At 49.8% G+C, this 244,784-nt stretch overlaps 4 protein-coding genes and 1 long non-coding RNA gene across 8 annotated transcripts in view; 3 read left to right on the top strand and 2 right to left on the bottom strand.

The window, feature by feature from the left end:
* The first annotated feature begins 9,384 nt into the window (after positions 1 to 9,384).
* Positions 9,385 to 129,624, top strand: LOC310668661. Its single transcript, XR_014506766.1, has 3 exons — positions 9,385 to 10,136; positions 127,855 to 128,800; positions 128,861 to 129,624. It is a non-coding gene; the product is annotated as an uncharacterized lncRNA (long non-coding RNA).
* POLRMT (RNA polymerase mitochondrial) lies at positions 10,859 to 57,377 on the bottom strand. Its single transcript, XM_083421377.1, has 21 exons — positions 57,243 to 57,377; positions 55,923 to 56,018; positions 54,290 to 55,014; positions 53,002 to 53,132; positions 51,658 to 51,844; positions 50,247 to 50,396; positions 48,399 to 48,560; positions 46,152 to 46,322; positions 42,833 to 43,072; positions 40,458 to 41,240; positions 38,398 to 38,520; positions 37,324 to 37,446; positions 36,146 to 36,325; positions 35,139 to 35,225; positions 32,714 to 32,827; positions 27,852 to 27,904; positions 26,719 to 26,817; positions 22,771 to 22,843; positions 19,412 to 19,503; positions 17,444 to 17,517; positions 10,859 to 11,915 (listed from the first exon to the last, which is right to left on the bottom strand). Exons 1-21 carry the CDS (start codon positions 57,286 to 57,288, stop codon positions 11,866 to 11,868), a joined length of 3,759 nt encoding a protein of 1,252 aa, XP_083277503.1. The 5' UTR covers positions 57,289 to 57,377; the 3' UTR covers positions 10,859 to 11,865.
* Positions 59,855 to 72,938, top strand: GPX4 (glutathione peroxidase 4). The gene is made up of 7 exons (XM_083421976.1): positions 59,855 to 60,014; positions 65,340 to 65,434; positions 66,490 to 66,634; positions 66,758 to 66,909; positions 67,996 to 68,020; positions 70,738 to 70,797; positions 72,666 to 72,938. Exons 1-7 carry the CDS (start codon positions 59,940 to 59,942, stop codon positions 72,696 to 72,698), a joined length of 585 nt encoding a protein of 194 aa, XP_083278102.1. The 5' UTR covers positions 59,855 to 59,939; the 3' UTR covers positions 72,699 to 72,938.
* SBNO2 (strawberry notch homolog 2) lies at positions 73,567 to 190,390 on the bottom strand. 3 transcript variants are annotated; one of them, XM_083421369.1, is made up of 33 exons: positions 190,247 to 190,370; positions 186,734 to 187,065; positions 157,314 to 157,563; positions 155,670 to 155,755; positions 147,041 to 147,140; positions 127,430 to 127,588; positions 124,561 to 124,659; positions 121,197 to 121,293; positions 119,424 to 119,584; positions 117,751 to 117,884; positions 116,391 to 116,481; positions 115,419 to 115,562; positions 114,561 to 114,678; positions 112,734 to 112,839; positions 111,218 to 111,371; positions 109,780 to 109,956; positions 107,616 to 107,713; positions 104,997 to 105,079; positions 101,186 to 101,374; positions 100,247 to 100,422; positions 98,616 to 98,747; positions 97,746 to 97,881; positions 96,338 to 96,450; positions 93,972 to 94,043; positions 91,145 to 91,253; positions 89,912 to 89,986; positions 88,491 to 88,634; positions 86,057 to 86,151; positions 84,330 to 84,422; positions 81,989 to 82,120; positions 79,865 to 79,941; positions 78,334 to 78,524; positions 73,567 to 77,034 (listed from the first exon to the last, which is right to left on the bottom strand). In XM_083421369.1, the coding sequence occupies exons 3-33, from the start codon at positions 157,440 to 157,442 to the stop codon at positions 76,445 to 76,447; spliced, it is 4,260 nt and encodes a 1,419-aa protein (XP_083277495.1). In that variant the 5' UTR covers positions 157,443 to 157,563; positions 186,734 to 187,065; positions 190,247 to 190,370; the 3' UTR covers positions 73,567 to 76,444. The 3 variants fall into 3 exon arrangements, with proteins under 3 accessions (XP_083277495.1, XP_083277496.1, XP_083277497.1); XM_083421370.1 differs by lacking the exon at positions 186,734 to 187,065 and having other exon boundaries at positions 190,247 to 190,390; XM_083421371.1 differs by lacking the exons at positions 147,041 to 147,140; positions 155,670 to 155,755; positions 157,314 to 157,563; positions 186,734 to 187,065; positions 190,247 to 190,370 and adding an exon at positions 139,156 to 139,528.
* Positions 190,391 to 200,524: 10,134 nt separating this feature from the next.
* Positions 200,525 to 244,784, top strand: part of STK11 (serine/threonine kinase 11) — a 52,095-nt gene continuing 7,835 nt past the window's right edge. The window contains exons 1-9 of one of the 2 annotated variants that reach the window (XM_083421734.1): positions 200,525 to 203,749; positions 219,392 to 219,475; positions 220,384 to 220,473; positions 222,060 to 222,192; positions 223,723 to 223,859; positions 225,484 to 225,611; positions 231,079 to 231,136; positions 239,485 to 239,687; positions 241,871 to 242,792. In XM_083421734.1, coding sequence (XP_083277860.1) covers positions 203,466 to 203,749; positions 219,392 to 219,475; positions 220,384 to 220,473; positions 222,060 to 222,192; positions 223,723 to 223,859; positions 225,484 to 225,611; positions 231,079 to 231,136; positions 239,485 to 239,687; positions 241,871 to 242,064 — 1,311 coding nt within the window. In that variant the 5' untranslated portion in view covers positions 200,525 to 203,465 and the 3' untranslated portion in view covers positions 242,065 to 242,792. Of the gene's footprint in view, positions 203,750 to 219,391; positions 219,476 to 220,383; positions 220,474 to 222,059; positions 222,193 to 223,722; positions 223,860 to 225,483; positions 225,612 to 231,078; positions 231,137 to 239,484; positions 239,688 to 241,870; positions 242,793 to 244,784 lie in introns of those variants that run through there. The other variant, XM_083421733.1, reaches the window with a different exon arrangement.

Here is a 244,784-nt window from a genome sequence, read left to right as displayed (position 1 = left end):
ACTAAGCTGCTTCTGGCGAACCAGAGCAGTGCATGGAAACACCGTTTACCTTCCCGCCGGAGTGGGACCTATTTATCTACTTGCACTGGTGTGCTTTTGAACTGCTAGGTTGGCAGGAGCAGGGACCGAGCAACGGGAGCTCACCCCGTCATTGCGGGGATTCGAACCGCCGACCTTCCGATCGGCAAGACCTAGGCTCTGTGGTTTAGACCACAGCTACCAGGCTAGAGGAATGTTTGAAGCAGGGTTTTGAGCTCTCAGGCAAGTTTCTGCTCTATAACCAACCCTTAGCATTTGTTTCTATCCTCTCTCCCATTTTATTTCTTAACGCCTTTTAGTGCTTTGTTTTGTTGTTTTAATTTACAGTGGTACCTCGGGTTAAGGACTTAATTCGTTCCGGATGTCCATTCTTAACCTGAAACTGTTCTTAACCTGTAGCACCACTTTAGCTAATGGAGCCTCCTGCTGCCACCGGAGAACGATTTCTATTCTCATCCTGAAGCAAAGTTCTTAACCTGAAGCACTATTTCTGGGTTAGCGGAGTCTGTAACCTGAAGCGTCTGTAACCCGAGGTACCATGGTATTGTTTTATCTCATTGTTTTATTGTTCTAACTCCCCTAAACTGTGAGGCTGCCAGAAGCTGGGCTGGGGCTGAGCACTTTAGCAAAAGATCGAGCCAGATTACTGCCACCAGACCTTCCCTTTCATGATGTAACCGTGATGTAGTTTGGAGGGGGTGTAACATATTAGCAGCTAATAAAAGTTTGGGTTCTCTTTTGTACGGGGCTTCCATCTTGTTCCACCTTGTGGCAGGTGGGAGTCCTGTCGCGACAGTCTTCAATAAAGACCAAGCCTACTGGCTGCTGTTTTGCTCTGGTATTCCTGGCTGGTGTCCTTGTTTTTTTTGTCCAAGGGAGCCCTCAGATTTCTCCGTTAACAGTTGTAAACCCTACACAAATCTGGAGTGGTTGGATGGCGCCTTGTACGCCTCCTTCTGGCAACTGCTGCAGCCAAGCCGGTGCCAAACGTCTCACTCTTTCCTTTCGACCCCCATCTTTGAGGCTGAGAGGGGGTGGTTCTGTCGTCTGGGCAGCCCAGGACCTCCAGACGCGCTGCCCAGGGGAGGTTAGGGTGCTGCTAGCACAGCGGTTTGACTTCACCCCTGGAGGTGAACCCCATTGCCTCTCAAGGCAGATAGGTAAAGGTAAAGGGACCCCTGACCATTAGCTCCAGTCGTGACCGACTCTGGGGTTGCGGCGCTCATCTCGCTTTACTGGCCGAGGGAGCCGGCATACAGCTTCCGGGTCATGTGGCCAGCAGGACTAAGCCGCTTCTGGCGAACCAGAGCAGCACACGGAAACGCCATTTACCTTCCCGCCGGAGCAGTACCTATTTATCTACTTGCACTTCGTGCTTTCGAACTGCTAGGTGGGCAGGAACAGGGACCGAGCAACGGGAGCTCACCCCTTTGCGGGGATTCGAACCGCCGACCTTCAGATCTGCAAGTCCTAGGCTCTGTGGTTTAACCCACAGCGCCACCCGCGTCCCTGATAGATACCAACATACAAATTCAAGGGCTGTTGATGGCTGAGCCACGACGGCTTTGCCCCGCGTCCACAGCAGCAGCGCTTCCAGAAACCACAGAAGAGGAGTGTGCCCTTGTGTGCTTGAATCTTGCTTGCGGACCCGCCACTTTAAGAACAGGATGTTGGGCCAGACGGGGCGCTGAACCATCAGGGCTCGTCTTCTGTCCTTACGACGCTGTTCAGCCTTTGCCTCGCAACGACTTTCGCCATTCCCTCTTTCTCTTCGCTTTTCTGCCGGGTGGGACCCTTTCAAAACACGATGCACCATTCTGCAAAGCGTTCGAGAGCAGCACCTGTTTGGCCTTTCCTCGCACGTCCTCCTGTCTGCCTTTTCCTGGGGCTGTCTGGCCCCTGGGAGGGGCTGTTTGGCTGAGTCCTGTATGGCAATGAGCCGAGAGGCACAGGCAAGGCAGCGATGACAGTTTGGAAGGTGTGTTTATGTGTGTGTGAGAGAGAGAGAGAGAGAGAGAGCGACCGGCAGACAGACAGACAGAGTTATCTCCTCCCACTCTTGATGCCAGCAGAGACGCTATGTGTTTGTGCCCATGCGTAAAAACTGAATCCGTGCCTAAATAGAGGAGTTTTTGTATGCCTTCCGACTAGGAAAGAGAGAGAGGGAGAGGACAAGTGTTGACTCAGTAAGAGTGTCACAAGATACAGAGAGTGACTGGATGGCTTTGAAAAAGGATTAGACCAATTCATGGAGGATGAGTCTGTGCTGGCCCTACTCAGAAAAAACACTTCAAGGATTGAATAAAGGGCTTTGGCATGCAAAGCAGATGTTCTGCCCTTGAGCTGAGGGCCTGAAGATCAAGTAAGATTCCAGTCCTCATTGTTTTTTTAAAAAAAATAAAGTGGTTTTTGTTGTTGTTTTTTAGCTCTCTTTTTTAATGCTTTAGGTAAAGGTAAAGGGACCCCTGACCATTAGGTCCATTCGTGACCGACTCTGGGGTTGCGGTGCTCATCTCACTTTATTGGCCGAGGGAGCCGGCGTACAGCTTCCGGGTCATGTGGCCAGCAGGACTAAGCCACTTCTGGCAAACCAGAGCAGCGCACGGAAACGCCATTTTACCTTCCCGCTGGAGTGGTACCTATTTATCTACTTGCACTTTGACGTGCTTTCGAACTGCTAGGTGGGCAGGAGCAGGGACCGAGCAACGGGAGCTCACCCCGTCGCGGGGATTCGAACCACTGACCTTCTGATCGGCAAGTCCTAGGCTCTGTGGTTTAACCCACAGCGCCACCCACGTCCCTTAAAGGAGACTGCCAGCCCCCTATTGCTCCTTCTCTGAATTAGGAGTTGGACTGATGCTCATATTTTTGGAGTTGGACTGATGCGTGCCTTTTTTTAATGCTTTACTGGTTTTCAAAACAAAACCAATACAAAACTAAACAATACGATCAACGATGAACAAAAGGCAAGCCAAGATCAACACTCATTGCAAAAAAAGAAAACATCGTGGCTGTTCTCCTGTGCTGCTTCAGACATGTGGTTTATGTATTTATGTATGTGTTTGCTTGGTACATTTATGAACATTTATTATATATATATATAATACCTTAAATTTTTTTATGTCGTGTTGTTAAAGGAATCCGTTTTCTACTGGATCAGGCTATTAGATCATTTGACTGGCAAAGACTTTTTAAGGTTTCCAGAAAGAGAGTTTCTCCCAGCCCTACGTGGGAACTTCCAGACAAATGAGAAGTTGATGTTCCGCTTCCAGGATGCCAGTTTTCTGGGGATCCCAAAAGGGGAGACCGGCCGCTGCGCTCCAATCTGGTTGGCTATTGTGAGGACAGGAGGACTCCCTGGTCCTGAATGGGGCAACTGTGCCCCTGAAGGACCAGGTGCTCAGCTGTCCATGGAGGTGCAGGTCAATTCTGTGTCCAGGGCGGCTGTCTACCAGCTCCATCTGGTACTCAGGATGAGACCCTCCCTGCCCACCGACTGTCTCACCAGAGTGGTCCATGCCCTGGTTATCCATACCTGGAGGAGCATCTCCACCCCCATCGCTCAGCCCGGGCACCGGGGTCCACTTCCAAGGGTCTTCTGGCAGTTCCCTCCCTACGAGAAGCGAGGTTACAGGCAACCAGGCAGAGGGCCTTCTCAGTGGTGGCGCCCGCCCATCAGATGTCGAGGAAATAAACAACTACCTGACTTTTAGAAGACACCTGAAGGCAGCCCTGTTCAGGGAAGTTTTTAATCTTTCTTGTGCTTTTAATATTATTAATAATAATATTCTGTTGGGAGCTGCTCAGAGTGGCTGGGAAAACCCAGCCAGATGGGCAGGGTATAAATAATAATAATAATAATAATAATAATAATAATAATAATAATAATAATAAACTAGATGGGCCCCCTTTGGCTTGATCCAGCTAGGCTCACGACTCTCTTGGGGTGAAGACATTCATCCCTTCCAGACAGCTCAGAAGCTTTTGCTCATCACTCCTGCTCAGAAACGCCCGGAGGGTTAAAGGAGATTAAAGGTAAAGGTAAAGGGACCCTTGACCATTAGGTCCAGTTGTGGCCGACTCTGGGGTTGTGGCGCTCATCTCGCTTTATTGGCCGAGGGAGCCAGCGTTTGTCCGCAGACAACTTCCGGGTCATGTGGCCAGCAGGACTAAGCAGCTTCTGGCAAACCAGAGCAGCCCACGGAAACGCCGTTTACCTTCCCACTGGAGTGGTACCTATTTATCTACTTGCACTTTGACGTGCTTTCGAACTGCTAGGTTGGCAGGAGCAGGGACCGAGCAACGGGAGCTCAGGGGATTCGAACTGCCGACCTTCTGATCGGCAAGTCCTAGGCTCTGTGGTTTAACCCACAGCGCCACCCACGTCCCTTATAGGAGATTGCCAGCCCCCTATTGCTCCTTCTGTGAATTAGGAGTTGGACTGATGCTCATATTTTCCGTGGCCTCAGAGGGCAGCCCTGTTTATGACTTGTTTAATAAAGGAACCGGTTCTCTTGGAGATCTTGCTTAGCAGCAAGGTGTGAGAAGCTCACAAGTAGATGCACCAGGGACTCACTTAAGAATACTCTGACGCCGCCACCCTCAACCACGAAACGCCCATCTCTTTTGCCTGCGTCCCTAACCAAGTTTGTAATTCCATTTTTTAAAAAAAGAAAAGAAAGGGAAGGAGATTGATCTGTCATGACTTAATTTTGAGAAACCCATGCTGGGTCTTCGTAATCACCACATCCTTTGCTAAGGGTAAGAAAGAATAATAAAATAATGATAATGATATAATAATATATATATGTCCATCACTTCGAAAATAAGACTGGGAAACAAGGGGTCTCCTCAAAACTTAAGTGACTCATGAACTTATTTACACTTGAAGGAAATAAGCTTCCATATATACGATGTCGTTTTATAACCTTGATTACATTCTACTGTCATTTCGATGTTCTTGTTTTCCTCTGTTTGTTTTCCGTTTCGTATGTATTTCTTTTCTTCCCCCTTCGTTTTAATTCACTGTGAAGCTTTTAATAAAATATAAATATTTAAGAAACCCAAAAATTAACAGTATCCTGCAGGAAGGCTTGCTATCTAGGCCGTTCACGGCTCGCTATCCATGCTGCAGAATTTGGTTGCGGGCCACACTCATGGCGATAATCCTCAAACGCAGAGAGTTGTGGAAGTTGATAGGAGAGGCCAAAGGAGCCTCTGTTTGAAATAAACATTCTCCCTTCTGGTTCTGAAGGAGGCAGCCGCTCCTGTGGCCACGGCCAGTGGACCCGACACTAAACCGTTCCGATCCCAGCCACAGGGAGAGAAGCAAAATTGTCATTTTAAAATGTAAGAGATGCATCCTTTCGGGTTTGTCTGTTCGTCTCTTTAACCCAAATGCATCCAATGTCCTAACTCTCGCTCCCGATTTCAACTCTGCGGCGCTTAGCAAAGTTTGTGCAGCAAAACCTCCATTTGCAAGAGCAGTGTACCTCGCTGCACTCGCTGCTTGGGGGCGACGGTGCCAACGCAATTTCTAAGGCTTGCTCGCGTCAACACGCATTGGGCAACGAGATCGGCAGGAGGTTAGGCCCTCTTGGTAGTTCCTCTGCCCTCAAACGCTCATGGGTTGGCAGCCCGGGGGGGGGGGGGGAGTTCAGTGGGGCAGCCCCTAAGCAGTGGTGAGCCTGGTGCCTTCAATGTACAACTTTTGGCAAATTCTCAAGACCAGGGGTCAGCAAACTTTCTCAGCAGGGGGCCGGTCCACTGTCCCTCAGACCTTGTAGGGGGCCAGACTATATTTTTTTTTTTGGGGGGGGGGATGAATGAATTCCTATGCCCCACAAATAACCCAGATACGCATTTGAAACAAAAGCACACATTCTACTCATGTAAAAACACCAGGCAGGCCCCACAAATAACCCAGAGATGCATTTTAAATAAAAGGACACATTCTTGGTGTTGTTGTTTAATCGTATAGTCGTGTCCGCCTCTTCGTGACCCCCTGGACCAGAGCACGCCAGGCACTCCTGTCTTCCACTGCCTCCTGCAGTTTGATCAAACTCATGCTGGTAGCTTCGAGAACACTATCCAACCATCTCGTCCTCTGTCGTCCCCTTCTCCTTGTGCCCTCCATCTTTCCCAACATCTGGGTCTTTTCCAGGGAGTCTTCTCTTCTCATGACCAAAGTATTGGAGCCTCAGCTTCAGGATCTGTCCTTCCAGTGAGCACTCAGGGCCGATTTCCTTCCGAATGGAGAGGTTTGATCTTCTTGCAGTCCATGGGACTCTCAAGAGTCTCCCTCCAGCACCAAATTCAAAAGCATCCATTCTTCGGCGATCACCCTTCTTGATGGTCCAGCTCTCACTTCCATACATCACTACTGGGAAAAACTTTAATTATACAGACCTTTGTTGGCAAGGTGATGTCTCTGCTTTTTAAGATGCTGTCCAGGTTTGTCATTGCTTTTCTCCCAAGAAAGCAGGCGTCTTTTAATTTCGTGGCTGCTGTCACCATCTGCAGTGATTGGAGCAGGAACCGGCAAGCCACTCCAGTATCCCTGCCAAGAAAACTCCATGGACAAGGGACATATTCTACTCATGTAAAAACACACTGATTCCTGGACCGTCTGTGGGCTGGATTTAGAGTGTGGTGCACCGTTTGGGAAAAACTGGCCTATGGGATCGATCTCCAGGCAGTGCTGCTTACGGAGTCCCACCTAAAACCATGGATAGCTGCTGCCGGGCACTGAGCTGCGTGGGCCAATGGTGTAGCTCAGTATAAAGGAGCTTTCCTACTTAATTCCATTTTTTAAAAAATTCAGAGCCATGTGGACTAGCACCTTAATTTGCCTTTAGAGGAAAAGAACACAGCTCAGTGGAAGAGCTGAATCATAGGCCAATGGTCTGGACTCAGTATTAATCAGCTTCCAGCGTTCCCAGTGCTCCTTAGGCTTTTCACAGAATTGGGGGGTTTGGAAGGGACCCTGAGGGTCATCTAGACCAACCCCCTGTGCTGCAGGGTCTTTTCCCAATGTGGGGCTCGAACTCACAACCTTGAGATTAAGAGCACTATGCTCTTATCAACTGAGCTACCCCAGCAGCACCGAATTCAATAATAATAATAATAATAATACAGTGGTACCCCAGGTTACATACGCTTCAGGTTACACACTCCGCTAACCCAGAAATATTACCTCAGGTTAAGAACTTTGCTTCAGGATGAGAACAGAAATTGTGCTCCAGCGGCGCGGCGGCAGCAGGAGGCCCCATTAGCTAAAGTGGTGCTTCAGGTTAAGAACAGTTTCAGGTTAAGAACGGACCTCCAGAACCAATTAAGTACTTAACCTGAGGTACCACTGTAATAATAGATTATTTATACCCTGCCCATCTGTCTGGGTTTCCCCAGCCACTCTGGGCGGCTCCCAACAGAATATTAATAACACTAATAAAAAAGCGATAAAACCTCAAACATTAAAAACTTCCCCAAACAGGGCTGCCTTCAGATGTCTTCTAAAAGTCAGATAGTTGTTTATCTCCTTGACATCTGGTGGGAGGGTGTTCCACAGGGCGGGAGCCACCACCGAGAAGGCCCTCTGCCTGGTTCCCTGTAACTTGGCTTCTCGCAATGAGGGAACTGCCAGAAGGCCCTCAGTGCTGGACCTCAATGATGTTGCATTTTGATTTCCACTTTAAAGCTGGGCAGCTTATTAGTTATTACGACGCTTGCCAGCATCCTTTGAGGGTTTCCCTTTTCGGGCAAGAAACGTAAACATCTAAATGCATAAATGGGTAATAATAATAATAATAAACCTGCCCAGTTTTCTGCTTATTGCTCACATTGCCCTGCGACTGAATTTAAGCAACGGACTCGGGCAGATAATGTAGATATTAGGGAGTCAAATCGCATCGCAACATCCGGCCGAAAACTTACCCACGGGCTTTAAGGCCCTTGTCGAGCAACGAGAGAGATTCGGAAGTCTGCAGCCGCAATAAGAAACAAGGCACAAAATTGTATTAAAAACCTACTAATTATAGCGCAAACAACACACTCCCTTGGTAACATTCCAGATAACTAATAAGGCAGGCTGTGTTTCTAATTTTAGCCGCAAGTGAAGCGTGAAGACGCCACAGCCTCTTGCGAGTGAAGCATCCTTATCTCGGAACAGGTAGGGGAAATGTCTTGTGTCGTGGGAATGACGCAAGGGCACAGGAGGGAGCCTTGGCTTCGAATCTAGCCCATCATCCTGTCCTCACAGTGGCCAGCCGGCTGCCCCCATGCGAATCCTCCAAGCTGGTTCTCTCCACCTTGAGAACCAGCACTGAATACCTACATTTGTTGTTGTGTCGTTTAGTCGTGTCCGCCTCTTTGTGACCCCCTGGACCAGAGCACGCCAGGCCCTCCTGTCTTCCACTGCCTCCCGCAGTTTGGTCAAACTCATGCTGGTCGCTTCGAGAACACTGTCCCACCATCTCGTCCTCTGTCGTCCCCTTCTCCTTGCACGCTCCATCTTTCCCAGCATCAGGGTCTTTTCCAGGGAGTCTTCTCTTCTCATGAGGTGGCCAAAGTCTTGGAGCCTCAGCTTCAGGATCTGTCCTTCCAGTGAGCACTCAGGGCTGATTTCCTTCAGAATGGAGAGGTTTGATCTTCTTGCAGTCCATGGGACTCTCAAGAGTCTCCTCCAGCACCAGAATTCAGAAGCATCCATTCTTCGGCGATCAGCCTTCTTTGTGGTCCAGCTCTCACTTCCATACATCACTACTGGGAAAACCATAGCTTTTACTATACGGACCTTTGTCGGCAAGGTGATGTCTCTGCATTTTAAGATGCTGTCTAGGTACCTACATTAGCACCCACAAAATTAGCAAAGATGTATAGAACTACTTCAAAGGTATGCTGGAAGTGTAAGGAGAAGGAAGGCACTTTCTACGATATGTGGAGGATGTGCGAGACAACAAAAGCATTCTGGGAAATGATATACAGTGGTACCTTGGTTCTCAAACAACTTGGAACCCAAACACTGCAAACCCGGAAGTAAGTGTTCCGGTTTGTGAACTTTTTTCATGAGCCGAACATGCTCCGTTTTGAGTGTTACGCTTCCGATCTGAGTGTTATGCTGAGGTCTGTTTGTTTTTGCTATTTCTTTTGCATTTTTGTAGTTGCGGCTCTTTTTCGTTTTGTTTTTGTGACTGTGCAGAACCTAGTTCAGCTACTGATGGAATGTGTGACTGCAGTACATTGCTTATCGCTTTCATTTTATGGATCAGTGGTAAAACTTTAGATAGTAAAATTCAATGATAGAAGTAGTTAGAATTACTATCTATTCAATGATAGATTGTAAAAGCACCAATGTCGGTGAAGATAACTCTTTATTCAAAGAAACAAAAAACAGGCTCAGGCCTAGTGGTCGCAGCAGCCCTTTCCCAGTAGATCTTGCCCCAAAGGAAAGGCCGCAAGGACCGAGAGTCCCTGCCTTCCCACCGCTCTCTAAGGCTCCTCCACCGGTTCCTTCCCCAGCAGCCTACGGCTCCATCGTCTTGTCTCTCTTCACTCCACCCTCTTCATACCTCTGCTGGTTCTGGGAAACCAGGGGTCAGAGGGGAACTGGTCACACCAGGAGGAGGAGACTCCCTGGAGTTTGTTGCGGCAGGAGGGGAAGACACTCGTGCCTCATATCATCTCCTGTTTCCCCTCCCTCTCCTGTCTTCTGATTCTGCTCTGCTTTCTGCCACGGCCTCTTCCCGCTCACTAAACCCTGTCGCCTCTTCCACTTCTGCTACCTCTTCCCAGTCTTCTCCTTCTGACCACCCATTGTTGCCCCCACCGCCAATCCCCAGGCTCTGAGCCTTCTTCCATATGGGGGGGGGGGGCGTTTCCCGGGGCGGGGGTGTTCTCCAGCTGAACATTTTGTGCTCAGGCCACCGTATTAACAACGTCGGCCGCCTGCCTCCGGTGGCAAGGAGTTCCGCAGGTCGCACGGTGCCTTTTGCCTGCCTCAAATCTTTCAGCGCTCAGTTTCATTGGGTTTCCTCAAGCATTCAAGTATTAGAAGGGGTAACGTTTTCCTCTTTCTAGCCACTTTCTCCGTAAAGGTAAAGGTAAAGGGACCCCTGACCGGTAGGTGCAGTCGTGGCCGACTCTGGGGTTGCGACACTCACCTCACTTTATTGGCCGAGGGAGCCGGCGTACAGCTTCCGGGTCATGTGGCCAGCAGGACTAAGCCGCTTCTGGCAAACCAAAGCAGCTCACTGAAACACCGCTTACCTTCCCGCTGGAGCGGTACCTATTTATCTACTTGCACTTTGACGTGCTTCCGAACTGCTAGGTTGGCAGGAGCAGGGACCGAGCAACGGAAGCTCACCCTGTTGTGGGGATTCAAACCACCGACCTTCTGATCGGCAAGTCCTAGGCTCTGTGGTTTCACCCACAGCGCCACCCGCGCCCCTTACCGTATACAATTCCCATCATGTCTGCTCCTATCTGCCTTTTCTCTAAATGAAAAAACGAAAAATGCTGCAAGCTTTCCCCAAAGGGGAGTTGTCCCATAACCGTTTGGGCTTTCCATTTTCTGAACCTTTCCAACTCTGCCATATCCGTTCTCAGCTGAGGCGACCAGAACTGCAACCGGGTATTCCTCTCTGTGTTGTTCAACTGCGTCTCTCCTTATCCCCCGACCGCCAGCGGAGCTTGAAAGAACCCCACCAGCAGAGACTCGTTACAGAGACACTGCAGGCTGCCTCCTCGCTTCTCGAGGCAAGAGCATTGGCCGAATTCGTTCCCCGGCGTCGACGAATCAGAAATTCCAGAGGCGAGGCAGAAATTTCTTGCAGGCTTTTAATTCACAGGCATTGGCCAAGGGGCAGGGGGGACACAGCTCTCCTGGTGCATCAAACCAGCCCTCCCCAGGCCACTCTGCCGGAACAAACTTAACCGTTCCCTGGCGGAGAGGATAACACACAGCTGTCAACTTTCCCCTTTTTTTAAGGGAAATTCCCTTATTCCAAATAGGATTCCGCACAAGAAAAGGGGAAAGTTGACAGCTATGGATAACATCCCCTGCGGGGGAAGCTCGGGACTCGATTCTGCACCCCACAGGCAGTTCGAGGGGGCAGCCCCGTGCCGTGGTACCCAAAAAGCGGCACGTGGGACGATACGCGCAGAACCAAAGCAGACAGCACCAGGCAAGGGAATTTCACCCATATTTCTCGTCCCGTGTGGTTCCTATGCTCTGCCGTTGCAAGAACGAATCCCCCAGAAGCTGTGGGGTCCTGCTCCGACCAGCCCCCAAAGGTTAGGGGTCTGACGGGAGATGGAGCCCAACACGGCGGCAATACCAGCCTTCAGAGTCGGCGCCAACTTGTGCCGTCCTGTGAAGGGAGGGGAAGGAAGCCTGTGGGTCAAAGCTACCATCTCTTGCCGCCACAAAACTCTCCTGGTTAAGGGCAAAGGTGCCCCTCCTCCAGAGGGCTGGCAGAGGTTCGGGGTGCCAAGCTAAGTGCCCTTTGGGGGGGCACCAAATGAGCTAAGCGGCACCAAGCCAGAAGGACGGCTTCCTTCCTTCGATTCTTCACCGTTTGGGCATTTGAAAAACAAACGAAAACAGCGGGTGCATAGAGGTAGCTGGTGGTGCTCAGAGTTCTGGGATGGAAAGGAGGAAAAGAAAACCTGATGGAGGCTCAGGGCAGAGAGACCCAATATGTTTTGCACGGTGCAAGAAATTCCTTCCCACCGTTTTTCACTCTGGAGGTAGCCGAGCCCGTTCCGAGCCGGATTGCGGGGCGACGCAGGGCAGGGTCCCTGGAACAGCTTCCGACGTGCCTTCCGGGGTCAGCTGAAAAAGTAGGTGGACTCTTTCACCTTCTCCAGGTCGAAGTCACCTGGAAGGGAAAGTGTGTAACGTTCAGAACGCAAGGAGAGGCCGGATTTACGTATGAGTGCCGGATTTAAGGATAAGCTAAACAAGCTATAGATTAGGGCCCCACTCTCTTGGGGCCCCCCAAAAAAATGTAAAGGGGAAAAACCCATGGATGTACATTTCCAAAATATAAGATAAAAGACAAATGAAATAAAACCTACATCCAGCAACAGTGTTTTGTGTTGGGTAGGCTCCTGTGATGTAAGTCATGGGCCCCGCCTGCTCCCTAAAATATCACTGGTTTGCTCCTTTCTATATATAGGGTGCCGACATTCTGCATGGACTGATGTGCAAATGGCTTGGGATAGCTATTAGGTCCATCAATTAAAAAGGTAAAGGTAAAGGTACCCCTGCCCGTACGGGCCAGTCTTGCCAGACTCTAGGGTTGTGCGCCCATCTCACTCAAAGAGGCCGGGGGCCAGCGCTGTCCGGAGACACTTCCGGGTCACGTGGCCAGCGTGACATCGCTGCTCTGGCGAGCCAGAGCCGCACACGGAAACGCCGTTTACCTTCCCGCTAGTAAGCGGTACCTATTTATCTACTTGCACCCAGGGGTGCTTTCGAACTGCTAGGTTGGCAGGCGCTGGGACCGAACAGCGGGAGCGCACCCCGCCGCGGGGATTCAAACCGCCGACCTTTCGATCGGCAAGCCCTAGGCGCTGAGGCTTTAACCCACAGCGCCACCCGCGTCCCGGTCCATCAATTACCATGTAGCATATATTCAACACAAAAAAACAGTGGCAATTTGTTGTTGACAAAGGACAGCTGGACATAGAAAGGGTCACCGTTACCTTCAGTAGCTCTGGGCCTCATCAAACCGAAATCCGGCCCTGATCCTGCCCTCCCACGGCGGGCAAACCAGCTGCCCGTGGAAAACTGACCTGAGCACAAGAGCCCCCTCCCCTCTTGCGGCAACCAGAATCGGTTCCCTCCCTGTGAGGTTACAGGGAACCAGGCAGAGGGCCTTCTCGGTGGTGGCTCCCTCCCTGTGGAACGCCCTCCCATCAGGTGTCAAAGGAATAAACAACTATCTGACTTTTATAAGACATCTGAAGGCAGAACTGTTTTGGGGAGTTTTTAATGTTTGATGTTTTATCGTGCTTTTAATATTCTGTTGGGAGCAGCCCAGAGAGGCTGGGGAAACCCAGCCAGATGGGCAGGTATTAGCAATAAAGAATAATAATAGTTCTATTGGGATTGTAGTTCCATTTGTGTTTTACAAGCTGGTCTCTGACCGTAATAAATTTCATTAGAAATAATAATAATTGTTGTTGTTGTTATTTAGGCCTGGAAGCGGGGAAGCATCTTCTCAGCTTCAAAAGCAAATTGGAAATTTGAGGACGAAATTAATGGACTATGCAGAATTGGACAAAATGACAGGAAGGATTCGAAACCTGCGGGACCAGAGATTTACAGAAGATTGGAAGAAGTATATGAATTATTTGAAGAGCAACTGTCATCAACAAATTACGCTAGTAGGACTACAATAAGTTTTGTAAGGAGAAATATACGAAGTGTTGTAATGTAGAAAAAGGTAGAGATATTGGTTCTGAGTTTGAAATGTAATAGGGAAGATAAGAAATGCATACTGAGAGATTAGAGTGGAAAATTTTCAGACAGGATTGATGGAAGTCAAAATTTTGAATAAGATGCAGAAGTATGTTTAATTATTGTTGAAAATGATGTGTTAAAAAAACTAATGAAAAAATGATATATAAAAAAAGGAAATTTGAGGATGGAGGCAGAGAGAAGAGAAGGGAAGAGATGAGACAAGACTCTGTAGAAAATGGGCAGCCAGCCACAAATCCCCTGAAGAGGGTTTGTGTACGACTACAGAGATGAACAGAGAGCAGCAACAGAACACTCCAGGGAGGAAGATGGAAGGAGGTGGAAAATGCCTTTGAAATAAAGCTTTAGACAGCGGCTTCCCACCTCCAGAACAGCAGATGGTGATGGGAGTCTTTGGCTACGATTCAGGTGAGGGTTTTTTGGGCAGGGAGGGCGCAGATACTTGTGCCCCTTCTGCAAAAAGCAACAAGAAGGCAAGACCAAAACGGTTGGTCTAAACCAGGGCTGCATTGGGAGCAAACCTGTGGATTTTATACTTTGAAGGAAGGAAGGTCCCGGAAGACGCAGGGCGCTGATGTCAAGCCCCTGCGGGATTTGGCCCATTTAGTCCCACGTCCGCGGGTGGCGCTGTGGGTTAAACCACAGAGCCTAGGACTTGCCGATCAGGAGGTCGGCGGTTTGAATCCCTGCGATGGAGTGAGCTCCCGTTGCTCGGTCCCTGCTCCTGCCAACCTAGCAGTTCGAAAGGACGTCAAAGTGCAAGTAGATAAATAGGTACCACTCCGGCGGGAAGGTAAACGGTGTTTCCGTGCTCTGCTCTGGTTCGCCAGAAGCGGCTTAGTCCTGCTGGCCACATGACCCGGAAGCTGTACGCCGGCTCCCTCGGCCAATAAAGCGAGATGAGTGCCGCAACCCCAGAGTCGTTCACGACTGGACCTAATGGTCAGGGGTCCCTTTACCTTTACCCTAGCTGTTCTCACAGCGGCCGACTGGGTGGCAGGGAGTTCCGCAGCTAAACGGGCCTGTCCTGGATCTTCCAATGTCCAGGTTCGGATCCAGTGTCAGGGTGGCACATGTAACTTTTTACAAACTCCCTCGCTTGCCTTTTGTCTAAACATGAAAGTTCCCAAACAACAGCAAACTCTCCTCGTTGGGTGCGACAGGGAGACACGCAACCCACGGTGAGGACTAGGAACCTGGCTTCGTTTGAAGCCAGTCGCCGGTCCCCTGCAGTTTGGAGCTAAAAGGCCAATTCCACGTGGGAGCCCACATAGGGGCTGAGAAAGGCCAGGCGCCCCCCGTTCGAATCTCAGCCCGAGCTGCGAAATCAGAGAAAGCAGGAATTGCGATATTGGCTGGGATGTGGAGCTGACGAGCCCGAGGCGAGTGAAATGTTACAAACAGTCCCATAAAACGCCAAGCATGGCTACAATTTGGACTACTGTAATGCGCTCTACGTGGGGCTACCTTTGAAGGGGACCCAGAAACTGCAATTAATCCAGAATGCGGCCGCCAGGACCACATAACACCGGTCCTGAGAGATCTGCATTGGCTCCCGGTACGTTTCCGAGCACATTTCAAAGGGTTGGTGCTGACCTTCAAAGCCCCAAATGGCCCAGTATCCCTGAAGGAGCGTCTCCACCCCCATCGTTCAGCCACTGAGATCCAGCTCCGAGGGCCTTCTGGCGGTTCCCTCATTGCGAGAAGTGAGGTTACAGTGAACCAGGCAGAGGGCCTTCTCGGTAGTGGCGCCTGCCCTGTGGAACGCCCTCCCTTCAGATGTGAAGGAAATAAGCAGCTATCTTCTCTTTAAAAGACATCTGAAGGCAGCCCTGTTCAGGGAAGTTTTTAATATTTAATGCTGTCTTGTTTTTAACACTTGATTGGAAGCCACCCAGAGTGGCTGGGGAAACTCAGCCTGATGGGCGGGGTATAAATATATTATTATTATTATTATTATTATTATTATTATTATTATTATTATTATTATTATTAAAGAGTTTGGCACGCGCGGCAGAATGCCAACTGTGTTTTTTTACACTAATCAGGCTTTGCCTGGATTCTCTCTTGTTACCAACAAACAGATGAGCCAAACAGAGAGTCGGGAGCCGAAATGAAGAGGCTTAAAAGATAAGATTATGAAGAGTTCAGCATGGCTAGGAAGGGAGGTGATGAAGGAGGGGGGTGAAGAATTAGGCAACGCATGGCGCAGTGTTGACTGGGAGCGGCCGCCAAGACCACATAACACCGGTCTTGAAAGACCTGCATTGGCTCCCAGTACGTTTCCAAGCACAATTCAAAGTGTTGGCGCTGACCTTTAAAGCCCTAAACGGCCTCGGCCCAGTATACCTGAAGGAGCGTCTCCACCTCCACCTCGGACACGACTAAAAGACAACAACAAATGTGGCCAAAAACGGATTTCCTTAAAGAGTGTCTAGGCCCTTTTATATCGTACCCTGTCGGGAATCGTGTAACTTGAAATGCTTTTAAGATCTGCTGTTTCGGACGGTTATAAATACACTTAAGGCGGCGTCCAGCAAAGTCGCGCACGGTTCGAGAAGTGGTTTGACGGTCAGTCCCCAGGGAACTCTGGAAATTGATTATCTCTGCAGGGAATTTGTGTGTGTGTGTGTGTCTTTCTCCTAACAACTCTCAGCCCCCTCTAACAAACCGCACTTTCGCAAGGATGCTTTTGGGAAACTGATGGCCATTGAAAGCAGCACGATATTACCTTAAATTAGGGTTGGCCGTACTTCGGGAAATTTGATGGGACGTAGCCAGGATCCGGCCATCACAAACTGGCCGAAATACCAGGGAAAATTAGACGTATGTGGCAACCCATGTTGGAAGTGTAGATTTTCGTGGGTTTCTTAAAGAACAGCCCAAAATAGATTTTGCAAAAAAAAAAGAAGCTCAAAGCAAAAATTTCATTTTTTCATTTGTCGTGCTCTTTCTGGGGTACTTTGCCCAACTTTGGTCCCTGTCTTCAGCTCTCACCTGCAGCTTCTAGGAGCTGTCAGTAGGTGACAGAGGCCACAATCCTGGGAACGGCTTTGGTTGGCCGGCTAAACCAAGCAAGGGGAGCTGACGGATCTTGCCTAAACAAATGTTTTTCGCAGGCGACGAAAAGAGTCAAATTAAGGCGCCTTTTGGGTGCCCTGCTCAGCACAGTTCATAGCTTCTCTGAGTTATTCAAGCCCCTTCGCCACGGCAAGGCAGTGATCCATGAAGCTCTGGTTTTCCCAGTAGTGATGTATGGAAGTGATTGCTGGACCATAAAGAAGGCTGATCGCCGAAGAATTGAGGCTTTTGAATTCTGGTGCTGGAGGAGACTCTTGAGAGTCCCATGGACTGCAAGAAGATCAAACCTCTCCTTTCTGAAGGAAATCAGCCCTGAGTGCTCACTGGAAGGACAGATCCTGAAGCTGAGACTCCAAGACTTTGGCCACCTCACGAGAAGAGAAGACTCTGATGTTGGGAAAGATGGAGGGCACAAGGAGAAGGGGACGACAGAGGATGAGATGGTGGGACAGTGTTCTCCAAGCTACCAGCATGAGTTTGACCAAACTGCGGGAGGCAGTGGAAGACAGGAGGGCCTGGCGTGCTCTGGTCCAGGGGGTCACGAAGAGGCGGACACGACTAAATGACTAAATAACAACAACAACAAGGCGCCTCTCTTTATCTCAACCGGCAGGGAGTTCCAATGGCTCTGCCACGCTAAATGACTGAGTTGTTTTAAAGTTAAGAAATTTCAGTGGTATTAGTATTTATAGGTATTTGTACGGTCTGGGTTCCTTCGGAGGCAGGTCCAGGGAAGAAATCTAAGGAATATACAATGGGATTGGCCCTGGCGTGGACTGTCTGCTCACGGAAGGCTCTCCCGGCCCCCCGCCCCCCCCCAAAGATGCTATGTGCTCGTACCTTTTTTAGGGATGCTAGACAGAAGTTGAAACAGCCTCTGATACTCATTCGCCTTCTTATCCTTCCACTCAACCCTGGAGAAGGAAAATATTATTTTCTGTAATACAGGCGTCACCCAAATAATAATTAAACATCTTTGCAGGAAAATACAACAACAACATGGAAATCTCCTTTGCTTTCCCCAGGAGCCATCCCTGACTTAAGGCTTAAGAGCACAATCCTGCAAGACTCCAGGAGGCTTGTCTCCAATAGTGTATGCACCTTGGGAACTACCTGCCACTACAAATCAGGCAGGCGCTATCCGTATTTCCTTTTCGGCATCCTCTGTCCTCATGGAGGCGCAGGTCAATTCTGTGTCCAGGGCAGCTCCATCTGGTATGCAGGATAAGACTCTCCCTGCCCACAGACTGTCTGGCCAGAGTGGTGCATGCTCTGGTTATCTCCCGCTTGGACTACTGCCATGCGCTCTACGTGGGGCTGCCTTTGAAGGTGACCTGGAAACTGCAACTAATCCAGAATGCAGCAGCTACACTAGTGACTGAGAGCAGCCACCGAGACCATATAACACCGGTCCTGAAAGACCTACATTGGCTCCCAGTACGTTTCCGAGCACAATTCAAAGTGTTGGTGCTGACCTTGAAAGCCCTCAATGGCCTTGGACCAGTATCCCTGAAGGAGCGTGTCCACCCCCATTGTCCAGCCGGGACACTGAGGGCCTTCTGGCAGTTCCCTCCCTGCGAGAAGCGAGGTTACAGGGAACCAGGCAGAGGGCCTTCTCGGTGGTGGCACCCGCCCTGTGGAACGCCCTCCCATCAGATGTCAAAGAAATAAACAACTACCTGACTTTTAGAAGACACCTGAAGGCAGCTCTGTTCAGGGAAGTTTTTAATGTTTGATGTTTTATGGTGTTTTTAATAGTCTATTGGGGGCTGCCCAGAGCGGCTGGGGAAACCCAGCCAGATCGGCGGGGTATACATAATAAATTACTATTATTATTATTACTGGAAATTATTCCAGCAGACGAAAATATTCCATTAAATGCAACCCGTAACACCACAAAACAAAACTGTAAGATGTACTGTAAGATGAACACCAAAAGTGGGGTATGTATGTATGTAATTATTATTATTATTATTATTATTATTAGCCTTTAAAGGGAAGATCATTATCCTAGCTTGCATTGGTTCTGAAATACATTTCTACAACTGAAAGCGATAATTTTTTTGCGGGGGTGGGGGGGCGTAGTTTGTTGCAACTACATATAAAGTTATTCCGCTGCTCTTATCTCTGATTTTTGATTTTTTAAAATACTCTGAAAAGGCTGCGGAGGATCTTTCGCAAAGCAGTTCAACAAACGGAAACCGATCCGATGTTTAAATAGAATATTGTATAATGCACACAGTGACTTGCGATCTTGATTACACGCAGTCTGTAGTCTGCTGGCAGTAGGAGTACAATATGGTCATGTCTTTAAGTTAACATCTTACATTAAAAACCTGACAATACCAAACTATCGAAGGCTTTTCACCAAAGCCAGACTAAACGTCTGTCCTTCTGCAATGTTGGATGGCAGGTTGAGAGGAGTTCCCTACCAGGACAGACTTGGCTCGTGTGCTCAAGAGATCGATTCCATAAAACATATTTTGTTGCACTGTGCAAAATATGAGCAAGCCAGGGCTGAACTGATACTACCCTTGCTGGTACCTTTCCCGGGAAAATCAGAGGCTCGCTATGTCAGGTTCCTATTGGAAGACCGGACAAACGCCAGAACATTAGCAGTGGCGAGGTTTTTATCGGTGGTTGCAAGAACCAGTGATCCCTGTATTCTGAACGAAATGCTTGTTTGACCTGGAGGAAGGCTGCATGAATTGTGTATTGCTTTGTAACGATTTGTTGGGTCTCTGGACCGTAATAAAGGTTGATAGAATATTTGAAGAGGGGCGGGTGAAGAAAGCGACACACACTTACGGAACGTGGGAACAGTATTTCTGCAGCATGAACTGGGAAAGTTCCTCTAGGATAGGGTGCTTGTGGAGCTGCACAAATTGTTCACGGCAGACCTGAAACACAAGAGTGTGGAGACAGCTCAGTTGACTAGTAAACTCTTGACCGAAGAACAGTACACTCCATCTGGGATGGTCGTCCTCTTCCACCGAGCGCGCAGCTTCGGGAGGGACGCACATGGAGCGGTGAGGGAGGAAGGGGACACCCGCCTCGCCAGCCAGATCAGCCGAACCAACCCTGGCGATCAATGGGGTGACAGATGTCGCAGCCAGATCGCCCTCACATCCATGAAAAGCCCGAAACACGGTTCCATGGGTGATTCTGAGTCAGCTCCCTGGGACAGTCTATTGTTGTACATTGTTTCTAAATTTAGTGTTGTACAGTGGTGCCTCGCAAGACGAAAAGAATCCGTTCCGTGAGTCTCTTCGTCTAGCGGTTTTTTCGTCTTGCGAAGCAAGCCCATTAGCGGATTAGCGCTATTAGCGGCTATTAAAGGCTTAAGGGATTAGCGGATTAGCTGCTAAAAGGCTATTAGCAGCTTAGTGCCTTAGAAAAGGGGGATGGGGAGCGGAAAAAAACCCCCAGGAATCGCAAGACATTTTCGTCTTGCGAAGCAAGCCCATAGAGAAATTCGTCCTGCGAAGCACCTCCAAAACGGAAAACCCTTTCGTCTAGCGGGTTTTTCGTCTTCCGAGGCATTCGTCTTGCGGGGTACCACTGTATATTGTTTTAATTATCTGTTTTAACCGTATTTGCACAGCAGTTTATAACGTTGTGGTAAAGGTACCCCTGCCCGTACGGGCCAGTCTTGACAGACTCTAGGGTTGTGCGCCCATCTCGCTCAAGAGGCCGGGGGCCAGCGCTGTCCGAAGACACTTCCGGGTCACGTGGCCAGCATGACATCGCTGCTCTGGCGAGCCAGAGCCGCACACGGAACACCGTTTACCTTCCCGCTAGTAAGCGGTCCCTATTTATCTACTTGCACCCGGGAGTGCTTTCGAACTGCTAGGTTGGCAGGCACTGGGACTGAACAATGGGAGTGCACCCCGCCGCGGGGATTCGAACCGCCGACCTTTCGATCGGCAAGCCCTAGGCGCTGAGGCTTTTACCCACAGCACCACCCGCGCCCCGATAACTCATAACTAACGTTGTGAGTGTCCTCTATTTAAGAGGCTTCTACTCTGCAGCCTCTTATAGTTGTTTTATCTGCGAGTCTTTTAGTTCTTATGCTCTTACAGTTGTTTTAACTGTGTGTCTTTGTTGGTTTTTAGCTCTTATCTGTGTTCATAGAATCATAGAGTTGGAAGAGACCACAAGGGCCATCGAGTCCAACCCCCTGCCAAGCAGGAAACACCATCAGAGCACTCCTGACATATGGTTGTCAAGCCTCTGCTTAAAGTTAATTATTAGTTTTTTATCCATCCATTATCTGTGTTTAATCTTGTATTTTATTCGGATGTTTTATGCCTGTTTCCTTGTCCTCATTTGCCCTAACAATTATTGGTCAAAAATCCCAACTGCTATTTTATCGACTAGTAAACTCAGAGGAAACTCAAAGCAAAAATTTGCGGGGAAATGGGATGGTTATAGAAGATACGTTCAAAAATACAATAATAGTTTTGACTCTGTGCTAGCATTCGAGTGATAAAGGAACTCAAAGGAGGTGGATAACAATTAAGGATTTGTTATGTTTTCAGAATGTATTAGAAAAATTATATAGAAAGGTTTATTGTTTTGTGTACATTCAAATGCAAGATAAAATATATGCAAAGGGACTTGACAGGAAGTCAAAGTTGAAGAAAAGATTTTGGAAGATAAAAGGGGAAAAAATATTTACTTTCATTATTATCATTTTGTGTGGGGGTGCGGGTGTCTGCACATATGTGTGTTGTTGTATGCAATGTTTGGGAGGAAATAAGACGGTAAATAACAAATAGCAAACTAAATATCGATGTATGTAATTTTTATTTCTCAATTATATTTAGTGGTAGTATGGCTGTATTGTTTTTGTTGTAACATGAAATCATTCAGTAAAAATTATTTTAAGAAAAAGAAAAAGAAATGCAAGAGGGAGGGGGACAATCGCCGCCGTTGTCCAAAATGCTAGGACTTGCGGGCGCCCGGCGAAGCCGAATATCGGGAGATTTGGGGCAGGTTAAAAGAAGAGCTCCTTCGTTAAACTGTGGAACTCGCTCTTGCACAAGGCCGAGAAAACCACTCAGTTGGATGGCTTTAAAAGAAGACGAATTTGTGGTTGCGCTCTGCACTCCATGGTAGAAGTACAGTTGTACCTTGGTTCTCAAACTAATCCGTTCTGGAAGTCCGTTCCAAAACCAAAGCGTTCCAAAACCAAGACATGCATTACTGTATTTTATTATTTTGTTGGAAGTTGCCCAGAGTGGCTGGGGAAGCCCAGCCAGATAGGCGGGGTATAAATAATAATAAATTATTATTATTATTATTATTTCCCATAGAAAGTAATGCAGAACGGATTACTCCGTTCCAGACTTTTAAAAACAACCCCTAAAACAGCAATTTAACATGCTTTTTACTATCTAACGAGACCACTGAGCTCCCAGTACGCTTCCGAGCACAATTCAAAGTGTTGGTGTTGACCTTTAAAGCCCTAAACGGCCTCAAAGGCCCAGTATACCTGAAGGAGCGTCTCCACCCCCATCGTCCAGCCTGGACACTGAGGTCCAGCTCCGAGGGCCTTCTGGCGGTTCCCTCACTGCGAGAAGCAAAGCTACAGGGTACCAGGCAGAGGGCCTTCTTGGTGGTGGCACCCGCCTTGTGGAACACCCTCCCATCAGATGTCAAAGAGATAAACAACTACCTGACATTTAGAAGACACCTGAAGGCAGCCCTGTTCAGGGAAGTTTTTAATGTGTGACATTTTAATGTATTTTTAATCTTTGTTGGAAGCTGCCCAGAGTGGCTGGGGAGACCCAGCCAGATGGGGGGGTGTATAAATAAATTATTATTATTATTATTATTAGCCAACAGCCTAGTTTGCTAGCTACCTGTCATGGATGCTCTAGCTGAGATTCCTGCAACGCCGGGGGTTGGACTAGATGACCTGGGGAGGGCCCGTTCCGACTCCAGCATTCTACATTTCTGTGACTAGGTGGGCCCCCGTCGGCCGGATCCAGCTAGAGCTCTTCTTACATTCCTATCCTCATTGCTACTTGCCAGGGTAAACGTCACGTTTTTCCTGGCGAAGGGGGCTCTTCAAATAAGCAGGCCCGAAACCCGGACCAGGTTTCGGCGTGGGGCAGAGCTGAGATCTGGGGCGGCAGCAGAGGTGAAGGAGACCAGCTTACCCGATTCATGACGTCGACTGTGAGCGCATGGGTCCAGTAGCAATCGTGAACGGAAACAAAGGTCAGCCCCTCCCTAGGAGACACAAAAAAGTCAAGATGCACAATGGCTGAGGTCAAGCCTTTCCTGTTCAGATAAGCCCACCCAGATGCTGAGATATACCAATGTGAAATATATACTGTATTTTTTGCTCTATAAGACTCACTTTTTCCCTCCTAAAAAGTAAGGGGAAACGTGTGTGCGTCTTATGGAGCAAATGCAGGCTGCGCAGCTATCCCAGAAGCCAGAACAGCAAGAGGGATTGCTGCTTTCACTGCGCAGCGATCCCTCTTGCTGTTCTGGCTTCTGAGATTCAGAATATTTTTCTTCTTGTTTTCCTCCTCCAAAAACTAGGTGCGTCTTGTGGTCTGGTGCGTCTTATAGAGCGAAAAATACGTTATATTTTTGTATACTGTTTCCGGGTCACCTTCAAAGGTAGCCCCACGGAGAGCGCATGGCAGTAGTCCAAGCGGGAGATAACCAGAGCATGCGCCACTCTGGCGAATAAAGGCTTGGGGGCGCGCGGGGAGCCTTCCCCTGCCCAAGGGCCACATTCACTTCAGGGCAAGTTCCAAGGGGCCGCATAATACCGGTGGGGCGGGGCCAGAGGCCAAAATAGGCGGAGCAATGAATGTTAAGTCATAGCTTAAAAAGGTGGAAAACTTCTGGGAAACGATATATAATGAGATGAAAAAGATGTTGAAATACACATTTATAAAGAAACCAGAAGCATTTTTACTGGGCATTGTAGGAAGTGATATAGATAGAAAGGAATGTAAGTTGTTTTTATATGCGATAACAGCAGCAAGATTATTATTGGCACAAAAATGGAAGCAGGAAGAATTACCGACGAAAGAGGAATGGAGGATGAAATTAATGGACTATGCAGAATTAGATAAACTAACAGGAAGGATTCGAAATCGGCGGGACCAGAAATTTACAGAAGACTGGAGTAAATGTACAGATTATTTGAAAAATATTTGTGATGACCAGACTACGCTTGTAGCTTTGCAAGAAGTTTTATGAGAATTATTGGAACTACTGCAAAAACGGATAAAGGGGAGGATGGTTCGTTAAGATAATTAAAGGCAGTATGAATTTAAGAAATGCATTAAAACAGCGGATCATCAGAGGTGTTGATGGAAGTCCAAAAAAGATTGTAGAAGCGGTGAAGTTTTGTGATATGTATTATAACTTAGATGTTAAAATTAATAAAAATTATTATTAAAAAAAAGAATGTTAAGTCGTAGCATGGGACGAGAAAATCCGGCTTGCCCCCCCCCCCCCGGATTATTTAATTATTTAAATATAAATAATTTTTTAAAGAAAGAAAGACAGAAAAAGAGAGAGAGGCAGGAAGGCAAGTGAAAACCCGTCTGCTCCGTGACCGACTCCTGAGCCACGGTCTCCCACAGTGGCGTAGCGTGGGTTGTCAGCACCCGGGGCAAGGCAAGTAATTTGCGCCCCCCCCCCCGCTGCACTGTCCCTCCCCCAGATAGTCCCTCGCACTCTCTCCGCATCGCACCGCACGCCTGGCACCCTCCCCTCCACAGTGGGCGGCGACCCGGCGGCTCAGATCGGATTTGCACAGCCAGCACTGCAGTGAGAGAGAGCGAGTGAGCCAGGTAGGGCCAGAGAGCTGCGAGTGCGAGCGCGCCCCCCCCCAGATGTTGCGCCCGGTGCGCCCGGCCCCCCCTGCACCCCCCATGCTACGCCACTGGTCTCCCAGAACCTGGACCCCTAGAATCTCCAGGTTAGGAGAGAGTCCGTGCCTGCAGCGACGCTGCCAACCAGTGCAGGAAGTGCTGGTCTAGATGGGAGCAGTGGCTTAACACTGCAGCTTCCAACGTCCCATGACTGTGACCAGGGGCTGCCGTCAGCCTGACAAAAGGAAAAACTGTTCTCCAAAATAAAAACGGATCGGGAGGAGGGCCAAGCCCTCTCTGTGGTCAAGGGATCCCTTCTGATCTGATCCCCGGACTGGGAGCACCACCCAGTGGCGTTAGAGCAAAGAGCAAGAAAAGGAGCAGCTCTGAGCTAACTACTTCCCTAAAAGCCGTGCCCAGTGTATGCCGACGGGCTTTGCAAGTTGGATTATTTACGGCCCGGGGGGGGGGGGCGCCCCAATACCGCCCCAAACCCCTGGGCCGGATCAGGGCCACGCGCCTTTCTCGTGCTTCGAATCCGGCGGCTCGAGTCCTGCCCTCCGGAGCAGCAGGAAACAAGGGGCAGCTCCGTCGGGAACAGGATGAGACACTCAATGTCCGGGTTGCGAGTTCGAATCCTACGTTGGGCAAAAGATTCCTGCAGTGTGCGGGGTTGGGATAGATAATGCTTCCAACCTTAATTCTTTGTGATTCTAAGAAAGCCAGCCGGCTCTGCCTTCCCTGTGGCAACAGCCCTTCGGGTACCGGAAAGGGGCTCATGTCAACTCTCAGTAACTAAACATCACAGAATCATAGCTAGAAGGGACCCTGAATTTCATCATAGTCCAACCCCCCGCAGCAAAGATCCCCAGTGTCGAAGCGATGATTCTTCAACATCAACTTTGTTGGACTGGTCACGTTGTGCGGATGCCTGATTATCGTCTTCCAAAGCAACTACTCTATTCCAAACGTTAAAATTTGCCAGACCCATTGAGTCAATCACCCATCTCCTGCCACCCTCCTGTGAAAAACCCCAACCCACCTTCCCACTATATATAAGGGTCTGGTGACTTCTGTTTCAGTGTATCTGAAGAAGTGTGCATGCACACAAAAGCTTATACCAAGAACAAACTTAGTTGGTCTCTAAGGTGCTATTTTATTTTTTTATATACAGTGGTACCTCGCGTTACATACGCTTCAGGTTACAGACTCCACTAACCCAGAAATAGTACCTCGGGTTAAGAACTTTGCTTCAGGATGAGAACAGAAATCGCTTGCGGCCACACCAAAGCCAGAAGCGACCCCAAAACGGGCCAGAACAGTGGATTTGGGGGCTTTTCCAATGGTGTTTCAAACGTGTGGCTTTGCTTAAAAAGGCAGAGCCTCAGAACGTAACCCCCATGTAAATTGGGAGATGGAATGAAGAAACAATCGCGACCAAGGAAGAATGGCAAACCAAGTTGATAGACTATGCTGAAATGGCAAAATTAACTGGGAAGCTCAAGGAACCAAGAGGACAAGAACTTTTTTTTAAAACGGGGAAATATTTATTTAGGAGACCATCGTAAGCAGATGAAAACAGGAGCAGGATTTTAACCACACTTGCAACAAAAACTATGGACAGGTGGATAAAAAATGTGGATAACGGACTGATATAATATTGACATTAGGACCCATAGAGGGAGGAAGTCTTGATATTTAAGGCAATCTCTTCATATGGACTTTTAATTGACTTGGTTATAACTTTATATTTTCTAAAATCAAATACCGTATTTTTTGCTCTATTAGACTCACTTTTTCCATCCTAAAAAGTAAGGGGAAATGTGTGTGCATCCTATGGAGCGAATGCAGGCTGCGCAGCTATCCCAGAAGCCAGAACAGCAAGAGAGATTCCTGCTTTCGCTGCGCAGCGATCCGTCTTGCTGTTCTGGCTTCTGAGATTCAGAATATTTTTTTTCTTGTTTTCCTCCTCCAAAAACTAGGTGCGTCTTGGGGTCTGGTGCATCTTATAGAGCGAAAAATACGGTAGAAATGACTAAATAAGTAATAAATTGGGAGGTGCCTGTAGCATGTTAAGCAAACTACGACAACGAATTCGTCAGAATAACTAACACAACTTTGGCGTTGTGGAAAGTTGCTGTCACTCTGTTGGCTGCTTTCCCTGTTAACGCCCTTCGAGGAAAGGGAGCCCTGCGCCCTGTTTTTAGCTGCCTGGGGGAAGGGGCACCCCAAAAGCGTCTCAGAACACGAAAAGGAACCCCTTACCTGTGACAGTGCAAAGCTGTTAGCATCATGTGTGTGGAATCCAAAGAATGGATGAAGTTCGGAGGGAAAGCGTTTTTCTGCTTCACCGTGTCGGGCTTCCTGCGGGGAAGTTGAGGCAAGAGAGGATGTTTTAGGAGGAGGGCAGAGTCGCTATCGTGCTCGGTTCCCGCTTGCGGACGCCCTGGGCGATTTCCGGCACTGCACAATGGTCAGCTGTCTCCCAGCTCCATCTGGTATGCAGGATGAGACCCTCCCTGCCCGCAGACTGTCTGGCCAGAGTGGTGCATGCTCTGGTTATCTCCCGCTTGGACTACTGCAATGCGCTCTACGTGGGGCTGCCTTTGAAGGTGACCTGGAAACTGCAGCTAATCCAGAATGTGGCAGCTAGACTGGGGACTGGGAGCGGCCGCCGAGACAACATAACACCGGTCTTGAAAGACCTAAATTGGCTCCCAGGATGTTTCTGAGCACAATTCAAAGTGTTGGGGCTGACCTTGAAAGCCCTAAACAACCCAGTATCCCTGAAGGAGCGTCTCCACCTCCACTGTCCAGTCTGGACACTGAGGTCCAGCTCCAAGGGCCTTCTGGCGATTCCCTCCCTGTGAGAAGCAAAGTTACAGGGAACCAGGCAGAGGGCCTTCTTGGTGGTGGCGCCGCCCTGTGGAACGCCCTCCCATCAAATGTCAAGGAAATAAACAACTATCTGACTTTTAGAATGCAGCCCTGTTTAGAGAAGTTTTTGATGTTTTTTGTTTTGTCGATTTTAAAAATTATTATTAATATTCTGTTGGGAGCCGCCCAGAGTGGCTGGGGAAACCCAGCTAGATGGGCGGGCTATAAATAATTATAATGATAATTATAATTCTGTGGGGGAGGGGGGAGAAAAAATGGGGGGGGGGGACAAGGATATGTTTTTGGATAATATGTTTTGTTATAACTTTGAATAAAATAAAAAAAAGAAGTGAGAAAGGATGCGCTTTCCCCTTCAAAATTCCTGCTCTGGCCACTGGCAAAATTTTAGCCCGGCTCTCAGATTGGTTTGGACCCATTTCATCAGATCAGCAAAGCTCTCTTTGAGCCAGGCAAGTAAAACCTGGAGCCACCCTCCCAAACCACCATTATGAGATACTCACTGGGTGACATCGTGTCGCGACCTGAGATGGACCGACTGCATGGTGCTGTTAACCTTCGGGAAAGGCGAGGGGGGAAAGGAGAAATAAGTACAGGTTGACACATCGTCTTGGGTCTCATCTCACATTTGGAGGGACAGCAGGGGTTCAGAGTGGTTCAAAACCCTGCGAAGGAAGGATACCAGATGTCCCCGTTTCCCAGAGACGGTCCCCAGATTTACAAATCAGTCAGCGGTTCGAATCCCCGCAATGACGGGGTGAGCTCCCGTTGCTTGGTCCCTGCTCCTGCCAACCTAGCAGTTCGAAAGCACCTCAAAGTGCAAGTAGATAAATAGATATCGCTCCAGCGGGAAGGTAAACGGCGTTTCCGTGCGCTGCTCTGGTTCGCTGGAGACGGCTTAGTCCTGCTGGCCACATGACCCGGAAGCTGTACGCCGGCTCCCTTGGCCAGTAAAGTGAGATGAGCGCTGCAACCCCAGAGTCGGCCACGACTGGACCTAATGGTCAGGGGTCCCTTTACCTTTATATTTTACCCCTGAAAAAATCCATCCGCATCAACAGAAGCTGAAAAGTGTCCCCAGATTCATTGAAAATAATCTGGTAACCTTACTGTGAAGTCCACTGGACAGATCTGGGGCCGCCACTCTCTGCTAATCCAGAATGCGGCAGCCGGACTGGGGACTGGGAGCAGCCGCCGAGACCATATAACACCAGGCCTGAAAAACCTACGTTGGCTCCCAGGATGTTTCCGAGCACAATTCAAAGTGTTGGTGCTGACCTTGAAAGCCCTAAACAGCCCAGTATACCTGAAGGAGCGTCTCCATCCCGATCGTTCAGCCCGGACACTGAGGTCCAGCTCCGAGGGCCTTCTGGCGGTTCCCTCACTGCGAGAAGCCAAGTTACAGGGAACCAGGCAGAGGGCCTTCTCGGTGGTGGCGCCCGCCTTGTGGAACGCCCTCCCATCAGATGTCAAGGAAAGAAACAACTATATTTACTTTTATAAGACATCTGAAGGCGGCCCTCTTTAGGGAAGTTTTTAATATTTGGTGTTTTATTCTGTTTTTAAAAGAATAAGTGGCTGGGGAGTCCCAGTCTGATGAACAGGGTATAAGTAATAAATTGTTGTTGTTGTTGTTGTTGTTGTTGTTGTTGTTATCATCATCATCATCATCAGACAGATGGGTGGGGTATAAATATTATTGTATTGTATTATATTATATTATATTATATTATATTATATTATATTATATTAATTATATTATTTTTCCCTCACACTAGCCTACCCTGCAGGGACGTCGTCCAGATAACATGTGTCGCAGAGATCCATGCCTCCCACAACTCTGAGGTCCGTCAGTCAGGGCTGCAACTAATGAATGAAGCTTTCTTGCTTATTATTACTGTATTAAAGGTAAAGGTAAAGGTACCCCTGCCCATACGGGCCAGTCTTGACAGACTCTAGGGTTGTGCGCCCATCTCACTCAAAGAGGCCAAGGGCCAGCGCTGTCCGAAGACACTTCCGGGTCACGTGGCCAGCGTGACGAAGCTGTATCTGGCGAGCCAGAGCCGCACACGGAAACACCGTTTACCTTCCCGCTAGTAAGCGGTCCCTATTTATCTACTTGCACCCGGGAGTGCTTTCGAACTGCTAGGTTGGCAGGCGCTGGGACCGAACAGCGGGAGCGCACCCCGCCGCGGGGATTCGAACCGCCGACCTTTCGATCGGCAAGCCTTAGGCACTGAGGCTTTAACCCACAGCGCCACCCGCGTCCCTTATTACTGTATTATTATTATCAAAAATGAAAAGCTTCTGTGTCCGGTGTCAGGTCCTACTCAAGACCAGACCCACCGAAGCTGCTCAGACACGGCACGCATTTCAACGAGGCGGCTTCTTAGAGGGCCTCTTAAAATTAGCAGCAGATATTTTACTCCTCGGAGGAGGAATGATTAAAACCACATATTATTTTTTTCCGGTGGGGAAAGGGAAAAGGGGAGTTCGGCGCGCTCTGCCTTCCCCAGGCAGACCCATCGGTGAGGGCGGCGATCAGCTGGTTATTCCTGGCAAATGTCACCTTGACTCTTCCACACGCCCCCCCCCTTTCTGCTGACTCACACCCCTCTGCCTGCTGAGTCATGCTTTGCCACTGCAAAAAGCTGAGTCACTGCCTTGCCTGTCCTCAGGTGACTTTGATTCGCAGAGCAGCCCTTTTAAAATGTGGGGGGTTCTTTTCCCCATGTGTGTGTGTGTTATCGGGTTGTTGTTTTTATTCGGATTATGTGTTTTGGTGGTTTTATATTCTTACGGAAATTACCGGGGGGGGGGGCACATCTTTAAAGTTAAATATTACAAATATTATCCCTGAATATATCCTTCCAACTTGACAGCTCAGGGAAGTCACCTAGCTTTAAAAATAATATAAAATCATCTCCTTTCCCAGTTCCCCCCCTTCCAAAGCTATTTTCCCCTGGCAAAAGGACTCCAGGAAGTTCCCAGAGGTGACAATTGTGATAGGAATTTTATGGTATTAGATATATGGTAATGTTCATAACTGCACATACATAGATCAACACAGGAAGACCAACCTGGAACCATTTTGATTCCTAAACTGACCAAATCCTTTCTCTGCGAGGTTAAACTGGAAAAGCCTCCCCATTGTCTCTTTCCTCACAATATATGTCTGTTTGAATAAGGTGTGAACCTGTGACCTGGCCCAGGAAATAAGTATTTTACCACTACAAAAGAAAGACCAGGCTCCCCAGGAAACCCAATCAAGTAACTTGCCAGACAGGAGATAAACTGTGACAGGAGAAAAACAACATTTAAATTTCTGTGATGTAGGTGGGATGTATCTGAGGGGTGGTCTTAGGTTACACCCCTTCTGTGATGTATGCATAATGTTTCTCGGGGTGGTCTTGATCTAGAGAATGGGAATTTCAAAAGTCTTTATAAGCCCTTGCACAGCAATTTTGGGGTCCTCTTCCTCTCCTGCATGTGAGGGGAGCACCCTGTTGCAACAGATCAATAAAGATCAAGCTTACTAGCAGCTTTGCTTCTCAATATTCTCTGGTTGGCCTCTGTTATTTTCTCCTACCAATAGGGAACCAACATAAGGACTCTATATGGGCTCTTGGATACCCTAAGGGAAAAGGGCATATTTTTATTTACAACACAACTGCTGGGCTCATTGTTAGCCAAGGGAAGCCAAATCTCATCACCTGACTCGCCTCAGGCTCCAGACATGCAAAGGAACTTCTGTTGTACTTTTGGGTGGTGGGTACTTAAGACATATTTGTCTGTGCTAATCTTATACCTGCAGCATCTTAAAAAGTAGAGACATCACCTTGCCAACAAAGATCCGTATAGTTAAAGCTATGGTTTTCCCAGCAGTGATGTATGGAAGTGAGAGCTGGACCATAAAGAAGGCTGATTGTCGAAGAACGGATGCTTTTGAATTCTGGTGCTGGAGGAGACTCTTGAGAGTCCCATGGACTGCAAGAAGATCAAACCTCTCCATTCTGAAGGAAATCAGCCCTGAGCGCTCACTGGAAGGACAGATCCTGAAGCTGAGGCTCCAAGACTTTGGCCACCTCATGAGAAGAGAAGACTCCCTGGAAAAGACCCTGATGTTGGGAAAGATGGAGGGCACAAGGAGAAGGGGACGACAGAGGACAAGATGGTGGGACAGTGTTCTCGAAGCTACAAACTTGAGTCTGACCAAACTGAGGGAGGCAGTGGAAGACAGGAGTGCCTGGCGTGCTCTGGTCCAGGGGGTCACGAAGAGTCGGACACGACTAAACGACTAAACAACAACAATCTTATACCTGAGTCTTGCCCTCCCATGTCTGCTTATGCTAATCTGGTACCAAGGACTTGTCTGGACATGTTTGCCAAGGTTAGCCCCTCCCCTTCGAACTGTATTCTGGGATGTGGTGGGAAAGTTTTAAAAGTCCTCGTCACCCCATCCTTGGGGTTCAAAATTTGCTCTTTGAATCTACTAAACTTTGGTCTACAGCTATTTGCTCTGGTTGGCTGGAATCCTTCCTTTATTCTGCAGGGACCTGCGGGCTCGGCCCGATGAGCTGGGTGACTGAGCAGCCTCACACCTAGATTTTTCCTTCACACACACACACACACACACACATATATATAAAGGTAAAGGTACCCCTGCCCGTATGGGCCAGTCTTGACAGACTCCAGGGTTGTGCGCCCATCTCACTCAAGAGGCCGGGGGCCAGCGCTGTCCGAAGACACTTCTGGGTCACGTGGTCAGCGTGACATCGCTGCTCTGGCGAACCAGAGCCGCACACGGAACGCCTTTACCTTCCCGCCAGTAAGCGGTCCCTATTTATCTACTTGCCCCCGGGAGTGCTTTTGAACTGCTAGGTTGGCAGGCGCTGGGGCCGAACAACGGGAGCGCACCCCGCTGCGGGGATTCGAACCGCCGACCTTTCGATTGGCAAGCCCTAGGCGCCGGCGTTTGTCTGCAGACAGCTTCCTGGGTCATGTGGCAAGCGGGACTAAACTGCTTCTGGTGCAACAGGACACCGTGACGGAAACCAGAGCGCACGGAAATGCCGTTTAGCTTCCCGCCGCAGTGGTACCTATTTATCTACTTGCCCTGGCATGCTTTCGGACTGCTAGGTTGGCAAGAGCTGGGACTGAGCAATGGGAGCTCACCCCATCGCGGGGATTCGAACCGCCGACCTCCTGATCAGCAAGCCCAAGAGGCTCAGTGGTTTAGCCCACAGCGCCACCCGCGTCTTTGGAATAGGTGAGAGGCTCAGTTTGGAATAACAAGAGCCTCAGTGGTTTAGACCACAGCGCCACCCGCCTCCCCATGCGCCCGGCTGTTTACGGCTTGGCTTACCAGCGTGGTCTTCGAGCGATGGTAGGGCTGGACGATGGGTAGCCCCAGGGGAGTCATCCACTCTACCGTCCGGCCCGACTTGGCAATGCAACGGGCGCTTTCGGTCAGCCAGCCCTGCGGGGGGAGAAAGGCAGTGAGCAATGCGGTTCCCGTGGGGTGGGCACCCCAGTTCCAGAAAGGTACAGGCAAGCTGGAAGGCCACTGGTTCCCACCCTCCACAAACCCACCTGGGAGCATCTCTGTGCTCTGTTTACCTCGCTGCCCATCCCCACATTTTCCCACCCTTCTCTTCCTCCTGAAACCTCCTTGCACCCATTGCTGTGTAGCCCTAAGACTGGGGTCAGCAAGGCTAACCTCGCGTGGGCCGGTTCGTGCAAGCACATGAGAGTGCGCAGCAGTCATTTCCGGTGTCGGTGTCTGCGCAGACACGATTTTCAGCGTCTGAGCCATAGCTGTCAACTTACAGATTTGAAAATAAGGGGCCAGCAGCCTCGAAAATAAGGGATCAGCAGCCAAAATAAGGGATTTTGCTGAGCTTATACAGAAATCCGCCACTGATGGAGCCATGCTGCTTTGGCTGCGACTGACTGTGTTTTGCAGGGGGTTGGACTAGATGATCCTAAGGGTCTACAACTCCCACCAAAGAAGAGGGGCAGACAAAACTGATGAACAACGCCGAGATGGCAAAGCTTACAGGCAGAATTAGAAACCAGGAAGAGGACCTCTTTAATAAAGAATGGGGAAAGTTTATCATTTAGTTGAAAAGCTACATTGGTAGGATTGACAGAAAACGAGTAAAAATTTGAACTATGGATGGACAAATGATTTATAAAAATAGAGTTATGAAAGGGATGCAGAGGGGGAAATCACTACATTAAGATGCTGCACTGGTTGGAGGGTATGCTAAGCAGCCCGTCGGGGCTGCCGTCGTCTTGGAGCGAGGAGTTCCATCGGCCCTTCCCCGCCCGAGAGGGAGGGAGACTCTCTCCCACGCCTCCCGCGAGCCCAGCATGAGGCGGTTGCAGCGCCGCCGTGGCCGCTGAAGCGCTGCCCTTCTGAGTCCCTCCCCATCCCCCTCCCTCAGGCAGCCTCCTCAGCCGCCGCCGCCACTGCCGCCTCTGGCTTGCCCTGGCAGCATGGCGGAAGTCTCGCAAGAGAGGGGCTGCCTGCCCACCTGCCGCCACCCGTCTCCTCACAACACGCCCTTGAGGGGGAAAAGGGAGAGATGAAGACGCAACAGCTCGTGCGTGAGTGCTCTCTCGCGCGGCGGAGGACCCCGAGCCGCTGCTTCCCTCCCGAGCCAGGCGAGCATGAAACCCGGGAAATTTAAGGGACATCATCAATAAGGGACAGCAGCGGGACACAGCAATAGGATAAGGGAGTTTCTCGCCAAATAAGGGACGGTTGACAGCTATGGTCTGAGCATGCACAGAAGCAATTTTCAGCACCACAGAAGTGAGTTCCCACGTTGTGCCGCACTGGTTTAGCTCAGTGCGCAGGAACTCACTGAGTGGGTGGCTTGGTTCGGGGGTGGCTTGTGGGCCGGTTAAATGACCCCCCATGGGCTGCTTGTGGCCCGTGGGCCTTAGGTGTCTGACCCCTGCCCTAAGACATACAGGTTCCCCGCACATATGCGCAATCGACTCAGCACATTGTGTACAGAAATAAATAAATAATAATAATAATAATAATAATAATAATAATAATAATAATTTATTATTTATACCCCACCCATCTGGCTGGGTTTCCCCAGCCACTCTGGGCAGCTTCCAATAAACACTAAAATACAATAATCTATTAAACATTAAAAGCTTCCCTAAACAGGGCTGCCTTTAGATGTCTTCTAAATGTTTGGTAGTTATTTTTCTCTTTGACATCTGGTGGGAGGGCATTCCACAGGGCGGGCGCCACTACCGAGAAGGCCCTCTGCCTGGTTCCCTGTAACTTGGCTTCTCGCAGCGAGGGAACCGCCCGAAGGCCCTCGGAGCTGGACCTCAGTGTCCAGGCTGTGTAGACGCTCCTTCAGGTATACAGGACCAAGGCCGTTTAGGGCTTTAAAGGTCAGCACCAACACTTTGAATTGGGCTCGGAAACGTACTGGGAGCCAGTGTAGGTCTTTCAAGACCGGTGTTATATGGTTTCGGCGGCTGCTCCCAGTCACCAGTCTAGCTGCCGCATTCTGGATTAGTTGCAGTTTCCGGGTAACCAGAGCATGCACCACTCTGGCCAGACAGTCTGCGGGCAGGGAGGGTCTCATCCTGCATACCAGATGGAGCTGATAAACAGCTGCCCTGGACTAATAATAATAATAATATTTCTACCCTGCCCATCTGGCTGGGTTTCCCCAGTCACTCTGGGCGGCTCCCAAAAGAACATTAAACACACTCCCTGAACCGTTTGCAAATAAATAAGGCATGGGGGTTACCTGGATTTCTCGAGTTCCCGAGAACATCTCCTTGAGGCTGTTGAAGACCTGTTGCACGAGGTAATGAGATGCTTCCCAAACATATTCCTGGGCGGAGGGAATGCAAAATGGGTAAAGTTAAGAGGCAGAAATGGGGGAACCTCACAACGCTTTCGCCCCTCGCCCCTTTTGCAAGGACAGTGCGGACGCCCGGTTCACAAACTTCCTTCTCTGCACTGCACTTTTGGAATGAGGGAAAAAAATGCCTCTGATTTATTAAATAGAAAGATTGGAGAACAGAAAGAGTCAACTCCCAGCAGTGTTTGGTTTGTAACACAGAATGCAGCGGCTTTGTCATAAGACCGTGGGAACATGCAGAAAGCATGAAATGATGCAGCCGTGTGAGAACATTAAAGGTGAAGGTAAAGGGACCACTGACCATTAGGTCCAGTCGTGACCGACTCTGGGGTTGCGGCGCTCATCTCGCTTTACTGTCCGAGGGAGCCGGCGTACAGCTTCCGGGTCATGTGGCCAGCAGGACTAAGCCGCTTCTGGCGAACCAGAGCAGCGCACGGAAACGCCGTTTACCTTCCCGCCGGAGCGGTACCTATTTATCTACTTGCACTTTGACGTGCTTTCGAACTGCTAGGTTGGCAGGAGCAGGGACCGAGCAACAGGAGCTCACCCCTTCAAGGGGATTCAAACCACCAACCTTCTGATCGGCAAATGCTAGGCTCTGTGGTCTAACGGTCAGGGGTCCCTTTACCTTACCTTTAAGGCATGCATGTTCGAATATTTCTCGCTGTCTGTGACCATTCGCCAAACTTTCCAGTCACACCTTGTAGAGTAATACTATAATATCACATTGATTGTCCTCAAATCTTCCCAATGCATTTGCCTTCCTCTCCTGACACAGCCTTTGGGAACCACTGGGCTAGACAGAAGAAGGAGAGAGAGAGAGAGAGAGAGAGAGAGAGAGAGAGAGAGAAAGAAAGAAAGAGAGAGAGAGAGAGAGAGAGAGAGAGGACCTGCGGGAACTCGTCGATCTCCTTGAGGCGCTTCTCGATTTGGAGGCGCCCTCCATAGCGGGTGACCCCGTACACGACAGTCATCACTGTCTGTTTCACCACCTTGCGGCCGATGAACCCTTCCAGGACCTGGGCGATTTTGATGCCCTGCTCAGCATCCCGCTTCCGGTACACTTCCACCTGCAAGCAGGGAGGGGAAGGGGTAAAAGACAAAGGCATTGTGTTAAAGGCATTGTGTTTAAGTGAAAAACAAATAACGCTTGTAAGCTTTAATGAAGCTCTGTAAAAAAGAAATGTTTGAATTTGAGTGAAATAAGATTTAATATACAAATAATGGATGAGACTTCAGAAATGTGTAAGAAATTAAGAAGGGAGGGAGTACCAGTCAAGTTGAGGGAAGTCAAAAAAAGAGAGATTGGATGTAAAAAAGATGTATGAATTGTATTAATTTGTTTCATTTGTAAATTGAATAAAAATATATTTAAAAGGGAAAAAAAAGACAAAGGCATTGTGAGAGCTGGACCATCAAGAAGGCTGATCGCCGAAGAATGGATGCTTTTGAATTCTGGTGCTGGAGGAGACTCTTGAGAGTCCCATGGACTGCAAGAAGATCAAACCTCTCCGTTCTGAAGGAAATCAGCCCTGAGTGCTCACTGGAAGGACAGATCCTGAAGCTGAGGCTCCAAGACTTTGGCCACCTCATGAGAAGAGAAGACTCCCTGGAAAAGACCATGATGGTGGGAAAGATGGAGGGCACAAGGAGAAGGGGACGACAGAGGACGAGATGGTGGGACAGTGTTCTCCAAGCTGCCAGCATGAGTTTGACCAAAGTGCGGGAGGCAGTGGAAGACAGGAGTGCCTGGCGTGCTCTGATCCAGGGGGTCACGAAGAGTCGGACACAACTAAACGACTAAACCACAAAAACAACAATCTTATACCTGAGTCTTGCCCTGCCATGTCTGCATTTTAGTGCGTGTTCATTTGCATTCCCATCGCAGAAGAATGGATGCTTTTGAATTCTGGTGCTGGAGGAGACTCTTGAGAGTCCCATGAACTGCAAGAAGATCAAACCTCTCCATTCTGAAGGAAATCAGCCCTGGAAGGACACGCATTCGGGGAGGAAAGGACAACTCGAAAGGCTTTTCCCCAGTGGGAGCGCCCCGGAGCCAAGCTCTTACCTGCTGAGCCACCCCGCTGTAGACATCTTGCGGCACGTCGCAAGGGGAAAGATTCACCGAGGTGGCGCCCACAATGTCCCGCCCGAGGGCCGCATAGTGCTGCAGCCCGTTGCAGGATCCGTCCTGGGGAGGAGGGAAAAGGCAGAAAGGGAATTAGACGGCAGCGGTGGTGATTAAAATAAAATGGGTGGGTGGGTGGAAAGGAACCCTGCTGGAGCAAACCAATTCATGTGTGGGAAGCTCAGGCTTCAGGCAAGAGCTCCCCCACTTTGCATGCTCCTGGTCCTCAGCGTTTAGGAATTGCAGGTAGACTGCCCTGGCTCTGGAGGTTCTACTTTTCTAACGTAAAACATACGTCAACAAGAGGGGCCCTGCTAGATATCTCTCTCTCCAAGGCCGATTTGAGACCGCATGAATATTCTTTGGGCTTGTATTATTTGGGCGTCACACTGAGATACAGTCGTACCTCGTAAGTCGGACGGAATCCGTTCCGGAAGTCCGCTCAACTTCCAAAACGTTCGGAAACCAAGGCGCGGCTTCCGATTGGCTGCAGGAACCTCGGACATTCAGGTTCCAAAGAACGTTGGCAAACCGGAACGCCCACTTCCGGGTTTGCGGCATTTGGGAGCTGAAATGTTTGACTTGCAAAGCGTTCGGGATCCCAAGGTACGACTGTACAGTGGTGCCTCGCAAGACGAAAAGAATCTGTTCCGTGAGTCTCTTCGTCTAGCGGTTTTTTCGTCTTGCGAAGCAAGCCCATTAGCGGATTAGCGGCTATTAAAGGCTTAAGGGATTAGCAGATTAGCTGCTAAAAGGCTATTAGCAGCTTAGTGCCTTAGAAAAAGGGGGTGAGGAGCGGGGGGAAAAACCCAGGAATCGCAAGACATTTTTGTCTTGCGAAGCAAGCCCATAGCAAATTCGTTTTGCGAAGCACCTCCAAAACGGAAAACCCTTTCGTCTAGCGGGTTTTCCGTCTTGCGAGGCATTCGTCTTGCGGGGCACCACTGTACTTCCAATTCGTGAACGGAAAGGTGTAAAGAGCACATTTGAGGGGAGAGGCGCCCCAATACATACCTGATGGACAGGGAAATGGGAGATGTACTCTGCAGGGTTCGGGGCTCTGGTGGCCTTGGCGATCTCCATGCAACAGGCCAATGCCTGCCACGGCTCGTCCGTGCTCATCCACCACTTCCGGCCCTGGCAAGGGTAAGGCGAGGAAAGGGTTAAACCGACCGGGAGACGTACCCAGGACTAGAAACTTGAGAAAATTCTGCACAGCGGCGTGGAGAAGAGTCCCCCCCCCCCTCCCATTGAGCTCAAACCTGTGGACGCCTAAAGAAGAAAACTGTTGGACTTTGGAACTGCCTTCCACAGGAGGCTGCGATGGGCACTGACTTTTAAAGAGGACTGGGCAAACTGTTGGAGGAGGAGAAGTCTATCATTGGCTATTGGGCTATTTTCCCTCCATGGAAAGAGGCAGTCCTTATTGCTATTACTGAAGGAACAGGTTAGTATGGAAAGCCTACATTACCACCATCTCTATCACCAACCATCTTAATTTATTACCCTAAAGACCCTTAAAAATGTTCATATCAAGTCTATTTGTGCACATAATTTCTGCAAGTATTGGCGTGGTTTTTTTGGGGGGGGGGGTTACTGCAAAAGGAAGTAAATAAATCTGCATTTTACAACAAAACCACCCAGAACAGCACAAGGGAATTTGTGTGTGTGTGTGTGTGTGTGTGTGTGTGTATATATATAAAATATAATATAATAATATAATAATATAATAATATAATATAATAATATAATAATATAATATAATAAATAAATGAGGTTCGAGAGCACTTGTGATTACACCCGAGCGATCAAGCAATCAGACTGATGATAACTCAGCGCAACGCAGATAATTTCATTAAGGGAGATCAAGACTTCATATGGGAAGCAATTCTGGGAGGCTGATTGGCGCGAACCAGGAAGACACAATTATACACCTAACTTTTTAAAGCCTTCAAGCAGTCTCACTGAAGGCTACGAGAGGAGCCAAAACGTCCAAGGACCAAGGCATTCAGGTATGACTGTACTACAAACCTGTTAATGTCTGGGGAGAATCTGTATTTCACACCCCCAGCAAACACACACACACATCCCTTTCAACAGGGGTCAGCAGGGGGCCGGTCAACCGTCCCTCAGACCATGTGGGGGGGGGGGGCAGACTATATTTTGAGGGGGGGGGAGAATGAACGAATTCCTATGCCCCACAAATAACCCAGAGATGCATTTTAAATAAAAGCACATATTCTACTCATGTAAAAACACCAGGCAGGTCCCACAAATAACCCAGAGGTGCATTTGAAATGAAAGGACACATTCTACTCATGTAAAAACACAGATTCCCAGACCATCCGTGGGCCGGATTTAGGAGGCGATTGGGCCGCATCCTGCCCCAGGGCGTTAGGTTGCCTACCCTTGCCTTTCAAGATCTTGTTTCAGTGGTACAGCCTATAATCTGAGGTGACCTATATCAAAACAGTATACAGTGATACCTCGGGTTAAGAACTTAATTCTTTCTGTAGGTCCATTCTTAACCTGAACTGTTCTTAACCTGAAGCACCACTTTAGCTGCTGCCGTGCGATTTCTGTTCTCATCCTGAAGCAAAGTTCTTAACCTGAGGTACTATTTCTGGGTTAGCAGAGTCTGTAACCTGAAGCGTCTGTAACATGAAGCGCCTGTAACCCGAGGTACGACTGTATACCGTATTTTTCGCTCTATAAGATGCACCAGACCACAAGACGCACCTAGTTTTTGGAGGAGGAAAACAAGAAAAAAAATATTCTGAATCTCAGAAGCCAGAACAGCAAGAGGGATCGCTGCGCAGCGAAAGCAGCAATCCCTCTTGCTGTTCTGGCTTCTGGGATAGCTGCGCAGCCTGCATTCGCTCCATGAGACGCACGCACATTTCCCCTTACTTTTTAGGAGGGGAAAAGTGAGTCTTATAGAGCAAAAAATACGGTAATCATTTTTATCGTTCTCCAGGTAAGATGGATGTCCCCCAAGGTTTCTGCGTCCCCTGGACTGGACCAATTCCTGCCCGCAATGGACCCGGCACTTGACCCCCTCTCCACTAACCCACCGTCAGGGGACGCTCCGCCGAATCCAAGACGTCCTCCATGATTTCGTTGGCGTAGGCCAGTCGACTCCGCAGGCTCTCCTTCTTCTTCAGCCCGGTGAGGTTGACGAGGTGAACCTTCAGCCAGTCGAGTCCGTGGGGGCCCAGGGGCCTCCCCTCCGCGAAGAGCAAGATGGCTCTCGTGAGGTCGCTGCCCAGGTGGTTGAAGTGCGGAGGGCAAGGATAAGTCCTCCCCCGGAAGTCCACGTTGTGCGGGAACCAGAAGACCCTTCCGCTCATGTGCTTGGCGATGGACAGCTTGTAGAGCGCGTCCATCCGGAGGCTGTACATCTCCGTGGCCTTCTTGCGGCACCGCGCCGCCTCCCGCCGCAGCGCCACCTTGCTGGGGGCGGCCCCGTCGGGGAAGTGGGCGGCGGGCTGGGGGGCTTCCGAGGGCGGCGGGGGGACGTCCAGCTTCTCGTTGCCCCTGTCGTTGAAGACGGAGATGACGACGTCCAAGATGGCTTGGTTGACCTTCCAGGGGCAGTTGCCCAGCTGGTTGAGGGCATCCATGACGGGGTAGAGGCTGCCGCGCGGGGCGCGGTCCAGCAACATCTGGTGCTGCATGGCCCCTTCCACGTGGCGCATGAGCTTGGTGGGGGCGAAGACGTAGGCGCCGAACTGCGTGGACACCCAGGGGATGGGGGGACAGAGCATGGGGATGACGAAGGAGTCGAAGGTCAAGGTGGTCTCGGCGGCCTCCATGAGAAGGCGGGCAAACAGGGGGTGCGGCCGGATGAAGCCCACCTGCAGGGGGAGAAGGAGGGAGAACTTACCACTTATTACCCCCGTGTATAAAGTGATCCCTTATACACTCTCATCTCGCTTTATTGGCCGAGGGAGCCGGCATACAGCTTCCGGGTCATGTGGCCAGCAGGACTAAGCCGCTTCTGGCGAACCAGAGCAGCGCACGGAAACGCCGTTTCCCTTCCCACCGGAGTTGTACCTATTTATCTACTTGCACTTTTGACGTGATCCCTAGGGTTAAAGCACAGAGCCTAGGGCTTGCCGATCAGAAGGTCGGCGGTTCGAATCCCCGCAATGATGGGGTGAGCTCCCGTTGCTCGGTCCCTGCTCCTGCCAACCTAGCAGTTCGAAAGCACGTCAAAGTGCAAGTAGATAAATAGGTACCGCTCTGGCGGGAAGGGAAACGGCGTTTAAGTTCGCTGCTCTGGTTCGCCAGAAGCGGCTTAGGCCTGCCGGCCACATGACCCGGAAGCTGTACGCCGGCTCTCTCGGCCAGTAAAGCGAGATGAGCGCCGCAACCGCAGAGTTGGCCACGACTGGACCTAACGGTCAGGGGTCCCTTTACCTTCTAACTGTTCCTAAACAGGACGCTGGTGGCACTGTGGTCTAAACCACAGAGCCTAGGGCTTGCTGATCAGAAGGTCGGCGGTTCGGGGATTTGGGGAGTGGGGCGGTAAAAATGTATTCTTTTTGATTATTTGTTAATGTTAACGAGAAATGTGTGGGGAGATCTGGTACTGATACAATGTATTGGATTTTTTAAATTGAAAACTAATAAAAATTATTTTGATAATAACAATAATAAAAAGTAGCAGGCAGAGAGAGAAGGGTTTAAGGGGGCTGACAGAGAGACGAGGAGTGGGAAAGAGGGGGTGATGAGAGAGGGAGGGGTCCAAGGCTGAATGAGCGGTACCCAAGCCCTGTAATAATAATAATAATAATAATAATAATAATAATAATAATAATAATAATAAAATTTTATTTATATCCTGCCCTCCCCAGCCGAAGCCGGGCTCAGGGCGGCTAACAACAATTAAATAATACAGCATTCTAAAATCATTTCATTATAAAATTAATTCAAATCAAATTGATGGCAACCATTGGGCTAGAAGTTCTGTGAAGATTGCCAAAGGAGGGAGTCAGGCTGTGCCTTGGCCAAAGGCCTGGTGGAACAGCTCCGTCTTGCAGGCCCTGCGGAAAGATGTCAAGTCCCGCAGGGCCCTGGTCTCTTGTGACAGAGCGTTCCACCAGACCGGAGCCACAGCCGAAAAGGCCCTGGCTCTGGTCAAGGCCAGCCTAACCTCCCTGTGGCCCCGGACCTCCAAGATGTTTTTGTTTGAAGATCGTAAGTTCCTCTGTAGGACATAGCAGGAGAGAGGCGGTCCCGTAGGTACGAGGGTCCTAGGTCGCAATGCAGCTTCCTGCCCACAATCCCCCTCCGTGGCCCCGTCCACTTTGGTCCCTGGCTCCGCCCACCACAGGGGCCCCAGGAGGTCCCACACCCCACCCCAGTTTCCAGTCCGTTGGAAGCAAAGCTTTCCTCCTGGCCGCTGCTAATTTGCAACCGGCAGGTCCTTGCCCCGTCCCCCTACCTGGCGACCGCTGCGGAAGGAGTAGACGTGATAGAGGACGGGGATGAGCTTTTGTTCCAGTCCCGGGTTCAAGAGGTTGCTCTCCATCTTGAGCACCTGCACCAGCAGCTCCACCAGGTGCAAGCCCAGCTGCACGAGCAGCGCATGCGGCCAGGGGTGCTCCTTGCACACCAGCGAGGGGCTGCAGCCGTCCTCGGCAGCCAGCTTCTCCCAGTACTCACGAGGAAGGAAGCCGTCCGGCTGCAGGAAAGGAAGGGTTCAACGTTAGAGGCGACTGCTGGCCTTTCTCCTGGGCATGGTCAACCAACAGGTACATAAGAAGGACAGGACATTCTTTATGTACGCTACAACAGCAGCAAGAATACTCATCGCACAGTATTGGAAGACACAGGAGCTACCCACGCTGGAGGAATGGCAGATGAAAGTCATCGACTACATGGAATTGGCAGAAATGACTGGCAGAATCAGAGACCAGGGAGAAGAGACGGTGAAGGAAGATTGGAGGAAATTTAAAGACTATTTACAGAAACACTGTAAGATAATGAATGTTTGATGACACCAGATTGAATGTAAAAGGTTATTCGTAAAAAAATTAAAGATCAAGAAAGATTAAACATTTTAAGATACATGGAAATGCAATTATATTAAGATATTAAAATTATGGCAAAATTAAATTAAGACAGAGGGAAGGAATTTGCTGATAGAATATAAGATCTGGAATACAGAGAAGGGAGGTCTGGGGAGGTCGGAGACACAAGTTAATGCTAAGAATATAATGAGATAAAAATTGTTTTTATTTTTTTCTGTCATATTTTGCTGTTGTTTTGTGTTTATATGTTATGTTATTGTATTTTTCTGTTATATGTTGTATTGTGTTTTTCTTTTTGTTGTGTTATACTTATTGTAAAACCCAATAAAATATTTATTAAAAAAAAAACAAAGTTAGAGGCAACTGCTGTCCCCGGTTCTTGTGGGGTGCCTCAGGGTTCTGTCCTCTCCCCCATGCTTTTCAACATCTACATGCAGCCGCTGGGAGAGATCATCAGGGGGTTTGGGCTGGGTGTTCATCAGTATGTGGATGGTACCCAGCTCTACCTCTCTTTCAAATCAGAACCAGTGAAGGCGGTGAAGGTCCTGTGTGAGTGTCTGGAGGCGGTTGGAGGATGGATGGCGGCTTAAGGGTTGAGGTTGAATCCTGACAAGACAGAAGCACTGTTTTTGGGGGATAGGAGGCAGGCAGGTGTGGAGGATTCCCTGGTTCTGAATGGGGTAACTGTGCCCCTGAAGGACCATGTGCGCAGCCTGGGAGTCATTTTGGACTCACATCTGTCCATGAAGGCACAGGTCAAATCTGTGTCCAGGGCAGCTGTTTACCAGCTCCATCTGGTATGCAGGCTGAGACCCTATCTGCCTGCGGACTGCCTCAACAGAGTGGTGCATGATCTGGTTATCTCTCACTTGGACTACTGCAATGCGCTGTCCGTGGTGCTACCTTTGAAGGTGACACGGAAACTACAACTAATCCAGAATGCAGCAGCTAGACTGGTGACTGGGAGCGGCCGCCGAGACCATATAACACTGGTCCTGAAAGACCTACGTTGGCTCCCAGGACGTTTCCAAGCACAATTCAGTGTTGGTGCTGACCATTAAAGCCCTAAATGGCCCAGTATCCCTGATGGAGCGTCTCCACCCCCATCATTCAGCCTGGACATGGAGGTCCAGCTCCGAGGGCCTCCTGGCGGTTCCCTCCCTGCGAGAAGCGAGGTAACAGGGAAGCAGGCAGAGGGCCTTCCCGGTGGTGGCGCCTGCCCATCAGATGCCGAGGAAATAAACAACTATCTGACTTTTAGAAGACACCTGAAGGCAGCCCTGTTTAGGGAAGTTTTTTAATGTTTGATGTTTTATCGTGTTTTTAATTTTCTGTTGGGGGCTACCCAGAATGGCTGGGGAGGCCGGGCCAGATGGGCGGGGTATAAATGATAAATTATTATTATTATTACTGTGGTACCTCGGGTTAAGTACTTTATTTGTTCCAGAGGTCCGTTCTTAACCTGAAACTGTTCTTAACCTGAAGCACCACTTTAGCTAATGGGGCCTCCAGCTGCCGCCGCGCGATTCCGGGTCTCATCCTGAAGCAAAGTTCTTAACCCGAGGTACTATTTCAGGCTTAGCGGAGTCTGTAACCTGAAGAGTCTGTAACCTGAAGTGTGTGTAACCTGAAGTGTATGTAACCCGAGGTACCACCGTACTGGAAATTATTCCAGCAGTCAAAAACATTCCATTAAACGTAACCCATAACACTGCAAAATAGAACTGTAAGATGAACACTGAGAGCCAGTGTTACAGGGCTGGATATGATAGAAGGTTGGATTAAAACTGGGAGAGACTCGGGTTCGAATTCCCCCTTCGCCGGGCGACCTTTGGCCAGTCGCTCGCTGTCAGCTCAACCTACCTTCCAGGCAGTGGCGTAGCGTGGGGGGTGCAGGGGGGCCCGGCCGCACTGGGCGCAACATCTGGGGGGGGGCGCGCTCGCACTCGCAGCTCTCTGCCCCTACCTGGCTCGCTCACTCTCTCTCACTGCAGTGCTGGCTGTGCGAATCCGATCCGAGCCGCCGGGTCGCCGCCCACTGTTTAGGGGAGGGTGCCAGGCGTGCGGTGCGGTGCGGAGAGAGAGCGAGGGACTATCTGGGGGAGGGACAGTGCAGTGGGGGGGGGGCGCAAATTACTTGCCTTGCCCCAGGTTAAAAGGTAAAGGTAAAGGTACCCCTGCCCGTTCGGGCCAGCCTTGACAGACTCTAGGGTTGTGCGCCCATCTCACTCAAGAGGCCGGGGGCCAGCGCTGTCCGAAGACACTTCCGGGTCACGTGGCCAGCGTGACATCGCTGCTCTGGCGAGCCAGAGCCGCACACGGAAACGACGTTTACCTTCCTGCCAGTAAGCGGTCCCTATTTATCTACTTACACCCGGGAGTGCTTTCGAACTGCTAGGTTGGCAGGCGCTGGGACCGAACAACGGGAACGCACCCCGCCGCGGGGATTCGAACCGCCGACCTTTCGATTGGCAAGCCCTAGGCGCTGAGGCTTTTACCCACAGCGCCACCCGCGTCCCCAGGTTAGGGGGCGCAAATTACTTGCCTTGCCCCGGGTGCTGACAACCCACGCTACGCCACTGCTTCCAGGGTTGTTGCAAGGGCGAAAAGGGGAAGGGGAGAATCATGTGTCTCGGGACGGAAGGCAAGATACAAATGTCACGGAAAGAAGGAAGGTATTCGGGAGATTCAGTTGAGCAAGACCGGCGGCGTGAGGGCGACGGCGCTTACCCGAGCGTCCTTCGCGAGCAGCTGCACGTATTTGTCGTACAGCCTCTGGATCTTGTCCACCAAGCGGCTCCTGGATTTCTTCTGCAGCATGAACTTGCTGTAGACTTTGGAGCCCAGTTCCCTCGCCAGAACCAGGAGAGACTCCCCCTGCGGCGACAGGCTGTTGAGGCTCTGGGGGAGAAAGGAGGTTATTAATATAGTTACTGAATTTACATACCGCCCTATACCTGGGGGGTCTCAGGGCGGTTCACAGAATAAAGTCCAAGGTATAAAACCACAAAATGCATAATAAAAATGACAATCCAAAAATACATTTATTTACCGTATTTTTCGCTCCATAGGGCGCACCAGACCATAGGGTGCACCTAGTTTTTAGGGGGGGGAAATAAAGAAACAAAAATTATTTCCGCTCCCCCCAGCCCCAAACAGCAAAGAAGCCTTCCTCTTTAGCTACGCGCAACATCTCCAGCCGGGAGAAGCTGCGTGCGGCTTTGTTTTTAGCTGCGGGGCTGGGACGGGGGAAGCCCGAGCTTCCCCCGACCCCAGCCCCCAGAACAGGCTTCTATCCGCAAGCCTTCTGAGCCCGGCGGGAACTCCCACCGGGCTAAGAAGGCTTGCGGATAGCTGCCTGAAGCCTGGAGAGCAAGAGGGGTCGGTGCGCACTGACCCCTCTTGCTCTACAGGCTTCAGCGAAAGCCTGCATTCGCTCCATAGGCGCGTCCTATAGAGTGAAAAATACGGTATTTTTTCCAAAAAAGAATATTGTTTTTAACAGATAAAGCATAAAACATACAAAAGAAAACACACTGCAATACTACAAGAAAAAAAGAAAGAACAAAACTAAAAACACATATTCTTTCTAAGGTTCATTTTAAATTTCATTGTTAACTGAATCCCCTCTAACTGAATTTCATTGTATCACCTTATAACAATTCTCCAAGGTCATCTTTCTACTACGTTAACCCTTTCAATCTACTATCTTCTTCTCTTTTCTTATTGACTTAGATCCATATTAATAAACAACATTCTTATTCTAAACATAGGCCTATTTGGTACTTTCAAGTATTTTCTAATTATCTTATAATATTTAGCTAAATAATCTTTAACACCGGCCTTTTTTTTTTAATAATTCCAGTGGCACCTTAAAGATCAACTAAATATAAGCTTTCAAGGTATGAGCTTTCGTGTGTAATACACACGTCAGATACTCTGAATTTTTTGAAATCTTTAAGATAATATTTTAGTTTTCTGTTAAATATGTTGCTTTGACTGTATACTCTATATTTGACTTCCTTCAGATTGCTTTTGTTGTTTAGTCGTATAGTCATGTCCAACTCTTCGTGACCCCCTGGACCAGAGCACACCAGGCACTCCTGTCTTCCACTGCCTCCCACAGTTTGGTCAAACTCATGCTGGTAGTTTCGAGAACACTGTCCCACCATCTCGTCCTCTGTCGTCCCCTTCTCCTTGCGCCCTCCATCTTTCCCAACATCAGGGTCTTTTCCAGGGAGTCTTTTCTTCTCATGAGGTGGCCAAAGTCTTGGAGCCTCAGCTTCAGGATCTGTCCTTCCTGTGAGCACTCAGGGCTGATTTCCTTCAGAATGGAGAGGTTGGATCTTCTTGCAGTCCATGGGACTCTCAAGAGTCTCCTCCAGCACCAGAAAAGCATCCATTCTTCGGCGATCAGCCTTCTTTATGGTCCAGCTCTCACTTCCATACATCACTACTGGGAAAACCATAGCTTGAACTATACAGACCTTTGTTGGCAAGGTGATGTCTCTGCTTTTTAAGATGCTATCTAGGTTTGTCATCGCTTTTCTCCCAAGAAGCAGGCGTCTTTTAATTTTGTGACTGCCGTCACCATCTGCAGTGATCATGGAGCCCAAGAAAGTAAAATCTCTCACTGCCTCCATTTCTTCCCCTTCTATTTGCCAGGAGGTGATGGGCCCAGTAGCCATGATCTTCGTTTTTTTGATGTTGAGCTTCAGACCATATTTTGTGCTCTCCTCTGTCACCCTCATTAAGAGGTTCTTTAATTCCTCCTCGCTTTCTGCCATCAATGTTGTGTCATCTGCATATCTGAGGTTGTTGGTATTTCTTCCAGCAATCTTAATTCCAGCTAGGGATTCATCCAGCCCAGCCTTCCGCATGATGAATTGATATTTTAAGGTTGTTTACATGAATATTCTAACATGTAAGGCAGAAAAATTAAAAAAAAAAATGGGGGTGGGGGAGAAACCCTCTTACCCGCATGAGGACGTCAACGTATTCTTCGTCTTTCAGAACGCAGAGGAAGGGGTAGAGGTTTAGCTGACCCGAATTCCGTTGCGCCATGTGCTGCTTGGACTCTTGCAGGCTCTGCAGAAGAGATGCGCGCCAGCGGCTGCGGAGGACGGACAGGAGGCCCCGCTGCGAATGAGCAAAACCGTAAAGAAAGTTACATCATCATCATCATAATGGGGCATTAAGTGGCCGCAGCGTATTCCCAGGGCCGCAGAGAGAGGAGGATAGGCGGACTGCCGCTTCGGGGCACCGTAGCAGCGAGCCGGCCGCAAACTCATAGCTGTCAACCGTCCCTTAATTGTTGGGAAACTCCCTTATCCCAGCGCCGTGTCCCGCTGCTGTCCCTTATTGATGATGGCCCTCAAATTTCCCAGGTTTCAAAGGAAGCAGCTCCTCTCCCTCCCTCCCTGCCAACCAGGGAGGAGGGAGGCTCCAACTGTGTTGCTTGGCTGCCCGGCCCGCCCCCCTCTGGCCTCCTCTCACCAGCCTCGGCCCCCGGGAGCCCCTCCCCGCCGGGACTGAGGAGTCTTGAGAGGAGAGCGAGGGCAACCATAGAGAAAGCAGTTCAGAGAGAGGAGGAAGAGGAGGCGGAGGTGCGGGCAGGTGTTCCAAGGGCTAACCATAGAGGGGGAAAGCGGAGGAAGGACCGCAAGCGCTTCTCCCGTAGATTTGTAGTGGTAGACTAGCATAGATGGTCTGATCTGCGGGTTTACTTCGGGCGCTATTTCCCCCCCCCTTCCTCCCACCCCGCCTGATGGAACTGAGAGCTGCAGATGGAGCACGAGAGAAAAGATACAGAACTGCAGCAGCATCTTCATAGCTTGGACTTCGTTTTGCACGAAAAGTGGTTGCTGCTTGTAGTTATTTAATTGCAGCGTTTTATCAGCTGGTGTCTGGAGCAGCAACCTCTGGAAACGAAGGGCTAAAAACCAGTGCTGCTCTCCCAAATTATCTGGTCCCTTTTAACTTCGTATTTCAGCTGGTTGACTAAAATCCCTTATTTTGGCTGCTGATCCCTTATTTTCAAATCTGTAAGTTGACAGCTATGCGCAATCTACAACTCACATCATCCCCGGCCCGAGACAAATGTTTAAAGACGGAGAGCAGGAAGGAATGGGCTTTGGCACAACAAGGTGCTAGATCTCATGGTTTTTCCCCTCCCGGCTAATCTCCGCCGGTAGCTGGCATCATGCCAGGGTGGATCTGATGTAAATCAAATCAATTTAAATACGTTTTAAGTTTTTCATGTGTGCTAAAACCCACTCTAAGGTGTTTTTTTTTTAATGTTTAACCACATCAGTTAACAAACATGGATGCAAATGCCATAATGTCATTGTTTTAGTTAAATAGATCGTTGAAATGGTTATTAAGGAAATGATTATTTTTCTCCTTCCAATAAAGGACAGCAGAAAAGTTGCCCAAATATAAAGAGTTGAATTATTAAACCTCGCAATGATTTCATAATTATCAATGTATTTCTAATAGTATAACCAAATGAGTAATTTTTGATATAAACTGTAAAAACTACTCTGGAAAGTTATTATTCCAAAAACGAAACCTTCATATGGTTGTAAGTATTAGGATTATACCAGCAAGAATGAGTCTTTCTGTAAAAAAATGATTTAAATCAAGTCTTACTGACTAGTGATTTTAAATCAAGTCGTACTGACTAGGGATCTAAACCGCAATTTAAATCGATTTGATTTAAATCAAATCCACCCGGATTCCATGGCAACTATCCAACCTCCCAAAATTGTTGGATCCCTTTCCATTTTAACGGTTCAAATTCTTTTCTCTCTCTCATCCCTTTACCGCTCTGCCGGCTTCCTCTGTCAAGGGTTTGGCCGCCTCCACGGAGTCGATGGTGACTGTGTCCGACGCCTCCATCGCCAGCTGCTTCCGGAACTGGTCCCGCAGTTCTTGCGCAGTGAAATCGAGCTTGGGGTAGGAGACGGGCTTCCCCTGGGGCGAGAAAGAAACGTGGGCGGGGGGTGGGCAGGGAGCCATGGGGTTAAACCACAGAGCCTAGGACTTGCCGATCAGAAGGTCGGCGGTTCGAATCCCCATGACGGGGTGAGCTCCCGTTGCTCGGTCCTTGCTCCTGCCAACCTAGCAGTTCAAAAGCACACCAGCGCAAGTAGATAAATAGGTACTGCTCTGGCGAGAAGGTAAACGGCGTTTCCGTGCGCTGCTCTGGTTCGCCAGAAGTAGCTTAGCCACATGACCCGCTGTATGTCGGCTCCCTCGGCCAATAAAGTGAGATGAGCGCCGCAACCCCAGAGTCGGCTACAACTGGACCTAATGGTCAGGGGTCCCTTTACCTTTACCTAGTTCCACTCAGGAGGTGAAGGGCATTAAGGCGGCAGAGACCTCTCCTGTGTTCCTTATCCCCAGCTAGACTGTTCTTGGGCCTGGAGGATCCACTGTTTTTGGGGGACAGGGGGCTGGCTGGTGTGGGGGACTCCCTGGTCCTGCATGGGGTGACTGTGCCCCTGAAGGACCATGTGCGCAGCCTGGGGGTTATTTTGGACTCTCAGCTGTCCATGGAGGCACAGGTCAAATCTGTGTCCAGGGCAGCTCCATCTGGTACGCAGGATGAGACCCTCCCTGCCCACAGACTGTCTCACCAGAGTGGTCCATGCCCTGGTTATCTCCCGCTTGGACTACTGCAATGCGCTCTCCATGGGGCTACCTTTGAAGTTGACCCGGAAACCACAACTAATCCAGAATGCGGCAGCTAGACTGAGGACTGGGAGCGGCCGCCGAGACCACATAACACCGGTCTTGAAAGACCTCCATTGGCTCCCAGGACGTTTCCGAGAACAATTCAAAGTGTTGGTGCTGACCTTTCAAGCCCTAATCAGCCTCAGCCCAATATACCTGAAGGAACATCTCCACCCCCATCGTCCATCCCGGACACTTAGGTCCAGCTCCAAGGGCCTTCTGGCGGTTCCCTCCCTGCGAGCAGCGAAGATACAGGGAACCAGGCAGAGGGCCTTCTCGGTGGTGGCACCCGCCCTGTGGAACTCCCTCCCATCAAATGTCAAGGAAATAAACAACTGACTTTTAGAAGACATCTGAAGGCAGCCCTGTTTAGGGAAGTTTTTAATGTTTTATCGTGTTTTTAATATCCTGTTGGAAGCCACCCTGAGTGTCTGGGGATACCCAGCCAGATGGGCGGGGTATAAATAAATAAGTAAATAATAATAATAATAATAATAACCTTTGCGTAGAAGTCCCGGAGTAGGGGAACCGTGCAGATTTCGGCAGGGCGAGGAGGCGGGGGCTGGAAGTCTTCCACAACCCTCCGGACGGCTTTCAGCACCATCTTCCTCCAGTCTTCCTCGAACCCAGAGTCTCGGAAGAGGTCCTTCATTTGAAAGCCGTCTTCTTTGAGCTGCTGGAGGCATCTGTGGGGGTGGGGGTGGTGCGGATAGGAAGGAACGGCAGATAAAGAGGCTTGGGTCAGCAGTGTCCGGAAAAAGCGGCCCCCTCCCATTCCTCTCGCGGAGACTCGTCATTACCGCCTATCAAAAAACGCCTATCAAAATGAATGGCTTTGGCTGAGATGGCAATTCGACGTGCTTATAATCACCGCTGGCGATTTATGAATGATTGGAAAACCCTTCTGGACTTTATGCACAGTAAGGAAAGAACTTGCGGTATCGGTATTTGAAGACTGGGAGGGAGGGGGAGTTGGTTTATGGGAAATGGAGAAGTGAATACAGTGGTGCCTCGCAAGACGAAAAGAATCCGTTCCGCGAGTCTCTTCGTCTTGCGGTTTTTTCGTCTTGCAAAGCAAGCCCATTAGCGGATTAGCGCTATTAGCAGTTTAAGGGCTATTAACGGCTTAAGGGATTAGCGGATTAGCTGCTAAAAGGCTATTAGCAGCTTAGCGCTTTAGAAAAAGGGGTTGGGGAGCGGGGAAAATACTCAAGAATCGCAAGACATTTTCGTCTTGCGAAGCAAGCCCATAGAGAAATTCGTCCTGCGAAGCACCTCTGAAAACGGAAAACTCTTTCGTCTTGCGGGTTTTCCATCTTGCGAGGCATTCGTCTTGCGGGGCACCACTGTATTATTCAAGTTCCCCACATATCTCCTGGCACAAGCACTAACCTCCCCCCCCCCCCTCTACAGGAGAAGGGAGGACAGAGAAGCTTGCTATTCCCATTGGAATGCACAGCGCGACGACACCCTTCATTTCTATTTATATAGAAAGATATCTGTAGATCACGTTTTCTCGCAAGGAGCTCAAGATGGTGTACATGGCCCTCCTCAGTCAACCACACACCTGTCAGGTAGGTTAGGTGGAGAGGCGGTGACTGGCCCCCAATGCCCCCCCCATCCCTGAAAGCTTCATGCCCATAGTGGGGTAGTCAAACCCTGGTCTCCCGAGTCCTAGTCCTCATTTAATCCGGTAGGTAGGCTGAGTGTGTTGACTGGCCCAAGGTCACCCAGTGAGCTTCATGGCAGAGTGGGGATTTCAACCCAGGCCACAGCCCCAATGCTCTAACCACTGCACCACCGCTGTCGCTGAGGAAGAAGGGACCAATGTCAAGAGTAACACCTGAAGATGATGTTGCGAGATGCCCCACAGTGCCCCATGCAAGCGAGCGCAGCGGCGTAAGAGTCTGGGTTGGGTCTCAAGCCAGCTTCCTCGAGGAGGTGGAAGAGTCTGCCAACCTGTGTCAGGACGCCCTGGGGGGAGACAGAAAGGACAGGTGACTCAAACCAGGACCAGGACTTGTTGCTTATCTGCATTCGAAGCAGATGCTTTGCCGCTGAGCTACAAAGCCCTTCGCATCCAAGTGAATTCTTCCAACCAACTCCTTGTGAGAGGAGCGTGAGCCTATGACTCGCTTAATTAATAATTGGAATACAAAAAGGGAGGTGGGAGGAGGTCGAGGAAATAAGTTACAGAAGGATGGAATTTTGAAAAATGGAAGTGTTTTCTTTTTTAAATGTCTTTGTTTTTTGCTTTTTTTCTTGTTGGTGGGGTGGTGGGGAGGTTTTCTATGTATTCTTTTTAATTTTTATTTTTTCTTTTTTTCTTTTCCCCCCCTTTTATTCCATGGTACTTTGTCTTTTTCAACTTTTTTGTATTTGTGAAAAATGAAATAAATATTATTAAAAAAAAAAAAGCCTGTGACTCGCCTGAGGCCATTTGCATAGCGCTAAGCTATATGGTGGGACGCGGGTGGTGCTGTGGGTTAAAGCCTCAGCGCCTAGGGCTTGCTGATCGAAAGGTCGGCGGTTCGAATCCCCGCAGCGGGGTGCGCTCCCATTGTTCGGTCCCAGCGCCTGCCAACCTAGCAGTTCGAAAGCACCCCCGGGGGCAAGTAGATAAATAGGGACCGCTTACTAGCGGGAAGGTAAACGGCGTTTCCGTGTGCGGTTCTGGCTCGCCAGAGCAGCGATGTCACGCTGGCCACGTGACCCGGAGGTGTCTGCGGACAGCGCTGGCCCCCGGCCTCTTTGAGCGAGATGGGCGCACAACCCTAGAGTCTGTCAAGACTGGCCCGTACGGGCAGGGGTACCTTTACCTTAAGCTATATGGTGGATTCGAACCGCTGACCAGCAAGTCCTAGGCTCTGTGGTTTAACCCACAGCACCACCCGCGTCCCTTGGTGTCAGAAGTGGGATTGGACTATAATGTAACTTACATAGAAAATCTTTAGAAAGATTTTTTCCTCCAAAAGCATTTTATTTTAAAAATCTGATTTAAAAAAAACCCTCCGATTTAAAACAAAAATTCCGATTTAAATCAAAAAGATCAGATATTTATTTTAAAAAAAGAATTGAATTTTTATCCACCCTGGCACTACCACTGCAAGCAGGCATGCAAATCTCCTTACCTTCTTGGCGTACCCTTGCATAACGAGATTGTACATTCGGACGTCGAGGCGCTTCCTGCGGGCGTGGGAGCGGTGATAAAACATCAAGCACTGCTGGGCCCTTTCGGGCTGATCGAGGAAAAGGCAGGCGTCCAAATAGGACAAAATGTTTAGCTTGACGTTCATGTGGCGGTACCCGTCTTCCTCGTCCAGGGGGAGCGTCCCCTCGGCGGCGTCCCAGACCCGAAAGGGCTCCCCCGGTTCCTCGCAGCTGCCGGAAGGATCCCGAGACTGCGTCCCGATCGAGACTTTGGCAGTCTTGTTTGGCTGGCCGTCGTCGGCTTTGCTGGACTTCTGCGACTTAGACGCTCGCGCCTTGAGCTTCGCCCGGGTCTCTTTAGCGGGAGAGCGCAAGGAGAATTCTTCGTCCTTCGCGCCGGGCCCAATCCACTCCAGGGCAGGCTCAGCCACGTCGCCCGGCACGGCGGCCGAGAGCTTGGCCTCCAGTTTCAGAAGCCGTTTGTTCTTCATCGACTTCTCCTTCTTGAGCTTCTCGATCCAGCGGCTTGGCTGGGGCTTTTCCTCACGTTTCGGGGCACTCTCGGTCCGAGCCGGGCTGGCAGCGGCCGTTTTCCGTGGGGCGGGCGGGACGGAGACGAACTTGCGCAGGCGGGAGCGTTGGACCTCGCTGACCGCCACCTCCGATACATTTTCGGCCTTCAGCTGCTGCACTCTTGCCTCCAGCACTGCAGGGGAGGAAAGGAAGAATCGAATCGCTGGGGAATGCGGCGCGCTGAGTTAAAGAAAGCATCCGTAAATAAGACGCACCTAGTTTTTAGAGGGTTTTCCCAGTAGTGATGCATGGAAGTGAGAGCTGGACCACAAAGAAGGCTGATTGCCAAAGAATGGATGCTTTTGAATTCTGGTGCTGGAGGAGACTCTTGAGAGTCCCATGGACTGCAAGAAGATCAGACCTCTCCATTCTTAAGGAAATCAGCCCTGAGTGCTCACTGGAAGGACAGATCCTGAAGCTGAGGCTCCAAGACTTTGACCACCTCATGAGAAGAGAAGACTCCCTGGAAAAGACCCTGATGTTGGGAAAGATGGAGGGCACAAGGAGAAGGGGACGACAGAGGACCAGATGCTGGGACAGTGTTCTCGAAGCGACCAGCATGAGTTTGACCAAACTGCGGGCGGCAGTGGAAGACAGGAGGGCCTGGCGTGCTCTGGTCCATGGGGTCACAAAGAGGTGGACACCACTAAACGACTAAACAAAGTTTTTAGAGGAGGAAAGGGCGAAAGCCCCAGTTTTTTGAGGATCAGCTCACAGTTGTTGAGCTTAATTTGCAAAGGGAAAAAACCCTGTTTTTATGGGGTTCAACCTAGTGCTCATCTCGCTTTACTGGCCGAGGGAGCCGGCGTCCAGCTTCCGGGTCATGTGGCCAGCAGGACTAAGCCCCTTCCCGCTGGAGCGGTACCTATTTATCTACTTGCACTTTGAGGTGCTTTCGAACTGCTAGGTTGGCAGGAGCAGGGACCGAGCAACGGGAGCTCACCCCGTCATTGCGGGGATTCGAACCGCCGACCTTCCGATCGGCAAATCCTAGGCTCTGTGGTTTAACCCACAGCGCCACCCGCGTTATATTATGCTTACCTTCCAACAACTCTACTTGTTCACACACCCATCTTTTCCTGGCTTCTTCCTTCGCCCTGGCAGAGGAGTAATTTCTCACTCTGATCCAAAGGCTCTCTGAAACACAACGGAAAGGGTAAGGGAAGGGAAACCAGAATGAGGAGAGAATAAGTCCGCTTCCCACCACACCCCAAACTACGAAGTTTAATTCCCACCCTTGTTTTGGGGGCAGCGGGGGGGGGGGGGGGGCGGGGCGGAAAAGAGCAAGACCTCCTGCTATTAAGTAATACGAAGGCACAGCCAAAACAGAATGAAGGAAACGGGATGGATCCAGCCCCGTCGTTAAGCGGCAACGAAGCAACTGTAAAGGGGGAAAGGGTTTCATCCTCCTCTGCAAATTACAAGACAGGGAAGGCTTCACACATACATATAATGTTGCCACCTGTCCGGTATAATACAGAAACGTCCTGTATTTCAATATAAAATGCAATGCGTCCTGTGTTGATACAGTCTTGTCCTGTATTATTATTATTATTATTAATTGCATTTAAAGATAAAGGTAAAGGGACCCCTGACCATTAGGTCCAGAGTGTCGGGGTGACTTAGATGCAGCCCTCCCAGTGAGGACCCCCCACTTTCCCCATATTAGAGGAGGGGATAGGGCTCCAGCCCCCCTCCCCAATTTTGGTGGGGAGTTGTGGGGGGGGGGAGGTGGCTGCCTGACTCCTCCCTCCCCTCCCCACACTCTCCCCATATCAGAGGAGGAGAGAGGGCCCCAGCCCCCCCCATTTGCAATTATGGATTGGGGGCCTCTTTCTCCATTGGGGGGAGCCCCTGAAAGAATGGAAGGGGTGAATTAGATGCAGCCCTCCCACTGAGGACACCCCACACTCTCCCCATATTATTGGCGGGGATAGGGCCCCAGCCCCCCCCCCAATTTGCAATTATGGGTAGGGGGGCTTCTCTCTCCATTGGGGGAGAGTGGCGGGGGGATTTGATCGAGGCCTCCCACTAAGGACCCCCCACTCCACCCCACCCACACTCTCTCCATATTATAGCAGGGGAGAGGGCCCCAGCCCCCTCCCCAATTTGCAATTATGGGTAGGGGGGCTTCTCTCCCCATTGGGGGGAGCCCCTGAAAGGAAGAGTGTCAGGGGTGAATTAGATACAGCCCTCCCACTGAGGACACTCCACCCCACTCCACCCCACACGCTCCCCATATTATAGGAGGGCATAGGGCTCCAGCCCCCTCCCCAATTTTTGGGGGGTGGAATTGTGTGGGGGGAGGTGGCTGCCTGACTCCCCCCTCCTCTCCCTACCCTAACCTGTTGAACTGCCTACCTGTGCCCCGCAGCAGCAGCGCCCCCTGCAGCTTCAGCATGGACATGCCCCTCTCCTAAAATCCCCTCATCTCAGCTCCGACCCAGACCACATTGGCTGGTCCCGACTGCGCAGGCCCGGCGTTGTTCCGCCTCCTCCTCCTCGACGCCAGCCAATAGGCATCCCGCTTCGCGCAGCCGGGTAAGCGGGAGCGCGTGTGGAGAAAACTACGACTCCCAGGAGGCATTGCGGGGGAGGCGCATGCGCAGGGAGGCGGCCGCAGGGCGCAGCGTGGTCGCTAGAGCTAGACAAAAAAAGGAAGAGGTGCGTGTGTCGGCGATTTCCGGGATCGCGTTTTAAAACATACTTAGAGATATTGAGATGTAGAGATGTATTTTGTTTTTTGGGCTCTCCATTTCAATTCCTTTGCATTATTATTATTATTTATTTCATTTCTACACTGCTTTATATTTTTTAAGAAAAACCTCAAAGCGGTTTAAAGAACATTAAAACATCAATAAAACATTAAAACATCAATAAACAGAACCTCATATATGCAGATGACACAACCTTGATGGCAGAAAGTTAGGAGGAATTAAAGAACCTTTTAATGAGGATGAAAGAGGAGGGCGCAAAATATGGTCTGAAGCTCAACATCCAAAAAACGAAGATCATGGCTACTGGGCCCATCACCTCCTGGCAAATAGAAGGGGCGGAAATGGAGGCAGTGAGAGATTTTACTTTCTTGGGCTCCATGATCACTGCAGATGGTGACAGCAGCCACGAAATTAAAAGACGCCTGCTTCTTGGGAGAAAAGCAACCGGCGTCACACATAATTAAAAAGTTTGTAAGCCCAGGGGAGTAGAAAGATTGTTTGCTTGGCGCTGGAAAAAAACCAGGGCTGCAATTGAGAAAGCTGGCGACATTTTCTCTGGCTCTAATCTGAACACCTGGCTCCCTTGAGAGGTCCAAACAAATGACACAAGCATAAAAGCAATAACAGGCAGGAGAACTTTGCCTTATTGACTTTGACTTTGATGCCAATTTAGCTGCAGCACTGGTGTATACTTGAATACATCTGGTGGAATTATGTTTTAATGATGAATACAATTGACCTTGGCTGGCGGCGTGGATTCCACCCTTCATGTTCCTAGGACTTGCCGATCAGAAGGTTGGCGGTTCGAATCCCTGCGACAGGGTGAGCTCCCGTTGCTCGGTCCCAGCTCCTGCCCGACTGGACCTAATGGTCAGGGGTCCCTTTACCTTAAATTCAAGCAAATAAGTTTTGTAATGAGCTTGTGTTACACTTAGATTGCAGGGAATTTCCATCAAACCAAAATTTACAGCAATGTGAGATGTGTTGTTGAACGGGGTGTTAACAAGAGAGCTCCATAATTTAATGTTAGAGAGCCAGTGTGGTGTAGTGGTTAAGAGCGGTGGACTCGTAATCTGGTGAACTGGGTTCGCTTCCCCGCTCCTCCACATGCAGCTGCTGGGTGACCTTGGGCCAGTCACACTTCTCTGAAGTCTCTCAGCCCCACTCACCTCACAGAGTGTTTGTTGTGGGGGAGGAAGGGAAAGGAGAATGTTAGCCGCTTTGAGACTCCTTAAAAAGGTAAAGGGATCCCTGACCATCAGGTCCAGTCGTGGACGACTCTGGGGTTGCGGCGCTCATCTCGCTATATTGGCCGAGGGAGCCGGCATACAGCTTCTGGGTCATGTGGCCAGAATAATAATAATAATAATTTATTATTTATACCCCGCCCTCCCCAGCCAAGGCCTGGCTCAGAGCAGCTTACAAGCAATAATAAAAACAAGATGAATGATTACAACTTAAAAACAAAAGTAAAATACAACATTTAAATAATGGAACATTAAAATATTAAAATGTAGCCTCATCGCAGGAGGAGAAGGAAAAGAAAAAAGAAAGAGAGGGAGGGAGGGAATCAAATTGGCTCCAAGCCAAAGGCCAGGCGGAACAACTCTGTCTTACAGGCCCTGCGGAAAGAAATCAGATCTTGCAGGGCCCTGGTCTCATGAGGCAGAGCGTTCCACCAGGCCGGAGCCAGAGTTGAAAAGGATGACTAAGCCGCTTCTGGCGAACCCGAGCAGCGCATGGAAACGCCATTTACCTTCCCGCTGGAGCGGTACCTATTTATCTACTTGCACTTTGACGTGCTTTCGAACTGCTAGGTTGGCAGGAGCAGGGACCGAGCAACGGGTGCTCAGGGGATTCGAACCGCCGACCTTCTGATCAGCAAGTCCTAGGCTCTGTGGTTTAACCCAGAGTGCCACCTGCGTCCCATTTGAGACTTCTTAGGGTAGTGATAAAGTGGGATATCAAATCCAAACTCCTCCTCTTCTTCTTCACCCAGAGCTTTGCATCCTGGCTTCTGGCTCCTTTCCAAGGATGCTCCAGATGTGAATCTCCAAGACAACCGCATCTGGGATGCAGATCTAAACGATTGGCTGCGCCACCTGTGCGTAACGTCCACGGCCCTATCAGCGCTCGCGCGACAGGGCTGGGCCTCGCGTCTTACCCTCCGCTTGCTAAGGCTTGCCCCGCCCTTCCCGCTGCCCCATTGGTCGAGAGAGAGTGGGGCGGGGCTTTCGACTCGGGGCGTCCGGAGAAGCCGCCCGCTGATTGGCTGCCGTGCATTTGAGCCGTTTCTGAGGGGAAGGATAAAGGCGGAGTCCGCGGAAAGCGGCCGAAGGGGATGAGCTTGGAGCGCTTAGTGAAGAGGACGCTTCTGTGCGGGCTGCTGGCAACGCGGGGCCTGACCAGGACAATGGTGAGTTTCGAAGAAAGGCTTGGTCGCGCTAGGCCCGGCTAGGCCTCTCAGCCGGGCCCGCTCTAGCCGCCCCTGGGTTCTCGGTGGTCATAGCATAGACGCGGGGGGCTAGAGCGTCCCCCTCTTGGAGGACCTAACAAAATCCCTGGACCACTGTTTTCTTGGCTCTTACTTTTCTTCCCCCCATAATCCCTTTGGATCCATGGTCTGCCTCCCCCATGAAATAGAGTGCTAAGCTGATTTCCTTCCTAAATTCTTTTTCTAGTGTTGCAATAATTCCCATAATCCCCTGGGGCAGTTTCTCGTGTGTGTGTGTGTGTGTGTGTGTGTGTTTATGTATTTGTGTGTGTCTATATATATATAAGCAATAAATAACTACCTGACATTCAGAAGACATTTTAAGGCAGCCCTGTTCAGGGAAGTTTTTAATCTGTGATATTTTAGTGTGTTTTTGGTTTCTATGGAAGCCGCCCAGAGTGGCTGAGGAAACCCAGCCAGATGGGCGGGGTACTATTATTATTATATGTGTGTGTGTGTGTGTGTCTATATATGTACGTGTGTGTGTCTATATATATGTATGTGTGTTTGTATATGTGTGTATATGTTGTTGTTTAGTCGTTCAGTCGTGTCCGACTCTTCGTGACCCCATGGACCAGAGCACGCCAGGCACTCCTGTCTTCCACTGCCACCCGCAGTTTGGTCAGTGTATATATATATGTATATGTATATTGTGTGTGTGTTTATATAATGTGTGTGTATAGTGTGTGTGTGTGTGTGTGTATGTATGTATGTATGTGTATATATGCATATACACATACACATATATAGCCTTTTGCCTCCCAGGGTGCATTGGAAAAGGGGTCTTGGTGTGTTAATATACATAGCTTTTAATTCTGCCTTTTCCCAGCAGCTGGGGAGGGTGGCTGCCAGTTCCCAGAATTGCAACTGTGTCCTACAAATGCATTTAAAGATAAGCAAGCGGGGAGGCCTGCTGCCGCCGTAACGAAACTCTTTTCGCCCTGTTGTGAAACAGCCAACACTTCTCGTTATTTTCTGGGACTCGCGTCGTTATATTCCCCAACACGCTTGCAATATATTCGCCACACATTTATTGCAAAGAGTTAAAGGTGCTTCTGTATGTGATATTACCTCCGCTCCCCGTTTCATCCTCGCAACAGCCCTGCGAGGCGAGTTAAGCTAAAGGGGCATTGACTGGTGAGCTTCATGAGTGGGAGAATTCGAACCCAAGCCCTTCTAGGTCCTGGCCCAATGCTAACCACTGGCTTTGTGGGGTTGGTTGGTTCGCATTGGGTCACTCTGCTACCTTTTGCGATGTGACCCGATGTCTTGCCGTTCTCTGGCTACTTCCAGAGCACGGTGGGTGGAATTCAGGTAATTTCTACTCAAAAGTGGACCCATAAAAACGAGTAGACGTAAATTAGCAGTGTCAGCTAATATTGGGTGGGTCTGCTTGGAGTTTGCTTCTTTCCCCCCCTACCTGATTCTGTGGGGCAACCAGTTCTTCCTGGTTCTCTCTGGGGTCCGTCGCTGTGGTGGGCTTTGGAGCCTAAAAGCGCACAACCTCGTTTCAAAACTCCCTCCTGCCTCTCGCACCTGTGTAGCGCCTCATTCTCTGCACCAGTCTTTCCCTGAGCAATTGCCTACACCTGTCCCGGTGTAGGCAATTAACTGCAATTAGTTGCTGCCTCAAAAGTAATCAAAAGCAAAGCCACTTTCACCTGAGGCTTTTCCATCTTGAATGCGTTTTCTCTGTAAGACCTGGGGCAACGTATAAAGATGTTTTTTATTAATGCAGTGGGAACATCTCTGGCCAAGCTTATAATTTTATTTATAAGTGAGTTTTCCCCCCTAATTCAGGTGTGCTTATCGGCTCTCTTCTGCTTTGGGGACGAGGGAGAAAAAAAGCCCGCTCAGTACAGTATCCTCAAGGCTGTATTTACCTCCTGTTCCATACTTGGGATTTAGTCTCAGGCGTCGGAAAATCCCCTTAAAAACCTTGGTTTACCATGATAGCTGCTCAGATTCCCTATTGTCCGTGTATTCTTTTCAGCCTTAAAAGACATTGCCATTAGAAAGCGATCCTATTTTGTAGTCCTGAGTACTGCAAGTTCCGCACATAGGGCAAAGTGCTTCCTTCTGTCCGGAAGTCGATGCCAACTTACTTTACCTGCCTGGAAGAAATGCTTTTTTTTTTCCAGGCGAAGGGATGCCATTTCTAATCATGGGGAAATGTCGTTCCTGTCTCTCCACGTTCTAAGACGCTGGCTCCTAGCAAGCACGTTTTAATCACTGCGCTGTTTTGGCTGGTGATTAACCCAGTTTACGTTGCGAAACATTCCTTAATCTGGGAGCAGGGCAGCGTTGGCACCCAGCCGACTTCCCTGGTTTCTGCCTGACTTGACTATTCTCCAGAAACAAAAGTCCGGGGCCTTGAAGTGCTCTTGGAAGTCAAAGTTCGTGTCGGCAGCTGCTTTCATCTGCAATGCAGTAGTAACAACTGAGAAGTCTGTGGAAACTTCCACCTTTGAGACCGGTTCTGCCATCTCCGTTATGAGTCAGGAGGGTGCTTTTTTAATTTATTTACCGCGGTTCATTTACAGAGCTTGCTCCTTTGGGATCTTGATTAAGCTTGGTTATAAAAGGCAACCAGGGTGGCCGCTCTAAATTCCTTCCTGATCTTTCCTCTGTGTGTAATCTTATTGCCTAATGGAGCCTTTGTGTAACAGGGATTGGGGGCGGGAGGGGAGAGAGAGAAGGCAAAGGCCTTGAACCTCCCACACGCATTGTCCTTGATCACGAGCATCAGGGGAGGATGTTGAAAGACAAGAATTTTTAGAGGTCAGCATCAACAAAGGGACAGGGAGAGAGTTGGTCACGGCTTGGTTTGTTTGGGACTCCAGGTTGTAAACTGGAGCTGCTTGGAATACAGGACACATCAGAACACGCTCAGGTTATTTTTGCACCCTATAATTTCTGCACTGCACTGACTTGACAGTGGCTCCCCAGAGTAGTCTCACAAGGTTCTACCCACAACCTCTGTTACCTGTTATCCTTTTAACTGGGGATGCCAGGGATTGAGCCTGCACAGAAATAATAATACTAATGGTAAAGGTAAAGGGATCCCTGAGCGTTAGGTCCAGTCGTGGCCGACTCTGGGGTTGCAGTGCTTGTCTCGCTTTACATTCCAAGGGAGCCGGCGTACAACTTCTGGGTCATGTGGCCAGCAGGACTAAGCCGCTTCTGGCTAACCAGAGCAGCGCACTGAAATGCCGTTTACCTTCCCGCTGGAGTGGTACCTATTTATCTACTTGCACTTTGATGTGCTTTTGAACTGCTAGGTTGGCAGGAGCAGGGAACGAACAACGGGAGCTCACCCCGTCGCAGGGATTCAAACTGCTGACCTTCTGATCGGCAAGCCCTACGCTCAGTGGTTTAGACCACAGCGCCACCCGCGCCCCAATAATACTAATAATAAGGTTTTTTAAAAAGTAAAGGACCCCTGGATGGTTAAGTCCAGTCGAAGGAAACTGTGGGGTTGCAGCGCTCATCTTGCTTTCAGGCTGAGGGAGCCAGCATTTGTCCACAGACAGCTTTCCAGGTCATGTGGCCAACAGGACTAAACCACATCTGGTGCAACAGGACACCATGACGGAAACCAGAACGCATGGAAACGCCATGAAGGAGCGTCTCCACCCCCATTGTTCTGCCCAGACTCTGAGGTCCAGCGCCGAGGGCCTTCCGACGGTTCCCTCGCTGCAAGAAGCAAAGTTACAGGGAACCAGGCAGAGGGCCTTCTCGGTAGTGGCGCCCTCCTGCCGGATTTCAAAGAGAAAAACAACTACCAGACTTCTAGAAGACATCTGAAGGCAGCCCTGTTTAAGGGAGCTTTTAATGTTTGACAGACCTCTGGTCTGTCAACTGTTTTAAAACAGCAACATCTGTGGCCTGCAGAGGTTGCCAGACTACAACCCACCATGCTGCCTGGGCGACAGATTCCCACCCCCTCTTGCTTTAGAGGATAACCTGGGGAGGGGAGGGAAAGGATAGGGGCTTTGGATCCAGATTAATTTAATCGCACGTTAATTCCATTGAAATCCCTGACTGGTGCAAAAGCCCCCTTAATTGCAGTTTAGCCTCCTGGATCCGTCCCTGTGTGTTGTAATGGCTAAAGTTGCATCCACACACACCCACACCCCAAAGTCTAAGATACACCTCTTGACCCAGGTCAAGGAGAATCCTGGGAACTGTAGTTTTATTAAGGGTGCTGGGCATCAGTTGCCCCGCGAGGAAAGCACGCTTGGCTGACTCTAGTTGGCAAGGAATAAGCTCTTCTGAGTTGACCCGCTTTGGAAAGCTGGAGAGGCCAGGCGGACGGAGATGTCCATTGGCAACTTGGCATCCAGAGGTCTCCCCAGGGATGGAGTTGGATTTTGCACCAGTCGCAATATGCGCCTGGCTGATTTCCAACCCTGAGCCCTGGCACTAGAAGGAGAGGGAAATGGGAGATTTGCAGCCCTCGAAACACACACACACACACACACACACGAGAATGCCACGAGAGCTCTTTCTGAATAATAATAATAATTTTCTATTTATACCCCGCCCATCTGGCTGAGTTTCCCCAGCCACTCTGGGCAGCTTCCAATCAAGTGTTAAAAACAATACAGCGTTAAATATTAAAAACTTCCCTGAACAGGGCTGCCTTCAGATGTCTTTTAAAGAGAAGATAGCTGCTTATTTCCTTCACGTCTGAAGGGAGGGCATTCCACAGGGTGGGCGCCACTACCGAGAAGGCCCTCTGCTTGGTTCCCTGTAACTTGGCTTCTCGCAGTGAGGGAACCGCCAGAAGGCCCTCAGTGCTGGATCTCAGTGTCCGGGCTGGACGATGGGGGTGGAGACGCTCCTTCAGGTATACAGGGTGGATTTGATTTAAAGCACGATTTAAATCAAAGAATCAGGGTGGATTTGATTTAAATCACTAGTCAGTAAGACTTGATTTAAATCACTTATTTACAGGAAGACTCATTCTTGCTGGTATCATCTTAATATTTACAACCAGTATTTAGAACACTGCAGTCGGAAACGGAAGGCTTGAATTACAACGGGGGGAATGCAAATCAGCAGCGCAACAGGAAACACAGGGGACGCAAAACAGAGCACGTTCGAAAACTACTTCCGGTTTTGCAGCGTCCGGGTTCCAAGTTGTTCGTGAACCGAGCTGTTGGAAAACCGAGGTGCCCCTGTACTTTTGATTTGAGGTGTGCTTCTCCCTGACCCCCGCTTCCTGTTTCTCCCCACCTCCAGTGTGCTCAAGAAACCGACTGGCAGTCTGCCAAATCCATCTACGATTTCCACGCCACGGACATCGATGGCGCCGACGTCTCGCTCGAGCGGTACAGGTAAGTGAGCGGGGTATTTTATTCCCTCTGCATATTTGTCCAGGCCCACCCTTCCTGCCTTGAATCAAGGCACACATAGGCAAACTCGGCCCTCCAGATATTTTGGGACTGCAACTCCCATCATCCCTATCTAGCAGGACCAGGGGTCAGGGATGATGGGAGTTGTAGTCCCAAAACGTCTGGAGGGCCGAGTTTGGCCACCACTGACTTGGAGGAATGGTCAGGTCAGTTTCTTATTTATATTTTTCAAATTTATACATTTCATTGGCTTTACAATTTCGCATTTCCAGATTTTGACACCACTTCTCCCTCTTTCTGCGGTTCCTTGAAATTATTTTTTGGTACCTTCTGCATGTTCAAGCTCATCTGACTTGCTCATTGACTTACCGTATTTTTGGCTCTGTAGGACGCACTTTTTCCCCTCCAAAATTAAGGGGAAATGTGTGTGCATCCTATGGAGTGAATTCAGGCTCATTGGCTTCAGTGATAGCAATGCAGAGCCTCTGAAGCGCAGAGGGAGTGCTCCCTCCACACTCCGGAGGCTTCGAGTTGCTTTCGCTGGAGAGTGAGAGGGGTCAGTGCACACCGACCCCTCTCCCTCTCCAGCCTTCAGGGATAGCCGCCGGGAGAGCAAGACTCTCCTGGCTTCAGCGAAAGGAACCTGAAGCCTCCGGAGCACAGCGGGAACTTGCGCTGCGCTGCGAAGGCTTCAGGGATAGCCACTGTGCTCTGGAGGCTTTGGGTTCATTTTGCTGAAGCCGGAAGAGCAAGACTCTCCTGGCTTCAGCAGAGAGGGAGAGCTGCGCAGCGCCCCTTCAGCCAAGCGGGAGGAGAAACGGAAGGGGCTCTGTTTCTCCTGCCGCTTCGCTGAAGGGGCACTGCGCAGAGAGGGGGAGTTTTTTCCCCCTGTTCTCCCCCTTTAAAACAAGGTGCGTCCTATGGTTGGTTGCGCGTCCTATAGAGCGAAAAATACGGTACCTGCTGTAAATATATATACTCGTATGACGGTTGGATCAGGGCCTTCCTTCACAAACGTTTCCCTTCCGTCTCTGCAGGGGCCACGTCTGCATCATCACCAACGTGGCCTCGAAATGAGGCAAGACTGGCGTGAACTACACTCAGTTTGTCGACCTGTACAGCAGATACGCTGAGAAAGGTTTACGCATCTTGGGGTTCCCCTGTAACCAGTTCGGCAAGCAGGTAGGGTGCCGGGAGGCCTGGTGGTGTGATGTAGTTTTTTTGTTCCTTTTTTTTTGAGGAGGGGTGGGCAGGCAGGCAGATGCCAGCAACGACCATTTCTCATCTCCCTTCCCCAAACTGCAGGAGCCGGGCACCAACGAGGAAATCAAAGCCTTCGCTGCAGGTTACGGTGTGAAGTTTGACATGTTCAGCAAGATCGAGGTGAACGGGGACGGCGCCCACCCCCTCTGGAAGTGGATGAAGAGCCAGCCCAAAGGCCGGGGGACGCTGGGCAAGTGAGTTTCTTAACTGCTGTATTTTTTTAAATACAGTGGTGCCCCGCAAGACGAATGCCTCGCAAGACAGAAAACCCGCTAGACGAAAGGGTTTTCCGTTTTGGAGGTGCTTCGCAAAACGAATTTCCCTATGGGCTTGCTTCGCAAGACGAAAATATCTTGCGAGTTCCTGCGATTTTTTTCCGCTCCCCACCTCCTTTTTCTAAGGCACTAAGCTGCTAATAGCCTTTTAGCAGCTAATCCGCTAATCCCTTAAGCCTTTAATAGCCGCTAAACCGCTAATAGCGCTAATCCGCTAATGGGGTTGCTTCACAAGACGAAAAAACCGCTAGACGAAGAGACTCGCGGAACGGATTCTTTTCGTCTTGCGAGGCACCACTGTATACGCTTTGGTAAACGGCCTATATGCAGAGACGACCCCCCCTTCTTCTCGCACCCAGCTCCGATAACAGTGCCGGATTTACGTATAAGCCAAACAAACTATAGCTTAGGGCCCCACTCTCTTGAGGCCCCCAAAAAAATTTAAAGGAAAAAAATCATCATGATGATGATGATATTATTTATACCCAGCCCAGCTGGCTGGGTTTCCCCAGCCACTCTGGGCAGCTTCCAACCAAACCAAAATACAGTAATACATCAAACATTAAAAGCTTCCCTAAACAGGGCTGCCTTCAGATGTCTTCTAAAAGTCTGGTAGTTGTTGTTCCCTTGGACATCTGGTGGGAGGGCGTTCCACAGGGCGGGTGCCACCACTGAGAAGGCCCTCTGCCTGGTTCCCTGATCTCCCAGTTCGAGAAAGAGCCAAGTTTCAACTGTTGTGGTTCCTGAACAATATCTTGACCCTTGCCCTGTGTTCTAGATTACAGGCAGCTGGTGTGGTTTTATCCAGATATTGCCGCAGCTTCCGTCATCCCTGACAACCCGCCATTCTGGTTTGCCAGAGCTGATGGGAGTTTTTTTTTGGGGGGGGGGGTATCTGAACAGCGCAACCCCAGGGGCCTTTCAGTTTGATAGACGGACCCCTTCTGGATTTCCTGTTTCGAAACTAAAGTCGTCTTGTTGTTTTTTCTCTCCCCCGTCACCTAGCGCCATCAAGTGGAACTTCAGCAAGGTGAGACTTCAGCTTTTGACTCCTGGCTCTTTGAATCCCAGCTGGACTGCAGCCTTTTCCCCTTACCTTTGCAGTTGGTCCCTTACCTTTCCCGCCCCGACCTAGCCACAGTGATCCATGCGACGGTCACCTCCAGGCTTGACTACTGTAATTCGCTCTACGCGGGGCTGCCCTTGAAGCTGTCCCAGAAACTCCAGCGGGTGCAGAACGCTGCAGCGAGGCTCCTCACGGGGTCTCTGCCATGGGAGCATATTCACCCAGTGCTTTTCCAGCTGCACTGGCTCCCGGTGGAGTACAGGGTCAGGTTCAAGGTTCTGCTTTTGACCTTTAAAGCCCTTCGCGGCCTAGGACCCTCGTACCTACGGGACCGCCTCTCCTGGTATGCCCCACGGAGAGCCTCAAGGTCCATAAATAGCAACACCCTAGTGGTCCCGGGCCCTAAGGAAGTTAGATTGGCTTCAACCAGAGCCAGGGCCTTTTCAACTCTGGCTCTGGCCTGGTGGAACGCTCTGCCTCATGAGACCAGGGCCCTGCAGGATCTGATTTCTTTCTTACAGGGCCTGTAAGACAGAGTTGTTCCGCCTGGCCTTTGGCTTGGAGCCAATTTGATTCCCTCCCTCTCTTTCTTTTTTCTTTTCCTTCTCCTCCTGCAATGAGGCTACATTTTAATATTTTAATGTTCCATTATTTTAATGTTGTATTTTACTTTTGTTTTTAAGTTGTAATCATTCAACTTGTTTTTATTATTGCTTGTAAGCCGCTCTGAGCCCGGCCTTGGCTGGGGAGGGCGGGGTATAAATAAAAATTATTATTATTATTTATTATTTTGGGTGCCCTCCCTCGATTGGATCGGCCTGGGCAACATCTGTGCCCCTCCAGCTCCCAGCATCCCTGGCCAGGGAAGGGGGCAAATCCAGCAACAGATCTTCCCCATCCCAGCTTTGGAGGGGAGGCAATTCTGAAGTGCATCTTAACTCCCTTTGGGGGCATCGCTGGGCCTATCAAGTCTGGCCTCCTGTTTGCAGGCCCCAAAGCGCTCCCTGGCAGCTGGTAGACTGCCCTGGCAGATGGAGGTTCGATCGCCAGCCGTTGATAGGAACTGTCCTCTGTGGAGTTGTTTAATCTGCCTTGGAGCCATTAAGCCCAGGGGTGGGAGGAACCTCAGGCCTGTGGCGGGGGGCTCTAAATTAGTATTAATCAATGTATATAATCTCAAAGATCCCATTAAGAAGACATTTTATGGAGGTTATTTAATGGCTAAAGGCCTCTGAACCTCTCAGGGAGGAGGGACACCGAGAAGGGCCTCTGACGACAAGCGCAGGGTCTGGGTCAGTTTGCATGGGGAGAGGCAGGCCTTCAGATACAGCGGTACCTTGGTTCTCAAACGCCTTGGTACTCAAACAACCTGGAACCCAAACACTGCAAACCCAGAAGTTAAGTTTTCCGGTTTGCGAACTTTTTTTGGAAGCCAAACATGCTTCCGTTTTGAGTCTTATGCTTCCATTTTGAATGCCACATGTCCGTTTAAACGAGTCTGTTTTTGCTATTGTTTTTGCTTTCGCTTCTCTTTTTGTGACTGTGTGCAACCCAGTTCAGTACATGGTTTATTGCTTTCATTTTATGGATCGATGCTCTAGCTAGATAGTAAAATTCATGTCAAATTGCTGTTTTGGGGGTTGTTTTTAAAAGGCTGGAACTGATTAATCCGTTTTGCGTTACTTTCTATGGGAAAGCGCGCCTTGGTTTTGGAACGGACTTTCGGAACGGGTTAAGTTTGAGAACCAAGGTACCACTGTATTGAAGTCATGAGCGGTGTACGGCAGTGGTGGTCCCTAAGCCCGTCTGCCTGACCTTCGGCACTGTGCCCAGCGCTGTACCTCCTCCATCAACCTGTTCTTGGTCCCTGGGAGGGAGTTGAGAGTCCGGCAATATTGGGAGCGCCAGGGTTTCTGCTGTGCTGAAAGATGCCCTTGAGACTGACCCAGAAACTCCAGCGGGTGCAGAATGCTGCAGCGAGACTCCTTACGGGGTCTTCGCTGCGAGATCACATTCACCCGGTGCTATACCAGCTGCACTGGCTCCCGGTGGAGTACAGGATCAGGTTTAAGGTGCTGGTTTTAACCTTTAAAGCCCTATACGGCCTAGGACCCTCGTACCTACGGGACTCCCTCTCCTGGTATGCCCCACAGAGGAACTTCAAACAAAAACATCTTGAAGGTCCCAGGCCACAGAGAGGTTAGGCTGGCCTCAACCAGAGCCAGGGCTTTTTCGGCTGTAGCTCCGATCTAGTGGAACACTCTGTCACAAGAGACCAGGGCCCTGCGGGACCTGACATCTTTCCGCAGGGCCTGCAAGACAGAGGTGTTCCACCAGGCCTTTGGCCAGGGCACAGCCTGACTCCCTCCCTCGGCAATCTTCGCGGAGCTCTGGCCGAATGGTTGCCAGTGGCTTGAATTAATTAATTTTATAATGAAAGATTTTAGGGTGTTGTTTGTGCTGTACTTTGTACTGTTTTATTGTTGTTAGCCGCCCTGAGCCCGGCTTCGGCTGGGGAGGGCGGGATATAAATAAAATTTATTATTATTATTATTATTATTATTATTATTATTATTATTATTTATTTCATCCCATATCGAAGCACCCTGGATTTCCTTCCCCGGTTCAAGGCACTCTTTGTTCACTAGCTGTCCTCCATTCTCTCTCTCTCCTTCCTTCAGTTCCTAATCAACAAGGAAGGCCAGGTGGTGAAGAGATACAGCCCAATGGACGACCCCTTTGTAAGTATCGCACTCAGGTTTCAGTTTTGGCTTTGCACCGGAGATGGCATCAAGAGTGCCCTTAGTCTGCCCTGCATACGGTGGCGCTGTGGTCTAAACCCCTGAGCCTCTTGGGCTTGCCGATCGGAAGGTCGGCGGTTCGAATCCCGTGAGCTCCCGTTGCTCGGTCCCAGCTCCTGCCAACCTAGCAGTTCGAAAGCACGCCAGTGTAAGTAGATAAATAGGTACCACTCCAGAGGGAAGGTGAACGGCGCTTCCGTGCGCCCTGGTTTCCGTCACGGTGTCCCGTTGCGCCAGAAGCGGTTCAGTCCTGCTGGCCACATGACCTGGAAAAAGCTCTCTGCGGACAAATGCCGGCTCCCTCGGCCTGAAAACGAGATGAGCGCCACAACCCCGTAGTCGCCTTTGGCTGGACTTAACCGTCCAGGGGTCCTTTGCCTTTTTACCTTACAGTGGCATTGGAACTGTGGCACGCACAGCAAAATATTCCTTTTTTCCCTGAAGTGCTTTGAGGATTTCTTAACTGAGTGATGAGTAAATTTTGTGAAGCGGTCTGTTCTCCGCCACGGTTGGAACGCGGACTGCAAGCTCTTTGGAGAGTCTTTTTCTACCAAAGCTACTCTGCGTTCTGCTAGTGAACAGAGTGCCCCTGGGCACTGGGCAGGCCAGCTAGGACTCTTGGGCATTCAGGGGCCCCAATGGCATCAGGAAGATGCCATGGAATGGGCAGGGCGCTGTGCCTCAGCAGTCGGGCACCTTCTCTGTGGCGAGAAAGCCCTGGCCTCTCAAAGTCGTATTGGGAGGGAAGAGGCAGACCGTTAGGTCCAGTCGTGGCCGACTCTGGGGTTGCAGCGCTCATCTCGCTTTATTGGCCGAGGGAGCCGGCGTACAGCTTCCGGGTCATGTGGCCAGCAGGACTAAGCCGCTTCTGGCGAACCAGAGCAGCGCACGGAAACGCCATTTACCTTCCCGCTAGAGCGGTACCTATTTATCTACCTGGCTTGAGAGCAGTACATGTGAAAAGGATCTAGGAGTCTTGGTTGACCACAAACTTGACATGAGCCAACAGTGAGACACTGCAGCTAAAAAAGTCAATGCAATTCTGGGCTGCATCAATAGGAGTATAGCATCTAGATCAAGGGAAGTGATAGTGCCACTGTATTCTGCTCTGGTCAGACCTCACCTGGAGTCCTGTGTCCAGTTCTGGGCACCACAGTTCAAGAAGGACAATGACAAACTGGAACGTGTCCAGAGGAGGGCAACCAAAATGGTCAAAGGCCTGGAAACGATGCCTTATGAGGAACGGCTAAGGGAGCTGGGCATGTTTAGCCTGGAGAAGAGGAGGTTAAGGGGTGATATGATAGCCATGTTCAAATATATAAAAGGATGTCGCATAGAGGGAGAAAGGTTGTTTTCTGCTGCTCCAGAGAAGCGGACACGGAGCAATGGATCCAAAGTACAAGAAGATTCCACCTAAACATTAGGAAGAACTTCCTGACAGTAAGAGCTGTTCGACAGCGGAATTTGCTGCCAAGGAGTGTGGTGGAGTCTCCTTCTTTGGAGGTCTTTAAGCAGAGGCTTGACAACCATATGTCAGGAGTGCTCTGATGGTGTTTCCTGCTTGGCAGGGGGTTGGACTCGATGGCCCTTGTGGTCTCTTCCAACTCTATGAGTCTATGCACTTTGACGTGCTTTCGAACTGCTAGGTTGGCAGGAGCAGGGACCGAGCAACGGGAGCTCACCCCGTTGCGGGGATTCGAACTGCCGACCTTCTGATTGGCAAGCCCTAGGCTCTGTGGTTTAACCCACAGTGCCACCCGCGTCCACACATTAGGTGTTACTGATCACCTTTTCTCCTCCGCCTGCAGGTGATCGAGAAGGACCTGCCCGCTTACCTGTAGGACTTGTTGAACACGACACCGGATCACCCTGCGTTTCCTCAGCCCCGACTCTCTCCTCTGCTTTCCTGCAAAGTTTGCCTGGATGATGGCCTGCCTTGAAGCCAAGCCCGTTTGGTGGGGCAGGCCTGAGAAAAAGATATATATATATATTTGCAAACTCTTGCAGGGACGGGGAGGCGGTAGACTCTGGGGCCTGGAGTTGCCTGCCAATGCCGTAGCAATAAAAGTGTTTCCGTCTCTGACGTGACTTGTGTCTGTGGAATTCTGTCTCGCTGCCTTCGAACCCTGAAGATGAGAAGAGGCGGAAGGGATGGGCTTGTTCCATCAGCTACAGAGCAGGGCCTGAGCATCCTTGCCTTGCAGCGTTCGTTTTGGTGCCGCCTCAGTTCAGTAATGACTAATGTGCTAAATACCGGATTTTTTGCTCTGTAAGACTCACTTTTTCCCTCCTAAAAAGTAAGGGGAAATGTGTGTGCGTCTTATGGAGCGAATGCAGGCTGCGCAGCTATCGCTGAAGCCAGAACAGCAAGAGGGATTGCGGCTTTCGCTGCGCAGCGATCCCTCTTGCTGTTCTGGCTTCTGATATTCAGAATATTTTTTTCCTTGTTTTCCTCCTCCAAAAACTAGGTGCGTCTTGTGGTCTGGTGCGTCTTTTGGAGGGAAAAATACGGTAACTATTTGGAACCTGTTTGGCAGTGCGATTCATGATCTGAGAATGTGGACTCCCTCCCGCTGGAGGTTTCTAAAGAGAGGTTGGGTGTTTTACGGGAAGGGATTTTTTAAAAAATCTAGCGAATCAAAAACATACAAAACGCACCCTTTCGTTTTTCTCATGCGCGCACAAATTTCGAGAGCCGACCTCTTCGCGGAGCTGAAATGCCAACGTTTTAATCCTTCGGTAGAAAATTCCAGAATCACGAGTTAAAAGGCACATTTCCTCATCAACAAAAACGAAACAAAAAACGGGTAAAGACTTCTCCCCCTTCCTATTCGCAGGCACCCCCCCTCTTTTTTTTTTTACATATATATATTTACACAATTTTGAATTAATTATAAATATCCATAGAAAACAAAATAATAAGCTGACAAAAAAGGAAGTTGGTTAGAAAGTGCCAACCAGGAAGGGGGAAGAGATTTTCCATTTCAAAAATACAATCAATAGAACAAAAAAACAGCATAATAATTTAGTTATTTTAAAAAGTAGTTGTTACATATTAAGTTTTCCTGACAAAAGGGGGAGGGTTGAGGGTACAGAGGGTCGTATCTCCTTAAAGGGAGTCTCACTGCCCTGGGAAATACAGATTTATTTACTTTTTGAAAAAATAATTAAACCACCATAAAATAACCACATAACAATGCTGAGATATTCCTATTGGGGGGGGGGAGCCCCAACTTGAGCACACCTCCAATTCTTTCCTGAGTTTTTAAGCCCCCCCAACCCAACCCCTTTTGGGAAATGAATCCTAAAAGCAGGCTGCCGGGATTCGCTTATGGCTACTAAAATCTTTAAACGGCGATTGCGATGGGGAAATGAGAATGTGGTCTCCACCCTCGAGAGCTAAACAAATCGGGGTGGAAATTTCGGTGAAAACCAAATCCCTCCTGCTGCCTGCAAAACAGCGTATTTGCATAGTTTCTTTCTCTTTTTGCATAATTGCTTCGTTCCTCTGCTTCTGGCCAGGGGGAATTGGGGGACACTGGAGCTGCCTAGCAAATCTTCCTATGTTTCTTTTACTTCCTCACCCACCCCTTCCTTCCTTCTAGATTCCCATCTTTCCTGCAAAGCTTGTGAGAGTCATGAGGACTAAAAAAATCTTTTTTTTTTAAAGACGACGGGGAGGGAGGGGACCGATAATCAGAATGCATGAAGTAGCAGGCGTTGTGAAACCGTGGCGATCCTCTGAGCGCTGTGGATCTGCGTGGGGGATATTGAGATCCCCACCCCATGGGCGATTCCGTCTCGCCAAGAGAGACGGGAGCAGAGGGGCAACTGCAGCAGCAGTAAAGGAAAGTTGCTCCGGAGGGAGGAGGAAAGAGACAATTATTAACGAACTATATGCCTCCAATGACAAAGGAGGAAGTCCATGGCCCGTGCCAGCGCTCAGGGAACCTCCACGAGGGCTAGAGCCCTGCCTAGGCATTTTCAAAAACTTAAAACTGAAAGCAGGTGCCAGAAGACAACTCCACCCTGATAGCATGGATTGTTACCGGGACGAGGTAGAGGGTGACATATATATGCCTCCTTGGGAGAAGGTGAGGGGTTTTTTCTTTAAGAAGTGGAGGTAGGGGTGTTTCTGACGGGGGGGACGGGGGACGAGTGGGCTGCTCCAAACCACTTGCATAAATGAGAATAAACCAGGAAGGTAAGGAGCTGTTCTCCAGCGACAAGGCTCCATCTCTGCACAGATCATCTGGAGCACTGAGCTGGGTTATTATGGGATATAACACCTTCAAGATTCCCTGAAGACTATTTTTTGGGGGGGGTTCCTACCTCCATACGGAAATGGTGGTAGTTTTCTCCGAAAGAGGAGATAAATGTTCTCGGGGGGGTAATCAGAAAAATCACGGTTTTCCTATAAATTCCGAGCTAACCTATATAACCCTCACGTTTGGCAGCCCCTGACCTGGAACCCCACTTCCCGAAATAAAAATCCTGACGGGTGACCTCCGCCCTTGCTTGGGCCTGACGGGAACTTCTTTTGGGCTGAGCGGATCGAGCCCCCTCTTCCTCGTCCACCGTGAGCCGAGAGTTTAATGCTGTCCTGGCAAATCCATCCTCTCCTTCCCTCCCCGTAGTTTCGGTACAAGGGAATAAAAATGACCGCAACTCAGGAGAGAAATTCTGCATGCTGTTGCACAGCTAAGATGCTCTTGCTAGGATGAGCCTTTCTTAGCTACTCCGCTAACCCCTCTGTTTTTTGCACTACAATTCCCATCGGCGCCTGGCTGTGAGACGCCAGGCGCTGGTGGGATCTGTAGTCCAATGGATGCAGGCTGGGAATAGGCGCTGAGCCTCAGGCACAGGAAAACAGGGAGGACCCCAGAAATTCTGCCACCCACATTCAAGTGTTTCCCTACCTCCACGAGGTCTAGAAACTTGCAAGGCAATTCCCCCGCCCCCTTTTTGCTCAGAACCAGAAGCGTGCAGGGCTGTGCAGCGTCACTCGAACCCTGCACCTGTGCAAAACAACCCGCCAGAGGGGGGGAAACCCAAGTTGGGACCACCCGGAAAGCTTTCGGCGTGGTGGGTTCGAATGGCGCGCCTCTCCGATCTCACTGGGTAGAACGTGGGGAGGAGAGAAGAATATAAAGATCCCAACTTTTCCAAACTCAGTAGTTTGCAGAGGGGCAAAAGGAGGGGGGAGTGCAGCCTGGGGGGTGGGCGGTTCGAAGAGACCTACAACCTTGCCCCCTCTCACTCCCGGTTTAGGCGCCGCAACACCTCCCACTGACCCCCCCCCAAAAAAAACTCCACTTTTACGGATCTATAGAGATATATAAAAAAAATTTCAGTACAGAGGTGACTGTATAATTATATATAAATAAAACTTTTCCTGTTTTCGCTCCCGCTCCGAACTCTCTGCCCCGCCATTCCTATTTTTGAAAAAAAAGACAGAGGAGTGGTCCGTTCCAAACCTTAAACCTTGCATGGGGGTTTCCCCACCCCTTTCCGCACCCCCCTTGGGCTGGGCGGGGGGAATAGGGGTGTCCCTGCCACGCCACGCCCGACGCTCCTTGCCGGCCGCTCAGCTGCCGTCGTCCTCGTAGAACGTGGGGAAAGGTTGCCCCGGGTGGTACTGAATGACGCTCTGCCTCCCTTGGGCGCTGTCCTCGGGCCCCACGTTGAGCGAGCTCAACATCTCTTCCAGGAGCTCCTTGTAGTTGATGTCCGGGTCGGGCAGGGAGAAGCTGTCTGGGGGCGGGGGGGCGGCGGCGTGGGCCTGGGGGGCCGGCGAGGGTTCGTGCTGGGCAGAGGAGCCGGCGAGGGGCAAGCCTCCCGCCGCCAGGGACGCCCCGTCAAAGGGCAGGGGGAAGTTGAAATGATAAGGAGGGCCGGGGGGCTGCTGCGGCGGTGGCGGCGCAGCAACCTCGGTCCAGAAGTCCGGGATCCCGTCGCTGGCGGGGCTGTAGGTCAAGTCCAAGACTTCGTCCTGGGGCAGGAAGCTGCTGCCCGGGGGCGTGGGCGGTCGGTCGAGGGGGAGTAGCGCGTAGGGCAGGCTGGGCGCCGCGGAGGCCGCTGCCAGCAAAGCCTGGCTCTGCTTCTGCTTAACGCTGGTGTCCATTTGCTTGAGCTCCTTCAACACCTGCTGGACGCAGTTTTCTGGGATCTTGATACCTGGGGGGGGGGGGTGGAGAGAGAGGGGCGGAGTCAGTGGCCAGGAGGCTGGGCATCCAGGACCCCCCTTCCCCACTCAGCTGGTCTAGTCCCTTTCGCTCAAGACTTAAGATCTTGTTTCACGCTGCCTCTCTCTTCCCCACCCCTTTTTGTTCCTTCTCTAGATTGTTTTTCTTTTGTCCCGGTGCATTGCACAATAGATGCTTTGCACTGGGCGTGAACGTCAATAAAAATAGGTTCGTGTTTTCATCGAACGTCCTCCTGTCAGTTGCCAAGGAGATACACTCTCTCTCTCACACAAAAAACCAAACTATGGTTTTCCCAGTAGTGATGTATGGAAGTGAGAGCTGGACCATCAAGAAGGCTGATCGCCAAAGAATGGATGCTTTTGAATTCTGGTGCTGGAGGAGACTCTTGAGAGTCCCATGGACTGAAAGAAGAACCAACCTCCCCATTCTGAAGGAAATCAGCCCTGAGTGCTCACTGGAAGGACAGATCCTGAAGCTGAGGCTCCAAGACTTTGGCCACCTCATGAGAAGAGAAGACTCCCTGGAAAAGACCCTGATGTTGGGAAAGATGGAGGGCACAAGGAGAAGGGGACGACAGAGGACGAGATGGTGGGACAGTGTTCTCGAAGCTACCAGCATGAGTTTGACCAAACTGCGGGAGGCAGTGGAAGACAGGAGTGCCTGGCGTGCTCTGGTCCAGGGGGTCATGAAGAGTCGGACACGACTAAACGACTCAACAACAACAACAACAACAACAACAACAACAACAAATGACTATCGGTCTTTGCAGAGCCGATATCCCTGGATCAAGTCCATTGGTTTCGCCAAATTAAACAAATTGTTTTCCCTGGGCTCCGAATGAACATGCAATTGCGCCTCGCTGCGTTATCGCTTTCCTTGCCGGGTCGTGCAAAATACAACTTTGAATAAATGGTTATATATATACAGTGGTGCCTCGCAAGACAAAATTAATTCGTTCTGCGAGTTTTTTCGTCTTGTGAACTTTTCGTCTTGTGAAGCACGGTTTCCCATAGGAAATGCATTGAAGGTTTTAAGAAAAAAGCAAGCCCATAGGGAAATTCGTCTTGTGAAGCAACTCAAAAAACAAAAAACTCTTCCGTCTTGCGAGGCATTCGTCTTGCAAGGTACCACTGTATATATATGGCAGGCTTGCTGGGCGACAGGGTTCGAGTTGATGGGACCGAAGGGGCTGCATTCACCCTCCCCCCCCCCCGGGCAAAGGTTGGGGAAACCGCTGAGCTAAACGCCCAAACCCCCACCGTCTCCTCACCGACTTGCTTCTTCTTTTCCTTGGTCTTGAGGCGGACGATTTGCAGGTAGCTGGTGTTTGTGATGTCGGCCATGACGCTGGCGATCCGGCTCCAGACTCTCAGGAGGGCCCCGCACAGCATATGGTAATGACGGAGCCGCGTCCCCTGATGGCATTCTTTCCCTTCCTGAACCACCTTGCAGTTCCGGTTCCTGGAGGGTTGGTTTTTTTAGGACAGGGGAAGAGGAAGAGAAGAGGGTCAGTCAGGCACAGTCAGGTTGTTTTCTGCTGCTCCAGAGAAGCGGACACGGAGCAATGGATCCAAACTACAAGAAAGAAGATTCCACCTAAACATTAGGAAGAACTTCCTGACAGTAAGAGCTGTTTGACAGTGGAATTTGCTGCCAAGGAGTGTGGTGGAGTCTCCTTCTTTGGAGGTCTTTAAGCAGAGGCTTGACAACCATATGTCAGGAGTGCTCTGATGGTGTTTCCTGCTTGGCAGGGGGTTGGACTCGATGGCCCTTGTGGTCTCTTCCAACTCTTCTATGATTCTATGAAACTGGGGAGCTCTAACCAGTGGCAAAGAGTGTCGGATTACGGCCTGGGAGAGAACATGCAGCGGAATTTGCCTGCAATTGTAATAAAGCAGCGTTTCCAAGCACCATTCAAAATGTTGGTGTGGACCTTTAGAGCCCTAAACGGCCCAGTATCCCTGAAGGAGCGTCTCCACCCCCATCGTCCAGCCTGGACACTGAGGTCCAGCTCCGAGGGCCTTCTGGCGGCTCCCTCCCTGCGAGAAGTGAGGTTACAGGGAACCAGGCACAGGGCCTTCTCAGTGGTGGTGCCCACCCTGTGGAACATCCTCCCATCAGAAGTCAAGGAAATAAACAACTGTCTGACTTTTAGAAGACATCTGAAGGCAGCCCTGTACAGGGAAGTTTTCAATGTCTGATGCTTGATTATGTTTTTATATATGCTGTAAGCCGCCCTGTCTAGGCATGTTTTTAACGTTTGATTCTGTTTTTAACACTATGTTGGGGGCCACCCAGAGTGGCTGGGGAAAGCCATCCTGATGGGCGGGATATCAATAATAAAATTATCATTATTATTATTTGATCACCTGCAGTTTCTGGAGATCAGAGACTTTACTTATGAAACAACGATTTATGGGATGAGTAAAGATGAAAGAGACGAAAGATCTCGTGTCTCATGATCAATAGGACTCTGCACCTGATGCCTTGATATTATTATTATTATTATTATTATTATTGGATTGTTCGTAAGGCGCCTCAGCTATAACCATGGTTTGTTTAGCATGATTAGGTGCAAACCAGGCCAAGATGGAGCTGGCAGCAAATCCACGCTCCGGACTTGCTAGAATCATAGACTTGGGAGGGACGCTGGCTCTAACCCCCTAAGCAAGTGGGGCAGGCAAGTGGGGCAGGCTCTAACCCCCTAAGCAAGTGGGGCAGGCAGGTGGGGGCTTGGCCGAGTTTTGTGAAGCTGTTCCCCATTTGATCCGAAGGGCAGTCCTCCCCCGCAAGGGACTTACCACACGGCGTGGTTGCAGTGCTCCAACGAAAAAGCGTAGCTGCTCTCCCAGTGCTCTTTGGCTTCTTCCGGCAACACCTGAGGGAAAAGCAAAGCGAGGGAGACCGTGAATCACAGAGCCATCGGAGGCACCCCAAAGTTCATCTAGTCCAGCCCCGTGCAATGCAGGGACCGCAGCTAGGGAAGTCCAAATTCTGTTCAAAAAAGCTGCCACGAAGAAGAGGCAAGGTCAGCCCAGCCACTGTTGAACAGCTCTCACCCTCGAAAAGGTCTTCCTAATGTTTCAGCTGGTTCTAAGTTGCTTTGGGCTGCCCTGGGCAAGATAAAGCAACTAACAAATTTAAATAATAATAATAATAATAATAATAAAGGCGGGAATTCCTTTCTTGTCATTTGAATCCACTGGTTCAGGCCCTGCGCTCTGGAGCAAAAGGGAAAAAACCTCGCTCCATCCTTTCAGATACAGCGGTACCTTGGCTCTCAAACTTAATCCGTTCCGGAAGTCCGCTCCAAAACCAAAGCGTTCCAAAACCAAAGCGTTCCAAAACCAAGGCGCGCTTTCCCATAGGAAGTAATGCAAAATGGATTAATCCGTTCCAGACTTTTGAAAGCCCCTAAAACAGCAACTGAATATGAATTTTACTCTCTAATGCAGGCTTCCTCAAACTCGGCCCTCCAGATGCTTTTGGCCTACAACTCCCATGATCCCTAGCTAGCAGGACCAGTGGTCAGGGATGATGGGAATTGTAGTCTCAAAAAACATCTGGAGGGCCAAGTTTGAGGACGCCTGATCTAGAAGAAGAAGAAGAAGAGCTTGGATTTGATATCCCGCCTTTCACTCCCTTTCAGGAGTCTCAAAGCAGCTCACATTCTCCTTTCCCTTCCTCCCCCACAACAAACACTCTGTGAGGTGAGTGGGGCTGAGAGACTTCAGAGAAGCGTGACTAGCCCAAGGTCAGCCAGCAGCTGCATGTGGAGGAGCGGAGACGCAAACCCGGTTCCCCAGATTACGAGTCCACCGCTCTTAACCACTACACCACACTGGCTCTAACGAGACTATCAATCCATAAACTGAAAGCAGTAAACAATGTACTGCAATCACACAAACAATCAGTTCAGTAGCTGAACTGGGTTCCACACAGTCACAAGAACCAAACAAAAAAGACACAAAACCACAAAACAAATAACCATCAAAACAGATGTGTGGCACTCAAATCAGAAGCGTAACACTCAAAACGGAGCGCGTTCGGCTTCCGAAGAAAGTTCGCAAACCAGAACACTTACTTCCGGGTTTGCAGTGTTTGGGTTACAGGTTGTTTGAGTACCAAGGCGTTTGAGAACCAAGGTACCACTGTATTTGAAAATGGCTATTCTATCTCCTCTCGGTCTCCTCTTTTCCAGGATAAACACACCCAGCTCCTTCAACCGTTCCTCATCAGGCTTGGCTTCCAGATCAACCTCTGTACACCCTCCAGCTTCTCGATATCCTTCTTAATTTGTGGTGCCCAGAACTGGACACAGTTGTGGTCCAGGTGTGGTCTGACCAAGGCAGAATAGAGTGGGACAATCCCTTGCCTGGGACACTAAACTTCTGTTGACGCAGCCTAGAATAAGGTAAAGGTAAAGGGACCCCTGACCATTAGGTCCAGTCGTGGCCGACTCTGAGGTTGCGGCGCTCATCTCGCTTTATTGGCCGAGGGAGCCGGCGTACAGCTTCCGGGTCATGTGGCCAGCAGGACTAAGCCGCTTCTGGCGAACCAGAGCAGCGCACGGAAACGCCGTTTACCTTCCCGCCAGAGTGGTGCCTATTTATCTACTTGCACTTTGACGTGCTTTCGAACTGCTAGGTTGGCAGGAGACGGGACCGAGCAACGGGAGCTCACCCCGTCAAGGGGATTCGAACCGCCAACCTTCTGATCGGCAAGTCCTAGGTTCTGTGGTTTAACCCACAGCGACACCCTTGCAGCCTAGAATAGCCTTGGCTATTGTTTTGCTGCTGCATCACGCAACTGACTCAAATTCAGCTTGCGGTGTGCTAAGACCACCGGGTCCTTTTCCCCCCACATCCTGCTCTCAAGCCAGATTTTCTCCCCCACCCAGAGGGGCACCCAGCTGCCAGACTCACCCGTCGGTACTTCTTGAGGAGACTTTCCAAGGTCTCCGGCTGGCTGTTCTTGCGGATGTTCGGCTTGTAGAGGGTGAAGTATCTTCCTTTGCTCTGTTCAGCCAGGACGCAGGTGTACTGCTGGCCTCTGATCTGCAAAAGGCAGCCGGGAAAGTTGGGGGGGGGTCAACTTTGGACAAGGAAGCACAGTTTCTTATACAGACACGCCCCGTATTTTGGCCTGATCCGGAGTCCCCCTCCAGGACACACACATGCCCATAATAAAGAAATCACTGCTGGGAGCGAGCGCCCGACTCGCTCTGCTTTCCTTCTCCCTCCTCAGTCCCTCTTTCCTTTTGCATCGTGGCTATCAGGTCGGAAGTCTGTGGGCTTACACTCTCTCTCTGTGTGTGTGTTTAATTAAATTTTCTGTTTGATATTTTGGAATACTCATTGAAACAACCTTAAAACATAAACAACTTCCCTTCTTCTCTTTCCAGGGTTCATTTTGCATGCCATAAATCCCTGCATATTTTACATAAAATAAACCATTCTGTATTCTATTATTACATCCATCAAAACTTATTTACCCTGTTGAATTTATCTTAATGCTGCCAGCGTTTACAGCTGTACACAATTCACCACCCATAAATTCAATAAACGTTTTCCAATCTTCTTCTTGTTCTCTTAGTCTATATGTTAGGTTCGCAAGCTGTGCATATTCTATCAATTTTAAGCTGCCATTCTTTGGTTGGGACCTCACTCATTTTCCCTTTCGGGACTAACAAAACAAGGGCTGCAGTAGAGGAATACATTAAAAGCTTCCCTAAACAGGGCTGCCTTCAGATGTCTTCTAAAAGTCTGCTAGTTGTTCTTCTCTTTGACATCTGGTGGGAGGGCGTTCTACAGGGAGGGCGCCACCACCGAGAAGGCCCTCTGCCTGGTTCCCTGTAGGGCTTTCAAGGTCAGCACTGACACTTTGAATTTTGCTCGGAAACATTCTGGGAGCCAATGTAGGTCTTTCAAGACCAGTGTTATGTTGTCCCGGCGGCCGCTCCCAGTCCCCAGTCTAGCTGCCGCATTCTGGATTAGCTGCAGTTTCCAGGTCACCTTCAAAGGCAGCCCCACGGAGAGCGCATTGCAGTAGTCCAAGCGGGAGATAACCAGAGCATGCAACACTCTGGCCAGACAGGCTGTGGGCAGGGAGGGTCTCATCCTGCGTACCAGATGGAGCTGGTAGACAGCTGCCTGGACACAGAATTGACCTGCGCCTCCATGGACAGCTGGGAGTCCAAAATGACCACCAGGCTGCGCACCTGGTCCTTCAGGTTTCACCCCTCCCATACCCAAGAATCTCTTGAGCAGTCTGCTGATTCTGCAGAGAGGAGGAGGCGTGTTCTGGTCTCTACATATTCTGCTCCAGCACCACATCAAAGAGTCAGTGAGAGAGTCGGTCAGTGAGAGAGAGAGTCGGTCAGTGAGTGACTCGGTCAGTGAGTGAGTGAGTCAGTCAGGGAGGAAAAGACTGAGTGTTATCTCTGTGTAGATAAGGTCGCTGCAGAAAGCAGCTGTAACACTCAGTGCAGTCCAGCACCTCCATTTGTATATAGTTTGTATAATACAGTAGCTGTTAGTGAATAAAAGAAGATATTCTTCAGCGCTGTCGTCCAAGTGATTTATGCTCTGCTGTACTCTGCTGTACAACGATTGTCTTCTTGGTGAAGTGATTTGCGGTGCTCACAGCTCTGAGTTGTGAGTCCACAGCACTTAGACCTGTTCCTGTGAGGAAGGTGGTCTCTGGAAGTGCTACCCAGCTCGCCTAGCCCAGTCGGGGCTGAAGTGGATGAGTCCAGTTGGTGGCACTGGCTCAAGGGCGATGCTGACATCGCCCCATTCAGGACCAGGGAGCGAAGGACCTAATGCGACCCTCCTCCAGCCTCTCTGCCTAGCTCCTGGCCCTCCTCACACCCCTCATTCGCCCTGTCGGGCATCCGGAGAGGAATCTCCCGCCTGGAAACATTTCCACGGACTCTAGAAAAGTCTCTCGCTCGCCTGAACAGAGGTGTGAGCGAGAGAGGGTGCTGAGAAGCTAGCCTGCTGCGCGGAGGGGAGACTGGAAACACTCCTGCTACATCTCCAACATCCTCGCCCTTAATAATAATAATAAATTTTATTTATATCCCGCCCTCCCCAGCCGAAGCCGGGCTCAGGGCGGCTAAGAACACTAAAATAGTGCAACATTACAAAATTAATTAAAATCAAAATTGATGGCAACCATAAACTAAAGCTTTGTAAAGATTGCCAAAGGAGGGAGTCAGGCTGCGCCCTGAAATAATAACAAATTGCCCTTAAGCAACCTCACCTTATAGGACAGGTAGAAGCCATCCTGAGGACCTGTGAGTTGCAGGGATTTCTCATAGGCCTCTTCCCACTTCAGGCCTCTGTCGACGCTGATCTAACGAGGGGAGGAAATTAAGAATTACAAGGGCACAAGGAGGGAGGGGTATTGCTGCCGGTGCAGGAGGCAAGAGTCCTTCGCCCGAGCTCCAGGCTCAGTTAATAATAATAATAATAATAATAATTTTTATTTATACCCCGCCCTCCCCAGCCAAGACCAGGCTCAGGGCGGCTAAAAACCAATAATAAAAATAAGTTGATTAAAATGCAATTTAAAAGATTAAGACACAATATTAAAACAATCAGGGAGCAATCTCATCACAGGAGGAGAAAGGAAAAGAAAAAGGGGGAGGGAATCAAACTGATTCTGAGCCAAAGTCCCGGTGGAACAACTCTGTCTTACAGGCCCTGCGGAAAGAAATCAGATCCCACAGGGCCCTGGTCTCAAGAGAGAGTTAAGTGGCTCAAAGGTAGCTCCGGTCCTGATTTATTAGAATTGCAGAGCGTGGGGGTCATCTAGGTCCACCCCGTGGAGGTCATCTAGGTCCATGGGGGTCATCTAGGTCCACCCCCTGCAACGCAGGATTTTTTTGAACTCGAACCCGCAACCTTGAGGATCAAAGAGCCTCCTGCTGTGCCGACGGAGCCGTCCTTATCTGTGCCGTGAGAAGGCAGGATATGAAGCCTCCAGGAAATAAATAAAAAAGGGCTTCCCACGGCCAGGGATGAGTCGCTGCGCTCACTGGGCCTTACTCTCCTGTGCAGATTCTGCTTTGGCTAATGAAGAGTTAACCCTCGGTGTGCTTTCCTGCTGCCACCAAGGCAGGCGTGACTTTTTGCAGAACCCCTTCCCTGTCCAGAGAGGACCGGGGGTGTTGTTGTTGTGACGATAAAATGAGAGAGGCGGGGGGGGGGCGGACAGAAGAGGCAGTTTACGAAGATGGGAATTTTCTGCCCTGCATTCTTTTCTTTTTTAAAAATATATTTTTAATTAGTTTTTTTAACATATCATTTTCAACAGTAATTAAACATACTTTCACATCTTACTCAAATTTTGGACTTCCATCAATCCTGTCTGAAAATTTTCCCATCTATGCATTTCTTATCCTCCCTATTACATTTCAAACTCATAACCAATATCTCTATCTTTTTATACTTTGTGACACTTTGTATATTTCTCCTTACAAAACCTCTTGTAATCCTACTAGCGTAATTTGTTGATTACAGTTGCTCTTCAAATAATTCATATACAGTGGTGCCCCGCAAGACGAATGCCTCGCAAGATGGAAAACCCGCTAGACGAAAGGATTTTCCGTTTTGGAGGTGCTTCGCAAAACGATTTTGCTATGGGCTTGCTTCGCAAGACGAAAATGCCTTGCGATTCCTGGGTTTTTTTTTCCCCTCCCCCCCTTTTTCCCAAGCCCCTAAGCCGCTTAACAGCTGATCTAAGCCGCTTATCAGCTGATCTAAGCCGCTAATAGCCTTTTAGCAGCTAATCCGCTAATTCCTTAAGCCTTTAATAGCCGCTAATAGCCGCTAAACCGCTAATAGCGCTAATCCGCTAATGGGCTTGCTTCGCAAGACGGAAAAAACCGCAAGACGAAGAGACTCGCAGAACGGATTCTTTTCGTCTTGCGAGGCACCACTGTACTTCTTCCAATCTTCTGTAAATCTCTGGTCCTGCATTCTTACCTTGTAGAAGACCACCTGCCCGTCCTGCGGGTGCCCTGGGGTCAGGAAAACTTCCTTACTCTCTTCGTAGATCTCGTCGATGCCGGGGGCCAGGTCTGGCGGGGAGAGAAAGAGGGGAAGATGTAGAAAGCTGGACAGAACCTGCTCCCCTGCCATGTCACACCACCAGGCGGAGAGTTTACCGTCTAACGCTGCCCGCCGCCCCTGACAGCAGCTGGAAATGGCAGTGTAGAAACTGAGAAAGACGCCCCTCCCCCACCCCTTGCACAAAGCACACTGCCCCTCTCATCATTACAGGCACAATCTACACAGATTTTTAAAGAAACACTGTAAAAATGCTTTTTCTTAAAAATGGTTTTGAAAAATATATTGCGTTTGCCATCAGCTCGCAAGCGCCATCTAGTGTCACGTTTGCATAATGCACTTAAAATATTCTATTTGCAACTGTATACAGTGGTACCTCGCAAGACGAATGCCTCGCAAGACGAAAAAGTTTTTCGTTTTCTGAGTTGCTTCGCAAGACGAATTTCCCTATGGGCTTGCTTCGCAAGACGAAAACTTCTTGCGCCTTTTTAAAAAAAACGCCAATGCATTCCTATGGGAAACCGTCAATGCACAGTGGTGCTTCACAAGACGAAAAAGTTCACAAGACGAAAAAACTCGCAGAACGAATTAATTTCGTCTTACGAGGCACCACTGTATCTACAATTCCTCCTCCTCACTCGTCCGGTTTTCTTATAACACTCAACGTTTCTCCATATTATTATGTGTTATTATATATGTTGTAAGCCGCCCAGAGTAGCTGGGGAAACGCAGCCAGATGGGTGGGGTATAAATATTATCATTATTATTATTATTAAGCCAACAAAAGACACGGGTAGATGACAGTCCCTGACCTCAGGGCTCAGGCTGGCTAGGAGAAGGCTGTGGAAATTTAATCCACAGCAGCAAGAGGTCACTGCATACTGCTAATTCTTACAAGCTTTCGGGAAGGAGTCAGAACCGCAATTGGGTCTCCGGTGTTGTTTGTGTGCAAGAAATCTTTCAAAGTCTCCCCTCTTGGCTGTCTTGGCTTCCTCTGCCCAATCATAGAACTCCAGGCAAGGCAAAGGTAAAGGACCCCTGGACTGTTAAGTCCAGTCAAAGGCAACTATGGGGTTGCGGCGCTTATCTCGCTTTCAGGCCGAGGGAGCCGGCGTTTGTCCACAGACAGCTTTCCGGGTCATGTGGCTGGCATGACTATACCGCTTCTGGCGCAACGGGACACTGTGACAGAAACCAGAACGCACGGAAATGCCGTTTACCTTCCCGCCGGAGCGGTACCTATTTATCTACTTGCACTGGCGTGCTTTTGAACTGCTAGGTTGGCAGGAGCTGGGACCAGAGCAATGGGAGCTCACTACGTCGCAGGGATTCGAACCGCCAACCTTCTGATCAGCAAGCCCCAGAGGCTCAGTGGTTTAGACCACAGCGCCAACTGTGTCCCTTTCACCTAGATACAGTGGTACCTCGGGTTTAGAACTTAATTTGTTCCAGAGGTCCGTTCTTAACCTGAAACTGTTCTTAACCTGAGGTACCACTTTAGCTAATGGGGCCTTCTGCTGCCGCTGTGCGATTTCTGTTCGCATCCTGAAGCAGAGTTCTTAACCTGAGGTACTAATAAAAATAATAATATCCTTTATTAGGCATAGTAAACCACACATTATCAAACACATTATCAAACAGATAATGTCAAACTGAGATACTATTTCTGGGTTAGAGGAGTCTGTAACCTGAAGCGTCTGTAACCAGAGGTACCACTGTATAGGACAGGGGTCTGCAACCTTTAAGACAGAAAGAGCCACTTGGACCCGTTTCCGAAGGGAAAAAAACTGGGAGCCGCAAAACTCGTCATTATAAAAATAACTTTTTCGTCACTTTTTTATTATTTCTTTGTTTGACCCCTCAGAATTACTCCTCCTCATAGAAATAAACGTTAAATTAACAAGTTACCTTTTTTTGTGTGTGTGTGTTCTTCACTCCCCTTCAAAACAGTGACCAGCGTACATGCCCCCTTTCAATGCAGTGACCAGCGTACATGCCCCTTACAATGTAGCGGGCGGGCGGGAAGGTGACGTCGGGACGGTGCGTGACTAACGCACGCACCGCCCCCATGTGACGTCACAGCCAGCACAGTGCCCGCCACAGTGGGGAGTGTCGGGGCGCACAATGCTCCCTCCTCCCCTCCCCGGAGTCGCGGCAAAGGTGTAAAAGAGCCACATGCGGCTCCGGAGCCGCGGGTTGCAGACCCCTGGTATAGGACATTCACCCAGTCCAGCAGAGCTTAACTGACAGAGGTAAAGGCTAAACTGGGGGCAGAGATCTGGGACCTCAGAAATCCCGTTATGGAGCCTAGGATTTTATTGGCAGGTGTCCTCAATTGGAGGATGCTTACCCAGAATTCCCATGTCGTATTTGCCGTCCTTCTTGTCCCTCTCGATCAGGTAGTCGAAAGTGTCGCTGAAGTACTGGAAAAGGAGGTTCTGCTTGTGGACTTCCAAACCCAGGATGCGGTTCAGGAACTTGCTGATGGAGCAATCTGTGGAAATAATAATAATAATAATAATAATAATAATAATAATAATAATAATAATATTTTATTTATACCCCGCCCTCCCCAGCCAAGACCGGGCTCAGGGCGGCTAACAACCAATCATAAAAACAAGTTGATTAAAATACAATTTAAAAGATTAAGATACAACATTAAAACAATTAGGGAGCAATCTCTTCATAGGAGGAGAAAGGAAAAAGAAAGAGGGGGAGGGAATCACACTGATTCTGAGCCAAAGGCCAGGTGGAACAACTCTGTCTTGCAGGCCCTGCGGAAAGAGATCAGATCCTGCAGGGCCCTGGTCTCATGAGGCAGAGCGTTCCCCCAAGCGGGAGCCAGAGTTGAGAAGGCCCTGGCTCTGATTGAGGCTAATCTAACTTCCTTAGGGCCCGGGACCACTAAGGTGTTGCTATGTATGGACCATAAGGTCCTCCGTGGGGCATATCGGTCCCGTAGGTACGAGGGTCCTAGGCCGTGAAGGGCTTTAAAGGTCAAAACCAGCACCTTAAATCTGACCCTGTACTCCACCGGGAGCCAGTGCAGCTTGAAAAGCACTGGGTGAATATGCTCCCATGGCAGAGACCCCGTGAGGAGCCTCGCTGCAGCATTCTGCACCCGCTGGAGTTTCTGGGTCAGCTTCAAGGGCAGCCCCGCGTACAGCGAATTACAGTAGTCAAGCCTGGAGATGACCGTCGCATGGATCACTGTGGCCAGGTTGGGGCGAGAAAGGTAAGGGAAACAAAAAGCCGTCTTTCTCTCTCACACACATACACACAACCCTTCGGAGATCTGGCTTGGTGGACCTGCCTCCCGCTTTGCAAAAAGCAGGCATCAATCAGGGAATTCTGGGGGCTGAGGCCAAGGAAAACACACGTCCGTACTGGGGTTCAATATACTTTCAGATGCAAGCACAAAGGGAAGATGACGGGACAAAAGGCTTCGTGTGTGGCGACAATAAACCCCAGGGGAAGGTTGTTTTTCTGGAGAAGAAGCGGATCCGAGACAGTGCGCTGCAACGCCTCAAAAGGAAACCTAGCATGTGAATGTAGAGGGCTTCACACATTTGCTCTGTCTTTCAGAATAAGTTCTGCTTGACCACAGCGCCACCTGGTGTTGCAATTTTATAATGCATCTAAAATGCTGTGGGTTTTTTTACTAGCGTAGCTGAGTCCCTAGAGTCGGAAGGGACCTCAAGTGTCATCTAGTCTTACCCCCTGCAAACGCAGAAACCGCAGCTGAGTAATCCCTCGCAGCCAGAAGCCTACCTTTTTCCACCGCCACGTAGCCGTACCGCATCTCTTTGCAGCCGATCCCGACCGAGAGGAGACTCAGCTTCATTTCTGGAGGGGAGTAAAGAGCAGTGTTAACCCTCTTACTGGCTTGCAAGCAAAAGGAAATAAATCTGAAGTCCCACATGCCCCAAATGCAGACCACTTGCTCGACTGAACCCTCAAAAAACTCACTGGTTCCAAGTCACAAAAATGAATAAGCCCAGTATCTTTTAAACACCTTGCAAAACCATATCGAAAAATCAGAACTCCTGTTAGAACAAACAAGATCCGTTTCAAATACTGAAATACTAAATAAGATGGATAACGATGTGTAATAGAAAAAGAAGTATGAAATTAGGTTAAAGGTGTGTGAAAGAAAGTAATAGAAGTGGAAAGAAATTGCAGTTGAGTAGATTGGAAGTCTAACACAAAGGTGGGGTGAGGGGTGGTGGATGGTGATGGGAAAAGGAATTATCTGTGGGATTGAGTGTAGGTATGTTTGAACACTTTTAAGGATTGTATGAAATGTATGTTTGTATGCTTAAAGGTAAAGGTACCCCTGCCCATACAGGCCAGTCTTGCCAGACTCTAGGGTTGTGTGCTCATCTCACTCTATAGGCCAGTGCTGTCCGCAGCCACTTCCAGGTCATGCGGCCAGCAGGACTAAGCCGCTTCTGGCGAACCAGAGCAGCGCACGGAAATGCCGTTTACCTTCCCGCCAGAGCGGTACCTATTTATCTACTTGCACTTTGACGTGCTTTCGAACTGCTAGGTTGGCAGGAGCAGGGACCGAGCAACGGGAGCTCACCCCACCATTAGGGGAATCGAACCACCGACCTTCTGATCGGCAAGTCCTAGGCTCTGTGGTTTAACCCACAGCGCCACCCGTGTCCCAGGAAGGATATTAATAAACAATATATCCTCTCCTGCCACCCTGAACATTCCCGCACTCCTCCTCCCGATCTTATCCCTCTGATCACTCATGATCGTCCCACCGCCAATCCCTGGGCTCTGAGCCTTCTTCCCTAGAGCTGGTTCCTCCCAGCGTTCCTATGCGTCCAGCCAGTCCACGACAGCTCCTATGTCCCAGGAAGAAGGGGTTTTGAAGAGGCAGAGGCAGACCATCCCTACTTGCGGCTCGCGCCCTTAAGCGCACCAGCTGAACTGTTTCCCTTGATGCCCCAACAAACACCGCCCAAGCTGCATTCTTGCCTCCAGCTTCCTTACCGTGGAAGAAAGCAGCGTCTTCCCTCGGGTACCCCTTTGGCACGGGGACTTTGTTCTCCGTCTGGTTGTTGATGGTGTGAAGGACCTTGACGAGGGCCCGGGACCCGTACTGGGGAGGAGGAGGAGGGCAGAAAGGATCAGGCCCTGTGCAGGTGTCCCACCCACCCCCCTTTGCCCCATCAAAATAAATAAATGAAATGCTCTGCAGAAGAAAAAGAAGAAGAAGAGGAGTTTGGATTTGATATCCCGCCTTTCACTCCCTTTAAGGAGTCTCAAAGCGGCTAACATTCTCCTTTCCCTTCCTCCTCCACAACAAACACTCTGTGAGGTGAGTGGGGCTGAGAGACTTCAGAGAAGTGTGACTGGCCCAAGGTCACCCAGCAGCTGCATGTGGAGGAGCGGGGAAGCGAACCCGGTTCACCAGATTGCAAGTCTACTGCTCTACAATCTCCTTTCCTTTCCTACCCCACAACAAACACTCTGTGAGGTGAGTGGGGCTCAGAGACTTCAGAGAAGTGTGACTGGGCCAAGGTCACCCAGCAGCTGCATGTGGAGGAGCGGAGACGCGAACCCAGTTCACCAGATTACAAGACTACCGCTCTCAACCACTACACCACACTGGCTCTCTTGATTTGCAGCCCAGCAAATCAAGATTCTGCCCCAAGGAAAACTGTAATTCCATTGTGCGCTATTAGATCGTTCATATGTAGTATTGCTCTATTTAGTACAGTGGTGCCTTGGTTCTCAAACGCCTTGGTACTCAAATAACTTGGAACCCAAACCTGGCAAACCCGGAAGTAAGTGTTCTGGTTTGCGAACTTTTTTCAGAAGCCGAACGTGCTCCGTTTTGAGTGCCACACATCCGTTTAGAATGTTGCGCTGAGATCTGCCTGTTTTGGCTATTCATTTTCCATTCTTTGCTTCTGTTTTTTGTTTTGCTTTTGTGATTGTGCGGACCCCAGTTCAGCTACTGATTTATTGATTGTGTGACGTGCAGTACATTGTTTATTGCTTTCATTTTATGGATCAATGGTCTTGTTAGATAGTAAATTTCATGTCAAATTGCTGTTTTAGGGGTTGGTTTTAAAAGGCTGGAACGGATTAATCCATTTTGCATCACTTTCTATGGGAAAGCGCGCCTTGGTTTTGGAACGCTTTGGTTTTGGAACGGACTTCCGGAAAGGATTAAGTTTGAGAACCAAGGTACCACTGTACTCATTTTAGTCAGCTGGTAAAAGCTGCTTCCTGGGGTGTGGCTGTTGTCGCCTGCCGATAACTTCTAGGAGGTTGGTTATTTTCTATTTCATTCATTTTTTTAAATTTGAAAAACAAACAAACCACAAAGCGGTTTAGGAAAAGATAAAACAATGAAATGTGGAAAAACCGCACAGCCGTGCTTTAAAACACACAGGAGCTAAAATGCTGAAACAGATTAAAGTTGGCTCAACTTTCGAGGCATCTGGGTTAGGTTAAGTGCCCGTTCCCCCCTGTAACGGTGTCATGTAAAATTCCCCCCTTAGTCTTTAAAGGAAGCCTCTGCCAACATGGTGACTCCCAGATGTAGAACCAAAAAAAGCACAGAATCGTAAAGTTGGACGGGACCCCCTGCAATCATCTAGCCCAACCCTCTGCAGTGCAGCTGATGGCAGCCATTGGCAAAAACATCTGAGAGAGCTTCTGGGTTGGCGAAGGCTGCTTTATGGTGGCACGAGAGATTCTCTTGGACCAGCGCCCCCCCCCTTCCACTTCCGGAGTTTTGGGCTGGGTTGCCATCAGTATGCCGATGACACCCAACTCTATCTGTTGATGGATGGCCACCCTGACTCGGCCCCAGAAACACTGACCAGATGTCTGGAAGCTGTGGCTGGATGGTTACGTGGGAGCCGGTTGAAGTTAAATCCTTCGAAGACAGAGGTCCTCTGTCTGGGACGGGGCGATATGGGATTGAGGGGGCAACTCCCAACTCTTGCGGGGGTGCAACTAGTGCCAGCATCGTCCGTTAAGAGTTTGGGTGTAATCTTCGATACCCCCCTCTCTATGGAGGCGCAGATTACAGCTATAACAAAGGCGGCATTTTTTCATCTCCGCCAAGCTAAGCAGTTGGCTCCTTATCTCTCTCGCCCTGACCTAGCCACTGTGATCCACGCGACGGTCACCTCCAGACTGGATTATTGTAACTCGCTCTACGTGGGACTGCCCTTGAGACTGACCCAGAAACTCCAGCGGGTGCAGAATGCCGCAGCGAGACTCCTTATGGGGTCGTCGCTGCGAGATCACATTCATCCGGTACTATACCAGCTGCACTGGCTCCCGGTGGAGTACAGTATCAGGTTTAAGGAGCTGGTTTTAACCTTTAAAGCCCTATACGGCCTAGGACCCTCATACCTACGGGACTGCCTCTCCTGGTATGCCCCACAGAGGAACCTACGGTCTGCAAATAAAAACATCCTGAAGGTCCCAGGCCTCAGAGAGGTTAGGCTGGCCTCAACTAGAGCCAGGGCTTTCTCGGCTGTGGCTCCAATCTGGTGGAACGCTCTGTCACAAGAGACTAGGGCCCTGCGGGACTTGACATCTTTCTGCAGGGCCTGTAAGACAGAGCTGTTTGGTCAGGACGCAGCCTGACCCCCTCCTCTGGCAATCTGCACAGGGTCTTGCTTGCTGGTTGCCATCAATTTGTTTTTGATTGATCTTATGGTGAAAAGTTTTTAGAATGTTGGATTGTTTTGATTGTTGTTAGCCGCCCTGAGCCCAGCTTTGGCTCGGAAGGGTGGGGTATAAATAAAATTTATTTATTTATTTATTATTTCTTTCTCGACTTGCCCCTCACCTTATTCTCAAAGTTGTATTTGCTGAGGTCTCTGGATTCAGTCGCTCTCCTGTCTCCGTGAGTTAAGGCACCCTATTGAGAAGGGAAGAGAGAGAGAAAAGGAAAGGAAGTATGTTGAATATGTTTGCAGTAGCCTAGCCTGGCAGTCCCACCTTCTCGCACGGACCTGGAGTGCTGCTGCTGCCAACCGCTGCCAGGTATGCCCACCAGGGTCCCCTGAAACCCTGGATCCGGCCCTTTACGTCTTCTCTGTTAATGTTCACGACGGTCTTAGAAGGTAGGCTCAGAATTATCCCCCAACACACACACACACCCAGCAGTGCAGAAAGGGGAAGAGACCAGGGCAACATGAGGTTGCTTCAGTGAATTTGTGACCGAGATAATAATAATAATTTATTATTTATACCCCGCCCACTTTGGGCGGCTTTCAACAAAATACTCAAATACAATAGTCTGTTAAACATTAAAAGTTTCCCTAAACAGGGCTGCCTTCAGATGTCTTCTAAAAGTTTGGTAGTTGTTGTTCTCTTTGACATCTGCTGGAAGGGCGTTCCACAGGGCGGGCGCCACCACCGAGAAGGCCCTCTGCCTGGTTCCCTGTAACCTCACTTCTCGCAGGGAGGGAACCGCCAGAAGGCCCTCGGAGATGGACCTCAGTGTCCGGGCAGAACAATGGGGGTGGAGATGCTCCTTCAGGGATACAGGACGGAGGCTGATTAGGGCTTTCAAGGTCAGCACCAACACTTTGAACTGTGCTCGGAAATGTCCTGGGAGCCAATGAAGATGTTGTAGGAACACAGGAAGTTGCCTTATACTGAGTCAGCCCACGTCGGTCAATCTAAGGCAGTACTGAGAGAGGACCTGAACTGCGATACCTCCCAAAGTGGGTCATTCTCTCAGCCACAAGGGCCGTGTTCCCTTCCGAGGGCCGCACGCCAGCCAGAGACAAAAGAGGGCGGGGCAAGAAATGTAAATTTCCCATCCAAGAAAGTGTCACAGGAACTCCACCCCCCATCATTCAGTTTGTACAAACCCAACACACGCACGACATACGCTACGCTTCTGTTATAAATTCATAGAAAATCAACCATACATCGGATCTGCACCGTTCCACTTTTATTTTCCTCCATGAAGGAAGGACTACAAAATGGGAAAGGTTTGATACAGGGCAGCCATAATCCCTTCAGCATACCAGCACATACGCAGGAGCCCTGCCCAGTTGGTATGACAACCTTGATGGTCCAAGACAGAAGACCATCAAGGTCACAAAGGACTTGCATATGGGAGTGGATTCAACATGGACTGGAACCAAGGACAATGATCAGATCTTCCCTCTGGGGGAAGATCCCCTTTGTCCTCTGGAAATGCCTCATGGGGAGGGGGAAAGGAGGAACCAGCCAGGTGACCAGATAGTCAGGTTACCTCCACAACTCCTCCCTCAACCCCTCCTTTTTGTGATGTGTCAATGATGTAGACATAGAATCATAGAGTTGGAAGAGACCACAAGGGTCATCGAGTCCAACCCCCTGCCAAGCAGGAAACACCATCAGAGCACTCCTGACATATGGTTGTCAAGCCTCTGCTTAAAGACCTCCAAAGAAGGAGACTCCACCACACTCCTTGGCAGCAAATTCCACTGTCAAACAGCTCTTACTGTCAGGAAGTTCTTCCTCATGTTTAGGTGGAATCTTCTTTCTTGTAGTTTGGATCCATTGCTCCGTGTCCGCTTCTCTGGAGCAGCAGAAAACAACCTTTCTCCCTCCTCTATGTGACATCCTTTTATATATTTGAACATGGCTACCTATCACCCCTTAACCTCCTCTTCTCCAGGCTAAACATGCCCAGCTCCCTTAGCCGTTCCTCATAAGGCATCGTTTCCAGGCCTTTGACCATTTTGGTTGCCCTCCTCTGGACACGTTCCAGTTTGGCAGTGTTTGTCAGACTACATGATGCAGTCGTGATGTAGTTTGGGGGATTAGTAACTAATAAAAGTTGGGGTCTTCTTTTGTACTGGGCTTCCATTTTGTTTCACCTGGTGGCAGGTGGGAGTCCTGTCGTGAGAGTCTTCAATAAAGCCTACTGGCTGCTGTTTTGCTCTGGTATTCCTGGCTGGTGTCCTTGTTTTTTTGTCCAAGGGAGCCCTCGGATTTCTCCGCTAACACGTCCAAAGGGCCCACCTTGTTTCCCAGAGCAGCCCGTCAGATGTTTCCCAGATCTCCACAAGCACAGCGGCGAAGGGCACATCACTCCAGGTCATAGCTGTCAACGTTTCCCTTTTTTAAGGGAAATTCCCTTATTCCGAATAGGATTCCTCGCAAGAAAAGGGCCCAGGAACCCTTCCACGGAAGGGGCAAACCATGACTTACTAGGCTCTCCAGGCGTTTGGCCACAATGGAAGCGAACCGCCTTTCGCCGGCCAGTTCCGAGATGAGGAAGATGTATTCCGGAGCAGATACCTGGTTGGAGCGGTGTGTCCGACCTGGAATGAAACCCCAAACAGGGAAGGTTAGCTCTCAACGCCCCCTACAGCGAGGGGTGGGGCAGCCAGCGATGTAACACCCGGGCCGACCCAACTGGTTTGGGGACGCAGCCGGAAAAGGCAGAGGCTGTGTTCCAAAACATACAGGGAGTTTCCTGGCCAAGCGGGGAATCTGAGCTCTATCCACTAGAGTGGTACCTTGGTTCTCAAAATCCGTTCTGAGAGCCCGTTCGACTCCTGAAACCATTCGAAAACCAAGGCGCGGTGTCCGATTGGCTGCACTCAATCAGAAGCCGCAGGAGACGTTCGGCTTCCAAAAAACGTCCGCAAACCGGAACGCTTTGAGGTGTTCAGGAGCCGATTTGTTTGGGAGCCAAGTTGTTCGAGGACCAAGGTACCACTGTATTTCCCACGTAATCAAGTGATTTTTGAAGGTAATTTTTTTTCCTGCTGAACGCAGGGCACCTTTGTTCCATTGTTAGAGGATTAAGAGATGAGCTTTCCACCAAGAACCTATCTGCCCATGTTTTAGCAGCAGGAGTGAGGGGCAGACCGGGGCACGTAGGAAGGGAGCCCAACTAGGAGAAGGAAAGCTCTGATCCTAAACCTCCGCTGCATTGTGGGATATCTACACGAGAAGGCTCAGGAGTAAACCCTTCACAGATCTGGAGCAGAGTTCCTAAGGCAGGTGGATGGCACCTTGTCCAACTCCTTCCGGCAACTCCAGCTGCCAGATAAAGATAAAGGGACCCCTGACCATTAGGTCCAGTCGTGGACGACTCCTGGGTTGCGGCACTCATCGCTTTATTGGCCAAGGGACCGGCGTACAGCTTCCGGGTCATGTGGCCAGCAGGACTAAGCCGCTTCTGGCGAACCAGAGCAGCGCATGGAAACGCCGTTTACCTTCCCACGGGAGTGGTACCTATTTATCTACTTGCACTTTGACGTGCTTTCGAACTGCTAGGTGGGCAGGAGCAGGGACCGAGCAACGGGAGCTCACCCCGTCGCGGGGATTCGAACCACCGACCTTCTGATCGGCAAGTCCTAGGCTCTGTGGTTTAACCCACAGCGCCAAACATCTTGCTCTGCTTTCCTTTGGACCCCATCAACGAGGCTAAGAGGGGGGTCTTGTCGTCCAGGCAGCCTAGGACCTCCAGACACGCTGCCCAGACTTGCACCCTAGGGAGGTCACTTTGGCACTGCACAAAACCACCGCCAGCGGTTGCTTCAGATTGTAGAAGCACTGAAACGAGAGACGAGCTTTCTCGGGCATCTGTGCTGTGCTTCCTGCTCACCAAACTGCTGGATGGCTCGATCGGCGCTCCAAGGCAGCTCTAACGTCATGTGGACACGCCTCTTCTGATTCTTTACCCGTCTGTCCGCTTGGAGAGAAATCCCTGAGCTGGAGGCCTCGGATATTATTGCTATGAGCTGGGGGACAGAGAGAGGGAGAGACCAGTGGTGGGTGGGATGTGAGTATAAGTAAAAGGTAAAGGTAAAGGGACCCCTGACCATTAGATCCAGTCGTGGCCGACTCTGGGGTTGCGGCGCTCATCTCGATTTATTGGCCGAGGGAGCCAGCGTACAGCTTCCGGGTCATGTGGCCAGCAGGACTAAGCCGCTTCTGGCGAAACAGAGCAGCGCACGGAAACGCCGTTTACCTTCCCGCCAGAGTGGTACCTATTGATCTACTTGCACTTTGATGCGCTTTCGAACTGCTAGGTTGGCTGGAGCAGGGACCGAGCAACAGGAGCTCACCCCGTCACGGGGATTCAAACCGCCGACCTTCTGATCAGCAAGTCCTAGGCTCTGTGGTTTAACCCACAGCGCAACCCGCTACCCGTGTGCTATTTCTGACTGCCATCTCGCCAGCTGAGGCTCTCTGCACCCTCACCAAGTCCTTGCTTTCTGAGCGAGCCCGAGTGGAGCTGGAGAGGCGAGCGCTGGCTTCCAGACAAGAGTCCAAGCCCCCCAAAATGTGTGATGCCTCTGGTGTATTTTTTTGGGGGGGTTGCTCACAGCAAGGGCAAGTTGTCTTCATTGGGTTCCCTCCCAGAGAGGAACCACTGCAGCCTCAGCCCTCTGGGCTCATCTCTCCACTGCCCTCGCTCCCCCCCCCGGTCCCAGCACCCTGCTTGCCCCTCCAAGCCCTGCCTGGCGCTCACTTTGTCTCCATTCATGAAGCGCTCCTTTTCCTTGAGGTTCACGTGGTCGATGGAAAGGCATTGCTCGGCTCGCGACTCGAAGACGACGGAGCCGTCCGGCCGCCGCACCAGGCGCCCTTTGCGGCCAGTCATCTGTGTGAGCGAGGGGACAGAAAAGAAAAAGCTGTTATAGCTGGGAGGCCACTATCATCATCATCATTTATTGAATTTATATACCGCCCTATACCCGGGGGTCTCAGGGCAGTGCACAAAATCAAGATATAAAACCACAAAATACACAATCAAGACAAAAACAACAACCCAATAGCCCCCCCCCCAAAAAAAACACATTTTAAAAGGGCACAGGATGTAAATCGGATCGGATCAACCAAAGGCCTGGTTAAAAAGGAACGTTTTTGCCTGGTGCCTAAAAGTGTATAATGGACTACATGGAATTGGCGGAAATGACCGGCAGAATCCAAAACCAGGGAGAAGGGTCAGTGGAAGAAGATTGGAAGAAATTTAAAGACTACTTACAGAAACACTGTAAAATTAAGGAATGTTAGAATGATGCTGGATTGAAGTTAAGTGGGATTTTTTAGCAGCAATGTTAAGGATATGTACAAACGGATTATTAACAGGTGATAATTTAAAGCTATAATAAGTTAAGATAAAGGACTAAGATAAAATTAAAGAGGGAAAGGATTTGCTGACTTAACTAATTGAACTGGAATGCAAGAAAGGGAGGTGTGGGGAGGTCAGGGAAACAAGTGAATGAAAGATATGATATGAAAGACTGATTTGCTTTTAACTGTTTCTATTTTGTATTTTTCTCTCCTTTTTTTACTATTCTTTTTCATTTTTTCTGGTTTTTGTAATATATTGGAAACTTTAATAAATATCTTTTTTTTTAAAAAAAAGTGTATAATGAAGGCGCAAGGCGAACTTCCCTAGGGAGAGTGTTCCACAGACGGGGAGCCACTGCAGGGAAGGCCCCGTTCTTGTGTTGCCACCCTCCAGACCTCTCGAGGAGGAGGCACACGAAGGAGGGCCTCAGAAGATGATCTCAGGGTCTGGGTAGGTTCATATGGAAAGACGTGATCCTTGAGGAATTGCTGTCTATTTAAGGCTTTATAGGTCAAAACCAGCAATTTGAATTGGGCCCAGAAACTCATTGGCAGCCAGTATAATATGCTCAAAGAGTCTTGCCCTCCAGTGAGCGACCTGGCCGCTGAATTCTGCACCGGCTGAAGTTTCCGAACCGTCTTCAGAGGCAGCCCTACGTAGAACTTGTTGCAGTAATCTAACCTTGAGGTTACCAGAGCACAGACAACAGTAGTTAGGCCATCCCTGGCCAGATAGGGGCGTAGCTGGGCCACCAGCCGAAGCTGATGGAAGGCACTCCGGGCCACTGAGGCCACCTGAGCCTCGAGCGACAGCAAAGGATCCAGCTACGAACCTGCTACTCCAGGGGAAGTGTGACCCCATCAAGAGCCAGCCATCTGGTCAAGGGAACCCCCCACTAACAGAGCCTCAGTCTAATCTGGGCTGAGCTTCAGTCTGTTGACTCTCACCCAGCCCATTACCGAGGCAAGAGACAGGTCCAACATCATTAACATTATTATTGCCGTCGTGGGCCTGCTGCCACCTACCTCTGCCACGTGCTCCGGGCCCCCAAAGTGATCGATCAGTTCGTCCAAGGTGTTGAGAGGTAGTTCTTTGCCCAGCGCCTCCGCCTTGGCCAGGAGGTCCTGTTTCATCTTCTCGACGTTCTCCAGCATGACGGTGCCGTACAGCTCCTTCTGGGAGTTCTGCAAAGAGGCGTTGGCTGCGCAGAGAGAGAAGAAGCTTGTTTCTCCCTCTCTCCTGGTGGTAGAACTCAGGGGGATGCCAAGGATGCGAAACCGTTGGGAGTATTTAGGATGGAGGGAGGGGGAAGGATTTCTCCATGCAGCTCAGTTAAACCATGGGCTTCCTTTCATCTATTCTTTCAAGAGGGATTCAAAGGAACTTACCAAGAAAGTATAATTCAATCTGAGACAGACTGAATTGTGTATTATAGTGAGAGGCTCACATAAGCCTGCAGCCAGCTGTCTGCTGTGCACGTAAAAAGGGGAATGTAAACTCTGCTAAGCAAAGGAACTTGCTAGCGCAAGTTAGGAAGGATATTAAAGGTAAAAGTAAAGGGACCCCTGACCATTAGGTCCAGTTGTGGCGACTCTGGGGTTGCGGCGCTCATCTTGCTTTACTGGCCGAGGGAGCCGGCGTACAGCTTCCGGGTCATGTGGCCAGCAGGACTAAGCCGCTTCTGGTGAACCAGAGCAGCGCACAGAAACGCCGTTTACCTTCCCACCGGAGTGGTACCTATTTATCTACTTGCACTTTGAAGTGCTTTTGAACTGCTAGGTTGGCAGGAGCAGGGACCGAGCAACGGGAGCTCACCCCGTCCCGGGGATTCGAACCGCCGACCTTCTGATCGGCAAGTCCTCGGCTCTGTGGTTTAACCCACAGCGCCACCCGCGTCCCTTTGGGTGCGATGAAAGATGACAGCAATCAACAACGGCGATAAGAAAGCCCAAACAACCCCTCACCCCGATCGTCGCAAGCGTAGCCGTTGAAGATCACGTCGTCGTTTTCGAACAGGGACTCCGGGGACGAGTTGAAATCGCTCTCCATCCCTCCTTCGGAATCGGAGCTGCTGTCGGAGCTGATCTTGATGACGCTGCTGCTGGTGAGGTCGCCACTTTTCGGGAACTTGGCCCCGCGGCCCTTCTGCTTCCCTGGAATAAAAGGTGGGGCAGGGCGGGAACGTGAGTGGGTGAGGCCGCTGAGAGAGAGGGGAGCCTTGGGGCGGACGGAAGGGAGGGAAGGGGCTATCGGAAAGGGGGAAGGAAGGCCCAGTTCCCACTACAGCTCCGTGCAAAATACCGTATTTTTCGCTCTATAAGACGCACCAGACCACAAGACGCACCTAGTTTTTGGAGGAGGAAAACAAGAAAAAAATTATTCTGAATCTCAGAAGCCAGAACAGCAAGAGGGATCGCTGCGCAGCGAAGGCAGCAATCCCTCTTGCTGTTCTGGCTTCAGCGATAGCTGCGCAGCCTGCATTCGCTCCGTAAGACGCACACACATCTCCCCTTACTTTTTAGGAGAGAGAAAGTGAGTCTTATAGAGCAAAAAATACGGTAATTCCCGCATGAAAACATCTAGCATGTCAGGACTGAAGCCTTTTCACCCTGCTTTTCTACACGCAGGGAATTCTGTGGGGTTGGTACCACCCTCCCGGTATGAAAGACCATTCAACGACATGAGCGACAGGCTGACTGCCTGGGGGAAAACGAGGCCTTAAGGACAGTCGAAGAACAGGAGGGAAGAAGAAGAAGAGTTTGGATTTGATATCCCGCCTTTCACTCCCTTTAAGGAGTCTCAAAGCGGCTAACATTCTCCTTTCCCTTCCTCCCCCACAACAAACACTCTGTGAGGTGAGTGGGGCTGAGAGACTGTGACTGGCCCAAGGTCACCCAGCAGCTGCATGTGGAGGAGCGGAGACGCGAACCCGGTTACCCAGATTACGTGACTACCGCTCTTAACCACTACACCACACTGGTAGGGGAGAGAAAGGAAGAGAGCCAGCACCCCAGAAATCACAAGGAGAAAAATTTGGAGGTCAACCGCTTTCGTTCTGCACCACCTGGGCCTTGAATCATTTTTCTTTTCTTTTCTTTTGGGGAAGTGAATGCTGTCGGACTGTCACGGGCCTTGAAAATGCTTACAAGCGCCCCAATAATAACTCAGTCTAGGTGGTGCTTTGAAATTTAAACGCTAAAAGGGGCTTTTTGAAAATGAAAAGCTGAGGACAGGTTTAGAATCGTAAGAATTGGAAGGGATCCTCAAAAAGACCAAGCCCATGTAATGCAGCGGAATGGTCTCCCTCGGGAGGTTGTGGACTCTCCATCCTTGGAGGTTTTGAAGCAGAGGTTGGATGGCCATCGGTCAGGGAAGCTTTAGTTGAGCATAGCTGTCCACTTACAGATTTGAAAATAAGGGATCAGCAGCCAAAATAAGGGATTTTCCAAGCACAGGTATGTTCAACTTCTGAGCCCCTCCAAGCCAAAGGCAGAAAGCCCAGCCAGCAGCCAAACGAAGCCTCAAGCGGTGGTTCCCACAGCGCAGCAACCCGGCAAAGGGGATGCAGCAAGGGAAACCACCGTCACCTCTCCGCTGGGAAGCGCTGAGCAAAGGTGATTTGATCGGCACAAGGCATGCAAGCTCCACCCCCCAGTCGTTCTTAGACTCCTTATTGGGTGAGCAACGCAGCCAAGCAACACAGTTGAAGCCTCCCTCCTCCCTGGCCGGCAGGGAGGGAGGGAGAGGAGCTGCTTCCTTTGAAACCCGGGAAAATTAAGGGACATCATCAATAAGGGACAGCAGCGGGACACGGCGCTGGGATAAGGGACTTTCCCACCAAATAAGGGACGGTTGGCAGCTATGTGGTTGAGATTCCTATATTGCAGGCTCCTGGAGGATGACCCTTGGGCTATCTTCCAGCTCTGAAATTCTACGTTTCATTGCAGGTACCCCAACTCCCTGCAATGCAGTCCAACTTCCTACAATGCAGGAATCAAAGTCGAAAGAATCTGTGGCAGGAGGCCATCCGAACTCTCTTTCAAAACCTTCAGCGAAGCAGAGACCGACACCTTCCATCTACCGCTCAACGGGCTTTTGCTGCCATAAAGTTCTTCCTGAAGCCGAGTCTGAAGTTCCTCTCTAGTCATTTGGGTCCCTCAGCCCTCTGGAGCTGCAGAAAGCAAGCTTGCTCCCCACTTCCACATGACGGTCCTTCGGATACAGTGGTGCCCCGCAAGACGAATGCGTCGCAAGACGGAAAACCCGCTAGACGAAAGGGTTTTCCGTTTTGGAGGTGCTTCGCAGAACGAATTTCCTATGGGCTTGCTTCGCAAGACGAAAATGTCTTGTGATTCCTGGGGTTTTTTTTCGCTCCCCACCCCCTTTTTCTAAGGCACTAAGCTGCTAATAGCCTTTTAGCAGCTAATCCGCTAATCCCTTAAGCCTTTAATAGCCGCTAATAGCCGCTAAACCGCTAATAGCGCTAATCCGCTAATGGGCTTGCTTCGCAAGACGAAAAAACCGCTAGACGAAGAGACTCGCGGAACGGATTCTTTTCGTCTTGCGAGGCACCACTGTATTTGAAGGTGGCTATCCTATCTTCTCTCAGCCTCCTCTTTCCCAGGCTAAACGTGCCCAGCTCCTTCGACCGCTCCTCATCAGGCTTGGCTTCCAGGCCCTTGATCGTTTGGGTTTGCCCTCCCTCTGCACACGTTTAGAGACACCTAGGGCAAAGACCTGTGTGTGTGTGTGTGTGTTGGATGGAAACCAACTTGATTCCAAAAATTGAATAAAATAAATTCATTTAGGAGGTGGTGGAGGAAGAGGAGGAGGAGGGAGGGAGGAAGCTGCATTCTAAGTCCACAACCACCAGGGCAATTAACCACATGCCTGCTGCAAAGGAGGAGGAAAGATAAATACAGTGGTGCCTTGGTTCTCAAACGCCTTGGCTCCCACACGCCGAAAACCCGGAAGTAAATGTTCCGGTTTTCAAACCTTTTTTGGAAGCAGAGCGTCCGATGTGGCTGTCGGCTATTGTTTCCGCGGCACCTGCGCCAATCAGAAGCCGCGCCACAGTTTTCAAACATTTCGGAAGTCAAACGGACTTCCGGAATGCATTAAGTTTGGCGCTTTTGTATTTGCTATTTATTTTGCGTTTTTGTTTTTGAGGTTTTTTCGGTTCATTTGTTTCTGTGACTGCGTGGAACCCAGTTCAGCTACTGATTGACTGATTGCTTATGTGACTGCGGAAATGGATATTCCAAACAATGACTATCATTGTAAGAAGAATTTTTATTTTTTTTAATTTCATCATCTACAATACTGTCTTATTTATTTTATAGTACAGTACATTGATTACTGCTTTCATTTTCTGGATCAACGGTCTCGTTAGAAGGCAAAATTCACGTTAAATTGCTGTTTTAGGGGTTGTTTTTAAAAGTCTGGAACGGATCAATCCGTTTTGCGTTCCTTTCTATGGGAAAGCGCGCCTTGGTTTTGAAACGCTTTGGTTTTGGAACGGACTTCCGGAACGGATTAAGTTTGAGAACCAAGGTACCACTGTAGAAATAAATAAACAGAAAGCAATAGAAAGAAAAGGGAGATGGGGTGGCGAAAGACCACGAGTGGAGGCTGGCGATGGGGTGAGGGGGAAGCAAGGGAAGAAATGGGGGGGGGGGGGCGCCGCAGATTGCGACTGCACCGCAAGGAGGGCGTGGGGGGAGAGGGGGGGAGGTTTCGGGAGGGGAGGGGAGGGGAGTGCGCCGGGGGTCTTACGTTTTCTCTTAATGCCAGTTCCTCTCTCTCTTTTTCGTTTTGTTGAAGGAAAGTGCTTCTTAATTAGTGAGAGGAAGACGCCTCTGAAAAAAGTCGGGAGATGCAGAGATTTTACTCTTAACGGCCAGGAGGAGGCGATCCGTCGCTGACTGTATTTATTTGTTTTAAAAAAGAAGAGAGGGTAAACCCAAAGGGGAGGGACACAGAGACTGAACCAAACGCGAAAGCAAAACAGAAACACCCAAACAACCCCCAAAAAACAACCTGCTCAGGATTGGATGCGATGCTACAAGCATCCGGCCGCTTGGCTTCTTTCTGACAGCCCATTGGCTGAGCTGGTGTGACGTCACAGAATGTTCGGGAGTTCTAATACGAAGGCTGGGCGATGGAGGGATTGCTTTCTGAGCAAATCAGAAAGCTGCCTTTAGCAGGGGGGGGGGTGCCCAGTATTTGAAAGGCGCTTAGGAGTCATACTGGGTTAGGGGAGCAGAGAGGGAGGAGAGATATTAGGGTTGGGGGGCGGGCAGTGAGTGTGGCTGACGGAAAGCAGCCTGGGCCATGAAATTTCCGCACACCAGATTGCAAATAAAAATCTGTTGTGTTTTTTTGAAGCCGCCCTTTGCTTACTGTCAGGGGACTGCCATCGGCTTAGGGGCGAGAATTATAAGGGAAGTTGTGTTACATGGAGCCTCCGAAAATCTTGCCTTCACGAAAACCCACCTCCGCTCTACTGAGAGCCTTAACGCCTTTCCTGAGCGTCCGGAGAGGGGGAAAGCACGGCACAGCCCATCCTGCGCAGTAATCTGAGGCACAGGGAGGGGCGGAAACGGTTAAGGGTAACGAAATTTTTATGTTGGGGGAGGTACAAAAAAAGACCACTCCCGGATTCTGCTAGCGATTGAGCCAGACATGAGCCTTGAGGCTCTCCACTGTAAATATACTGCACCAAAATAAAGCCTGTGAAACACAGGTCGGAGTCCTGCCTGCTTACTCTCGAGCAACCGCAACAGCACCTGACACTTAAAGGTAAAGGGACCCCTGACCATTAGGTCCAGTCGTGGCCGACTCTGGGGTTGCGGCGCTCATCTCGCTTTATTGGCCGAGGGAGCCGGCGTACAGCTTCCGGGTCATGTGGCCAGCAGGACTATGCCGCTTCTGGCGAACCAGAGCAGCGCACGGAAACGCTGTTTACCTTCCCGCCAGAGTGGTACCTATTTATCTACTTGCACTTTGAGGTGCTTTCAAACTGCTAGGTTGGCAGGAGCAGGGACCGAGCAATGGGAGCTCACCCCATCGTCGCGGGGATTCGAACCGCCGACCTTCTGATCGGCAAGTCCTAGGCTCTGTGGTTTAACGCACAGTGCCACACTTACGTTCTGAGAAAAACAAGTCTGGCTTGGGGCGATGCGTTTGTGTGACCAGGTATACCCAAAAGGGCGAGAGACTTGAGACGTGGATAGGGTAAAAAAAAAAATCAGGGAGGGGGAGATGGGAAAAGTAAGGAAGGATGCATGGACAAATGAGGGGCGGTCACTTGATGCAAATGGGGGCAAAACAGGGGCTTCTATGGGTACGCACCTCGCCCCAATCTCACCCAACGCTACCCCGCCCCGCTCCCGGGACATGAAGGCTGGTCAGCGAGACCGGTAGTGAGCGCATGAGCTTGGATGGGAACAAACACTCCCCCCCCCCCAAAAAAAAAATGTTTTTGATAATGTAGAAGCAGAACCCAGCCAGCATTCATTTATAAAGGGGAGATGGGGGTTAGGAAAGAGGAAAGGGTTAGAACCGACAGTGAAAACCTCGGGGCAGGCATATCGCATGCGGCCCCAGCATATATTTTTATTAAGCGCTGCCACTGTTTAATAATAATAATAATAATAATAATAATAATAATAATAATAATAATAATGATTTCATTATTTGTACCCCGCCCATCTGACTGGGTTGCCCCCAGCCACTCTAAGCAGCTTCCAACATATAGGTAAAGGTAAAGGTAAAGGGACCCCTGACCATTAGGTCCAGTCGTGACCGACTCTGGGGTTGCGGCGCTCATCTCGCTTTCCTGGCCGAGGGAGCCGGCGTACAGCTTCCGGGTCATGTGGCCAGCAGACTAAGCCGCTTCTGGCGAACCAGAGCAGCGCACGGAAACGCCGTTTACCTTCCCGCCAGAGCGGTACCTATTTTTCTACTTGCACTTTGACGTGCTTTTGAACTGCTAGGTTGGCAGGAGCAGGGACCGAGCAACGGGAGCTCACCCCGTCACGGGGATTCGAACAGCCGACCTTCTGATCGGCAAGCCCTAGGCTCTGTGGTTTAACCCACAGCACCGCCCACGTCCCGATGCTTCCAACATATATAAAAGCATAAAAGAATATTTGACCCTAAAAAAGCTTCCCCTATGCAGGGCCGTCTTCAGATGTCTTCTAAAGATTGTATAGTTACTCATTTCCTTGACATCGGATGGGAGGGCACCACCACCAAGAAGGCCCCGCTTCATTGCGCGGGGGTAAAGCCCAGCCCAGGTGAGAGAGCTCGGGGGTGGGGCAGCGCCCAGCCTCCAAAATGCTGGGTTCTGGGAGGGCGCGGCCCTCCTTCCCCGGATGCGCACAAACTCACTCAGCAGCAGATACAAAGCAGGTCAGCTGTCCCTCGCTCTCGTCCAGGACCTCCCGGGTTCGAGCCTCGCCTGTCGACTGTAGGCCGATCACGACGCACTGCGGAGGGGGTGGGGACAGAGAGAGGGTTTGTTTGGTAAAGATTCTGTATGGCTCAGCTCCCCGTTTACAGACATTCACAAACCCGGAAGCGGCACTTTAAAAGGCGCACACACAAAACCAGCCCCCCCAAAAGAGCGGCTAGCGCAATCCCAGAATCCTTTGCGAGCGCGATTTCGCGAGCCTTTGCACCGAATTTTGAGAGTTGAAAGCTTTAGCAAGGAGGTTGGAGGGTGCTATTGTGGTGGAGTTTGATTTTTTTAAAAAAGGGGTTTTCAATGGTTTCCAGAGGTTTAGTAGGTGTTTTCAGGGTTTGTCAATGGCGCCGCCAGACATACGCATATTTCACATAAATGCATGGTGCCTTCAAATGTAACCCCCACATAAATGGGGGGTTGCCTGAATCTCATTTCACATATAACAGATAAAACAGTTATAGCAACAGATGAAAACTAAAAGGTGACAAGCCAAACTGGGGGTACAGTGGTTCCTTGGTTGTCAAACTTAATCCGTTCCAGGAGTACGTTCAACTCCCAAAACTGTTCCAAAACCGAGGCGCGGTTTCCAATTGGCTGCAGGAGCTTCCTGCACTCAAGCGGAAGCCGCGTCTGACGTTCGGCTTCTGAAAAAGTTTGCAAACCAGAACACTCACTTCCGGGTTTTTGGTGTTTGGGAGCCAAAACGTACAAGCAGTGGCGTAGCGTGGGTTGTCAGCACCCGGGGCAAGGCAAGTAATTTGCGCCCCCTAACCCGGGGCAAGGCAAGTAATTTGCGCCCCCCCCGCTGCACTGTCCCTCCCCCAGATAGTCCCTCGCTCTCTCTCTGCACCACACCGCACGCCTGGCACCCTCCCCTCCTCAGTGGGCGGCGACCCGGCGGCTCGGATCGGATTCGCACAGCCAGCACTGCAGTGAGAGTGAGTGAGCCAGGTAGGGGCAGAGAGCTGCGAGTGCGAGCGCGCCCGCCCCCCCCAGATGTTGCGCCCGGTGCGGCCGGCCCCCCCTGCACCCCCCACGCTACGCCACTGCGTACGAGTACCAAGGCGTTCAAGAGCCAAGGTACAACTGCATTGCTTTTGTTTGTTACTATGCTAGGTATTTTTGTGGTTTTATACCGTGATCCTTGGATGACAGGAGGTATAAAAATTCAATTAAGTAATAATAATGCTGTTGTGTGTGGATCAAAATAACAAAGCCCAATTATAGAATATCGAAATTATCTGATTGTCAAGCCTAGTTCTAACTTGACCTAGCTTGGGTTGTCTTGAAAACGATGCCTCTGCTTTATATGCAACAAAGAAACGCCAAGCCATATTAAAAGGGTCTGGAGGTTCTAGCCCTGGTCAAAATCTCAAATGATGAGCATTTTCTTCCATTACAGATACCCTCCAGAATGAGTGCTACCAAGGGTCAAATTTTCGGCAGAGTTGCAATCACTATTTGAGCTTCCAGGATCGTATACCCAGACTACTCTTTTGACAAAACCGGTTATCGTCAAAAATACCCGGCAGCCTTAATGCTGGGTGACAAATGATAGTTTCTTTAGGAGGTGTGGTCATAGAATCCTAGAGTTGGAAGAGACCACAAGGGCCATCGAGTCCAACCCCCTGCCAAGCAGGAAACACCATCAGAGCACTCCTGACATATGGTTGTCAAGCCTCTGCTTAAAGACCTCCAAAGAAGGAGACTCCACCACACTCCTTGGCAGCAAATTCCACTGTCAAACAGCTCTTACTGTCAGGAAGTTCTTCCTAATGTTTAGGTGGAACCTTCTTTCTTGTAGTTTGGATCCATTGCTCCGTGTCCGCTTCTCTGGAGCAGCAGAAAACCACCTTTCTCCCTCCTCTAGGTGACATCCTTTTCTATATTTGAACATGGCTATCATATCACCCCTTAACCTCCTCTTCTCCAGGCTAAACATGCCCAGCTCCCTTAGCCGTTCCTCATAAGGCATCGTTTCCAGGCCTTTGACCATTTTGGTTGCCCTCCTCTGGACACGGTCTCTCAGCACCTCCAGCAAACATCCAGCTCATCGAAGACTTTCGGGAAATTCTCTCTCTGTCTCACCTTGCCCTTGTTCAATTCCTCCTTTGCCAACTCGACGAGACGCCGGACCTTTGCAGCAATGCAGAGGTACTTGAAGAAGCGCTGGTGGGCGGACCAGAACTGACCCCACAAAGATTTCCGGGACTCTAAGCCTATCAGGTCGGCAGCTTTCTGGAAAACCCCCAGGGCTTCTGCCCACTAGAGAGAGAACAAGAGGGAAATTAATTTTTCTGTTTTACCATTTAAAGTACAGTGGTACATAATATAATGTTTGAGGATTGGGAAAGATTGTGGAAGAAAGGGGTCAAGTTCACCGCATGTACTTTGTTAAAGGAAAATATAATGAAAATGATGTATAGGTGGTATTTGACTCCTGCAAAATTAGCAAAGATATCTCATAATATATGTTGGAAATGTAAAGAAAAGGAAGGAACCTTTTATCATATGTGGTGGACCTGTCCCAGCGTGAAAGACTTCTGGGAAAAGATGTATAATGAATTGAAAAAAATGTTGAAATACAGATTTATAAAGAAACCAGAGGCCTTTATTCTTGGAATAACAGGTTTGGAACTGCCCAAGAAAGATGTTAAATTATTTTTGTATGCCACAACTGCTGCCCATGTTTTGTTAGCTAAAAAGACCAGAAGGAGGAGGAGTATCAGGAAGAGTGGAATAAATTTAATGATTATTTAGTTAAATTTGTTAAGTTAAACTAACTGAAAATAGCTTGCAGATACTTAATGGGCTTAGGATTTTATTTATGTTAAGTGATGAATTAATATGTTTAATTCCATAAGGTGAAGATCTAAGGATGTTGATGTTTAAGTTAAATTCATAAAAATTGGGATTTGGAAAACCGTTAAAAAGACATGCAATGAAATTCAACCAAGGGGAAGCGAGGAAGTCACTCAACAAAGTTAATAACTGTAATTTTTAATAAGGCTATGATTTATGTTTGTTTGTCTTGTGTGCTTGTTTGTTTGTTTATAATACAGTGGTGCCTTGCAAGACGAAAAGAATCCGTTCCATGAGTCTCTTCGTCTAGCGGTTTTTTCGTCTTGCGAAGCAAGCCCATTAGCGGATTAGCGGAATTAGTGGTTTAGCGGCTATTAAAGGCTTAAGCGATTAGCGGATTAGCTGCTGAAAGGCTATTAGCAGCTTAGTGCCTTAGAAAAAGGGGGTGGAGAGCGGGAAAAACCCCCCAGGAATCGCAAGACATTTTCGTCTTGCGAAGCAAGCCCATAGAGAAATTCGTCCTGCGAAGCACCTCCAAAACGGAAAACCCTTTCGTCTAGCGGGTTTTCCGTCTTGAGAGGCATTCGTCTTGCGGGGCACCACTGTATTGCGAAAACTAATAAAAAAAATTTGGGGGGAATAAAAGTATAGTGGTACCAAGGCGTGGCTTCTGATTGGCTGCAGGAAGCACTTAACGCTCCAGAAATTTTAACCCCCTCCTTACCAGCTGAGCCGCCTTGTTGTAGACCAGCTTGTACTCTGGGTCCAGTGGGATTTCCTCTATCCTGAAGGTGACCCCCGAAAAGCTGAGCTGCCGAGCGATGTACATCCCGCTCACTTTCATGTCCATGGCGACAATCTCCATTGCACCGACACCCCTGCGGGGGAGAGCAAAGCAGTCGTTGAGGAAGAGGGAAGACGGCCGAACTTCGGAACAGGACTCCCCGCCCACCTCTGTCCATGCCCATCAAACCATCACAGCTCAACAGGTGATGTTTGTTTGCTTCCGATCGCTTGTCAGTGGCGTAGCGTGGGGGGTGCAGGGGGGGCCGGCCGCACCGGGCACAACATCTGGGGGGGGGCACTCGCACTCGCAGCTCTCTGCCCCTACCTGGCTCACTCACTCTCACTGCAGTGCTGGCTGTGCGAATCCGATCCGAGCCGCCGGGTCGCCGCCCACTGTGGAGGGGAGGGTGCCAGGCGTGCGGTGCAGTGCAGTGCGGAGAGAGAGCGAGGGACTATCTGGGGGAGGGACAGTGCAGGGGGGGCGCGCAAATTACTTGCCTTGCCCCGGGTTAGGGGGCGCAAATTACTTGCCTTGCCCCGGGTGCTGACAACCCACGCTACGCCACTGTCGCTTGTAACCCACAATTCAATTTCACAATTCAATCGGTTTATTACAGTCACAGACCAGCAGTCAGAGAATAGAATATTAAGTGGACAAAAAACGAAACTGAGAATTAAAACAGATAAAAACTAAAAACAAATAAAAACAGACAATTAAAACAATGTACAACAGTGAATTTAGACACACTGTGCAGCAATAAACTATCCCAGGGAGTTGACTCAGAGTCACCCATGGAACAGGGTTTGGGGATTTTCATGCCGGATTATTTTGAGTTGGGTGATGGTCTGCGTCTACAGATTTGCACACAGAATCTGGCGACCATCCAGGTCTTCTTCTGGTCTTTGCCTAACAGCAAAAGGTCAATTTTTTGCTTTTGCAGGAGGTCGGCGAGCCTCACCAGTAGGAGATCAATGAACTTACTGCGTGCCTCTTCGTAAAAGGGACATTTAAAGATTAAGTATAAGCTTGTAACCCACTGTTTCCAAGTGAAAACGCTCGCAAAATTCACTGAAAAAATTGTGAGGCGGAAAAGGAAGAGGCTAGGAAATACTACTCCTTGAGAACAACGCTCCGCAGCCCAAAACAGCCTGAAGCAAAACGTGGTTACGTAAACCACGGTTTATAGAGACAGCTACCTAGGTTGAGAAACCGCACAGGTTGATCTAAACTTCCTTCCGTAAATTTTCGCTTGAACCAAACACAGTTTGTCCTCGGCCAAACTAGCCACAAACCAAAATAACTTTGTTGGTAAGGGAGGCGGGGAATATGTCAGGTCTGCAGTTCAGGTAGGGTTTAAAAATTGTGAGTCTGTTCACTTGTATAATTCGAAATTCTCACGGTGACGGGAAGAAACGAAGGAGATGGAAAATCACCACCGCTTCCCCAAACATACCGCTTCTCGATGGCCGATAGGAAGTCGTCAAATGATCGGAAAGGGGTCCCTTCTCCCCAAATACCCAGCCGGCTCATGTAAATCATGTTCTTTGGCTCGGAGGCACCTGTCAAGAGCACAAGATGCTTAAAGGTCAGGAAAAGTTTGGTGCAACCTGACCAATCACTGCCACTAATACCCCTCCAGCAAATTCCCTTCTTTCCTCTGCAAATCACCCGTTTTCTCCTGCTTGCATGTTTGGCATCGCTGCCCATGCAATCTTGTGACTCGTTTACTTTGAGGTTGAATCCTGACAAAAGTGCTGTTTTGGGGGGACAGGGGGTGGGCAGGTGTGGAGGACTCCCTGGTCCTGAATGGGGTAACTGTGCCCCTGAAGAACCAGGTGCACAGCCTAGGAGTCGTTTTGAACTCACAGCAGTTCATGGAGGCGCAGGTCAATTCTGTGTCCAGGGCGACTGTCTACCAGTTCCATCTGGTACGCAGGATGAAACCCTCCCTGTCCGCAGACTGTCTGGCCAGAGTGGTGCATGCTCTAGTTATCTCCCGCTTGGACTACTGCAATGCGCTCTCCGTTAGGCTACCTTTGAAGGTGACCCGGAAACTACAACTAATCCAGAATGCGGCAGCTAGACTGGTGACTGAGAGCGGCCACCAATACCATATAACACTGGTCCTAAAAGACCTACATTGGCTCCCAGTACGTTTCCGAGCACAATTCAAAGTGTTGGTGCTGACCTTGAAAGCCCTAAATGGCCTTGGTCCAGTATACCAGGAGGAGCGTGTCCACCCCCATCATTCAGCCTGAGATCCAGCTCCGAGGGCCTTCTGGTGGTTCCCTCACTTGCAGAAGGGAAGTTACCGGGAACCAGGCAGAGGGCCTTCTCAGTAGTGGCACCTGCCCTGTGCAACGCCCTCCCACCAGATGTCAAGGAAATAAACTACCTGACTTTTAGAAGACACCTGAAGGCAGCCCTGTCTAGTGAAGTTTTTAATGTTTGATGTTCCGTCATGGTTTTAATATTCTGCTGGGAGCCGCTCAGAGTGGCTGGGGAGGCCCAGCCAGATGGGCAGTGTATAAGCAATAAATTGTTATTATTATATTACAGTGGCGCCCCGCAAGACAAATGCCTTGCAAGACGGAAAACCCGCTAGACGAAAGGGTTTTCCGTTTTGGAGGTGCTTCGCAAAACGAATTTGCTATGGGCTTGCTTCGCAAGACGAAAATGTCTTGCGAGTTCTGCGGGGTTTTTTCCCCTCCCCCCCTTTTCCCCCAGCCCCTAAGCCGCTTAACAGCTGTTCTCTAAGCTGCTTAACAGCTGATGCTAAGCCACTTGACAGCTGATCTAAGCCGCTTATCAGCTGATCCACTAAGCCGCTAATAGCCTTTTAGCAGCTAATCCGCTAATCCCTTAATAGCCTCTAATCCCTTAATAGCCGCTAATAGCCACTAAACCGCTAATAGCGCTAATCCGCTAATGGGCTTGCTTTGCAAGACAGAAAAAACCGCAAGACGAAAAGACTCGCGGAACGGATTCTTTTCGTCTTGCGAAGCACCACTGTATTATTTGCTGCCCCCTTATTTGGAGGACAGACATGTTTGCCCAGGGAAGATCCCACAGCCGCCGAAAGGAGCCGCTCTGCTCATTAGGCGTGGCATTCAGCCAAGTCTGTGCAGGTTGTGTTCTTGCTATGAGAGAGGGAGTCAACTCCGACTTTGAGTTGCCTGATTACTGACCGACACGCTCTCATGATACCAACCCATGATGGGCAAACCTTGCCCCCCTCACTTATAGGTTCTCAAAGCAGCCACCCCCCACCAGAACTCACCTGTGGCACTGGCGTAAACCACCCTTGCGAGAGGCAGCTTGTTCTGCAGGTCCAATACTGCTTTGCCCATCTTAGTAGAGCTGGCATTTTTGGCTTTGTGGCATTCATCAAACACAATCTGGAAGTGGGCACCCGTTAAGGATAGTAGGGAGAATGCAAGTAGCGAGTCAAATTACCGTATTTTTCGCTGTATAAGACGCACCAGACCACAAGACGCACCTAGTTTTTGGAGGAGGAAAACAAGGGAAAAAAATATTCTGAATCTCAGAAGCCAGAACAGCAAGAGGCATCGCTGCGCAGTGAAAGCAGCAATCCCTCTTGCTGTTCTGGCTTCTGGGATAGCTGCACACCCATCGCTCTTGCTCTCCTGGCTTCAGGGATAGCCGCCCGAAGCCTCCTGAGCGCAGCGGGAGTGCTCCCGCTGTGTTCCGGAGGCTTCGCGTTGCTTTCACTGAAACAAGGAGAGCAAGAGGGATCAATCCCTCTTGCTCTCCTGGCTTCGCTTCGCTGGAGAGGCGCTGCGCAGCTTTCCCTCTCTGCGCAGCGCCCCTTCAGCGAAGCGGGAGGAGAAACGGAGCCCCTTCCGTTTCTCCTCCCGCTTTGCTGGAGAGGCGCTGAGCAGAGAGGGAGAGAATCCCCCCTGTTCTCCTCCTCTAAAACTAGGTGCGTCTTATAGAGCGAAAAATACAGTACGCAGCGGCAGATATTTTAAGACACCCCCCCCCCCCCGGCTGCAGGGAAATATGCAAAGGAAAGCTCTTTGGAGCAGAAAAAGAGAGGCATGGAGCGTTGCAACATCGGAAAGACATGCATGCACAAAGAACATGCGCAGAGCTCGGTTTATTTCTCTTAGGATACAACACCATCGAAATCTTCCTTGCACCAATCCAGAATCTGCTTCAAGCGGGTCCTGTGCTGGCCACCGGCTTGGCTTTCGCCGATGAGGGCCGAGTAAGTGGCAAATAAGACTCCTTCCGAGGTAGCTGTGTCGCCGTATTTAATCTACAGTCAGGAGAGGGGAAAGAGTATATAAGCTACGGGACAAGGATAACTGTGACTTTAAGGATGAATGGGACCCCTTTACCAAGTATCTGAAGACGCAATAAAGCGAACTGGACTCCTTGGCAGGTTTTGAATAAAAATTCACAAACTTCTTATTGATAATAATCAGCTAAATAGTTTGAGGATCTAGTCCGCGACAGGGCTCCCGTTGCTTGGTCCCTGCTCCTGCCAACCTAGCAGTTTGAAAGCACATCAAAGTGCAAGTAGATAAATAGGTAAATGGCGTTTCCGTGCGCTGCTCTGGTTCACCAGAAGCGGCTTAGTCCTGCATGACCAGGAAGCTGTACGCCGGCTCCCTCGGCCAGTAAAGCGAGATGAGCGCCGCAACCCCAGAGTCGGCCACGACTGGACGTAATGGTAATGGTCAGGGGTCCCTTTACCTTTACCTATATGTTGGAAGCTGCTTAGAGTGGCCAGAGTGGTACCTATTTATCTACTTGCACTTTGACGTGCTTTCGAACTGCCAAGTTGGCAGGAGCTGGGACCGAGCAACGGGAGCTCATCCCGTCGCGGGGATTCGAACCGTCGACCTTCTGATCAACAAGTCCTAGGCTCTGTGGTTTAACCCACAGCGCCACCCGCGTCCCGTGTTGCAAATTAGATGGACTTATAATATACAGTTGGAAAAGTTACCTAAAAAACCCACAGAGGGGAGGAGGAACGAACCTTGTGCAACTTTTATTACTTGTGATGCTGAGTGTCAAGGAATTTGTAAAATCTAATAAAAACTATTTAAAAAGAGAAAGAGAGAGAGACATGGCTCCGTACCTTGTTTAAAGCATGTACAGGAATGTCAGGGGCGTCGATATCCTTCAGGTCCCTCTCGGCATCATACTTGAGATCGTTCGAGGCGCTGAACCTGACAAACGAGAGCGGGGCGCATAAAGACCTGGGAGGATCTGCGGATCAGCGCAGAAGCGGTACTAAGGTAAAAACCCCGCTCGCTTTCGTCTCTGGGCCCCGAGAGGCTGCCCAGAAAAAATCACAGCCCTTCCCCCCTTTTTATCTGCACAACAACCCTGCGAAGCAGGCTAGGCTGAGAGACAGGGGCGGTCCTGCCTCCTCCAGGTCAACCAGCAAGCTTTGTGGCTGAGTGGGCGATTTGAACCCTGGTCTCTCCCGGGGGGTAGTCTGGCACTCTGAACACTACAATACACTGACAATTTCCCCTCTGTAATATACATTTGTGTGCCTTGTTTTCACTGAGAGAGAGAGAGCGTGCCTCTGTGGTGTAATAGCGTTAAGTACATCTCCGAGCACAATTCAAAGTGTTGATGCTGACCTTTAAAGCCCTAAACAGCCCAGTAGACCTGAAGGAGGGTCTCCACCCCCATCGTTCTGCCCGGACACCTGGGTCCATCTCCCTAGGGCCTTCTGGCGGTTCCCTCCCTGCGATAAGTGAGGTTACAGAGAACCAGGCAGAGGGCCTTCTCAGTGGTGGCGCCGCCCTGTAGAACGCCCTCCCTTCAGATGTCAAGGCAATAAACAACTGTTTTACTTTGAAAAGACAACTGAAGGCAGCCCAGTTTAGGGAAGTTTTTAATGTTTTATTGTGTTTTTAATATTCTGTTGGAAGCCACCCAGAGTGGCTGGGGAAACCTAGCCAGATGGGAGGGGTACAAATAATAAATTATTATTATTATTATTATTATTATTATTATTATTATTATTATTATTAATTAAGACGATGACCTGGGAAGACCAGGGTTCGACTCCCTCCCTCGCAGGGTTCTTGTGAGGATGAAATGTGAAGGAGCAGAACCATGTAAACCACCTTGAGCTACTTGGAACAAAAATAGGTGGTACATAGAAATGCAATAAATGAAATTAAAAGGTTCCCAGTCTCCGCACCTCTGCTTAATACAATGCAAGCCTTGGCGAGCCTTGTTGGAAGGGATAATATGATGATGAGAAAAGGGTCTGTCCCGCCTCATGACATATTAAGATACCGCCATCTGTTCTCCCTCTCCCCCCCCCCCCAAAAAAAAACACACCAGAATGGCTGCTCAGAAGATAAACACCATAACACAATTCCTGCAGGCGCGACGGCCTCATCAAGCCTCCAGAGCTCCGAGAGAGACTCTGGTCGAATGCCTGAACCTTCAAAACGGGTCGAATGCACACTCACCACAGAGACTTTTTCCTCCCCTTCAGGTAGTTTTCGAAGATGATCCCTGCGACCGTCCGGCCTTTCCCGACGCCGGCGCCGTCCCCGATGAGGAAGCCGGCTCTCTGCCCGTTGGGGAGCAGGACTTCGTGTTGCTGCAAGTCCGGGAAAGGGAAAGCAGGTTAGGGGGGCAGGTTAGGAGCGGAGGGGCGGCAGCATTCTGCAGGGGTGGGGGCACAGCCTTCCAGAAGTTGTGGAGCCAGAGGCAGTCCCTGGTTTCCCTGTCCCTGATTGAGGGAGCACCATTCCTCGCTCTCAGGAGAGAATGCCTCTCCTCTCCTAAATTCCTCCAATTACCGTATTTTTTGCTCTATAAGACTCACTTTTCCCCTCCTAAAAAGTAAGGGGAAATGTGTGTGCGTCTTATGGAGCGAATGCAGGCTGCGCAGCTATCCCGGAAGCCAGAACAGCAAGAGGGATTGCTGATTTCACTGAGCAGCGATCCCTCTTGCTGTTCTGGCTTCTGAGATTCAGAATATTTTTTTCTCTTGTTTCCTCCTCCAAAAACTAGGTGTGTCTTTTGGTCTGGTGCGTCTTATAGAGCAAAAAATACAGTATATCTGGGGGGATACAAGTTTCCCCGTCTCTGATCGAAGGAGAGGCATACCTTGCTCTCAGGACAGAATGCCTCTCCTAAATGCCTCTAATTATATCTGGGGGGATTCAAGTTCCCCCACCTCTAATTATATCTGGGGGTGTACAAGTTCCTGATCCTTCTAATCGAAGGAGAGGCATTTCTCGCTCTCAGGAAAGAATGCCTCTTCTAAACCGAGGAATTATTCCTGCACGAAGCACAGAATACTGCTACTGTTCATTTATTTATATTTGTCGGTTGCTTCCTCTCGCAGAGTGGCCCAAAGCGCCCAACATTAAAAACCAGTTAAGGGCGCCCAGGTTTTTTTTTTTAAAAAAATGCAGCAGCTAGACTGGTGACTGTGAGTGGCTGCCACGACCACATAACACCGGTCCTGAGAGATCTGCATTGGCTCCCAGGACGTTTCCGAGCACAATTCAAAGTGTTGGTGCTGACCTTGAAAGCCCTAAACGGCCTCGGTCCAGTAGACCTGAAGGAGCGTCTCCACCCCCATCGTTCTACCTGGACACTGAGGTCTAGCGCCAAGGGCCTTCTGGCGGTTCCCTCCCTGCAAGAAGTGAGGTTACGGGGAACCAGGCAGAGGGCCTTCTTGGTGGTGGAGCCCGCCCTGTGGAACGCCCTCCCACCAGATGTCAAGGAAATACACAACTTTCTGACTTTTAGAAGACATCTGAAGGCAGCCCTGTTTAGGGAAGCTTTTAATATTTAATGTTGTACTGTTTTTAATTGTTTTTAATTTAATGTTGTACTGTTTTTAACCCTTGATTGGGAGCCGCCCAGAGTGGGAAACTCAGCCAGATGGGCGGGGTATAAATAATAAATTATTATTATTATTATAAAATTATTATTATTATAAAATCCAAACAGGCTAAAGCAGTGTCGGTCAGCACAGACAATCGTGAACGCAGCTTCCTACGTCACTATTACAAACCTATCTGGAACTTCAAAAAGCTCTGGTATGGCTTCCTGCAAACCTGGCAGGCGTTAAGTCACCGCCTCCCACATACCTGGCAGGCCTAAATAATCGCTTCCCGCATACCTGGCAGGCGTAGGTAATCGCTTCCAGCTGTAGTGCAGAGAGTAATCCGTTGTCAGCGGTTGAGGCAGGGAGGGAGAGGGTGTAGGTGACGTCTGGAGGGGGGACGCTGGAGAGGGTGCTTGTCTCCACCACTCGGTCGGGGTGCTGCTTCCCCAGCTTGGCTGGAAAGGTGAAAGGGGGGGGGGGATTGTCAGCTGTTTTGACGTTTGTCACCCCTGCTGCCTGCTTCCTGCAGTGGCAGCGCTGTGTTTTTGCAATTACAGTGGTGCCCCGCAAGACGAATGCCTCGCAAGACGGAAAACCCGCTAGACGAAAGGGTTTTCCGTTTTGGAGGTACTTCACAGGATGAATTTGCTATGGGCTTGCTTCGCAAGACGAAAATGCCTTGCGATTCCTGGGGTTTTTTTTCCCCTCCCAGCCTTTTTCCCAAGCCCCTAAGCCGCTTAACAGCTGTTTGCTAAGCCGCTGAACAGCTGTTCGCTAAGCCGCTTATCAGCCGATCTAAGCCGCTAATAGCCTTTTAGCAGCTAATCCGCTAATCCCTTAAGCCTTTAATAGCCGCTAATAGCCGCTAAACCGCTAATAGCGCTAATCCGCTAATGGGCTTGCTTCGCGAGACAAAAAAAACCGCAAGACGAAGAAACTCGCGGAACGGATTCTTTTCGTCTTGCGAGGCACCACTGTAATTGCGGCCTTCCCCAACTTGCATAAAGGAGGGTGATTAATAATAATAATAATAATACAGTGGTACCTTGGGGTTAAGTACTTAATTCGTTCTGGAGGTCCGTTCTTAACCTGAAACTGTTCTTAACCCGAAGCACCACTTTAGCTAATGGGGCCTCCTGCTGCTGCCGTGACGTCGAACCACGATTTCTGATCTCATCCTGAAGCAAAGTTCTTAACCCGAGGTACTATTTCTGGGTTAGTGGAGTTTGTAACCTGAAGCATATGTAACCTGAAGCGTATGTAACCCAAGGTACCACTGTAATAGCAAGGTAAAATGAGGTAAAGGACCTGGCAGTTAGGTCAAGTCGTGACCGACTCTGGGGTTGCGGCGCTCATCTCGCTTTATAGGCCGAGGGAGCCGGCATACAGCTTCCGGGTCATGTGGCCGGCAGGACTAAGTCACTTCTGGCGAAACCAGAGCGGCACACGGAAACACCGTTTACCTTCCCGCAGGAGTGGTACCTATTGATCTACTTGCACTTTGACGTGCTTTTGAACTGCTAGGTTGGCAGGAGCAGGGACCGAGCAACGGGAGCTCACCCTGTCGACATGGGGATTCGAACCGCCGACCTTCTGATCGGCAAGCCCAAGGCTCAGTGGTTTAGACCACAGCGCCACCCGCGTCCCCGAGAACCAAGGTACCACTGTAATTAATAATAATAATAAACATGCTAGCTGTGCCACAACTCTGATATTACATGAGCTGCTTCTGGGAGCCTGTTTGGCTGGGATAAAGAAACCAAACCCTTTTAAAATACAATTTATCAAGGCAAGAAGAAGAAGAGTTTGGATTTGATATCCCGCCTTTCACTCCCTTTAAGGAGTCTCAAAGCGGCTAACATTCTCCTTTCCCTTCCTCCCCCACAACAAACACTGTGAGGTGAGTGGGGCTGAGAGACTTCAGAGAAGTGTGACTGGCCCAAGGTCACCCAGCAGCCGCATGTGGAGGAGCGGGGAAGCGAACCCGGTTACCCAGATTACGTGACTACCGCTCTTAACCACTACACCACACTGGCTCTCAAGGCAAGGGCCCTGCGCCCCTCTTACATTTGGAAGGGACGTAGTCAGCATACGTCTCCGCGTGGCCCAGCTCCTCCGCTTCGTCGTCATCCCCTTCTTCCTCCTCCTCTACCTGAGTTTGGGACTGGAACGGAAAGGGGGGGGGGGAACGGGAGAGTCACAAACATGTTAGGCAGGCACCTTCCAAGGAATGCAAGCCAGGAGGCGCATTAAGAAGAGCCCATCTAACCCCGGCATCCTGCCCTCACAGCGACCGACCAGATGCCCCGATGGGAAACCCGTGAGCAGGATTCGAACCCAAGAGCGACTCTCCCCCCTCCTGCAGTTTCCAGTACCTGGGAATTGGAAGCATCAATGCCTGTGACTGTGCCTCCATTGTGGCTAGCAGCCACCAATTAACCTGCTCATCTGAGTTTTTCTTAGTTGCTATTTTGTTCATCTTGTTTATACTGTTTCGCAGATTATAAATGCCATATTGATCTGTCGATCTTATAACATGGGGTTTTGCTGTACAGTGGTACCTCTGGTTAAGTACTTAATTCGTTCCGGAGGTCCACTCTTAACCTGAAACTGTTCTTAACCTGAAGCACCACTTTACCTAATGGGGCCTCCTGCTGGTGCCGTGCCGCCGGAGCACGATTTCTGTTCTCATCCTGAAGCAAAGTTCTTAATCTGAAGCACTATTTCTGGGTTAGCAAAGTCTGTAACCTGAAGCATATGTAACCTGAAGCGTATGTAACTCGAGGTACCGCTGTAATGTATTGCTCAGTTCCTGTTTCATTCGCAGTGTTTTATATATTGTAATTGTTTTATCAGCGACGTGAATTATATTATGTGATTCATTCTGTATTTCATAGAATCCTAGAACTGTATAGAGTTGGAAGAGACCGCGAGGGCCATCTAGTCCAACCCCCTGCAGTGCAAGAATCTTTTGCCAAATGTGGGGCTCGAACTCACAACCCCGAGATCCAGAGTCTGACGCTCTACCGACTGAGCCATTCTGTTTTATTATGTTATCCTTATTCATTGTTTGTGAGCCGCTTTTGAGATTCATTCGAATGAAAAGCAGCCTAGAAGCACAACAAACCAAATCAATCAACGGTTGTTAAAAGACAACTTTGAAATCAGAGACAAGCACCCGAGCTTGCTTTTTTTATTTTCCTCTCCTCCTCCTCTGAACCCAACTTCTTTTTCCTTTTGTGCCGTGTCTTGTAAGGAGACGGTTTTGCTGTTGATCCCCGCAGAGTGAAAATACTTTTAAGCTCAGTAAAACCTCACATTGTTTTTCTCGGCACATGCAAATAACGAAAGGCACCCATGCAAACCTCCAAGCAGGCCGGGTATAAGTGTGCCTATTAACCTCTCCCATTTTCAAGTCCATTATCAAAGTAATTTGAGGAATGGCCTGTTTCGCCTGGGGTTGTTAGTATACATAAAAGGTAAAGGGTAAAGGGACCCCTGACCATTAGGTCCAGTCGTGGCCGACTCTGGGGTTGCGGAGCTCATCTCGCTTTACTGGCCGAGGGAGCCGGCATACAGCTTCCAGGTCATGTGGCCAGCAGGACTAGACCGCTTCTGGCGAACCAGAGCAGCGCACGAAAACACTATTTATCTACCTATTTATCTACTTGCATTTTGACATGCTTTCGAACTGCTAGGTTGGCAGGAGCAGGGACCGAGCAACGGGAGCTCACCCTGTTGTCGCAGGGATTCGAACCGCTGACCTTCTGATCAGCAAGTCCTAGGCTCTGTGGTTTAACCCACAGCTCCACCCACATCCCGTTAGTATACATAAAAAGGTAAAGGTACCCCTGCCCGTATGGGCCAGTCGTGTCCGACTCTAGGGTTGTGCGCCCATCTCACTTAAGAGGCCGGGGGCCAGCGCTGTCCGGAGACACCTCCGGGTAACGTGGCCAGCGTGACAAAGCTGCTCTGGCGAGCCGGCACCAGCGAAGCACACGGAAACGCTGTTTACCTTCCCGCTAGAAAGCGGTACCTATTTATCTACTTGCACTTAGGGGTGCTTTTGAACTGCTAGGTGGGCAGGAGCTGGGACCAAAAGACGGGAGCTCACGCCGCCGCGGGGATTCGAACCGCCGACCATGCGATCGGCAAGCCCTAGGCTCTGTGGTTTAACCCACAGTGCCACCCGCATCCTGTTAGTATACATACTCTGCTCTAAATTATTTTGTTTGATATGCTGGAATCAGCATGTGGATCACTTACACCGCAATCATATGCCTATCTACTGGGAAGTAAGCCCCAGAGTTAAACTGGGCTGACTCCCAGGTAGGTGTGCAGGATTGCCGCCTTAGTGGGGAACAATATGAATGTTTAGTGTTCTGCATAACGCTTTGTGGTCCCCACACTTAAAGGAAGCTTTCGAAAAGGTCATCAGCCAGCCAGCCTCTTCAAGCTTCACTGTGTCTATTTTGGACAAAAGGTAAAGGTACCCCTGACCATTAAGGTCCAGTTGCGAATGACTCTGGGGTTGCAGCGCTCATCTCATTCTATAGGCTGAGGGAGCCGGTGTTTGTCCACAGACAGCTTCCGGGTCATGTGGCCAGCATGACTAAGCCGCTTCTGGAGAACCAGAGCAGCGCACGGAAATGCCGTTTACCTTTCCGCCGGAGCGGTACCTATTTATCTACTTGCACTTTGACGTGCTTTCAAACTGCTAGGTTGGCAGGAGCAGGGACCGAGCAACGGGAGCTCACCCCGTCATTGCGGGGATTCAAACTGCCGACCTTCTGATCAGCAAGTCCTAGGCTCTGTGGTTTAACCCACAGCACCACCTCTATTTTGGATAGTATTTCATAAATGCCTATAAGGACATCCTCCTGGATAGAGGCTTTTGGAGGTGTTTTTTTACTGCTTTATGCATCTTTTGTATGTATAAAACAATGGTCATGAATGAGATATGACTGCCTGTTATTCGCCTCTGGAAACAATCTTCATTTTAGTATGTTGGCTGTGTATTTCTTTAGATTAATGCGGCGGTTCTCAACCTGTGAGTCCCCAGATGTTGCTGAACTACAACTCCCATAACTCCTAGCTAGCTAGAAAGGCCAGAGCTCAGGGATGATGGGAGTTGTAGTCCAACAACATCTGCGGACCCGCAGGTTGAGAACCGCTGGATTAACGCAAAGTTAAACGGATTCTTGCTCAAGGGAGTATTACCAAAGTTCACAGGACTGGGATTAATAAAAGCAGTGTAATGGGAACAGCATAAATATATGGCTGTGAGCCAGTGAGCCAAGCCAGATGCGCTCAGCTGTGTGTAGGTACTGTTCTAAAATGTGGTATCAGAACAGGATGCAGAGTCTATTATGGCATTCATCGGTTCTGGTAAAGACAACAGTGGTTGAAATGTGTCTCCGAGACCCCTCACCTGAACGGTGGAAAGAAGAGAGGTATCTTGAGGAGCGGCTGCAAGGTGACTGTCAATGCCCTGTAGCCCTTCTAAGCCCTCCAAATCCGGAGGCAATCGCTGAGGAGGAAAGGGGAAAGAAAGGAGAAGGATAAAAATACGAGGCTTGGGAAACTGTTTTCGCTGCTATTACAAGGGTGTCCCCGGACCTTAAATTGAGGCTCATAAAACAAAAAATAATATTTAGAATACACTGGACCCCATTACGTTTGTTTTAAAAAGGGCTATCTAAGGTACCTGGCTGTTGGAGATGCAATAGGGATAGCACGTCTCTTTTTCGTTGTCCTGTATTGAAAGATTTTTGCTGTTGTTGGGGGAGATAAATGCAAAAAATGATCTCTTCCGCTGACCTGCTTAAGGAAGCTGGAGGGGCCGGTCAAATGGAGATACCAGTCAGCATTCGTTTGTCTCAGGGGACAACAGAGGAGTGTGCCGAGGTCCAGTGCCGAGGGCCTTCTGGCGGTTCCCTCACTGCGAGAAGCCAAGTTACAGGGAAGCAGGCAGAGGGCCTTCTTGGTAGTGGCACCTGTCCTGTGGAATGCCCTCCCACCAGATGTCAAAGAGAAAAACAACTACTAGACTTTTAGAAGACATCTGAAGGCAGCCCTGTTTAGGGAAGCTTTTAATGTTTAATATTTTGTTGGAAGCCGCCCAGAGTGACTGGGGACACCCAGCCAGATGGGCGGAGTATAAATAATAAGAATAATTGCTGTTGTTGTTGTTGTTATTGTTGTTGTTGTTGTTGTTAGGTAAAGGTAAAGGGACCCCTGACCATTAGTCCAGCCGTGACCGACTCTGGGGTTGCGGTGCTCATCTCGCTTTATTGGCCGAGGGAGCCGGCGTACAGCTTCCAAGTCATGTGGCCAGCAGGACTAAGCCGCTTCTGGCGAACCAGAGCAGTGCATGGAAACGCCGTTTACCTTCCCGCTGGAGTGGTACCTATTGATCTACTTGCACTTTGACGTGCTTTCGAACTGCTAGGTTGGCAGGAGCAGGGACCGAGCAACGGGAGCTCATCCCATCGAGGGGATTCGAACTGCCGACCTTCTGATTGGCAAGCCCTAGGCTCTGTGGTTTAGACCACAGTGCCACCCGTTACTATTATTATTATTATAAAAGTTTCATGATTGCCTCAACCTGACTTAGGATGAAGGGCGAGCAATGAAATAAGGATATCATGTAAAATAAATCCAGCTATAACCCACACTTCACTAGTTCTCTTCATTTCCCATTCCATTTCTTTCGATTATTATTTATTATTACTAATACAGTGGTACCTTGGTTCTCGAACTTAATCAGTTCTGGGAGTGTGTTCGACTCCCAAAACGGTTCGAAAACCAAGGCGCGGCTTCTGATTGGCTGCAGGAGCTTCCTGCGCTCAATCGGAAGCTGTGTGGGATGTTCGGCTTCCGAAAAACGTTTGCCAACCGGAACACTCACTTCCAGGTTTGTGGCGTTTGGGAGAAGATTTGTACGGGAGCCAAGCCGTTCAACTACCAAGGTACCACTGTAATGATGACTGCTTATTCTTAAACTCCAATTCTTCCTTCCTCGTCGCCTTACCTTTGAAGGTGACCCGGAAACTACAACTAATCCAGAATGCGGCAGCTAAACTGGTGACTGGGAGCAGCCGCCGAGACCATATAACACTGGTCCTGAAAGACCTACATTGGCTCCCAATACGTTTCCGAGCACAATTCAAAGTGTTGGTGCTGACCTCGAAAGCCCTAAACAGCCTCGGTCCAGTATATCTGAAGGAGCGTCTCCACCCCCATCGTTCTGCCCGGACACTGAGGTCCAGCTCCGAGGGCCTTCTGGCGGTTCCCTCACTGCGAGAAGCCAAGTTACAGGGAACCAGGCAGAGGGCCTTCTCAGTAGTGGCACCCTCCCTGTGGAACACCCTGCCTCCAGATGTCAAAGAGAACAACAACTACCAGACTTTTAGAAGACATCTGAAGGCAGCCCTGTTTAGGGAGGCTTTTAATGTTTGATGTAGTACAGTATTTTAATATTATTTTTTTTGAAGCCGTCCAGAGTGGCTGGGGAAGCCCAGCCAGATGGGTGGGGTATAAATAATAAATTATTATTATTATTATTATTACAACTCCCAACATTTCTGGGCCAAGTAGTAATTGCGTCTTAAAGAGACAGATTGTGCATCTGTCTGGTTTCTAGTCCGCGAAGATGTGACCGACCTAACTGTGCTCCTTCACCCTTGGCTTTGGGCAATCAAAGTCAACCAGGGAATTTTCATCTCCCAAGCCCTCCCTAGACACACACAAACACACCCATAACAAAGATTCCAGACCGAAGTGCCTTTTCCTTAGACTTTGCAGAAGCCAAATGGCTATAAAACGGCTTTGAGACAAGAGAGGTTTGCGAGGCAGAAGCAGAAGTGAAATATGGGAAGATCGGGCAGGCACAAACACACTGCAATTATTTCCCTTTTTTAAAAGGGTGGTTTTCTTTCTTCCTTTCTCTCTCTCTCTCTTTCTTTTTTTTAAAAGCCTCTTCCATTACTGGAAGCCTGAGTCACAATTACCAACAGGAAGTTGGAGAGAAAAGCCAGGGGAAGGTTTGTGCGTTTCAAAGCCCGGCGGCGTCAAGCCCGCAGGTAGCTGCGGGTTTTGTTCCTATCAGCGGGGGCTGATTAACTGGCCCACCCATCAGTGCCGCTCGTACGGGCAAGTCTGAAAGCGCCTGGTTTCACCAGACGGGGCAACGGGGGAAAGGAAGTTAGGAGCACCGCTGCCAATTATTGCAGGAGGTTGTGTGAAGTTGACGGGAAGGCGTTGCGACAGAGCAAGGGGTGGGAAGGCCAGGGACAGACCTCTATTTGGTTCTGCTGCGGGGTGATGTCCCATATCGTCGGCACGCGGCTGAGGCTGTCGGCGGGGAGGAATTCCTGAGCGTCGGCGATGTCCGAGAGGGAGTCGGCCGGGGAGGAGAAGAGGGAGTTGCTGGAGAGATCGGTGGGGAACGTAGAATCCTGGAGAGAGAGAGAGAGAGGATCGTGAAATACAGCTGTGCCACCTGGCACCCACCAAAACACTGAATCACAGACAACTCATAGTGTTGGGAGGGATTGCCAGAGCTCATCTAGACCAACCCCCAGTAATGCATGAATCGCACCTCAAGACTCCTTGAGAGTCACCCAACCTCTGCTTAAAAACCTCCCGAGTAGGACCGCTGCTTTGTTAATAGTGTTTTCAGAGATTGTGTTTTACTTAATTATTCCGGGATTAAAAGGTAAAGGGACCCCCGACCATTAGGTCCAGTCGTGGCCGACTCTGGGGTTGCGGCACTCATCTCGCTTTATTGGCCAAGGGAGCCGGCGTACAGCTTCCGGGTCATGTGGCCAGCAGGACTAAGCCGCTTCTGGCGAACCAGAGCAGCGCACGGAAACGCCGCTTACCTTCCCGCCGGAGCGGTACCTATTTATCTACTTGCACTTTGACATGCTTTCGAACTGCTAGGTTGGCAGGAGCAGGGACCGAGCAACGGGAGCTCACCCTGTCGTCGCAGGGATTCGAACCGCCGACCTTCTGATTGGCAAGTCCTAGGCTCTGTAGTTTAACCGCAACTCAAGACTCCTTGACAGCCACCCAACCTCTGCTTAAAAACCTCCTGAGTAGGACCGCTGCTTTGTTAATAGTGTTTTCGGAGATTGTTTTTTACTTATCATCTGCTAATTATTCCATGATTCCCCCACTCTAAATGTTGTGAACCACCTGAGATCTACAGATGGAGAGCGGTATATAAATTTAATAAATAACAACAACAGCAATATCCGGCTGATAGAATTAGATGGGAGGCGCTGGAAGCGTCGGAGGCTCTGTATTTTCAAAAGAAGGGATGTCACGAGAAGGATTGGGGCCTACTGTTTGCCCAGGTCAGAAGCTGCCCTCGGCTTGCAATTAAAAGAGGCACGGGTTTAAAAAGAAAACTAAACAGCAACTAAGAAAGAAAGAAGCGCCGCCAGTTAAACGCCGGGTGTTCTGGTTGTTCCTCGCCGCGTGCCAGCTTCCTGGTGCTACACCTGTGGGGCAGAAGACCTGCTTGGCATGCAGAAGGAGCCAGAGTCCGTCCCCGGTGGCATCTGCAGGTCTACAAATCCCCCAAGTGCGCTTTTTTGAATTGCGACCGAACAGGTTGGCAACCGAACAATTCCCTGCCTTAAAGCTTGGAGGAGGAGGTGGAGGTGGAGGTGGAGGTGGAGGAGGAGAAGAAGAAGAAGAAGAAGAAGAAGAAGCAGCAGCAGCAGCAGCAGCGTTTGGATTTGATATCCTGCTTTATCACTACCCGAAGGAGTCTCAAAGCGGCTAACATTCTCCTTTCCCTTCCTCCCCCACAACAAACACTCTGTGAGGTGAATGGGGCTGAGAGACTTCAGAGAAGCGTGACTGGCCCAAGGTCACCCAGCAGCTGCATGTGGAGGAGCGGGGAAGCGAACCCGGTTCACCAGATTACGAATCTACTGCTCTTAACCACTACACCACACTGGAGAGCCGCTGCAAACCAGCATAGGCTAGATGGACCAAGGATTTGACTCTGTATAAGGGCCACCTCCTGTTTAAATCAGAACTTGAGTTTTGATAGAGGACTTTGTCATTTCCTTTTCCTCTTTTTTTCTTTTCTTTATTCTCTTCCTTTCCTCCTCTTTCTTTCTGTTTCCCCTTCTTAGAGCAGTGTGGTTTTTACTGTATCTCACGTGGAAAACTTTCAATAAAAGTTGACTGTAAAAAAAAAAAAGTTTCGTTATGAATCTTGCGCTGTCGTTTCTAAAGGGGAACACGGCGGCTCAGGGTCAATCCAGAGGTTTTGTTTTAAAAGACTAGCAATCTTTTAAATAAAAAATTAAGAAAAGGGGGGGGGGGGCTTTCCAGGCAAGGCTGGAGAGCTACTGCCAGTTCGGTCTGACTCAGTATAAGGTAACTTTCCTGCGTTCACTTACGGGTTTGTGAATAACCTTTACACCAGGCATAGGCAAAATCGGCCCTCCAGATGTTTTGGGACTACAGCTCCCATCATCCCTGCCAATGGTCCCGTTAGCTAGGGATGATGGGAGTTGTAGTCCCAAAACATCTGGAGGGCCGAGTTTGCCTATGCCTGCTTTATACAGTGGTACATCGTAAGTCGAATCCGTTCCAGAAGTCCGTTCGACTTCCAAAACACTCGGAAACCAAAGCACAGATTCTGATTCACTGCAGGAAGCTCAAGCTCAAGGCAGCTCGTCTCCGCCCTCCCCCAACCTGCCATTTTAGGGTCTCCCTAAATAGCTGCCCAGGGACACAGGTGGCACTGTGGGTTAAACCACAGAGCCTAGGGCTTGCCGATCAGAAGGTCGGCGGTTCGAATCCCCGCAAGGACGGGGTGAGCTCCCGTTGCTCGGTCCCAGCTCCTGCCAACCTAGCAGTTCGAAAGCACATCAAAGTGCAAGTAGATAAATAGGTACTGCTCCGGCGGGAAGGTAAACGGCGTTTCCGTGCGCTGCTCTGGTTCGCCAGAAGCGGCTTAGTCCTGCTGGCCACATGACCTGGAAGCTGTACGCCGGCTCCCTCGGCCAGTAAAGCGAGATGAGCGCCGCAACCCCAGAGTCGGCCACGACTGGACCTGATGGTCAGGGGTCCCCTTACCTTTTTTAATTTAAGGGGAGAAGGGGGAATTAACAAGCCTGAAGTCTGCTGTGTGTTTGCACACAGAGAGAGACGTCATTTCATTTGCATGCCACCTTTCCAGAATTTCAAACCATGCTCAAGGCAGCTTACAACATGAAAAAGCGCACAGCGGCAACGTGGCCAAATCAGCCGTAAACAACAAAGGAAGCACTGAAAAGCACGCAACCAAGCCGAATGATTTCCACATCAGTCACAAGACCTGAGATGAAGATGCAAAAAGCCAGCAGCGACAAGCCTCCCAAGACACACACACACACACACACACACACACACACACAGAGAGAGAGAGAGAGAGAGAGAGAGAGAGGGAGAAAAGGAGCAGCTTTCCGAATTACACTTGCACACCCCTCTCTTTCAAAACACTAATCCAGAGACCTTCGCACACCACAACAGAGAACTTCTTTGACGGAAGGTGCTTGCGAATGAAGCTGCCAGACTTCAGCCTGCAAAGCGCAGGGTCCACCACTGAAGCACAGCCACATCCTGCTTCTTGCTGGGACTTGGGAGGGCCATCTAGTCCAACCCCCTGCAATGCAGGAAATCTCAACATGAGGTCCCCCGTCAAATCAGGAACCATCCCGGACCCTGCTGAGCTTTCCAAAATGTGCCATTGGTTTTATTGTCACAGGAATTCCTCGAGTTGCCGTATTCCCAAAAGTGATAAGTAGATCAAAGTTGTTAAGCTCTGGGAGGGGGAATATCTCTTCCATCCACCTCAAAAAATGGGGGGGCGCTTTTCTTTGATTTTTTTTTTTTTTAAATCGCCCTACTTGACATACATCCGAGTTTTCCCATACATTTTGCCGATTCAGAAAAAATCTGCCCAGGTGCTATTTCCTGCCCGATTCCCAGACGAGGGCCTTCTTGGTAGTGGCGCCCACCCTGTGGAACTCCCTCCCATCAGATGTCAAGGAAATAAACAACTACCTGAGTTTTAGAAGACATCTGAAGGCAGACATCTGAAGGAAGTTATTAATGTTTGATATTTTATCACTTTTTTATTCTGTTGGGAGCTGCCCAGAGTGGCTGGGGAGATCCAGCCGATGGGTGGGGTAAAAATTTATGATGATGGTCATGTTGATGATGATGATGATGATTATCACTACTACTACTACTACAGTATTTTAAAAAACAAAACAAAATGAATTCCTATGCCCCACAAATAACCCAGAGATGCATTTTAAATAAAAGCACACATTCTACTCATGTAAAAACACCAGACAGGCCCCACAAATAACCCAGAGATGCCTTTTAAATAAAAGGAGCCATTCTACTCATGTAAAACACGCTGATTCCCAGACCGTCCACGGGCTGGATTGAGAAGGCGATTGGGCCGGATCTGGCGCCCGGGCCTTAGTTTGCCTACCCATGGCTTAAACGGTCATGTGGCCAGCAGGACTAAACCGCTTCTGGCACAACGGGACACCGTGACGGAAACCAGAGCGCACAGAAACACCGTTTACCTTCCCGCCGCAGCGGTACCTATTTATCTACTTGCACTGGTGTGTTTTCGAACTGCTAGGTTGACAGAGCAACGGGAGCTCACCCCGTCGCGGGGATTCGAACCGCCGACCTTCTGATCAGCAAGCCCAAGAGGCTCGGTGGTTCAGACCACAGCGCCACCTTGTAAGATGGGGCAGAACTAGTAGAAACTTAGAGGTTTTGGCAGGTTGAGATGCTTGATAATGAGAAGCAAAACTGACTCCTTCCTTGCTGCTCCTTCCTGTTCTATTCCAACAAGACTACTACTTTTTTCCTTCTTCAGGAAAGAAGGTGTTTTTATTATCTGCATTTTAATGTAGTTGGGTTTATTTAAATTGTTTTAATTCTAGTTAAGAGCTTAATTTGCTTTTTTTTAACCACTGCCTTCCGTCCGTTTTCAGCTTCGGGTATTTTGCCTGCGTCCTTTTAATCTGTGCAAGCCGCCTAGAGTCCTGAAAGGCAGGGTATAAATATAAATTGCTTGGCGTGTTATCGCAAGCTTCCGGATCACCACCCTCCTAGTTGTGTTGTGCTAGATCTCTCTCTCTCTCTCTCTCTCACACACACACACACACACACGGGCCGTTGCTGTCTGGGCAAGTCCCCAGGAACAGGAGGTTAAAAAACAAGGGGACTTTGCCCAGGTACAAAGGAATCAGAAGGCATCGTTTCGTAAGATAAAAAACCACCCTAGGAATGTGGAAAACCAGAAGAGGAACAATAAAAAAACATTCATTCCCGAACACACCCATTTTACCGGCTATTCCCGTCCAACTGGCCTGGCTCTGGGATGTCGGATCTACCCTGCTTACTCTCGAGTAGCCTCACTGGGTGCTTGTAGGAATGTTTCAGGAGCAGCCTAACAGGTGGGAGATGAAACACAGGAAGCTGGCAAGCTATCCTGGGCGCCAAGCCTTCGCCCAGAAGCAAAGCAATGTTCTAGCCCCCGTGGGCCACAAAAGAGCCGATCTGAACCGCAAGTCGCTTTACACAGAGTCAGACCGCTGGATCTGCCCTGCTCACCAGGGTTCTTCAACCTGAAGGGTCTCCAGAAGCGGGCGGAATACGAAGCTCATCATCCTAGGCGAAGCTGGCTGTGGATGATGGGTGTTGTAGTCTTGCCCACACCTGGGGACTACACCCCCCACCAAGGTTAAAGACTGCTGGTCTACACAGACTGGCAGAGAGCTCTTTCTTCCTCTGGTGACGGACATTCAGACTCGGGGAAACAGAAGAAGAAGAAGAGAAGAAGAGTTTGGATTTGATATCCCGCCTTTCACTCCCTTTAAGGAGTCTCAAAGCGGCTAACATTCTCCTTTCCCTTCCTCCCCCACAACAAACACTCTGTGAGGTGAGTGAGGCTGAGAGACTTCAGAGAAGCGTGTCTGGCCCATGGTCACCTAGAGGGTGCATGTGGAGGAGCGGAGATGCGAACCCGGTTCCCCAGATTACGAGACTACCACTCTTAACCACTACACCACACTGGCTCTCCAGGGGTATTCCATTCTGCTACAGGCACTCTGTGCTTAGGTGGACCAAACTGCGGCGAGAATGATCTGCAGGGAGTTGAGCCGGGGTGAGAGAAGCAATTCTTATTCTTATTTCTATACCACCCTATACCCAAAGGTCTCACATAAAATACAAAACACATAAAATCAAAACAAAACCAGAAACCCAATAAAAAAACCCCCAAAGAGCCAGCATTTTTAGACAGGGTATAGGACGTGGATCAGGCTTCCTCAACCTCAGCCCTCCAGATGTTTTTGGCCTACAACTCCCATGATCCCTAGCTAGCAGGACCAGTGGTCAGGGATGATGGGTGTTGTGGTCCCAAAATATCTGGAGGGTCGAGGAAGCCTGACATAGATCAAGGCAGGCAAGGTCACCCCGTGAGATTCCTTTTTTAAAAGTATTTTATACTTATAAAAAGAAAAACAGTAAAAGAAAAACAATATATAAATTCAACAAACAATACATCAACAATAAAAAGAACAAAAAGAAGAAAATACCATACAACAATACAACATAAGAAAGAAAAAAAATACAAAAACACAAATCCAAATTTTTGTATCCAAATCTTTCGTTAGCTTATTTCCTCGACTTCCTCGCACCTCCCTTTTTTGTATTCTGGTTCAAATTATCTAGTTCGACAAATCCTTTCCCTCTTCTTCAATTTGGTCTGTAATTTATCATAACTCGATTTAACTTTCAATTTCCCAATTTAACACATTAACACTTAATGTTCATATGATTCTTAATAACCCTTCTGCTAAAGAAGAAGAAGAAGAAGAGTTTGGATTTGATATCCCGCCTTTCACTCCCTTTAAGGAGTCTCAAAGCGGCTGACATTCTCCTTTCCCTTCCTCCCCACAACAAACACTCTGTGAGGTGAGTGGGGCTGAGAGACTTCAGAGAAGTGTGACTGGCCCAAGGTCACCCAGCAGCTGCATGTGGAGGAGCGGAGACGCGAACCCGGTTCCCCAGATTACGAGACTACCGCTCTTAACCACTACACCACACTGGCTCCAACCATATAACCATATAACTTCACTCACCCCGTGAGATTCCTGACGGAGTGGAGGTTCAAACCCTGAACCCCCAGGTCATTGTCTAACACTCTAACCACTACACCCCACTGGCTTCCTAGAGCACATCTGCTATGGGGCAGCTCTATGAATTAAGTAGGTAAATAAATCGGGGGAAAGCAAAATGTCCCCAACCAAAGAAGGATGGCAACTTAAGCTGATGGAATACGCGCAGCTTGCAGACTTAGCACATACAATAAGAAGACAAGAAGAACATACGTTTAGAGAAGATTGGAAAATGTTTATTGAATGTATGGGGGGGGGGGATTACGTACACTTGAAAACGTTGCCAGCATTAAGATAAATTCAGCAGTGTAAATTAAGTTTTGATGGGTGCAATGATGGAATACTGAATGGTTTAGTTTATGTAAAATATGCAGGGATTTATGATATGCAAAATGAACCATGGAAAGAGCAAAGGGGAAGACACTGATATTTTAAGAATGTTTAAGTAAGTATTCTAAATTGTAAAACAGAAAATTTAATAAAAAGGAGAGAGAGAGGCGTCTAGACATTCCATGGTGGCGACTGTAACTTAGGTTTAAGATGCCATCGGGTGATTAACATATATATCTGAGTTTCTGAAGACTGGGAGTCCAGCTACCAACGTCCTTGACCACTGAGCCTGCTGGCCGCTGGAAGTCCAAATAACACCTGCTACCTAACCCTTCAGAAGAGGATTCAGGTCAGGCAGCAGCAGTTGTTAAAAACCTTCCCTGTTGTGCTTTCCACGCAAGGCGATAACGCCCTGATATTCTGCACCTTGAGCAACAACTGCGGGAAAAAGCGGAGGCTGTGAAAGAGGAGAGGCTTTGCTGCAGTGGACCAAAGTTCGAGATGACTGTTAGAGAAGAGTTTGGTTTTGATATCCCGCTTTATCACTACCCGAAGGAGTCTCAAAGCAGCTAACATTCTCCTTTCCCTTCCACAACAAACACTCTGTGAGGTGAGTGGGGCTGAGAGACTTCAGAGAAGTGTGACTGGCCCAAGGTCACCCAGCAGCTGCATGTGGAGGAGCGGGGAAGCGAACCCGGTTCACCAGATTACGAGACTACCGCTCTTAACCACTACACCACACTGGCTCTCCAGTGTGAGATGGGGGAAAGACACATGGGCAGGGATTGAGCAGAGTTTTCAGCCCAATGCATTCTCCTGCCACATCTCCACCAAAAGCAAACCGAAGAACGCAACCGAAGAAGGGCCTGCTGGATCGGGGTGGTGCCCCCCCCACAAGCAGTACATGTGAAAAGGATCTAGGGGTCTTAGAATCATAGAGTTGGAAGAGACCACAAGGGCCATTGAGTCCAACCCCCTGCCAAGCAGGAAACACCATCAGAGCACTCCTGACATATGGTTGTCAAGCCTCTGCTTAAAGACCTCCAAAGAAGGAGACTCCACCACACTCCTTGGCAGCAAATTCCACTGTCAAACAGCTCTTACTGTCAGGAAGTTCTTCCTAATGTTTAGGTGGAATCTTCTTTCTTGTAGTTTGGATCCATTGCTCCGTGTCCGCTTCTCTGGAGCAGCAGAAAACAACCTTTCTCCCTCCTCTAGGTGACATCCTTTTCTATATTTGAACATGGCTATCACATCACCCCTTAACCTCCTCTTCTCCAGGCTAAACATGCCCAGCTCCCTTAGCCGTTCCTCATAAGGCATCGTTTCCAGGCCTTTGACCATTTTGGTTGCCCTCCTCTGGACACGTTCCAGTTTGTCAGTGTCCTTCTTGAACTGTGGTGCCCAGAACTGGACACAGTACTCCAGGTGAGGTCTTGGTGGACCGCAAGCTTAACATGAGCCAACAGTGTGATGCAGCAGCAGCAAAAAAAGGAGGTAACACTATTCTAGGCTGCGTCAACAGAAGTCTGGTGTCCAGATCAAGGGAAGCCATAGTCCCGCTCTATTCTGCCTTGGCCAGACCACACCTGGAATACTGCGTCCAATTCTGGGCATCGCAATTTATGAAGGATGTTGACCAGCTGGAAGATGGGCAGAGGAGGACGACTGAGATGATCAAGGGTCTGGAAACTAAGCCTGATGAGGACTATTTGAAGGAGCTGGGTATGTTTAGCCTGGGAAAGAGGAGACTGAGAGGAGATATGAGAGCCATCTTCAGATATCTGAAGGGCTGTCGCATGGAAGAGGGAACAAGCTTGTTTTCTCCTGCTCTGGAGGGTTGAAGCAATGGCTTCAAGTTACAAGGAAGGAGATTCCGGCTCAACATTCAGAAAAACTTTCTGACAGTAAGAGCTGTTCGGCAGTGGAACAGACTCCCACGAGAGGTGATGGACTCTCCTTTCTCGGAGGTTTCTAAGCAGAGGTTGGGTGGCCATCTGCCAGGGATGCTTTAGCTGAGATTCCTGCATTGCAGGGGGTTGGACTAGATGAGCCCTGGGTGTCCCTTCCAACTCTACAGTTCTATGATTGGAGAACAAGAGCAACTCTCAGCTCTCGCCTCCTGCGGTTTCTAGCAACTGGGGATTCAGAAGATAGGCAGAGAGCACAAATGTGAGGGTTAGCAGCTATTGGCAGCCTTCCCCTCCCTCCATGAATTTGCCTAATCCTCCTTTTAAAGCCTTTCAAGTTGGCAGCATCCTTTGCAAGCGGGATCCACGGTTTAGATATCCCCTGCACCTTTATTGCAGGAAATGTGGAATTACTTTCTGCAGAGAGTTGATCGACTGCGGCCATGCCACATCGTGGAGATGAGAGGCAGGCTTATTACGTATACAGCGGTACCTCGGGTTAAGAACTTAATTTGTTCCGGAGGTCCATTCTTAACCTGAAACTGTTCTTAACCTGAAGCACCACTTTAGTACATTTAGTACACTGTACGTACATTTCCTCCTGGTCCGGCCCATGTCCACATTCAAAATACAGCATTCCGTAACTGCGCTACGTTGTGGGGGGAAAGACCAGGAACTTCACACACAAGCAGCCTAGAGAAAGCCGAAATAGGGGAACGCTAAAAGCAGAAGCTGCCGTTCTGGGATGTGTGGGGCTACGGCAGCCTCTGGGTCACACAGAACACCTCATTTGCTGCCTGCGGAGACTGGTGTATTTTCAAAACCTGAATCACTGGCACCCCCGCTAAGAAGTGAGTCTAATTTGCATTTTAAGCCATAGTTTGTCCCAATTAGCTTTTTGTTCCAGTCAAGCTGTGCTGGGCACCTAACGGGATAAAGAAAAAAGTTTGGTAATAACTAAGAGAAACAGACTTCTTTGCTTGATTTCGTCGAGAGTTGCATCTCACTGGCGGGAATACTCTCAGCCTCACCGCAAACTTTCCTAAGGGACACAAACCACTTCACCCTTGCAACTGCCCTCTGAGTCAGGCGAAGAGGAAGCAATGACCGCAGGATTCGAACCCACCAGAAGAGCCTGCCGGATCAGGCCAATGGCCCAACCTGGACTCCTGACCACTGGCCACCATCCTAGTCCAGCACTTTCAAAGTGCGAAAGGCATTATTAGGCTGGATCCGGTCTTTGCCATGTGCGGAGCAGGCGCAATGAAATCAATAGGACTTCCGTTAGTTCCCGAGTAACCTAAGCCCCATTAGTTACAAAAGGTCTACTCTAAGCACGCCAGGGTCTGGATCCAAGCTATTAGCAGCCTCTCTCCAACCTGGGTCGCCAGATGCTGTCGGACTACAACTCCCATCACCCCCGACTGGTCCTTGTAGCTGTGAGGGATGGGAGTTGTAGTCCAGCCGGAGACCCGAGTTTGAGAAAGGCTGTGTTAGGTTTTAACAGGGCTCTCTACGTTTCCCATCTTGCTGGCAGGACCCGGGAACCCCGGATCAAAACACGTACAACCAACAAGGCTACCAAATCTCACAAGGCTGATATAGTAATAATAATAGGCTGGGGGGGAAATCCTCACGAACGCGCTTCCCAGAAACGGGAGGAATAGCAGGAAGCAAACTTAATTGAGAAATAAATTACAGTAAGGAGGCAGAACCCAATGTTTGGAGACCGGTTTAAAACACACACACACACACACACACCCTCCAGATAAAAGACAGGTTGCAGACTCTTGGAAGATGACTGAACAGCCAAATCAAGAGGTTTTCTTTTCCAGGTCCCCCTAACCTTGTATTAACTCTGCCCGTTTCCCGGCTGTATCCGTTGCCGAGACCCCTGAAAGTTAAGGCTCTAAAGTCTTGCAAGTCGAGAGAAATCAAGCAGTTGGGGGGGTTTGCATTGTAATTGTGCAAGTCGGGCTCTTGGCGGCTGGATGTCGGAAGGCAGGGAAATACCTGCGGAGCGGAAAACATCTGAGGCTGGCAGCTGCTCCCCTCTCCGCTCTCAGGGCTGAAAAACTTTTTCTCAAAGCACAGGCTCTTTGGAGAGCCGGTTGTCAAAGCTGCGCAGACCCGCCGCTGTGCTCTTTTGCCCGCTACAGAAGCCCCCCCCCCTTCCCGACCGTCTCTCCAAACCTCACCCTGACAAATGGGTTTTTCTCCGTAAAATATCCCGTTCTTGCTTCCTCGAACGCTGCCTCGGCACAGAACACATAGACACAGAGAGAGAGAGCCCACCACCAATCTTTCCATAAAAAGTTCTGTGGACTTTGCAACCGTCTGATCAATTGCCGCTGTTTGGCAGATTCCCTCCTGCCCCCCACAAGCAAAGCACCCTGGAGGGGGGGAGGGAAACACCTGAAATTTAAGACGGCACAGAGTTCAAAGCGCCAACGACTCTGAAATGCCAAGAATGCAAAGCGGGGCTCCAAATGCAAACAGAAAAAGGTGTGTATGTTTGTAAAAACGTAACACAATTAAAAAAAAAAAAGTTTTTCAAAAAGTTACCTTGAAGAGCGACGCAAACTTGAGCCAGAACTGCATCTGGGACATATTAAGCCGGCATGGAAGGCGAGGCGAGGCGAGATGGTCCCTGGCAAAGTGGAGAAACGGACTTTCTCGGCACCCAAGGGCAACGAGTCTTGCCTCATGACAGCGGGCTTGTCAGGAAAGGAGCATTGGAAGGTTGGGTTTTTTTTTTGTTTTTAAACTGTCTAAAGAATTGGCACGGAATTACAGAAAGGGAGGGCGCCAAAAAGAAGAAGAGGAGGAGGAGGAGGAAGAAGAGGCTTGTCTGATGAAGGCAGCCTGGCAGAAAAAGCCGGTCTCTTCCCTCCACCCCAGCCCACCCCCACCCCCCCACTGCGATCGGATTGGTTTAGTCACGAAGAGGAGGGTGCAGTCTTCCTCTAAGTCCAGCCCGGCTGACTTTCAGGAAATGAAGCCTGCCTGGTAAGTCAGTGAAATTACTGGCAATGACAGCAGAATTACTGTATGTCGTGTAATTTAAACCACAGAGCCACTGTAAACAAAAGGATACAGAAAGGGGGTTTGGGGCCGGGGGCCCAAAAGCGAAGCTGGCTTCTCTTCCCAGCGCTCCAAACCCAACCCGGCTCAGGCCCGTGTTAAGTTTTAATGTTTTAAAAGTTGTGTTTCCCCTCCCCGCCAACAACCACCCCCACCCCCTGGGAAAAGAGCAAACCAAATAAAGGCTAAATTTAGAAGGCAGTCCCTGGGGTGTTGCTGGCGAAGGCTGGCTTGAAAAGGGAACTTTCGAAGCTTCCGTTCCAGCCCCAAACAGCTGCTACCCAGGGTGGCATCTTTCTGTTGTTGTTGTTATTATTAATAATAATAGTAAACAACAGCTTTTGCCACAACCTCTGGGAACCTAACAGGAACTGTTCCTTGCTGCTGTTTCTCCTCCCCCCCCCAAAAAAAAAAGCCATAACGGAGCCTGCAAAAAGCCCCTTGCCCAATCCACGCCAGAAAATAGTTCTTTAGAAAGGTTTTTTTTAAATAGTGTCACGCTACTGGTTCGCGCGGCCTGTGGAAGTGGTAATTTTGAACGGACGCGAGCCAGAATGAATCATGAGCATGCAAGAAGCAATTTCTGGAAGGATGGTGGGCTGATTGTTTAAAATAAAAAATACACCTACGCTTTTGTACTCCTGGAAGAGAAGGGGATGTCACGAGAAGGATCGGGGCAAACTGTTTGCACAGGTCAGAAGCTGCCCTCGGCTTGCAATTAAAAGAGGCACGGGTTTAAGAAGAAAAGAAAACAGCAACTAAGAGAGAGAAAAACGCCGGATGTTCTGGTTGTTCCTCGCCGCATGCCAGCTTCCTGGTGCTACACCTGTGGGGCAGAGGGCCTGCTTGGCATGTAGAAGGAGCCAGAGTCCGTCCCTGGTGGGATCTGCAGCTCTAGAAATCCCCCAAATGTGCTTTTTTGAATTTCAACCACGTGGAGATCTCCAAATGGTGGAGTCTCCTTCTTTGGAGGTCTTTAAGCAGAGGCTTGACAACCATATGTCAGGAGTGCTCTGATGGTGTTTCCTGCTTGGCAGGGGGTTGGACTCGATGGCCCTTGTGGTCTCTTCCAACTCTATGATTCTATGATTCTATGATTCTATGAAATGCTAGGTTGCTGACCGAAAAATTCCCTGCCTTAAATCCTGGAGAGCCACTGCAAACCGGCATAGGCTAGATGGACCAATGATTTGACTCTGCATAAGGGCCACCTCTGGTTTTCCCAGCAGTGATGTATGGAAGTGAGAGCTGGACCATCAAGAAGGCTGATCGTCAAAGAATGGATGCTTTTGAATTCTGGTGCTGGAGGAGACTCTGGAGAGTCCCATGGACTGCAAGAAGATCAAACCTCTCCATTCTGAAGGAAATCAGCCCTGAGTGCTCACTGGAAGGACAGATCCTGAAGCTGAGGCTCCAAGACTTTGGCCAGCTCAGGCGAAGAGAAGACTCCCTGAAAAAGACCCTGATGTTGGGAAAGATGGAGGGCGCAAGGAGAAGGGGACGACAGAGGACAAGATGGTGGGACAGTGTTCTCGAAGCGACCAGCATGAGTTTGACCAAACTGCGGGAGGCAGTGGAAGACAGGAGTGCCTGGCGTGCTCTGGTCCAGGAGGTCACGAAGAGGCGGACACGACTAAATGACTAAACAACAACAACAACAAGGGCCACCTACTGTTTAAATCAGAACTTCAATTTTGACAGAGGACTTTGTCTATTCCTTTTCCTCTTTTTTTTTTCTTTCTTTCCTTCTTTATTCTCTTCCTTTTCCTCCTCTTTTTCCCTTTTTTTTAATCTCTTCCTTTCCTCCACTTCATTTCCTTCCTTTCTATTTGTCTTTCTTAGATCAGTGTGGTTTTTATTGTATCTTGCGCGGAAAAACTTTCAATAAAAGTTTGTTGTAAAAAAGAACTTTCGTTACAAATGTTGCGCTGTCATTTCTAAAGGGGAACACGGCGGCTCAGGGGCTTTGTTTTAAAAGACTGGCAATCTTTTAAATAAAAAATTAAGAAAACGGGGGGAAATAAACCTTTCCAGGCTAGGCTGGAGAGCTACTGCCAGTTCGGTCTGACTCAGTATAAGCTTGCTTTCCTTATGGGTTTGTGAATAACCGTTATATTAGGTTAGACTCGTTTCCTCAGGCTTTTCTCCTTGCAAACAGGAGTTGAGCTGGCAACTAAAACTTCAGCTGGCTGAACCTTTACGGAAGCAGGGTTAGAAACTCAGATATATAAATGCCAGGCACCCAACAGCACCTTAAACCAAGGTTAAAGGTAAAGGGACCCCTGACCATTAGGTCCAGTCGCGGCCGACTCTGGGGTTGTGGCGCTCATCTCGCTTTATTGGTCGAGGGAGCCGGCGTACAGCTTCCAGGTCATGTGGCCAGCAGGACTAAGCCGCTTCTGGCGAACCAGAGCAGCGCACGGAAACGCCATTTACCTTCCCGCTGGAGCTGTACCTATTTATCTACTTGTACTTTGACGTGCTTTCGAACTGCTAGGTTGGCAGGAGCAGGGACCGAGCAACGGGAGCTCACCCCGTCATTGCGGGGATTCGAACCGCCAACCTTCTGATCGGCAAGTCCTAGGTTCTGTGGTTTAACCCACAGCGCCACCCGTGTCCCTATAAAACCAAGGTTACAATTTCCAAAATGGAATGTTTAGGCAGCTTTTGAAGAGATATTATTATTATTATTATTATTATTATTATTTCTACATCGGTTTGGAGACTTTTTCTGACGCCCTGGAGGCTGATCTAATTTGGCATTTATTATCACTACCTGCTACAACGGTTCACCGTTGTAAGACCCCCAGGGCAGCTTGGAGAAACTAAAAAAACCCAGTATTAAAACCAGCTTAAAACAAAATACGTTCACAAGAGTACAGTGGGCCTATATATTTACATAATATACATGCATATATAGTGGTACCGCGGGTTAAGTACTTAATTCGTTCCGGAGGTCCATACTTAACCTGAAACTGTTCTTAACCTGAAACACCACTTTAGCTAATGGGGCCTCCTGCTGCTGCCGTGACGCCGGAGCATGATTTCTGTTCTCATCCTGAAGCAAAGTTCTTAACCTGAAGCACTATTTCTGGGTTAGCGGAGTATGTAACCAGAAGCGTATGTAACCTGAAGCGTATGTAACCCGAGGTACCACTGTATAGTTGAACCTTGGATCCCGAGTGCCTTGCAAGACAAATGTTTTGGCTCCTGAATGCCGCGAACCCGGAAGTGATTGTCCCAGTTTGTGAACGTTCTTTTGGAACCTGAACGTCTGATGGGGCTTCTGTGGCTTCTGATTGGCCGCAGGCCAAATGTGTAATATTGCGCTTTATTATTAACATTGCATTCTAATTGTTGCAACGCAGCCTGGGAAGGTGAAGGGCGGGTAACGAATTATAATAACAGCAGCAGCAACAACAACAGTTTGTTTATAGCCTTGCTTAAATACCGTATTTTTTGCTCTATAAGACTCACTTTTTGCATCCTAAAAAGTAAGGGGAAATGTGTGTGCGTCTTATGGAGCGAATGCAGGCTGCGCAGCTATCCCGGAAGCCAGAACAGCAAGAGGGGTTGCTGCTTTCACTGCGCAGCGATCCCTCTTGCTGTTCTGGCTTCTGAGATTCAGAATATTTTTTTCCTTGTTTTCCTCCTCCAAAAACTAGGTGCGTTTTGTGGTCTGGTGCGTCTTATAGAGCGAAAAATACGGTACTTTAGGGCCTCTGTGCCATAGAAGGCAATGGTGGGAGGGGGACTCGCCTAGACCCCATTCTAAACTCGCCCCAGGTGAACAGCTGCCGACAAGCCTCCCCCGGGCAAGGTAAGAAGCAGCTATCAATAGATGAAAAGCGTCTCTCGTGTTCTGGCATTTTGATTTAGGGCGCGACATCGTGCCGTACAGAATCTGGCTTTATTCCACCTCCTTTTGGTCCTGGAACTGGCAGGCGAGACGTGGGCGGATTTGATGGGGTGCATCCAATTACTTGGTAGTGATTGAAAGCCTGGTTTATTTTTAAGTTACTGCGCTTGGCACCCTTCCAAGGAAAACAAGCGCCTTGCAGGTAAGGCTTGTCTTCGGGCGCCTCAAGGTGCAGTCGGGTCAACTGATTACGTCTGCAACCAGGGTAGGTGGGTCACTTTTCTTAGCCACCCTCTTCAGCTACATAGATGACACTGGCCGCAACCTAAGGGAATGGGGAACAGCCATAATAGTCCCAATCTATAAAAAGGGCAGGGACGCGGGTGGCGCTGTGGGTTAAAGCCTCAGCACCTAGGGCTTGCCGATCGAAAGGTCGGCGGTTCGAATCCCTGCAGCGGGGTGCGCTCCCGTTGCTCGGTCCCAGCGCCTGCCAACCTAGCAGTTCGAAAGCACCCCCGGGTGCAAGTAGATAAATAGGGACCGCTTACTAGTGGGAAGGTAAACGGCGTTTCCGTGTGCGGCTCTGGCTCGCCAGAGCAGCGATGTCACACTGGCCACGTGACCCGGAAGTGTCTTCGGACAGCGCTGGCCCTCGGCCTCTTTGAGTGAGATGGGCGCACAATCCTAGAGTCTGTCAAGACTGGCCAGTACGGGCAGGGGTACCTTTACCTTTACCTTATAAAAAGGGCAACAGAGGAGATCCAGCGAATTATAGGCCGATTAGCTTATTAAGTGTGATTCGTAAACTCTACTCAAAGCACCTCCTTAATAAGTTTACAGAATGGCTAGAGAATGAAGATATTCTGGCAACAGAACAAGCGGGCTTCAGACCCGGAAGGTCCACGACAGATCACTGCCTAACGCTACAACATCTCATCGACAAATACAAATCAGGAGGGCAGGCCTCACTATACGCTGCCTTCGTCGACCTAAAAGCAGCATTTGATACAGTCTCCAGAACCAGACTCTGGGACAGACTACAGGGTACCGATATAGATAGAAGGCTACTGCTCTTAATTCAGGCACTGCATGCAGACACGGGTGGGTGGGGGTGATAAAATAAAAACACATTTTCACCTCCTAGGCTATTAAACCGTGGATGACATGGGGTCTCAGCACCTCCTGTACCTTATGTAGGGGGTTGCCTTATCTAGGGGTCTTAGTGGACCACAAGCTGAACATGAGCCCACCGTGTGATGCAGCAGCAAAAAAAAGCGAATGTTATTCTAGGATGCATCAACAGAAGTCTAGTGTCCAGATCAAGGGAAGGAATAGTCCCTTCTGGACACCACAGTTCTGGGCACCACAATTTAAGAAGGCTGTTGACAAGCTGGAAGGTTTGTTTGCAGAGGAGGGCAACCAAGACGATCAATGGTCTGGAAACCAAGAATGGTTTGTGCTCGCTATGTTTAGCCTGGAAAAGATGAGACTTAGAGGAGATAGGATTGTTGTTGTTGTTTAGTCATTTAGTCGTGTCCGCCTCTTCGTGACCCCAAGGACCAGAGCATGCCAGGCCCTCCTGTCTTCCACTGCCTCCCGCAGTTTGGTCAGACTCATGTTTGTAGCTTCGAGAACACTATCAAACCATCTCGTCCTCTGTCGTCCCCTTCTCCTTGTGCCCTCCATCTTTCCCAACATCAGGGTCTTTTCCAGGGAGTCTTCTCTTCTCATGGCCAAAGTCTTGGAGCCTCAGCTTCAGGATCTGTCCTTCCAGTGAGCACTCAGGGCTGATTTCCTTCAGAATGGATACGTTTGATCCCCTTCATGGATCACTGCCTTGCTGTGGCGAAGGGGCTTGAATAACTCAGAGAAGCTATGAGCTATGCCCTGCAGGGCCACCCAAGATGGACAGGTCATAGTGGAGAGTTTTGACCAAACGTGATCCACCTGGAGCAGGAACTGGCAAGCCACTCCGGTATCCCTGCCAAGAAAACTCCATGGACAAAGACAACAGGAGATATGAGGTGAGTGGGGCTGAGAGACTTCAGAGAAGTGTGACTGGCCCAAGGTCACCCAGCAGCTGCAGGTGGAGGAGGGAGGAATCGAACCTGGTTCACCAGATTACGAGTCCACCGCTCTTAGCCACTACACCACACTGGCTCTCAAGACAAGAAAGAGGGAAACTAAACAGAGGAAACCACTGACCTTAAGGAAGGAACAAAAGTAATACCATCAGCCAGTATCAGTCATCCCTAAATCACCACAAGTTTCAGGTGGAATAATGTTGCTTTCCTTCGTTAGAAGGGAATCCGATAAAAGAATGCTACCTTTCTCCAAACTCCCCTGACAAATTTCAGCTTCTCCTAACGCTTCAACTTTTAGGCCTCCAGGAAAGAGGTGGCCCGGATTTCTTGACATCAATAAACTCAAAAGCAATGCCTTGCAATACTTTGCTCATGTTGATATAAGAATAAGAATAAGAAATATATTATTTATACCCCACTCATCTGGCTGGGCTTCCCCAGTCACTCTGGGTGGCTTCCAACAAAATATTAAAATACAGTAATCCATCAAACATTAAAATCTTCCCTAAGCAGGGCTGCCTTCAGATGTCTTCTAGAAGTCTGGTAGTTGTTGTTCACTTTGACATCTGGTGGGAGGGCATTCCACAGGGCAGGCGCCACTACCGAGAAGGCCCTGTGCCTGGTTCCCTGCAGCTTCCTGTCTCACAATGAGGGAACCGCCAGAAGGCCCTCAGTGCTGGACCTCAGTGTCCGAGTAGAATGCTGGGGGTGGAGACGCTCCTTCAGGTATACAGGACCGAGGCCGTTTAGGGCTTTAAAGGTCAGCACCAACACTTTGAATTGTTCTCGGAAACGTACTGGGAGCCAATGTAGGTCTTTCAAGATCAGTGTTATGTGGTCTCGGCAGCTGCTCCCAGTCACCAGTCTAGCTGCCGATATAGCAGCATTTAGCAGCAGGACTGACTTCTTCAAACGAAAATACATCATTGTTTTCTTTTGCTTTCACGCTAACTATTTATCGTGCTTTTATCCTGTCTTTTTGTCCTGCAAATCGCCCTGAGATCTTCGAACGAAGGGCAGTATACGAATAAAATAAAACAACAACAACAATAATAATATTATAATAAAGAAATGAGAGAAAGAAAGATTTTGGGTAAAGCCCATCTCTGAAAAGGACTTTTACCAGTTTCAAAACACACACAAAACACAAAACAACCTAAGAGCATAATAAGGCCCTGCTGAATTAGGCCAAAGGCCCAACAAACACTCAATCACCTCCAAACTTGCCGCAGTCAAATCACACAGCAGATGTGCCATAATCCCTTTCCCTGAACTTGTCCAGAGCGAAAGCAAGAAAGCAGAGGTTGTTCTTTTCCCTGGGAGGTGCAGGGGACAAGAAACCCACGCACCGTGAACGCTGACCTAATCCCAACGGAGAAAACAGACCTCACGCTCAAAGGAGCAGGTGGGTGCCGGGGCTTACCTGAGGAAAGTCGCCGTTCTTCAAGAAATCGGCGAGGCCTGGAGTTGCATAGCTGGCGTCAGAGAGCGGCTGCCCGCCGGAGTAGAAATCAAAATATTGCCTGGAAGGGAAAGAGGAGGGAACGGTGAATTAGCGGAAGGGTGTGATAAGAACTGCCTTGCTAGGTGAGGCTCCTCTAACCCAGTACCGTTTCCCCTGAAACCAACTTCTATGATTCCATTAAGCAGAGGCTTGGCAACCATATGTCAGGAGTGCTCTGATGGTGTTTCCTGCTTGGCAGGGGGTTGGAGTCGATGGCCCTTGTGGTCTCTTCCAACTCTATGATTCTATGATTCTATGATTCAACCAGCTAGATGGCTCTTTAATTGGTTCATTACTGGCGTATTTTGCCTACAAGGGGCATCAGGCACGGCGCTTCTCTACGCTCCTCGACTCTTTCAATTTCCACAACAGCCCTGTGAGGTAGGGCTGAGCTGAGAGAAGAGCAGCTCTCCCCCCCCCCCGCAGGCCACCCGCTGAATTTCCTGGCTGAGCGGGGATTTGAACCCAAGTCTGCCAAGTGCTAGGGATGCGGGTGGCGCTGTGGGTTAAACCACAGAGCCTAGGACTTGCTGATCAGAAAGTCAGCGGTTCGAATCCCTGCGACAACAGGGTGAGCTCCCGTTGCTCGGTCCCTGCTCCTGCCAACCTAGCAGTTCAAAAGCACGTCAAAGTGCAAGTAGATAAATAGGTACCGCTCCGGCAGGAAGGTAAATGGTGTTTCTGTGCGCTGCTCTGGTTCGCCAGAAGCGGCTTAGTCCTGCTGGCCACATGACCCAGAAGCTGTACGCCGGCTCCCTCGGCCAGTAAAGCGAGATGAGCGCCGCAACCCCAGAGTCAGCCACGACTGGACCTAATGGTCAGGGGTCCCTTTAGCCTTTACCTTTACTGCCGAGTGCTAGCTGGATGCCCAAACCCAGCGGCTCCCAAAGGAGGCGATGGGGCAGCTTGGGCGGAGTGTGCCTGTGGCGTAAATGGCTACCCAATTTTGACAAGCTGGTACCACTGGAGCAAACCGATCGATTCTGTTGATCGGTTAAATGAGCTTTGATTGCACATTGAATAAACGTGCGGTTAATTCTTACAGCTTGGGATTTTATTGCGCTATTGGCTTCCATAGTGGGTCGTCATGGAAACTGCTATTCTGAATACTGCTTTTTTGTGAACTGGGGGGGGGGGGGGGAGCGAGGATGTGTTTATGAATATATAAGAGAAAAAATAAATAAAATAAAACCTGCATACAGCAACAGTGTTTTGTGTTGTGTAGGCTGCTAGGATGGAAGCCTGCTCCCTTTAAATATCACTGCTTTGCTCATTTCTATATATAGGGTGCCTACATTCTGCTATTTCTAATTATTAGCAGTTTGCCTCATATATTTACACCTCTTATTATTTCATTTTATAGCAAGTTTCTAGAGACTAGATTATAAATTGTGTTTCCAAATGAACTTTTCTTATTGCCAAATGCCAATGTGTTTGCATTATTAAGTTTGTTACGAATAAAAAATCATTTTAAGTTAGAGCTGATTAATTATTTCACTATTAATATACTTCTTCTTAATTGTACTAAACTATTAATATACTTCTTCTTAATTGTATTTCAGTTCAACAATTACTTTGATAAAATACATACAGTGGTACCTCGGGTTAAGTACTTAATTCATTCTGGAGGTCCGTTCTTAACCTGAAACTGTTCTTAACCTGAAGCACCACTAATGGAGCTTCCTGCTGCTGCGACGCTACCGGAGCACGATTTCTGTTCTCATCCTGAAGCAAAGTTCTTAACCTGAGGTACTATTTCTGGGTTAGCGGAGTCTGTAACCTGAACATATGTAACCTGAAGCATATGTAACCCGAGGTACCACTGTATTTTGTGATGTGCAAATGGCTTGAGATACCTGTTAGGTCCATAAATGACCATATAGCATATATTCAACACACACAAAAAACCAGCGGCAACAATTTGTTGTTGGCAAAGGACAGCTGGACATAGAAAGGGCCCCGTTACCTTCAGTAGCTTAGGGCTTCATCAAACCTAAATCCAGCCCCGTGCAGGTGGCTGCAAAAACCAGCTCTCTGACCGTTGGAAATGGCAGAGGCCTACCTCCTGGGAATAACAGATTTGGATATTCCACAAAAGAAGAAGGGTATCTTTTTATATGCCACGGCGGCAGCAAGAGTTTTGATCGCAGCAAAATGGAAGAGTAATGAAATCCCCTCTATTCAAGATTGGATCCAAAAGCTGACAGAATATGCTGAATTAGATGGTTTATCAGAAAAAATAAAGAATAAATCAAAACAGGAATTTGTTTCTAAATGGGAGGTTTTCAAAGAATATCTGAAAAATAAATATAGTAGTTTAAATTCTGTTGCAGCATTCGAGGAACTTCAGTAATAGTTGTAACGTAGATGTAAGAAATTAGATTTAATGAGAATAAGTTTAATTATTTAAAAAAATGTGTATTGGCAATAAGTAATATGAATTTGAAGTATGGAATAGACGGGAGGTTGGGTCTTTAGTGTTAAGACCAATAGATGTTTTATTGTTTGCTAAGAAAATTATGTGTCTATGGTTATTTTTGTAATTTGTGTATACTTTGGTATTTGTGTTTTTTGTTTGTTTGTTATTCTTGTTGTATAAATAAAAAACTTTAAATAAATAAAAAAAGGAAATGGCAGGTCAAAAAAAATCATGATAAGTCACAGCAGCCTCCCTTCTCTGCCGCCCTTGCTGCTCTGCGTACATCATCGGTTTCGGTTTTACTAGTGCAAAGTCCTCATTGCCACCCCGAGGGAAGAACCGTCCTTCCCAACCTCTTTCTCTCCCCTGCTCTGTTGCTTCACCGTCCTTCCAGTAAGAAGCAGCTGCAGATTTGAAAAGCAATTGGCTCGGCTGAAGCCGGAGAGATAGAGAAATTATTAAGAACTGGCAGAGAACACCCTTATGGGGATCCCCGGCCGACTGACATCTGCTTGGCCTGCACACTGTCTGGCAGACCCCAGCTTCCACCCGCTGACGACACCTCCAGATTAGGAGAAAAGGGAGGCCGATCCAGGAAAGCCCCTTCTGAAGAGACGCTGCCAGCCAGAGCGGGCGGCACTAGCCAAGGCGGGCGGCTAATCTGGCTTGTGGCGCTCGGAAGGATCGTACAGAACTGTACAGCTGGGAAAGGGACTGTGAGGGTTGAACTACTCCAACCCCCTGCAATGCAGAGGTCTTTTGCCCGGACGTGGGACTCGAACCCACAACCCGGAGACTTAAAGAGTCTCGCGCTCCGCTGGCTGAGCTATCTCAGCTTCGAGAATGTAAGGGGAGACATGCCGGATCAGGCCAATGGCCCATCTAGTCCGGAATCCTGGGTGTTCATCAGTATGCAGATGACACCTAGCTCTACCTCTCCTTTAAATCAGAACCAGTGAAGGCAGTGAAGGTCCTGTGTGAGTGCCTGGAGGTAGTTGGATGGTGGCTAACAGATTGAGGTTGAATCCTGACAAGGCAGAAGTAGTGGCGCCCACCCTATGGAACACCCTCCCTTCAGATGTGAAGGAAATAAGCAACTATCCTATCTTTAAAAGACATCTGAAGGCAGCCCTGTTCAGGGAAGTTTTTAATATTTAACAGTTACTGTTTTTAACACTTGATTGGGAGCCGCCCAGAGTGGCTGGAGAAACTCAGCCAGATGGGCAAGGTATAAATAAATTATCATCATCATCATCATCTCACGGTGACCACCCAGAATTCAGGACTCGGGCGCTCTCCCCTCCTGAAGTTTTCAGCAACTCGTACTAGGCGCTGCATGAAAAAGGGCTTTCTTTAATCTGCCCTGTTTATTTCGTTCGGATATGGTTGGTTCTGAAAACTAAACAAACACCCTTTTTCTAGTTTTTAAGAAACGGGGCGGGGGGGGGAGAGTCCACCCACGTGCGGATTCGAGCAAAGCTGGGTGAGAACGGCCACCGCAGGGAGAGAAGAAGGGGAGGGCTGCAATCGATCACGTCTACCATTTGCGATTCAATATGCAGCGGCGGGAGGGGGGGGGATAGAGAAGAACTTCTGCTAACACCTCCCAGGAGGCTTCAGAAAGTAGAATTTACAGGAATACTCTCGAAAGGAGAAAGAAAGAAAAAGCAGAGCCGTTTCCAAGAAGGGCGTCGTCCGCAGCGGAATTGGCCGCGCAACCGCGCACCGGGAGGCTTGCTGTCGAAAAAGGGGTACCAGCTTGGGCACATCTTCTTCTTCTTCTTCCTCCCCCCTCCGCACCCCGGTGCCCTGGCATCGCTGCCCCAGACGAGGGGGGCTCTTTCCAAAACGCTGCAAAAAATTGAAGCCCAAGCCGTTGTCCCACCGCTAGGGTTATGGGGCTGAGCGATGCCCTGGTGCATAGCTTGTCAAAGGTATGGGCTGCGAACCTAGGTGCTTGGGCAATCGGCAGGATTGGGAAAAGATTCTGAGTGGATCCCCAATACACATTGGGGGGGGGCAGTTCTTGCAATGGCTGGCCGTTCCTCTTTCGACTTCCTCGCTGCTCACTTTTGTCTGTGTGCTTTTTAAATAAAGGTAAAGGTAAAGGTACCCCTGCCCGTACAGGCCAGTCTTGACAGACTCTAGGGTTGTGCGCCCATCTCACTCAAAGAGGCCGGGGGCCAGCGCTGTCCGGAGACACTTCTGGGTCACGTGGCCAGCGTGACATCGCTGCTCTGGCGAGCCAGAGCCGCACACGGAACGCCGTTTACCTTCCCGCTAGTAAGCGGTCCCTATTTATCTACTTGCACCCGAGAGTGCTTTCGAACTGCTAGGTTGGCAGGCGCTGGGACCGAGCAGCGGGAGCGCACCCCGCCGCGGGGATTCGAACTGCCGACCTTTTGATCGGCAAGTCCTAGGCGCTGAGGCTTTAACCCACAGCGCCACCCGCGTCCCTGCTTTTTAAATAATCCCCCCAAAAACCTTGTTCTGTTTTGTGGCAGTGACAATAGTTTTTATATTCAAGAGAAAAGGAGAAATACAGGTTGTTGCTGTTGTTTCCCCCTAAAAATAAGACTACAGTGGCTGGCGTCCAGCTCCGAGGGCCTTCAGGCGGTTCCCTCACTGAGAGAAGCAAAGCTACAGGGAACCAGGCAGAGGGCCTTCTCAGTGGTGGCGCCTGCCCTGTGGGACGCCCTCCCACCAGATGTCAAAGAGATAAACAACAATCTGACTTTTAGAAGACATCTGAAGGCAGCCCTGTTTAGGGAAGCTTTTAATGTTTAATAGGTTATTGCATTTTAGTGTTTTGTGGGAAGCCACCCAGAGTGGCTGGGGAAACCCAGCCAGATGGACGGGGTATAAATAATAAATTATTATTATTACAGTCATACCTCGGATCCTGAACGCCTTGGTACTCGGATGTTTTGGCTCCCAAACGCCGCAAACCCGGAAGTGACTGTTCCAGGTTACGAATGTTATTTGGAACCCGAACGTCTGACGCGACTTCCGATCGGCTGCAAGAGCCAACTTCTGGAACACATTCTGTTCAACTTCTGAGGTAAAGTAAATGTAAAGGGACCCCTGACCATTAGGTCCAGTCGCGGACAACTCTGGGGTTGCGGAGCTCATCTCGCTTTATTAGCCGAGGGAGCCGGCGTACAGCTTCCGGGTCATGTGGCCAGCAGGACTAAGCCGCTTCTGGCGAACCAGAGCAGCGCACGGAAACGCCGTTTACCTTCCCGCCGGAGCGGTACCTATTTATCTACTTGCGCTGGTGTGCTTTCGAACTGCTAGGTTGGCAGGAGCAGGGACCGAGCAACGGGAGCTCACCCCGTCATCGCGGGGATTCGAACCGCCGACCTTCTGATTAAAAGGTTAAAAGTTGACCAGGTCTTTGTTTCAGCTCTGCTAGCCGGCTTTTGATATGAATGCCACACCCAGCATCTGAAGGGCTATCTCAGGGAAGGTGGAGCAAGCTTGCTTTCTGACGCTCCAGAGGGTGAGTGCCGAACCGACGGATTAAAATGTCAAGGAAGACGTCCCAACTCAGTATGAGGAAGATCTTTCTGAGGGAGAGAGAGATGTAGGGCAATGGAAACAGCTCTTTGGGAAAATGGTGAGCTCGTTGGGCGTTTTAAAGAAGACCATCATTCTGCCACAGATCGTTTAGCCGTGGTTCCTGCATTGCAGGGGGCTGGTCTAGATGGTTTTTGGGGGTCCCTTCCGACTCAACAATTCCATGCTTCTATGTTTTTAAGAGTTGGGAGTTTGCAAAACCTGGTGTGCAGCTGGAAGGGATTCCAGACACCGGCACAGCATGTATGTATGTATTCATACATAACAGTGGTACCTCAGGTTAAGTACTTGATTCGTTCCGGAGGTCCGTACTTAACCTGAAACTGTTCTTAACCTGAGGTGCCACTTTGGCTAATGGGGCCTCCTGCTGCCGCTGCGCTGCCAGAGCACGATTTCTGTTCTCATCCTAAAGCAAAGTTCTTAACCTGAAGCAGTATTTTTGCGTTAGCGGAGTCTGTAAACTGAAGCATCTGTAACCTGAAGCGTATGTAACTAGAGGTACCACTGTACATACATACATACATACATACATGCCCATCCGGCTGGGTTTCCCCAGCCACTCTGGGCGGCCCCCAACAGAATATTAAAAACACGATAAAACATCAAACATTAAAAACTTCCCTAAACAGGGCTGCCTTCAGATGTCTTCTAAAAGTCAGATCGTTTTTTTATTTCCTTGATATCTGGTGGGAGGGCGTTCCACAGGGCGGGTGCCACCACCGAGAAGGCCCTCTGTCTGGTTCCCTGTAACCTCACTTCCCGCAGGGAGGGAGCCACCAGAAGGCCCTTGGAGCTGGATCTCAGTGTCCGGGCTGGACGATGGGGGTGGAGACGCTCCTTTAGGTATACTGGGCCGAGCACCAACACTTTGAATTGTGCTCAGAAACGTCCTGGGAGCCAATGTAGGTCTTTCAGAACCAGTGTTATATGGTCTTGGCGGCCACTCCGAGGTCCCCAGTCTAGCTGTCGCATTCTGGATTAGTTGCAGTTTCCGGGTCACCTTCAAAGGTAGCCCCACGGAGAACGCATTGCAGTAGTCCAAGTGGGAGATAACCAGAGCATGCACCACTCTGGTGAGACAGTCTGTGGGCAGGTAAACGTCCGCTTAGAATACATCAGGGAGGGGAATGTCTGAGGCCCCTGAGATCCACTGCCCAAGTAGACTATAGTGAATTAAAATGGGAAGGTGTAGCCTGATACGAATAAGGACGCTTCCAGTGTATGTGGTGAACCAGGCAGCAATGTTGGTGCCGCAGAATAGGGGGACAGCGCAGGAAAAACGATAACCAAATGATATACACCGGCTCAGCCCGCCCCAAGCCAGCGCTTCCTGAACTCCATTAAGCAAGGTCGAGGATTTAAAAGGGAAGCAGCCGCCAGCTCGCAAATACCAAGGCAGGCAGGTGGAGGTCAGACAGGGGCGCTCACCCCTGCTCCATAAAAACGTACTCTCTGCCTGGCAAGGCAGTATAATCTGCATATGATCGCAGAAGAAGAAGAAGAAGAAGAAGAAGAAGAAGAAGAAGAAGAAGAAGAAGAAGAAGAAGAGGAGGAGGAGTATGGATTTGATATCCTGCTTTATCACTACCCGAAGGAGTCTCCAAGCGGCTAACATTCTCCTTTCCCTTCCTCCCCCACAACAAATACTCTGTGAGGTGAATGGGGCTGAGAGACTTCAGAGAAGTGTGACTGGCCCAAGGTCACCCAGCAGCTGCATGTGGAGGAGCAGGGAAGCGAACCCGGTTCCCCAGATTATGAGACTACCGCTCTTAACCACTGCACCACACTGCCTCTCAGAAACGTATCGGGGAGGGGGCAATGCGCACACATGCACACACAAGATCATGGAACTGTAAGGCTGGAAGGGGGCCCCAAATGCGACGCAGGAACCACAGCAAAAAAACCTCAGGCTGCTGGCACCCCCAAGCTCTTTCTACAAACATGCCACCTTCCCAGGAGGTCTGTTCCATCATCAAACGGCTCTCGCCACCAAGAATTTTGTCCTGAGTCGCTGTCAATTACCGTATTTTTCACTCTGTAAGACTCACTTTTTCCCTCCTAAAAAGTAAGGGGAAATGTGTGTGCGTCTTATGGAGCGAATGCAGGCTGTGCAGCTATCCCAGAAGCCAGAACAGCAAGAGGGATCGCTGCTTTCGCTGCGCAGCGATCCCTCTTGCTGTTCTGGCTTCTGGGATTCAGAATATTTTTTTTCTTGTTTTCCTCCTCCAAAAACTAGGTGCGTCTTGTGGTCTGGTGCGTCTTATAGAGCGAAAAATGCGGTGATCGGGGTACCTTCCCATGCTACGGTTCTGATTCCAACGCTACAGCTCTGATTCTGTTTTGCTAAACTATTTGTGTTCCTTTTCCTTTTGCCAAGGACAAATGAAGGAACTGCTGTCCTTTTTCTACTTTCTATAGCAGGAAACAAATTCAGTTTAAAAGAGCTTGATGTCTACGCACATCACATGGCCGAACTCTTTTATTTCGCGCACCGAAGCTTCGCCAATAAAATCGTGATACCCAGTACCTCTCCCGCAGCGTAGCACTTACTGGTTGTCGCTCAGGAAAGATGGCGCAGAGTACGAAGCCGATGAATAGGGCGCTTGAGTCCACCAACTGGAAGCAGAATTCTGAAACTACAAAAGAGGCAGATTCAGTAACGGGTCGCTCATAACGAGGACGACTCAAACACACAAACTGTGCAGCAGTTACTGAGGGCTGTACCCACGTCAGAGATGTTGAAATAGACGGGCATGACTAACCATGCGATGGTCACCTCCAGGCTTGACTACTGTAATTCGCTCAACGCGGGGCTGCCCTTGAAGCTGTCCCAGAAACTCCAGCGGGTGCAGAATGCTGCAGCGAGGCTCCTCACGGGGTCTCTGCCATGGGAGCATATTCACCCAGTGCTTTTCCAGCTGCACTGGCTCCCGGTGGAGTACAGGGTCAGATTTAAGGTGCTGGTTTTGACTTTTAAAGCCCTTCACGGTCTAGGACCCTCGTACCTACGGGACCGCCTCTCCCGGTGTGCCCCACGGAGGACCTTATGGTCCATATATAGCAACACCCTAGAGGTCCCGGGCCCTAAGGAAGTTAGATTAGCCTCAACCAGAGCCAGGGCCTTCTCAGCACTGGCTCCGGCCTGGTGGAATGCTCTGTCTCTTGAGACCAGGGCCCTGCGGGACCTGATCTCTTTCCGCAGGGCCTGCAAGACAGAGTTGTTCCGCCTGGCCTTTGGCTCAGAATCAGTTTGATTCCCTCCCCCCCTTTCTTTTTCCTTTCTCCTCCTATGAAGAGATTGCTCCCTAATTGTTTTAATGTTGTTATCTTAATCTTTTAAATTGTATTTTAATCAACTTGTTTTTATTATTGGTTGTTAGCCGCCCTGAGCGCGGTCTTGGCTGGGGAGGGCGGGGTATAAATAAAAATTTATTATTATTATTATTATTAACTCTGGTTCCCCGTCATTTCAGTGGGTCTACTCACAAGTAGAACTTAGTTGGATGCAGCCCTGACAGAGATGCAAAAACACTCAAGGATGGTGCAAGGCAAGGCCACTGAGGTGCATGTTTTGGGGAGCGAGTTCAGGGAACCTGATAAAAGGCATGGATGGTTGTGTTTGGACCCAGGCCTGAGGTCTCCAACCCTGAGAACCCATCCCACCCCCAATAAATAAATACAGCTGTACCTCGGACGGTATCCGTTCCAGAAGTCTGCTCGACTTCCAAAACGTTCGGAAACCAAATTGTGGCTTCCGATTGGCTGCAGGAAGCTCCTGCAGCCAATCGGAAGCACCGCTGGGCATTCGGGTCCCAAAGGAAGGTTCACAAACCGGAACCGTCAGTTCCGGGTTTGCGGGGTTCAGGAATCAAAACGCCCAAGTTCCAAGGCGTTCGGGATCCAAGGTACAAATGTGGATTGAAATCCGGATGTGGCGGGAGAGAGTCCTCGTGGCTCACAAGGAGACCCTTCCCGGAGTCTGGAGAGGGCAGAGGAAGCCCCAAAGCTTCGATTCTAGCTGTGGATATTTTGGGGTACATTATTTTTGGCACGGATTGAAGAGAAAGTTTGAAATATTTGAGGCTTTATTGTGTTTTTAATATTCTCTTGAGAGCCACCCAGAGTGGCTGGGGACACCCAACCAGATGGGCAGGGTATAAATAATAAATTATTAGAATTATTATGATTACTCACCTCTAGGGTGGGCATGCTTAGTTGGGCCGGCAGGGTGGGCACCCCGCAAAACATGTTGACCGGCTGCTGGTGTGTGCAAGGCGGGTGGAAGCTTTTCCCGCCATCCATGGTGAGGGCCGAAGAGGGCATCAGGCTTCTTGCCACCTCATGGAGGAAGCTGTTGGTGAAACGAGCGGTCCCGATTGCTGCGCGGTGGAGGAGGAAAGGAGAGCGAGAGGCTTCACCGGCACCCTCCTCGCTGCAACATGCCCTAAAGGAGCGAAGGAAGGAGGAAGAAAGGCAGGAGTTAAAGACGCTTTATTGTCCTGTAACATGAGTCCTCTCATGTGGGATGTGAGCTCCGTCTTGCAAACTGTCTGATCTTACGTTCTACAATTTCATTCATATATATATAAAATTGGTTTTTAACATACAAAATTAGTGATGTATGGAAGTGAGAGCTGGACGATAAAGAAGGCTGATCGACGAAGAATGGATGCTTTTGAATTCTGGTGCTGGAGGAGACTCTTGAGAGTCCCATGGACTGCAAGAAGATCAAACCTCTCCATTCGGAAGGAAATCAGCCCTGAGTGCTCCCTGGAAGGACAGATCCTGAAGCTGAGGCTCCAATACTTTGGCCATGAGAAGAGAAGACTCCCTGGAAAAGACCCTGATGTTGGGAAAGATGGAGGGCACAAGGAGAAGGGGACGACGGAGGACAAGATGGTGGGACACTGTTCTCGAAGCGACCAGCTTGAGTTTGACCAAACTGCGGGAGGCAGTGGAAGACAGAGGAGTGCCTGGCGTGCTCTGGTCCAGGGGGTCACGAAGAGTCGGACACGACTAAACGACTAAACAACAACAACATACAAAATTATAAAACATACCACACAAAATTATCACAAATACAATCTTACTGGACTTCCATCAGCACCTCTGATAATCTTCCGCCTTACATCACTTCTTATGCATTTCCTAACTTAATACTGTCTTTATGTCTCTTAACCTATCTTCTCTCCATTTCCATTTTAACAATATTTCCATTAATACTTCTCACAGAACTTCTTGCAAACCTACAAACGTCGTCTGACCATCACAAATACTTTTCAAATAGTCGGTAAATTTACTCCAGTCTTCGGTAAACTTCTGGTCCCGCCGGTTTCGGATCCTTCCTGTTAGTTTGCCTCGTTCTACAATTTCATTCAGCCAGTATGGGTGGAGAAAGCTGATTTGATGTGTGTTGGGGTTGAGACACCCAAAGGGCTTGCAGGTTCTCCCAACCCTGGGCTGCGTGTTAGAAGCGTGGAGTGGGAAGGGACCCCCAAGGGTCATCCAGTCTGACCCCCTGCATTGCAGGAATCTCAGCCACAGCATCCATGGCAGGTGGGCATCCAACCTCTGCTTAAAAACACCCAAGGAAGGAGAGTCCACCATGTCCCAAGGGAGACCGTAGTCACAGGCCTCTGGTCGGAGCTAGGGTCTCTCTGAGGAGATTTCACCCCTCCCATATCCAAGAATCTGCTGGTGTTCTCTGCTGATTCTCCAGAGAGGAGGGGGCAGTTTCTGCTCTCTACTTATTCCGCTCCAGCCTCACATCAAAGAGAGAGAGAGAGAGACTGAGTATTAGAGAGAGACCGTGTGTATAGATAAGGTTGCTGCTAAGAGCAGCTGCAGAGACTCAGTGCAGTTCAGCATTTTCGTTTAGACCTCATTTAGCTCTGTACATAGTTGTGTATTATAGTTGTAGATAGAATAAAAGAAGATATTCTACAGAGCTGCTCTCCGAGTCGTTTATGCTCTGCTATACTCTGCTGTGTGACGACTGTCTTCTTGTTGGAGTGAATCCGGTGCTCACGACTCTAAGCTGTGAGTCCACAGCACTTTGACCTGTTCCTGTGCAGAAGGTGGTCTCTGGAAGTGCTACCCAGCTCGCCTAGCCCAGTTGGGGCTGAAGTGTGTGAGTCCAGTTGGTGGCACTGGCTCAAGGGCGATGCTGACACTCTCCTGATGTTCAGATAAGGGTCTTGCACCACAGGGCCTGGGAAGAACTCCGCATGATGCGCCAGAGCTCCGACGCAAGAGTCTGTGGCCTGGCGAACAGCTGGTTTCGCAGATCAGCTGCCGCCGCCACCTCTGCCTTGAGGTCTAAGATGCCTGGAATTCCTTGGAAAGCGACAAAGCTACGTCGTCGGGACTGATTTCGCAAGCCGGGTTTCCCCTTCTGTCTGCGACAAACGGAAAGAGAAACCAGCTGCACGAGGGCAGCCAAAGGTACCCGAAGATTTGCAGGAGCTCTGCTGTGAACTCTCACCATTAACAACTTCCATTCCAGATGAACGGCTCACCTTTAAAAAGGCCAAGCTAGTGATGTATGAAGTGAAAGCTGGACCATAAAGAAAGCCGAAGAATGGATGCTTTTGAATTATGATGCTGGAGGAGACTCTTGAGAGTCCCATGGACTGCAAGAAGATCAAACCTCTCCATTCGGAAGGAAATCAGCCCTGAGTGCTCACTGGAAGGACAGATCCTGAAGCTGAGACTCCAAGACTTTGGTCACCTCATGAGAAGAGAAGACTCCCTGGAAAAGACCCTGATGTTGGGAAAGATGGAGGGCACAAGGAGAAGGGGACGATGGAGGACGAGATGGTGGGACAGTGTTCTCGCAGCTACCAGCATGAGTTTGACCAAACTGTGGGAGGCAGTGGAAGACAGGAGGGCCTGGCGTGCTCTGGTCCAGGGGGTCACGAAGAGGCGGACACGACTAAACAACAAAAAGAATTGAGACCGAGTCCAGCACCCTGTTGTCACAGTGGACAACAAAATACCGCTGGCAGTGTTTCTCAGACTTGGGTCCCCAGCTGTCGCTGGACTACAAACAGTGTTCGAAATCTCCTAGGCGCGTTTTGCAAGTGGCGCAGATCCAATTGCGACCCCGTGGAGATCTCTGGACGCCAGGCTGGCTGTTGACATCTCCATCTGGCTGGCCCCTCCAGCTTTCTGAAGCAGGGCAGCGGAAGAGTTTGTTCCTTGCATTAATCTCCCACCTTTTTCTCCATGGTTCACCCCCCCCCCCAAGTTAATCCCTAAAACAACCTTGTGAGGTAGGTCAGGAGGCTGCGACTGTTTCCAAGGTCACCCTGTGAGCTTCCTGACGGAGTGGGGATTTCAACCATCATCTAGGTCCTAGTCTGACCCTCTAACCACTACACCCCACTGCCTTCCTAGAGTCCTTCTGCCATGGGGCAGATCTATAAACTAAGTAGGTAAAAACCGTATTTTTCGCTCTATAGCACGCACCCGACCATAACACGCACGTCGTTTTTAGAGGAGGAAAATCCGTAGGCATGCCACCCGTAGGCATTTCCTCCATAACACGCACAGACATTTCCCCTTACTTTCTAGGAGGAAAAAAGTGAGTGTTATGGAGCAAAAAATACGGTAAATAGGGAAGAAAGCAAAATGTCGCTTAGAGAAGGATCTGAAATACTTAGTTGAAGCCTGAATTTGTTCATTCTGGATTGCTTTATTTGGCGTCTTAATGTGTTGTCAACTGCTTTCTTTAAACTATTAAGCGGTATAGAAATGAATAGTAATAAGAAATCTCATTGTAAAAAAGAAACGGAGCCTGGACTTTCCATTGTGGCGAATGCAACCTAGGTTTTAAGCTGCCATTTGGCGATTAGTTTATATATCTGAGTTTCTAATACTGAAAAAATGAGGTGTCAAAGACAGACAGAGAGAGGGAGTTAACGTCACAAACTTTTGCCTCTTCCCCACTAAGTGGTTTCATCCCCATGGCATGCGGCCCCCGACAGACCACTGCTAACGGATTCTGGCCCCCAGGAGGGAATACGCCTTCCAGCTTGGCTCAACAGGACAAGCCTTCCTGAGAGCCAGCTAGCCTGATTTTCTACAGGTCCACTCCTCTCACCTGTGTAGGAAAGTGATTACCATATTTTCTGCTCTATAAGACTCACTTTTTCCCTCCTAAAAAGCAAGGGGAAATGTGTGTGCGTCTTACGGAGCGAATGCAGGCTGCGCAGCTATCCCAGAAGCCAGAACAGCAAGAGGGGTTGCTGCTTTCACTGCGCAGCGATCCCTCTTGCTGTTCTGGCTTCTGGGATTCAGAATATTTTTTTTCTTGTTTTCCTCCTCCAAAAACTAGGTGCATCTTGTGGTCTGGTGCGTCTTTATAGAGCGAAAAATACGGTGTTTCCATTGTGCCTTGGTTCATGCACTGAAGAAGGCCGTCTGGAAGTCACCGTCCCGTCCCCCCGCTCACTGCTGTAAACCACATGCACCCCCAGCTTAGCCCCGTGCCCAGAGTCCTTTGCCAACATTCAGCATTTCCCGCTTCAAGGCGCCCTGCAAGCAAAACCTAGGAAGTCTGCAGAAGCTGCAGCCATAGCATCGCAAAACTATCAAGGCGGAAGGGGCACTGAGGGTCATCCAGCCCAACCCCCTGCAATGCAGGAAACTTTTGCCTAACACGGGGCTCGAACCCACAACCCAAGAGTGAGTGTCTTGGGCTCTACCGGACTGGAATTGGAGCTGGGGAAGCGGGGGAAGAGAGGGGAGGACAACACAGAATAATTTAAGGTTTGGGAAGCTTTAAATCTCTCGCTTGGCTTTCTTCCTAAGCGAGCGACACATGGCTTGTCCTTTACGAGCAAAGCCATCTCATTTTTACGACGCCGTTAAAAGAACGCAGCTAAAAGATAGTAGCTGTTTAAAAGGTGTCAGTCTGCGCTCTTGAAAGACGTCCAGGCATTCCCAGCTGCTGGGGCCGCCGATGTCCTTTCTCATTACAGCGGTACCTCGGGTTACATACGCTTCAGGTTACGTACGCTTGAGGTTACAGACTCCGCTAACCCAGAAATAGTGCTTCGGGTTAAGAACTTTGCTTCAGGATGAGAACAGAAATCGTGCTCTGGCGGTGCGGCAGCAGCAGGAGGCCCCATTAGCTAAAGTGGTGCTTCAGGTTAAGAACGGACCTCCGGAACGAATTAAGTACTTAACCCGAGGTACCACTGTACTTTAGAACCACAGAACTTGTGGCGCTGGAAAGGACCCGGGGGTCCTCTATTCTGACCCCCTGCGATGCAATAATCTTTCGCCCGGCGTGGGACTCGAACCCACAACCCGGAGACCAAGAGCCTCGTGCTCTGCAGACTGAGCGATATGGACACTTTATAAGAACTGGAAGGGTCCAAACTAATTGGAAAAGCTTGCAAATAACAGACAGGCTTAGGATTTAAATACGTAATGTGACGAATTAATATGTCTAATGCTGTACTGCAAAGAAAGAAAGATGTTAAGCGATTAAGTTAATTTTTTAAGAATATAGGTTTTGGAAAACCGTTAAAATGATATACACTGAAATTCAAAAAGGGGGATACAGGAAAGTCATGTAACAATGTTATTAAGTTTGGTTTAAATACAGTTGAGATTTACGTTTGTTTGTTTAAAAAAAAAATCTGGAAAATTAATTTAAAAAATTGGGGGGAAAAGAAGAACTGAAAGGGTCCATATGCTATTCTTCGTGTTCCCTTCGGCGGCAGCAAGGAAAAAGGCCCTGGAGGAGGGCGGCAGAAAGTCCCTCCCCAATTTGCCGCATGCTCTGGCAGCAGCTCTACCAGAATCGCGGGGTCTTTCCCGTCAACTGCTCTGCAGTCCCCTTTAAAAAAATAAAATCTGGAGATGCCATGGTGTAGAAGATAGAATGGAGGTAGAATTCGGCATCGTCGGATGGGCGGGGGCAGAAATCTGAGCATTAAAAAAAAATCCTCAAGTTTCTAGCCCTCAAGCCGCTGGGACGATATCCCTGTGGCGTGGAATCTCACAAAAGAGGAGGCCAGTTCTTTTTTCTCTTCCTATTTTGAAAACGGCGTTCCAGGTTCCCAGGAGCAGAATAGATTATGAATAGATTATGCAAAACCACCGTATGGAGGCAACCATTCTGCATAATTCATGCAGGACGAAGAAGCGGAAAGAGAAATATCTCTCTGTACAGACGGGGGTTCGAGAAGGGTGAACTCGGACTTACGGTAGATTCTCCCCCTCTCAAAGGCGGCCAGGCGGTGGTGCCTTTGATAGGATCACAGAACTGTCAATCTGGGAGGGACCCCAAAGGTCATCCAGCCCAACCCCCCTTGCAATAATAATAATTTTTATTTATACCCCGCCTTCCCCAGCCAAGGCTGGGCTCAGGGCAGCTAACAAGCAATAATAAAAAACAAGTTGAATGAATACAACTTAAAAACAAGATTAAAATACAACGTTAAAATATTGAAATGTTAAAATGCAGCCTCATCACAGGAGGAGAAAGGAAAAAGGAAGAGGGGGAGGGAATCAAATTGGCTCCAAGCCAAAGGCCAGGCGGAACAGCTCTGTCTTACAGGCCCTGCGGAAAGAAATCAGATCCTGCAGGGCCCTGGTTTCATAAGGCAGAGCATTCCACTAGGTCGGGGCCAGTGCTGAAAAGGCCCTGGCTCTGGTTGAAGCTAATCTGACTTCCTTAGGGCCCGGGACACTAGGGTGTTGCTATTTATGGACCTTGAGGCTCTCCGTGGGGCATACCGGGAGAGGCGGCCCCGTAGGTACGAGGTCCTAGGAACTTCAACTAAAGAATCCAAGACATGTGGCCCATCTCTTTATCTCTTCTTCTTTTATACCCCAACCTTCCTCCACAAGGGGTGTCGCACACGGTGATGCCCCTGCTTGCCTCCTCGCAACAACCCTGAGAGGTAGGAAAGAGAGGAGGGGTGGGATGACTTAGGCTGAGGGCCACATTCTGCACCAGGCGGGCCACATAACAGTGGCTGGCAGGGCCAGAGGGGAAAGTGAGCAGGTGCAATGAAAGCAGATCTTACTTTTGTAAGGTAGGCTTGTTTCTAAACACACAAACTTCTCTATCCTCCATCCAAGCCAGGGGTAGGCAACCTAAGGCTCGTGGGCCGGATGAGGCCAAATCACCTTCTCAATCCGGCCCGCAGACAGTCCGGGAATCAGTGTGTTTTTACATGAGTAGAATGTGTCCTTTTGATTAATGAATGTTAGAATGATGCTGGATTGAAGTTAAGGGGTTAGGTAAAGAGGGAAAGGTAAAGTTAAAATATTAAGATAAATATTGAGATAAAAGTAAAGAGGGAAAGGATTTGCTGAACGAACAATTGCATTGGAATACAAAGGGGGGGAGGTGTGGGGAAGTCTAAGAAACAAGCTAAAGCAAGAATTGTTTTGAAAGATGAAGTTATTTTTAATTGTTGTTATTTTTTGTGTTTGTTTTTATTTGTTATTGTTTTTTCTTTGTATTTTTCTTTGTTCTGTTTGTACTATATTGTGAAAACCTTAATAAATATTATAAAAAAAGAAAAGAATGTGTCCTTTTATTTAAAATGCATCTCTGGGTTATTTGTGGGGTATAGGAATTCATTCATTTTTTTTTCTTTTCAAAATATAGTCGGGTCCCCCACAAGGTCTAAGGGACAGTGGACCGGCCCCCTGCTGAAAAAGTTTGCTGACCCCTGATCCAAGCCAACAAAGAGTTCGAAAACATGTTCCGGCCAGGCCAAACCACTAAAGGAGAGTCCCCTGGCTTCCTAGAGTCCTTCTGCTGGGGGGGGGGGTAGCTCTATAAATGCAGGAACCAGACTTATTGCTCCATTGTAAAAAAGGTAAAGGGTATAGAACCCCTGGATGGTTAAGTCCAGTCAAAGGCGACTCTGGGGTTGCGGCGCTCATCTCGCTTTCAGGCCAAGAGAGCCGGTGTTTGTCCGCAGACAGCTTTCCTGGTCATGTGGCCATCAGGACTAAACCGCTTTTGGTGCAACGGGACACCATTACGGAAACCAGAGCGCATGGAAACGCCGTTTGCCTTCCCGCCACAGCGGTACCTATTGATCTACTTGCACTGGTGTGCTTTCAAACTGCTAGGTTGGCAGGAGCTGGAACAGAGTAACGGGAGCTCACCCCGTCGTGGGGATTCAAACTGCCAACCTTCCGATCGGCAAGCCCAAGAGGCTCAGTGGTTTAGACCACAGTGCCACCCACGTCCACTGAGGCCAATACTGTCAACACGGCAGGCAGGGGCTCTCCTCTCTTGCAGACCGGGAGTCTCTCCCAGCCCTGCCTGGAGAGGCCAAGGATTGGAGCTGGGGCCTTCTGTACGTATAGCAGATGTTCTGCCATAGAGCCGTGCTGATCCAATGGAGCTTCTGTGTTCCATGGCAGCATACCTGAAAAGGGCAGGTGCAAAAGGCGACTGGGGTAGGCCTGTTATAAAGGTAAAGGTACCCCTGCCCGTACGGGCCAGTCTTGCCAGACTCTAGGGTTGTGCGCTCATCTCACTCTAGAGGCCGGGAGCCAGCGCTGTCCGCAGACACTTCCGGGTCACGTGGCCAGCGTGACATCGCTGCTCTGGTGAGCCAGAGCCGCACACGGAAACGCCGTTTACCTTCCCGCTAGCAAGCGGTCCCTATTTATCTACTTGCACCCGGGGGTGCTTTCGAACTGCTAGGTTGGCAGGCGCTGGGACCAAACAACGGGAGCGCACCCCGCCGCGGGGATTCGAACCGCCGACCATGCGATCGGCAAGTCCTAGGCGCTGAGGTTTTCGTATTTGTGAATTTCTCAGCAGTTTGAGATGGTCAGAGAAGTGGAACGAGGCAGATTCTTGGTGCTTGCAATTATTTATCTCTACACCTGCAATGGAGTCTTTTTCTCTTTTTTTAGCCACTACTTCTACTTTTTAATACGGGTTTGCCCCTCCTTCCCCTCCCCCCCTCCTTTTCCCAACTTTGCAAGAGCTTTTGATAGGAAATCTGCAGCTGGCGATTCCCGTAAGAGCAGCTTAAGCCGGGCTTCCTTTACTTACGTTTTACGAAGGGTAACTTATTATGAAGAGTATAAAATCAATAGCGCAGAGGGAGAGAGAGAAAAGAAAAAGAGACCTCCCTGTTATTATCTGCTTTGCCACCCGCTCCTGGAACACTTAAGATTTTCAATTTAGGGTGAACCTTCCTTCAACAGAGAACACTCGCTCCGGCTGAGAAAGAGAAAGTTTGCCTGGTTATACCGGAGGCCGGCGGAGCAGAGAAATTCCAGAACAGCAGCCAGGGGTGTGCAGGCGGCAAATAAAAATTCCGTTTCAAGTTTCTAGCCCTCAAGCCGGAAAGGGAACGGAGAAAGTATATTATCAGCAACAGCCGGGGAAAATGTCAGAATCTCGTGGTAGACCAAGTTTCTGAAGCTGAGGCGAGTGGGATTTTGCTTTGACCTGCGCAGCTTAAGCAAGCCGATCCAATTCGTGCAATTTGTTCTACTTTTGCCAAAGACAACAGGAGACATTAGCGAGCTTGCTCCTATGTGCAGCGTGTCAGCATTCGGGGCAGAGGGGAAAGAGAATAAAAAGAAAATAACCCATTGTCTTAGTCCCCTAGGGCTGATCGCTTGGAGAAAATGTCTCGCTCGCCACGGGAGCTTCCAGGAATCCGCAGCACAGAACTATCACTTCCTTCTATACTCCAGATGCATTCTGAATAATTCTCTCCCCCGCGAATTTGCCCAATTCTCTTTTAAAGCCATTCAGGTTGGCAGCTGCCCTTGCCTGCTGCAGAGGGAGTTCCACAGTTTAACTCTGAGTGAAAAAGGACATTTACCCATCCCGATAAATCGGATGCCCTTTATAATTTTATAAACGTCTTCCTTGCCCTCCCGCGAAACTACAAAGTCCCAAACTCTGCAACCTCGGTTGCCCTTTTTGGAACCTTTTTCCGAGTCTACAATATCCCTTTTGAGGAGAGGCGACCAGAACGGCCCTAACATTCCAAACACGGTTGCGCCACAAGGGAATTAATGACACCAGTGCTTTTACTTTCAGTTCTTTTGCTAACAATCCCTAGCGTGGAATTTGCTTTTTTTTCTGCAGCTGCCACACACTGGGCGGAAATCTTCATCAATCCAAGGCTCCTGGGTCAGCCATCACTAGTATAGACACACACACACACACACACACACACACACACACACACAGAGTGATACCTCGGGTTAAGTACTTAATTCGTTCCGGAGGTCCGTTCTTAACCTGAAACTGTTCTTAACCTGAAGCACCACTTTAGCTAATGGGCCCCCCTGCTGCCGCCGCACGGCCAGAGCACAATTTCTGTTCTCATCCTGAAGCAAAGTTCTTAACCCGAGGTACTATTTCTGGGTTAGTGGAGTCTGTAACCTGAAGCATATGTAACCTGAGGTACCACTGTACTTGCCGCAACATCACTCTGAACCGTGTAGGCCAGTGGCTTTCAACCGTTGTGCTGTGGCACCCTGGGGTGCCTAGAATGATGGTCAGGGATGCCGCGGGCGACACTGGCCTCCGTCCCCCTTTCCTTCGCTCCCTCCTCTGATGCCCTCTAGCGTCTCTGCCTCCCAAAGGCTTGTATGGCTGTTTGTTGCAGCAGCCTTGGCTGCAAGCTCCCCAGGCGACTGGTGCCTCTGGGGGTGCTGGGTGCCAGGGGCTGAGGCAGCCTCGGAGTAAGCAAGCAAGTGGGCGAGGGAGCCCAACCAGCCAGTCCCCCAGCCCTTGCTGTTGGGAATAGGCAGACAAGTGGGAGGCTGGGCAGCCAGGCAGGCACCATGCTGGCCTTTCTTGTGCTTGCTGTGGGCAAGGCCTGCCTGAGAGCTGAGTGCCCAGCGCTGAGTTGGAGCCCTTCTGCCCTGCAGGCCTGGCAGCGCCCACTGCTGCCCTCCAAGGTAAGGTGCTGGCCTCTGGCCTGTCTCCATTGGGCCACTAAGACTCGGGAAAATCATCTTCCCAGGCCCCTGTGGGGCAGTACAAGGAGGCACCTCTCTTTGGGCGAAGCTCAGAGACCAGGGGCGGCAGCAGCGGCTGCCCTGAGGACTCCCAAGGAGAGGGGAGAGGAGGCCGAGGGAACACTCCACAAGGGAGGGTGTTTGGAAAAGGGTGAGGGGCTGCAACCTCTGCAAGGAAGGGGGGACATAACTGGGCTCCTGAGCCCCACAGGGGTGTCGCAGAAAAAGAATGCATTTGGTCAAGGGAGCCGCGGACTCAAAAAGGTTGAAAACTCTGGCCATTTTGCTCAGTTCTCTGCAATCTGGAGCTCTCTTTTTTACTCTAGCCGCCCCAAACGATTGCAGGGACGCTTCCTGGACGCCCGAAATGTTTCTCCCCGTGCGAACGGAGCGGTCAGCCTCCCGAGCAGCGAGACTCTTGCTGAGCCAGCGTTCCCTAACCGGCACACCGAAATACGATCCCTCTGGGGCAAGATTCGATTGCCCGGTGTGCGTTTAGAGGGGTGCCCGGCAGCTTCCCAAGAGGCAGCGTTTAATTATCTGAGCTGATAAGCTCTCAGCCGGCCCTGATAGATGGGACCACGGGCAGAGCGACGGTAAAAAAAAAAAAACATGCTGCGAACCCAAAGGGTCAGGGTGGGGAGTAGTGATTTATACGTTCTGAAAATGCACGTGGTATAGCTCTTCCCCCAAGGGCCGTGCCGTTTCAGAGAACGCGGTTGGCAGGAAACTGGAGTTTTAGTGCTTCGCCAGCAGTACGCAGCGCAGGGAATACTTGCCTCACCTGTGGGAGGATCACAGAGTTGGAAGGGACCCCCAGAGGTCATCCAACCCAACCCCTTCCAATGCAGGAACCTCAACTAAAGCACCCAAGACAGGTGGGCTCATCTCTTTATCTCTTCTTCTTTTATACCCCAACCTTCCTCCAAGGTGTGTTGCCTACCCTGCGAGGTAGGCCAGGGAATACAGCAGGGTTGGGGGACTTTTTATCAGGTGGGGGCTTAATTCCCAACCGGGGGGGGCCACACACCAGTGGCTGGCAGGGCCAGAGGCGAAAGTGGGTAGGTGCAATGAAGGCAGAACTCGCTTTTGTATAGAAGGCTAGTTTCTAAACCTTCTCTATTCTCCATCCAAGTCAACAAAGAGGGTCATGTACAGTGGTACCTCGGGTTACATACGCTTCAGGTTACAGACTCCGCTAACCCAGAAATAGTGCTTCAGGTTAAGAACTTTGATTCAGGATGAGAACAGAAATTGTGCTCCAGCAGCGCGGCAGCAGCAGGAGGCCCCATTAGCTAAAGTGGTGCTTCAGGTTAAGAACCGTATCAGGTTAAGTACGGACCTCCGGAACGAATTAAGTACCGTATTTTTCGCTCTATAAGACGCACCAGACCACAAGACGCACCTAGTTTTTGGAGGAGGAAAACAAGAAAAAAAATATTCTGAATCTCAGAAGCCAGAACAGCAGGAGGGATCGCTGTGCAGTGAAAGCAGCAATCTCTCTTGCTGTTCTGGCTTCTGGGATAGCTGTGAAGCCTGCATTCGCTCCATAAGACGCACACACATTTCCCCTTACTTTTTAGGAGGGAAAAAGTGAGTCTTATAGAGCAAAAATTACGGTACTTAACCCGAGGTACCACTGTAGTCTAAATCCCACCCCCACCATGTAGGAATCCCAACTGAACATATTCTAGCTTCCGTCTGGGAGAGGCTGGTTAGGCCCACCCAGGGGACATGGGAAGAAGGGGTTCACACACGCAGTGCTACGTAGAAGGGGTCGTGGCTCGGTGACAGAGCACTGCTTCATACACAGAAAACCCCGGGTTCAAAACCCCTGGCATCTCCAGTTCTGACTCAACACAAGGCATCTTTCTATGTACCTATTTAAAGCAGTGCTTTATTCTGAGTAATGAGGACTAGCGTCTTGCTTTGTTTTTAGGGAAAGGACCGTTGCTCAGTGGTGGAACATCTGCTTTGCATGCAGAAGGCCGCAGGGTTCGATCTGCGATAGCTCAATCCCAGGTAAGGCTGCGAAACGCACCCACAAGCCTGCTGGCTGCTGCCAGTCGGTGCAGACAATATCAAGCTACATGGACCATTGATCTGACCCAGGAGAATGCAGCTTCCTGTCTCCACCGAAGTAAGTCTTGCAGACCCAAATCGTTTTCCTTCTGGTGCAACCTGAAGTCTCAGGGTGGGTTGAATCAACTAAAAATACACTTTTATGAAAGGGGGGGCAATCAATAAACCATGAAACAGACGCAATAAAAGCATAATACGTTGCAGGTAAGAATTGCATCTGCAGAGAGGGCAACTAAGAATTCATAGGTCAGGATATAAGGATAAACGTTAAGAAGAACTTTGAGGCAGGAACAGCTGCTCGGCGGCGGAATGGAGGCCCTCAAAAGGTTGCAAGCAGAGGTTGGGTGGCCATCTGTCCTTTCGCTGGGATCCCAGCATTGCAGGGGGTTGGACTGGATGACCCTCAGGGTCCCCTTCCGATGCTAAGATCCTATTATTCTGTGAGGAGGGTGCCCCCTTTTCTAAATCCCGCGCAAAGGGCAAAGGAGCAACCTAAACTGGCAACGTGGCTTTTACCCGTCACCCACCAGTGCCCAAGCCTACAAGCGCTGCCAACTATGTCCTCATCTGTTACAAGCTCACACCGGTCGCTCCTTTTGCTGAGAAAGCAGCTTGAGAAAAAGGTCTCTGTACAGGTATAGGGCTATAAAGGCCAGGACTAGCCGCCTGAGAAACAGTTTCTACACAAATGCAATTCTGGTTCTAAATACACTATAGTATAGTGTATTTTAAAATGGGGTGTCAGAGTTTTTAGGGGTTTTTGAATGTTTTATGTAGTTTTTCAATTTCATTGTTCTGCATGGGACAATGACAATAAAGATATCATATATTATTAATTATTAATTAATTATAATTAAAAAGAGTGCCCAGCCACTCTGGGCAGCTTCCACAGAAACCAAAAATACACTAAAATGTCACAGATTAAAAACTTCCCTGAACAGGGCTGCCTTCAGATGTCTTCTGAATGTCAGGTAGTTGTTTATCGCTTTGACATCTGATGGGAGGGCATTCCACAGGGCGGGCGCCACCACCGAGAAGACCCTCTGCCTGGTTCCCTGTAGCTTTGCTTCTCGCAGGGAGGGATCCGCCAGAAGGCCCTTGGCGCTGGACCTCAGCGTCCGGGCAGAACGATGGGGGTGGAGACGCTCCTTCAGGTATACTGGGCCGAAGCCGTTTAGGGCTTTAAAAGTCAACACCAGCACTTTGAATTGTGCTCGGAAACGTACTCCCTCCATCTCCCTGGCCCTGTCAGTAGAGGAACCTAGGAGAATCGTTCACCAACACAATACTCTTCAATATACAAACTCGGACCTCTAGATGTTTTGAGACTACAATTCCCATCATCCCTGACTACTGGTCCTGAAAGCTAGGGAAGATGGGAGTTGTAGCCCCAAAACATCTGGAGGGCCGAGTTTGCCTAGGCCTGTTTTAAGCCAACCAGCCAGGAGATCAGCAACCAGATTTCCACTCAAAATTTGACTGCAGAGGAAAAACCACAGAGGCTGCCTCTCCAAACTCCAAAAACGCTAGGAAAAGACGACAAGCAAGCAGACAAGCAACTTTCAAACATGACAAGCCTTTTAACTCCGACTTCCACAAGGCAACCTCTGCATTTGCAGAGGAGCAAATCTTTTTACCAGCACAAGGTTCGCTGGCTCGCCGCTCCTTGATTCCAGGTTAGCTGCTCAAAGATGAGAGCCTGCTTGATTCCAGGTTAGCTGCTCAAAGATGAGAGCCAGTGTGGTGTAGTGGTTAAGAGTGGTAGTCTTGCAATCTGGGGAACCGGGTTCGCGTCTCTGCTCCTCCACATGCAGCTGCTGGGTGACCTTGGGCCAGTCACACTTCTCTGAAGTCTCTCAGCCCCACTCACCTCACAGAGTGTTTGTTGTGGGGGAGGAAGGGAAAGGAGAATGTGAGCCGCTTTGAGACTCCTGAAGGGGAGTGAAAGGCGGGATATCAAATCCAAACTCTTCTTCTTCTTCTTTTTGCTCTTTCGTGAGTTTCTACCAGAGGTCCCGCGAAGATGCAAAATGGCATTTGCAAACTCCGCAGCCCAGCCTCGGATGACACAGAGCCTCCGGGAAGATTTCCGCTGGCTGATAAGTACGGCCGGCAGTCAGATCTTATCTGGGATGTTGTAGCCACACATCTCTGACTGGCTGTGACTACTGATTCCATGTCAGGACAGAAAACCCGCAGAATGCGTTCCTGGGCAGTGAGATCTGACTTCCTGGAAATCCCAGCTCTCTTTAAAAATAGTCCCTAGCTGAATGGCTCCTGATCAGGAATACTGCGCCAGTGGATTTCCTGCACTGTGCAGCACAGCTGGACTTGGCGAGCTTTGATGCCATTTTGGGGAAACCAACGAGCACGATCTGGGCACGAGAACAACACTCTCCTCTCCTGGGGTTTCCGGAAACTGGGAACCCAAACCACTCTTGAGGGCAGAGACAGAGCACAGCCAGAGTGGCAAGCAGCCCTCGATAGCCCTCTTCTCCTCCATTAATTTGCTTGATCTTCTTTTAAAGCCATCCAAATTGGCAGTCACCATTGCTTCCAGTGGGAGGGAGTTCCGCAGTTTAACTCTCTCTAGGGCCTCAGGCAGGAACGTGTGTGGCACTGTGGGTTAAACCACAGAGCCTAGGACTTGCCGATCAGAAGGTCAGTGGTTTGAATCCCTGTGATGGGGTGAGCTCCCGTTGCTCAGTCCCTGCTCCTGCCAACCTAGCTGTTCGAAAGCATTTCAAAGTGCAAGTAGATCAATAGGTACCGCTCCGGCGGGAAGGTAAACGGCGTTTCCGTGTGCTGCTCTGGTTCGCCAGAAGCGGCTTAGTTCTGCTGGCCTCATGACCCGGAAGCTGTACGCCGGCTCCCTCGGCCAATAAAGCGAGATGAGCGCCGCAACCCCAGAGTCGGCCACAACTGAACCTAATGGTCAGGGGTCCTTTACCTTTAGGGCCTCAGGCAGAGAGAAGTCTGTCCCCTTTCCGTGCTTAGCTTGAGATGGAATCAGAGAGCCCTTGGCTTTCAGAGCAGGAACTCTGCCAGTGGGCCTAAGGCCCATCCCCTTGGCCCCGAGGTTGCCGGCCGCGGCTTTCCAAAGAGTGGTGGCCAAGCACCGCCATGGTGCCAAACCGCCCCGATGCCAGCTTCGCCCATCTTGCGGAGCCAGGGGAACCCGCGGCGCTTCCCACAGACGCAGGTGTGCCGGAAGCGGAGAGGAAAACGCTCCTTTTTAACGTGCGAGCCTCGTTAAGCCGAAAGATCTGCCCTCCCGCCCAGCTGCTCCGAACGAAAAACCACTTCCTCAACCGTGAAAACCCACTACTTGCTACTCCCTTCCCGCCAGCTGATAAGCAAAAATAAAGGGGGAAGGAAGTGTTTTGCAAGGAGAGAGAATGTGCTGGATCAGACCAGAGGCCCAGGGGGGCGGGTGGTCATCTGCCAAGGATGCTCTTGCTGAGATTCCTGAATTGTAAGGGGTTGGGCGCATGGAAACGCCGTTTACCTTCCCGCCGCAGTGGTACCTATTTATCTACTTGCCCTGGCGTGCTTTCAAACTGATAGGTTGGCAGGAGCTGTTAAGTTAAGCCGGATGTTTAACTGAGAATCCATCACAGTCAGTCCATCCTTTGAAAAACAAGACCCTTGTTTTACTTGATGCAACATGTTGGCGACCGCAACCCTGGTTTAATGAGCCATTTGGCACCTAGATTGTATACCTGAGTTTCTAACACCACCAACGGCACCAGAGGAGACCACCATGAATCGTCCCGTTCCTTTCTCTCTCGCTATTTGAGAAAAGTCATCTAAGGTAGCGACAATCACAAACATGCCCTGGCAGCCAACCCCCGTCAGTTAATTGCTGGTTATTTTAAAAGCACACTTCCTCCTGCCTGCCCTGATCTCGCTGCCAATCAGCCACATCAAGAGGTGCCCGCAACTTTCCAGGATTAGGCCATGGTGGGAGGAGAATTCACTTCCAGTGAGTCAGCCCCCGCCGGACCACACCCCATCTGGTGTTTCCCATCGAGTACCCGATCACCTTTGCTTATCCAGTCCTTTCTCTCTGTTTCGGTCGCAACACAAAGCAGAACGCCCAGAGCAAAAGCTGCTTCCCTGCGCCCTACAAATGCCCCACATCAGTTAGCAGTCAATGCAAGGTTCGAACCTAGAGGATTCCTTACCAGGGTGGATTTGATTTAAATCAAGATTTAAATGACTAGTCTGTAAGACATGATTTAAATCTTTTTTTTCTGTTTTACAGAAAGACTCATTCTTACTGGTATCATCTTAATATTTACAACCAGGCGAATGTTTCATTTTTGGAATAATAAATTTTCAGAGTAGTTTTTACAGTTATATCACAAATTACTGATTTGGTTATATACTATTAAGAAACTACTGTGAGGTTTAGTAAGTTAACTGTTTATATTTGGACAACGTTTCTGCTGTGCTTTATTAGAAGGAGAAAAATAATCATTTCCTTAACAACAATTTAAACAATTTATTTAACTAAAACAATAACATTATAGCGTATGTATCCATGTTTGTTAACTGATGTGGTTAGACAATTAAAAAAACCACACACCTTAAGACTGAGTTTCAGCACACATGAAAAACTTTTTAAAAATCCTATTTCCTGATGAATAGCCTTTTGACTATAATGTAACTTAAATAGAAAACTATCTTTAGAAAGGTTTTTCCTCCCAAAGCATTTTATTTTAAAAATCCAATTTAAATTTTTAAAAAATCTGATTTAAATAAAAAGAAATCCGATTTAAATTAAAAAATCTGATTTTTTAAATTTTATTTTTTTAAAATCATTTTATCCACCTTGATTCCTACGTAACAAGCAGATCCTTTGCAAGACCAAGTCCAGAGGCATTGCTTTCTTGTCCGGGTTTCCATCCACAGGCAAGAACACCCAAACCCAAGATTCCATGCCTTTTAGCACAGCATAAATCCGAGACGCCTCCCTGTACTTTTCTTTCTTAATGCAAACATCAATACACTGGGTGCTAAAAGTCACAGGGGGTGAGCTCTATCCGAAGACTGGGCACTTCAAGTTTTACCGCCCGGCCAGCGGGTTCTCATGCCAAGCTCGTTTTTCACGCAAAGCTCGTTTCCCATGCTTCTTCTTCTTTGGCGATCCCTCGTAGCCGAGTAAGATTGTCTTCCATAAACACGATTTTAACAGTGAGTCCGTAAGTGACTGTGGAGGCCAATTCTGGATCCACACATCCTTCCACAGTGGGGACATAGGTTTCTGGGCGGGAGTTGATCCTGGTGACGGTTTGCCAAGTGTGCCTTCCTCTTAGCACATTTCTCCCTTGCGTCCTGAGTTTGAGCATCTTCAAAGTCCACGACACCTTTGGGAAAGGCTGTTCTCCAAGTGGAGCACTCGCAGGCCAGTGTTTCCCAGTTGTCGGTGTTCATACTACATTTTTTTAGATTTGCCTCCAGAAAGTCTTTAAACTCTTTTGTTGACCACCAGCATTACGCTTTCCATTTTTAAGTTCGGAATAGAGGAGTTGCTTTGGAAGACGATCACCGAAGACGCATAAGACAGACACTTTGGGTTTCTTCGCCCCACAATGGAATCGCTACAGAAGGTGGGGGGTTTGTGGGGGTCAGCACCCAGGACGTAAACTCTTTCTGCGGAAGCAAATATATTTCGCACAATTCAAACGCTGCTCAACAGGTGTGTTTTTTTAAAAAAAGAAAACCTCAAAGTGGTTTGCAAAAAAGACAACAAAAAGATGAAATCAACAACAAGCTAAGATTATAAAACGCCATCAACGTTCTGCATGTCTGGGGTTGTTGTTGTTGTTTAATCGTGTCCGCCTCTTTATGACCCCCTGGACCGGAGCACGCCAGGCCCTCCTGTCTTCCACTGCCTCCCGCAGTTTGGTCGAACTCATGCTGGTCGCTTCGAGAACACTGTCCCACCATCTCGTCCTCTGTCGTCCCCTTCTCCTTGCACCCTCCATCTTTCCCAACATCAGGGTCTTTTCCAGGGAGTCTTCTCTTCTCATGAGGTGGCCAAAGTCTTGGAGCCTCAGCTTCAGGATCTGTCCTTCCAGTGAGCACTCAGGGCGGATTTCCTTCAAAATGGATCGGTTTGATCTTATTGCAGTCCATGGGACTCTCAAGAGTTTCCTCCAGCACCAGAATTCAAAAGCATCCATTCTTCCGCGATCAGCCGTCTTTATGGTCCAGCTCTCACTTCCATACATCACTCCTGGGAAAACCATAGCTTGAACTATACGGACCTTTGTTGGCAAGGTGATGTATCTACTTTTTTAAGATGCTGTCTAGGGTGAACTTGCCTAAACAAAAATGTGTTTAGCAAGTGCCCAAAGGAGAACAAGAAAGGCACTTGTCAATAGGCAGGGAGTTCCAGAGTGAAGATGCTTCCCCTAAGATGGAAGGTGGATGCCTCAACACAGGTTCAAATTATCAGAGAGGAGGGCCAACACCAGACCAGTGCAGTGTTAGAAATCAGCCAGGGGCCAAGCACGTTTTGTGACTGGCAGTTCCAATTGTGACCACATGGAGATCTTTGGATGCTGGGTTGGTGACTGGGGGAAGCCAAACGTCCCTTAGAGAAGGATCTGAAATATATTCCTTGATGCTTGGATTGAATTTATTCCCGATTGTTTTATTTGACGTTTTCAATGTGCTGTAAGGCCGACGCTGGTGGCGCTGTGGGTTAAACCACAGAGCCTAGGACTTGCCGATCAGAAGGTCGGCAGTTCGAATCCTCGCGACGGGGTGAGCTCCCGTTGCTCGGTCCCTGCTCCTGCCAACCTAGCAGTTCAAAAGCACGTCAAAGTGCAAGTAGATAAATAGGTACTGCTGTGGCGGGAAAGTAAATGGTGTTTCCGTGCGCTGCTCTGATTCGCCAGAAGCGGCTTAGTCCTGCTGGCCACATGACCCGGAAGCTGTACGCCGGCTCCCTCGGCCAATAAAGCAAGATGAGCGCTGCAACCCCAGAGTCGGTCATGACTGGACCTAATGGTCAGGGGTCCCTTTACCTTTACCAATGTGCTGTAAACCACATTGCAATTTGTTCTTTAAAACATATAGAAAGGAAATAAACAACAAGAAATTTCATTGCGCACACACACAAAAAAACCCCCCGGTGCCTAGACATTCTGTTGTGTTGTGCGACCTTAACCTAGGCTTAAGGCGTCATTTGGCAATTGCATTATATATATCTGATTTTCTAACACTGGACCGCTGGAACCTTCATTTACAGAACATTGTGGGGTGGGGAGAAATCATGCAAGATGTGAAATCCAGAAAAGGTTTCTCAGCACCAGACTTCCTCAGATTTGATGTTCTTTTTGTCTAATCGTCTTTTAAAGCCGTCCCGGTTGGTGGTCATCAGCTGCCTCCCGCAGGAGAGCGTTCCAGAATTTAATTCTGTGCTGCATGAAGAAGACTTCTTTTTATATCCCATCTTGAATCATCCAATGCTGGAAGGCCGCAAGTTCTGCCCTACATGATTCTGCAAACTTCTGTCACGCCGCCTCTTCCTCGACTTTTCCATCGTTCGAGCTCCGGTTGCAAATACCGTCACCGCAGCAGCCAGAGCAGGATGAAGCCAGGGAATGAGTATCATAGGACCACAGAATTGTGGAGTTGGAAGGGACCCCTGAGGATAATTTGGTCCAGCATCCAGCAATGCAGGAATCTCAAATAAAGTATCCATGACAGAGTCAGGTGGGCAGCGTACAATTAATACAGGGAGATCGTGTCATTGCTGCTAGCGCAGCTGTTTGACTTCACCCCCGGAGGTGTGCGCCACTGTCTCTCGAGACTGACAGATGCCAGCAGGACGTAACACATATATAAATGCAGGCCCCTTGCCTGAAACCCTTGAGAGTTGCATCCCGTCAGTACAGATGTTTCCGAGCTGGATGTGCCATGATATTAAGGACATGAGACTCTTAATCTCAGGGCCGTGGGTTCGAGCTCCGTGTTGAGCAAAATAATAATAAATTATTGTCACTACACCACCTGTGTGCAGTGAAATTAAACAAACCCCCCCCTCCATATACTCAGTCTTGTTCGTGCTCTGTGTGCTTGTCAGAAGTCAATTACACCACTGTTTTTGTCCATTCAGCAGCCCAAGGATAAAAACTATTATTTAACCTATTGGTGCGGCTGACTATACTTCTGTACTTCCTGCCTGAAGGTAGGAGATTAAATAAGTGCTGGCCGGGGTGTGAGTCGTCCCTAAGAATTTGCCTCGCTCTCCTGAGGCAGCGGTCTCCCGCGATGTCATCTAGCGAACTCCGGGGACAGCCCGTGATGTCATGTGCTGTATTCGCCACCCTCTGTAGGGACTTCCTGTCCGCGGCTGTCAAACCAGCGTGCCACACTGTAATACAGTATGAAAGGGCACTTTCTATTGTGGCCTGCTAGAAGGAGATGGGACGCGGGTGGCGCTGTGGGTAAAAGCCTCAGCGCCTAGGGCTTGCCGATCAAAAGGTCGGCGGTTCGAATCCCCGCAGCGGGGTGCGCTCCCGCTGTTCGGTCCCAGGGCCTGCCAACCTAGCAGTTCGAAAGCACTCCCGGGTGCAAGTAGATAAATAGGGACCACTTACTAGCAGGAAGGTAAACAGCGTTTCCGTGTGCGGATGTGGTTCGCCAGAGCAGCGATGTCACGCTGGCCACGTGGCCTGGAAGTGTCTCCGGACAGCGCTGGCCCCTGGCCTCTTGAGTGAGATGGGCGCACAACCCTAGAGTCTGTCAAGACTGGCCCGTACGGGCAGGGGTACCTTTACCTTTACCTAGAAGGAGATGATCAATTTTTGTTTGACATTGTCCTTTCGCAAGACCCTGAGGAAATGGGAGTCTCTGTTGGGCCTTCCTAATCACCTGGGTTGTATTGAATTTCCAAGTGAGGTCTTCACTAAGGTAAACTCCCTGGAATTTAAAGGAAGAGACTCTTTCCACACAGCGCCCTCTGATATACAATGGGGCTAGTTCCCCTCTCTTTTGCCGAAAGTCCAATACCATCTCCTTTGTCTTGCTGATATTAATAATAATAATAATATATCTTTATTGTCATTGCCCCCTTCGGGGACAACGAAATTACTTGACTGCTCCATAAAACACTAATTAAACAATACAGTATGATACAGCAAGGGAGATTAGTTGACTTTCAAAGTCCGAGCTTCCCATTCAGGGCCGAGATTGCTCTGGAGAAGAAGCTGTTCTTAAGACGGCTCGTTCTTGTCTTCATCGTCCTGTATCTCCGTCCCGACGGCAAGAGCTCGAAGAGACAGTGACCAGGATGCGATGGATCTTTTACTATGTCCAGTGCCTTCCTGTGGTACCTTGTGGCATAAATCTGCTCCAAGGTGGAGAGTGGGCAGCCAACAATGCTCTCTGCTGCCTTCACAACCCTGCACAACCCCATCCTGTCCTGGGTAGTACAGCTTCCGTACCACACACATAAGCCATACGTGAGCACGCTCTCAATGGCACAGTGATAGAAGGCAAGCAGCAGTTTAGGCGCAAGTTGTTCTCTGGGCACCATGTGGAGATTTTTGAACCTCCTCCCTATACGCTGATTCATCTCCACCTGTAATTAGACCCATTGTGGTGGTATCACCTGCAAATTTAATAATTGCAGTGGATGGATCAGATGAAATAAAGTCATAGGTATACAACGAGTACAGGATTCCTGCATTTCAGGAGGTTGGACTGGATGAGCCTTGGAGTTCCCTTCCAACGCTACAATTCTATGATTCTCCTTTGGGGGATAGGATAATAATAAGAGTAATTTATTATTTACACCACACCCATCCGGCTGAGTTTCCCCAGCCACTCTGGGCGGCTCCCAATCGAGTGTTAAAAACAATACAGCAGGACATTCCTATATATTTCGTTCAAAGCTACGAGGACTGGAGTCTGGCTCCGTTCTACAGCTCCGTGGCAGGCCACCTGCTCTGAATGCAGACGGTCCCGGGTTCAATTTCCCGGGAGGGCTGGGGAAAGAACCTGCTGCATGAAGACCTGGCCAGCCGCTGCCAGTCAGGGCAGGCAATACTGAATACTCTGGCTCAACCGCAAGCTGCATCCTATGTCCCCATCGGAAAAAGCTCCCAGGTGCCTGGATTTCAAAGCTGGCGACGAACCCCCAGAACCCGCCACCGAGGAGTCCTAACCCCCGCCAAGACCTGAAAGAAAGCTACATACCGTCTGTTTCCTCGGTTGCCCCGGCCGTTTCACGAAAGCCGCGCCGAGCCCAAACATCCCCGCAGCCACCGAGATCCGCGAGCCCCGACGGCGCAAGGGGTCCCTCCCTGAGTGACGCTCCTCCTGGAACCTGATTTTCTGTTGGGGCAGGCAGCTCAGAGCTTCTCCCGAGCGTATCGGGGCCTCCTTGCCAAAGTCAACATTCAACACACCTGACCCGCCTTCAAAGGAGTCCCCCCCCCCCTCCGCACACCTCCCGAGCCTCAATTATTCTCCTGCAACGAAACCTTCCAGGGGAGTTGTCAGCAGCTAGTGAAGAGAAGAAACCTCGGGTAAACTCAGTTCCCAGTGTCGTGCAGAGAAGGCCTCCCTCCGGCAAGAGAAAAGGGGCATGCCTCTAGTTTGCTGAAAAAATCCAGGGTTTCTCCATGCCCTGCCCTAGGGGCAGAACAGAGCCAGATTTGCTGGTTTTGCTGACAGCAGCGTCAAACCCTCGCAGGGAGAAGAGTCAGATAAGAGGTGATGACTTGATTTTCTAAAGAAGGCGCGCGATGGGTTCAAGCCTGACGAGAAGCCACAGGGACCCCAGCGCCTAATCCTGGCTACGTGGAGGAGGCCGGCTGCAAGTTCCTTCGTGTCGAAGCAAAGGAGCAGGCTCAGAAAGACCCGTCAGCGTTTATGATATCCCAGAGGTCCCGAGTTCCGATCCCACTCTGCTCACTGGGCAATCCTTGGTCAGCTTCCTACGCTCGGCCTAACCTACCTCGCAGGGTTGTTTGGAGGATATTATTAAGATTTATTTACTGCCCTTCATCACAAGAGCTCTGGGTGGTTCAAGACACAAGCGAACGGTCAAAATGAAAACAACAGCAAACCCCATCCCACAAACGCATTTGAAAGGATGTAGTATATGTAGTAGTAGGATGTAGTCGTATAGCCTTAGAGAACCAAAAAAAATGCAAAATACAGTTGTACCTCAGAAGTCAAACGGAACCCGTTCCAGAAGTCCGTTCGACTTCCAAAATGTTCAGAAACCAAAGCACAGCTTCTGATTGGCTGCAGGAAGCTCTTGCAGCCAATCGGAAGCCCCACTAGACGTTCAGGTTCCAAAGAATGTTCACAAACCGGAACACTCGCTTCCGGGAGGTTTGCATCATTCAGGAGCCAAAACCTTTGAGAACAACCACAAGTTGTTCAAAAACCAAGGTATGACTGTACTAACCCTTAAGAACAATTTAAATCAGCCCCGCCCCAAATAAACAATACCCTCCCCCCCAGTTATAACACCATCCCCATTAAGACGATAATGTTAGCAAAAGTGGGCTGGCAGACGCCCTCATTCCTCCTCCAAAGAGAGGGCCCCCTTTGGTATCTCCCCCGTGCATGGATTGTACAGTGAGAACTATGCATGCCGCCCTGACCTCACAGAATAATAGAACTGCAGGGCTAGAAAGGGCTATCAAGAGTCATCTAGTCCAACCCCCTAAAATATAGGAAGAACAAGCTATACAAGGAAACTCAGAAGGAAAGAAAACGTTCCAGGAAGGAAGCTCAGTAAACCATAAGAAAGAGTCAAAAGTACATCTTCAGACTAAACATAATTAGCTTAAGGGACTCACTGCCACAAGAGGCAGCCACACGCCACTTAGGCAGCTTTCTATATTCCTACATACTTTTCAGATTCATGCATTTCGACATTTCAAAACCTGACTTCCTTCCCCCACTTTCTGCAGCTCCTTAAATTAACTTTTTAATACCTTCTGCATATCCAAATTAACTAAGTTTGTTCATTTATTCATCTTCTTTAAACATATGCTCTTGTGAAACTGCAGGTTATTACAATAATCCTGCCGAGGTTTCAATCTGTTTGCAATTTATCTGTAGCTTTCTATATTCCTGAGCCTCCTAATGCTGTCTGCACGGCTCGGCTATAAGGGAGCCTAGCAAGCTTACACCTTCCAGGCTGCAAGGCAAAACTGGGGCAGCGTCCCAGAATCATACCATTGGAAAGGACCCCACGGGTCATCCAGCCCAACCCCCCGCAACGCAGGAACGTCAGCGGGCCCCGTTTCAAAATCTGGGCCACGCAGATGCCAAAGCGTGTCGCAACAGCCCAGGAAGAGGTCAGGAGTTTGCGGCACGCCTGGTGTCCCCGCGCACGGCAAATCAGCTTTCGAAAGAGCTGGCCTGCCACACCCCAGAGCCAGCTGCCTTCCGGGCATCAGGGCTGCTAGCAGGGCTCGGCCACACCCTTGGCCAGAGGGGGTGTTGTGGGCTCCTTTTAAGGAAGGCGCTCCAGGAAATGAATCAGAACAGCTGTGCTTACTACAGGGGTGCTAATTCATTGGAGATTTCCAACCAATTAATCACCGCACCTTTCAAAAAAGGGGGAAGAAAGGGAAAAGGACCTCAAAGGAGGAGCCATGGGGCAGGGGAGAAACGACAGGAAAGTATGTACTGTACAGCGGGGAGCAAACCCTCCTGGCAAATCTACTGTATTTTTTGCTCTATAAGACTCACTTTTTCCCTCCTAAAAAGTAAGGGGAAATGTGTGTGCGTCTTATGGAGCGAATGCAGGCTGTGCAGCTATCCCAGAAGCCAGAACAGCAAGAGGGATTGCTGCTTTCGCTGCGCAGCGATCCCTCTTGCTGTCCTGGCTTCTGAGAGTCAGAATATATTTTTTCTCGTTTTCCTCCTGCAAAAAATAGGTGCGTCTTGTGGTCTGGTGCGTCTTATAGAGCGAAAAATACGGTAATCGCCGCACCTTTCAAGAAAGGGAAAAGAACCTCAAAGGCGGAGCCATGGGGCAGGGGAGAAACGACAGGAAAGTTATGTACAGCGGGGAGCAAACCCTCCTGGCAAATCTAACTCTTATCGAGGTGGAGGCAAGGGGTGCAGTTGAGTGGGAGAGCGTGGTCCCGGGTTCGTATCCCCGGCATCTCCAGGGGGGCTGGGGAAAGGCTCCCGATCTGAAATCCTGGAAAGCCACAGCTAATCAGTGCAGAGAACACCGAGCTAAGTCAGCTTCAAGCAGCCCTGTCTTCTACATGCAGCACAGGTGCTCTGCCGCAGAACTACAGCCTTTTCTTGGAGGAGGAAGTAGACGAGGGGAAGGAACAGCCGCAAGAAAGAAGAGTCTAGTGTTTCTTTAAGGAAGAAGAAGTGGTATCTTCGCTATCCTGACAGGCGGCAGGGGGACTCATAGAATCATAGAGTTGGAAGAGACCACAAGGGCCATCGAGTCCAACCCCCTGCCAAGCAGGAAACACCATCAGAGCACTCCTGACATATGGTTGTCAAGCCTCTGCTTAAAGACCTCCAAAGAAGGAGACTCCACCACACTCCTTGGCAGCAAATTCCACTGTCGAACAGCTCTTACTGCCAGGAAGTTCTTCCTAATGTTGAGGTGGAATCTTCTTTCTTGTAGTTTGGATCCATTGTTCCGTGTCCGCTTCTCTGGAGCAGCAGAAAACAACCTTTCTCCCTCCTCTAGGTGACATCCTTTTATATATTTGAACATGGCTATCACTCCTCGGAGGCAGCAGGCCAGCCCCATGCACAAGTCTTTGAGGGCAACGCAAACTCCTTCCCCTGTCCAGACGGCTTCCAGAAACTCGGGGCCAGGCCAAGTACAGTGGTACCTCGGGTTACATACGCTTCAGGTTACAGACTCCACTAACCCAGAAATAGTACCTCGGGTTAAGAACTTTGCTTCAGGATGAGAACAGAAATCACGGCAGCAGCGGGAGGCCCCATTAGCTAAAGCGGTGCTTCAGGTTAAGAGCAGTTTCAGGTTAAGAACGGACATCCGGAACGAATTAAGTTCTTAACCTGAGGTACCACTGTACGGGCGAACAGGGGGACCCATTTCCGTGGGACCAAGGAAGCTGGCCGTCATTAAGGAGAACCTGCCCCAGTGAGAACTCTGATCAGCAGATCGCTGACCAGATCGCTAACCAGTTCAGATCGCTAACCAGTCCAGGCCTCAAGACCCGAGGGGCAAAAGTGCTGACTCTTCCGACCCTTTGGCCTGTGGATTGGAAGCTTAATAAGGATTTTTTTATTTAAAAAAAAAGGAATTTTGAGAGGTCTCTGTCCCAGCGTGCGGAAAAGGGACATTTGGGCAATTGGTCCGCCCTCATAAAGAACACACGCCTGCTGAGAAACCACTCAACAGGTGGGAGGAACTGCGCTTCCTTCAGGACAGCGATAACCAGGACAGGGTCAGAGGTCTGCTTCCAGGAACACTATAAGTAAGAGGATGAATCACAGAAGAGAGAGGAGAAAAGTCCATCTTCTCCTGTATATCTTCTTGTGATCTGGAAACAAGAGGAAGCGATACTTCTTCGGGAAGCCAAGGAAATCTGCCCCCTCCTCGTTCACAGTATGGACGAGGGGGGGTCAGGATGCAGAGGGTGACAGAACCATTAGAGAAGAGGGTCGCCGTCCTTCTGCAGGAGACCCCCCTATACAGGAGTCTGCAGAGGGGAGGAAAACGAAGCGCAGGCCGGAAGGGCTCAGAGATAAGATGTGTGGAAGGTCTCTCTGTCTGGCCGATGACCAATAAGTCAAAGAGGGGTTGGAGGATGAGTAGGGAGAAAGAAATGGAGGGGAGGGGGTTGAATTAGATGACCCTTCCCACTCTACAATTCTAGAATTCCCTGAAGGAAGCCTGTGTCCCCCTCCCATTCCAATTACAGTGGTACCTCGGGTTACATACGCTTCAGGTTACAGACTCCACTAACCCAGAAATATTGCCTCAGGTTAAGAACTTTGCTTCAGGATGAGAACAGAAATTGTGCTCCGGCAGCAAGGCGGCAGCAGGAGGCCCCGTTAGCTAAAGTGGTGCTTCAGGTTAAGAACAGTTTCAGGTTAAGAACAGATCTCTGGAACGAATTAAGTAGTTAATAATAATAATAATAATAATAATAATAATTCATTATTTGTACCCCACCCATCTGGCTGGGTTTCCCCAGCCACTCTGGGCGGCTTCCATAGAAACAAAAAATACAGTAAAATATCACAGATAAGTACTTAACCTGAGGTACCACTGTACTCGAGGGTTTGTTGAACTAGTTAAGACCCCGCTTTTGCTTCCCAACCCCTCTGTCGAAGCAGAGTTCTTTGCTTTTAAAAAACACATATATATGATGTAACAATGTGCTCCGACAGGTGTGTATTCGATTTCCGAAGAAGCAGCTTTATCCCCCAAGTCCTCCACGGAGGTCCCTCGACCACCAGTCACCCCCAATTTGGGGAGAAGCAAGAGGAAACAGAGAACCACAAGGCGAAGCAGGAAGGAACACACACACAAATGAAACACAGGGGGTGCTGGATTAGTGAACGGAAACAAGTGAAAATTTGTGGAGAGGTGGAATAAAACTTCTCCGGCTCGACCCTCCCGCCACCACAACACCATCTACTGGCCGGAACAACCATGGAAGCAGTATCATCCCGCTGTAAACCATCCCAGCTTCCTCCACAGGGAACTCCTGGAAGCTGTAGTTCATGACGGGCGACCCCCCCCCAACAAAACTCCAAAGGTTTAACAATCCACCCCTCTTCTCAGGGAGCTTTGGGAACCATAGCACCACATGGGGAGAGACCGGGTCCCCTAACAATTCTCGGCACCCTTATCAAAGTACAGCTCCCGACTCTGTTTGGGGAGGGAGCAGGGAACTAGCGGCTGTTTAAAGTGGGACGGATTGCTTTAGAGTCAGGTAACAGGTAAAGGCCCCCCCCCCCACGGTTAAAGTTACAGTGCAAATGGGGGTGTCTCTCTCACACACCTTTGGGGAATGAACTCATCCCACCCTTCCCACTGGGAAAGCAGAAAGCCTTAGGAGGCAGGCCCCCACCAACTCAAAACCAATCCACCGTTCAGAGCGGGAGGAGAGGGACTCTCCTTGGGCTCCCCTACACCCCCCCAAAAAAATACAACCCCCAAATTGCTCCCTCCTTGAAATAACCCCCCCCCAAAAAAGAGGAGTTGTGGGGGGGGGAGAAGGGGAAACGAGGGGGGGTCTGCCTTCCAGCTGCCAATCCATCCCCTCCCCACGGGACCCGGGAGAGGACTAGGATTTGGGGAAAGGGGGGCAAGCAGGGGAGGACAGACACCCCCTCCCCAATACAAGTTGGGGGTTGAGGGGCTGAGCTGTAGGGGGGTGTAGTGACGTCAGTGAAGGGGAGGGGCTTGGGGAGGGAGGGAAAGGGGAGCAGCTCAGCTGGAAGGGGCGCAGGGAGCGGGCAGGTGGGGGGGCCGGCTTGAGGGGGCGTTGCTGACGTCACGGGAGTGGGAGGGGTCATGGGGGAGGGGAGGGGGTCGCTCTCACCTTGACTTCGCCCTCCTCCTGCTCCCGAGTAACGCGCGCGAAGGCCGGCGGGCGGGGAGGGAGGGACGGAGGCGAGGAGCGAGGCCGGGCGGCCGCTGCCGCCGCCGCTTCAGCCCGGGCTCAGGGCTCCCGGCTCCCCTTGGCTGGCTGGCTCGGGCTCTCGCCGACTTCCGGGTTCGCCATCTTGGAGGAGGCGGGCGCGGACTTCCGGTCCGGAAAAAGGGAGCGGGAGGGAGGGGGAGAAGGGAGGGGCCGCCGGACTGTGACGACACTTCCGGGTTCCCTCCCTCTCTTCTCAGGACATTCTGTGGTTTCCCCTGTTTAGGAGGAAGCTGGGGGAGGCGGGAGGGGTTTGGCTTTTTAAAATAAATAAATATGGAATGTGAAAGTCGCGCAGGGCTCTTTTTACAACACATACAATCTATATTGTATTTTTTTATTTATCTACGTTATTGTGACTTTAATACTTTTTATAATATATGCAAAATTTCTCTGCATTTGTATGTTATGTATATATCTATTGTAGATTTGTGTATATAATAATACGCAATAATAGTAATAATAATAATATTTTATTTATACGCAGCCCATCTGGCCGGCTTTCCGCAGTCACTCTGGGCAGCTTCCAGCAAAATATTTAAAAAGGTAAAGTGACCCCTGACCGTTAGGTCCAGTCGTGGCTGACTCTGGGGTTGCGGCGCTCATCTCGCTTTAGTGGCCGAGGGAGCCAGCATACAGCTTCCGGGTCATGTGGCCAGCAGGACTGAGCCGCTTCTGGCGAGCCAGAGCAGCGCACAGAAATGCCGTTTACCTTCCCGCCAGAGCGGTACCTATTTATCTCCTTGCACTTTGATGTGCTTTCGAACTGCTAGGTTGGCAGGAGCAGGGACTGCGCAACGGGAGCTCACCCCGTCGAGGGGATTCGAACCGCCGACCTTCTGATCGGCACGTCCTAGGCTCTGTGGTTTAACCCACAGCGCCACCCGCGTCCCTTAATACCTTTTATAATATATACAAAATTACTCTACGATATACTATATCTTTATTGTCATTGTCCCATGCAGAACAATGAAATTGAAAAACTACATAAAACAATCAAAAACCCCTAAAAACTCTGAAACCCCATTTTAAAATACACTATACTACAGAGACCCCTTATGCTGTGTTTAGAACCAGAATTGCATTTGTGTAGAAACTCTTTTTCAGGCGGCTAGTCCTAGTCTTTATAACCCTGTACCTTCTTCCAGAAGGCAGCAGCTGGAAGAGATCATTTCCGGGGTGTGTACTATCCTGCGCTATCTCTGCCGCTTTCTTATGGCACCTGACATTATTATATTATTTATCTGCATTATTGTGACATTAATACCTTTTATAATATATACAAAATTCCTCTACGTTTGCACGTTATGTATATCTCTGTGTTATATCTTTTCTAGATTTGTGTGCTATAATAATAATAATAGTAATAATAATATTTTATTTACACCCCGCCTATCTGGCTGGGTTTCCCCAGCCACTCTGGGCGGCTTCTAGCAAAATGTTAAAATACAATAATTCATCAAATATTAAAAGCTTCCCTAAACATGGCTGCCTTCAGATGTCTTCTAAAAGTCAGGTAGTTGCTTATTTCTTTGACATCTGGTGACATATCTATAATACGTTATAGCGTGATAATCTACATTATTATTATTATTATTATACACAGGCTTTCTCAAACTCTGCCCTCCAGATGTTTTGAGACTACAATTCCCATCATCCCTGAGCAATGGTCCTGCTAGCTAGGGATCATGGGAGTTGTAGGCCAAAAAAAACATCTGGAGGGCTAAATTTGAGGAAGCCTGATTATATATGATAAAACCCAAGTATACATGGAATAGCCCAAAGGCTGAACTCCAACTCCCATCAGCCCTGGCCAGAAGACCCGCTTGCGAGGCATTATGGGAACTGAAGTTCAGGATGGCCATTTCCCCCGCCCCTGTGGACTACAAGCAACTTCCGGGCCGGGGGCGGGGGGCGATCTCTCTACCACATGCCATCTCTATAGTTGGAGAAGCCCCTTTGGCAATAGACTGGGGGCGGGGCTTCAGATGGGAGGCGCTTAGGTGGTCTCACAGAATTGCAGAAGTGATCCCAAATATCATCTAATGACAGGAATCTAATACAGTAATCCAATAGCAGGAACCTTTTTTTTTAATCCAACATGGGGCTCAAACCCACGACCCTGAGATTCAGAGTCTCACGCTCTTACCGGCTGAGCTATCCCAGCCGTCGAATAACCAATGGTTGTGGGGAGTGATGTAGAGATCAGGGATGTGCTCCTGACGGGATGTGGCGGCTGTCGAATGGAATCCGGACGTGTTTCATCACTCTTTACCCTTATCTATTTATTGGGAGCCACCCAGAGTGGCTGGGGAAACTCAGTCAGATGGGCGGGGTATAAATAATAAGTTATTATTATTATTACTATCTAGCTATCTTTATAGAAGTGGGTGGCTAAGCTGAATGGGGAGGAGTCGAGGGGAGTGGGCGGAATGAAGCTTAGGGAACGCGCGCAGGGAATTTTTCTTAATTGTTTGGATCTAGGCAGCAACAGTAGTCAGTAATAATAATACACTTTGCAATTTTAAATGGCCTTAACCTGTTTCTAATTTAATTGTGTTTTCATATTAAAGTTGGGTTTTGGTTTTCGTAGCTTGCCCGTTCTTTAAAATGTATAGAAAGCAGGAACAACAACATCCAATAACAACAACAACATACAAAAACAACAACATCGAATTTTTCCCAGGCTTGCCACATAGTTAAACAAACCTTAGTTCATTAATCATTTCATTCTGATTAATTCATTCCAACTGATTGACATTATTATTATTATTATTATTATGCATACAGCAGTAGGCATGTTGTTGCCATAAATTAAAAACTGAATTGTTACGATTGGCTGTTTAATCATTTTGAATTGTTTTTACTACTAAATTTATTACAATGTCTTGTGTTTGTCTTTAACCCAGGTTAAATTGGACATTTAAATTTTTATCCTTGCAGTTTTCCTTAGCGCAGAATTGTTAATTTGTCGTTTAATGGGCCCGTCTGTGTGAAGTTTTGTAACTATTGTTTTTCTCTATTTATTTTTATTACTTCCCCTGTCGGGGATTGAAAACATCCACTGAAGCGTGGGCCATAAATACTGTACATAAATGAATAGAAATAAATAAAGTTAACCTGTTGGTGGATTATTTATTTGCTATTTTGTTATTATTTATAGTTTGCTATTTATCTATTTCATTATACAATGGGTCGTTAAAGGGTTGTGCATACCGACAGAGAGGTTAAAAAACAATAACAATGAGTCTGCAGAAATTAAGCATGGCTGGGTCCTTCTGCCTGAATCCTTCTGCATTCCAGGCTGGTGTCCTCCCACTGAACTATCATCCTCCGGAGATCTCTCAGTAGATCCCGTCCCACTTCCTGTCCTAGGGGGTCTTAAACCATCTCCGATCTGATCTCTGCCCTTACCTGGGAAGTCTGGCTTCTCTGACCTGCTCCTTCAGAGGTGAGGATCCAGAAGTAGCCTTTCGTTCACTCTCCACACGAAGTCAGAATTCTAAATATCTAGTTTCACTTTCTCCTTTGTCAGCCCTGAAGCTGCAGGAGGAAGTGGCAGAAGCTACAAAAGGAGACAGTTGTCTTTTATTATTGTTGACATTATTTTATTTCGTTTATTTGAATATTTAGGATCCCCTCTTTTGTAAACGTTGGGCAAAAGATTCCTGCATTGCAGGGGGCTGGAGGAGATGCTCCTCGTGGTCACTTCCAACTCTCCAATTCTGTGATTCTATAATGGCATGGGACTTTTGTCTGTGGTTCTCTGAGGCTCTTGCCCAGTACAGCTCCCAGTACGTTTCCGAGCACAATTCAAAGTGTTGGTGCTGACCTTTAAAGCCCTAAATGGCCTCGGTCCAGTAGACCTGAAGGAGCGTCTCCACCCCCATCGTTCTACCCGGACACTGAGGTCCAGCTCCGAGGGCCTTCTGGCGGTTCCCTCACTGCGAGAAGCCAAGTTACAGGGAACCAGGCAGGGGGCCTTCTCGGTAGTGGCGCCCTCCCTGTGGAACGCCCTCCCACCAGATGTCAAAGAGAACAACAACTACCAGACTTTTAGAAGACATCTGAAGGCAGCCCTGTTTAGGGAAGCTTTTAATGTTTGATGTATCACAGTATTTTAATATTTTTTTGGAAGCCGCCCAGAGTGGCTGGGGAAGCCCAGCCAGATGGGCGGGGTATTAATAATAAATTATTATTATTATTATTATTATTTGAGAGTTGGGGGCCAAGCAGAGTGTGGGCCAGGATCCTACCGGCACGCTTCTCCTTACATATGCTCCAACATTTTCCCAATGAAAATAGGGACGCCCTATTCCATAATAGGGACGCGGGTGGCGCTGTGGTCTAAACCACAGAGCCTAGGGCTTGCTGATCAGAAGGTTGGCAGTTAGAATCCCTGCAATGGGGTGAGCTCCTGTTGCTGACTCCCTGCTCCTGCCCACCTAGCAGTTCGAAAGCACAAATTGCAACTAGATAAATAGGTACCTCTCCAGCGAGAAGGTAAACGGCGTTTCCATGCGCTGCTCTGGTTCGCCAGAAGCGGCTTAGTCCTGCCGGCCACATGACCCGGAAGCTGTACGCCGGCTCCCTCGGCCAGTAAAGCGAGATGAGCGCCACAACCCCAGAGTCGTCCACGACTGGACCTAACGGTCAGGGGTCCCTTTACCTTTTATTCCATAATAATTATTATTATTCCAACATAATAAATCATTAAACTTTTTTTTTTAACTTCCCTATACTGGGCTGCCTTCAGATGTCTTCTAAAGGTTGCATAGTTACTTATCTTCTTGGCTCCTTGGGGGGAGCAGGGTCACATAACTCCAGCCCCTCCAACATTTCTCTGATGAAAAGAGGGACGTCCTAAGGAAAAGCGGGACATTCCAGCATCAAATCAGAAACCGGGATGGCTTCTGTAAATCCATAATTTGTCGCTGGAAAAGAGGGACACTTGGAGGGTCTGTCCTTACAGAAGTAAAAGGCACTAGAAACTTTCTTGTCTGGTTTTAATGGGAGCTGAACGTTTATGGGCAAGGGATCTGGAATATTCATAAGCAAGGGAGGGGAATACTCTGGAAGACTCATAAGCAACGTACAAGTCAGTCTGTTTCACAGCTCACTCTTTGGCTAGACTGGACCTAAGGTCGTGGAAATGAAGGCTTGGCATACGAGAAGCCACTTCCCTGATTTTTTTTGTTCTGTTTCCCTTCTCCCTACGCCTTTGGAAATTCCCCGCATTATCTGAACCAGCAGGTTGCTGTCCTTCCTTCTCCCGCCATAAACAGCAGAAACTGCAAGCTGGATTTCTGAGGACAGAGATCAATTCGGAATCTGAGAGGGCTTCTCCAAGTCAGGGACATCCCTGGAAAATAGGGGCACTTGGAGGGTCCGCAACTCCCTGGGGCCTGGGCACCCACAAATTTCAGTGCCAGGGCCGTGCATGCTGTGTGATAGGAATTTTATGGTCTTAGATATATGGTAATGTTCATAAGTGTACCAACCAAGCACATACATAGATCAGCACAGGAAGACCGACCTGGAACCATTTTGATTCCTAAACTGAGCAAATGTTTTCTCTGCAAGGTCAAAGTGGGAAACCTCCCCATTGTCTCTTTCCTCACAAATCCTGTCTTAAGGGCACATTTAAGATATGAATAGGGTGTGAGCCTGTGACCTGGCCCAGGAACTAAGTATTTATCATTACAAAAGACTGGCCAGGCTCCCCAGGCAATCCAATCAAGTAACCTGCCAGACAGGAGATAAACAACGACAGGAGAAAAACATTAAAATTTCTGTTTTAGACTGCCTTTTCTGTGATGTAGGTAAGATGTATCTGAGGGGTGGTCTTAGGTTACACCCCTTCTGTGATGTAGGTATGATGTTTCTGGGGGTGGTCTTGATCTACAGGGCGGCAATTTCAAAGGTCTATATAAGGCCTTGCCCGTCATTATTCTGGGTTCCTCCTCCTTTCATGTGTGTGAGGGGAGCACCCTGTTGCAACAGATCAATAAAGATCAAGCTTACTAGCAGCTTTGCTTCTCAATATTCTCTGGTTGGCCTCTGTTATTTTCTCCTACCAATAGGGAACCTATGTAAGGACTCTATATGGGCTCTTGGGTACCCCATAAGGGAAAAGGGCATTTTTTGTTTACAACAGCTGCGTTGCACCCACAGCCCCAGGTACCCAGGGCCGAGCTGGCACTCCTGGTGATAAGAACGTCACTGCTTCTCTCAAAGTGTTCTCCAAAATCTATCTGGGGAAGCCACTTCAGAGCTTGCTGGCCTTCAGTTCTGCCAGGGCAGCTGTCTGTCAAGGGTTTTCTGCGGGACGCGGCGTCCTCTTGCGAGAGACAGACAGACTGGCTCTTGGGAGGAGGAAGGGGGGATTTGGCCGGCTTCAGCAGATGCAAATCAACCCATGAGCAGCCTCAGCAGAGGCTCTCGCCACCGGCACCGACTCTCTTGAGCGCTCAGGTTTCTCTCAGGCCCAGCTCAATCGATCCGGCCTCCCCCACCCACCCCCTTCTGGGAACCGGCTTCCCCTGCAAGGAAGAACTTCCCAGTAGCTGGGTGGGCCCTTTCCAGGATTCTCAAACTGGAGGCCAACATTTGCTGCAAAAATAAATAAATAAAATGGGTCGTTGCACCACTCGCAAGTGTGATAGGAATTTCATGGTATTAGATAGATGGTAATGTTCATAACTGCACATACACAGATCAACACAGGAAGACCAACCTGGAACCATTTTGATTCTTAAACTGACCAAATCCTTTCTCTGCAAGGTTAAACTGGAAAAGCCTCCCCATTGTCTCTTTCCTCACAAATCTTGTCTCCAGGATATGTCTGTTTGAATAAGGTGTGACCTGGCCCAGGAAATAAGTATTTTAACACTACAAAAGAATGGCCAGGCACCCCAGGCAATCCAATCAAGTAACTTGCCAGACAGGAGATAAACTGTGACAAGGAGAAAAACAACATTTAAATTTCTGATGTAGGTGGGATGTATCTGAGGGGTGGTCTTAGCTTACACCCCTTCTGTGATGTATGCATAATGTTTCTGGGGGTGGTCCTGATCTAGAGAATGGGAATTTCAAAAGTCTTTATAAGCCCTTGCACGGCAATTTGGGGGGTCCTCTTCCTCTCCTGCGTGTGAGGGGAGCACCCTGTTGCAACAGATCAATAAAGATCAAGCTTACTAGCTGCTTTGCTTCTCAATATTCTCTGGTTGGCCTCTGTTATTTTCTCCTACCAATAGGGAACCTGTGTAAGGACTCTATATGGGCTCTTGGATACCCCATAAGGGAAAAGGGCATAGTTTTATTTACAACACAAGCAGCGATCTTAAAGGGAGAGTTAGTGGTGCTGTGCATATAGTGGCAAACAGGCGCCGGCTTGGGACAGAGCAGGGTTGGGATCCTCAGCCCCGAGAGAAGCGGAGGGACCGGTCTCTTCAGGCTGAGCTGCCCTCCAGGGTTGTTGTGAGGATAGAGTAGTCGTAATGGGGAGGTGAGTATCAGTCGCTGGAAACAGCCAGGTCCTGTTGCGTCGGACAGCCACTGTGACAACAGGATCCTGGGCTCGGTGGGTCACTGTTGGCAGTGGCGTAGCGTGGGGGGTGCAGGGGGAGCCGGCCGCACCGGGTACAACATCTGGGGGGGGGGGCGCTTGCACTCGCAGCTCTCTGCCCCTACCTGGCTCACTCACTCTCTCTCACTGCAGTGCTGGCTGTGCAAATCCGATCCGAGCCGCCGGGTCGCCGCCCACTGTGGAGGGGAGGGTGCCAGGCGTGCGGTGCGGTGCGGAGAGAGAGCGAGGGACTATCTGGGGGAGGGACAGTGTAGCGGGGGGGCGCAAATTACTTGCCTTGCCCCGGGTGCTGACAACCCACGCTACGCCACTGACTGTTGGCCTCATCCGACAGGCTCTTTCTGGGGAAAGTTAGCTGCTGAGGAAACGTCAGGGAGATGGGACAAAGGTCTTTCTAAAGGCAGCCACTTTCTCCCTCGCCTTTGCTTCCCCTAAACGCTGAGATATACATCAGCAGCGCCGGTTCTGCATGCCTCTGCTGCTTCCTAGTGGAACGACCCAGAAATGTGCAGGAAAGGTGAGGAGCCGTTCCTCCTTCCGGGGATGGTGCAGGGAACAATTGCCTGCAGGGTAGCTTAGTTGCTACAGCGTGAGACTCTTAAACTGAGGGTTGTGGGCTACTTTGTGGGGGAAAGGATTCCTGCACTGCAGAGGGTTCAACTAGGGGTCTCTTCCAAGTCTAAAGGTAAAGGGACCCCTGGCCATTAGGTCCATTCGCGGACGACTCTGGGGTTGCGGTGCTCATCTCGCTTTACTGGCTGAGGGAGCCGGCGTACAGCTTCCGGGTCATATGGCCAGCATTAAATGCCGCTTCTAGCGAACCAGAGCAGCGCACGGAAACGCCGTTTACCTTCCCGCCGGAGCGGTGCCTATTTATCTACTTGCTCTTTTACGTGCTTTCGAATTGCTAGGTTGGCAGGAGCAGGGACCGAGCACACCCTGTCGCGGGAATTCGAACCGTTGACCTTCTGATTGGCAAGTCCTAGGCTCTGTGGTTTAACCCACAGCGCCACCCGCATTCCTTTTCCAAGTCTAAAGGTAAAGGTAAAGGTACCCCTGCCCGTATGGGCCAGTCTTGACAAACTCTAGGGTTGTGCACCCATCTCACTCAAGCGGCCGGGGGCCAGCGCTGTCCGGAGACACTTCCGGGTCACGTGGCCAGCGTGACATCGCTGCTCTGGCGAGCCAGAGCAGCACACGGAAACGCCGTTTACCTTCCCGCTAGTAAGCGGTCCCTATTTATCTACTTGCACCCGGGAGTGCTTTCGAACTGCTAGGTTGGCAGGAGCAGGGACCGAGCAACGGGAGCTCACCCCGTTGCGGGGATTCGAACCGTTGACCTTCTGATTGGCAAGTCCTAGGCTCTGTGGTTTAACCCACAGCGCCACCCGCGTCCCTCTTCCAAGTCTAGGGTTCTGTAATTTGCCAAAGGGAACTGGGTCAGTCCACAGGGATGATGGTGGAGGTGATAAAGAGCTTCTGATTTGCATGCAGAGTTATTATAATTATTATTTAATTTTTTTATACCGCCTTTCATCTGAGGATCGCAAGGCCATTCACAACATAAACATACAACACGTTAGTGTGTCGGCTGCGGTGTGTAGCCGCAGTCACACAAACGCTCCCCGCGCTCCTCCCAGGGCTGGAAAGGTTTGCCGATAAAACTGAATTACGGCGTCACAAAATGATGCACGCCTAAAAAGTTCACCAAAGTTTGGAATGCTCTGCTTTAGAGATTAGAAGATGGCTTTCGCATCTCCGCATATCGCCTTTCTCCATCTCACAGGCAAGAGGCGTTATCAGAGGTACGCTGGGACACAGTTTGGTCAGGCAAAACACTCGAGGAATGTGCAAAGCAGAGCTGGTGAGGGGTGTGGCCTGGACAGAGGAGGTGTGGCTTCAGATAAGGGGTGTGGCCTAGAGAGGGGATCTGTGTTACAGCCAGAATCCGGAAGGTCAGATCGACTTGGAAGTCTGTATTTGGGGCCCCAAGGCCTGAGATTCCCCACCCATCGCCCTGAACGACTTGCTAGCAGCTTTCTCTTAGGTTCCAGGCATAACCCAACCCCTCTCTGTCTCTCGCTCAAAGCCCGGCTTTGCTGATCTGTAGGAAAGGCACTAAATTTAGCCGGTGCGAAGCCTCCTACAATGCACAAACAGGGGATCTGCTTGCAGAACCGTCCAGCCTGGTGCCAGGGCAGGCTTCCCTCGGAAAGGAAGTCACATTGACCTCTTCAGCAGTGGGGAGATTTCCCACCCTCCAAGTGTCCCTATTTTCCAGGGACGTCCCTGATTTAGAGAAGCTGCCCCCGGTTTCCGATTTGATCCTGAATGTCCCACTTATCCTTAGGACACCCCCATTTTCATTAGAGAGGTGCTGGGAGGGTATGGAGTTATCCGACCCCTGGGTCATCTGAAGGCAATCCTGTATAGCAGTGGTTTTCAACCCTTGTGCCATGGCGCCCTAGGGTGCCCTGAATGATGATCAGAGGTGCCGTGGGCAACACTGGCCTCTGTCCCTCTTTCCTTCCCTCCCTGCTCTGATGCCCTCTTGCATCTCTGCCTCTCAAAGGCTTGCACAGCTGTTTGTTGCAGCAGCCCTGGGTACCACAGGCGAATTGGTGCCTCTGGAGCTGGCCAGGGGGTACTTCCCAGGCCCCTGTGGGGCAGTGTGAGGAGGCACCTCTTTTTAGGGCGGGGGGGGCAGCTCAGAGACCAAGGGCGACCCCTACAACTGACCAGAGGACCCCCAAGAGGGGAGGAGGCTGAGGAGACACTCCACAAGGGAGCGTGTTCAAAAAGGGGTGAGGGGCTGCCAGCTCTGCAGGCAAGGGGGGACATAACTGGGCTCCTGAGCCCCACAAGGGAGCCGTAGAAAGAATGTAGTTGGTCAAGGGAGCCGTGGACTCAAAAAGGTTGAGAACCTCTGCCGTATAGGGAAGTTTTGTTTTTTCAATGTTTAATGTTTTAGTACCGTATTTTTTGCTCCATAAGACGCACCTAGTTTTTAGAGGAGGAAAACAAGAAAAAAAATATTCTGAACGAAACAGTGGATGTATGATTTTTGAGGTTCATGCTGTGGCCACAGACATGATATGTGATTTGACGGTGAGTTTGGGGTAGCCCGTTGCAAAAATCCTGAGGATCCATGCTTTGTAACCACATTTTTGTGCCATTGCGGCCCCATGAAACAGTGGGTGCGTGATTTTTTGGGTGCAGGCTATAGCCATGGACATGCTATGTGATCTGATGGTGAATTACATTTTTATATACAGTATGTTGGAAGCTGCCCAGAGCGGCTGGGCCAACCCAGTAAGATGCGTGGGGTATAAATAGTAAAATTATCGTTATGGAATGGGACGACCCTATTTTCATCAGAAAAATGTTGGAGGATATGGCTTTACCTTTACCGGAACGCTGCGCTCACTAGGCCTGAGCTGTTCGGTTTCTTTGAATAAAGAGTTCATTTGGCGAACTTCCGACTCCCGCTTTGACATGGTGCCTGTGAGTTTTTCAAACAGCTCTTCCAAGCCCTAAGAAGCTTCCCTCCTGGAATAATAAAGCTAACCAACCACACATTGGTTAATATGGTATTAAAAATAAAGGAAGATTATAATGAAGCCAGAAGATGAAGGTTAGATCCGAGGATCTTCAGCAACAGTCAAACAGTAAATAAGATAGGGAAAGAATTATTAGACATAAGGGGGATTCATGAGAAGGGGCAAAGTACTCAACCAATAATATGGGATACAATACAGTGGTGAGGGGAATTAGGATTAGGGAATCCAGTAAATTGTGGGGAAAACAACAAGAAGAAGAGATGAAAAAGTTAGAGGAAGAAATGAGGACACTGGAAAATCAATATATGAATGAAAAAGATAAAAGAAGTTAAGCACAATTACAGGCAAAAAGGAAGGAGTTAGAAAATAAAGATATGGAAAAGAAATTTGCTCCCTTAAATCACAGGCATGCTGATTTGCCTTGACCCCGATGGCTGAACCGGCCACAACCTGAACTGACCTCTGTCCTGCCGCAAGCACCAAGGTCTCAGCTGCTAAGGTAGCAGGAGTCTGCTCAAATTTCTTTTGACTCCTCCGGTGTTTATACTACATTTTTAAAGATATCCCTTGAGAGAGAATCTTTGAACCTCTTTTGTTGACCACCAGCATTAGGCTTTCCATTTTTAAGTAGAGTAGTTGCTTTGGAAGACGATAATCAGGCATCCGCACAACATAACCAGTCCAACAAAGTTGATGTTGAAGAATCATCACTTTGACATTGGTGATCTTTGCTTCTTCCAATACACTGGCATTAGTTCACCTTTCTTCCCAAGCGATGTGTAAAATATTTCGGAGACACCGTTGACGGAGTTGGATTTCGAGGAGTTGGAGATGGTGTTTGTTAAGTTGTGGGCGAACACAAGTGAAGCCATGATCCCGATGCCGGCGTGAAGGGCGATGGATGGAACACCGTGCTCTAGCCAGAACAGTCAGCTCTGAATTGGTTCTGTTCAGTGATTTTGCTCAGTGATTTCGCTCAGTGATTCAGCTCTGTTCGGAGGGTGGCTGCATCTGGCTGTGCTCTGATGTCCATCGATCCCATCCTTCGTCGCCAGTGTTAAGTTGTGGGCGAACATATCCGACGACACAGTGATTTCTCCAGAGCAGCTCTTCATTGTAGCTGGACAGAACTGAACTCCAAACAGCTCAGCCGGCCTCCTTTTATAGGCAGCCGGCTGTCAACATTGTAACAACAACAACCCAGGGTTTCCCGCCTAAAATAACTGAGGTGGACCTGAGTGAAAACTATCTACAGTAACCCCCTGCTGGCCCAGGGTGAGAACACCAGTACATAACAGCGTTTATAAGTGGCCCATGTTTCACAAGTGTACAGTAAACTTGGTAGTGCAATAGCTTTGTAAAGGAGCGTTTTTAAACTATAATGTAGTGAACGAGAACAGTAAGTGAGAGGACACTGAATTTTGCCACTGCGCAAGGCGCTGCTGAAAGACCAATAATTCGCCGCTGCCAGTCCAAAGTAGTTTGACTTCACTCCCAATGGCGCATTCCTGCATTGTCTCTTAATAATAATAATAATAATAATAATGTATTATTTATACCATGCCCACCTGGCTGGGCTTCCCCAGCCATTCTGGGCAGCTTCCAACCAAATATTAAAATACAGTAATGCATCAAACATTTTTGATAAGAATAATGATCTGTTGTTAGCTTGACGGAAGTGTACAATAGATGAGCTTTCCTGCTTTGGCTCATCTTCCTTTTTCTTTTCTTTCTATTTTTCTTTCGTCCTTTCTTTTATCTTCCCCATAGTTGCCTATGTTCTGCGCCATGTACTTCGATATTTTATTTAGGTTTTTTTCCATTACTATTACGGAATTTTCCTTTGCAATTTTGGTTGTCTATATTTATATGTACCTGTTTAAAGCAAAATAAAAGTTAAAAAAAACCAACAACCATTAAAAGCTTCCCTAAACAGACAGACTGATGCCAACCATTCTGGGGTGCCAACTTGAATAAAATATTGGGGGGTGGGGACGCCCTGGTAAGCCTTGCCCCCACATTATTGATCGCACACACGTCATTTGAATGGGAATGGCCGTCAACTTTGTGGGGGCCATAGGCCCCCCTCAAATATTTTATTGTGTGGAGGGGCCCGTGGCCCCTAGGACTCGGCTCCTATTCAACCGTGTCCTTTTCTTCCTCTTTTATTCCCCTCAGACATCTCGAACTACAACCCCCATCAGCCCCGGCCTGACTAGGCGCCCTGCCGGGGATTGTGGGAGTTGTAGTCCAGCCGCGTCAGGCGGCTCGAACCCCATTGGCTGGCGCCGCCGCGCGTAGACGTCGAGCAGGCCTCCCCTTACGCGTCCCCATGGCAACCCCGCGCCCTCCGCCCCGCGCCCCCGACCACCCAACCAGCGACCGTCTCTTCCACCTCCCGCGAGGCGAGGCGGAGGCCGCTTAGCCAATCGGGCGAGAACGACGAGGGGAAGTGACCTATGACAGCGAGAAGACGCCGCGGTGGGGCGGGGCGTCCTCTTCGGGGGTTTTTTTTAGCCAGTACTAGAGCGCGCGGACTGCGCATGCTCGGAGGAGGAGGGGGGAGGTAAACAAAATGGCGGCGGCGTGTTAGCTGCGGCGGCAGGAAGGCAAGGAGAGGGGCGAGGCGGCTTTGACGTAGTCAGGGGAGGGGAGCAGCCGGCCAGCCAGTCCCCCACATAGCCGCCCCTTGGGGAGCGGCAGAGCCCCCCCAACCCCCCCACCTATCCCCCGTCAGGCTCGAGGGGGGAGGGGTCCCAAAAGGACTCTGACTCACCCCCCCTGCTACTTGAGCGCAGGGCTTGGGCCTAGTGGATTTTTTCCTGGGGGGGTGGGGAAGGCTGCCCCTCATAAACAGCAGACTCCCCATATTCATTTTAAGCCGTGTGTGTGTATGAGAGAGGGGGGGGTGCTCTCCTTGCAGGGGGGGGGAAGGCGGAGGGGGGAGGCTCTGTGTGTCTGTGGTCGGGGGGGGGTGGAATAAGCTATTTTTATATAATTTATATTTTTTATTTAAATAGAGAAAAGTGTGTGCGTCTATATATATATAGGCACACACTTGGTGTTGGGGGTTTGTGGGGTGGAGTTCGGTTGCCTGTCATTTCGGGAAGGCAAATTGATTGATAGGAGTTCTGTTAATTGACTCCTCTGGCAATTCAGGGCCCTTCTTCCCCTTAAGGAGGAAAGTTTCTTCCCCAGTTTTTATTAGTGAAAGTCCATTAGTTAATCTCCATTCCCAACCCTTTCTTTTTCTTTCTTTCTTTTTTTTGTGGGGGTGACATTTATTTTCCCCCACCCCGTTCTTAAAAGAGGGAGATTGGGGAAGAAGTTGTAGGAAACTCTTAGGTGACAGCCAGTGACCCTTCTTGAGGAAAGATCCTTCTCCCCCACCCTAATTTTTAAGTTGAATCCCACAAGGAATTGAACCCCCTTTTTCGTTGGGGAGGAGTGATCCTGAGTTGAAAGGATACTTGCCTCTTTTTTTGTTAGCGATTCCTCCTGTTAGAAATTGTGACGGGGAATTAAGTCAAAGAGTATTACATTAAGCAGAGGTGTCTCCGTTAATCGACTTCCCTCTTCCCCTTCCCCTTTTCCCCCAATTTAGAAACTCTTCTGAGAAGGGAAAACCCTTACCTCTTCTTCCCTTGTGGTGGTGTTATTTTTTCGCTTCTGTTGCCCCTTCTGTTAGGGTCAGATTTTCTCTCCCTCACCCCACTTGCCTTTGCAGAGAGCTATCGCCCTTTAAGTAGCCCTTGTTAATTGCCACCGTTTGGGGGAAATTGTTATAGCTGCCTCCCAATCCCAATTGGCACTTGTTTTTCTTTTAGCCCTTAAGTTCTCTCTGGCTGAGAAGGGACCAGGTACTTTATGTCCCTTAACATTTCCCCCCCTCTGGGTTGAATGCATGGGGGTCTAGGCATCTCCCATACTACAGATTTCCCTTCCACCCCTCGTCTTGTAGAGGGAGGAGGCTCCACATAAGGACTCCCTAATTTTGTGGGTGCCAATCTTGTCAAGAGGAAGATACTTGGGGATTATTGAAGCTCTTTAAAAGAGTCCCATTAGGGATTTGGGAGGAAAGGGTCTGCTTTCTCTCCCCCCCCCCCAAAGTTGTTAATCTCCCTTCCTGTTTGACAGGCATCTTGATCTCTTGTGGGAACGGTACAATTACCTGTCAAGGGAAAATCTCCCAATTCCTTTTTTTTTTCCTTTTCCCAATTCATGTGCCAAGGATACCTTTCTCTTGACTCTGTGGGCTTGTGAACATCACATTGCATTTCCTTATTTAGATCGGAAGGCCACATAAACAGAACGGTGTGTGTGTGTGTCTGTTCAGAAAGGGACTTAATTACTCTCAGCAAGATCGGTCAGGAGTCTGGCACTAATGGGATCAATCTGTTCTGAGTGATGCCTTCAAAAGCCTGGTGTTGCTGCAGAATAGCTTGAAGGTAGAGGGGTTCCCCAAAGCGGAATGATTAGAGGCTTCTCTTTTTTCAAGACAGTTGCTTAAGCTGGATGAATTGTGTAAGCTTAAACTTGCGTCAGGAGAGCTTGCTCAAGCATCATCCCCTCTTCTGTCTCTTTTTTTGTGGGTGCTTAGTTCTGGGAGACTTGAATAGGGTTTGAGCTGCCTGCCTGCCTGCCTGCCTGCCTGCCTACCTTAATACCTGAAGCAGTGGGGTGACACATCATGTGTCAGGTAGACCCCAAGTGGTTGAAGGATGCCCCTGGTAGTACCTACTAGACACGGAAGGCCTCAAACATTTGTCAAGGGCGGAAGAGAAGCAGTTGAAATCAGTATTGAAAATTCCTTTAAAAAGACTTGGTTCCAGCTGCCGAACGGCTGAGAGGACTCTCATCGGAGGTCGTACCCGGGTGGTGAGAGTGGTCAAAGCCGAGGGGTGCATTTGGGCTCCTTGGTTCTTCACCTCACAGTTTGGAAACAGGAGCTGCCATGCCTTGCTAGCGATGGAACACCCTCCAAGAGACTAGCTTTCTGTTTCCAAACGCAGGAAGTATTCTTGAAGATGACTTAGGTCCTCAAGGAAGGGGGGAAATACCTCGGACTTCCTCAGGAGAACATTACCCGATGTGAAAGACTTGGAGCAGCAAAAACGAGATATTTTTTTTCAAAGAGAAGTTAAAGCTGACTGTAAATCAACTTTGTTGCTTTCCCCCATCCACATTGCTTAAGAGAAGCTCTATAAGTATTGGAACGAGGTGCTGGATCTCTGCAGGGCCCTCCTGGGCTCGAGAGAAAAGTTCTCATAGGCTTTTATTTTTCATTTGTAAGTTAAAACGTTTGTACAATCTTTTTGGGAATTCTCGATTTACCTCTGCTGAACATCCTTCTTCCCCACCCGCAAAAAATTGGGAGTAAAAAGGGAGCATCTGATACACCAGGAAAGTGGATTTTTAAACCTTTGGCACGCGCGCACACTTGTCGTAGAACGCAAACAGGCTTGGGTCATCATTTCGATTCGCGATGGAGGACTCTCAGCAGCTGGGGATGTTTGTCGAAAGCGAACTGATCTCGGTGGGCATGGATACTTTCATCCACCGCATAGACTCCACGGAAGTGATCTACCAGCCCCGCCGGAAAAGGGCAAAGCTCATAGGCAAGTACCTGATGGGAGACCTGCTTGGGGAAGGATCCTACGGCAAGGTCAAGGAGATGTTGGACTCCGAAACCCTCTGTAGGAGAGCAGTCAAGATCCTGAAGAAGAAGAAGCTGCGGAGGATCCCCAACGGGGAGGCCAATGTTAAAAAGTAAGTGTTGGGGTTTTTTGGGGGGTGGGTGGGAGAGGGTTTGGGGGTGAGGGTAGGCCCATACCTACAAAAATTGAGTGTAGTTGTGTGTTCGTAGCATGTTGTTGTTGTTGTTGTTTAGCCGTTTAGTTGTGTCCGACTCTGTGACCCCCTGGACAAGAGCACGCCAGGCACTCCTGTCTTCCACTGCCTCCCGCAGTTTAGTCAAATTCATGCTTCGAGAACACTATCCAACCATCTCGTCCTCTGCCGTCCCCTTCTCCTTGTGCCCTCCATCTTTCCCAACATCAGGGTCTTTTCCAGGGAGTCTTCTCTTCTCATGAGGTGGCCAAAGTCTTGGAGCCTCAGCTTCAGGATCTGTCCTTCCAGTGAGCACTCAGGGCTGATTTCCTTCAGAATGGAGAGGTTTGATCTTCTTGCAGTCCATGGGACTCTCAAGAGTCGTAGCACGTTACTGCAGAATGAAGTAAAGGACCCCTGGACGGTTAAGTCCTGTCAAAGGCGACTGGGGTTGCAACGCTCATCTCGCTTTCAGGCCGAGGGAGCCGGCGTTTGTCCACAGACAGCTTTCCAGGTCATGTGACCAGCAGGACTAAACTGCTTCTGGCGCAGTGGGACACCATGACGGAAACCAGAGCGCACGGAAATGCCAGGGACGCGGGTGGCACTGTAGTGTAAACCGCTGAGCCTCTTGGGCTTGCCGATCGGAAGGTCGGCAATTCAAATCACCGCAACAGAGTGAGCTCCCGTTGCTCTGTCCCGGCTCCTGCCAACCTTGCAGTTCGAAAGCATGCCAGTGCAAGTAGATAAATAGGTACCGCTGTGGCGGGAAGGTAAACGTCGTTTCTGTGTGCTCTGGTTTCCATCACGGTGTTCCATTACGCCAGAAGCAGTTTAGTCCTGCTGGCCACATGACCTGGAAAGCTGCCTGTTGACAAACACCAGCTCCCTCGGCCTGAAAAGCGAGATGGGCGCCGCAACCCCAGAGTCCCTTTGGACTTTCCATGGGTCCTTTACCTTTACCTTTTACCTTTACTGCAGAATTCATTCCCACAAGACATAGTGGTGGCCGCCAACTTGGATGTCTTTGAAAGAGGATTAGACAGATTGGAGGATGCTGTCGATGGGTTTTGTCCGGTGGCTGTGTTTTGCCTTCCCCATTGGAGGGAATTTTCCACTGCTGGAACTCAGAAGTGGGGAGAGTTGCTCTCTCGCTTAGGTCGTGCTTATGGGCTTCCCATGGGGCCATCTGCTTGGCCAATGTGAGAAGAGGATGCCGGTCTCAATGCCCCCCCCCCCCGGCCTGATCTAGCAGGAAGGCTGTTATGTTCTTATTACAGCAAGCGCTGGGAACCTCTGGCCTAGGAGGATACATGCTGCCCTCTGCGTAATTGCAAAGAAGTGGGAGAAGTGGGTGCGGAAAGGCAGGAGGGGATGGGTGCACACATTAGGCCAGGCGTGGCCAAACTTGGCCCTCCGGCTGTTTTGGGACTACAGTTCCCATCATCCCTGACCACTGGTCCTGTTAGCTACGGATGATGGGAGCTGTAGTCCCAAAACAGCTGGAGGGGCCAGGTTTGGCCATGCCTACATAAGGCCCAGCCCCCTCTCTCACTGCTGGTTGTGACCTACAGCGGATTGCCCTTTCCCCTGAGGTTATGCGGCCTTCAAAGGGGAAATGGTTTGTACGTCTGAAAAATGTGCGGTTGTGAAGCAGAGAAAACAGCCACCTGCTGGCGTTTCTGTCATAAAAGTGGGAGCTCCAGGATTGACCATGGGGGTCCCACGGGACAGCCATTGGAGGTAAGGGGGTTGGGACGATTTGCAAATACAGTGGTGCCTCGCAAGACGAAATTAATCCGTTCCGCGAGTCACTTCGTCTAGCGGTTTTTTCGTCTTGCGAAGCAACCCTATTAGCGGCTTAGCGGATTAGCAGGTTAGCGGCTATTAGCGGCTATTAAAGGCTTAAGGGATTAGCGGATTAGCTGCTGAAAGGCTATTAGCAGCTTAGCGCCTTAGAAAAAGGGGGTGGGGAGCGGAAAAAAACCCTCAAGAATTGCAAGACATTTTCATCTTGCGAAGCAAGCCCATAGAGAAATTCGTCCTGCGAAGCACCTCTGAAAACGGAAAACCCTTTCGTCTAGCAGGTTTTCCGTCTTGCGAGGCATTCGTCTTGTGGGGCACCACTGTATTATGGTCTGCCACTGGCTGGCTCAACTCCCATGTTCAGATGTGTACTTGCTGGGTGGTGATTGTTGTTTCCTCAGGCAGGAGGAGCAGTTATGTATTCCCTCTCAGGGTGCCTTGGGCAACAGCCTGGGCAGAAACAGTTAGGTGGGCCTTTCTCCTGCACCTTCTCCCCTTGTGAGTCTCTCTAGGTTCCTTTTTGTGCCTTGTCTGAGCTAGGGATGTCTTTCTCTGTGACGTTGAAAGGACATCTCCCCGCCAGTGTCTTCCCAGCTTCACTTTCCGGCACTTTTCAGTGCTGGGGTGCACTTCAGCGAATCACCTTCCAGGGAATAACCAGAAATGGCAGAAAGAAACGAGAGCTGGAATATAGACTGGAGCTCGAGAAACCCACTGGCTTGCAAGTTATAGAAAATGCGACCGCATCCTTTGGAGGCATCCTGCGTGGTTGGATATTGTCGTGCTCGTGGGTGGTTCAAAGTGGTCTCCTGGGCAGCAGTTTCTCCCCAGTAGTACTGGGCAAGTATCCTCAAGAACAAGGGTGATTAACTTGGGCGCCCTCCAGATGTTTCTGGGACTACCAGTCAGTGTTTGGACATGATGGGAGTTGTATTCCAGCAGCTTCTGGAGGGCCAAAGAGTGCCCCCTCCCTTTGTGCACTATCTGCCTCTGCAATTGGCCAGGCAGCATGAACCCTCTGGATTGGCTGTGCAGGTGTAAATTCCAGCAGGGTCTCCTCCTGCTTTGCTGGCTGTGGTTTCCTTCCTTTACCTAGGTCCTTAGCTCCCAGCAACTTATGTAAAGGTAAATGGACCCCTGACCATTAGGTCCGGTCGTGACCAGCTCTGGGGTTGCGGCGCTCAACTCGCTTTACTGGCCGAGGGAGCTGGCATACAGCTTCCGGGTCATGTGGCCAGCAGGTCTAAGCCGCTTCTGGCGAACCAGAGCAGCGCATGTAAACGCTGTTTACCTTCCCGCTGGAGCGGTACCTATTTATCTACATGCACTGGTGTGCTTTCAAGTTGCTAGATTGGCATGAGCAGGGACCGAGCAACGGGAGCTCACCCCGTCGCGGGGATTCGAACCTCCGACCTTCCGATCGGCAAGTCCTAGGCTCTGTGGTTCAACCCACAGCGCCACCCCGCGTCCCTCCCAACAACTTACATCTGAGCTAAGTGAGCAGCTGCTGCAGCTCTGGGTTTAGGGATCGGCTTGCCTGGGACTCTAGGCTAGCCCTGACAGGCCCCTGTCCTCCGAATCTGGGAAATGCAACCGGGATAACCTCAGTTGTGCAGGCTGAGTTGTGGAACGCCTTCCCCACAGAGCTGCACCTGTCACCTTCACTGAACAAAGACTGATGGGGCACCTGGCCTTTGACACCTCAGGTGTCCTTTTCCAGGATGCACCCTATGCTTGTACCTGCAGCCTGTTCTGCCTGGGTTTCACACTGGTTTTTAAATTGTTGTAACCTGCCCTGGGACCTGCTGGCAAACAAGCCCGGCCACATCCTTGCCAGCCTAGGAAAACAGTGCAGTGCTGTTGAGGCTTGCCTGGGCCCAGCACTTCGCAGCCAGTAGAGGCAACCCATGTTTCCTCAGGCGCCTGTGGCCCTTCGGACGTTGCTAGCAATGTTAGAAACTCAGGTGTGTAATGTAATTGCCAAATGGCACCTTAAACCTGGGTTACGGTCGCCAGAGTGGAATGTCTAGGCACCTTCCTTTTCTTTTTTGCTGTGGAATCTATTTTTTATTATGCATTTCAATAACGCTTTATATTTTGAAGAACAACATCACAAACATGTTAAAAGATTGCATTAAAAAAGAAACGCAAGCTTCAAGGAAAACATTTCAGATACTTCTGAAAGTGACATTTTTTCCTTTCCCATACAGTAGAACCCGAGGGTAACGTAAACTCTGGGTTGTGAAAGCAACAAACCCGGAAGTATTTTTCTGGGTTTCTCCGCTCGCGCATGCATAGAAACATGTGCCGCGCACATGCGCAGAACAGGCACCTCCGGTTACGGACAGCTCGGGATCCGACCAGAGCTCCGGAACGGATCCTGTCTGTAACCGGAGGTACCAGTGTATCTACAGTGGTGCCTCGCAAGACGAAATTAATTCGTTCCGCGAGTCTCTTCGTCTAGCGGTTTTTTCGTCTTGCGAAGCAACCCGATTAGCGCTATTAGCGGTTTAGCGGCTATTAGCGGCTATTAAAGGCTTAAGGGATTAGCGGATTAGCTGCTAAAAGGCTATTAACAGCTTAGTGCCTTAGAAAAAGGGGGTGGGGAGCAAAAAAAAAACCCCAGGAATCGCAAGACATTTTCGTCTTGCGAAGGAAGCCTATAGAGAAATTCGTTTTGCGAAGCACCTCCAAAACGGAAAACCCTTTCGTCTAGCGGGTTTTCCGTCTTGTGAGGCATTCGTCTTGCGGGGCACCACTGTATTTGCCTACTTAATTTATAGAGCTGCCCCATAGCAGAATGACTCTAGAAAGCCATTGGGGTGCAGTGGTTCCATTGTTGGACCAGGACCTGGGAGATCAGGGTTCAAATTGCCACTCTGTCAGCCAGTCACAGCCTCTTAACTTACCTTACAGGGTCCTCATAGGAATTAACGGAGGGGCTTGGTAAACCGTGTACTTTTTAATGACCTTTTGGACTACAATTCCCATCATCCACGACCACTGGCCCTGCTAGCTAGGGATGATGGGAGTTGTAGTACAAAAGCAGGTAGAGACCCAAGTTTAGAAAACCCTGGTGTAGACAGCACTGAACTAGACGGAGCAACTGGTCTGAGTCGGTATAAGATAAGACAGTTCCCTGCATTTCTGTGTCAGTTCTGCAGTCAAATATTACTGGGGGAGTCTAATCCAGCTAGTATTCCCCCCCCCCCCAGGCTGGTACATCATCACCTGCCTGCCTTCATTTTCTTTCCTCCATGTGACCCCGCAGTTCTCCCAGGCCTTTTAAATGTGAGGGACCACCTTATCAATAAAGGTAAAGGTACCCCTGCCCGTACGGGCCAGTCTTGACAGACTCTAGGGTTGTGCGCCCATCTCACTCAAAGAGGCCAAGGGCCAGCGCTGTCCGAAGACACTTCCGGGTCACGTGGCCAGCGTGACATCGCTGCTCTGGCGAGCCAGAGCCGCACACGGAAACGCCGTTTACCTTCCCGCTAGTGAGCGGTCCCTATTTATCTACTTGCACCCAGGGGTGCTTTCAAACTGCTAGGTTGGCAGGCGCTGGGACCGAACAGCGGGAGCGCACCCCGCTGCGGGGATTCGAACTGCCGACCTTTCGATCGGCAAGCCCTAGGCACTGAGGCTTTAACCCACAGCGCCACCCGCGTCCCACCTTATCCATAGCCCCCCCCCCAAAACAACAACCCAGATATTGGTATCTGAAAATACTGTGACAGTGCCAACCCCTGCCCCCCAAAACAAGCTGGTTTCCTCTTTAAAAGCCAGCATCCACCCAGCTTGTTCCGGCATCTGCTGAGCGTCAGCCCCGTGGGGTTTTTCTGCCTCTTTAGGCAATCTTGGATAAACGCCTGGATGGAGACGTTCGCCTCCCTTGTCCATCTTTTTGCGCCTGGCTCGGGGGGGGGGGGGGCTGTGAGCGCTGCCGCCAGTGAATCAGCTTCGCTCTATTATTGCTTCTTTGGACAGGCCTTCAGAACCAGGTTTTATTTCCACTTCTGGAAAAACGAGATCTGCAAGAGAGAGGGGGGGGGAAGAATCGAAACTACCCCCCAAGAAACAGCTTCTCCGTATCGCCCTTTGAGGTTCCATCTGTGCAGGAGGCTGAGAAGGCGGTTCTGTGCCAACCTGGGGGCTTCCTGATGTTTCGGCCGAAGCTCTCATCACATCAGCCCCTCTGCGCTGATGGGAATCAAACTCCAAGCATGCTGTGGTCCTCCATCACTGCCCCTCTCAGTTTCTTTTCTCTCTCGCCTCTCTTTGCAAGTGCTATTTACTCAGAATTCCTCACATCCTGGGGATGTGTCTCCCTCCCAGGCAAGTTTAGTTCCAGGGTTCTCGATCCTTCGCATGAAACAGAGGCCAAAAGCATTAAGGATGAATTGCAGGTGTTCACACATGCGGTTTTATATTCTGATTTTATCCTGCCCTGAGACATGGAAGGATAGGGTTGCCGTACGTCTAATCTCCCGGTCATAGCTTCAATTTCTTTTGAGATTTTGCAAAAGAAAAAGCTGGACAAATTTGGGCAAAGCGAATTGTGTACAGATTTTCACTTTTTGAAATACGGCGAGCCTAGTACAGTGGTGCCTCAAAAGACGAAAAGAATCCGTTCCGTGAGTCTCTTCGTCTAGCGGTTTTTTCGTCTTGCGAAGCAACCCCATTAGCGGATTAGCGCTATTAGCGGTTTAGCGGCTATTAGCGGCTATTAAAGGCTTAAGAGATTAGCGGATTAGCTGCTAAAAGGCTATTAGCAGCTTAGTGCCTTAGAAAAAGGGGGTGGGGAGCGGAAAAAACCCCCAGGAATCGCAAGACATTCTCGTCTTGCGAAGCAAGCCCATAGAGAAATTTGTCCTGCGAAGCACCTCCAAAACGGAAAACCCTTTCGTCTAGCGGGTTTTCCGTCTTGCGAGGCATTCGTCTTGCGGGACACCACTGTATAGGGTGGTATGTATAGTGGTACCTTGGTTTACGAAGTTAATCCTTTACGGAAGTCTCTTCTTAAACCAAAGCGTTCTGCATAAAGTTTTGTATTAAATGTTCATTGCTTGACAGAACTGACCCCATTATTTACACCACTTTCTGCTATGTACTCTTCGTATTTTTAGAACAAAAATGCAACCAGTGATAGTGTGGGATAGTCACCAAGGTCAGAGTAGTTAGGCTCAAGACATTCACTGATGGTTTACTGGTGATCGCTTTTCTACATAAAAAGGCAACCATAATTTTAAGCGATAGACATTAAAAAGGTAAAGGTACCCCTGCCCGTACGGGCCAGTCTTGACAGACTCTAGGGTTGTGCGCCCATCTCACTCAAGAGGCCGGGGGCCAGCGCTGTCCCGAGACACTTCCAGGTCACGTGGCCAGCGTGACATCGCTGCTCTGGTGAGCCAGAGCCACACACGGAAACGCCGTTTACCTTCCCGCTAGTAAGCGGTCCCTATTTATCTACTTGCACCCGGGAGTGCTTTCGAACTGCTAGGTTGGCAGGCGCTGGGACCGAACAACGGGAGCGCACCCCGCCGCAGGGATTCGAACCGCTGACCTTTCGATCGGCAAGCCCTAGGCGCTGAGGCTTTTACCCACATTAGGCTAGTATAAAAAGATTGAGGCAAACTTCATCTCTATTCAAGGAGCATGCAGAGAATAGCTTATATACCTGCGTTTCTAACACTAGTGTAAAGGTTGGAGTTAGCTGGCAATGGAATGCAAAAGGTACACTCTGTGGCAGTTCAGTTAGAGCATAAATAGAGGCAAAACGGCCCTTTGCAACAGCAGTCATAGGTAATAAGGCATCCTGAGTAGTATTGCTAAGTAAATTAACCTTCATAGCAAGGCAGAAAGCCATTGTCTTTTTTCTGACACAAATGGGGGGAAGTAGAGGTTTTGATTCAGCACCCTTACGCCAAAGTTCTCTTGTTCTCAGGCGGATGCCTTCAGATAAGATCAGGAACAGAGTGACCTGGTGGACTGAAATGTCCGTGTTCTGGTTTCTGGATAATGTGCCATTTCTGATGTCAGATTACTGTGCATAGTTCTCCTTTTGTGGATCCTGCACCCCCTCCCCGCGTTCTGGATATGCCAGCTTAAATACAGAAGAGCTTCACCCTAGCTGTTGACAATGAAAGTTTCCATTATCCCCTTCTAGGGATGCGAGTGGTGCTGTGGCCTAAGCCACTAAGCCTCTTGGGCTTGCCGATTGGAAAGTTGGCGACTCGAATCCGTGCAACACTGCTGAGCTCCCGTTGCTCTGTCCCAGCTCCTGCCAACCTAGCAGTTCGAAAGCACACCAGTGCAAGTAGATAAATAGGTACCGCTGTGGCGGGAAGGTAAATGGCATTTCCATGTGCTCTGGCTTCGTCACGGTGTCCTGTTGCGCCAGAAGCGGTTTAGTCCTGCTGGCCGCAGACGCCAGCTCCTTCGGCCTGAAAGGGAGATGAGCACCGCAACCCCATAGTCACCTTTGACTGGACATAACCGTCCAGGGTCGTTTATCCTCTTCTGGATAATTCTAGAGCCCACAGCTAGCTTTGGCAAAGCTATAAGGCCTAGAAATACAGGGTGAGTCCTTTAAAAGAGCCCCCGTGGATACAGAGTACACATGTTCCAGGGGGCCTCTTTTAAAAGGCTCACCCTCTATAAGTTGCATGTGTTAAGTTTCACAACAGAGAATGGAAACGCCTGCCAGGTTAAAGTCCCCATTTTGTTTGCGTGTGTTGTGTTATTTCTGAGCTGTGTGCTTTTCAAGTACCCTCCTCCATAACTCTTCTCTTTTTTTGCCTTTCTCAGTCGGTGGAGCGTGAGACTCTGTAATTTCAGGGTCGTGGGTTCGAGCCCCACGTCAGGCAAAAGATCCCTGCATTGCAGGGGTTTGACTAGATGACCCTTAGGGTCCCTTCCAACTCTGCAACGCTGTGATTTTGTGATTCTGCCTGCTCCCTTGCCAGGGCTTACATGACTAAGCCTGGCAGGCAGCTACCCCGACAATTACCTCCGGGCTTTTCCCCGTGAAGTCAGTGCCTCCGTTTAAAACTCTGCCGCTTGTTATTTATTAATTTGTGACCTCACCATCCACATATATCGTCCCAGGGAGATTTGCAGGCACATCTTTAAAAACAGCAGAAATAAAGTTGCAGGCGGTGCAAGGAGAACCGGGTATAATAATAATAAATAATAAATTTTATTTATATCCCACCCTCCCCAGCTGATGCCAGGCTCAGAGCGGCTAACAACAATAAAACGATAAAACATTCTAAAATCATTTCATTCTAAAATTAATTCCAATCAAATGAATGGCAACCGTTGGGCTAGAAGTTCTTTGAGGATTGCCAAAGGAGGGAATCAGGCTGTGCCCTGAGCAAAGGCCTGGTGGAACAGCTCCGTCTTGCAGGCCCTGCGGAAAGATGTCAAGTCCCGCAGGGCCCTGGTCTCTTGTGACAGAGCGTTCCACCAGATCGGAGCCACAGCCGAAAAAGCCCTGGCTCTGGTTGAGGCCAGCCTAACCTCTCTGTGGCCTGGGACCTTCAAGATGTTTTTGTTTGAAGTTCCTCTGTGGGACATACCAGGAGAGGCGGTCCCGTAGGTACGAGGGTCCTAGGCTGTATAGGTCTTTGAAGGTTAAAACCAGCACCTTAAACCTGATCCTATACTCCACCGGGAGCCAGTGCAGCTGGTATAGCACCGGGTGAATGTGAGTTTAAAAGTGACACAGCATGAACTTCGCAGGGGATTGGACTAGATGACACATTTGGTCCATTTCTGACTCTACAATTCCGCGATTACAACACCTGAAATGGGAGTGCTTGTCAGCCAGCTGGAAAAGCTTCTCAATGTAAAGAAACAAAAACAAAACACCTTTAGGAAATTGCGGACAAGCAAGTAGTCCCTGCCCTTCCTTGACGGGTTAAGCTGCGGGCAACCGGAGTGGCTGTTCCTTCCAAAGGTTGTTGAACGAAAATTCCCATCACCCCTGACCTTTGACCCAGGTGGCTCCCAGGGCTGATGGGAGATGGAGTCTGAGATCACCTGGAGGGCAGCGTGTCTTCTACCCCTGTAAGCAGAATGCAGAGTTCCCAGTGAAGGTGGAAGAACTGATGAGAGTCCCTTGCTAAGTTTAGGCCCCTACATCTGTTGCGGCCCATCTTGCGGCACTGTAAGCAACAGCTGTGGCCTTTGCTCCATTGCGAAAAGCTCTTCCTGGGCATCCACTGCCTTTCCAGTTCCTTTTTAGCTCTGGTGCGCCCAGTTCCTCTGAGGTCGGGCTTTGCAGCTCAGGCAGGCTTTCGTTCTTTCCGTTCCCCTTCTCTTTCCCCTGCTCGCGTCCACCCCAGTCAAACTTGGCTAAGACCAGCTTGAAGGCAACACTGGAGTACTCCCATATACTTGAAGGAGCGTCTCCACCCCCATCGTTCTGCCCGGACGCTGAGGTCCAGGACGGAGGGCCTTCTGGTGGTTCCCTCATTGCGAGAAGCAAAGCTACAGGGAACCAGGCAGAGGGCCTTCTCGGTGGTGGCGCCTGCCCTGTGGAACGCCCTCCCATCAGATGTCAAAGCGATAAACAACTACCTGACATTCAGAAGACATCATAAGGCAGCCCTGTTCAGGGAAGTTTTTAATGTGTGACATCTTAGTGTATTTTTGGTCTCTGTGGAAGCCGCCCAGAGTGGCTGGGGAAACCCAGCCAGATGGGTGGGGTACAAATAAATTATTATTATTATTATTATTATTATTATTATTATTATTATTATTAATTTATTCCTAGAGGTCATTTCTCCTCTGGTCACTGCTGTGGATGTACAAACTGACAAACTGACTCCTATCTCCAGGCACTGTGGTCGTCTATAAGGTTTTCCCCCATGGCAGGGTTGGCGTTGGCAGCCTTCATGCCACGTTTGCAGACGTCTGCCAGTGGGCCTGGGGCCAGAAGTCAGCTCCCCATAGCATAGAGCATGTCCTTGGGGGATCCTGCCATCTTCCATTCTGTGGACGTGACATCGCTGAGACAGGAGTGGGAATGTGCGGGGAATGTGGGCTCAGGAGAACACATCTTTGTGTGGAATTCTGTCCTGACATGTTGTTGTTTACCATAGTGGAATTGGCCATACACAGATCATAGAATTGTAGAGCTGGAAGAGACACCAATGGTCATCTAGTCCAACCCTCTGATAGTCCCGGATTCAAGCCCTGACATCTCCAGGGCAAGCTAGGGGAGACCCCCTGCTTGAGCCACCCCTTCCCATGTTTCACACCCTCCTAGGGTGGTTTTTGCCTGGAAATGAGTCCTTGAACTTCAGTCATGCCGCTTGCTTCCTCGGACGGATGGCACGTGTGTAGCAACTAGCCTACTGTACACATCACTTGCTCCGCCCACTTTTGCCCCCGGCCCCTCCCACTGCCACCCTGCGGCCTCTGGGAGGAAATGTGGCCCCCAGAAAAGAGTTATCTGCTTTGAGTTCCTCTACACTGCCGTGCAATAGAGCAGTGCGCCTGAATTAATGGCTGGGGACAAACGTCCCTCTCTGGCTCTCTGGGAGAAGCTTCTCGATGGCGCCAGGGGTGGTTTATTTTTCTCTTTTCCCCTCCTCTCTCCCCTACTGCTGCCGCTGCTTTTCACTTGCTGATTTGGCCATCTGGCTGCCTCTGGCTACCGGCCAGATTCCGACATCCTGCCTTGTCATGGTGACGGTAAACAGAGGGGGAGATCCTTGCGTGAACCTGTCGGCCGTGTGCGGCGGACTTCTTGTCCTTTTAAAGAACTCGTTGCTAGGGCAATGCTGGCCAGAGCTTTGAAGCTGGGCCCAGAGAGGAAGTGCTAAGGAAAGGGTCTGGGAGGTAGACAGTCCGCAGGGAAGCCTTGGCTCAGGCTTAACCCATCTGGGGTTCTACAGATGTTTCAGCAGGGATCTGATTTTTGGATGCAGTGGGTGCTTCTCCCTGGGCTACAAAGCCAGTGTTAGAAACTCAGGGGGGGGGGTGTGTACACACACATACATACACACAGTGGTACCTCGGGTTAAGTACTTAATTCGTTCCGGAGGTCCGTTCTTAACCTGAAGCCATGGGCCAGTCCACCGTCCCTCAGACCATGTGGTGGGTCAAACTATATTTTGAAGGGGGGAAAATGAACAAATTCCTATGACCCACAAATAACCCAGAGATGCATTTTAAATACAGTGGTACCTCGGGTTACATACGCTTCAGGTTACATACGCTTCAGGTTACAGACTCCGCTAACCCAGAAATAGTACCTCAGGTTAAGAACTTTGCTTCAGGATGAGAACAGAAATCGTGCTCTGGCGACGTGGCAGCAGCAGGAGGCCCCATTAGCCAAAGTGGTGCTTCAGGTTAAGAACAGTTTCAGGTTAAGAAAGGACCTCCGGAACGAATTAAGTACTTAACCCGAGGTACTACTGTAAAAGGACACATTCTAGTCATGTAAAAACACCAGGCAGACCCCACTAATAACCCAGAGGTGCATTTTAAATAAAAGGACACATTCTACTCATGTAAAAACATGCTGATTCCCGGACCGTCCGTGGGCTGGATTGAGAAGGCGATAGGGCCACATCTGGCCCCCGGGCCTTTGGTTGCCTACCCCTGGGCTAGCAAGGTGTCTGTCCAAGCTGCGGCTGCACAGAGATGGCAGCAGTGAGCGGCTTCTCCTTTATATGGTGTCCTGCAATTTGCACTGTCAGAATACTTCAGCTGTCCACAACATCTACCTTGGGAGTGAGCCAGGAAACGGACAGGGCCTTGCTCCGAGGGGTGGGCAGACATGGCCCAAAACCGCAGGAAGGAACAGTCTGTCCCCTTGTACGAGTGCGGCATCCTCTGCTTGGCAACCAGAGCCTCCTCACGAGTCGCCTTTTCTCTCTCTCTCTCCCTTCCTGCTGCCAATCAGCTGTTCCCTTTCCCCAAAGCTTGACACAGAGCTGAGTCTCTCTTCCTGTTTTCGAGCTTTTGGGTGTCAGAATGAAGCAACAGAGGTTGCCAAGAACTGGCAGCCTGAACCGCAGAGGAAGGCCGGGCGCAGGGTGAGAGGGAGGGGGGGCGGATTCTCTAGAAATCAAAGCGCCCCTTTGCGTCGCTCGTTTAGCCTCGCAGGCGCTTTGCAAAACACTTTGCGCAAGCCTCTTGCAACAAGACAGCGCTGGCCATGATTCTCCCAACATGCCGTTCCCACAAAGAAGGGGGAGCTTGAGGCCGCGGCGAAGGACTCGCAAGCAATAAAGCTCGCAGCAAGGATTTCCGGAATTTTAGTAGCAGCTAGGGACACGGGTGGCGCTGTGGGCTAAACCACAGAGCCTAGGACTTGCCGATCAGAAGGTCAGCGGTTCGAATCCCTGCAACGACGGGGTGAGCTCCCGTTGCTCGGTCCCTGCTCCTGCCAACCTAGCAGTTCGAAAGCACGTCAAAGTGCAAGTAGATAAATAGGTACCACTCCAGCGGAAAGGGAAACGGTGTTTCCGTGCGCTGCTCTGGTTCGCCAGAAGCGGCTTAGTCCTGCTGGCCACATGACCCGGAAGCTGTATGCCGGCTCCCTCGGCCAATAAAGCGAGATGAGCGCCACAACCCCAGAGTCGGTCACGACTGGACCCTAATGCTATAATGCTATAAGATCCACTGTCCTGTGAGATCATATATGAGTTTGTACTACTGATGGAGCCCAGGACGGCAAAACAAGGCTAATATTCTGGAAATCCTTGTCTTAGACTCTGTGAAAGGACTCTGTGGAACTGCAACAACCTTTCGTGTGGATTGTTGGACTCTATGAACAGACAGGTGGAATAGACACTTTCACATATATGGACCTTATGCATAAACTGATTGGAGAATGAACTGATCCACTGAGTCTCCTACTTTCTTCGTTGAACTTTACGGGCCACTTCTGTTGATATCCACAGTTCAATACAATGAATAGTATATATTATTTTTTCAAATGTACAGCCGGTTACGTCTTGTGTGTTTATGGATTACATAGACCAGGCATGTCCAGCCAGTAGATCCCCGGCTGGTCCTGGTAGATCGCAAGACCCCTATCGATCGTGGGATTAAATAAAGTTTACCGAAAGTTAACAAATAAAAGCTGAAGAACTCTGGGCGATCCTACCCTCCAAAAAGCTCTGGGCAATCCACCCACCCACGCTCCTCCTCCCTCAAGTGAATAGATCACTGCCAGTTTTTTTCATATTGGGAGTAGATCACAGTCTCTTGGGAGTTGGACATACTTGATAGACCAATGGCTTGATCTGGCAGGCCCTTCTGATATTCTTACGTTGCATTTAAGGTTAAGGGACCCCTGACCATTAGGTCCAGTCGTGACCGACTCTGGGGTTTCGGAGCTCATCTCGCTTTATTGGCCGAGGGACAGCTTCCGGGTCGTGTGGCCAGCAGGACTAAGCCGCTTCTGGCGAACCAGAGGAAACGCACGGAAACGCCGTTTACCTTCCCGCCGAAGCGGTACCTATTTATCTACTTGCACTGGCATGCTTTCAAACTGCTAGGTTGCCAGGAGCAGGGACCGAGCAACGGGAGCTCACCCTGTTGCGGGGATTCGAACCACCGACCTTCTGATCGGCAAGTCCTAGGCTCTGTGGTTTAACCCACAGCGCCACCCGCGTCCCTCTTAGGTTGCATATGTGTGCTTTATACCCCAAACGCAAGGACCCACAAGTGCTGAGTGCTGTGTGGAGGCCGAGAGGACTATCAGCATCTACTACGAGGAAGGATGGCTGTTCTCTGCCTCCACGGTCAGAGAAAGCAATGGTTCTGAATTCCAGTTGCTGGAAATCACAGGAGGGGAGAGTTGCTCTCCTGGTCGGATCCTGCTTGTGGGTTTCCCATTGGGGTATAGAATAATAGACTCATCTGGTTGGCCACTGCGAGAACAGAATGCTGTCTCTTCTGGTGTTCTTAGAGACGGGTGGGTTCAGAGAGCAACCTCCGGCGGTGCCTGCAACAAGGAACAGCCTCTGAGCCTCCATTCTCTCCCCACGCAGCAACAGGAACAGAATTCATTCCTAGAGCGAATGGAGCACCCTCCCTTGACTCCCTCTGCGAAGAGGAGGTTGCTTTGGGCACCTGCATATACCGTATTTTTTGCTCTTTAAGACTCACTTTTTCCCTCCTAAAAAAGTAAGGAGAGAAGTGTGTGCGTCTTATGGAGCGAATGCAGGCTGCGCAGCTGTCCCAGAAGCCAGAACAGCAAGAGGGATTGCTGCTTTCACTGTGCAGCAATCCCTCTTGCTGTTCTGGCTTCTGAGATTCAGAATATTTTTTTTCTTGTTTTTCTCCTCCAAAAACTAGGTGCGTCTTGTGGTCTGGTGCGTCTTATAGAGCGAAAAATACGGTATATATTTGTAGGGACACGGGTGGCGCTGTGGGTAAAAGCCTCAGCGCCTAGGGCTTGCCGATCGAAAGGTCGGCAGTTCGAATCCCCGCGGCGGGGTGCACTCCCACTGTTCGGTCCCAGCGCCTGCCAACCTAGCAGTTCGAAAGCACTCTCGGGTGCAAGTAGATAAATAGGGACCGCTTACTAGCGGGAAGGTAAACGGCGTTTCCGTGTGCGGCTCTGGCTCGCCAGAGCAGCGATGTCACGCTGGCCACGTGACCCGGAAGTGTCTCCGGACAGCGCTGGCCCTTGGCCTCTTTGAGTGAGATGGGCGCACAACCCTAGAGTCTGTCAAGACTGGCCCGTACGGGCAGGGGTACCTTTACCTTTACCTATATATATATATTTCTCTCTCTCTTTCCTTCCAGGGAAATCCAGCTCCTTCGGCGGCTGCGGCACAAGAACGTCATCCAGCTGGTCGACGTCTTGTACAATGAAGAGAAGCAGAAGATATATCCTTTCTCCCCTGTCTGGGGCGTGTACGGCTTCAGGCTTCGTCCGTTTCCCCCCTCTTGCGAGCCTCGTGGATTCTAAGCCTCTTCTGCCTTGGCACCCAAGGAGTGAAGTCGCCCATTTCATGGTGTGCAGAAGGTCTCGGGTTCAGCCCTCGCCATCTTCAGTTAAAAGAATCAGGTGGCAGCCGGCGGGAGACACGTTTCACTACCTAAAACCCATCAGAGCAAGGTAGACCAATAGTCCTGGCCTTACTCCCTCTGTTAAATCCTTGGCCTGGCTAAAGGTAAAGGGACCCCTGACCATTAGGTCCAGTCGTGACTGACTCTGGGGTTGCGGCGCTCATCTCGCTTTATTGGCCGAGGGAGCCGGCGTACAGCTTCCGGGTCATGTGGCCAGCAGGACTAAGCCGCTTCTGGCAAACCAGAGCAGCGCATGGAAACGCTGTTTACCTTCCTGCCAGAGCGGTACCTATTTATCTACTTGCACTTTGACGTGCTTTCGAACTGCTAGGTTGGCAGGAGCAGGGACCGAGCAACGGGAGCTCACCCCATCGCAGGGATTCAAACCGCCGACCTTCTGATCGGCAAGCCCTAGGCTCTGTGATTTAACGCACAGCGCCACCCGCGTGGCATACAGTGGTACCTCAGGTTAAATACTTAATTCATTCCAGAGGTCCGTTCTTAACCTGAAACTGTGCTTAACCTGAAGCACCACTTTAGCTAATGGGGCCTCCTGCTGTTGCCACGCGATTTCTGTTCTCATCCTGAAACAAAGTTCTTAACCCGAGGTACTATTTCTGGGTTAGCGGAGTCTGTAACCTGAAGTGTCTGTAGCCCGAGGTACCACTGTGTATCTGATTTTTCTAACCCTGCCTGGCTGCCGCTTCCTTAACTCTTCCTCTCACGTATATGGTGATGGAATACTGCGTGTGTGGGATGCAGGAGATGTTGGACAGCGTCCCTGACAAAAAGTTCCCCGTCTTTCAAGCGCATGGGTAAGTTAAGCAAGGCGGGTGCCATTTCATTTGCCCCCCCCCCCCCCTGTCTGAGCAGTCCTGGCTTTGGTGCTAGTGGAAACTGAATAATAATAATAATTTATTATTTATCCCCACCCATCTGGCTGGGTTTCCCCAGCCACTCTGGGCGGCTCCCAACAGAACATTAAAAACACAATCAAACATCAAACATTAAAACCTTCCCTAAACAGGGCTGCCTTCAGATGTTTTCCAAAAGTCAGGTAGTTTTTTATCTCCTTGACATCTGATGGGAGGGCGTTCCACAGGGCAGGCGCCACTACCGAAAAGGCCCTGTGCCTGGTTCCCTGTAGCTTTGCTTCTCACAGGGTGGGAACCGCCAGAAGGCCCTCGGAGCTGGACCTCAGTGTTCGGGCTGGACGATGGGGGTGGAGGCGCTCCTTCAGGTATACTGGGCCAAGGGTTTGTGTTTTCCCTTGCTCTGTCCTCCTGATCTGATTGCAAGATCACCTTGGCATCCTCACCTCTGTTGACGTCAACTCCTGAAAACCTTTGTCTCCCTGGTCCTGAATGGGGTAACTGTGCCCCTGAAGGACCAGGTGCGCAGCCTGGGAGTCATTTTGGACTCACAGCTGTCCATGGAGGTGCAGGTCAATTCTGTATCCAGGGCAGCTGTCTACCAACTCTATCTGGTACGCAGGCTGAGACCCTACCTGCTCGTGGACTGTCTCGCCAGAGTGGTGCATGCTCTAGTTATCTCCCGCTTGGACTACTGCAATGCGCTCTACGTGGGGCTACCTTTGAAGGTGACCCGGAAACTACAACTAATCCAGAATGTGGCAGCTAGACTGGGGACTGGGAGCGGCCGCCGAGACCATATAACACCAGTCTTGAAAGACCTACATTGGCTCCCAGTATGTTTCCGAGCACAATTCCAAGTGATGGTGTTGACCTTTAAAGCCCTAAACGGCCTCAGCCCAGTATACCTGAAGGAGCGTCTCCACCTCCATCGTTCTACCCGGACACTGGGGTCCAGCGCCGAGGGCCTTCTGGCGGTTCCCTCATTGTGAGAAGCAAAGCTACAGGGAACCAGGCAGAGGGCCTTCTCGGTAGTGGCGCCTGCCCTATGGAACGCCCTCCCACTTGATGTCAAAGCGATAAACAACTACCTGACATTCAGAAGACGATCTTAAGGCAGCCCTGTTCAGGGAAGTTTTTAATGTGTGATTTTACTGTATTTTTGGTTTCTGTGGAAGCCGCCCAGAATGGCTGGGGAGACCCAGCCAGATGGGCGGGGTACAAATAATAAATTATTATTATTATTATTATTATTTGTCTCCCCTTCTCCGGTGCTCCAGTTCCCGCAGGATCGTTATGTTACTGATATTTGGCAGCAAGCGTGGATCTTGGTTGCCCTCCTCTGCCCACCTTCCAGCTTGCAAATATCCTCCTTAAATTGTGGTGCCCAGAACTGGGATGCAGGACTCCAGGTGTCGCCTGACCAAGGCAGAATAGATCAGTACGATTACTTGAATCTCAACGAATTTGTTTTTGCGTCCTTTTTGAATCCAGGTTTCCCCCTCTCCTTCTCCCCTCTCCACACGCAGGTACTTCTGCCAGCTTATCGACGGCTTAGAATACCTGCACAGCCAAGGGATTGTCCACAAGGATATCAAACCAGGAAACCTCCTGCTCACGACCAACGGGACGCTGAAGATTTCGGATCTGGGCGTGGCGGAGGTAAGTTTTTTAAGCTCCCATGCTCAGCCATGCCTTTTGTTTGCCTACGAATCTCCCTCTTGGTGTGCGCCAAGGCAGTTTACAAAAATAGGACATAAACCACCAAAAAGAAAGCAACACAAATGACGAAAGAGAGATTTTTGGAAGCAATACGGAAGGAACATCCGAGGCAATAGAACTTCTCGTCCGGCTGGGAGAGCTTCTTGAAACAGCAATGTCTTCGTTGACTGAATGAAGACGTAGTTGTCTAAAAGCTTTACCAGAAGTGTGGATAGTGGTTGAGCCACGGAAGAGGGGCAGCCACACTCAAAAGGTCCTGCTCCCTGGTTACTATGGAGCAGGCCGCTGGTACCGTATTTTTCGCTCTCTAGGACGCACTTTTTCCCCTCCAAAAATGAAGGGGAAATGTGTGTGCGTCCTGTGGAGTGAATGCAGGCTCCTTGGCTTCAGCGATAGCAACGCAAAGCCTCCGAAGCGCAGAGGGAGAGCTCCACCCGCGCTCCGGAGGCTTCGTGTTGCTTTCGCTGAAGCCCCCGGAGCACAGGGAACGCCCGCTACGCTCCGGGGGCTTCAGGCAGCTATCCGCAAGCCTTCGGAGTGCAGCAGGAGTTTTTGCTGCACTCCAAAGGCTTGCGGATAGCTGCCCGAAGCCTGGAGAGCAAGAGGGGTTGGTGCACACTGATCCCTCTTGCCCTCCAGGCTTTGCTTTGCTGGAGAGGCGCTGCACAGTTTTCCCTCTCTGCGCAGCGTCCCTTCAGTGAAGCAGGAGGAGAAATGGAAGGGGCTCTGTTTCTCCTGCTGCTTCGCTGAAGGGGCGCTGAGCAGAGAGGGGGAGAATATTTTTTCTTCCTGTTCTCCCCCTCCTATGGTCCGGTACGTCCTATAGAGCGAAAAATACGGTATTTTTGGAATCTAAAGGAGGTTCCAAACAACTCCTGAAACAATTCCTACGGAGTACAGTGAGCTATGGGGTATATAAGAGATAAGGCCTATCTCTCAAGGGCCCCTATACATGTTTGTGATTGTGGAGGTGAAAGCTGCAGGCTTCAGGAAGCATTCGCAAGCCTTGGGAGCCCGTGGGAGTTCCCGCCGGGCTCCCTAGGCTTGCGGATAGCAGCCTGAATCCTGAAGCCTGGGGCGCGCTGAGCAGGGTGCCCCAGGCTTCGGGCAGATATCCGCAAGCCTGGGGAGCCCGGATAGCAGCCTGTGCCCCTGCCCTGCTCCTGGGGGGGGGGGGGTTCTTTATTCCCCCCCCCAAAAAAAAAACCTAGGTGCGCCCTATGGGCCGGTGCGCCCTATAGGGAGAAAAATACAGTAATTTTCAGGGCTCAGAAGTGCCCTGCTTCCAAAGCCCCAGGGCCCACCTTGGGTTTGGTCCATGAGAGACTGGAGGGCGTTCCTCTGATTCTCCAGAATGTGGGAGCTGATAAGTGGAGATTCTCGGTTTTCCCTTTGCTTTTGACCTAGGATTAACCTGCATTCTTCCCCCTCTCTCCCCCTACGCCTCTCTCGTTTATCTCCCTCCCGCAGGCGTTGCACCCGTTTGCAGAGGACGACATGTGCCGAACGAGCCAGGGGTCGCCGGCTTTTCAGCCCCCGGAAATCGCCAACGGCCTGGACACCTTCTCTGGTTTCAAAGTGGACATCTGGTCGGCTGGCGTCACGCTGTAAGCACAAAACCGGCAAATTCACGGCAGCCTTAGCCTCTGCAGGTGGCATTCCTGGGCAGGTGCCGAGCCCACCACCCCACTGCCTTGAACCCCCTTTCTTTCAAATTTTTTTATTAATTTTCACAAAATTATAAACAAATATAAATCATAACCTTATTAAAAATTACACTTATTGACATTGTTAAGTGACTTCCTCTCTTCCCCTTGGTTGAATTTCAGTGCATATCCTTTTAACTGTTTTCCAAATCGCAGTTCTTATAAAATTTACCGTATTTTTTGCTCTATAAGACTCACTTTTTCCCCTCCTAAAAAGTAAGGGGAAATGTGTGTGTGTCTTATGGAGCGAATGCAGGCTGCGCAGCTATCCCAGAAGCCAGAACAGCAAGAGGGATTGCTGCTTTCGCTGCGCAGCGATCCCTCTTGCTGTTCTGGCTTCTGAGATTCAGAATATTTTTTTTCTTGTTTTCCCCCCTCCAAAAACTAGATGCGTTTTGTGGCGCGTCTTATAGAGTGAAAAATACGGTAACTTGAATGTTAACATCTTTAAATATTGTATCGTTTTGAAACTAAACATATTAATTCATCACTTAACTTACATAGAATCCTAAGCCAATTACCGTATTTTTCGCTCTATGAGATGCACCAGACCATGACGCACCCAGTTTTTGGAGGAGGAAAACAAGAAAAAAATATTCTGAATCCCAGCAGCCAGAACAGCAAGAGGTATCGCTGCGCAGCGAAAGCAGCAATCCCTCTTGCTGTTCTGGCTCCTGGGATAGCTGCGCAGCCTGCATTCGCTCCATAAGGCGCACACACATTTACCCTTACTATTTAGGAGGGAAAAACTTGAGTCTTATAGAGCAAAAAATACGGTAAGTATCTGCAAGCTGCTTCCAATTAAAATAGCTTAACATATTTAACTAAATAATCATTAAATTCTGTCCATTCTTCCTGATACTCCTCCTCCTTCTGGTCGCAGACTCTTCTGGCTAGGTTAGCTAGCTCTGAAAAATCCATCATCTTCATCTGCCATTCTTCCGAACCCCCTGTTCTTGGATGAGCTCTGGGCTATTAATTCCATACTGTGCCCCAGGACTCACTGGGAATGCACAGCCACGGCTTCCCCGTCCTTCTCCAGCTTTCTAAGCCAGCCTTCCCCACCCATGAATTCTGTATTCGAAGTGGGAGAGGCTACACCCTTCAGAAAGGGACGGGGGTACCATCTTATTTAATTTTTGCATTTCTATCCCAACTTTTTCCCCTATACGGAGCTCACCTCCTTGTGTGTATGGGTTCTCCCCATCCTCTGTTAATCCCCACAGCACCCCTTTAAGGTAGGTTAGGCTGAGAGAGGGACGTGGGTGGCCCTGTGGGTTAAGCCACAGAGCCTAGGACTTGCCAATCAGAAGGTCAGACCGAGCAACGGGAGCTCACCCCGTCGTCGCGGGGATTCGAACCACCGACCTTCTGATCGGCAAGTCCCGCTTCCCCCTCTCCTCAACCCCCCCCCAAGCCACTTCAAGCAAGGTTGTGATGTGTGAGAGAGCCAGAGCAGGAAGCTGAGCCGCCTCTCTGCAGATCCACCCCGCTGATCACACCTGTGCCTTTTATCTGTTTGCAGATACAACATTACGACCGGCCTTTATCCCTTCGAGGGCGATAATATTTATAAGTTATTTGAAAACATTGGGAAAGGGGAGTACACGATTCCTGAGGACTGCGGCCCTTTGCTTTCAGATCTGCTTAGAGGTGAGTGCCTATGATGATGTCACAAGTTTGCTTTGTAGGAAAAGTTCTTTTTTTTTTTAATAATATTTATTAGAAGTTTTATAGTTACAGAAAGAAAGTATGAGAAAAAAAAGCAATAAAATATTTAACAAACAATACATCGAAAATAAAAAGAAAAACAAAAAAATACATCCAAACAAGAAAAACAAAAACATTTTAAAACACATCCAATTTCCATATCTTTATCTTTCATTTACTTGTTTCCTCAACTTCCTCACACCTCCCTTTTTTGTATTCTAGTTCAAATTAGCTAATTCAGGAAATCCTTTCCCTCTTTCTCAATTTTTTGTTCTATAATTTATCTTAACACAGTCTAACTTTAAATTTTCCACTTTAGCCCATTAACAATCAGTTTTTGCTTAATTCTTTATAACATTTCTGCTAAAACCATATAACTTCATTCCAGTATTCTTCTAACATTCATTAATCTTGCAGTATTTCTGTAAGTATACTTTAAATTTTTTCCAATCTTCTTCCATCGACTCTTTTCCCTGGTCTCGGATTCTGCCAGTCATTTCCGCCATTTCCATGTTGTCCACTTTGTAGGAAAAGTTCTACCCCGGAAAAGGGTTGTGGTTATTCTCGAGCAAATAGAACAGACTGCTATAAGAAAAAGAACTCCCTTTCCCTTAAGGGTTATTCCAGAGCCCGTATAGAGTCCTTAAGTGGGTTCCCTATCTATAGGAGAAAATAACAGAGACCAACCAGAGAATATTGAGAAGCAAAGCAGCTAGTAAGCCTGATCTTTATTGATCTGTTGCAACAGGGTCCTCACTCACCGCTCGCAGGAGGGAAGAGGAACCCAGAACAAAAGTGTGCCTGCCCTTATATAGACATTTTAGATTCCCTCCCTGGAGTCCAAGACTACCCCCAGATTCATCATACCTACATCACAGAAAGGGCGGTCTACAGCAGAAATCTGAGTGCTTTGTTTACCTCTTGTCTGCCAGGTTACCTGTTCAATGGTCACTTGATTGGATACCCTGGATTCAAGGAACTGTTGCAACAGGGTCCCCACTCACAACACGCAGGAGGGAGGAGGACCCTGAACAATGGTGCGCAAGCCCCTATATAGACTTTTGAAATTGCCCACCCTGTAGCCCAAGACCACCCCCAAAACATCATACATACATCACAGAAGTAGGCGGTCTACAACAGAAATCCTGTCTGCCAGGATACCTAATAACGGTCGCTGGTTGCATTTCCTGGGCAGCCTGGCCATTCTTTTGTGATGGTTAATACTTTAGTTCCTGAATGCAGGTCACAGGCTCACCCTGTTCATACACAAATGAGACAGGATTTGTAAGCAAAAAGACAATGGGAAGGCTTTCCCCATTTGCCTCCCTTCCTGCAGAAGAATATCTGAGGTCATTGGAAGAGTCAAAATGGCTTCAGGATTGCTCTCCCATACTGTTTCAGACACATGGTTCATATATTTAGATATGTGTGCGATTATGAATATTTATTCTATATATGAGACCTTCACATTCCCATAATGTTCCCAAATAGTTGGCACTTTCAGATGCTCTCAGTCTGTAGCTTCCTCACTGCCAGGTGGCAAAGTCTGAAGGCAAACTGACTGTGTGGTGTACTGCAACCCTTTGTTGTTGTTTAGTCGTGTCCGCCTCTTCGTGACCCCCTGGACCAGAGCACGCCAGGCCTTCCTGTCTTCCACTGCCTCTTGCAGTTTGGTCTAACTCATGACTGTCCCACCATCTTGTCCTCCGTCGTCCCCTTCTCCTTGCGCCCTCCATCTTTCCCAACATCAGGGTCTTTTCCAGGGAGTCTTCTCTTCTCATGAGGTGGCCAAAGTCTTGGAGCCTCAGCTTCAGGATCTGTCCTTCCAGTCCTAGGCTCTGTGGTTTAACCCACAGCGCCACCCGCGTCCCTGCGTCACTCTTAGCCATCCTCTTATTTTGGTGCCAGAGGGTAACTCAGCCGGCACAGCTCAAGACTCTTAATCTCAGGTTCGTGGGTTCGAGCCCAACTTTGGGCAAAAGATTCTTGCCTTGCAGGGGGTTGGGCTAGAGGGCAGGGGTCAGCAAACCTTTTCAACAGGGGGCTGGTCCCCTGACCCTCAGACCTTGTGGGGGGCCAGACTATATTTTGGAAAATAAAATAAAATGAATGAATTCCTATACCCCACAAATAACCTAGAGATGCATTTTAAATCAAAGCACACATTCTACTCATGTAAAAACACCAGGCAGGCCCCACAAATAACCCAGAGATGCATTTTAAATCAAAGGACACATTCTGCTCCTGTAAAAACACCAGGCAGGCCCCACAAATAACCCAGAGATGCATTTTAAATAAAAGCACACATTCTACTCATGTTAAAAACACTAGACAGGCCCCACAAATAACCCAGAGATGCATTTTAAATAAAAGCACACATTCTGTTCATGTAAAACACCAGGCAGGCCCCACAAATAACCCAGAGATGCATTTTAAATAAAAGCACACATTCTACTCATGTTAAAAACACTAGACAGGCCCCACAAATAACCCAGAGATGCATTTTAAATAAAAGCACACATTCTACTCATGTTAAAAACACTAGACAGGCCCTACAAATAACCCAGAGATGCATTTTAAATAAAAGGATACATTCTACCCATGTAAAAACACACCGCGGGCCGGATTGAGAAGGCGATTGGGCCGGTTCCAGCCCCTGGGCCTTCGTTTCCTCGTGGTCCCTTCCAACTCTGAATACACTGTTGAGTTTTTCCTTCGCTGCTTCAGAAGGCTGCAGTTCCTGAGAGGCTCCTGCAGGCGGCGCTGCACGCACGGGTTATTTTTCTGCTTTTCAGAAATTGTGCTTCAAAGGAGACTTGCAATCCTCATTTGCTTCGTTCCTGCCTCTCCCCGAGTGCCTGACTAACCTCCCTCCCCCTTGCAGCCAATGCCATCTGCAAGGCTATTTTGATTTTGCTTCTTTTTTTTGCGACGGTTATCACTCTGGTGTAAGGCTCCCGCATCTTATCTCTTCAGAGCGCCGTTACATAAGGCCCGGCTCGGAACTGTTCTCCAAGCAGCTGGTCCTGTTTCTCCCGCGACAGACTTTGCTTTTATTCTTGGATTTGCAGCCCGCCTCGTCTGAAGGGCCGCAACGGCATGTTGAAACACGCAGCAAGGGCCTGCGTCTCTGCACCCCCCCCCACGCTCCTGGCGGGATGAAATGCGTGCCAAAATAGATTTAAAAGAGCCCCATAAACCGAGCTGGTCTTCCCTCCATTAAAAACCGGCCCAGACAAGAACAGCTTTGCTCCCTGAGCATGGGGTGTGTCTCCAGAGCAAGTTCCCACCAATTTGGGGGGTGGGCCAGCTTGCAAATCCTCTGCGTTGGGTGGTGCCATTAACCACACGGTTCCTCCTCAAGAGTTCTCTTCCGCAGCTTGGTTTAATTATAATAATCACAGTTCCTAAATGGAGCATTGTGGAAAAAGCAGCTCCGTGAGAATTTTTTTACGGTTGCAGGGAAAAGGAGCTAAGGGATGAGGTTAAACCACAGAGCCTAAGACTTGCCGATCAGAACGTCGGCGGTTCGAATCCCTGCAATGACGGGGTGAGCTCCCGTTGCTCGGTCCCTGCTCCTGCCAACCTAGCAGTTTGAAAGCACGTCAAAGTGCAAGTAGATAAATAGGTACCGCTCCAGCGGGAAGGTAAACAGCGTTTCCATGCGCTGCTCTGCGGCTTAGTCCTGCTGGCCACATGACCCGGAAGCTGTACGCCGGCTCCCTCGGCCAATAAAGCAAGATGAGCGCTGCAACCCCAGAGTTGGCCACAACTGGACCTAATGGTCAGGGGTCCCTTTACCTTTACTTTACATCATATACAACAAATGCGGCCCCTCGGGACCTCGAGACGCTGTCTTTGTGCAGCAAATCTTTCACCCGTCCAGCAACAGGCTTGCACCCTAAAGGTAAAGGAATCCCTGCTCCTGCCCACCTAGCAGTTTGAAAGCACGTCAAAGTGCAAGTAGATAAATAGGTACCGCTCTGGCAGGAACGGAAACGGCGTTTCCATGCGCTGCTCTGGTTCACCTCTCCCAGTGTTCCCTTCCTCCCTCACCGCTCCATGTGCGTCCCTCCCGAAGCTGCGCGCTCGGTGGAAGAGGACGACCATCCCAGATAGAAGGAGTGTACCGTTCTTCGGTCAAGGGTATACGATAGCTGCGCTCCCCTGCTAGAACCTCCAAACAAGCCCAGTGCAAAAGGCAGCATTACAAGGTGTGTTGAGCGGAGGCTGAGCAAGATCAAAAGGGCTCCTCCCCGGCCAAATTGGCCCGTGGGAAGGTGCCGGCGCCAGCCTGACAAGAGCTGGGCGCGTTGTGACTCCCTTCCCACCCAATACGTTTGAAACAAAAATGACTGTGTTTTGTGCCCCAGTTTATTAGGAAATGGAGGTGCATATGCGTTAGAAAAAGCAGTGAAACAAAAACCCCGCTGTCTCCTAGAAAACCCTTCTGAGTTTTACAGAGCACTTCAGACTGAGCAAGGAGCCAGCGTGGGGCCCTCCAGTTGTTTCTGGAACTACAGATCCCTCTGTCCCGAACCATAGTCTGGGGCAGATGGGAGTTGTAGTCCAGCAGCACCCCAGAGGGTGTCCGTTTGGCTGCCTCTGGAGGTACCCTTCCTCTCTCCTGCCTCCGCAGAGAGCATGGAAATGCTCCCCGAATTATGTGTTTTGTGTCTTCATACCATAATTTTATGGGGACCCGGGCGGCGCTGTGGGTTAAACCACAGAGCCTAGGACTTGCCAATCAGAAGGTCGGCAGTTCGAATCCCCGCAATGACGGGGTGAGCTCCCGTTGCTCGGTCCCTGCTCCTGCCCACCTAGCAGTTTGAAAGCACACCAGTGCAAGTAGATAAATAGGTACCACTCTGGTGGGAAGGTAAACGGCGTTTCCGTGCACTACTCTGGTTCGCCAGAAGCGGCTTAGTCCTGCTGGCCACATGACCCGGAAGCTGTACGCCGGCTCCCTCGGCCAGTAAAGTGAGATGAGCACCGCAACCCCAGAGTCGGCCACCACTGGACCTAATAGTCAGGGTCCCTTTACCATTAGGTCCAGTTGTGACCGACTCTGGGGTTGCGGCGCTCATCTCGCTTTATTGGCAACGGGAGTTCACCCCGTCATTGCGGGGATTCGAACCGCCAACCTTCTGATCGGCAAGTCCTAGGCTCTGCGGTTTAACCCACAGCGCCACCCGTGTCCCTTATCCCTTTACCTTACCATAATTTTATGTTGTGATTGTGAACTGCCCTGGGATCTACAGGTAAAGGGTGGCAAACAAATGTAAATAATAATAATAATAATAATAATAATAGGGGACGACAGCAACAACTCTGAACCCCTTTTTCACCAGCTGCCTGGTACTTGACGCCGTACTTAAATGTTTCTCTCTGCCTCCCCATTCTTTTCCAGGAATGCTTGAATACGAACCAGCCAAGAGGTTTTCGATACAACAGATAAGACACCACAAGTGAGTGCTTGAGGTTTCTTCTTCTTCTTCCTTCTATCTGATTGTGATGGGATTTTTCTTGTGGTGTTTGGGCACGAACCACTTCTCTGCTGCTTTGCTCGGAGGCAGCAGGAAGGAAGGATAAACGGGAGCCGAGAGGGGAACAGCGCTGGGTAATTTACAACCCTTTTTTTTAAAAAAGAAAAGCATCCCATTTGGTTCTTTAAAAAGCCTTCGGGGAAGCTTTCAAAGCTCGCTCGCGGATCGATAAAAAGTATGCAGTTGCTTCGGAGGAAAGGCTGCGTTGCCCTGGTAAAAGCCACAGCGGGTATGGAATTCCCCAGTAAAACTGTCGGTGGGTGGGATCCTGTGTACTAATAAAGAACTCGATGTTCTGAGTGTGGATCCTCACCCTGAAAAAAATGTCTGCATCTGCACGCAAGTGGAAGAATGGGCAGGCATGGGAGGCTCCCCCCCCCCAAAGGTTTGCAGAAGGGCGAAATATATATACAGTGGTACATCGTGTTAAGTACTTGATTTGTTCCGGAGGTCCGTTCTTAACCTGAAACTGTTCTTAACCTGAAGCACCACTTTAGCTAATGGGGCCTCCTGCTGCTGCCACGCCACCGGAGCATGATTTCTGTTCTCATCCTGAAGCAAAGGTCTTAACCTGAAGCACGATTTCTGGGTTAGCGGAGTCTGTAACCTGAAGCGTATGTAACCCGAGGTACCACTGTATTTTTGAGGGGGGATCCCAAAAGGCGAAGTTCCCTTTTTGTTCCGTCTTTCCCCTCCAGAAGCGAAGTCCGCATTCCGTGCCCACGGAGCATGCCCAGTAGAACGCTTCCGTCAGAACAGAGCATGCTAAGGAGGTGTGGAATGCTCGCTCAGCTGCTGGGGGGGGGGGGCGGCATGGAGAGCCAGGAGTAAGGGCTGGAATGGAATGTGGAATCCGTTAAAGGTAAAGGGACCCCTGACCATTACATCCAGTCGTGACCGACCCTGGGGTTGCGGCGCTTATCTTGCTTCATTGGCCAAGGGAGCCGGCGTACAGCTTCCGGGTCATGTGGCCAGCAGGACTAAGCCGCTTCTGGCGAACCAGAGCAGCGCACGGAAACGCCTGCCTCCAGGTTAAACAAGCATTTTGTTCAGACTTAAAGATAGGGATCATTGGTTCTTGCAACCACGGATCAAAACTTTGCCACTGCTATTGTTCTAGGATTTGTCCGGTCTTCCAATAGGAACCTGACATAATGAGCCTCTGATTTTCCCAGGAAAGGTACCAGCAAGGGTAGTATCAGTTCAGCCCTGGCTTGCTCATATTTTGCACAGTGCAACAAAATATGTTTTATGGAATCGATGTCTTGAGCACACGAGCAATGTCTGTCCTGGTAGGGAACTCCTCTCAACGCTGTGGAAGGAAAGACGTTTATTCAGGCTTTGGTGAAAAGTCTTCGATAGTTCGGCACTGTCAGGTTTTTAACGTAAGATGTTAACTTAAAGACATGCCCATATTGTACTCCTACTGCCAGCGGACTACAGACCGCACACAGAATCGGAAAGGGACCACAAGAGTCACCCACTTGCAATCCAGGAACCTTTGCCCAACACAGGGCTCAAACCCCCACGGCGCTAAGATTTGAGAGTCTCTGTCGACTGCTCCTATGCAGAGAGGTTCCCCTGACCAGACCTTTCTGCAGGTTTCCAAGGTGCCTGTTTGCACCCGCGCCCACTGTCTCTGCTGTTTTTGGCTGCTCCCATTCCCCCTTTCCCTCCACCCTCGTGGTGCTTTGTCAGCTCTTTCATGTCAAGCTAACCCAGCTGGAAATAAAGGGCCGTCCCCAGAGACCCAGCCGCGGAGAGGCTGTAGGCTGCCTGCTGCAGAGATCAAGCGCTGGCATGCTGAGGCCGCACGTTCCCTACTAACTGGGCCCTTGCAACCTCCTCCCAGGGCTTTTACCGTTGCTATTTTAGGCTCTCTCCTGTCACAGCACTGCCTGGAGAGATGGGGCTCACCCCTTCCGTTCCTAGGGCTCCTCTTGCCCCAAAAAGGAGGGCTGCAGAGACGCCACCGTGATGGCTCCATCTTTCGCACCCACTGCCCTGTCGCTTACGTTCGCCCCTGTTTTTACAGCTCTGTTGTTTATTCATAGAATCGCAGGTGTAGATTTGCAAGGGGCCACAAGCACACACACCACCGATCTGGCAAAACCACCCAAGATGGGTGCAAAACAGGGCAGGCGGGGAGAGGTGCTGTATTTCCATTCATTCATCTTCCTGCTCGATAATGGATCACAGAAAGGGCAGGTTGAAAGGGCAAAAGGGTGCCCCAGTCCGGGAGCAGATTGGGTGGCTGATGGTGCTCAGGAGTTGGCGAGAGCCAAGAAGCACTTATTGCAAGTTGCCGTATTTTTCGCTCTATAAGACGCACCAGACCACAAGGCGCACCTAGTTTTTGGAGGAGGAAAACGAGAAAAAAAATATTCTGAATCCCAGAAGCCAGAACAGCAAGAGGGATCTGGCTTCTGGGATAGCCTCTGGCTGTTCTGGCTTCTGGGATAGCCATGCCAAGCCTCTTCAGGGGGCACCAGAGCAGCGCACGGAAACGCCGTTTACCTTCCTGCCGGAGCGGTACCTATTTATCTACTTGCACTTTGACGTGCTTTCAAACTGCTAGGCTGGCAGGAGCAGGGACTGAGCAACGGGAGCTCACCCCGTCGTGGGGATTCAAACCACCGACCTTCTGATCGGCAAGTCCTAGGCTCTGTGGTTTAACCCACAGCGCCACATCATGGGGACCCCCCCAAAAAAAATTGTTTCTGTGGTTCCATTTTTCTCTCCCGTTCCCCAGAAAATGCAGGAGAGAACCTTCCTTCGTTTCCCCTTCGCCTCCTCACTCTGAATTACAATCGCAATCCTCCCCCCCCTACAAACCTTCCCTTCTCATCCTCACCGTAGATGCATATGCAAATGTTTGAATATAATCTCCCAGAGGGGGCTGCAATCAATATCTCCCTGCAGGGTTTGAACCTATTTTTTTTTTACTCCTGTGTTAAGTAGGGCACACGCAGGTGGGGGAAAGAGAAGGGACTTAAAATAGAGCAAATCGCGTCTTGACCACCTGTGCTGCTAATGTTTGCCTTTCTGTTGTGTCCCAGTCTGCTTTGTGGGAAGCTGCGCTCTGGCTTGAGTCAGACCACTGGCCCAACGGCTGTAGGATTGTCCGAGCCAGCTGCCTGGATGATAATAATAATAATAATAATAATAATTTATTATTTATACCCCGCCCATCTGGCTGAGTTTCTCCAGCCACTCTGGGCGGCTTCCAGTCAGGTGTTAAAAACAGTACAGCGTTAAATATTAAAAACTTCCCTAAACAGGGCTGCCTTCAGGTGTCTTTTAAAGATAGGAAAGCTGCTTATTTCCTGGACATCTGACGGGAGGGTGTTCCACAGGGCGGGCGCCACCACCGAGAAGGCCCTCTGTCTGGTTCCCTGTAACCTTACTTCTCGCAGTGAGGGAACCACCAGATGGCCCTCGGAGCTGGACCTCAGTGTCCAGGCTGGACGATGGGGGTGGAGACGCCCCTTCAGGTCTACTGGACCGAGGCCGTTTAGGGCTTTCAAGGTCAGAACCAACACATTGTGCTCGGAAACATACTGGGAGCCAATGTAGGTCTTTCAAGACCGGTGTTATGTGGTCTCGGCAGCCACTCCCAGTCACCAGTCTAGCTGCCGCATTCTGGATTAATTGCAGTTTCCGGGTCACCTTCAAAGGTAGCCCCACATAGAGCGCGTTGCAGTAGTCCAAGTGGGAGATAACCAGAGCATGCACCACTCTGGCCAGACAGTCTGCGGGCAGGGAGGGTCTCATCCTGCGTACCAGATGGAGCTGCCCTGGACACAGAACTGACCTGCGCCTCCATGGACAGCTGTGAGTCCAGAATGACTCCCAGGCTGCGCACCTGGTCCTTCGGTGGCACAGTTACCCCATTCAGGACCAGGGAGTCCCCCACACCTGCCCGCCTCCTGTTCCCCCAAAACAGTCCTTCTGTCTGGTCAGGATTCAACCTCAATCTGTTAGCCGCTGTTACCCTGGATAACTGTCCAGGGCCTCAGATTGGGGACTCGGAACCTTTTCGCAGGCAAAATGTGTGTGCCACCACTGATCTGTGCTCTCTCCCCTAAACGTAAAGGAAGGCTCTAGTCCTCATGGTCTGAGATATTGCCATGGACTGTGGCTGGTTGCTGAGGAGTTGTGGAAGCAGCCGGGGAACCCCCGGGGTAGAAGGCTCAGAGCCTGTGTATTGGTGGTGGGACGATTAAGAAGGAGCAGACTGGAAACCTAAGCAGAGGCTCTTTTCTTCGTTTCCTTTTATTAGTAATTTTGAGGATTCAGGGTTTTGGGGTTGTTGTTTTTTAAAAAAAACCTACTGTTTGCTGATGGGAAGGTCGGCGGTTCGAATCCCCGCGACAGGGTGAGCTCCCGTTGCTCGGTCCCTGCTCCTGCCAACCTAGCAGTTTGAAAGCACGTCAAAGTGCAAGTAGATAAATAGGTACCGCTCCGGCGGGAAGATAAACAGCTTGTCCGTGCGCTGCTCTGGTTCACCAGAAGCGGCTTAGTCATGCTGGCCACATGACCCGGAAGCTGTACGCCGGCTCCCTCGGCCAGTAAAGCGAGATGAGTGCCGCAACCCCAGAGTCGGTCTCGACTGGACCTAATGGTCAGGGGTCCCTTTACCTTTACTTTTACTGTTTTGAGAAGATGGGAGCAGATGCATTTTGGTATCCTGCACAAAAATACATTGAATTTTTAAATGTTATGGGACTCCTTGAGATCTCTGGATGAAGGGCGGTAGATTTCTCGGTAGTGGCGCCCGCCCTGTAGAACGCCCTCCCATCAGATGTCAAGGAAATAAACAACTATCTGACTTTTAGAAGACATCTGAAGGCAGCGCTGTTTAGGGAAGGTTTTAATGTTTGATGTTATATCGTGTTTTTAATATTCCGTTGGTAGCCACCCAGGTGGGCGAGGTATAAATTTATTTATTAATACTAATGTTACAGTGGTACCTCAGGTTACATACACTTCAGGTTACATACGCTTCAGGTTACAGACTCCGCTAATCCAGAAATAGTACCTCGGGTTAAGAACTTTGCTTCAGGATGAGAACAGAAATCGTGCAGCAGCAGGAGGCCCCATTAGCTAAAGTGGTGCTTCAGGCTAAGAACAGTTTCAGGTTAAGAACGGACCTCCGGAACAAATTAAGTACTTAACCCGAGGTACCACTGTATTCTAGATGGGAGTGTGCGTTGATGCCATCCTCCCCCTTCCAAGAAAAGAAATGATAATATTAAAAAAATACAGAGTCCGGAAATCCCAGCTGGAGCAGACCGGGAGCAAACGTTCACGCAAATGACAGCAAATGGATTTAAAAGAAAGTCTGACGGTTATTTTCTAGGAAATCCTTAACTCCCAGATGGCAGCTGCAGACTTGGGGAGGCTGGCACAGCTGTAGAAAGAATCCGCCTGCTTTCTCTCCCAACACACGGACTCCCCAGATGCTGACCTTGATAGGAGGCAATTGGTGGGGCTGATGTGATTAAGAACTCTGCACTCCCCACCATCCCCAATTGGCAGATGGCTTCAGAGCCTTGCAGTGGACGGATGGGTGGAAAAGTAGCCCTGGGAAGAGCTGGAAGAAGAGGGCTAGCCCTTGGGGGGCATTCCTGGGGTGGCTCAGTCAGTAGAACATGAGATTTTTAATCTCAGGGTTGTGGGTTCGATCCCCACGTTGGACGAAAAAAATTCCTGCATTGTAGGGGGTTGGACTAGATGACCCATGGGGTCCCTTCCAGCTCCGTTGTTGTTTTTGTTTAGTCGTTTAGTCGTGTCCGCCTCTTCGTGACCCCCTGGACCAGAGCACGCCAGGCCCTCCTGTCTTCCACTGCCTCCCGCAGTTTGGTCAAACTCATGCTGGTAGCTTCGAGAACACTGTCCCACCATCTCGTCCTCCGTCGTCCCCTTCTCCTTGTGCCCTCCATCTTTCCCAGCATCAGGGTCTTTTCCAGGGAGTCTTCTCTTCTCCTGAGGTGGCCAAAGTCTTGGAGCCTCAGTTTCAGGATCTGTCCTTCCAGTGAGCACTCAGGGCTGATTTCCTTCAGAATGGAGAGGTTGGATCTTCGCGTAGTCCATGGGACTCTCAAGAGTCTCCTCCAGCACCAGAATTCAAAAGCATCCATTCTTTGGCGATCAGCCTTCTTTATGGTCCAGCTCTCCCTTCCATACATCACTACTGGGAAAACCATAGCTTTTACTATACGGACCTTTGTTGGCAAGGTGATGTCTCTGCTTTTTAAGATGCTGCCTAGGTTTGTCATTGCTTTTCTCCCAAGACCCTTCCAGCTCTACAATTCTATGATTCTAAAATGCGCACCTTTCGCTGGCTGTGCTCCACCCCTTCCTAGCGGGCTCCCGCCTGGCTGGCGCAGGTTCTCGACCTGGAAAAATGTCCTCTCATTAGCTTGGACGGAGAGCTCTTTGTGTGCCTAGGGATGACCTCGTGCGGCTTTTAATTTAACCGCAAAGGCAAGATTCGCAAATATGGCTCCGCCCATCTTTAAAGAATTGCCCCTGGCCCCCCGCGCCACTGCCACGTGGCCCTTGGAAGATTGCCCGTAAGGAAATGTGCCCCCAACCCGCCAGGTTGGGAAAGCTTCCTTGCCCAGGAATAGCTCTTAATCTCCGGGTCGTGGGTTAGAGCCCCACATTGGGCAAAAGGTTACTTGATCGTAGGGGGTTTGGCTAGATGACCCCTGGGGTCCCTTCCGGCCCTGCAGTTCTAAGATTCACCCAGAGACCGACCACTAAATGCAGATGGACCCAATGAGAGCCATCTTCCAAGGCTGTTTCATGGAAGATGCAGCAAGCTTGTTTCCTCCGGCTCCCGAGGGCAGGAGCTGGGTCAGAGCACTGGTCCATTTAGTTCAGCGCTGTCTTTGTGAGACGGATGTTGACAAGCTGGAAGGAGGCAGAGGAGGGAGACCGAGAGATGATCAAGGGTCTGGAAACCAAGCCTGATGAGGAACGGTCGAAGGAGCTGGGTATGTCTAGCCTGGAAAAGAGACGGAGAGGAGATACGATAGCAATCCTTAAATATCTAGTTGAGATTCCTGCATTGCAGGGGGTTGGACTAGATGACCCGCGCAGATCCCTTCCAACTCTGCGATTCTCTCATTCTATGAAATAGCCCTATGGGCAATGCAGATACTCATCAGCTCAATGAATCTTAGGGATGGGGGTGGAGTTCACATCTCAAGTAGGTTCAGGGTTACCGCTTAGAGCAGGAATGGCCAAACTTGGCCCTCCAGATGTTTTGGGACTACAGTTCCCATCATCCCTGACCACTGGTCCTGTTAGCTAAGGATGATGGGAGTTGTAGTCCCAAAACATCTGGAGGGACAAGTTTGGCCGTGCCTGGTTTAGAGCCAACAGTCAAGCAAGATTCTGGTCCTCATGGTTCTGAGCAGAGAGTTGATTTGAACTGGAACATTCCCCTAGGAAAGACTCCACAAAGCCTGAAAGCTACGGGGCCCAATGGCCTGACTGTCCCTCCTTGCTTCTATGTTTTCTGGCCCTTGCTTATGAGGTCGAAGGAGCTCGGTATGTTTAGCCTGGAAAAGAGAGTGAGAGGAGATAGGAGAGCCTTCTTCCGATATCTCAGGGGTGCCCAAACCTTTTTCAAAGAGGGCCAGATTTGATGAAGTGAAGATGCGTGAGGGCCAACCAAGGTTGTTGAGCTTTCTGGGGGATTTTACTGCCACAGCGGTCAGATTAAATTAGGCCTTTGGAAATGCTTGCTATATCTGAAGGGCTGTCCCACGGAAGAGGGAATAACAACAACAACAACTTTTATTTATACCTCGGCCACAGCCTGGTTCAGGGCGGCTAACACCAATAAAAGCACAGTAAAAACATAATAGGGGGAAGGGGGGAAGAGAAAAGAAAACCAAACCAATTTAAAATGCAATTTTAAAATGCAGCCTCATTTTAAAGTAGCTGATAAATCTTGTTTTCTCCTCTTGCTCCAGAGGATAGGACTCGAATCCATGGCTTCGAGTTACAAGGAAGGAGATTCCGACTCTGTCGGAAAGCTCTTCCTTATGTTGACAGCTGTCTGACTGTGGAAGATGCTGGATTCTCCTTCCTTGGTGGTTTTTAAGCAGAGGTTGGGTGGCCGTCTTTGGTTGAGATTCTCTGCATTGCAGAGGGTTGGACTGGATGACCCCTGGGGTCCCTCCGTGAGTCGAGGGTTCCTAACCCCGAGGACCCACCGCCTCCACTCGTTTCCCTCCCCTCTTTCCACGCAGCTGGTTTCGGAAAAAGCACGCGCAGGCCGACCCTCTGGTCCCCATCCCGCCCAGCCCGGAGACGAAGGACCGATGGCGGAGTATGACGGTGGTGCCTTACCTGGAAGACCTGCACGGCTACAACGAAGAGGAGGACGACGACGACTTGAAAGATGACTACTTGGAGGATGAGATCATCTACACTCAGGACTTCACCGTGCCAGGTAAGGGAGCCGGGAGGCGGCAGGGGATGGTTCCCGTTGGTCTGGGGGGCCCAGCCAGGTTTACAGCAGGGCTGGATTTAGGTTTGATGAGGCCCTAAGCTACTGAGGAGGGACGCGGGTGGCGCTGTGGGTTAAACCACAGAGCCTAGGACTTGCCGATCAGAAGGTCGGCAGGTCGAATCCCTGCGACGGAGTGAGCTCCCGTTGCTCGGTCCCTGCTCCTGCCAACCTAGCAGTTCGAAAGCACGTCAAAGTGCAAGTAGATCAATAGGTACCACTCCAGCGGTCAGGGGTTCCTTTACCTTTAAGCTAATGAAGGTGCTAATTGTTGTCAACACCCGTCCGTCTCAATGGACAATTGAGTGTGTCTTGGGGGTGAAGCCAAATTGATGCATTTACAGCATCGAAGGGACTTCCCCGGGCCGCAAGCCTGGGCCATGTGTCCGGTGGTCTTTGGCTGCCCAGAAGGCCAAAGCCCCCTCTCAGCTTCAAACATCAGGTCCGAAGGAAAGCAGAGCAAGATATTTGGCACCAGTTTGGGTCAGGGCCAGATTTAGGTTTGATGAGGCCCTCAGCTACTTGAAGGTAATGGGGCCCTTTCTATGTCCAGCTGTCCTTTGTCAGCCACAAATTGCCGCTGTTTTTGTGTGTGAAATGTATATGCTATATGGTAATTTATGGACCTAACAGATATCTGAAGCCATTTGCCCATGTGGCCATGCAACCAGTCCATGCAGAATGTAGGCACCCTATATATAAAGGTAAAGGTACCCCTGACCATTAGGTCCAGTCATGACCGACTCTGGGGTTGCGGCGCTCATCTCGCTTTAGTGGCCGAGGGAGCCGGCGTACAGCTTCCGGGTCATGTGGCCAGCAGGACGAAGCCGCTTCTGGCGAACCAGAGCAGCGCATGGAAACACCGTTTACCTTCCCGCCGGAGCGGTACCTATTTATCTACTTGCACTTTGACGTGCTTTTGAACTGCTAGGTTGGCAGGAGCAGGGACCGAGCAACGGGAGCTCACCCCATCGCGGGGATTCAAACCGCCGACCTTCTGATCGGCAAGTCCTAGGCTCTGTGGTTTAACCCACAGCGCCACCCGCGTCCCTATTTATAGAAAGGAGCAAACCAAGGATATTTTAGGGAGCAGGCTAGCAGGCAGGGCCCATGACTTACATCATAGGAGCCTGCACAGCAGTAAACTCCATTGCTGTAGCTGGGTCTTATTTTATTTGTTTTTTATCTTATATTTTGGAAATCTACATCCAGGTGTTTTTTTCCTTTACATTTTTTGGGGCTTGTTTAGCTTATGCATATATCCAGCACTGGCCTCCAGGGAGGAATGGCCTACAAGCTAAGAAGAGCTCAGCTTCAGTGCTTGGCTATGTTGTTAAGATGGCTTGCTTCGTTCTTTTGCTATGCATTTTGCATTTTTTACATTGCGATTTTGTGTTGCGGAGAACCCCCAGGGTCTACGGATGTTGGACGTTGTAAAAATTAAAATAATAGCAATCATAATATTGTGCGGATGGCAGTGGAGTTCATAACCAGGGGAACGCTTCCCTGCAGATGTGCTGGGGGGGGAGCAGGGGAGGAGAAATTACCGTATTTTTCGCTCTATAAGACGCACCAGACCACAAGACGCACCTAGTTTTTGGAGGAAGAAAACAAGAAAAAAAATATTCTGAATCTCAGAAGCCAGAACAGCAAGAGGGATCGCTGCGCAGTGAAAGCAGCAATCCCTCTTGCTGTTCTGGCTTCTGGGATAACTGCACAGCCTGCATTCGCTCGATAAGACGCACACACATTTCCCCTTACTTTTTAGGAGGGAAAAAGTGAGTCTTAGAGAGCAAAAAATACGGTACTTGCCTTCGTTGTGTCCCTGAAATCAGCTAGGAGGGACACAACTAGCAGCTACGGTTGCAATCGAAATTACTCAACTGCCCATTGCAAACCAGGTTTGTTATCAAAATTTACAGACCATTTGCAATGAGCAAATGAAAGTTGCCTTTTCAGCTGAGTTTGGGGGAATGATTTGAAGCACCTGTCGCGTTCCGCTATTTCGATAGCTTTCGTTTGATTTGCTCCTTTGCAAGCCGCTGAAATCTTCACTTCCGACATGGGTTGCCTGCCGGGCGCGTGTCCCACCCACCCTGACGGCTCCCGTGTTGCGTTTTCCTCAGGTGACGACAGCGAGGCAGGGCTTAGAGAGGATGAGAGCGCAGATCAGCAAGGCTATTTTGCACTCCTCTTCGGGGAAGGAGATTCCACCGCCGCCGCCACCAGCTCAGAGGAAGGAAGGAGGCTTAGCTTAGATGGCAAGAGAGCTCAGGAGGCAGAGGAAGACAACAAGGCGGCTTGCTTTTCCACCAGCTAGGACCAGTCCCTGGCCTCGAACCGGGAATGGGTGGGCGGCAGGTTGTGGGGGAAAGAGCCCCTATTAAACAATAGGTGCCCCTCCAAAAATGCCCAGATCGCAGCCCGTCACCTTGCAAGTTCCTTGCCTTCTTGGAAGGTTAATATACGTTCTTGGCGGCACTTCTCACCGCTGCAGTTCCGTGCCAGGGCCCCTTCCTGGTGTTTCCCGGTCACAGTTCCCACGTTCTTCACCCACCCAGAGCCCCAGCTCCCCTCCTGTGCCATGCCCTGCTAGCGCCCTTCTGAAGTTTCAGGTCTCTATGGCTCCCTTTGGCCGTGCTCGCGGCCCTAGCCCGAAACCTCTGGCCAGCTTGGCGCAAAACGCCAACCCCCGCCTCTCTGCACTGTGTCGGCCCCCTCTGAGGGCACCGGCGGCTGATCATCATCTCTGCGGCGTTAATCGCTGCCGTTATCCACCTCCCATCGAATCAGACGCATCCTGGAGAGTTGTCACTCAGCATTCTTGACAACGTGGTGGTTGGCTTTTCCCCTCCTTGGCACACCCACCCGCCCCTGGGGAACGCCGGCTCTTAAAAAGTTCTGCCGCCCCCACCCCCTTTTATCCAGATTTATTGTTATTGTTGTTGCTTTCAAAAGGTTTTCTTTTCCGGAGAAAAGCTGTTCTTTTCCGCCTTCCGCGACCTTCGGTTTGAAGAGCGAAATAAAAAGCTTTGTTGCATTTTGAAATTCTCCCTTTTAAAAGAACGTTTTCAATCCGACTCTTCGCTTTAGAAGCTTTGCAGTTCGGCTTACGGTAGGGTCGGTTATCTGCCGAAGAATATCCCCTGGGTTTTATATGATCTTCCCGAACGCTCGGAAGGCATAAAAACACACACCGCTATTTTAAAAACCAGCTCAGAACGGGTGCAAAATAATCCCAAGTTCCCAAACATTTTGTGGCCCGGGGAAAAGAACCTTTGCGAGTGGAGCAAAAACCTCTGGGTCTGTGGAGAGTTTCTTGACAGTCAGAGAAGGCAGTGCAAGGATTCCTGACAGGTTAGAAGAAAAGGTAAGATTGTGCCTGCGGTGAAGAAGGTCGATAGGGAGGCGGGTTTTTCCTCTCGTAATAATGGAACTCTGGGGTCATTCAGCACAGACCAAAGAAAATGTCATTCTCACAGTGCAGAGTTCATAGAAAAAGAGAAAGGGACCCGAGGGTCATTTAGTCCAACCCCCTGCAATGCAGGAATCTCGGCTAAAGCATCCATGACAGATTGCCACCCAACCTCTCCTTTCTTGTCACTCTGAAGCCATGGATTCGAGTCCTGCCTTCCAGAGCAGGAGAAAACAAGCATGCTCCCTCTTCCGTGTGACAGCCCTTAAGATATTTGAAGCGTTCAGCTGTGGAACTCCCTGCCACAGGGGGCAGCCATGGGCCGCCGCCTTGGATGGCTCTAAAAGAAGACCACACAAATCCGAGGAGCAGAATTCGTAGCCAGGACAGCTGCTCTCTGCCCCCGCAGTCAGAAGCACAGTATACATCCAGGAGGCTAAGTTTGGTCAGAATTGGGTACACACTCCCAGCCTTAACGCTGAATACATTTCTTCTCCTAAAGGTAAAGGGTAAAGGGACCCCTGACCATTAGGTCCAGTTGTGGACGACTCTGGGGTTGCGGCGCTCATCTCGCTTTATTGCCCGAGGGAGCCGGCGTACAGCTTCTGGGTCATGTGGCCAGCATGACTAAGCCGCTTCTGGCGAACCAGAGCAGCGCACGGAAACGCCGCTTACCTTCCCACCGGAGTGGTATCTATTTATCTACTTGCACTGGTGTGCTTCAAACTGCTAGGTTGACAGGAGCAGGGACCGAGCAACGGGAGCTCACCCCGTCATGGGAATTCAAACCGCCGACCTTCTGATCGGCAATTCCTAGGCTCTGTGGTTTAACCCACAGCGCCACCCACGTCCCTATTTTCTTCTCCCACCCCACTACAAATAAAAGCTTGGCGGGGCATGAGGGGGGAGCCCCAAGATTTCACCCGCTTGGGCAGAATTCCTTAAATTAGATCTAAAGGGTTCAGGGGGTTGAGGAAGAGACGAATACAAACTCCTTGACCTTACGCGGCCCCTGCACTAGCATGGAATCAGCGGAGGTTTTAACCTCACGTGCCATTGGCTTTTCCGACCTTAGATACCTGCTTGGGCAGAACAGCCGTCGAGCAAAACAGTTGTGAGGGACACCGGCTCACTCGCTGTCGCCCGTGGAACTGCTTTTAAGAAATAAACACGTGAGCCAGGGTACCGCAATATTGAAATAGCCCTTGCCATCTCCGCAGCTACGCGAGCTACGGGAATCGATTCCCTTCCGGCCCCTCGGGGTGTCCTGCTTTCCAGAGTCATGAGGTCTAGCAACTTGGGAGTTAGGGAGTTTGCTTGAAGCAGCTGCTGCGAGGCAGCATGCCCGAACGGCGCTGAACGGTTGCAGATTCGGGCTGTGTGCCAACCGACGGAGGACCCCTGTGGGTGAAAGTGGCGGTTTTGCCACTCTCTCCAGTAACCCTTTTGTGGATATCCTCCTATATGAATAGAAATGCAGGGTGTCGTCAGGTTCTGCATCTGCGCGGGGGGGGGGGGGAGAGAGAGACTTGGCATAGCAGAGGGGTCCCCTTTTTGTGTAGGGTTTGGGGTGCCGTGTTAAGAGAGCGCCAGAAAAAAACCCTTTTTCGGGATGGCGACTCCCG

This window comes from Podarcis tiliguerta (genome assembly GCF_965153285.1).
Source record: "Podarcis tiliguerta genome assembly, chromosome: 18".
NCBI lineage: Eukaryota > Metazoa > Chordata > Lepidosauria > Squamata > Lacertidae > Podarcis > Podarcis tiliguerta.
This window is presented reverse-complemented; position numbering and strand designations above follow the sequence as displayed.

Coding starts and splice junctions, on each gene's coding strand:
- SBNO2 (XM_083421370.1), bottom strand. CDS start 157,442: ATGCCCTCTTCGGCCCTCACCATGGATGGCGGGAAAAGCTTCCACCCG. Junction 105,080..107,615: donor TGCTTTGTATCTGCTGCTGA/GTGAGTTTGTGC, acceptor GACTTTTTTCAG/AGGCGTCTTCCTCTCACTAA. Junction 89,987..91,144: donor AGACGCTGCTTTCTTCCACG/GTAAGGAAGCTG, acceptor ACTCCCCTCCAG/AAATGAAGCTGAGTCTCCTC.
- POLRMT (XM_083421377.1), bottom strand. CDS start 57,288: ATGTCCATGCTGAAGCTGCAGGGGGCGCTGCTGCTGCGGGGCACAG. Junction 46,323..48,398: donor ACGTTGACGTCCTCATGCGG/GTAAGAGGGTTT, acceptor TTTCTCCCCCAG/AGCCTCAACAGCCTGTCGCC. Junction 17,518..19,411: donor AAATACTGTTCCCACGTTCC/GTAAGTGTGTGT, acceptor TTCCTTCTCCAG/GGTTGAGTGGAAGGATAAGA.